The sequence below is a fragment of the Martes martes genome, assembly GCF_963455335.1.
Source record: "Martes martes genome assembly, chromosome: 17".
In the NCBI taxonomy this organism is placed as follows: Eukaryota; Metazoa; Chordata; class Mammalia; order Carnivora; family Mustelidae; genus Martes; species Martes martes.
Window position 1 is genome coordinate 16,508,036 of NC_137905.1, and position 226,555 is coordinate 16,734,590.

Here is a 226,555-nt window from a genome sequence, read left to right on the forward strand (position 1 = left end):
TTTGCAGTCTAAGGCAAAATACTGAATTTCTCTGTATCTCAATGTTCCCATCTATAAAGTGAAAATATAATACTCTCTACCTAAGAGTTGCTGAGAAGATTAAATGGATGAATGAAAGAGCTTGAAGCAATGTCTTACATTTGGTACATTTTCAATCATATTCATTATAAGTATCACTCGTCTGGTGACAGTGAGGTTTATCTGCTGGCTCACATTCCTGTCACCCTCTACCTGACTCCAAAATCTCTGCCATGCCCAAATCCCCTTCCAGGGATACATCTGTCCCAAAACTTTATTCTTTTCATTCTGGACATTCTCCCAAGGTGATCTTGTCCATTCCCATGACTTCCACTATATCTACTCAAATCTCTATCTTTATTTTAGATCTTTTTTTGAGCCCCCAAGCCACACTTTCTACTGCCTACAAGACATCTCCAAGCTTTAACTTCAAGACTCCTGGAGAAGCCCTACATTGGCTGGAGATGACCATCAGAGAGACTATGAACTCTCTCAAGAAAAATGAGACAGAATTGCATCCAAGTAAATATGAGCTCTCCTATTTAGGTCTCCTATACCTCTATAAAGATAATGTGTCTTAATGAGAACCCAAAGGCATGCTAAAGTCATAATAAGTAATAATAATCCTTATCTTATTAATATATATCAATTATTAATATAATATATTATAAATTATCTGGAGATCCTTTCCATCCAAGTTCTTTTTTAAACATTTTACACATATTAATTCAGTTAATCTGCATAGAACCACTGCATGGTAGGTACCACTATTACCCCTTTTGGATAAATGAGGAAATTAAGGCACAAGAAGCTTATTTAGCTTGTATCATACAGTGGAAATGGTATAATCTGAAACCAAGCAGAGAGTCAGACTCTAGAGTCTACCATCTTAACCACTACATTTCACTATCTCTCAGAACTAGGGCTTGAATAATTTCTCAGACACAAAAACAAGCACAACTGTTATTATCTGTAATAGTAATGGCTAACATCTTGGGGGCTAGATGCTCTTTCAAGTGAAATGCTTTTCACACATCAATTTGTTTGATCCCCCAATAACCCTGTAATGCAGGTCTGGTACTGCACCCATTCTACATGTGAGGAAAGCAACACCCAGAGAAAGACTAAGAAATTAACCCAGAGTTACATAGTAGTAAGTGGCAGAGACAGGACTCAACCCTGGCAGTCTCATACCAGCATCCATGATCTTAATGACTCTTGCCTCAAGAGAAGAGCACTAAACTGCCTCTGTAACTGTTGGCATTCCGTTTCCTATGCCACACACTGGTACTGTAGATGCCATTGGAAGAACTCCCAGTTTCAGTTCCCATGAGGCCCCATCTTTGGGGACCGACACAGCCGCTCTCTTCATCTCTCTCTGAGACTGCATGAGTCGTCACTGACTCTCTCCTTGCGGTTCTGCTCCATCCCCTCTACACCCAGCTTCCTCTTACTTGTGGTTTCAGTTCCATCAAAACTTTAGCTTTCATCTGACTTTGGCCTGCCCTGGTGCTGACTCAGGCTTCTACCCCACACGACCCTTTAGCTCAATGCCGGACAGATAACTGGCTACAGTTTCTGACTCTGAGTCAGAATCCAGAGAAAGAAAATTGGATTGGTCACTGGCCAGCCAGTGGAACGGCTGACTTTGATGAGGTGTCCATCTCAATTAGCTACACTGGATGGGAAGCTAGATTCACATGGTGGGGGAAATCAGAAATATTCAGCTTAGAAAAAGGAAAACTAAAGAGAAAAGAGTCTTTAACTATGGACAAGCCATCACAGGAACAGACTACTTCCTCACCAGCACTTCTTTAGTGGTCAGAGTGCCAACCTCCATATCACTGATGTGTTGAAGCAGACTCAATGAGGAAGGCTAAGAAGAGATTTCTGCCTAGGGAAGGTATGGGCTTTAGGTGATCTCTAAGATCCCTACGAATTTGCAGATAATTCAGGATTTGTTGAAAAAGGTACCAAACACACCTTATATAAGCATTTTAAATGTTCTCCAAAATACCAGCTTTCAGATTGTCTGTTGAGTTTTTTCCACCCCATCAGGAAGCTACACTTAGATGGCATGTGCAAAGGCACAAAGGCAGAGGGAAACACTGCACAGCAGAAGGAACTTCACCAACTCCACCTCTTCAATGGCACCTGTTACCCTAATGGCCATGAGTCCTCCCCTAATAAAATAAATAAAATTAAACTCCACCCACTAGAATTACAATTAAATGACTAGTTAATAGTTTCTGGACTCCTTGAACTTCTCCTGTTATATGGAGTCTACAATCACCTATGAATGAATTCCAGTCGCTCAAGATTTATCTATTACCTGCCCTGCACATTAGCGTGAAGTGCTAGACCTGACCATATGCAGGATACAAAGATAAAATCACACTGCCCCGACTTCCAGGGCCCACCACCCACGAAAGGAGGGAAACATATTCACAAATAACTTAATAAAAAATACATGGTGGCAGTAGGGCAGGAGGAAGAGGGAAAGTTTATTCCACAGAATCATGTGTAAGAGTTTGGAAAACATTCTCTGAAGGTGATCTAGACCTTATAGAATGCACAGGAGTTGGTCTAAGAGTCCTTCACATGGACAGCATGAGCAAAGGCACATAGGACATTAGACACTCAAGAGGCAAGATATTAGGTGGCATATGTGGAGAACAGTAAACAGTCCAGCATGGCTAAAGGATGGGTTGGGGGGATAGGGAGGAGAGAGAGACTACTGGGAATAGCAGAAGACACTTTGAAAACGTTGGCTGAGAGACCTTGACTTAGAGCTAATTCCAAATGAAAAAGGTATCTATCATGGTAATAATGAACTTCAAAGCAACTGTACTAACCATCCAAGTTAAAGAGTACTAATCATCCGTGCTAATGAGCAATGTGCCAATGAGCAACGATGTGCCTAATATTTGATTTTTTTTAAGATTTTATTTATTTATTTGACAGAGAGAGAAATCAGAGAGCCCGACGCGGACTCTTACAGTCAACAAGGAAGACCCTTAAAAGATCATAACCCTGCGTTCAAGAAATACCACACATAACTCTCAGGAGAATGAAAATACATTATCCAGGTAAAGGCAATAGGTTGAACAAACCTTTGCCTCACCAGAAGCAATGCCCATGCCTGCCAAAAATACTGCTCAAATAATTTCACCAGTCCCACATGTGACCTGACCCTGAATAACAGTCTCTTTCGACACTCCCTCGTACAAGTAACGATAAAAATGTTGTGCCCATCAACTAGCACGTTTAATTCAGCAGCAGCACTTAAATCTGCCTCTCATTTTCCTACCACTTTCCTGAAATTCCAGAGGACGGGGTTATTGTTAAACAGCAGCAAGCATTATTCTCGCAGCAGTGCACATTAATAATAATTCAGTGCAGTGTCATGGAAGCCTGTAGGCTCTTAACTGAATTTATTTGAAAAATAAAGTTTGTTTTTTTTTTCCCTGAAGATCTTTACTTAAGTCAGCATGGAACTCTTGTAAAGATAACTACCAATAAGTCATAACTACCCAAGGAGCAGTCTTGTTATTTTTTTAATTCACTGCTCACCATGACAACATAATAAACACACCTTTGGAGGCTCATACATGCCCAACTCTTGAAAATGTCATAGTTCCTCCTTCATGGTGCTCCCAGGCATAAACTTTAACTCATTTTTCTAATTCTCTGAAATTCTACTAAAACACCAATTTTCAACTGCAAGGTACTACAAATAATTTTGTGGTACACTAGCAACAGAAGCCTTATTTCATAATCCATTAATAATTACTAAGCTCCTTTTTTATTAAAAAAAAAATAGCTAACCATCAAGCCAATATGGTTTCAACATCTGTTTTTTCAATTTTGTTTGGAGTTCTCTTAGATGTTCCTGTATCCTTTCATAAATGACTAATAGGAAAGATACAAGACTAATAGGAAACACAACTTTATGCAACTTCGTTGACGGTTGGTTTCAGTTAACAGCTGGTCTTTAAACTACCCAACATAAAAGCATACATTTTAGGAAAAAAATTTGACCCCAAAACTGCTTCATAAAATAAAGTATTTCATTTTTCAAAGCTTGAGGATTATTTGAGAGGCTATAGTACTAAAAAGTCCCCAGAGTTGTTTCTTTTTTAAGAGAGAAAGTTAAAAGTTTCCACCTTTAAATATCAGAGACTAGAGATTTTACAATACAATAAGTGTCAGAAATAAAATGCAATTCCCTTCAAAGCCATATAAAAGAGTAAGCCTCTGTAAAAAGTTTTTTTCTTCCAACAGTGAGGTGTGGACCTAAAATCATAGCAAATAATTATGACGGTCTTTCTGCAATGGTGCCCAGACATCCAAATTAGCCAAAGCTTCAGGCTTCCATATGCTCTGGTTGGTAACAATGCTTTCTCTGCTACCCAACAGCTGCTCCCTTTCGGTTAAGGAAATACTATACAAGAAGCACACCGTGAATTGTAGTGTTCAATTTCCCACCATCCTCCAGAGAGATGTGGTCCCTTCCCAAGTGTACAGAATACAACATAAAGTACATATAGGGTGTGACTTCTTTATTCATTTTTTTTTACTTCTTTATTCAAATAACGCTTTTTTTTTTTTTCCTGCTCAATCCCATATCATCTAGACTGATAAATTTGTTTTGGTGGTGGGGGGCAGATAACTTTACTCTGAGAAAATGTTAGGTGGATTCAAGAAGAATAACTAATGGTCGGTATCTCTCAGAAAATAAAATACCATCTCTCAATAGAAGCTTCTTGTTGGGCTCATCTCTCTCTATGAAACCAGCCAGGTCCTCACATACCAGAGGTGGTTTGCTTTCTTTCCAACAGGGATAATGGGCTTTTCGGCACTTTTGCCAAATTACTGACAGAAGGACTTATTTCCCCACCTATGAAAAGAAATGATAGTGACAGGAGCAACTTTAACCACTATATTACACATTGCAAAGAATGGACAGATAAATAGCACTCCCACATAATTCCATTCTAAATTTCTTAACAGCTGAAGGTTTGCTCAAGTCACAAAAGCACCTGACCAAAATTTTTTTTCCTGGATTTTTCATGTCCTCTGCCTTACTACAGCCTTTTGAAAATATTATTTTTCACTAATACACGAATAAGGAGCATAGTTAGTGACTGCATAACTGGAAAATGCCCAGAGATTTTACTTGAGTGTCCCTGTCTTTTCCAGAGACTAAATTAACTACATAACTTGCTCCGTTAGGAATAACATTCATGACTTAACATTTGTGTTCATTTTTCCATAGGTATAAATATTACCACTGTCTCTGGTTCCAAATCATTGACCTTTTCCCCAGTAATCTTTGTGCCCAGCACATTGTCATGCACAGGTGAGTGCTTAATAAATACTACTGGATGATGGATGTACTCAATTATAAAATATTCAAAAATGCTCCTTTTCGAAAGTCTCCCAAACAGCAAAATTGTTGTAGCCTTTATGTCCAGCTTAGCTCAAACTCTGCTGAATTCATTTCAAAAACTCAAAAATGTGTAATCAATGCTAAGAGACAGCTTAAAAGTGTCTCTATGTATCACACCTGCTTGCCTAGAACGCAAAACACAAAAATCAAAACCAAATACAAAGTAAATTGAAAATATGTGTACCGGAACCGTCTGCTCTTCAGCACTGAAATTCAGATGAAGCATTCTTTGATACAATAAGACAACCGAGGTTCAAAATCCAAAGTTTTAGGCTCTTTACTAAACAAACAAACCCCACACTATTAACATTCCCAACTATTCCCTTCTGAAAAGCAAGCAAACACACACACACACACACACACACACACACACACAGTATTGTTCAAAGTAAACTCAGAATTAATACTACAAATATGTTGGCAGTGAACTGCTGTGTGTTGAAAGTAAATAAGTAGCACCGGTCACAGCCAGGTGTTCCAGGTGTATCATCAGGGTTTTCATGTTAACAATTCATCATTGAGTATAGACGAGGTGGTGCCAGGTTGCCACCAGAGAAGCCTGGCGTGCCCAAGTTTAGAGAACAGGGAACAGAGAATGTGTCTTGGTTATAGAACAAAAGAATTCGTTTTATCACTTGCCTTTACCGCTGGAGAAAATGGCTCCTGGTGTGCTGAACTCCATGATAAATGTGCCCCCTCTAGTTCTTTATTGCCTCTGTAAATCACAGGACTGACAGCAGTTAATAAGAAAAGCTTTTGAGTGGTTTTGAAGTTTTGCTTTGTACAAATAAAGTCTCATATTAAAGATTTTGCTAGTCCTGAAGGTGTAGAAAAAGGAGCACGGGTAGAACTTCTATACTTTTAACTGTTTGCCTCCTTTTTTTTTTTTAATTTTCAGAACCAAAAGAAAGAAAACCTTTCAGACATGCACATTGGGAAAACAAAAGAAGATCATAGATGAAATGGTTTCATATACTCACAGAGTTGCTGGTGAGTTGCTACTGAAATGACAATCTTTTCTAGTTTTTAGAAGCTGGGTATTCAGATAAATACCAGAAAAGGTATGTGGTGGAAAGAAGGTTGTTACAGTAGATTTATTATTACGTTTCTGACCATAATTGTATGCTTTACCTCTTTTAGCCAAAGCAAATTTCAGTTCAGTGTCAAGAAAGAGAACTCTAAATTCCACTGAATTGATCAGCTGCCAGTTCAATCGTAGGTCCTGGGATCCTGAAATTCTGAAATCATATTTCAGAATATAATTGACGCTAAAAGGAATAACAAAGCTACCTTACCGAGCAGGCTTTTTCTCCAAGGAGCTCAAAATACTTTGCCACAACAGCCTTACAAAGTCCTAAAGGGCAGGTTTTATTAGTTGTACTTTCTTGCAAAGGAAGCTGAGGCACAAAAAGTAAGAAATGCTTTTTCCTGATTGTTGCTAAGTTCTCCGTATAGCTAAAACAGGACTAGCTAGAGTTGGTGTTCTTCTCACAAAATCTCTCTTACCTTACAGTACACAAAATAAGAATTTTGAATGCATTTTCCTCTGACGATATCTCCACAGCACAGAAAAGAAGGGTTAGTAATCCATATAAATTAGCTAACTATCTGTAAACCAGAAACTGGCCAGTTTACAGACTGGAGTTCCACTTCACTTTGACCCAAACAACAAGGCCAAATAAAAATCAGACTTTCAAATTACCTAGTTGAGGCAGTTTGCAGCTTGATAGGCATAAAGTTAAAGAGGACTAGGTAATTTAATGCAGGTTTTTTTTAGAGCATCAGGATTAAGTACACATTTCATAGTAGTCTATATCCAGGACACAGACTTATTATTAGGATTTGATTAGTAACATTTTACTGAAACATAATGAATGTTCCAGAGGTTTTTGTTTCCTTCCTATGGTTTGCTTTATCCTAACCTCTCTCTGGCCAATTCTTTCCAAAGTAAATTTTCTTAACCCATCATCCTAAGTGAATGGGAATAAACAAGAATCCATGTTCTTCCAGGTCTCTCTGTTGAGATTTGCAACCTGCACAGGTCACCCTGGGAGTCACCTGGGGCAGCTGGCACAGAGATTTTTAAGAGCTCAGACTTGGTCATCAGTCCTTGAACCATGGGAGGTGGAAAAAAGACATGTCATTACCAATCCACCGTACATCTACTACAATGTCATCTCTCTTTACTTCCAGAGATTATTCCAAGAGGCCCAGAACACATGTGCTACAAACATCTATGAAATACTGAGGTGTTTTTCTGGAATCCAGGTTCTGTCTGGATTATCATGATGAATTTCCTTGAACCTGTACTTGGGTTCAACAGTAGAAATCTGGTCAAAGTCCTTGGAGATAAAGGATTCATGTCAAGGAAGTCAGACTCTCCGAATGTCATACAGATGTGATCAACTGAAAGTATATGAGAGAGCATCCATATAGATTTATAGCACACTTGACATTTAAGAAACTGACAAAAATAGAATGGGCACTAACATCCATAGTATTGACCAGATTTCTGATGGTTTAGAACATTAAGACTTATGCCAGGCTGTTCCTGAAGGCAGTGGACCATAGTCCAAAGGAACAGAAACTCCGGCATTGGACAGATCCAGGTGCAAATCTAAGCTCAGCCACTTTGGAGCTGTGTGACCTTGCAAATAAACTAATATATCTGAGAGTTCCTTTAAATACATTTCATAGGACTGGTATATATGAAAGTTTACACTTGTAAGGTGCTCCACAGAGAAGGCACCCACTGAATCACTCATTAATTTGTACAATACCAGTGTACAGTGTGCAGGAAGAGAGCTTTACATACATTATTTCATTTAATCCCCACACAAGTATAGGACTGGCCCTTATGTAAAAGAGAGGTCATCAGAAGATTACTTTAAAATAGATCAATTTCCGGGGGCACCTGGGTGGCTCAGTCGGTTAAGCATCTGCCTTTGCCTCAGGTTGTGATTCTGGGGTCCTAGCATCAAGCCCCACGTCAGGCTCCCTGCTCAGTGGGGAGCCTGCTTCTTCTCCCTCTCCCTTTGCCTGCTGCTCTGCCTACTTGTGCTCCCTCTCTCTGTGTCAAAAAAATAAATAAAATCTTATTTAAAAATTAAAAATAGATCCATTTCCAATAGGGTCAGTGGACCTCAGGAACAGGAGACTAGAGATGGACCCTGGAATGCCTCCAGAGGACAGACATGGCACCTGCAGTCTGCCATTCCCAGAAGGGGACCTCAAGAGAGTACATCTTGAAAGTCAGCGCTGAGCAACTGCCAAGCCCAGAGAACACCACCAGCAGATCCGTGCAGGACAGCTAAAACTGTCTCTGTCTCTCCCACTCCCCCTCACCTCTTCCAGCTCCACCCTGGGGGTGGGATGGATTCAGGGGAGAAGCTCCTCTAGGAAAGAAATAGAGAACTCAACCTATTCCCCACCTCCTACTGTGGGCTTCTCAACCTAAAGCAACACCATAATGGGCAAGAAGAGTGGCTTGAACTTTAATAAAAGTCAGAATGTTACACTGAACTGGTCATTTTTATTACTGAAATTAGACTGTTCTTATGACCAGAAGTAACCAGAGTGTATTTTCTTAAATCTAAGAGTAGCTGGAAAAGCTAAAATGTGTGTCCAAGATCTCATATAAATGCAGGCAAAGACCTGGCACAAAGTGGGTTTGGGGGTGGAGGAAAGAATATAGTTTGTATCCTAGAGTTCTTTCCAACATGCCATTGATTTTAATATAAAGTATGTTCACCTAGTAAGTCCTATGAAACTACAAAATGAAAACATAAGAGCACGGCCATCAGCCAAATTAAAAATTAATTCTGAAAGTACTTGTTGCTAGATTTAAAGATGAACATTCCATGCTGACATGGAAGTCTAAATGCATGAAATTCTGAATGAGTCTCCATAATCAAACATGTGTCTCTATCATATTGCACTGGGATTAGTTTAGTCATTCGTCTGAATACACTGAGCAAGAGAAAATATAAAGCTCAAAGTGAAGCAGAGCTAGAATTTGAATAAATCAGACTATTTCCTATTTCAAATGATTTTGATAGTCACTCAGATTATCTAGAACTCCCACACCCTAACTACCAAAAAAGAAAAAAAAAAAAAAAGCTTTCCATACCATCTGAACTCACTAGACAAACATCAACCTATTCCTTCACTTCATCTTGCATGGATCCAACCAAAGAACAAGGGGGTAGTGGGTCTTGAAAGACCCAGGTTTTTGCAACTAGGTTTAAGAATTAAAAAAAAAAAAAAAAAAAAAAGTGCCGTATTGGCAGGGTAAAAGGTAGCATCTGGGGAAGAACACATAAGAGCTTCAAAAATATTGGCAATATTTTAATATCCCAGCTGGAAGATGAACACATTTTATTTATTTCCTTGTTTTTTATACATCACACAAAAATGTATATAATGGTATAGTAAACATTTCAAAATTTTCAAAACCTTTTATCTTTATGGAAACAGTAAAAAGATCAATGGTTCATAGGGGACAGGAAAGAGGGAGGGATGGATAAATAGGTGGAACACAGAGGATCTTTAGGGCAGAGAAACTATTCTGTATGACACTGCAAAGGTAGATACATGTCCTTATACTTTGGTCACACCCAAAGAACGTATAACACAAAGAGTGACCGCTAATGTAAACTATGGACTTTGAGTGATAACAGCATATGTCAATGTAGATCATCAATTGTAACAAATGTACCACTCTGGGGGCTCCTGGGTATCTCAGTCGGTTAAGCGTCTGCCTTCAATTTAGGTCATGGTCCCAGGGTCCTTGGATCAAGCCCAGCACTGGGCTCTCTGCTCAGCAGGGAGTCTGCTTCTCCCTCCCCCTCTGCCTGCTGCTCTGCCTGCTTGTACTCCCTCTGTCAAATAAGTAAAATCTTAAAAAAAAAAAAAAAAAAGTGCCACTCTGGTGCAGGATGTTGATAGTGGGGGAAGCTGTGCACGTGTGGAGTCAGAGGGCATTTGGGAACTCTTTTTACATCCTATTCAATTCTACTGTGAACCTAAAACTGTTGTAAAAAATAAATAAATACAGCTTATTAAAAAAAAAAAAAAAAAGGATTTGTATTGCTGGTCTCTCTACTTTCGAATGCTCATCTCCAACTGTTTTAACTATTTTAAGTCACACCTCCATAAGGCCCTCCCTGACACTTCCTCTTCCCACAGAGGAAACCCATTATTCTTCCCCATGCTGCCATAGTTCCTGCCCTTCATTCCAACTTTTTCATGGGATGTGTACTGCATGTCCACTGAGGGAAAGGAAGGCATCATCTTGGTGTTCTTTATATTTCAAACACCTACAAAAGAATGTCTTGCATATAACAGATACTCAGCATAGCTTATTTCTTATTATGTTTATATAATTTATAAAATAGTATTATTAGAAATATTTATATTATTTATACCATATTTATATTATTATATTGTTAGGAAAAAAATCTGGTTTTCAGCCTCAAATAGATTAAAACTACAAAGATGCTTCCAACATCCCCAATATATTGAAATGACACCTATCAGCATTTTAACTAGTTTTCTTTCCTTGCCAGTGAGTAACTGCCACTACTGTAGATATGACCTCATTTGAAAGAATGAAAAGAGCTATCCCAAAGATCATTTAATAGGCCTATGCATAATTATCAATTTCCTCTTGAAGCTAACATTTGTTAAAAGAAAAGGAAAGATTCTATTAATGATCAAAACACTTGACTTTCTGGACCTATTCCATTTAATGGGGAAAACTCAGTTCTCTGTTCTTGGGTTACTGCCAGGTGGTCTTTTACCGGGAATCACTCTAAACTTCTAATCACAGTTCAACAACCATCTGCCAAATCATATACAGGTATTGATATTTGCCACTCTACAGTTAAATTACATCAAATGTCAATGCAATCAACTCATTAGCAGGCTTGTATCGAGTTTCAGTACTCGCTACCCACTTTGGCTCCTCTTTGATGAAGCAGTGTATGACCACATTCCTTGTCTGTCCACCAGCTGATCAGCTCAGTAACACTGCTAATGTAAAATCAAATGAGCAAAAGAAAGAAGTGGTAAAAACCCCTCTGAGCACTCTGGTTCCCTCATATGCAGAATATTAACATACTATAATCTACCAAGAAAAGCAAATGAAATCTAAAAATTGCTTAGAGAATCATTTCAACCAAAAATCACATGAAGTGATTAAAAGGCACTGTAATTGTCCCTGGATCACACCATCATTCCACCCTCCTTCCTACCTGAGATTTTAAATCTTTCTTGCTGATATAAAAACCATAAGCAAACCTGAAGTGTGACTATCACCTGCAGAATGTGAATGTCAGAGGTCAGCATGGCTTACTGGTATGCTGGCCCACTGCTCCAAATTTTATATCTCTTCTGTCCCTTAGTTATTGCCTGACATGATTTAACAACTGTAATTCCTTATTTAACGATGTCAAAGGTTTTTAGGAAATTGACTGTATTTCACCAACGATATATTTCTTCTTGATTATGGAGTGGTTAAAATGATTTTAAACCAAGACAGCAAAATAAAGCAGTAATAAAATCAATAAAAGGTGCTTAAAACATTCCTTCTATTAGGTAATGGCATTTAAAATATCCGTAGCTTGTAATGGCACTTAGGATATGCCCAAAAATCAATGAGCTAAATTACTTATTGAACTAGTTAATTTGAACATTGAGTTTTTTATGTATATTGATAAAATGGGCTACAGAATACTCCCAGCAAGTAGCAATACCACGTTCATGGTCAGATGTCTCCCTCTGCTGGAAAAACAAGTTAAATAATTTTCTTTAGCTACAGAAGAAAAAGATTAAAAAATTAAAAGATACAACCTAAAAAAGTTCATCACAGGCCTCTGTAGGGCTCCAGAAATTCTTGGGAATAATATAAAATCACTAAGGGTTAATAAACACATGTACCTTTTTAAAACTTTGTCATTAACCTGGACTATGGGAATTTATGTTCAATATACAACAGCAGATGAGAACCAGAATTCAATTATTTCAAAACTCTCTTCCTAATTTTCTAACCATTATCCTAGGGTTCTTTGGTATCTTAGAGTAAGATTCTAAAAGCCTTGAATACTTTCTCTTTGATGTCAGAAGGAAAGGGTTTGAATTTTAAAAGAGAAAGTATAAATCTGTGCTCAAGGAAAAGTCTACATTCTTAGTAGTTTAATTTGATCAAAATCAAATTTGAACTATCTTTACAAAAGAAGATTTTTGAGAACTCAAAGTATGAATCCACTAAACAGCTTCACATTTCTCTCCCTGCATGGAGTCGTAGGGGTTTCCAATACTATTATTACCATTATTTCCCCCCCCAAACATCTACTATTTAAAATGCTAAGTATTTTATTGAAAAGACTCTTCACTGCTTTTCAATTTCTCCCCCTGCCAGTTCAGCCCTAAGCAGGTGTTAGAGTTCTGAAGAGCTTGCCTCAGGACTTCAAATTCAAACTACAAAGGGGAGCTTCAGAAATTATGATAAAAGGTGTTAAGAGAGAAATGAAGGTGAAGAGGTTATCTGACACTAACCTAAAACTGTATATAGTACCTTTCAAAAATTACTGCAAACCAGAAAATATAACATTTTGGTCTGGAATGCCTTCAATAATAGTCCATATATTTTTCACTCACTATTTCAACACATTTCATTTATATTTTAAAAAATGGTATATGTAAAATTATATGCATTGATAGGATATTTGTAATCAGAGTTGTGCTCATTCTGCATTTGGTTTGGCTTTGTGTTGCTTTGTTTTGTGTGTAGGGAGATTAAAAAGGAAACTACGGAAAAAATCATTTTCGTGTGCTGAAAGATCACTGACCAACACGTTATAGAGGCGCTGTAACATACCACCCAAGTTTCACAATATGGGTAATGAATGTCTGACTCTTGCTAGGTGCGGATGCTATAAAGATGACTAAGCCAGACTTTACACATACCCCAGGGCAGAAGAGTCACATGTCAAATGAACCGTTACCATAGAGCATGATGAGCACTCTATTAGAAAGATGCACAAAGTGCTGTGGGGACCCAGAGGATGGAGGAACTAACACTGCCTGGGGAGGCAAGGAAAACGCTTATGGTAGAGATGACCTTCTGAGGGGGATCCTTGAGAAAGACCTAGAAACTCTCCTGGTATATAAGGCAGTCAAAGATAATTCAAAAAGTGGGATAAGCCCAGAGAAAAGCAAATGCTAGGTAAGAGCTGAAATGGCTGGAGTTTCAGGTTGCTTTGGCAGAAGGCAAGAGGTCTGAGGGGTTGGCAGAAGCCAGGCTGGGTAGTGTCTTGGATATTTTCCTTAAGTTCAGATTTTTGTCCCACAGGCGTTGGAAAGGTTTAGAAGGACTTTAAGGAAATAACACTGGGGCGGGGAATTTTTTTTAAAGACTTTTTCCCAGGGTGCCTGGGTGGCTCAGATGAGGGTCTGACTCTTGATTTCAGCTCAGGCAATGATCTCAGGGTCATAAGATGGAAGCCCCACATGCAGCTCTGCACTCAGTGCAGAGTCTGCTTGAGATTCTCTCTCTCCCTCTGCCCCCCAATTTGTGCTCTATCTCTAAAATAAATAAAATAAAATCTTTAAAATAAAATAAGACCTTTTCCTTTCCTTTTCTTAGAGAAAGCAAAAAATTACCATTTACTATTGACAAGCCTTGCTCTATTCTTAAAACACGAAGTATGCCAACTTGAAGTTGATTAAACTTCCTTCAAATTCCTTCTCCGTAGTTTTTCCAGGTGCATTAAAACTTAACTTCAACTTGATAAAGTATGTATGTGTGTATCCAAAACTGAAAGGTACATACAAAACTAAAACTAGTGGCTATATTTGAGATTAGAATTATGGTTGATTTTTTTCTTCAACAACAGTTATTTAATATTGTTGCCCCAGTTTCAAATTTAAAATAAAAAAATTCCTCTTTGATTTACTATCTTGAAGAAAATAAGAAAAAATATCTCTCTCTTTAAAGATTTTATTTATTTATTTATTTGATAGAGAGAGAAAGATCACAAGCAGCCAGAGAGGCAGGCAGCGATAGAGGGGGAAGCAGGCTCCCTGCTGAGCAGAGAGCCCGACATGGGGCTCAATCCCAGGACCCTGAGATCATGACCTGAACTGAAGGCAGAGGCTTAACCCACTGAGCCACCCAGGCGCCCCCTTTTTTTTTTTTTTTAAAGATTTTATTTATTTATTTGACAGAGAGAGAGAGATCACAAGTAGGCAGAGAGGCAGGCAGAGATAGAGGGGGAAGCAAAAATATCTCCCTCTTTAAAAAAAAAAAGCTTCATCTGTCTTCAAACCTAGTAATTGTTTTGCTACTAAATTCACAAATCTTTATCTAAAATTTAGATAAAACCAAGAAGAAAAGAAATATTTAATTTTACACAGCCATAAGAGTGCTCTGAAAAGAATCAGAATGGAAATAAAAGACAAAAGTGGCCTTCCCGGCATTTTAAAACATTAAAGAAATGCAACTAGTTGTTTGCTTATTTATGTTAACGTAATGAATTCTTTTTATTAAAGCTGACAGCATGTGTAATCCAAGGAAGAGGTAAATTCAAAATAAAGGTCTTTGAGGCTCAAACCAAAGGATTTCCCAGGGCTGAATGTGGCCTCCTGGGTTTTCTTTTATAGTCAACTGTTATAAGTGTTCCTGTACCAATCTTAAAGTGTCTTGTTGTAATCACAGCAGCCCCTAACACTGATCCTGAAAGAAAATTAACTCTTCAGATGGGAGATTTCCTACAGTCTATGCACTGCAGTCTCTCTGGGCTTCATCCAAGATTGGTGAACTGTGCACCATTGTGGCCTGCTTACAGGCTTTCAGAGCACAATGGAAAATAGTTTTCTAACATATTTGTACCATGCATGGGGTCCTGTGGAGAGTTCTATTTCCTGGATATAAACTAGAAATTGCTGTAATTTTTTTAGTTCTTTTTAATTTGCAGTTAAGTGAACCATGACAACAATAAGAGCAATAACAACCATCCAGGGCCAACACACAGGACATCACTTATGTAAAACAAAACAAGGAAAAAAACTCCTTAAACTAATCAAGTCATTATGCAACAATTAGCCATTTGAAAAATCAAAATGATCAACAATACATTTATAAATAGGTATTTAAAAAAACACATTTTCATAAACTAAAAATACCTCAGGGAAAATGTAAGGATAAAGAAATATTCAGCAACAATGAAACATGAATTCTGGTTCTTTTTCTACTGGATTACTTAAAACATAAACATCAGCTAATAAAAATTAAAAATTCTTATAATCTGTTATAAAATATAACAATGATGAGGACTCTACACTCCAATGATAATGATATCTAACATCTCTGAGCTCTCCTTATGTTCTACAAACTGTGCTAAGCAATTTGTCACAGGACAGACTTGCTGTTTTTATCTGCCCAGTATTCATTACCCACTTCTGATTACAACATCCCCTTTTCCTTCTCCATTCCATGTGGTCCTGGTGAGCTGAGTCATCACAGTAGCTCATGCCCAAAATGATCCCAAACTGGACATTTAGAGAACTCTATTCCTCTGAGCACAGTGGTTAGTTAGTTCAGGGAAACCCCCTAGTCCTAGAAAGTCTAATCAAACTCCATAAATAAAGGTTTGGAGTTCGAGGTCTCCCTTCCTTTAAAGATTTAAACATGTGACTGTCTGAAGCCATCAACATGCTTCCTTGTTACTAGTAGGAAACTGGTCTGAAAATGGAGCCAAAACACTGAAAGATGATAAAAGATAGAAAAATGAAAATATCATTTGGGCCCCTGAAAAAAAGAGGGCCCCTGGACCTGCCTGGTACATGTGATAATGAATTTCCCTTTGACAGTCAGCTGGTTAGAACAGCAATCAAGAATGGTCTGATAAAGAAAAAACTAAAAAACGATCACAGGGTCATGAGCTTGAGATCCATGATGGACACAGAGTTTACTTGAAAGAAAGAAAGAAAGATAGATCGATCAATCGATCGATCGATCTGGTTATTGCACATGCATATGGGTAGCCCCCACAGTCACACAAATACACACTGACAGCAAGGGCCCCCACAGCTGCTTAAATGCCTGTAGTTAGCCCAACCCCTGCTGCTGGCACCAGCCCTCCCCACTGAATGTATGTCTGCAGCAGACCCCTGCCACACACAGGTACCTGTAGCTGATCCCCATAGCTGTGTGGATACTACCAACTCTAGCCACTCCTGCTGCTGCCCTAGTCTTACCCACCAGAACTAGAGGCAACACTGAGGATCCCAACAACCCTACAACCACTCCTGACATCCCACAGCCTTCACCAAGGATCATGCAGTTGATGTGGAACTCCTCAGCTGCTCAAGCCAATGGGACACCACATACCCCTGGCTGCAGAGCCATCCCTCACTCCCATTAGATGCAGGGCCCTCACCTACAAGTGAAGGTCTTTCCTTACTGAAGTCAGTCCATAAAGTCTAGAAGAGGTAGCTGCCTCTTCAAGTATGCAGACACCTATGTAAGGCTATAGGGATCATAAAGAATCAGGGAAACATGACACTACCAAATGAAACAATAAATTTCTAGCACCTGACCACCCCAAAATGGAAGTGCCTAACAAAAATTCAGAATAATCGTTCTAAAGATGCTCAGGGAGATATAAGAGAATACACAAAAATAATTTAACAAAATCAGGAAAACAATATAAGAACAAAATAAGATATAAGATATTTCGACAAAACAAACAAACAAAACAAAACAAAAAAAAAACACTGGGATGCCTGGGTGGCTCAGTCAGTTAAGCATCTGCTTCATCTGCCTTTGGCTCAGGTTATGATCCCAGAGTCCTGGGATCAAGTCCCACTTCAGGGTTCTTGCTCAGTGGGGAGCCTGCTTCTCCCTCTGCCAGTTGCTCCCATTGCTTGTGCACTCTCTCTCTCTCCTTCTCTGACAAATAAATTTTAAAAATCTTTAAAAAAATAGAAAATATTTAAAAAAAACAAATTTTGGAGCTGAAGAATGCAATGAATGAAGAATTTGAAAGAGGGCTTTCAACAGCAGACACAACCAAACATAAGAAAGAATCAGTGAACTTGAAGAGAGATCACTTGTAATTATCCAAAGGAACAAAAAGTAAAAAGAATGAAAACGAATGAAGAAAGCCTAGAGGATTTACAAGATACCATTAAAAGAAACAACCTAAGCATTATGGCAGTCCCAGAAGGAAAAGAAAGAGAGAAAGGGGCAAAAAAATTATTTAAAGAAATAATAGCTGAGAACTTCCCAAATCTAGTTCCAAGTTCATGAAGATCATAGGCCCCTAAATTAATTCAACCTAAAGAGATCATCTCTAAAACACATTACAATAAACTGTCTAAAAGAATAAGAGTGAATTTTAAGGCAGCAAAAAACAAGAAAATTCTTCATATAAAAGGAAAACCCCATAAGGCTATCAGTTGCTTTCTCAGCAGAAACTCTGCAAGCTAGGAAAGAGCAGGATGATACATTCAAAGTTCTGAAAGAGAAAAGCTGCTGACCAAGAATATGGTACCCAGTAAAAATGTCCTTCAGAAATGAAAGACAGGTAAAGACTTTCCCAAATAAACAAAAGCTGAGGGAGTGTAACAACAGTAGACCTGCCTTACAGAAAATACTGAGAGGAATCCTTGAAGCTGAAATGAAAAGACTCCAATAGTAACATGAAAATATGAGAAAAAAGACACCTGTGAAGATGAGTACACAGTCAAATTCGGAATACTCTAATACTGTAATACGATAGTGTATTAATCATTTAACTCCATTATAAAGATTAAAGGACAGAAGTATTAAAAATAACTATAGCAGGGCGCCTGGGTGACTCAGTGGGTTAAAGCCGCTGCCTTCGGCTCGGGTCGTGATCTCGGGGTCCTGGGATCGAGCCCCGCATCCGGCTCTCTGCTCAGCAGGGAGCCTGCTTCCTCCTCTCTCTCTCTGCCTGCCTCTCTGCCTACTTGTGATGTGTCTGTCAAATAAATAAATAAAATCTTTTAAAATAAAAAAAAAACCTATAGCTACAGTAACTTGTTAATGGATACACAATATAAGAAGATGTAAAGTGTAATATCAAAAACATAAAATGTTGGAGGGGGTATAAAAGGCAAACAAAGTTGTACTAATCAGCTTAAAGTAGAATATTATACCTGTAAGATGTTTTATATAAGTCTCATAGTAACCACAAAGTAAAAATCTACAGAAGACACACAAAAAGTAAAGAAAAGGGAATCAAAGAATTGTCTGGCTAATATGGGTACATCAGTAGGTATATTATCATCCACTTTTACAGATGAGGAAACAGAGGATGTTAAAGTAGACAGGACTGCCTGATTATAAAGGCTGTGCTATTAACCCACTGTACTCTTCTGCCTTGCTGATATAACAACATATTTCCACAAAAATAACAATAATACATGACCATGGAAAAACTGAAAAACAGAACAATAAGAAAATGCAGGGATGTCTAGGTGGCTCAGTCAATTAAGCGGCTGCCTTCAGCTCAGGTCATGATCCCAGGGTCCTGGGATGGAGCCCTACATCGGGCTCCCCGCTCTGTAGGGAGTCTGATTCTCCCTCTGCCCCTCCTCCCACTCATTCTCTGAATCTCTCTCTCTCTCTTTCTCTCTCAAATAAATAAAATCTTAGAAAGAATGAAAGAATGGAAGGAAGGAAGGAAGGAAGGAAGGAAGGAAGGAAGGAGATGCAATATACTACTGTCATTACTACCTGGGCATAAACACTGTTAATAATTTGGTGCATTTCTTTCCAAGTTTTTTTTCTGAAGCATTATCTAGTAATATTTCATATTAATACTTAACTATTCAGTGGGTACTTAAACTACTATTTGGTATTTCCTATACTTATTAAAAACCTCACATCACTGTTCAATATATTCAAAACCCACCCTTGAAAAGGTTAAATTGTAAGCAGAAGGCAATACACAACTTGAGGGCTTCATTTGCAAACCAGCCTATATTGATACATATAGGTTTACTCAAAAATATAGAAACTTTAAAAACATTCAGAATCAACTGAAAGGTCAGCACAGTTTGCACAGACTCTCAACAATTCAAATGTTAAGTTACCAGCATTCCTGGAAAGAATCAAAATTATAAGAAGATTCTAAAAGCCTGGCTTTGAGAATTTTATTTACTCAACGAATGTTCATTCTGGCACTAGTCTGCCTTGGGATCCAAAGAGGGAAAGTACAAAATCTCTGTCCTCTAGGAATCCTCATTCTACTGTGGGAGCCTGAAAATAAACAGAGACTAAATGATACAAAAAGTCCAAGAACGGGGGCGCCTGGGTGGCTCAGTGGGTTAAGGCCTCTGCCTTCGGCTCAGGTCATGATCTCAGGGTCCTAGGATCGAGCCCCGCATCGGGCTCTCTGCTCAGCAACGAGCCTGCTTCCCTTCCTCTCTCTCTCTCTCTGCCTGCCTGTCTGCCTACTTGTGATCTCTATCTGATAAATTTAAAAAAAATCTTTAAAAAAAAAAAAAAGTCCAAGAACGGACCACATGCCAAATACTTCAGTCTAACTGTCCTGAGGGCCAAAGACCTTGCAAAGATTCCTGCACTGAGACCCAGATGATGATGTAGGGGTTCTCTAAGCAGGTAATAGAGGGAAAGACACCGCAGGCAGAGAGAAGCCTAGGTTCATGCCATACCAGAACCAAGAGTGGAACAGGCAGCCAAACCTGAAAACCTTCATTCCACCACCTTCACTGCACAATCACATCAATGTGGCTGCACCTAGCTAGATGCAGGGCAACCTAAGATCTCCCTGAGTCCCAAAAATGCACAAGACAGGAAATCTTCCTTGCCCTCTCATACTCACACTCATGTAATCCAACACACTGCCCTCTCTCTAAGACAATAGGACAAAGCCCAAAGAAGGGAAAACTGAAACACATCTGATCATCTTGCTCGTGTTCTTCCTCCACTCCCCTTGACAGGAAAAGGAGTGGGATTTTCTTTTACCTTCTTTATATTGTATCTTCATTCTTCCTGACTCTTGCTATGCCTTAATGGTAAGCAGAGCATTTCCTTAAACTACCAGAGGACTTTATAGTTCCATGAACTGAGATCTCCAACCTAGGCTGGAAACAAAAAGAGTAAAAAGATTTAGAAAGTTATCTCTCGAGACAAGGCTCTGGCTTGCAGAGCTATTAACTTATTGAATAATCCAATTGTGCGTGTTAGAAGCTAAATATTGCATCTTTCTCTCTTACTTCTCCTTGACCCACACCCTCCCCGCAGATGGAAGCCTCCTAAAACCTAGAGCAAATGTTTTGTATGGAAAAGGCAAAAGACAGAAAGGACATTAATAATTTTCCAACGACTACCTCCATTGCACATACACAATAGCCTCCATTAGAACAGATAGACAAGTTCATTATAACATAATCACAGTCCAATGCACATAGACACATATACATACCCCTACAATGCTTTCTGCCTTTGTATATATTATTTCTAAAAATCTTACTTTTTCATTTCCTGTTTTCTAGTAGGTCGTCGACTTTGATTAATAAAGTACCAGAATTTTTGAATTATTTTTGTACTTTTATTATGAAATGACAGGAAAATCTGAAGGCCTCCTCTTAGGAAAATACTGCATTTTTTTTCTTCAAATGATCAACAGAGGCCTTGAGCTATGTTATCTAAATTATAGCAAGCAGAGAGCTATTTTTAGGCAGTATTTGTTGAATATGTAATACTATCTTATATACACACATAATCACTGCTCGTTAGCTATTGCCTTCTACTTATTGCAGGAACCCAGGACTTCACTAGGTTCGTCCCACCCCAAGTATTTCTCAAGGTCCCAAGGATGTAGTGTATGCACACAATGAGCCTGTAGTATTCTTGCTTTTATCTCTTCCTGCTCCGACCCATCTGTTGTATATCTCCATGGCTCCCAGGCCTGCTGACACTGCTAGATACCACCATCTTCTACAGACTCCAGTCTCCTGCAAACACCTTTGCTCAGATACCAGTGCCTAAAGGAGCCAAAACCACAAAGTGGGGAAGAAGGGGTCTCTCCAAGTTTTAGGGTTACTACATTGGAGAAATACTCTGAGCACTGCTACTACATGTGCACAAATGTCTCACAGAGCTTTTGTGAAACAACTCTTGCAATTTTCTCATAAAACTTACCCAACATGGCTTTCTGGCCTCGGCTGTGAGTCTAAGATAGGCTGAAATATTAGTCAAAGCTGAGTGGCAGATACATACACTCTCAAGAATCAGTGCTCTTCCTCTGAAGACTAAGGCTTAGCGTTTGATGGTCAAATGGGTCTATCTGACTCTCCCCTTACAAAAGTCCCACTGCAGGTTTCTCAGAGTTATATGCAAGTAGAATACTAGAGGGCCTACCCAGTTTTGCCAGACATTTCCAAAGATGTCTGAATACCAGCAATGAATGTAGCTAAGGCTGAAGGTGGTCAGTCATTCTGCTATGTATACTTTTTTTTTCTTCCAAACATAATAAAGTGATAAAAAGAAACTGTAAAGTTCAAAGTATTGCTGCCATGCTTATAGGACCAGTGTTCCATGTTGTGGAATTAACAAAAATAAAAACTTTCAAAATACTAGGGTCTGTAGGAGTTATCCCAAAAACTGAAAGACAAGATATGAACAAGATGGCAATAAAGAAATTTATAGCACTTATTACCTCCCAGAAACATCCATTTGAACAACTATCCACATGCAAAAATACCTTCACAAGAGGTAAAAATTCAAGGTAAAGGGTTATAGCACTTGGGTAGAACACAGAAACAAGAAAAGATGCACTGAAGAGAATAGGAAAGACAGTTTTACATTACTCCTGTCACATTTCCCCCAAGCCTGGGCAGCTTAAAGGAAAAGAGACATCCTTTCTGTAGGGGAAGGAGAGAAGAGTGAGCACCCAACTTCACCATGAACCCCAGCACTGGGCCTGCACCTACAGGCCAAATCCCACAAACCAAGGCTTCCAACCCACCCTACCTTCAGCTGGCTCCTGTGGGCCCAGGTAGCTTCTATGACCCCAGAATCCCAGAAAGACGCCCATGAATTCAGGCTCCAAGTGGACTCCCACAAACCTAGGCTCCTGGCCAGCCCCAGAGCCAGACCAGCTCCTGTGGCCTCAGGCCCCCAGACCATCCCAGCTCCAGTCCCCTACCAAATTTAAGCTATAATCTAGATGAAATGAACCTTAGAGACACATACACAACATTCCACCCAAAAGCAGCAGAATGCACATTCTTCTCAAGGGCACATGGAACATGGATCATATGCTAGGTGATAAAACAAGCCTTAGCAAATGTAAAAACACTGAAAGCATACCAAGATTCTCTTCCAAGCACAATAGTATAAAACTAGAATTCAGTAAAAGGAGGAAAACTGGAAAATTCACAAATATTTGAAATTAAACAACATCCTCCTGAACAACCAATGCTTTGAAGGAAAAACACCAAAAAAGAAATCAAAATATATCTTGAGGGGCGCCTGGGTGGCTCAGTGAGTTAAAGCCTCTGCCTTCGGCTCAGGTCATGATCCCGGGGTCCTGGGATCGAGCCCCGAATCAGGCTCTTCGCTCGGTGGGGAGCCTGCTTCCTCCTCTCTCTCTGCCTGCCTCTCTGCCTACTTGTGATCCCTGTAGTCAAATGAATGAATAAAATCTTTAAAATATATATATATATCTTGAAACAAATGAAAGTTGAAATGCAACATACCAATATTTATGGGATGTAGCAAAAGCAGTTCTAAGAGGGAAATTTATAGGATAAATACCTACATTAAGAAAAAAGAACGTTCTCAGGGGCACCTGGATGACTCAGTTGGTTAAGCGCCTAACTGTTGATTTCTACTCCGGTTATGACCTCAGGGTTGTGAAATCCAGCCCAGCACTGAGCTCCATGCTGAGCATGGAACCTGCTTAAAATTCTCTCTCTCCTTATTCTGCTGCCCCTTCCCACTCCCTCTCTTTAAAAAAAAAAAAGGAAAGAAAGAAAGATCTCAAATAAGCAACCTAACTTTAACTACCTCAAGGAATTAGAAGAAAAAAAGCCAAGCCCAAAATTAGCAGAAGATATAACAAAGATCAGAGTAGAAATAGAGACCAGAAAAACAATAGAAAAGATCAATGAAACTAAGAGCTATTTTTTAAATGATAAACTACATTGACAAGACATTAGCTAGACTAGGAAAAAAACAGAGATATAAATCAAATAAAATCAGAAATGAAAGAGGAAAAGCTACAACTGACACCACAAAAATATAAAGCATCATAAGAGGCTACTATGAACAATTACCAACAAATTGGATAATCTAGAAGAAATGGGTAAATTCCTACAAACATACCAAGACTGAATCATGGGAATGGTTGGCTATGCAGTCAGTAGAGCATGTGATTCTTGGTCTTAGGGTTGTGAGTTCAAGCCCCACATTGGGTGTAGAGCTTATTTTAAAAAAGAAAATTATAAAAAGAAGACTGAATCATGAAGAAACAGAAAATGTGAACAGACTAATAACAAGAAGATTGAAGCAATAATCAAAAACTTCCCAACAAAGAAAAATTCAAGACCAGAAGTTTTCATGGAAACCATCACTGAATTTACCAAACATTTAAAGAAGAATTAATGCCATTCTTTCTCACATTCATCCAAAAATTGAAGAGGGAACACTTCTAACTCATTGTATAAGGCCAGCATTACCCTAATACCAAAGCCAGATAAGATAACACAAGAAAACTACAGGCCAATATCACTGATAAATATAGATGCAAAAATTCTCAACAAAAATGCTAGCAAACCAAAGTCAATAGCACGTTAAAAGTATCAGACACCACAATCGAGATTCATACACAAGTTGCAAGAATGGTTCAACACACACAGAGAAAAATAAATAAGATACACTGCATTAATAGATTAAAACCATATGATCATCTCAAATACAGAAAAAGTATTCGACAAAATTCAACATTGTTTAATGATTAAAACACTCAACAGGGGTGTCTGGGTGGCTAAGGTGTTAAGCACCTGTCTTTGGCTCAAGTCATGATCTCAGGGTCCTCGGACTAAGCCCTGCATTGGGCTCCCTGCTCAGCGGAGAGCCTGCTTCTCCCTCTCCCTCTGCAGCGCCCCCTGCTTGTGCTCTCTCTGTGTCTGTCTCTTTGTCAAATAAAGAAAACCTTTAAAAACAAACAAACAAAAAAAAAAAACCTCTCAACAAACTGAGTATAGAAGGAACATACATCAACATAATAAATGCCATGCATAATAAGCCCATAGCTAACATCATACTCAATGGTGAAAGGTTGAAAGCTTTTCTGCTAAGATCAGGAACAAGACAAGAGGGGCCACTCTCAACACAATACTGGAAGTCCTAGCCAGAGTAATTAAGAAAGAAAAAAAAAAAAGGAAATTGCATCAAAATCAGAGAGGAAGAAATAAAACTATATCTGTTTGCACATGATCTTATACATGGAAAATTCTAAAGGTCACCCAAGTAATTATTAGAATAAACAAATTCAGTAAAGATGCAAAATACAAAATCAACATACGAAATCATTTGGGATCCTGTGGCTCCTGGCTGGCTCAGTTAGTACAGCATGAGACTCTTGATCTCAGGGATGTGAGTTCAAGGCCCATGTTGGGTGTGGAAGCTACTTTAAAAAATAAATTTATAAAAACATGCTTATTAAAAAAATCAGTTGGGATTCTAAAAACTAACAAAATATCTAGAAAAGAAATAAAGAAAACAATCCCATTTACAATAGCATCAAAATCTATAATATACTTAGGAATAAATTTAACCAAGGGCAAAAGATTTGTACAATGAAAATTATGACACTGATGAAAGATTAAAAATGACACAAATAGGGGCACCTGGGTGGCTCAGTCGGTTAAGCCTCTGCCTTCAGCTCAGGTCATGATCCCAGGGTCCTGAGATCAAGCCCCACATTGGGCTCCCTGCTTGGCGGGAAGCCTGCTTCTCCCTCTCCCACTCCCCCTGCTTGTGTTCTCTCTCTCTGTGTGTCTCTCTGTGTCAAATAAATAAAATCTTAAAAAAAAAAAAAAAGATACAAATAGGGGTGCCTGGGTGGCTTAGTCAGTTGAGCATCTGTCTTCCACTCAGGTCATGATCTCAGGGTCCTGGGATCAACTCCCAAATGGAGCTCCCTGCTCAGTAGGGTATCTGCTTCTCCCTCTGCCCCTCCCCCTGCTCATGATCTCACTCTCTCATGCTCTCTCTCTCTCAAGTAAATAAATACAAATCTTTTTTTAAAATGAATCAGAAGAATTAACAATGTTAAAATGTCCATAATCTCCAAGCCATCTATAGATTCAATGCAAACCCTACCAAAATTCCAATGACATTTTTTACAGAAATAGAAAAAACAATCCTAGAAGTTGTATGGAACCACAAAAGACCCCCAAATAGCCAAAGCAATCTTGAGCAAAAACAAAGCTAGAGGCATCACACCTTCTGATTTCAAACTTTATTACAAAGCTATAGCAACCAAAACAGTATGGTAAGCATAAAAACAGACACATAGACCAACAGAAGAAAATGAGAGCTCAGTGGTCAATATTTGACAGGGGAACTAAGAATACTCAAAGGGGAAAGGATAGTCTCTTCATTAAAGTGCTGAGAAAAACAAATAGTCACATGCAAAGAATGAAATTGGACCCCTATCTTACATCATTCACAAAAATTAACTTAAAATGGGTTTAAGACTTTCATTTAAGACCTGAAAATGTAAAGCTCCTAGAAGAAAACATAGAGGAAACAGATGCTTGACACTGATCTTAACAATATGGTGGACATGACACCAAAAGCATTAAGCAGCAAAAGCAAAAATAAATGAATGTGACTACATTAAACTAAAAACCTTCTGTACAACAAAATAAGCAACCTGTGGAATGGGGAAAAAATATTTGCAAACCATGTACCTAATAAGACGTTAACATCCAAAATACGTGAAGAATTCATACAACTCATTAGCAAACAGTAACAACAATAATAGTTTTTTTAAAATGGGCAGAGGACCTGGATAGACATTTTTCCATCCATACAAATGGCCAACAGGTACATGAAAACATTAGTCATCAAGGAAATACAAATCAAAACCACAATGAGGTATCATCTCACACCATAATAACATGGCTACTATCAAAAAGACAAGAGATAGCAAGTGCTGGCAAGGACAAGGAGAAAAGGCAACCAACCCCTGTGCACTGCTGATGAGAATGTAAACTGGTACAGCCACTATGAAAAAAAGTATGAAGATGCCTCAAAAAACTACCACATGATTTAGCAACCCACTTCTGGGTATAGATAGAGAGGAAATGAAATCACTATCTGAGACGTCTATACTCCTATGTTCATTGTGGCATTATTCACAATGGCAAGACATAGAAAAAACATTAGTGTCCATTAATGGATCAATTGATAAAGAAAATGGATGAATGGGGGGAAAAGGAATGGAAAAAAAGTTATACATATATAACGAAATATTATTCAGCCATCAGAAAGAAGAAAATCCTGCCACTTGCAATATGGTTGGAATGAAACATAAGGGCATTTTTCTAAGTGAAATACATGAGAAAAACAAATACTGTATGATCTCACTTGTATGGAGAATCTTAAAAAGTTGAACTTACAAAGAGTAGAATAATGGTTGCTAGAGGTTGAAAGGGTGGGAGAAATGGGTGAAAAGGAGCAAATTTCCAGTTATAAGCTGGGGATCTAATGTACACGATGGTGACTATAGTTAACAATACTGCCTTACATACTTAAGAGTTGCTAGGAGAGCAAATCTGAAATGTTCTCAACAACCCCCCCAACATACACACACACACACAAAAGGTAATTATGTGAGGGGATGCAGGTATTAACTAACCTTATTGTGGTAATCATTTTGTAATATATATGTGTATCAATACATCATTGTACACATTAAACACACAATGTCATATGTTAATTACATCATTATAAATCTGGAAAAAGAAGAACTTAATATTAAAAAAAATAAAGAAAAACAAAGATGATCAAAGAGAGGAAAATGTATTATCCTTAAGGTGTCATCAGGTCCTCTTAAAGTACAGAATTCAATGAACAAAAGAAGTGGATTTCTTATACTTCTTTTCTGCATTCCTCTGAATGAATTCAGCCCCCAGTAGTGGCTACAATATGAAGTATGATTTCATTTAAAAAATGAAAATCTCATTTATTAAAAAATTTAAAATTTCATTCCATTTTTTAAAAAGGAGGGGCAAGACAGAAAATAACTTGCAGGATGCCTGAGTGGCTCAGATGGTTAAGCATCTGCCTTTGGATCAGGTCGTGATCCCAGAGCCCTGGGATCAAATCCCATAAACGGTTCCCTGGCTCAAGTGGGGAGTTTGTTTCTCCCTTTACCTCTCAGTCTCTCTCTCATGAAAAAATAAATAAAATCTTAAAAAAAAAAAAAAAAGTCCTTACGATTTTAAGCCATTTTCATTAAACTCTTTACATATTTTAGAAAAAAAAGAAAGCTTCTTTTAGACTTACTTGACAGGAGAAAAATCAAAATCAATCTTTGATCTTCTGATTCCTATTACATTTTTAATAACAAAACTGGGGAAAGAGAATCCTTCAGAGCTCTTTCCGTAACAGATACATGTCTACCCTGTGTTGAACAGCATTATATAAGAGATGAAACAAGAATATCTACTTTGGGGAGGACAGGGTGGCTCAATCCAGTAAGTGTCTGGCTTCCCTTAGGCTTGGGGTCCTGATCTTCCCATTTCATGCTCCTTGCTCTGTGGGGAGCCTGCTTCTCCCTTTGTCTGCCTCTGCCCCTGCTTGTGCACTCTCTCTCTCCTGTCTCTCTCTCTCAAATAAATAAAATCTTAAAAAAAAAAAAAAAGTTTAAGAATATCTACTTTGAATCAGGCACTAAACACCAGTAAGCATGCTTTAACAATCACATAATGGGAGCTGACCTAAATTTTCTTTACCTTAAAGTTCTGTTATCTTAATTAGTAGCAATCATTATTAGCCAAATCAAAAATATTAAAACGAATGAGGAAAATCCAAAGCAATGTCCCCAAAAGTAGGAAGAGTACATGTAATAAATTGGTGGGTAGAACCCAGAAAAGAATTATCAAAAGCTCCCTGATTACCCTGGAAGGAGACCAAAATTCAGAGCAAAAGTCTCTTGGTTATTTTTGAGGGAGGTCAGACTCGACCTCCAGTGCTATGGGGAAGGTAAAAAGTCATTCAGACAGGGCAAACAGGTGCATCTGGTTGGCTCAGTCAGTTAAGCGCCTGCCTCGGCTCAGGTCATGATCCCGCGATCCTGGGATGAGCCCCAAACCGGGCTCCCTGCCCTGCAGGGAGCCTACTTCTCCCTCTGTCCAACCCCCTACTCTCTCTCTCCCTCTCTCAAATAAATAAATAAAATATTAAGGGAAAAAAAAGGGGCAAACAATTCAAGTTGCTTAAGAATTGTTTCTGTTTACACAAACAGCAACTTGAAATTAGAAATACAAACTTGTATGGAATTAAATAATTTGCCTCCTTCCGCAGATACACTTAAATTTTTGCCTTCCGCATTACCCCCTTTAGTCTTCCTTTTTCTCTTTCCTAGCTAAATATCAAAGCATATTTGGAATTAGTTTTTACCCTTACTTCAACCCTTACCTAAGCTTTCATTTGAAAATCAACCTGAATGACCCGACTACAGGCACAAACTGAATTCTTCTAGCCCTAATTAAATGGTAAGTAATATAAACAGGTAGAAAAATATAAATACAAGTTGATTATCTGCCATGAGTCCATAATAAATATTAAGGGTTAATTTCCCGACAGTAAGAATGAAATAAATTACCAAATCTACTTTAACGACATGCCCTAATGCTAAAGACTTAAAAGTTAAGAAACTCTGGAGGATTCTGGCTTGAAACAAAGGTGAACATTTTCTGGGTGGTGGAGATAGGAGTTATTACTTCCTTCTAATATTTTTTCTAGTCTTCAAACGGGGTGGGGGAGAAGGGTGTGAACTGGGAAGGAACTAAAACGAAAAGCTGCTGCAGGTGACGGTGCAGGCCCAACACCAGGAGGTCAACCTTTATCAGTCGCCACTGTCCCTTTAGCTTCGAAGACCAAGGAAACTCGTAATGAGCCACCCAAGCCGGGCCCCACCTTGCTCCGGCCTTTCCCCTCCTCAAGATGGCAGCAGGCGCGAAAATTCGGGGTGGCGCGCGCGGCACTCTGGGAGCGGAAAAGGGGGATCGCGGCGGCGGCCGAGCCGGAAGAGGAGGAGCCGGGCCTGGAGGATCCGCGAGTGTTGCTGCGGCTGCCGGTGTTTGCGGGTCGCAAGGAGCTGAGTCTGGCGGGCGGGGTGTGTCGCGATGCCGGAGCTGGCGGTGCAGAAGGTGGTAGTTCACCCCCTGGTGCTGCTCAGTGTGGTGGATCATTTCAACCGGTGAGTGGGTGCGCGGGGCGGCCTATCGGGATCGGCGCTGCTGAGTCACTGGCACGCTGGGGCGGCGCGGCGGCCGCCCGGGCGCTGAAGGGCGGGGGGTGGCACAGACTCGCGGAGGGGCCCGGACCAGCCTCGGATCACGAAGCCTAAATCACCAGCCTCGTCCCCCGTCCCCAGCCGTCACTCTGCAGCCCGGACTGCACGTTCCTTTTACCCAAGTCCGTACGCTGCCAGAGTATTGGGGGGGAAGCTTCATTTGGTTCTGATCCCCCAGGCCTCGTGCCCATCTGTCACCTCGTCCTCCCCTTTTCACCAGAAAGACTCGGTGCCTCGTGGGAAAGCCTAACAGATTTACGTCTCTGTGCCTGTGAAAGCTGTCACCAAAATTCTGGTCTCTGCGGGGGCTCCCTTGAAAAGCAATAGTTCCTAAGCAGGAATGTTTTGATGGTAACCTAAAATGTAGATTAGGTGTCAAGCTTTTCTTTTAAAAATGAGTGCCTGAGTAGCTTTGGGCATTAATGAATAAGCTGAAACATCCCATAGATGTTTCTTCCGCCTTCCCTTCCCTTGTTTTGGAGCTGTTCGTCCCGCTGGACCTGTTACACGTGTTCATAACTTTTACACGGTAATTACTTGAATTGGCAAGTGTAAAGGCCCACTTGGGAGCATCTGCTGTAAAGTCAGTTGTGAAATGCCTGTTGTCTTGCAGCTTGCCTCGTACAGCTACTCATTCAACCATAGCTAATAAAACAGTCACAACTCCATGAGGTTTAGGGTCCCCATTTCCACAGCTTTTGCATGCATTCCCACTGTACAGTAGTCACTGTCTTTCTCTCTTGGATACTAGAGGTGCTAAGGGGACAAGCACCATTTCAGGACATAGTGCAGACAGACACTGCTAACTGCTGTGACATGAGAGATGTAGGGTTTTAAAAAAAAAAAAAATGTATTTTTGTAGACCAAAAGAAAAGCACATGAGTGTGGAACTTTCCTTTGATGTGCGACAATTCTGTGCCTAAGACTTCCCCCCAAATCAGAACTACCATGGATACAGAAAGCTTCATTTTAGCCAAATCTCAAATTTAGTAAGCATTTATATATTTGCCAGACTGTATGTTTAGAAGAATAATACAGCGAAAACAGTGACTGTTAAGGAACTATAATTCATTTCACAGTGGCCTCTGTCTTTCCTTTGAATGTGGAATTGTATTGTGTCTGTGTCTCACATGTGCTACTGGCCAAAGGAGAATACATTAAGGTCAGTGAAATGAGATGGTATAAGTGAAACACTTGTAGTTCTCGAAGACAGAAGTCACTGAGGAGGTTTGACAAGTAGATAGAAATTCTGAAGTAAACTCTTTGTTACTCATTCAGCCATCCTGTCAGTGTTACCCGTCACAAGCTCACTTCTGACTTCTGCCTGATTAAGCCATTCACGGAGACCACAGGTGGCACACGCATATCTCAGCATCAGAACCCATTTTCTGAGCCCCTAGATGGTACAAAGAATTAGAACTCCTAGTGGGGCTTGTCCACGTGGAATAGATATTCCAGAGAATAACTGGCAAGCCACCCCATAAAAGTGGTTCTACTTCAGCATCTTTATCTCTGAAAATATTTAAGGATAGGAAAGTTGGGGAAAGTTTAAAGGAAAAAACTGCAAAAGAAAAAGTTAAAGGTGGCAGCATAACTTAAATGAAAGGTACTTTTCAAACACCAACCAAGTAACGTTTTAAAACTCTTCAGACGGGGCACCTGGGTGGCTCAGTGGGTTAAGCCTCTGCCTTCGGCTCAGGTCGTGATCTCGGGGTCCTGGGATCGAGCCCCACATCGGGCTCTCTGCTCTGCGGGGAGCCTGCTTCCTCCTCTCTCTGCCTACTCATGATCTCTGTCTATCAAGTGAATAAATAATAAAAATCTTTAAAAAAATTTGTTTAAAACTCTTCAGACGTGGGGAGTTTTCATTTTCTCTATTTTCAGGTTCTAGAAAGTTTGAAATTTTTCTGAGCATGTATTTCTTGCAGTCAGCAGTGTACAGACTGCCAATGTACAAAGTTGGTGAATTACCCATTATGTTTATTAAAATTTAATATTAAGGACTAACCTGACACTATTCTGTTTGTTTAGTGGGATTAGTTCCCAGGTAAGCCAAATTGTATGTGTCCCATTGATAATTCCCACTGAGTATCTAATTTTTGGTTCAACATCTCTATATGCCTGTCAGACTCACCTTCTGCTTTTTCCTTCAGAATAGGCAAGGTTGGAAACCAGAAGCGCGTTGTTGGTGTGCTTTTAGGGTCATGGCAAAAGAAAGTACTCGACGTATCCAACAGTTTTGCAGGTATAAGCAAAATCTTAACGTTCTGAGCCTGGGCAAAAATGTCAAATATTTTCAAAATTAAAAAAAGAAACATGATTTCTGTTTTTACTACAACCTAGAAATTCTCTGTCAGAATTGCTCAAATATAGGAGGAAGGCTAAAGGTTACTCACTAAACTGAGTAGTAAATATTTTAAATTTGCAAGCCATATGGTCTCCATTACAACTTCTCAGTCCCTCAGATTTTGTAGCAGGAAAGCAACTATAGACAGTATGTTGACAAAGGGGTAGCTGTATGCTAGCAAAACTTTATAAAAATAGGCAGCTCTGATGTTTGTAAATCCCTGCACTAGACTGTTAGCCATGGTTATGGAGACCATTACCTTTTACTCAGTGTCGTGAACCTTTACAAGAATGTATCTGTGTATTTTAATGACTAAAGTAACAACAAAGAACAAAATAATTGCTCTCCAATGAACTCTAGACTAGAGATCATGAACTTCAGTATTTGAAAGGACCAGGCAGTTATGTTACTTGTCAAAGGAAAGTATTAGCAAGTGATGGGGCTTTTCGTAAACTGATGAGCAGGTGTCCATTTTAAAGGGGGAAAGCTCTCCCTGGCTCTAACCAGTTGTTACCAGGTCTTCCAATTTCAAGAGAAGCTGGAAGTCTGGATTTTACATGAATTCTCCCAGTTTTTAATGAGAGCTACTCAAAAATAATTTTAATACCATGCTGTACAAACCACTTAAGTGGATCCCATGTGGCCTAGGGGTCTCCTAGGCTAGTTCTATCCATCACCCTAAACTAAATCATCTTTTTTTTCCCCCCCCAGTTCCTTTTGATGAAGATGACAAAGATGATTCTGTCTGGTTTTTAGACCATGATTATTTGGAAAACATGTATGGAATGTTTAAGAAGGTCAATGGTATGTCTTGATGTTTTTTAAGAGGGCATTGTGACATTGATTTATGTGTGTTTTTAGGTGTGTGCGTGCACCCAGGTACATGCCCCTGATGTCTTTTCATTTATTAATATTCCATTTTCTTCAACGTTGAGGGCTCTTTCTCTTAGCCATACTTAGGTAAGCGTAGTCGTAGTAGAGGAATGAGAAGATAGAGTAGCAGTTTAAGGCCAGCTAGACCTTGGTTTGGGATCTAGCCAGCCCTCTAGCAGAAAAGTGAAGAACTATCAAACAAAATCTACGTGCCCCTAGAGCCCAAGTACCATCAGGGTAAATATAGCTCTGTCACATGTATCATTTTCATTTTATTTCATTATAGCAACCATGTATGCTTTGGAAATGTTTGTACCCACAATGTTTACAGTTCTAGTCTCTATGACATAGACTTGCATTTGTTTATGTGTTGCGTTGGAATTGTTTTCTAGTGTCATGTGTGACTGGTCTCAGCTAGTCTGAGATACAGATATCTCTGATTTTCCCTCACTGCATATTTTCTGAGAATTCTGGTTTTCAGTTTTAGATTTCACAGGTCTGTCAAGATTTAAAATAGATGTATGGAATTTTGAAAAAGTAGAGAACATAAGGACTAGCGTTCTTACCACCCTTTTTGAGGGAATTCTGTAGATCTTCATGTAACAGTTCAAACCCAGTCATGTTTTCCTTCCCAGCCAGAGAAAGAATAGTTGGGTGGTACCACACAGGCCCTAAACTACACAAGAATGACATCGCCATTAACGAGCTCATGAAAAGATACTGCCCTAACTCAGTAAGTGTGCTCTATCTTTAAAACGCTTGAATGATACTCCTTGCCAGCTAACTTATATAAGAATCCTAGGAAGGATTCAGGTAGCAAATCATTTCATGCTTTTTCTCTAAACTGCCTGTGTTTTAATTGGTAGTGTTTTGTATAGTATACAATAACCCAGGATATTTAGTAAGTAACAGTAAATATGTGCTATGTGCTTAATCCTCTCGGTCACTATACGGGGTTGTTCTCCTCCTTACAACAAGAAAATTGAGATTCAGAATTGTTAGTAAGGTCTCTTACTTGTGGGGCCATGATCAGACCGTTGGCTCTCTTGATTCTGGCTTCCTCATGCTTGATAACCACACTGTACTACCTTGAAGCTTGTTAGTGGTTGAGGGTGATAAGAGCAGGGCAGATGGTGGGATCATGTGAAATGTAGACTCATTTTTGCTGAAAATTCCAACTCTTGTCTGGTTGAATGAATGAAATAGCTTCAGTAATCATCATCAGAAGAATGGCTGTGATTATTCCTTATGTGCTTGGTGTGAGGTGGTTTGCTAAGGTGTGTTTTTCTGCCAGGTACTGGTCATCATTGACGTGAAGCCAAAGGACCTGGGACTGCCCACAGAAGCGTATATTTCAGTTGAAGAAGTCCATGATGTAAGTCCTCTTCCTAGGAGCCAAGATTAGATTTGCTGCTTATTGGACGATTTGGATTTTGTGGTGTTTTTAAGTCAACAAATCTTTCATCTCTAACAAAGAGTAGGTTGTTGATTTTTGTCAACAGTTTGATACTATGTTTCTTTCCCCCTTGAGTTTTTGAGTCACCAAATTTTAGAAATCAAGAGGACCATGGAAATCTAAAATCCCCTTTTACACATGAAATTGAGGCTCCGACTCATCATATGATTGCCCAGAGATGTTCACAGCAAAGGAATTGCAGAGCCTGGTGAGCTTAGTCTTAACCTAATGCAGTTTCCACTGTTCAGGTCCTCTGCGCCAGCATTCCTTTCTCCTTGAAGATTTTTATTCCCTATAGATGAGCCAAAGGTTTTCAGATAGAGTGAGTCAGAGCTGCCTAGAGCCAGATGGCAAGACCCATCTGTGTGATTTGACACCTGAATACTCAAGCTCCACAGCATCTAATACCTGCCGCATGCTTTGACTGTAGACACAAAGAGGTTTCAGAATATAGCTTTTCTCTATTTCCAGGAAAACTAAACTCAGATTCTAGGGTAGCATTTGATGTGAAAATATATGTGTGTTTTTTTGTGAGCATAAAATTTTGCACTTGAGCTTACTCTTGAATTTTCAGAGTCAAAAGTCTGAGGATAAACTCTGCCTTTGGATTTAGATATGTAGACTTTATCCTTATATTCAGTTTTTAAATCCGGAAAAAGACTTTAGGTTAACTCCCTGCAAATGTTCCTTGCACTGAGCTCTGTCCTGTTTCTCTCCTTGTCTTGCCACCAGAGATCTTACATCGAAATATATTTCCTTGTTCCAATAAGACTTTCATCCTTGGTCTGGTACAGTTTTTAAAGTTAATTTTACCCTGTCTTTTTCAAAAAGGAATCAGAGGCTCTTACATACACACACACCCATGCACGCACACATACAAATCAAGATTTTTAAGTAGGGGACAAAAGGCACATGAAGGCCACAACATTAAATGAAGCCAAGGAAAAATGAGTACCTGAAAAGGCATTCCATGCAGTCCTGACCGTTCTAGCAGACATAATCAAGACGAAAATGGCATTTGCAGGATTCACACTGTCCCGGATAAATACTGCTAACATTTATACCACTTAGTGACTTTCCCAAGGCCTCGCTGCTGCCTTGCAGACACTTCACAGCCGTTACATACGTCCGGCCTCTTCTGGCATGAGATCTGAGGAAAGTTGTTCCTGAATCCCATCAGAAGTCACTAGGTGATAACAGGGAACCATATCCCTACACGGACCTTTTGACTAATTCAGGCCACAGAAAGCCGGTTATTCTGACTGCATTATTTTGGTGCTCGGGCATCATTTGATCTGAGGGACAGTAGGTGGTCAAAAGTTAGATTATCTGACATGAGCTTGCCTCCAGTACATGTATTCTGTATACTGCCTATTCTAGAAAGAACTGTATGCTTTAAAAATCGACCTAATTGAGACTTCCTCAAGTGTCCGTTCCCACAGTGGGCTTAAGGGATTATCAAGATTTTCCTCAGAAACACGGAGCAGCACCATTGCAGTGTCAATCTAGAAGGCTGAGCTTTCAAAACAAACCTCACCCATTTCTGCCAGCACTTGGGAAGCCTGGTGATGCACCCGTGAGGTGATCTGAGTGAAAGCAGAGGAATCAAGGTGTGAAAGGAACATGTGACAGGGTGTTTGTAAGTAAATAACTACAGTTAAGCCTCTTCTCCCAGGATGGAACTCCAACCTCGAAAACATTTGAGCACGTGACCAGTGAAATTGGAGCCGAGGAAGCCGAGGAAGTTGGAGTTGAGCATTTGTTACGGTGAGCTGCAAGATGGCATCAGAATCATAAGTGGCCCAAGAGGCTCTATTAGAAGTGGGGAGATCTGGGTTCCAGGCCTGGATCATTTCTGGAGTGTCTTGAGTCACAGTTTATGACTGTGGATAATATACCTTATTGGCAAAGGGCGGTGTTGACTGTGACAGGAACACGTGTGGGAAGGAAATGCAGGCGTGCATTCTTCCCGTGTGTATTGTTTTCAGTGAAGGTAGCCAGTTGTCTGTGGAGAAGCTATGTTAGGATGGGTTTTTTATTTTAAAAGACTATAACTGACTTAATTCGAAAGGGTCGTAGTTTTTCTCAATTCAAAAAGTCCTGATGGAAGCTTCTCACAACATCGTATAGATGCAAGTGAAAAAATGCCACCCTTTAAGGGAAAATGGTTTCATTTTAGTTCTCTCCTTTTTTTTGAAAAAATGCCCTGTGATTAGAAAGATAAAATATATGCCTCCAAATCAAAAGTAAAGCAGTTTACAAAATGATGAACATTTTTCTTTTGAAAACTTGCCCTTCCCCACCAAGCAGGGTATTTGCCTAGATTGTGGGAACCTGTGTGATAATATGGTATACTCATGCTTTCTCCTGCCCTTCCTTCTTGTGGGTTATTACAGAGACATCAAAGACACTACAGTGGGCACTCTTTCCCAGCGGATCACAAACCAGGTCCATGGTTTGAAGGGACTGAACTCCAAGCTTCTGGATATCAGGAGCTATCTGGAGAAAGTGGCCACAGGCAAGCTGCCCATCAACCACCAGATCATCTACCAGCTACAGGACGTGTTCAACCTGCTGCCAGATGTCAGCCTCCAGGAGTTTGTCAAGGCCTTTTACCTGAAGACCAACGACCAGATGGTAGTGGTGTATTTGGCCTCACTGATCCGTTCTGTGGTCGCCCTGCACAACCTCATCAACAACAAGATTGCCAACCGGGATGCAGAGAAGAAAGAAGGGCAAGAGAAAGAAGAGAGCAAAAAGGATAGAAAAGATGACAAAGAAAAAGAGAAAGATAAGGAAAAGAGTGATGGAAAGAAAGAAGAGAAAAAGGAGAAAAAATAAAACATGTAGCTTTTTAATTTGTAAATTAAAATCTTATAAACTAACTCAGTGTGCCACTAGAGGGTTCTTTTTACTTTAAGTGCTTTTTAAAAAGCTGTACTGCTGAGAGCTCTCTGGCCTGGGTCACGCTCGCTGTGGCGGGAAAGCGAGTGCACAGAGGCACTGATGTCACAGCCGAACCGTGGCTTAGGCTGCTGTGCGTGGGGGATATGATAGCTCAGACTTCAGATCTCGGGAGAAAAGTGAAGAGAGGTAAACAGAACATTATTAGTACTCTTCACTCTTTAACCTGTAAAACTGGAAGTTGAATTTTCCCCATCTCAGAAGACTCTTGGGGTTGGTTTTTGGCAGTTTCCAGAATTGCAAAATGGAGTGCATGAATTCCGTAAGCCTTAGAACACCCTGAGTTCTGACCCCTCTGAACTCTGTACCCGGAGCTCTGGCAAGCTCAGGGCGTGGGAGCCAGCTCCATATATTGTTTACCTTTGAAGATACAATTAAATGACTTGGTTTGTAAGTCTGTGTTGTAGTCGTTTTTGATTCTGAGAGTGATAGTCGTTTTCAGAAGCAGCCAAGACTTCGTTTTTAACTGAAACTGCCTTAAAGAATTTAGACTTGGAATCTTTCATGAAGGAGAGTCTCATTCCTTTAAAAACAACCTGATGGTGAGAAGAGCTCTCAACTCATCCCAGAAGACCTGGGTCCTAGTTTGTGCCTCAGGTCATCTGTGAAGTCCCTTAGAGCAGTTTTTCATAAGGGACACAGTTACTGCAGTAGACCTTGGTACCACAGACCCCAACATTAATGGGGATGTTTTAGTGGATGGAACAAAGCTGCCCCAAAACTGCAGGTCTCAGAACAAATAAGTACTTAATTTGACTTCCAGGAGTCCCTTAGATAACTAATTTCCTCTCTTGAGCGGATAGTTCTTTCATGTACCATATGGATTCTCACTGTTCAAAAATCTAAGAATATAATAAAATGGCACTAAAACTAAGTCCGTTGAATCTCAGTAACCACTGTACAGTGTTCTAATGTCTCAAAGTTTACCGGAAATATCAATTTTTATTCCAAAGAGCTAGTGAGTGGAAATGGGGAGTTGACAGTATGATGTGTAAATAAGCTTTTATTCTACTTACTAGAGGCACACCAACATTAAGGGCTGACTTCATGGTTCATGAAGATTCTGATCTAAGATGGGATGGTCAAGGAAAAACTGGAAAACTACTTAATCTATTTCAGCAGTCAAGATCAGTGTTGCTGTATCTAATCGAATAAAATACTTGAAATAACAGTCAAGGCCTGAGAACTATTACCAGAGGCATGCTGAAGAAGCTTTTGAGATTGGACATTTCAAACATACTGATTGAGAAAGGAAACCTGGAACATTAACTTTCTCCAGCAAATGGTCAGGGAAGAGCCAGGGTATTTCTGGGGCTAGAGGGGTAATGAGAATGTCATTCCAAGGGGTGGGTCATTTATGTAAGTGGTCCGGGCAATTAGAGACCACACAGGATTCAGTCCGCTTTTAGTAGTATAATCTGAACTCAAAAAGCTTTCCAGGGTCTTGCAACAATGCAATGCCACAGCTTTAAAGTTACTCACCATTTCATAAACTGGAAAGTTTGTTGAGCATCTAAGACCATGAGAATACCCAGGCTTTGTTGTGTTTGACCCACAAATGGGCAGAATTGACTTTACCTTTTTTTTTTTTCTTAGATTTTTTTTTTTAAATTTTTAATTAATCTCTTTACCCAACATGGGGCTCAAACTCACAACCCTGAGATCAAGAGTCACTGCTTAGCGACTGAGCCAGCCAGATGCCCAAAACAATTCCACCTTTCTGACAGGATCCTCTGTTTCTTGCAAAAAGTTTGTAGCCTGTAGCTTAGGCTCATTTTCTAAGACAAAATTGATCATCCCATATAAGAGAGTGACTCTCGTAAGGTTATTAATGAAGTCTTGCTTATACAAATAGCAGATGAATTCACCGTAAAGACACACCTGACATAAAGCCTTGTGTTTGTTTAGCCAAACACATCTTGAGACTGGCAGTCTCAAGATGAGATTTCTAAACCACGTCTGTTGTTGGTTTTTTTGTTGTTGTTGTTGTTTTTTAATTTTATTTATTTGACACAGAGAGATCACAAGGCAGGCTGAGGGAGGGGGGAAGCAGGCTCCCTGCTGAGCAGAGAACCCAACACAGGGTTCGATCCCAGGACCCTGAAAGCATGACCTGAGCCGAAGGCAGAGGCTTAAGCCACTGAGCCACCCAGGCACCCCTGTTGTTTTTGAAAATACCAAAAATTACATACTGGGAAAAGTCTGCTTCAAAGTCTGTAGCTGTAACATTACCCTCACTTCCACTTCCAATGCTTCAGACTGACTTGTTAACAGAGTTCAGTCCGTTCCTGCTGCGCACATTACAGAGGATGGTATTTGTGCCTTACTGGTTTTGTGTGATAACTAATATCTGAAATATCCCTCGACTTGTAAATTAGTTATCCTTCATATAAAGATGGAAACTATCAGAATGGAACAACTGTAGGCCAGCTAATTAAATGTTCTTTAATTATGCTCACTCAGCCCACCAATCACTAAAGGGACAAAAGAGAACTAATCCTATTAAGGAGCTACCTTATTACTTCTATGTGCTGGATGCAGAGTAAACCTTTCCAGCAGGAAACAGCAACCTCAGAATGGCAATCCAATTTCCGGAGGAACCTGCAGCTATGAGAACTCAGCCATATACAATGACTTTGACTTCAAACAAAAGAATTAGCACAGGCCCTCATAAAAGAATGAAATCAGGGTTGTTTGTTAAACTACAACAGACTAAGAAAACCACCTCATCTGCTCCTGTTCCCAGAAATGGGGAGGATTTGTGGCATGCTTCAAAGGAAAGGGAACATTTCATTTATGTGACCCACAAGAGCAGAGTTTTTTTTTTTTTACAGCTTTCCTAAACAAATTCATTCCAAATTATTCTATGTAATAGAGGCAAGTGCTGATTTGCTTATCTTGGTGCTATTCAACTCTATTATCAATGTATGCCTGGGAACAACACAGAGTGCAGATCTTTCCAAAAAAAAAAAAAAAATAGACATTCTTGTTGAGGGAGTAGGTAGAAAGTGACTCAGAAAGCAGGGAAATGGAAGTGGGGAAATAAAATAGAGGAAAAGAAAGGAAGGGAAGACCAGGGAAGTTTAATGTTTCCAGGGCATAAATCCAGAGAAACCTTTTTCTCAGCATTCCTCTTTGGAGCCAATCTGTTCTTCGACACTAGAGGGCGCCATTGACTAGTCTCGTCTCTTGCCCAAAGAAGCCTTTGATGCCAGTTCCGCGCAGGATTGGGAACCTTCACCAGAGTTGCCTCCCATCGTTTCTGCTTTGGGCTGCAACCATTCAGACAAGATTTTGAAGGAACATGGAGAGTGTATGGGTGCAAAAAGATTGGGTAAGGTTGCCACTCCTTTCTACTCACACTACTGCTTAGGCAATGAATATACTCAGTCTTCTCTGCCCTTCGGATAGCTCGTGCTTTGATTTTCCTCACTGCTGATACCACCCCTGGTTTCTTTAAAAACCATATTTACTGGTGTGCTGGTAAATGTGAAACAACTAGTTCTCCCAAAAAAGGGGGCGGCAGGGTTTGATTTGTAGCCTTGGCCAATTCCCCTGGTGTAAATACTCCCACCATGGCTTGATGGCATGATCCCAGCACTAGTTGATGGGAAGTTCCCAGCATTAGTTGAGAAGAGATGCACAGTAACATGGCATGACAGAGTACTTCCTAAATACAGATACAATAGACACCAGTAACCTCAAGAACACACATGATAGTAAAATGTAGTAAGATTTGGATATGATGCATTTTGAGTATGACCTTTTTAGATATAACTTATTTCAAATAAAATTTGTACAACTTACTAACCTCATTAGACTCTCTGGGAATCTGTGTTAAGATCCCCTCTTTGCGGTTCCTATACACATGGAAGTGAGAACCTTTATTTTGATATAGACAAATCTATCCATTTCTTGCCTCTGGTTAGCACTCTGTTGGTGAAGTCCTTTCCCAGCTCTGGGTCACCTGGGTGGCTCCATTGGTTAAGCCTCCAACTCATGATCCCAGGGTCCTGGCTCTGCACTGAGCAGGGAGTCTGCTTGAGGATTCTCTCCCTTTGCCCTCCCCTGTTCAAATAAACAAAATCTTAAAGAAAAGAAAAAAAAAAAAAAGAGAGAAGTCCTTTCCCAGCTCAAGACTTCTTCTCAAACACACACATCTATTATACTCCACAAGGTGTTTTCCTTCTCAGCTTAGTACCCTATCAACCTCTTTCTATCTACTAAAGCTACTCAGATCAATTGTAACATAACATGGCTACTATTTTAACCAAAATAACCAACTAAGGTCCTCACTTCATCTATTAGGGTCTTTCCTTCTTTTCAACCCTGGCCTTATCCCTACCTCTTACCCGTCAGCATGTAAACACTCAATTCTCTCCCATCGTCACATACACACACACACCCCTGTTTCAGTTAACTTCATTCAGCAAATAAACACCTATGTTCACTAAATTTTATCTTCTGAGCATTTTTTAAATCTTATGCAGTCCAGTTTTTGTCCCCACAATGCCCCTAACAGCCTATACTAAAGTCACCAATGGCTTCTGCTTTCCCATTCAACTGACCCTGACCTGTCAGCCCTGACCTCACTTGACCTGAACTCTGAAGGCTTCTCTCCGGGAGCTCGTCCTACTTCTCTTGGACCCTCATGGGCCCTTTGCTCTACTAAAGTGTCATCTTACCTAACCTAACACAAATTTTTAAAAGTCTCAATCTATATGACACTTCTAATTCCAAAATTTGTTTCTCCTCTTTATTCCATATCCTGGCTAGTGACCCACTTGCCCAGAGTTTAGGAGTCCCACTGGTCACACTGCTCACCTTCAGCCTCTGCTTTCAGCCCCTGTGGGTCCTACCACATGGACCATGTCTGACAGCTGCCCTCTGCTTTTCCCTGCCTCTGCTCACAACTCCAGCTACCTTTTCTGTGGCTAAGATTGCCTACCTGCAATTTCTTTGTACTTTCTCACCTTCCTTTTCCATATTCTATCCTCATGCCAGAGTCAGCTTGGCTGGACTCTGAAGATGGAGAGGGTTGCAAGATCTTACTCATCAGCTCATGCCTATCACCATCGTCACTTCTACAGCCTGTCTCACTTGCCGTTTTTACCTTTATCCTGATTTCCATTATAGTTTTAACAACGCCCCCCCGACACACATACACACAAGTGAAAGATGATTAAATGTGTTTAGAAAATGTCCATACATTTGGGTGGATCGTGGAAGAATATGCATTTTATGTTACATTTATTTCCCTTTCGATTTCATTCTTTCATGCTCTTTTAAAATTCAAAACAATATTAGGTCTCCTGGGTCAGTTAATCGTCCAACTCTTGGTTTTGACTCAAGTCATGATCTCAGGGTTGTGAGGTCCAGTCCAGCATCGGGCTCCACATGGGGCATGGAGTCTGCTTAAGATTCTCTCTCCCTCTCCCTCCGCCTCTCCGCCCTGCTCTCACATGCTCTCTCTCTCTAAAATAAATAAATACATAAATACATAAATAAAATTCAAAACAATATTGTAAAGGTCTGTCTTCATTCACTTCATAGCTTTTAATCGCGTGTAGCAAAGGCATTACTACGTGATCTTCAAATCTCATTTCATATTCCTTGTTCCTGACCTACCACAAACAATACCTCCCATCCACTTTGCTGTTAGAGACAGCCACAGGTTAGCCTAGGCAATGAAGAGACGGGAGCAGTGTACATGGTGTAAAGCCCCTTTTGTCTCTTCCTCCCCTTGCCTTGGCAATAGAGGACGAACATGTTGAGCTCCACCCTGACCCACCAACCTCACTCACACTGTTCCTGCTTACCCTCCATCAGTGCTCAGCCACACCAGCCTTCTAACCACTTCTGGAACATGCCAGTCTCCCAGTCAGGCCACTGTACCTGATGGGCCCAACCCCAGATGTGGCTCTTTGCTTGATGGGCTCCTTCCCAGCTTTCAGGTCTCCAGGCTGAAACACCTGTTTGGAGATGCTTTCCCTAAGGTCCTCTCTAAAAGACTATTTCTTCCCTATCCCACTTGCCCATACTATTCTCTCTCCTGTTTATCCAGGATACTGCATGGTGACTATAGTTCCTAATACTACTTCCAAATATTGTATACTTGAACATTGCTAAGAGAAAGATCTGAAATGTCTCTACCACAACACAGCCTTAAATATCCTCAACATTAAAAACAAATGGCAACTATGTGAGGTAATGGATGTGGTAATCATTTTGCAATATACATACGTATCAAATCATCATCTTGTACACCTTAAACTTACACAATATTCCATGTCAATTATATCTGAATAAATTCAGAAAAAAAATACCTATCCAGGGGTCTCCCAGACCCTGTGGCAGACCACTGATGCACTGGGGTGTGTGCCTGTTGGAGAGCAGGGACAGGGTGAGTCAAATTCAATCCCTACCACATGTACCCTATATTTTAGCCACTGTGAAACAATTACAAGGAGGTAGCAAACCATCATGACTATAAAATCCAAAAGTTCAATGGTGAAATGAATTCCCTCGCAAAAGAAACAGTGCTTCCACGTCCCCGGCCAGCCAGGGCCAGATGAGGCCACTACTGAGGAGGAAGTTGTGCCCCTCGAGCCAACCTCAGCGGGAGTCGTGGAGCTGCAGAGACCCTCCTTCAGGCTGGTTCACTGCTGTAATGGTACCACCTACCTAGCTGCTCACCCTATAATTATAGAGGAAACAGACCCAAAATTGTCCTTGAGAGATTGGACATGACTCTTTGCCAACTGGGTTTGGCTGGAGGCTCAGATAAGCACTAAGGACATCCCAACGCAGAGGGCCACAGTCACAGGCTGGGCCAGACCCAAGGCCTCTGAGATCATTGGTGCTGCCAGGCAACTGACGTCAGGCTGTGGACTGGGTACAGGGACTGAAATGACTCCCTCTTCCCAGTAGTTGCTTTCCCCAAGGAGAGGAAGGAGAGCAATACTGGTCTCTTTCCGCCTTTGTTCCTGCTTAGTGGGATTTTTTTTTTTTTTTTTAAATCTACATACAATCTCCATGCTCTGGCTCTTTCGTTTACTAAAAATCATGGCCACATTCAGGGCCCAGGACCCGGAAGAGATGCTAATCCGAGGACACTGAATCTGACCTAGGATAGCATATGAGTTACCTATTACTGTGTTAACAAATTGCCAACATGCAGCAGCTAAAACAAGACATGTTATGATCTCACAGTTTCTGCGGGTCAGGGGCTGCAGCGCAGTGTGGCTGGGTTCTCTCCTCACGGGCAGGCAGCAATCAAGGGGTCGGCTGGGCTGCAGTCATCTTAAGGTTCCAAGCACATGTGCTCATGGGCAGGTTTCAATTCCTCATGGGCTGTTGGGTGGAGGGCCTCAGTCCCTCACTGGCTGTTGACACAAGGCTGCCCTCAGTCCTTTGCTACATGGGTCTCTCCAACATGCAAGTTTGCTTCGTCAAAGTGCACAAGCCAAGAGGGCAATGCAGAGTCAGCTGGCAAGGGGGAGGTCAAAAACCGTTGAAACGCAGGCACACAAGTGACACCTGTCACCTTGGCCATGTTCTATTTGTAAGAAGCAAATCATTAGCCCAGAGCCACTCAAGAGGAGGGGATTAGCCCACTAGAGTATAAATGGTCGTAAGGGGACCACCTAAGAAGTCTGGCTTCCTGGGGCACCTGGGTCATTCAGTTGGTTAAGAGTCTGCCTTTAGCTAAGACCATGATCCTGGGATTCTGGGATAGAGTCCCACATCGGGCTCCCTACTCAGTTGGGAGTCTGCTTCTCCCTCCCTCTGCCCTTCCCCCAGCTCGTGCTCTCTCTCTGTAATAAGTAAAATCGAGAAGAAGAAGAAGGGGTGGGAGGAAGGGGAGGGGGAAGGAGGAAGAAGGAGGAGAAGAAAAAGTAGTAGTAGCAGTCGTCGTCGTCGTCTGCCTTCCACCAATAGAATTTCATCAGAGTAATCCACAATAGGCTACAGAGGGGGTTCCCTTTTTAAATTTCAGCACGTAATTAATGTCTTAGAATGAAGATAATGTTAATAGAAAATCCAAAAGGAAAACATTCCTCCTGTTAATAAACAGGCAACAAAGATAGTCCTATCTATTATTAGCAAAACAAAACAAAGCAAAGCCAAGCCAAGCCAAGCCAAGCCAAGCCAAGCCCAAGCATCCAGGAACCAAATCAGTGCTCTTAGGGAGGTAAGACCTAATGGCCTTAACTGTGGCAAAACAGCAAAATTCAATTCTGACATGTATTTATCAACGCTCCCTGCAGAGATTCCATTAAAATGATAGTGAATGAATGTGAAAGATTTCTCATTGTCCCCTGGCCACTTGGCCCAATTTGAGAGAGAGAGAACCTGAGAGATAGAAAAGAAAATTCAACAAATTTCTAGGAGGAAAGCAGAAGTGGCCTGCAGCAGGATCTCCAGCCGAGATGAGTGTGGAAGGAGGTTCGCCAAGGAGAGTTCTGGTAAGTCGAGAAAGGCTCACCCGAGAGAGAGGCTGGAATTAATGCCACAGGAGTAAACGGGGGCAGATCCGATCAAAGTCAGGTGCCCTCTGGGACCCCGACGCACAGACTGCCAGCTGCAAGCTGTTCCTCCTCTGCCTCCCCTCACCCTGCCATCTATCGAGGGAAAGGAAGTTAATCGAGAAGGCAGATTAACCGTCTCTTTGCCCTCTCCAGCCTCGCTAAAATGACAGTGAAGAAAGCTTTATAAATCTTTCTCCACAAGGGCAAAGAGAACGTAAGAGGATTCAGTGACTGGACAAGGATGTTCCCGCAGGTGTTGAAAGGTAGAAAGCAGGTGGAGGAGCATAGCCAAGCGGAAGTTTTAACCTAAAACCCTGCAGAGGGAGATGCAGAGGAGAAGTGAGCAAGTCCCCAGAGGGACGCAGTCCTTGGGAGCAGCAGGAGGGCAGGAAAAGTGCGGACAACTCGGGTCGTTCAAAGTAGTTTCTCTACGGAAGGGTGGGCCACCCAGGTCCCCATGCCCAGCCACAGAGCCTGGCCATCTCCCCTCTGCCAGCTGCAGGAGCCCAGGTTGAGGGGAAGGGCAAGAAAGTGAGAAAAGCTCAAGTCAGGGGCCAGGACTCTGAGAACCAAGGTTCCTTCCTTTCCCTGATCCCCAGCAAGCCTACAGTCAGGGGTACCCCAGCTCAGGTATCTCCTCCCCCCCAGGCAGAGAACAGAACTTTCCTCATGCCTCTCCAGAGAAAATGATCACCCCAGAGAAAAGACATGTGAGCAGTGACATTTACGGTCCCAGTATAAAGGTCCACCTGCCATGAGTCCTCTTACAGCAAAGACCAGCAGGCAAGAGACCATCCAGGAGTGTCTTCTGAAATATGGAGAACCACGAAGGTTAGGGAAGGAGTTGTCATCTCCCTGTGTGTGTGCTTTTTCCTAATGGTGTTGCAGCTATCTCCTCCTGTCCTGCTGGGCATCCATTCGACAGCCTTATCTTCTGAGTGGCAGTCTGGGCCCTGGCCTGGGTGTACCTAGGAATATCACAGATTCAGGCTGGGACCCTGGATGGTTTGTCTTGATGAGTTTTTGCCTCCATCTTTTTCAAAGCCATGGCCCGGTGCATAGCAGAGGCAGCTGGGTTTTGCAGCAGTTTGCTGGTTGGCCACTTTTCATGAAAAAGGAGGGAGCACTGGGCTGGTGCTCAGGCCCCGTCCAGACTGGAGCTTATTTAGACCCCTTGATCCCCCAGCAGCTGCACACCCAGGAACTGCTGGCAGGCTCTGGGTGCACCAGCACACTCGTGATCTTGGTTGACATTTGCATTTTGCTCTATTTCTGACCCTTGGAAGTCTCTCCCTTGTTTTTTGAACAAGCCTTTTTGGGTTTCTCTTGTTATATTTTATGTGTCTTTATTATATGTTCAGAACAGAGAGGTTGGCCAAGTCGTGAATTTATTGCGCCATCTCGACAGAACAAATTTTGGTTTCTAACACTGACTTTACTCCGAAAAGAACAAAGAAGAGTTGATTCTGTGTTGGGGCCATAGTACTGAAGTTGGGAATAGAGTATCATAGAGATCATCAAAGACACCCAAAAGAGGCAAGTTGAAGGGGCCAAAACTGACAGGCATCTAAGAAAATAATGACTGCTGTCTCTGGGACCAACTGAGTCCGAGTTAGACCCTGAATCCATGATGCTCAAATGGTACGGATAAAAGTGCGCCGAAGAACTCACATTTTCCAATGTGAGTCGGCTGAAGGCGGATTCATAAAGCACGGGCTATAGAAAAGTGAGCCGGACTGGGACACTTCAATCAAGCTCAGAATCACAGGGTCCTGATAAGTAAAAGGATATTTAAAACTTGGATTCACAGGGTAGACCATAGGGATACGAGCTGGAGTAAGAACTTTAGGCACTAACTCATTTTCTTCAGTGGGGCTGGGGCCTTATTGATGCCAAGTCTAGCCAAAGAACCAGGAGAGCTTGCTATTGTAAGCATACCTCTAAACAGAGACACAGAGATCTTTAGGGTTTTTCTAGAAGGGTGATGTAAGCCCCAATACAGAATGCCAGTGGGGTAGCAAGAACTGAGACTCCAGATCCACGGAGGTCCCACCTTATATAAAGTCTCACTGACACCTGGGAGACCCACTGGAGATCTCTGGCAACAAAAGAAGTCCTATCAGCTCGCTTTACTTCCAAAATAATCGTATAGCTTTGACTAATTACATCAGAACTTCTTACAGAGTGTAGGGGTAGGGGGGGCCTCTCTGCCTGCCTAATTCTGCTTGAAACACTTTCAGAATAAGGAAAAAAGAAATTGACGATATAGGAAAAGCAAAGAGAGGTCCTTAGAACCGCCCCCCCCCCACAGGGTGAGAGACTGGATGAGGAAGAAAAAACTGTATTATATTATACTATTAATTCTGGAGCAAACAATATGTATTTATAGTATCATGTATTATAGATGTCTTTTGTTACTTTTGTTACTTTTCAGCTTTTTGAATAAGCCTTTAGAAAAAGTACAGATGATTTCATTGTGATTACACAAAACAATGTTAAAAGAAAAAAAAAAGAATTTGTGTAGAAGTAAAAGGATAGCTACCCAAAGTCAGGAGAGGGAATGCAGACAGAGAGCTGGAAGGACAGCCAGGGGAGCTCAGATGCACTGCTCAAAGTGGGGTGGCAAGGGACCCTGTCCATTGCTAAGGCTAGGAACACAGGAACCTTTCTGAGGGCCATGGGGTAGACTCTGTTGGGGGTTTAAAGTTGTATCCAGAAAGATACAAAAGAAACTAGTAATCCTAGCCTCTAGCAGATGATCAGAGCGGCCGGCGAGGGACAAGAGTAAGGGGAGGGTGGGTGGTAGCCCTTCACTGTAGACCCTATGTATCTTTGAATTTTAAAACTTTTTAAAAACATTTTAAGTAAAAGTAAAGGTAACTTTACTTCCAACTTCCAGGGTTGCCCCCTCCTGGAAGAGCAGCACCAGGGCACAAGACCCGCCAAAGGGCATTCGCTGAAGGGGTGCAGCCAAGAGCAAACTGTTGGACACAACCCTAATGCCCCTTAGGATGGAGATGGGCATATCATAGGAACCATAGGAACTACAGGCAGTAGTTAAAGAATCATTTAGACCTATGTTGAGGAAGATGGAAAGGTTTCCCAAACACCTTGTTCAATGAGATAAGTGGTTAGCATAGATAAAATCCCATTTTTGGTATATCTAAAAGTGATACTGTATACGATCTGCGAAGGCACAGTGAGTAGTATGGAAGGGCCGCAGCAAACTTAACAGCAGTCATTTCCGAGATAAGACTGGGGAGAACAGTTTCTTACTTGTGTCTTACTTGAATTTGTTATGGGATGTCTGCATACGTGTAGACTTCTTTCAATAATGTTCTCAAAGCACAGCATTGCTCTGTCAAGCGGGAAAAGGCTTTGGAGGGGCGCAGTGAACTCCCCGAGTAAACTCCAGGGAAGAACCAATCTGAACATCTCTGCCTCCCTTGAGAAGAGGCACGATCAGGGCAAGGCTTGATCAACGTCATTTCCATGTCAAATGCCTTAAGACGCAATAGCCTGGTGATCTGTCCCATCTGAATCCTTAAGTGTTCAAAAAGTGGGGAGCAAGACCTTGTATGACCATTAGCTCAAGATCATGGCATCCCTCTATCATGGTGAGACTCAGTAAATGTTTCTCGAATGAACGACTGCCCAGACACTGTCCCCAGAAGCTGGTTTCCAAAACCCACCGGACCTGCAGCCACAACAGTTCACGTTCTGGCCCCGCAACAACTGTTCACAGAAACCCTGGCCTGGTGGGGGGGGCGGACAGTGAGGGTGTCCAACCCTGACCAAGGGCTACCCCTGTGATCCCTACACAAGGACTCAGCCACCCACAAGAAGTGTGACTGTCTCAGTTAATATACACATTCCTGACACCGGCAAGGTCATGGACTTTCCACCCCTTTCTGGGCCTGGAGGGTCTGTGGGGCCCAGAGGCCTCTCGTCCCGAGCACAGCAATCTTGCAGACATCCACACCAACGCCGCCCACAGCTGCTGATTGTTTATTGCACGAGAAACTGGCAATACCAAGACAAGGGGGAAGGCATTACAAAACCCAGAGCTACCAAAGACACTCTACACAACACCTCAGTTATATACATGTATGTACACACACGCACACACATGAACACACTTGGAACACCTAGGAGTCTCAGGCTTCCAAACCCCACACAGCAGCTTGCACCCCAACCCCCCAGGAGAGAGGGACACTGCAGGGAAGCACAGCAAATAACTCCAGGAGAGAAAAAAGGGTGCGCTCCAGTGAGCCAAGCCACTCAAATCAGCACACGCCATTGGACGTGGGCTGTCCCTCCATAGGCCGGGGTGGGGAAGGACAAGGGTCTGGGGATGTGAGCCGGTCCTAAGAAGGCCCTGTGACCGGTCAGTGGGCCTGCCTGAGGTCCTAGAAAGCTCAAGCTAGTCTGCAGCTGGTGCACAGCATGAAAGCCCCGGGGGCCTAGACCAGGGAGCTCAGAACCGCCTCCACGCCAGTATCCCACAGGAGCGTGTTCACCTTTGCACATCTCCACACGTGGCGGCCCGCCTACGTCAGAGGCTGGCGGGGGCTCCCCACACCGAGTCAGACCGTGTGTGGCAGCTCGAGGCCCTTCCGCTGACCTCCATAGGCAGACAAAGCCTCACTTCTGGGCAGGATGAACGTGCTCTAGGGCGGCTGGACACACTGCATTCTCAACAGGAGACTAATGGACCTGCGTGTAGCCTCAGGGGCCGCTGGGGAATGACAGGGCCTCCCACCCCCACATGCTCCATCACTCGGGGCTGCTGGACATCTACATCTAGGAAAGGGAGTTCTCTATTGAACGTAGCAAGGTTGGGTGACACCTGGGATGCCATCCCCTCCCCTGTCAGGGCTTGGGGACTAGGCCGCTGTGAAGCTGGGCCGCCGGGTCGGGCCTGCCTTGCTCACAGAACTGCTAAGCAGGTTCCTAAGAGGAGCAGCTGTTTGGGAAATTCTTGGACCAATGGTGTCGGGTCCCTCCGGGCCCCATCGACTCCCGGTGTACCAGCTCCTTGACAGAGAGTGACAGCAGCATACCGACACCAAAACACAAAGTAACCCTACACACAAAATGCTTCAGGTTGATATAAAAGGGAAAAGAAAGTCTGAGGGAGTTTGTTGTTTCCAACCCACCGACACCCAAGCAGCTGGTACAACCCTTTATTTGCAGGAAAGAACAAACTGTCCCACACCGAGTGCAGAGATGGGCCTCGCTGCACAGCCTCAGTGGCTGGGTCCTGCCGGGAAAGGCAGCAGCAGGCCTCCACCCAGAGCTCGCTCCCGGGCGGGAAGAGTTTCTCTCCCTCAGACCTCCATTCTATACAGATCAATGGAAAAGTTCTATTTAAAACAGAACCTCTTTTACTGGCAAAGACCCTGGGCTTTCCCAGCCCAGAGGAGCTACCCCGAGTGAGCGGCCCATCTCCTCCTCGCTGAACTGGCCCGTGAGAACCAGAGCTTCTGCCGCAGCTCTTCGGCACAGGGCACCCTTCCCTGCGAGCTCATGCATACGTAGCACTGGGCTTAGGGGAAAGGGAGGAAGAGCTTACAGAGAGGGTCAGGCCTCCAGACTCTGCAACGGGTGACGGGGCCAAAGGTAACACGGGGGCTTTATTCCAGACTGCCACCAGTGGGTAGGAGAAAGGAGGGGACAGGCAGGGCCTCTTGAGGTCGAGCTCTGCTACCACCAGCCTGATGACACTGTGGTCCCACGCATGGCCACCACCTGGGGGGGCCTCCCGGGAGCTCTGTGGCCACCGGCCTCTCGGGGCAGAAAGAACTCATGACTACATGTGCGCTGGGGGGTGTGGGAAGGGGCTGCCTCAGTTACTCCTGTCCGAAGCCCTCAGTCTCTTCGATGGCATACAGCAGCTTCTCCTTCAGCTGTTCGTAGCTCTTATACGGTGGGAGATCCAGGCGGTTGAAACTGTTAAGAGAGGGAAGCAGAAGACAGGGAGGTCAGGGCTCCACGGCCCTGCCCCAACCTGGCCAGAGTGGGGTCAAAGTAGTTCACGAGGCCATGGTTCCCTCACAACACCATGTGGCCAGATGCCAAAACAGAGTCCTTGAAGGCCCTGCTCTGTGAGGCCTTCATGCTTCCTGTGTCGGGTCCTTGGAAGGGTCAACAGACAGGGCAGGGCAGCTGGAGAAACGGGGAAATGGGGGCCTGGGCAGAGGGCACACAGGGAAGCAGCTCTTTGTCTCCTGGGATGGGAGTGTTTGGTGAGGGATACGAACTGCTGCCACAAATGGCAGAAGCCCCTCCTCTCCAACCCCAGAACCACACAGACGTTGCCAAAGTCCCTGAAGCTGCCCCACCCAAAGGGCTGCCCTCAGGAGCTCGTGCGGTCTGTGAGCTGTGGCCACCTCCCATTAAAACCAGCACACTCACCACGTGTGGCTTCTGGGCAGCCAGGTTTCCTTGCCAACCTTGTCGATGCAAAATTTCTGCGGTCCGTTGCTACCTGTTACCCAAAAGAGAAACAGCATAGGCAGCAGGACCACACCTTCCATGGGCAGGACCCTGACTCCCCCCCACAGACGGCTCAGGCCCCGCCCACCGACTCGCACCCTGGGAGCGGCCCCCAGGCCCACCCTAGGGCACCAGCAGGGCGAGGGAACACATACCGATGAGTTCGGCAAATCCGCCAACAGGCAGACGGCAAGTCCCAGTGACAAACTGCAGCAGTCGGATCCTCTTCTCGTTGTCCATCTCCTTCACCACCTAGGACGAACTCGGCCAGTCAGAGCAAAGCCAGGACGCCCACCTGACCCAGAGCCTCGCCCTAACCTGTGATTCCGGTTGGCCCGCACCCCTCTTCGGGGCTGAGAACACAAAGTCCGGGTTGGGTGGGTGGTCACAGCCACCAACCTTGGGAACCCCAAAGCCGCTCCCTCTGAGAGGCGGGGTTTGTAGGCCATTCCCTGTAGCCCATGGGACATCTCGGTCTCAGGGGCACCGTAAGCCAGGTTTTCTCTTCCCATCCAAGGTCTGCTTTTAAAAATATACTAAGGATGGGCTCCCTTGCACAACGGGAGCCTGCTTCTCCCTCTGCCTGCGGCTCCCCCTGCTTGTGCTCTCTCTCTGCTCACTCTCTCAAATAAATAAATAAATAAAATCTTTTAAAAATAATTTAAAAATAAATATTTTTTAAGGGGGGGGCGCTTGGGTGGCTCAGTCATTAAGTGTCTGCCTTCAGCTCAGGTCATGATCCCAGGATTCTGGGATCGAGCCCTGCATCAGGCTCTCTGCTCGGTGGGAAGCCTGCTTCTCCCTTTCCCACTCCCCATGCTTGTGTTCCCTCTCTCACTGTGTCTCTCTCTGTCAAATAAATAAATAAAATCTTTAAAAATATACATATACTAAGGATGGGAGTGATTTCTTCATGGGAATGGGGTTTGTTTTTTGGGGGAGATGAAATGTTCTGAATTTAGACGGTGGTCATGACTGCCTTGTACTGTGAAAGGCCAATGAACCTTAAAATGCTGAACATGGTGAGTTTTATGGGGTGGGAATTTTGCCTTCACAAAGGAATGTTTATATACCTACCCTTCCTCATGTATGCTATGCTTCATAACGACAACGACAAGACTACACATACAAAAGAATCAACTCATTACATCCAGGACTCAGTTCATTCAGTTTCTCCAGAGACAAGCACATGCTGGCCCGTGTCCCCTGGCTGGAAGGAAACCACAGGACAGATGGGAGCTTTCCTTCCTGCCTGCAGGCTCACCCCTGTCCCACCAAGGCTGACCACCAATGTGTGCTGTCAAGAGCCCTGGACACAATCCAGGTGCAACAGCTCTGCTTGTCCCAAGGCTGGGTCTCTCTTCTCCTTCCACAAAGTGAGGAGAGCGTGAGAGATGAGGGAGGTGACCACGCAACACGCGTCCTTGAGCCTGAGATCGAATCAGGTCTCTTTCCTGCGGCTGACTGCTAAAGCCTGTCTGGACCCCTACCCCAGCCTCACGGGGACGTGCCCCAGAACCTACCTGCCAGAACCACTGGATCTGCTTGCTGTTCTTGGTGTAGTGTCGGTAAATAGTGTTCTTCTGCCAGTCGCTCATGTCTATCTCCTGCATGCCGCACAGCATGAGCTGCAGGGAAGACAGACGTCAGTGGCCCAGGGCCAGCCCCCTCCCCACGCACTACCAGATAAAAGCATCCCGAACATCTTCCTGATTTCTGCTGGCAGCGGTAATAATAGGAGGGATATGTCTTGGATGTGGGCCCCCTCGAAACAGTGTGAGAAACCCAACCACAACTATCTACCCTGCGGCCTCGGTCTGGAGGGAGTGTGAGGTTCCACCAGCAAGCTTCTCTGGAGACAGAGTTTGCCAACAAAGGGCACGAATGCCCCGGAGGCCGGGGCTCAGGGTCCCAGTGACCTCAGCTCTCACCTCCAGCTCCTTCTCGTCAAAGTAGCGCAACCACTCCAGAGGGGCCACCTCATTGAAGCCATCCAGGAAGGCTTTGGTCTGCTCTTCCACGCCACGGGTGAAACGCCAGTCAGTCAGCAGCCTGAAACCGAAGACCAGCCGTCAGGGGAGCTGAGACCCGAAGCTCACGTGCACCTCGGGACCTGCCAGGAGGCTGCTGTCACACAGCAGCGAGGAATCGGCTGAGAGCTGACTTGGGCACACACCCAGAGCCAGTCTGCTGCTGGCCCTGGGGCCGACGCCAAACGGGAGGCTGTGATCCCTGGTGAAATGTGTGGGGAGCATGGATGCAGGGTATCCCAGAGACAAGGGTGGCTCTGCTCCCCTCCCGCCGCACTGGCTCTCCAGCACTTAAGACTCACATGATGTACTCGTCCTTGTTCTCCTCTGTCACTCGGATGCTCTCACCACCTTCCTTGAGCTCGTGGGTTGTCACCTTGCCCAAGATCTCCATGTCCTGGATGAAGTACAGCTCTAGACCACACTCTTCCAGGTTATTCTCTCTGGCAGCACAAGAGACCAAAAGGGAAGAGTTCTACCTTAGAAGGGTCCCCCTCATCCTGCTCTGTCCCTCACTTTAGTACCATGGGATGCCAGGACTCACAGCCTTGATCCACAGCAGCCGCACAGGACCTCTCCCTGAGGCATGGAGAGAATTCTGGAGCTGCCCTACAGGGGAAATCTAGGAGCTGCACATCTCCACAAGCACTTCTAAAGCCCATCTGAGTGCAGAGCCAGTCTGGCAGAGAAAATAAAGGCCAGCAGCGCCTGATCCCCAACCAGAGACCCCTCTCCTCCCAGCATGGCACAGGGGAGAGGACTCACTTGATCCAGACAATAGAGTTGTAGAATTCGGGGTCAATAGATTCCAGGTCCTTCAGGGTTGGTCTCTTGTTGAGCATCCGCTTATAGAAAGGGAGGGTGAAGCCTGTGTCAATGAACTTTCCATGGTACAGAGCCTGAGGAAGAGAAGACATGGCAAAGGACTTTGGTCTTCTTAGGACACTGCCCAAAGCAGGCTCTTGGATGCTCCACACCAAAGCCCAACTACTGCTACCAACCCTTTCTCCCCAAGAGCAATTGTGACCTTGACACAGACTCTCATCACACCTGCAGACCACCGGGGCAAACAGAACCAGCCTACTTAGGAACCCAGTGCCTGCCCAGCACACTTGCCCACCAGCACCCTGCTCCGGCAGAGAACTGCCCCACGCTCATGGACAGCACAACGCCAGGTGGCAGCCCTGACTCACTGACGCTCCGAGCTGGGCGGCAGAGGCAGCCAAAAATAATGCAGACGCTGTGGACGGCGAGAGCTGGCGGGCCAGCGGTGAGTAATAGTCTAGGGTTTTACTGGTCTGTCCTGTCGGCTGCTGGGCCAGGCGGGTCTCTAGACCTGGGAAGAATGTGCCCACTTCCTGAGCCCAGCACCTTGGCCAAGAACTTCCAGACAAGGGGAAGGGACATATTTAGTCATGGCTCTTGGGTTCTTGCGGGCAGAGCATTCAGGAAGTCAGGAAGAAGCAAAGGAAAATTAGCAACGAAACATCTCAAACTACCAAATACGGCAGAAGGACTGCGGCTACCATGGTCTCCCCTTCCTCAATCCTGGCTCTCTACCCTCACGAGACACTCAATAGGATGCACATGACATGACTCCCTCCTCTATTCACACTGTGTCCCTATTTCTAGGTAAATACGGGCACCGAGACTCCGCTTTCCCTACTCTTCACCCAGTCCCTGATGATGCCTCCTACGTCCTGACCAGCTAGTCTACCAGGGCTCTCTTCTAAGCTACTGTTGATTCCAAATCCCCTTCCAGAAGGCCCAAGTGTCTCAGGCAGACATTCCCTAACACTCTCACCCAAGGGCTGTGACAAACAGTGGTAGCCCGCCCTGCATCTCCCCTCCCCGCTGCAAGAAAGACAGCATGTCGGCAGCGTATGTCATGCCAACACCCTTGACAGGGTGCATACTGAAAGTTCAGTGATGCCCATGGCCCAGAAACCCTGGGCTATCACTGACAAGTTCCACACAAATCAACACAAGAAAACCCTCTCAAAGCCCCTGGGGACGCCCCTGAGGGAGCTCTGAACTATCTCCAGAACTCTCTCCAGCTTTTTGCATTTCCTGTTAGGTGCTCTGTGAGGAGTGTGGGGCTCAAAGTTGGGGCATCCACTGCAGGTTGCTGTTGGTACTTCCGGCCTCCTCAGCTGCCGCCCTGTCTAGAGATCTCACAGCAATGCGTCTTACCATAGCGATGAATCTGCCAATAAAGCGGAAGTAGGTGAGGTGGTCGGGGTTGATGGAGGAGGCAGGGTTGATCTGTAGGCAGTAATTGTTCTTCCCGGCATACTCAAATAAACAATACATGGGGTTGAGCACCTCATGGGACAGGAGGAAAAACCACTCCCTGTGAGAGAAGACAGAGAAAAACAAGAGTAATGGATCCCTTCCTGCACACCTGCACTGGAGATGGGACTCTCTTTTGCTGTCCTGTTTCGGTGAGTTTGGAGACACGGGTCCCTGGAGTCGAGCCCCACTGGGATGAACACCTGGTATGACCTGTATTCACAGCTGGTCAGTGAGCGAGGGTGAATCAGGACAACTGCACTTGTGGACAGTGCTCAGGAAAGCCTGCGTGCATGTCTCCGGGCTCCCCGACGATGTATTCCAGGACTTTCTATCCAATATCCAGTATGGCTGATAGCAAAGGAGCTTGTGGTACCCTGAGGCCACCATGTACACTTGTGTAGGCTGCTCTGTACAAGAGCACTATGTTAAAGTATCATAGACTTGCACATTTATTACAACAATTTTCCTGCATACAGCAGTCAATCTGGTTTTTTCCTGATAAAACCAAAGTATCATGACCATTTCCCAACATGGAAGTGTCTTGAGAAAGGGCATCTTTTTCTAAATCTTGCAGAGGTGCTGTAGAAAACAGCCCCCCCACCCCATTTCCAACCTGAGTAGGCAGCATGAAAGGAATACACAGTAATACGTTCCTAGGTCCTGATGCATGAAAACTCTGTAATCCATGCTGCCTCTAGATTTTTAAACCTCACTCCCATTAGCTACACAAAAGGCATCTCATTTCCCTTGCTCTTTGCCCTCCCCTCACCCCAAACCCCATCACCACACATTTGTCTGAACCAACACCCATGCCTTGACATCTTTTTGTGGCCTAGGTAACAAGCCTCAAGCCAGAATTCAGGGTCCTTTCAGGCTTGAGCTAAATCAGCAGGGGGACATCCCAAGGGGGCCAGTCCCTGGCTGCTTGTGGCCGGGCAGACGAGGAGTCCTTCGATGCAGAGGGTGCCTCGGTATCCTGTCCGTGGTTCTACCCTGTGGTAGAACAGCATGACGTAACCTACCATAGGGTAAAACCACTGGCAGGACACAGAGAGACAGACACACACGGGGTGGGAGCCACACCACCAAGCAGAGCCTGGAGAGAAGGTCACCATAGTCACCACAGAAAAAGAGCAATTGATCCACAGGGGCCAGCAAGGAGGGCAGCACCACCAGCAAACAGAGGACCAGAAACAAGTGAACCCAACACCAAGAGAGAAGATGTCCCCGACACCAGGAGAGGTCAGTGAGCTGAGCAGTCGCCGCAGGCCAAGATGCTCCTTCTCCCTGCCAGGGATGTCAGCCCCATGATCCAAAGCAACGTTTTGTCAGAGACTCTGTTAGCTTTTGTAGGTAGGCTAGGGTGAGGGCAAGACAATGCTTTAGGCTCTTTTTATGGGTACGTCAGCCATTTTAACTTTATTGACGCTATGCACATGACTTGTAGCTGAGCACTGACTGAGGCCCTCTGGAGGGTGACACAATTTATGTCAGGCACATGCCGATACACTAGGTATCAGCGATATACCTGCCCCAGCTGCCTCAACAAGAGAAGCCTAGGGTCGATTTTTAACGGAAACAACAGGACACCAATATTTAACCCCCGTCCACCGGTGCAGCCAGACTGGTTCAAGTTCAGATAGTTTCTTGCACCACTGTCCTAAGCCCTGCCCTCTGAAGCTCCCAGCCTCTCCACAGACCATTAACTAAAGGGTTAATGCCTCGCCCACAAGGGGACCCCAGGACCCTGCTCCTGTACCCATGTGTACCGGCCGTACCCACGCCCACTCCTGAAGGTGCGTGAGAATTCTGGGGACCAATGTGAACAAGGGGGAGGCAGCTTTCTGGCCCTAAGCTCTATAGGCTGGGGAAATGGGTGTGGCCCAGCCTTCTAGGGGTGCCGAGCTCACCTGGCGATGCCTCCATAGTCCAGGCCCTCCTCGCCACGCATGATGATGTAGAGCCGGCGGCGGAGGTCATAGGGCTTCATGTTCATGATCTGGGGAGACAGAACATTGAGACCCACCTGCCACTCCCACTTCCATGGCAGCTCAGGGGCTGGGGCAGGGAATTCTAAGTCCTTCTCTTCCACAGAGACTTGTCACCAAGGCCCACACCCTGGAAACTCCACCATGTGGGTTTAACAGACCACGTGATGGAAGATGGTGGGGTGCGAGGGGGCCTTCTGCTTGCTGGGTCTTAGACACCATGATTATTCTCTAACCTGTTGGAAAGAATCCTCGAACAGCGTCTGCCTGGAAACACTGATCTTCACATGGCTGGGGAGGGCATTTGACTAAAAAAGAAAGAGAAAAAAGAAAACACCCCGAATCAGGACCTCAGTGGTCACTATTCAGTCAGGTCTCCTGTGTGTACGAACAGGCTTCCTGTCTCCCCGGGCCAGTGGCGAAGAACCTGGTACCCTAGAAATGGGAGCTAGTGACTGGAGACGATGTCAGACAATGCTGCGGGCAGGACAAGTAACTGGCCCCCACCTCAGACGCAGGCATCCCAATATCTCTGCGAGGTTGGGAAATCATGCCTAAAGTAACTCAATTAACCCCACCGTCTGGGGGAGGTCCGGTCCCAGAACTCACGTGACAGAGGAAACGGAACTGGTGATACTTCCACCGAAAACTTCGGTCATAGGCACCAGGGGAACCTTGCTTCGTCCTGGGAAGAGGAAAGATGTTCTAGAATCCATGTGATTTCTCAAGAATTAGCAAAGGTTAGCCCCAAGGAAAGCTGATACTACGTTGAAGACCAGAAAGGCAGGCATGAAAGAAAGGAAATGACCGCCATTTCTGTAGACAGATTTGAAGAGTAAAAAGAAAAACCAGAAATAAAGCCAGACCTCTTGCTTTTAAAGAAAGACCACATGTGTTATTCCAAATAAACAGGATAGCCCCTTTCTCCCCGCCACCCGGGCTTCTCCCACCATCCCCTCTAATGTGACACCAAAATTAGCCACCAGAGGGCAGTAAGAGGAGCAAGACAAGGATAAAACCCAAGTGTGCGAACACCTACTAATGCAGCCTGTGGGAAGTCCTTACCCAGACTCAAACCCAGGGCGAGGATCCTTAAAGGTGGTGGTGCGTGTATTGTGGTCCACAAAATAGCGTACCCCTTCACTGGTGTATTTCATCTCCCACCCTGGGGGCAATGCTGGTTCCTGGATCATCCTGGAAGCACGGGAAGAGAGGAATTAAGAGCCAGACTCTCCTTCTGGGCCTCGGTGCTTACGAGGCTGGCGTTCCTGAAGTGTTGCTTTCTCTCTGCTTTCACCCAGGCCCCACATAGTCCTTGAGGGTGGGCCTTGAGAAAAGGCACCTGGTACCACCCAAGTCATGAGGACAGTTCTGGAGCAGAGAGAGGTCATCTACCAGCTCTGGGTGGATGGCTGTGGCCTAAGTGGCGAACCAGCTATCCTGAGACCCCACACACCCCTATCCTAGACTAGCTTCTGGAGAGGTTCCCTCAAATCTCTTGAAATCACCCTATTAGTAACCTGAACAAGTGGCAGAGAGACCAGCAACACCCTCCAGTCGGTCCACACTCTATCCTTCAGGAAGTTCAATTTAAGAAGCCACGTTCAAGGGGCACCTGGGTGGCTCAGTGGGTTAAAACCTCTGCCTTCCGCTCAGGTCATGATCCCGGGGTCCTGGGATCGAGCCCCGCATCAGGCTCTTCACTCGGCGGGGAGCCTGCTTCCTCCTCTCTCTCTGCCTGCCTCTCTGCCTCCTTGTGATCCCTGTCTGTCAAATGAATGAATAAAATCTTTAAAAAAAAAAAAAAAAGCCACATTCAAGTCTCATTAGGTGGAAACTATATGGTAAGGATCCTGAGGCACTTGTGTGTGGCTAAAGATCCCAGAATACTGACCACATAGGACCAACACAGTCCAAGGCACTTGGCCTGGAACAACATGCGGCCCATCCGGCCCAAGTCCTTACCCCTGGGTCCGAGGGTCCTCCCACTGGGTAGTGCGTGTGTTATGGTTCACGTAATACACCCGTCCATTGTCCTGTCTCTTCTCTGCCATGGGAGAAGAAAGAAAAGAGGACAATCAGCTTGAAACATCTTGAGTCCATGTCCACTTCCCTCTGGCTCCTTCCTCCTGAGTGCCAGGCCCAAATTTCTGCCCCCGTTCCCAACCTGTTAGAGAAGTTTAACCGCTGAAAGCCTGGCTCACTCGCATCTGTCACTGGTAAAAAGGAAAAAGAGAATCTTTCCCTATTGGGGAGTGGGGGAAGAATAAACCATTTCAAACTCAAGATCCAGCACTGTCTTTGGTTGGTTGATTTGTTAGAGAGAAGGGGGCGGTGTGGCAACAAGGAGGGGGAGCAGCCCAGCTGAAACCAGAGGCATAATTGCATCCAGCTGTGTGCAAAGTGGAGGCGCAGCCAGCCACCTCTCAACCCCAGTCCCCACCCCAGTCCCTCACAGGCTGGTCTCTGGTCCTGCAACTGCTCCATCCAAACAGGATCATTGTGGGATGGCTACATTTCCTTCCTATCCTTTTAATCAGCGCTCTGTACCCAGGGCCTATCTACCGCCCACCCTATCTCTTTCTCCTTGCATGAAGGCAGAGCTTTGTTCTAAAACTCACATCCCAGCAAAACTACGATGCTGCACGTGTGCGATAAAGGCCTGGGACCACGGGCACTTAAAATGTCCATCTTGTGCTTACACCTAAGTGTGCACTTCAAGCCAGGGCAGTATTTGGGGTGGGGGCAGGGGGCTCAGGCATACTGTGTCTGTCCTCTGAACAATCTTTGCTCTCTCCCCTCTCCTGGGGCTTACGTGCTTATGGGTGGGAGTCGGGGCAGACCCAACTTTTAGCTGGTGATTCCAGGCTTTGAGAGGCATTGAGAAGGATGCCCCATCAGGTCCAAGCAGACAACAGGCAAGACTAGGGACAAGGCTGTGAACGGAAGAGAGGTCACCATTCCCAGGAAGTTCCTGAGCCTTCGAACCTATTTCTGTCCCCCCAAACAAATGATATGAATGGCCCTCCCTCTTTTACAATTACAGGGTGAAATTAAATAAATAAAAATAATTAGTTCCAGAAGTTACAGGGAAACCAAGAGCTAAAAAGGGCATAGAATCGAGGAGCCCACTCCTCTCCCTCAAGCATCAGGCTGCAACGTTCCCAGCATCAACCCAGGGTCTTGGTCTCTCTCTGCCTTATGTGGTATCCATTACTCGTGTGAAATTTTTAAAACACAGACAAAAGAAAGAAAAGAAGATGCCCAAGATTATGACAGAGCTACCAATACCTCTGCTCAGTTTATGGGACTGTCCCACAGAAGTCAGGCTTCCCAAGAAGTTTCTGAGGAACAGGAGAAGATGCTCCTGTCCCAGAAGCTTCTGCTTTGAACTAGATCCTCTGTGTCTGCTTGGCCAAGGGCCAAAGCCAATGCTCATCATCAGGCCAGGGGATCTGTCCAGCCGGCCTGGGGCTAGCTTGCCTCCTTTAGGAAGAAACAAACTTGGAAGCATTTAGTCACGTGCCAGGGTCAGGGCCGCTGAAGAGACGTGCATCTAAACCTGAGGTGTCCTGACCCCTGGGTGCAGGGAGAAGCGTGGGCTCTCTCCTGGAGGAGCACAAAGGGCCCAGGATGGAGAGCAGGAGGCCCAGTAAATTTGATTACAGGCTCCCACTAAATGCAATTCTCACTTGATTCTGCCGCTCTTTCTGTTCACTCTGGACTCTCCTTGGGAAGATGGCCCTGTCCTGGCCCAGCCCTGAAAGAGCCAACACAGAGCCCAAAGGATCTGATTAGGAAAGCTCCCGGCCCTCGGCCGGATGTTCTTTTTTCTCAGTTTCATACTACTATGATCTTGTGTGTTTTCCTGATCACACGTAAACACCACTGACTCCATGTCTCCTCTTCCCATCCCAGACATTTCACACTTGGCTTCTGGGAGCTCTTTTCGAGGTGCTAGAGCTGCTCTTACTTGGCGACCATCATGTAGCAGAACCGGTACAGCAATCAAGCATTTGACTCTATAGATCCAGGAACAAGTCTGGGTCCCTGGCTCCAAGTCACAAGCGTCTACTGGCTGCCAAACAACATCACAGATTCTTGCTTAATCGGATGCGCTCTCCCCTGCCTAGCCAGGGAACCTGTGCTCGACTCCTCATACGTGACTGGCTGCTGGTCTCTGGGACACCAGGGAACTTTCATCAGTTCAAAGAGCCAGGTGGATGATCTGTGTACCTAAGGGATTCCCTAGCTGAAAATCAAGAACTGTCTGGAAGCCCCGCTAACCCATAGTCCCTCCCAGAAGGTCTACGAGGTCCTTCCAGAGCTCTGGAATGCAGTGGTAATTCACTAAGTGACACCCTGTGGGCCCTGGGCGGGGGAGCGGTGAAGCAACCTGGTAAATTACTACCAGGGAGTAGTGTGTCTCCACCAGGGATTCTAGCTCAAAAGCCATACTTTTCCAAATCATGCTCATCCTATCATTTGTCCACTTCTCTGTCTTCATTGGGGAGCAAGCCCCTGCCTGATTTAATACCACACGTGCATACCACCAAAGCAGCATTCACTGTCCTCCCCTGGCCCAACCAATACATTAAATCCAACACCTGCTGATTCCTGCAAAAACCACCCTCTTCCACTCCCAGCGACTCTCGCTGTACCCAACAAAACCCTGCCCAGGCTCTGAGCTGCAGGATGCACTGAGTCTGTCTTGTGTGACCCCTTTTTGCACAACCATGCCCTCCCAGAATAGCCACAAAGCCCATAATCTCTCCCAAGTCACGGATGTCCATCCTTCTCACTATTGGCAGATCGCAGCACAGACCTAAGATTCTCCATCGCAGCACAGACCCAAGATTCTCCAGCGTCAAAGAGAATCCAGCACGGTACTATTAACCAGCAGCAATGTGCTATCACTGACTTGCCGTCCAGCGCTCAACTCTCTCATCGGCTTCCCTCACAACTGTGTCACAAAGAAAAAGGCGGCTTTCTTTAGTCAAAATCAGGATGAAGTCCAACATCTCAGCTGCAAAGAAAGGTTTGGTGAGGTGGCTCCTTCCGATCACACAGCCACAGACCTGAAACCAATGCGGTAGCGAGTAAGCCAGCACCAGAATGCCTTCATCAATGACAGGCTGGATGGTTGGGCAGACAGTTTAAGGTCAGGACCAAAACCCAACAGTCCCATGGCTGCCCAGGGACTCTGTCCACAGTCTCATATGCTTCTTCAGCCATGGCGGGTGAATGCTCCAGGGGTGCAGGGGAACCCCACTGCTTTCCCAACCTTCCAGCTCCAACGCCTATAACCGCTCAGGCTGGGCCTCCCCACAGAGCATGCTGGCGAGAAGCAAAATGGGAAACTAAGGGCTGGGAGTGAGGCAGACTCTCAGGGAAAGACGACAGAGCACGGAGGAGCATCAGCTGACAGACGGCTGAGGGCACAGAACTCGGTACTTACCCCAGCCAGGAGGGAGGGGGCCCAGTGGGTCATGGTCAGTCGAAGTACTTGAAGACTAAACACAAGAAACACAGCAGAACACAGAGGTTAAAAAAAAAGCCACTGGTTTAAAAATAAATGGACCGATAAAAATAAAAATGCCAAGGACTCATTTCCACATTTGAGCACTTTGTACAGGCTACAGTGGGGCCTGAGGTGACATCAGCGCCTCTCGGAAGTTTTTCTCAAAAAAGAAAAACCAAGAAAGAACTCCCTGCACGGAGGGCCCCGACAGGTTGTGGAGAGGGTGGAGCGAGGGGGAGGAAGATGCGGAAGGTCGGCCAGGGCAGTGGAGGAAGAGAGAGGGCCCCAGGCCCCAGACAAGGCAGGAGGGCCCAGAGCGGACAGGCCCGCAGGCTCGGCCAGTGCCCTGCTCTCGGCTCCTGCTCCCAGCAGCCGGGGCGACTGAAATCACCACCACCTCCAACTTTCTCCAAGAACCACACACGGGAGGGGAAAAAATATCACAGGCCTTTCCAATGAAATCATTCCCACAAGCCCTGCCCACGCCCAGAGCTTCCTGGCTGGGGGCTGGGCCCTCCTCCTTCCACCTCCCTCCTGGGTGCCCTGGGAGAGGGAGCAGCCTCCCAGCAGCCGTGGTGCGCACACCCGGCCCAGACTGAGGGTACATTCATGCCCCAGGCCCCTCACCTCCCCCAGGAATGTTTTGCTTCCCTTCACAAAGCACCTTTATTCTCCTCCAGCCTGAACCTGAAGTTGCTCAGTGTTCTGTGTGCGCCTGTCTGGGGAGGTGGGGCTGGGGGCGAGGTGGCAAGCGAGCAGGAGAAACAGGAGAAAGAAGGGGGAGAGCGGACTCCAGGCCTTCAGGGTCACTGTTTACATTCGAGCCCCCCACCCCCAGCCTAATTCTGCTGGGAGATCCCTGGGGCAGGGCTGCAGTGGACCGAGAGTTCTCATATCCTGCGGGGAAAGGAGCTGCTGTCAAAAACTCTTCATAGTTAAATAAAACAAGTACTGTTCTGTTGTTCCACACTTGCTTGCTTTTTTCTTTTCTTTTCTTTTTTGCTGAAGCATTTTTATTTCACTTACTAAAACTTAATCGTTGCATGAAGGGATCAAGTTCTCAGTGCAGACTTCGGGCTGCCTGGCCGGCTCTGTCTGGGGGCGACGGAGCCACACACGGGCAGGACGATGAATGGGGCTCAGTCTCGGCTTGAGAAAACATTGGTGGAACTCAACTGCCAATGCACACCCCCCACCGCCGACCCCAGCCCACCCCTTCACAGGCGGCCCTCCGCCCCCAGCTGAAAGGACAGAGAAACTTTCTTTCCAAGGTGGCAGCACAGGCAACTCTTCCAAAGCAAGTTCCAACAAAGATGTTTAAGTCTTGAAACCATAGGTTCCTTGATGGAACAGAGCCCCCTTTCAGCAAAGGGTCTCCTGCCCAGCAGAATGAAACTGCACAAAGGTGTGGGAAGCTGGGCTATGCTTGATTTCGGGCCCCGGTTACCATCGTCCTGGAGGATGTGCTCAAACTTCCATCCCAATTCAGATTTGTCTGGTGGCTACTGGAAGAGAGCTCCCAAATGCGACATCTCCCAGAGGCCATTCTGGTGAGAGTGCGGGGGTGAGGAGGGGGGGTGTTGCAGCAGCTCATAAAACCTAAGTTCCTCCAACCTTGTTAATACAGAAGAGCAGTAACTATAAAAGCATTCGGTAACAGAAGGAAAGGAACTAACTTGTGAAATACGTGTGCATTTCAGATAATGAAGCCAAATAGAACTCACTGGGTAATGAGCTGTAGCAAAAGGGAAGAAATACAAAAAAGATCATTTTAAAAAAGTAAAAGAAGCATTCAGAGCAAAACTGTTTGCTGCTTCAAATCCTTTTTTTTTTTTTTTTTTTTTGGAATGAGTGGATAATCCATAAAGCAGTCACAGGCTCCAGTGGGAAATCAACTCCCAACTGGTATCAACTGGGCTTCAGGGGACTGACAGTCATCTTCTGCGTAACTTGACAGATCAACTGACCAAACCATCTTTACTAACAGCCTTGCTGACCCGCATTGTACTAGAAACCAAAAAATATTTATCGGCTAGCAAACATTTTCTTTTCCAACACCACAGCACCTACAGTGCAGGCACATGACTTAAAAGAACAGCTGATCAGATGCTCCCACTCTGAACTTCCGGGGACCGGCAGGAAAGCACGAGGTCAGGGCAATGACTCACTGTTGCAGCGGAGCCCACCGTCCCCGGGAGCAACAGGGTGTTCAATGGCAGCACAGCAGGCAACATCCTGCACAAACTATTCCTCTGTCTAGCCTACCCTGGTTTCTGCCAGAGCTTGGTTCTTCATCGTCCTGTTCATTCTATGAACTACCCCCCACTCCCATTTGGTAAATTCCTTTTCTGCTTAAATTTAACCAAGTGGATTTCTATTATTCATCAAAATCAACCATGACTTGTACACAAAGCATAGGGAGGAAATAAAAAAAATTACCAACTCTTGTCTCTTTCTTTTCTTTCCTTTCTTTCTCTCTCTCTCTTTTTTTTTTAAGTAGGCTCCACACACAGCATGGAACCCAATGCGGGGCTTGAACTCCTAACCCTGAGATCAAGACCTGAGCTGAGATCGAGTTAGACACTTAACTGATTGAGCCACCCACACGAGCCAACCTTTTTCTTGATCCTTGCCTTTTTTATATCTTCATACAATGTTGGTTCTCTTTCATGTACTGTTGTTCTTTTTTTGTTTAATTTCTTAGCATTGTCTTATTCTCTCTTTTTTTTTAAGATTTTTATTTATTTATTTGACAGACAGAGATCACAAGTAGGCAGAGAGGCAGGCAGAGAGAGAGGAGGAAGCAGGCTCCCTGCCGAGCAGAGAGCCCGATGTGGGGCTCGATCCCAGGACCCTGGGATCATGACCTGAGCCGAAGGCAAAGGCTTTAACCCACTGAGCCACCCAAGTGCCCCTAACATTGTCCTATTCTCATCCTATCAGATCCACACCCCCCTCAATACCTGCGAAAAGGGGAAGAGAAGAGGAAGCAAGAGAGAAGGGAGAGTGACCAGAGATTGAGAAGCATGAACAACACATGAGAAGTCAATGAAAGCGGACACTCACAACAGTCTGACCGCTTTCAGTTAAAGCATAACACAACTACTCTGGACATTTCTTCCCTAATGTACATAGTACAACCTGAAAAATAAGAAAAGGAAGTGGAGAGAAAGAAGCTGAAGAGAAACCAATAAATAAGAGCTACACATCATGGTCTGAAAACCAAAACCCCACATCTCCACTAAGTCAACCAACTGCCCCTTCTCTTCTCCCACATTTCCCCTAAAATGAGAGATCCTAAGTATTGCTTGGAGCACAGCCAGAGAAGCACAGAGAAGGGGGCATGGAGGGATTACAGAAGGGATCAGAAGAAAGATCCTGGGATGTGCAGGTGACTCTAAGCGACAAGACCGTTTCCTTTACCAGTAGCAATAGAAAGCAACACTATCGAATCATTTTCCTGGTAACTGTCCCGTGGTTGGGACATCTGAGGTGCAGGCCGAGAGCCAGACAGCTCACGTTGAGTTCAATTCCCTCAGGGACTAAGCACTAAGTTCCAGTAATATTTTAAGATACAAACTCAGAAAAACACAGCCGAAGGCAAGAAAGGCTCTGGGAAGGGTATAAAGGTTACTGTATGGAAGGCAGGCTCCTTTTTTTCAGGATCCACCCCGTGGGTGCAGAACAAAACCCAGGTGTTTGAGAGTTCAATCCAAGGGGCTCTCTGCAGAGTAAGAAACCGAGAGTTGTCTGTTTCTGGAGAATGCAATTTGGCAAGCACACATGTGGGGGTTCCGGGAGCCTCTCAGAAAGCAGTAGGCACAATGCACGTGAATGGTGGGCAGCCCCGCAGGTCCACAGGAGGATCACAAAAGAGCGGTCACGGTGAAACTGTGAGAGCAGAACGCAAGTATGCGTGTGATGCTCACAAGAAACAAAGGCACGCTGGGGTATCGAGAAACAGAAGCATATCAGAAATGAGGGAACAATCAAAGAAACCAAAAAACGTGTGTGGAAGCCAAGGGCAGGAAGGAATTGTGGGAGACTGCGCTGTGGGGTTCCCCTGGCTTCCATCTTGAACGGCTCTTCATGTTCTCTCTAGAGCAAGTGAAGAAGAACGAAGTCTTGGTTTCAGCCCAGCAGGAGGAGGAGGAGGGGAAACCGCTGGTACAGTATCAGCTCTTAAGTCTTCCGAGTCAAACCCTGGGCCGAGGCCAAACCCCAAAATAACTGTATGAAAGCGAGGCTTCTTACTTGTAACCAGGACATGGCACCATAGCAAACGAGGGGCAAAGCAAATCCAGGGGAGAGGGAAGTCAACAGAGAGACATTGAAAGCTGACCCAAAAAAGATTCCTAACACGTTTTTCAATATGAATCTCGTTTCACAGAGAAAAAGGAACAATCACCTCCATCCAGAACCCTCCTGAATTCCCAGCCAAGCTGAAAAACCAGGTTAGAGTACTTAAAAAAAAAAAAAAAAATTTCCTTCAAGGTGACACTCCAAGGCAAAGTTCTACCTCTGTGTGCCCGGAATGACGCTGCTAGAGTGACAGAGGCAGGCCAGAGAAATGGATGAAAGGGATGTTCCAAAAGATCAAGTGAATGCGACCCCTAGAACCCGCCTTTCACACACCAAACATCTCAGTCAACTAGCAGGACATACTTGGTGCATTGTGGAGGAAAACAAGATTCCTTTAAGAGATTTTTTTTTTTTTTTTTAATTAGAGAAGCTGAGTAAGCAAGGAAACAAAATGACTGTGAGACTTCTAGAACATGTCCTTATCTCTAAGTCAAAGGATAGAGATACCCAGACCTTTCTAGTTTTTCAGCTACAACCACCCAAGAAAAGAGCAGGTAAAGCCTTTGGGCCCTTGCTCTGGAGGAAAGGTTTTTTAAATGCAGAGAATGACTGATCCCACCCAGTTGTGCAACGGGCCCAAAGTGGATGCCAGGCAAGTGTGAAAAGGGCTGTGGAGTGCACAGCCCGGCCTAAGAACCCCGAGGGCACGGATCAGAGCCAGGCATTACAGCTCAACAGCTCGACACAACATGATGTGACAAACTTTGTGCTTTCTGTACATCCATTCTAGGGAAACTGAGGTTCCTCATCGGTTTCCTTGCTATACGATGAGCATCAGCCCCCACAGATGGAAGAGGAGGCAGGCCAGCCCAGGGAGATAGATCCCTTGTGACTGCTGGTGTAGCTCCTGCTTTGGGTTAGAAGCTGCAAACAAAGACAAACCTGATAAGGAATGCTACTTGGTTAAACGAAATTAAAGATTTTCTGAGCATCTACCTAGGCAAGTTTCTAATTTAAAAAGGTATTGTTGTGGGCTTAGAGTTTATGTCAAATAGAAACAATGTTGACTAAACTAGGTGATTCAATGTTGTGGACCAGGTCAAAAAGTTTCCAGCCTCTAAGTCACTACCTTCTATAGGAATTCTAGTGCAGATCCCAAGCTTCATGTTCAAGGTGCCATGAGAATACACAGAGTTCCAGTTTGGGAATTCCCCTGTTCCTATCAAAGAGGCTGTGTGGTTCGGTTCCCCTCAGCCACCACGTCACTGGTAGAGGCTCTAATGGGACAGAAGGTGAGGCTGGGAGGGTTTCTGAAGGGACACAGTACAAGAGGCCATTAGACAGTTTATTTGTAACCACAACACTCTGAATTCTAGAGTAGGAAATTTAATGCTGTTCTGTAGATAATGACTACATAAAGCTTCCAGCCAGTGATTAAAATGGCAGTGATAAATACCAAGAAAAAGCCCCTCTTCTTAAACACTTCACAGTGACTTTTAAAAAGTGGTCAAGCGACAACGACATTTGAAGACTACTCTGCTGGGAACAGGCAGTACCGATCAGAGAAGAGAGCAAAGCCAACACAGAGAACAATTCAGAGGCTGACCTAACTGTTCAGTTGGGAGGGATGGAGAAAAATCAGGAATCAGATAGAAGCAAGTTGAACCAGACCAAGGGTCAGTAAATTTTTTCTTCTATGGGCCAGACAGTAAATATTTTAGGCTTTATAGACTAAATGGTCTCTGCTGTAACTACTCAACTCTGTTGTTACAACATAAAAGCAGCCAGAGTCAATATCTAAACTACTGGGAGTGCTTCTGTGCCAATAAAACTTTATTTACAAAACAAAATGTGGGCCAGTTTGGTCCATGGGCCATAGTTTGCCAAGCCCTGATTCAGATCAATTTTAAAGGTCCTCTATCCTTGAGAATCTGTCAAATAAGAAAGATCTAAAGAAAAACAGTAACAGCTACGAAAAGGATTTGGGCGGCTATTTTGTTCTGAAAAGTAGGGGTATGGGAGAGGTCACAGCTGACATTCAGGTTTCAAATTAGAATAAATGGGCTTGGAAGGAGGGGCCAGAAAAGAAATCCGGTCTTGGAAGAAAGATGGTATCTCGAATCCTTAAACACAGAGGCTAGACATTGAGTTACTAAATTAGAAATAATGGAATTTGAGGAATTTCACGGTGATGCATAAAATCTCCAGAGCACTGATGTTCCCAGCCACGGTTTTCCCCGCTCACCAAACAGATCAACGGCTGCTGCGTGAGGTGGCACATTCTCGGGCGCCGGGAGGCTCCACGCCCGCATGGCCAGCCCCCGCCCTCTCACCTGGTAGAGGAATCTTTGGCTGAAGTGCTGCATGGCGCCCTGGAGCTGATTGCGCTGGGACTGCCACTGCTCGTAGTTCCGCACGTACTCGGCTGTCGGGCGCTGCCAGGTGGTGGTCCGAGTGTTGTGATCCACATAGTAAAACCTGCCTCGGGGGTCTGTGCGCTTTTCCCAGCTGGAAACATTAAGCTCAGAATGAACAGAGGGACCGCCCACCCCGACCCTCAAATTCCAGAGACATCCCAGGATGGCCGGCAAGGACTGAGGGAGGGTTTAGCCTGGTGTCTGGCACAGGAGCCTGGCCAAGCGAGCCCTGGTCACAGAGGCTTCTGGGGCTTACGTGAAGAAAGCTGTCATTTGTGGCCACCTCTGCAGCCACCAATCCCTCCTCACCATTAGCTCCTGATTTCCATTTAGGAGATCCATGTTTTTATGGGGAAGGTGACTTTCCTCCCAAGTGCAAAGTGAACAGTTGACCGGATCAGGAGTGGGCATGTGACCTATGCTGAGCTTAATCAAGGCAAATCTCAAGACTTTTGCTAGGAATTCTCAGAAAAATAGAGTCTCTCTTCCTTGCCAGAGAGGACTGAGAAAGTATGCAGTCTGAGGAGCCATGGGCTGCCATTTTCAATGTAAACACAATATGAGGTTGACCCAATAGATGGCAGAGTAGAAAAACAAAACAAAACAAAAAAGCCAGCCCCTTGGTGAAATTGCTGAGTCACCAGATCAGGGTTCACTTGAAACCAGGATCTACATCTAGAATTTTCAGTTACATTAGCCAGTGAATTCTCTTCATTATTTAAGCCAATTTTTGTTCTTTGCAACAGAAATCATCCTGATATAAAGTGCCAGTGAAAACATGCTGCATGGTCATGAGAAGAAGAGTTGGTATGAACAATGGCAGGATTCTCTACATTATTTTTAGTGAGAGAGCAACCTTACCAAAGTACTAAAACACCTAAAATACCCATGGGCAAGGCAAGGCTAGAACAGATGGTCAAAATCTTCATCTGTGGTTGGTAGGTATAACTTAATTTGCACACACTGAGGGAAGAAGTGATCAAGAGAAAGTAAGAGAGGGAACTTTGTCAAATGATGGAAATGCTTTAACATTTCGCTGGAGTGTAGGTTACACGAATGTATGCATTTGTCAAGACTCAGCCAGTTACGTACCTGAGATCTGTATATCTTACTGTATGTAAATCATACTTCAATTTTAAACAGTGAATTTGAATCTAATCAAGCCTTCATATCTAACTACGAGTTTACAGGGAAGACAAGGGATAGAGGAGCATGTTACCCAACACCTCAAGGTCACACCAGTCACATTCAGAATATGAGAAATTCTACAGAGCAAATGCCATGGATCTTCAAGAAATAAATGGTCAGAATAAAATAAGAAAGGGTGGGAGACTTATAGATTAAGAGACTTAAGAGACATATCCGCCAAAAGCAACGTGATGGTCTTGAGTTTGAACTGGATTCAAACAAATCACACTGTAAAAACAGTTTTAAGACAACTGGGGAAAATAGAACACAGATTGGGTATGATGACATGAAGTAAGGAAATACTGTTAATTTTGTTGGGTGGGATAATGGTATTTCAGTTTCGTTTTTGTTTTTAAAGTAATCTCTATGCCCAACGTGGGGCTCAAACTCATGACCCTGAGATTAAGAGCTGCATGCTCTACCAACTGAACCAGCGAGGCACCCCTAGTTTTGTCTTTTTTTTTTTAACCCTTATCTGTTAGAGATGTATATGATGTATTTATGGTTCAAAGAATATGACATCTAGGATTTGCTTTAAAATTCATCAGTCACCTCCCCTGAAAAGCCGGAGGTCAGATGAAACAAAATGTTATTGTCAGAACCAGGTGGTGGTTACAAGGGATTCATTGTACTACTCTCTCCAATATGCCTGATGTTTGCATTATAAATTGGAAAGGGGGAGAGGGACAAAGGGGCTTAAAAAGATAAGAAAGAGATACAACTGAAGAAAACAGCACTAACCCAATACAAAGGGAACCAATAGGGATTACACTGCATGTGTTGGAAAGTCTTTGTTCCCTAACTACCTCCTCATCTCATCTTCTCTGAATCCTTATCTTACTCATGTGACTACCATGCTTTGATCTGTTTCCTCAGTTTTCAGTTAGCTTCCTAACTGACTTTTTTTGGTCACCTCTTCAGTGATTCTTTTAACTCAAAGCCTCTCTAAAAATGGCTTCTCTTCAAGGAGTTCCCAGTCCTGATGGCCAGTGCCCACACTGCGTCAGAATTCGGCCTGCTAGACTGCACTGACTTCATGACCTACTGTCACTTTGGACTCAGCTAAATGCCACAAGCCTCTTCCCAAACCTGAGTTTTCCCCAGTGTTCCTCCTGCCAGTCCCCCTCCCAGGGGTGAAGCTACCCCCATCACTCCTGACTCTTCCCTTCCTGCTGATGTCAGTAAACTATTCAACACTTCTGGTGTTATCATCCGCCCTTGACTTTCCATTTCTACGTCCAACTATCCCCGAACAAATCTCCCCACTCTGAGCCAGCCTATAAACTGTCATCCAGATAATCACACCAGACTGCACCCCCCCGCTCCCAACCCCGGCTTCTGTGCAATGCTCCTGCTCAAAAACTTCAAGTGACTCCTCAACACCCTTGAGTCAAAACCTCGAATTAGTATTCAAGGTTCACAACAAACTGGAACCTTCCCACCCTTCTCATAAATCCTCTCAACTAGTGACTTTTCTTTCTCTTTTTTTATCAAAGGAATCAAGTATCAAGAGTTAACAAATACAAATAGTTCTGTAGGAGGTACAATAAAAAACAGCATCTCCTTCCCTACCTCTCCCCATTGCCGATTCCTGCTCCTGAGAAGCAACAAATTTCCATTCTCAATTGTTTCTTCTATTTACAGCCATATTGCTGAATAACATGCTTCTACTATTATGTCTTGATTTCTGACATATTAGACATTACCTGTGAACCTTCCACTATTGGAGCTGAGCACTGAGTTATTGTATCCCATCCCACAAGACACACAGTGCCCTCTCCTCCCCCAACCTTCCAATTTAGAAAATCATCGTAAATGAACATTCAGAGTTTGCATTATGACTTTGTAGAATACTAGAAATGCATTTCCTTACTTGTACAACTTTTTCTTTTTTTCTGAAGTTAAAGAACTATGCATTTCATTCTGCTTGATTCGCAAGAACCTATCACTACTGCACCCCCAGATTCTCATAGCACGATGGCCTCTCGGTGTCAGTTACATGTGCCTCACCACATTTCTCCAGGCCCACTTCATCCTACGCGGACACCTGTCCTCCAGGCCAGCTCTACGTCACTGTCCTGAGTCAGCTTCCCTCACCTTCCTCGTGAGAACGTCTTTGGCCCCTGAATGGAGTCCCCTGTGTCCTGCATCTCATGACTTCTTTCTTGGTTTCCTCTTGTCTGGTGGAACAAACTATCTAGTAGCTTCTGAGAAAGAATGCACCAAAACAAACCATTTGAAACACTAAAGATACCTTAATTTCAACCCTCAGGGCTGTTAAGATGACTAGGAGTTGATTTCCAGACAGGAAAAAATTTTCCATCAGAATTTTAAGGATCCAGTTCCATAGCTGGCTGTTGAGACGAGAGATGGTATCCTTGATTCCTTTCACCTTCTGGGGCCTTCTGAGATGTTCTCTTGCCATCCCAAAATTTCACTAGAATGAAATTCTAGGGTCACTTCTTTTCCCATTCTCTGGGTTGGGCATTTGGTAGGCCCTTTCAATTTGAATACCTTACCTCTCAATTCCAGCAAAATCCCTTCATTCTTTCTTTGATAATTTCCTATCCTCTATTTCTAGTTCTTGCTAGAACTATACATGAATGATGTTGAAGCTCCTAGACTCATCCTCTAATTTTCTTATCTCCAACATTATCTTTCAATCCTGTAATTTTTATTTCTGCTGTTATATGTAGTTGACCCTTGATCAGCAAGGGTTTGAACTGTGGGGGTCTGTTTACACATGGATTTTTTTCAATAAATACACTATAGTACTAAAAATGCATTTTTTCTTCCTTATGATTTTCTTAACATTTTCTTTTCCCTACATTACTTTATTGTAAGATTATAGCATATAATACATATAACATACAAAATATTTGTTAACCATTGTGAGATTTTTGGTCAACAGTAAGCTATTAATAGTTAAGTCTTGGGGGAGTCGAAGTTATATCCATATTTTCAACTGTGCAGGGTGCCAACTGTCCTAGTCCCTAGGCTGTTCAACAGTCAACTATTTATTAATTTTTAAAAGGTCTTCTTCGGGGCGCCTAGGTGGCTCAGTGGGTTAAAGCCTCTGCCTTCGGCTCAGGTCATGATCCCAGGGTCCTAGGATCGAGCCCCGCAACAGGCTCTCTGCTCAGCAGGGAGCCTGCTTCCCTTCCTCTCTCTCTGGCTGCCTCTCTGCCTACCTCTGATCTCTGTCCGTCAAATAAATAAATAAAATCTTAAAAAAAAAAAAAAAAAGGTCTTCTTCGGACACCTGGGTGGCTCCACTGGTTAAGTGCCTGCCTTCAGCTCAGGTCATGACCCCAGGGTTCTGGGATTGAGCCCCACATCGGGCTCCCTGCTCAATGAGGAGCCTGCTTCTCAATCTGCCTGTCCCTACCATTGCTTGTGCTCTCTCTCTCTCTCTGACAAATAAATAAATAAAATCTTTTTTAAAAATAAAAATAAAAGGTCTTGTTTCCTGCATGGTCCCTTTTACGGTCTCCTGTTCTTGTAGAGATGCCATATTTCCTCCCAAACTTTTGAGGATATGAATTATAATTTGGTTCTATTTTCCACATTGTTTTCACCAAGGCCCCCTTTCTTTGTCTGCTGGTTCCATGCTATTCTTTCACACTGAAAAGTGAGTCACTAAAATGCTGAATGGACGCTCTGGGTATCCAGGGTATGGCAGGCTGACCAGTGGCTTTACCCCGCTCTTTGGCTAAAAGACCCCCGAACAGCACGATCTATAGTTTTCTTCCCTTAGACTGGTCACTTTAGCCAGCAAAAAACTCCAATCTTTAACTTGGGGACAGTATCCTCACTTAATCCCTTTTTGTCTGAGTTCATCTCTGCCTTCCGCTACGGCTGTATCCCACAAGATGGCTGCGTGTGCATGTGTGAGAGGCGTACACATGTGCACACATGCATGGGACAACAGGATGCAAGTGATGGGTGACAACTTGAGAAAGTCTAACTGCTCCCTGCACATATTTTTGACTTAACTTCAGGGTTTTTAAGTCTCATTATATACACACACACACACACACCCCACCCAAATGTCTGACTGTTGAGGCTTTCCAGGGCTCCTAGTTGCAAACTGGCTGGCTTCCTGGGGGATACACACACTGCAAACTTGGGTTTCAGCTTTCTCAGCTCTGCCATTTATCTATCAGCAACTAAACTTTGATTACCATCTCCCATATGCTGCTTCTCCTCTTCCATTCCTTTATCCTTATACTTTTATTGCCATTTTAGGGAGTTTTGAGAAAGGAATAGAAATAAACACATGTTCAATCCACATGTTTAACTGAAATTCCTCAGCACTGGTGAATTTCAAACTTCCAAGCAGCATAAGCTTACCCTGATTCCGGGTGAAATCTTACAAAGACTGACAAACAGAGCAATGGGGGGAGGTCCAGTCCGCCCTTTACCCTCTCCACTTCCAGCAGGCGTGTCCGCTGCACCCAGGTACCTTGCTAGACACACTCTGAGCACCTTTGTTTCACATACACCTTCCACTACAGCAAAACTGTTCCATGAATCATTCCCTACAGACATCTTTTACATTCACACTCTTCCCCAACCTGGATCAACTTCCTCTTGTCACTGAAGTCCACCTCCAGCATTTCCTACAAGATGAGTCTGAGCCATCTCCCTCTAAGAGGACTCCCCTACACCACGCTCTACGGAGACTCCTCTCCCTGCTCCCCTCTGGTCTGAGCACCACCTAAGAGCAAATGACTGCATTCATCTTCACTTCCTCTTTACATCCAATACTTCTTGGTCCTAGATTTTAAAAATGTCCATTTGAGGGCACCTGGATGGCTCAGTCGGTTAAGCATCTGCCTTCAGCTCAGGTCATGGTCTCGGGATCCCAGGACTGGGCTCCACATCATCACTAGGCTCCCTGCGCAGGGGGGAGTCTGATTCTCCCTCTCCCTTTTCCCCTCCCCCTGCTAGTGCACTCAAGCATGCTTTCTGTCTTTCTCTCAAATAAATAAATAAAGTCTTTTTTTAAAAATTACCATTTCTCATACAAGCATTCCCTGGCTCTGACAGAAGGCGGTGGCCATGATAAAGTGAATCCTTTGGCTCAATCTCACTCCTGGGTGATTATGTCTGCTGAGATAATGGCTCCATCTGTAGTTTCAAGTGTGCTGTGTGCATGGTAATACTCCCCTGGGGTGGAACTTCTTCCATTAGTGAGCAATGAGAGCTGAAGCACTCTGTTCTCTCTCCCTGTTACAGTGCAGAAGTACCTGCCAGGGGCTCAGAGGTATGTGACTAAAACTCAGTAAGAACTAACAGGCTAGGGGTGCCTGGGTGGCTCAGTCATTAAGCATCTGCCTTCGGCTCAGGCCCTGATCCCAGGGTCCTGAGAATGAACCCCACATCGGGCTCCCTGCTCAGTGGGAAGCCTGCTTCTCCCTCTCTCGCTCCCCCTGCTGTGTTCCCTCTCTCACTGTGTGGCTCTCTGTGTCACATAAATAAAATCTTTAAAAAAATTTTTAAAAGAAAACTGGCTCTAGTGTCCCACCTTAGCCATTCTTAGAAAACACCATTAAATATCTTCATTTAGATTCCATCCAAATGTTCATGAAATCAAGGCCTACATAACTTATAGACCAGAGGGGGTAAGAGGAAGCAACCAGAACACTTCTAGAGTTAAGGCTGCTTTTATATTTTTTAATTATTTTAACTCAGTTAATTAACATATAATGTATTATTGGTTTCAGAAAAAATGCTGCTTTTAAATATATGGGCTGTCAACACAAAAAGTAAAAGTATGAAATGTATCCTGTTAAAAATCAATGATTAATTTGCAAGACACTGGAGAAATTTGACTACTGACTGGGTATTCAATGACAGCAAAGGCATACTGTTAACAATACAGTGGTTTTGTTTTTAATAAGAGAACATTTTTTAGAAATACATACCAAAATATGGTTAAAATTATATGATGCCTGGGGTTTGCCTCAAAACGATCTAAGAAAGGGGGAGAGGGCCGGGTGAGGATTACAGATCAGGAGTTGGCAAATTTTTTTCTATAAAGGGCTGTAACGTGAATATTTTAGGCTTGGCAGGCTATACAGTCTAGGTCGCAATTACTCAACTCTGACAACCACAGATTATACATATAAACAAATGAGTGTGTCTGTCCAATAAAACTTTATTTACAAAGACAGGTAGAGGTCGGATTTTGTCCACAGGTTCATAGCTTGTCAACCTCTAGTACAGATGAAACAAGACTGGCCATGATTTGAATAATTACTGAAGCCAAGCAGTAAGTATGTAGGGATTCTCTCTATTTAGTGTGTATATGAAACTATCCATCATAATATGAAAATTTCCAATAATTTCCAAAGTAATAAGTTTGACCTTTTTCTAAGAAGTCAATATTTTCCTTTGGTTAAATATGTAAATAAAAAAATATGTAAATAAATATTCTGGACTTAAAGTAGAAAACAGAATGAGGACCAATGATGACAGATTATAGTTTCATTTCCAAAAGGTTAAGGGAAAAAAAAGGAAAACACAGTATTCTACTGGAAAACCGAAACCAAAAACAGCCCATCCATGGAAATCGGTAGGACCAGAAGGTGAGGTGGTATTTGCCTGGCACATACCTGACGGCTGAACCAGAGGATAAGGGTTTTCCTAATATTCCCCACCTCTGATATCCTCTCCCTCTACAAGGTTGGTGGGGAGGTGTTCATATGTTCTGCAGGAGCCCTTCGTGACTGCTTTACTGGGAGGGAATTCTCTCCTGAGAGCAGAATACGTTCTCTTTTGAATGCTCTCAGGACCAAAAGGCACATGTGGAAAGAACTTTCTGTCCCTGGCAAGCTGGGAACCAAACCCCTTCTCCTTGAACTTGGACAGTCTTCCCTCACTTGGAAGCCTCACTCATCCTCTGGTTTTAGAGAACTTAGCTGCATTCTCACAAAGCCCAGCTGAATGAGAAGCACCCTTCAGGGGCCGAATGGGGACAGGATGCTATGAAATGCACCAACACCCTCTCTATCTTGGCTTCCTCATGCCCCTTTTCCCCCGGAGATGCTCTATAAATCTTAGGATGTCCTAAGAAATGAGAGAATTAAGTGAATAGGAAAAGCAATCAAGTGACCAGGGAAAAAGGTCCCCGTTCTTTGCTATCTCTGCAGAAAGAGACTGAAAACCTGGCCCTGATAGGGTACCTCTGTAGGTGAAATAACTGAGGACATCAGGATACCAATGGCCCAAGAGGCAGGATTCCTAGCCCTCCTACCTCCAGGACCAAAGAGCCATAGTAGTTCTGAGTACCATTTACTAAAGCTCATGGCCATAAGTCATGGCCTACACAACGAATGTGGAGAAAAGGGAAAATAAAGAGGGGAAAGAATGTAGAAGATGACAATGGAAGGGGGAAAAAGGAGGGAAAGGAGCAGAGAATAGTGGGAACTAAAGAGATGGCTATGGCAGTGATGGTAGAGAAGCCAGCCGGTCATTCTTGGTGCCAGTTCTAGAGTCTCAGGGCTTGCCAGCCCAAGCCTTACCCTGGAGGAAGAGGCCGCTCCCAGGTGGTGGTTTTGGTATTATGGTCAACATAATAGACGCGCCCATTAGGCAGTTCTCGCTGTTCCCATCTGAAAAATAAAGTGAAAGGAAGCATGAGATACACAGTTGAAAAGCATAAGCCCTTGTTTGAGAAGGAGTCCTTCACTACTGATGTGGCAACTTTAAGAGGATAAAGACATATGAGATCAGCCCAGCGGTCAAACCACGTCCATTCTGTCACTGACGGTGGCACCCAGGAGTACTTCTTGAGAACAAAACCTTCCCTTAATGAAGTCAATGTACTAGCATATGCCATAGGTCACTCTAGTTTCTCCTAAATGACCCATGTAAATCTACATTCTATGGACTTTTCTAAATCAGTGTTTCATGGCCATTTCAGGATCACAGATCCCTGTAGGAATGGGATGAAAGCCAAGGACAATTTCCTTCCAAAGTACACTTACCAACAAAAATTTGTATGCCATGTCTGGGCTTCACAGACCTCACAAAAAGTTTATCTAGGGACCCTCAATCTTTGAAGCCAACACTACCTTTTAAAGCCACAAATTATAGGACTATCCCTATTCTCCTAGCATCAAATATATTTATGATCACATTTCTTTTTAAAATATAAGATTCAGGGGCGCCTGGGTGGCTCAGTGGGTTAAAGCCTCTGCTTTGGGCTCAGGTCATGATCCCAGGGTCCTGGGATTGAGCCTCGCATCCGGCTCTCTGCTCAGCAGGGAACCTGCTTCCTCTTTTCTCTCTGCCTGCCTCTCTGCCTACTTGTGATCTCTGCCTGTCAAATAAATAAATCTTTAAAAAACAGAGGGTCTTTAAAGAGATCAGGGTGAATCAAGACACACCACATACTGTCATTTACTGACTGCTCTCCTCACGTTATTTATTGACTTCTCTTCTCATGTGCCTATGTGTAATGATGAGATAGGGGTGCCGACAGTGGCCATTCTGTGCTAATGAAAGAACAACAAGGTAGCAGATGATCCAAAGAAATAATCTACAAGCAAAACCACTACAAAATACAGCCAAGTGTACTCACCCCTACACTCCTATTATTGTCACACTCAACACAGTCTGACAATAATTCCACTTACTCAGAACACAGTAATCCATAAATAAAGGATGCAAATTTTTATGTTTATTAAATGATCACCGCTTTATAAAGGATGTTAATGGTCCCCTCAGCCTTTATGTTTTACATTGATTTCATTCACTTCTACTTGTAGGTACTGCCTAGAAGGTGACCTTTTCCAGGAAGTTATTAGTACAGTCAGTTCTGCTGAAACGCTTGTTTTGAAAACATAAATCTATCCCAGCATGATTGATACATGAGGGAACAATGTGAGCATAATGTGAATTTTGTGTTTGCTTATGAACAACTTTTCCTTTTCGAAACACGAAATGCACTCAGATGACTTCCCCCAGCTGAACCCAGCCACGTAGGAATACACAGAGCCCATATGCATCTACCAGCTGCCTCGGTTTACTACATGCCATACGCCATACTCATCCACATCTGGCGTCACAACTCCCGTCTGATTTCCGACGGCCCTTTTTTGCACCACTTTGCAACACTCACAGGCTCATACTCTTCAGACACCCGCTTCCACAAGTACACTTCAGGTCTTTTCATGGAAAACACACTTATTATAGTGTTACGTACCTCAACCATTTAACATGTGTAAAACTCTGCTACCACCATTATTAGTTTCCTGTTTTTCATGTGTGTCAATGACACATTTTTAAAAAGACTTTATTTATTTATATAAGAGAGTGAGAGAGATCACAAAGGGAGAGAGAGAAGCAGACTCCCTGCTGATGTGGGGCTCGATCCCAGGACCCTGAGATCATGAGCTGAAGGCAGATGCTTAACCAACTGAGCCACCCAGGTGCCCCTGTCACTGATACCTTTTGGAGGGTTATACCCTTAACTCATTCTTTTCCTGTAAGCCCTATAGTTTTTATTGCCTTTTTTTTTTTTTTTTTTGCACTTCATGGTGATTTTTAGAAACAGGTACATAATAGCAGAGCAGACCGCATACCGAAATACATGTCCTAACTTCTATGACTAAGCCTGGTGTGGCTATTCCAATGGACATTAGCTTTATTCCATACTGTTTCTCATTTAAACCAAAATGTCTGATCAGCAGCCTGCACTGATCAACACCTCAGAGGCTGGTTCAGATACAGATATACATGAGGCTTTGAAGAAAAGGAAAAGAAGGGGGAGGCACATCACCCTCCGAGCATCTATGATGAGTTACCGTGGGCTCATGTTCTACCCAAGCAGTCCTTGCCTCCACCCTTTAAGGTGAGAAATGCCACCACCATGGGCGAAACTGAGGATCAGAAAAGCCAGGTGACTCTCATGTGTCCTTCCAACCCAGCTGACTCCCCAGCCAGTGAGTTTCACCACAACATGCTGAAAGGAAGAAATGAGGAAAAGGAAGGTTGACTGGAATTTATAGGGAACCTATTACCCAGAAAACAAACAGGTGCCTTCCCAAACCCCATCTCAACCCCCTACCGGAGTCCAGGTAGGGGGCCCTGCAGAATCAAGACAGCTGTGGAGTGATTGCAGCGGCTCCACCACGTTCATCTCTAGGCTCCATCTGAATTACAACCCTCTGCTCCAAAATGATCTGCCGGAAAAGGCTGCACACATTCCACACCACTGGGAGGGTTAGCCCTGGGTACAGTGAAGTCCACTGGTTCCACAATCCCACCTCTCAAAAGAGACCAACTACTGGCTGGAGGACCAGAGTGCTACCTACACTGTTAACACTGCTCGAGAACGTCTTCTCTCCTGGGTATTCTTGCTCGAGGTACTGGTTAAAGCAGATATGGGTGACTTGATCCCGGGACCCTAATTCCTCCCACTGCAGAAAGATCCTTACACTTCACTGTTTTATTAAAAGGGCAGATATTCTGCCAAAAGTGACCAGAAGAAAATGCACACTGGGTAAAAAGTTAAAGATCTTCTCCTTCTAGATGTCCTTCTGAATCAAAGACAAGAGAGTAACAAATATTTCCAGCTCGAGAGGCTGGTGTTCCATCTATGAAGAACCCTTCTTGTGAGGACCTCTCAGCAAAAAGCCAGGCTAATGTACTGTGGCTTCACACCAGACCCTCAAAGTCCTCCCGTCTGCCCGGTAATAGAGCAGCAAATCTGATACCCTCTTTATTCATCTGAATTCGGAAATGAGACAGTCTTGAGAAAGATGCTTGGCTTACGGGTTAAGTACTGAGATATGGAAGCTGCTCGAGGAAACGGCAACAAACCACTCTTTCGTAACATTTGCTCCCGGGAAGGCTTAGGTGGCTGAGAACCCCTCAGTGTTCCCTGAGAAGTTAGCCAGCTCCTTCCCTTCCTTCGCAATTTCTGCCACAAAACTACCAACAAAACGAGTCTGCTCATTTTGCAGTCACTGTCTGGAAACCCATCCATAATATGTGGGTAAGGCCGCACCTTTTAAAGAAGACATTTGTTGTAGCAATTGCAGATAAAAGGTGCCAAACACACATTTTTCTTTATTCCAAAAATTCTTTTGTTACAACTTTCATCTTATAAATAGTCTCTACTTTTACAATTTATTTCAGGCGAAGAGAAAACTTGGTTTTGTTATACTCTGGCTCTTATTTTAATTTGAAGATGGGATAATACTTAAAATTCCATGAAGTCTATGCATTTAATTGACACCGTGGTCTTCCCACACGCTGGCAGAAAGAAAATCGGTGTGAAGTCCTCTTCGCTTATATTCAAGAGTTACCGCAGCTCTTTCCAAGCCCGGATAAGATCTGTCCATCCCATCTTTGATCCCAGCTGATCCTGGAAATGAAAGTCTCTCTTTCATGAGCTGTTATTGTCCAGCAAATCTCCATGTCCTTCTGTGAACCCTCTCAATTGGCCTAACTGGAAGAATAGTTACGAGAGGAACAAGACCTTTCTTGCATTACCTTTTTTGATATCTACATTTTTTTCCTTTTAAAATTGGACTCCTGCTCAGATTAAATGTCCATGTGGGTCCTCCCTGATCCATGACCTGGCCCAACTGCTTTTCTTAGAGAACTCTCGACTCCTCCCTTACCTGCACGGCTCCTCAGAATTCACACAAACCTCTTCCCTTCATTCACTGCAGCACAGTCGGTCAATTCTAGCAACAATCAAAAGAGCCTCCCGATTCTCCTGTCTCCTCAGTAGCTGCTGACCCACATAGATTAAGCCTTCCGACTGTCTTGGTTTGGTCTCCCCATGCCAAGAAAGTGATACTGGCAGCGACCTTTCATCAGCACATCCCTGTCAGGGGTTAGGTTTCTGTCCCTTATAAGCATCTTCTTCACACTGAGATAAAAAGGCTTTTCAATCACACTACCCATGGGTCTCAATACTGCATCCTGGTCACATGGTCATATCCTCTCCCACTGAATAGCTTCCTTTGATGCTCTCAGAAACAGTGTTCAAAGCATCAAGCTTGATTCAGGTGCCTTCCCAACACATTGCTCCTTGGCCTTCAACGAGTAACATTCAGTTCGACCACGAACTACACAGGGTCTTTGTATTCCAAGGCACTTAAAAAGTAGTCTCCAATTTCAATTAATCGTAGGTAATTTTTTTAAACTTAAATTACCTTTGTTCCCATGCCTTTTATTCAGTTCTGTGTCTTCCGTGCCCATGCCCTAACACGCGTGCCACCCCCCCATCCCACCCCCCGCATCACCATCTTAAAAGGGTAAAAAAATCCCATTGTCAGGATGACACCCAGTCATTTCTCTCCTGTACAAACTGAAAGGAAATTGTCTGGTCCCCAAACTACATTTCTTATGGAAGGGTTCCTGAAAGGTCTTTAGGGAATTCTTGATTATTCTGCCACTCAACCAACCCTGATTAACATGCCACCTGGTCAGATTTCCCTATGTTTGGGCAGAATCACATTTTCACCGAGAGTCGGATTAAGTTGAGAAGGGCTGAAAGCCAGGCAAGGAGTTCGGGTTAGTATCAGAGATGTTCTCTTTAAAAGGACCTCACAGGGATGCCTGGGGGGCTCAGCTGGTTAGGCCTCTGCCTTGGGCTCGGGTCATGATCCCAAAGCCCTGCTCAGCGGGGAGTCTGCTTCTCCCTCTCCCTCTGCCTGCCGCTCCCCGTATTTGTGCTTTTCTCTGTCAAATAAATAAATAAAATCTTTCTAAAAATAAAAAATAAATAAAATAAAAGGCCCTCACAGATTTACCTATCAACATGCTCAAAAAATTCGATCTTAATTACCTTTTATTATTTATTAATTTACACATTATGACTAATACAGGCACTGGGCATTAATAAAGTTGACTCTCATTCAAAATACACTCTGTTACAAAACAAAGTCAGGCCCGAACCCTTACATGCCCCAAAGAAAAGATGTCTTGCTGGCTACTTAGAAAGAAACTCAACTTCAGAAAAAGACACAAAGTATTCAAGTATTCTTAAAGCGGCCAGGGTGGAAGTTCAGCTCTGCATAGGCCCAAACCCCACAGAACTCATAGTTTCTTATTTTATGCTCCTCTAATAAACGACTCTGAACCAACTCCTAATCCCCAAGCTTCAGCCACTTCCTGGGTGAACCATAAGATTTATTTCTTCTGTTAGGGACGTTTTTAGACTTTTATGAGCCAGAAATCTAGGTGCAAGGGAACAAATCTGCTCACCGTTTTCATGGCTTCAGTAGATCCTTTGTAAACTCGGTCTTCCCTCAGCAAACTTTCTTGGGATACTGAGCTTCCCTTTCAATCTAAGCACACTAACCCCTTCTTAAAAAACCATCAGCAACCAGCACTTCATACCCTTTAAGCAGAGAATGGCAATGTTTAGTAGCAATCAAGGCTTCTGAATTAAATCTGTTTTTCTTCCCCTTCAACCATCCAATTTCTTTGCACTGGACAAGTCTCCAAAGCTCCTCCAGGAGCTTGACAATCCTCCGGGAAGGATGACAATATTAAAATGTATGCTCTCACGCAGAGGCAAGACAATTTCTGAAGATGGTGTACATTAAAAAAAAATTTTTTTTAAAGTGAAACATTTTTGCTGATAACAGATTTTGCAGATAAATTTGGCAATGCAGAGGAATAGTCACTGGAAAAAAAAAAGAGTTGGTGGGAGCAAAAATGGGTATACTCTTTGAAAAGGGCAATTTGGCAGCTTGGTCAAAAACCTTTCCTATGTGAATATCTCATAACTCAGCAGCTCTTCTTCTAGGATGTATACTGTGGAAATAATTACGTGTCAATGATTTAGCTGTAAGTATATCTGTCACAGTAGGTTACAGCATGTTACACAAAACCTGGAAACAACCTAAATGCTCCCAAAATGGAGGATTAGTACAACAAATTATGTCATTTCTCTAATGGGTATAACACTCATTGAAAATAACATGATAGATAATATAGACTTGTCCAGCTAGTTACATATATTGGGTGGAAAAAGCAAGTTAACAAATAACACATATAATTTAATCAAAATTTTATTTAAAAATTGTGTTAATATACTATTTTTCATTAAATCTAAAATGCCATCAATTATATGATTTAACATATTACTAGGAAAGAAAAAAATGCTGCTAATTAAAGCTTATAAATTACATCTTGATTTTCAAGTTTAAATGTGAAATAACAAGTGTATCAGAATCAACAAAATGTGGAGAGTGTATGTGAGTAAAATTTTTACGTCAGCGTAAGGAGGAATTTTAGACAAGACACAAACAGCACACGAAGCTTAACAAACAAGGCTGCTTTAAATTTTGAACTCCTGCACAATGAAAGGCAACATTGAAAAGTGAAAAGATGAACCACATGCTGGAAGAAAATGTCTGCAATGCACAGAATTAAAAAGCAACTAGTATCCAGCATATATAAAGAAACACTACAGATTAGAGAGAAAAAGAAAAATAGCCAAATAGAAAAATGGACAAAAAGATACGAAGAGGCAACTCACAAAATAGGAAATCAAAGAACCAATAAAAACATGTAAAAGAGGTTCAATCTCAGTGGTAATAAAGGAAATTCTAATTAAAACCACAAAGCGTCCACCCATCAAACTGGCCAAAAAGAAAAAAAACCTCACAATATTTTTTGTTGTTGTTGTTGTTGTTTTTAAGATTACTTATCTATTTGTTTGACAGAAACAGAGAGGGCACAAGCAGGGGGAGCAGCAGCAGAAGGAGAAGGAGAAGGAGGCTCTCCATGAGCAGGGAGCCCGATGCAGGGTTGGGACCGTAGGACCACGACCTGAGCCAAAGGCAGACACTTAACCGACTGAGCAACCCAGGCTACCCACAATATTAAGTTTTAGCAGGAATGCTTATGCATGCTCGTGGGAGTGTGAGTACTGGTGAGCAATTTGATAGTATCTACTAAAACTGAAGATCTTCAACCCTTACAATAACATTCCAGCTCCAGCACATGCCTTAAAGAAACAGACATGCAGGAACACCTGGATGGCTCAGTCAGTTAGGCATCTGACTCTCGGTTTCATCTCACGTCACAATCTTAAAAGTCCTGGGATCCAGCCCTGCATCTCACAGTCCACGTCCAGTGGGGAATCTACCTGAGGATTCTCTCTCCCTCTCCCTTGCCCCTTTCCCCTCAAAGCCCCGTGCACTCTCTCTCTAATAAATAAATAAAATCTTAAAAAAAAAAAAAGATAATACAGAAAAGATATGCACAGAAAAATTTCACTGTAGCATGTTTATAATTGTGAGGAGATAACAGTATAAATATAAAATATATAAACATTTACTTAGCTGTTATATTATTAGGTATACAAATGGAAGGTATAAATTAGATATAAAAATAAATTATCAAATATAAATGTTTATTAAAATATGTGTTTAAATTTACATTTATATGTTTTTATATTTTATATTTACATGACATATAAATATAGTAAATATATATAAATTTGATTTATAAATAAAATTTACCTATTCATACAATAGAATACCTTATAGCAGTTTAAATGAATATGCCAATTCCATGTAGTTCTGTATATAGAGAACGGAAATGGGAAGAGGTTCACAGAACTTTCTACTGGATTTGTAATGTCTTCGTCAAGAGGTTAAAGAAAGGGGAAGCCTGCAGCAAACATAACATAACTCTAAAGTCTGATATAGCTGGGTGATGAGCCCACAGGTATGTTTCATATTACTCTCCATGCTTAACTGCATGCTTACAATATGTTACAATAAAAATATAAATTTTAAAAGCACATGCTATAAGATGATTAAATTTTAGTAGATGTGTGTTTACGTGTATGTGTCTGTATATGCGTGGTCCTGGGCAAATTGCTTAAGGTTTCCTCATTTGTAAAATGAGGATAAAAGCAGCTACCCCACACAGTGTTGTTAAGACTGCACCAAATAATCCATGGGCAAAACTTAGCATTCCCCTACACAATGTAAACACTGAACACATGCTAGCGGTCACTAATGGTCAGGAAAAAATATATACAATCTGGAAAGCACCAATGGTTAAATCTGGGCATTGGCTTGTTACTGCTGTTCTTCTTCTCCATTTTCTTTTTCTACTTAAAAAGAATCTTTTTTTAATTTTAAATGCTACTGAGAATGTGAAATCATTTATCTAGTCATTATCAAATACTTCTCATCCCATCTCCCTCTAAGCCGGGTACTATGCTAGGTGCTGGTGGATACGAAAATGGACACAATTATCTCTGCTCTTGAGGAGCTCTCAAGAAAGTGTAGTAAGAATGGACATTTGTAATTACACATAATTACACACACATACAGTAATGTGAGAATGTCTCATGGACCAGCCTCGGACAACACAAGAATCTTTGGAAATAAGGTTTCACTCTGAGATGAGGAGGAGGAAGCCAGAAGCATGTGCCGATATTCAGCATTACCTAAGTGTGTAATAGTCCTTGCACGGCCAAGAACTAAACCATATTCAAGAAGAAGGCACAGAGTCTCCCAGTATAATCCTTTAATCTGGCGGCACTCAAAGCATGGTCCATGGCCCAAACGGTTACTGTTTAGCGACCAGAAAACTACAGAAGTTTCTAAGCATTTAGAAACTTTTGTACCAATTTGGCATGGCCACATCTAAGTAATGTGATCAGTGGAGAAGCAGAGAACAAAAGCAGGGATTCCTAACAGACTGAAAACAGGAAAATAAAAACAGAAAAGAGAAAAAACAAAAACAAAAAAAGGATTGGTTCTTCACAGACAGTGTAAGAAGGACCATTTTCTAACTCCCTGGGTAAGGAGCTTTGGCTAGTGCCAAAAATGAGTTTGGAATGAAATGCAATGGCAGCGGCTGGTTTATAACTTAGCGGAGAAGCTCCAAATTCCAACGTCTCTGAAAGCTCTCCACAAACAAAACATCCAAGAGCTCGTACGAGACTGTCATCCTTGATAGTGTTTCAAGGAGCACCTGGGGCAAAGGGCCTCTGGACGTCCATGAATGGGTGTGGGGGTAGCGGAGATGGCAGAGCCGAAAGATCTAGAAAACACCCCTCCTCAATTAATTCTACTTTGAGGCAGGAAACAGACAGGCCAGCCAATGACTGCGGGAGAAAAAGGATGGTGTGAAATGGCAGTGCTGAGGTAAGTCGGCAGTCCAAACACAACGGCCTCCCTTATGTAAGAAACCACAGCAGAGCGCAGGCTGCCAGAGTCAAATAATGTGCCTCTGTGTGTGAGGGACTGAGGGAGCTGCACAGCCCAGGACGCACTTGGAGTTTATCTAAGCCATGTACACACGGTCTGTTAATGAGCACTTGGTTCCCAAAGTGGGCTCGCTGCTGATAAAAAACAGATGCGGGGCCAGCCGGGCAAAGTGGCCTTGCTCCCCGCTGCCTGGGACCACTATCTCACGTCTCCTGGGCCTTCCTGGCACCCCCTTCTTTAATGAACGTTTGCAACCTGAAAACGCCTCACCCTTCCACTTGGCTTCCTTCAGCCTAATTAAATTTAAAAGTACAGAAAGCCGGAGGGTTTGGAGACAGGGAGAGAGAAAGGGGCCGAGGGGTGCTCTGTGGACTCATGCAGCCCAGCCTTCCGTACCTTCGGTCCTTAAACCATACAGACAGGCGCGTGTAAACTCTTCAAGATCAGAGCTGCAAATGCTGCAAATTCAGAAAGGCAATGCAGCCACCAGGGAGACAGGCCCTCGGGATTCCCAAGTGGACCTTGGACAATCGCTCAGTAGAGGAGACTGAAGGGTTCAAGAAGATCAAGTTGGGAAGAGACAGCTGGCTAGATGCCTCGATAAAGCAATGTCGTGTGGCTCAGAAATGACTTGGCCAAGAGGAGACACGGTCCTGGGATCTCCCAGTGCACAAGGACTCCTCATGAGTGGCGAAGAGTGTCCCCTAACCTGTGAGAGTAGCATACCTGAACCCAAAGCCGGGCAACCCAGTGGATGACAGCCTTCCGCTCTGGCCTCTGGGAAGGAAAATGCAATATTCCTGTCATAGTTGAGGTACCAAAGAAGCAGAACACATTCATCCAGGTGGAGGGAAAAAAAAAAAAAAAGATGGCACTTAAATTTACTCATGACAAATATGTCTGGGGGGCCTACTTCGTGTCAGGCTCCCTGTCACCCTGACGTTTACAGCCCAGTGGGGCAGACAGATGCGAAACAAGCAAATACACATGTGAGAAGAGTTACAGTAGACAGAGCAGCTTGACCTCGTCTACCACAGATCAAGGAAAGAGGCCCAGGGGAAGTGCTGGTTGATTGATGGAAAAAATGGTAAGGAAGTTTTTGGAAAGAGTGACCTGCATGGTGGAATGTCCAAAGTCCAGGGAAAGGGTGCTCCATCAGTCCAACTAGCCTAAGCCATTAAGGCTAGAGCTCAGAGAGCCGAGCAGAGCCTTCCATGGAAGGCCTGAGGGGGTAGGTGGGGTCATACCATGTGGGGCTTCTTAGGCCTTACGAAGGATTTGAGAATTTACGCCTAAGGACAATGGGCAGGCAGGACAGCATTCTAAGTGTCAAATGTCATGCTCAGAGTTTTTTTAAAAAAGATGAAAATTGGTCTCCTTACTCATAAAGCCAAAGTGCCAGGAATAAAGGAATAACCAACCCATCCTGATCAGATCTCCTGAACTTGTAAATAAGCTGGTGTGGTGACGGTAGGTCTCTGAGTTGCAGAGGTCACTGCAGGAACCATGTCTTCTCCAACTTGCCATCACAGAGCAGCACAGCAAAAGCATGCCATCCTCATGCCCGGCACTCAGCAGTTCTGGTGGTGATTTCCAATCTCCAGGCCCGGAACCAGCCTGCAGAGTACTAAGCTCCCGCTGTCTTAGGGATGGGCACCTTAAGATGGAAAACTGGGTCTCAACACCATCGTACCCATGTTAGAGTGGGCGGTGGCCTCCCCAGACCCGCACACGGATCTCGCCACATTCTAAATGCTCTAAGGAAAAGATACAGTTCAAACTCTACCTCGGCAAAGTGTTTCGGCCTCTGGCAAGGATGGGGGTGGGGAATCGGCTTCCCTGGGCTGCTCCATCTGCCAAACTTAGAATAAAGAGTGTTTTCAGGGCCTGGAGTTTTCCAGCTGCCTGGAAACAGGAAGAGCCCAATCCCAGAGAACAGTAACCCTCACACACACCCTACATAAAGACATGTTGAGCCATTAGCCCTAATTGCCTGTGACTGACACAGGAGCGAAGCCGGCCTTCCAGGCATTTGCTCAGCGGAAAGAAAACAAACAGCTCACAGGGGACACAGGCAGCCATTTTCTCTCCTTTCTGCCCAAATGATTTTGCTCTGTTTCCCCCAAATTACAGCATACAGATCTAAAATTATAAACCAAACAAAGATCTTTCTAGTATTCTTCACCACATACAAGAGAAAACATAAATCTCTGCAGGAAAGGGCTGGACACCAGCAATTGGTTATTAATGTTTTCACAAAATCAAGAACTCCACAAAAACTTTTCAGAGCCACCTCTCAATGTCCCATCTCTCCGGGTCTGAGGGATTAGGAACTGCTTGCAATACCTGTCATTTATTCATCATACTTCAGTAAGATATATGTTAGCTAGCGGGCCAAATGCTAAGGGTGTGATATGTACGTGGTAAAAATCACATTTGCCTTCGGATTTACTATTTTTGTTTCTAACAAGCTGGTTTTCGAAAGAGGCTTAAGAAGATGGAGCATATTATACATAAAGCAAGAGACTGTGCACCCTTCCCTTTTCCTTTTTGAACTACCAGGGTTCAGGGGAGCCACCCACACGTCACCACCACAGCCGTCAGCCAGACCAGGGACTAGGGTGATAAAGACACTGGTTTCCCTGGTACCAAACTGATAACCAGGATGGATTTGAGGACCACAACAGGACTGGCTCTGACAATGATTGGCGGTTGCCGAGATAAGACTTCATTCCCCAGTTCAGAACCATTCCCTTTCTTCACCGTTCTCTCATAGTCGATTCAAAAATATCACTCACCAGGTGGAACATCCACCATGTTCTGCCTTTCACTTCCTAGACAGACACGTATGATTATTAACTCCCCCTTGCAGAGCTGGTGAAGCATTTGAGCAAGGACACATCGGATCCAGTGGAGACTAGAAGCCAGATCGGTTTGATTCCAGGGTCCACGCTTTTAATCTCTATCGACTATATAGCCAAATTTGAACTTCCTTTTGGCTTAATGGGGTCACCTTCTTATCATCCAAGGTCTTTACCATCAGATTTAACTCTGAACTAAAGGATGGCCAGAAAACGAGTAGTCCGTGTTGTTAGCATCAGCCCCAGTGTATTACAGGACGTTTATACAATAATATTCAGAGCCTGATGTCCTCCAGAGATTGTTAAGATAAAATTCAGGAGAGAAAAGCAGCTTTCTCAGCAGGATCTCAATGAACACCCTCCAAAGACGAAGGAAGGCAAAATGAGCTCCTTGTTCCTTGACTCTTTAAGTCAAGCCATTCATTTCAAGTCATGGTATAAGGTAGCATTGATTCTGCCCCAGATGATTTAGATTCTTTTCAGAATTTCTGTAGAATAAGCAGTTCTTCCACACCTCCCTCACTTGTGCATGGCAGCCTCCCCAGAGACTACAAGCCACTAGGTAATAAATAACCATGTTGTTTCTGTCCTGGCAAAGGAGCCTGAGATTTGAGAGGGGGAAGCGCTGCTGTGGGCCAAAAGGCTACTCACCCGGCGGGCAGAGCATCAAGGGCCTGGGCAGCCACCGGGAGCTGCTGGGTGCCTGAAGTGCTGGGTTCCTCTCCTTCTGCTGGGGTGGCCGAAGCAGGGAGAGACACTGGGGTGGGGTTCGGGGTCACACTCGACACCGCAGCAGGCGACGATGTCACACCAACAACAGAGGGTTCTTCAGGATCAGTGGCTGCAGTGGGTTCGTCGTTCACTGAAAACAGAGAAATCGTACTGGAGAGAACAACTCAGACTCGTGTTCACATTCACTAGATTTTTCCCTTAAAGTGGTAACACAGTACCTACGATGTTACCACGCATGTATCTGGCAACGGCGATAAGTTTTATAAAACATAACTTTGGAAATGACAGCAAGTCAGTAATGGCCTGCTCCTGTTCTCCACCCCCGCACCCTACCCCCAACAAGTGGGAAATGGATCTGAAATAAATATATCTAATGTTACCTCTTTTGTATACCTGTATTACATTTTTCTAAAGTGTTCTGATTACATGTATTACAATAAAAGAGGAGCAGGAAGGAGGGTAATAGGGAGGTATGTTGGTGCTAAATGAAGCAAGGCCAAGGCCACATCTGCAGGGTCACATTTCTTTGAACTTGCCATTTGTCTGCCAGGCACAAATAGCACCTTCCTTCAAAAAGCTCTCTATACTCTAAGAAGCAAAAAACTTCCAACCATGTGCTTGTTCTTTTAAAGTCTCGTGCTCAAAGCATGGAACAAAGATTAATACTATAGATGAAAAAGAAGAGCATCAAAGATGAGGGACTTGTCTGCCAAATAACGGTAGACAAAGAGGAAGAAGTCAAATAAGCCTGTTCTCAGTCTCCTTATTTCTCACTTCTTTATCTCTTTTATGATCATTCATGTTCACAAGGACCCCAAGACAATGCAATAGCTTCTTATTCAAAAAAGGTTCCAACGAGGTTTTCGAAGAATTCTTTGAAAATGGCTAAGCCATACGCAGAGAATTTTCCACATGTGTGATTGCATATGTGCACATTTATACTAGAATTCTGTAGGAAAACCCCTTAGATGTGATTTAGCCTCATCTTCCTAATTCAGAAATTCTTTTTGCAGTTTCAAATGTAACAAATGTACTATCTAGACTCTTCTTAAACGCCTCTGACAAGGAATTCGCTACCATCCCATCATTGAGCAGATGTCCTGCCAGCAAGTTTTTTCTTATGTGAAGCAGAATTTTACTGGCTGGTCCTCGGGGGCGGGGCTTAGAGTGGGCCCCCCACCCCCCACCCAATACAGTGTAAGTACGTGGCCACCCTGTTTCTCATTCACCTTCTTTTTTCTGGTAAGAAGGCCTGCTCTTTCTTTAATGTTACTAGACCCTTCCCTTCTTACCACCAGGCTGCTCTCTTTTGGTATCTTCTCCTACTGCCTCTCCTCAATAATGACAGCAGGAACTGAAAATAATATATCAGACACCACCAGATCAGCAGAGTCAGACTTCCAATCTATGTGGTAGTAGTTAACGTGTACACAACACCAGTGTATGCCAGGCAAAGTGCAAAGCATTTTGCATTACCTCATGTAAGCCTCACACACAACCCCACACATTAGGTACAATGAATATCCCATTTTACATTTGTGGAAACTAAGGCTCAAAGAGGTCAGATAAACTGCTGAGGTTGAGAGGCACCTAATTCTCACCCCTACTGCCTGCCTCCAGAGTCTAAACTCCTCACTAACGATGCTCTCCTTCTCCCTCCGTGAACATCCTTTAAAGCAACCCAAGACGGTAACAACTGAAGTCAAGACAGGATCCTACTGGCTTACCTGAGACTGGGGGCCAGCTGGAACCAAAATTTCTTCACACGATGTGATGCCACCCGCTCTTCAGAAATGGAAAAGAGCCTAGGGACGACCTGTGATCCATTCATTTGCTTTCTCCCCAGTGTATGAAACACTGTCTGGCACATCAACTAAATTAGTTGTTTAATAAGTGACGCCATCTTACGCAACTGGTGTTTCCCCCACACAGATGCGAGACTTCGTACTTCTATCCCTATTCTAGCTCAGCTGAGTTGGTGAGACACAACAGATTGGCAACTCTCTTCAGGCAAATCTATAAATTTTACTCGACTCCAATACAAAAATCATCATGACATTTTTGAGAACCAAATAAGTTCATTCTAAAAGTTACAAGAAAAACTAGGGGTGCCTGGATGGCTCAGGAGGTTAAGCCTCTGACTGGTAATTTCAGCTCAGGCCATGATCTCCAGGTGGCGGGACGAAGCCCTGCGTCGGGCTGTGTGCTAAGCGCAGAATCTGCTTGTCCTTCTCCCTCCCCTTCTGCCCCTCTCCCTGCTCATACTCGTTCTCGCTCTCTCTCCTTAAAATACATAAAATGTTTAGGAAAAAATTATTAAAAAAAAAAAAAAAAGCTGGGATGCCTGGGTGGCTCAGTTGGTTGAGCGGCTGCCTTCGGCTCAGGTCATGATCCCGGGGTCCTGGGACCGAGTCCCGCATCGGGCTCCTTGCTCGGCGGGAAGCCTGCTTCTCCCTCTGCCTCTGTCTGTACTCACTCACTCTCTCTCTCTGACAAATAAATAAATAAAATCTTTAAAAAAAAAAAACTAAATACAGAAGAACAGCCATGAAAATTCTGAAGAAGAGTGCTGTGTGAATGTGTGTGGGAGGGAGAAGAGTTCTCTAAAGTAGTAACACATCATAAAGCTATAACAATTAAAAGAATGTGGTGTTAACAGAAGAATAAGCAGATGTTGATGAAATAAACAGGAAGTTCAGAAACAGAATTAAACACACATAGGAATTCAGTATATGACAAAGGCGGCATTTTAAATGACTGTAGCAAAGAGATCATTCAGTGGACAGCGCTGTGACAACTGGGTAGTACACTGAGGAAAAGATGAGTTATAGCCCTACCTTATCCAGGACATGAAAATAAATTCCAGATGAATCAAAAATTTTGACATAAGAAATGAAGCTAAAAAGAAACTAAAGAAAACACAGGAGAATATTTTTATCTCAAAGTGGAAAAGACTTTTTGAAGTATCACCCAAAATCTAGAAGACATAAAAGATGAATGAATTCAACTATATTAAGGGGTTGTTTTTTTTTAATGGCAAAAAAAAAAAATCACAAACAAAATCAAAATCAAAGAAAAACAACAAACTGGGAAAAACTATTGCCAACTCATACTACGGACTAATGGCTAATTCCTTTGATATGAGAAGTATCTCTACAAATCAGTAAGAAAAAGACCAAAAATATGCACAGGCACTTCAGAGTAAAAAAAATACAAATTACCCCTGAACATATTAAAAGATGCTCAATCTCAATTATGAGGCACGCAATCTAAGGGGTGCCTGGATGGCTCAGGCAGTGAAGCGGATATCCGACTCTTGATTTCAGCTTGGGTAATGATCTCAGGGCTGTGAGATGGAGCCCCGCATCAGTCTCTGCCTGGGTGTGGAGCCTGCTTAAGATTCTCTCCCTCTCCCCCTGCCCCATCCCCCCTTTAAAAAAATTAATCTGGTAAATTAAAAAAAAAAAACAACCCACTGGTAAGAGTATATGAAAAACTGGCATTTTCACATACGGTTGGCAGGAGTAGAAATTATTAGAACCTCTGTGGAGAACAGTTGGCAATATCGAAAATTTAAATGCAGTAAAAGGGGGTGCCTGGGTGGCTCAGTTGGTTAAGTGTCTGCCTTTGGCTCAGGTCATGATCCTAGGGTTCTGGGATCAAGTCCCATTTGGGGCTCCCTGCTCAACGGGGAGCCTCTTCTCCCTTTGCCTGCTGCTCCCCCTGCTTGTGCTCTCCCTCTCTCTCTCTCTGACAAATAAATAAAATCTTTAAAAAAATAATAAAACTTAAAAAATAGAACAGATGCAGTAAGAGGGAGGTGGGGGGGTGGGGGGTGGGTGTAGAACAGAGGTGGTGGGCCTATAGATGAAATTAAAATAGCCATGAACCAGTAATATTTAGAGCTGGGTTTTATTGTAATATTCTTTTTGCTGTTATATATTCAATGTTGGTGACACACAGGGAGTTGCATACTTCCATCAGGAGGCACATCACAGCTGGCTGTCACCCTTTTGCAATGTCAGCACCCACTGATGATTATTGCCTAAATCCATAAATTGGTTGGGGATTGCAAAACAGCCATATTCTAATCCTACCACGCCCATAGGAGAAACTTTCTCCCGTCAATTATTTGGCTACCTTGAGGTTCAGCTTGCAAAGAAAAGGCAGGAGAAATGCTTGGGTCTTTCTTTTTATTTACCAATTTTCAAAATAATGAATTGATTTCCTTCCATCCTCCAAAAATGAAAAATGAAATTTTGTTTTATGTAAAAATCATCATAAGCTCTTGGATTTAAACTTATTTAAAATATTTCAATCCATTGTGGTTATTTTTTTTTATTATTATTTTTGATACGAAAATTGTCCCCGTATCTGGTTGGGGTTAGTAAAATGGCAAAGGGAGTAAAGTGGCAAAGTTCTTCACGTTTTCTTCAAAAATCTATGCAAAAATTTCTAAGATAATTATTAAGTGGGAAAGAGCAGAACAGCATATATATTGTGCTAGCGTGTGTATGTATGTGTGTGCTTTCAAATAGATGTGCATATGCCTGTATAGTCAAAGAGTATCTTTGAAAGAATCATAAGAAACACAACAGTGACTGCCTCTGGGGAGGAAACTGGGGGCGAGAGGACCGGAACAGGAAGGAGACTTTCTTTACACTGTCTGAGTTCTTATACTTTTAAAATTCTCAAGATGGGGGCGCCTGGGTGGCTTAGTCTGTTAAGTGTCAGGTTGTGATCCCAGGGTTCTGGGGTCAAGCCCCGCATCAGGCTCCCCACTCTTTGGGAAGCCTGCTTCTCCCTCTCCCTCTGCCTGCTGCTCTCCCTCTGCCTGCTTGTATTCTCTCTCTGTCAAATAAATAAATAAAATCTTTTAAAAATTAAAATAAATAAAATTCTCAGAATGTACATATATTACCTATTGAAAATAATTATAATGAAATTATTGACATAAAAAGAACAAAAGCCAAGCCCCATTTTCCACAACATACCAATGGTAAAGACCCTCCAATCAACGCTATTTGGATCAGGCCACACTTGCAGATATAAATCTAGTTCGAAGGGTTCCCACCAGGACTGCATCCGTTCACAGACCTAACCCAGAGCCCTTGATTCACCACAGGCACTCATCTGTTTTGGAGCTCTGTGCTACACTTTGATTTGGAAATAAAGTGTGAGAGCCGAATATCCTTGCACTGACAAACTTTCTGTGTCCGTGCTTGTATTCTTCTATGCTCAAAAAGTTTATGTGTGTGTCTTAGAACATGAGAGCTTCAAAGAAACTCAGCGGTAAATCCAGCCCATCACGGCTTCTGACTCTGCAGACGATTAAGTTACTGGTTAAACCAGTAAGCCAAGGACAGAGCACCATAATCAGGCCATGGTGGGGCTTCAAGTAGAGAAAAAAACTGGACTGACAAAGACAAGGAGTTACAATTTAGTCATGATTTAGAGAACTGCTGTATTTTACATGTTTTCTATTAATCCTAATCGTGTGATATATACAACTTAGCTCCCTGCAAAGACTGCACCCTTCTTGGAAACAAGAGCAAATTTGTTTCCTTTGTTTTTCACTACTTCCACTCTCTGTCTCCTGTGTTCTTGTCTACACCTCTTTCTCACTTGAGCCCCACTCCCTGGAGCCCTCTTCACTACTTAAGCCAGACTGATCCTCTCTGTGGATCCCACAACCCCTGTGCTCTTGACTACTCAACACACAGCCCCGGTGACATCTCCTGTGTTGCTACTTAGCTGACAGCGTCTTGAGCTTCTTTTTTTAAAAAGACTAGAGGGCAGAGACTTATTTTATAATTTTTTTAAAGATTTTACTCATTGGGGCACCTGGGTGGCTCAGTGGGTTAAGCCGCTGCCTTCGGCTCAGGTCATGATCTCAGGGTCTTGGGATCAAGCCCAGCATCGGGTTCTTTGCTCAGCGGGAAGCCTGCTTCTCTCTCTCTCTCTCTCTCTGCCTGCCTCTCTGCCTACTTGTGATTTTTCTCTGTCAAATAAATGAATAAAATCTTAAAAAAAATTTTTTTTATTCATTTATTTGACAGAGAGAGAGCACAAGCACGGGGAGCAGGAGAGGGAGAATCAGGCTGCCCACCGAGCAGGGAACCCAAGGCAGGGCTCGATCCCAGGACCCTGGGAACAGGATCTGAGCCAGAGGCAGATGCCCAATTGGCCGAGCCACCCACATGCCCCCTTATTTTATAACTCTTTACACTACCTATGCTCCTTAGCAAAATGTCATTCAACAGATATTTGCTCAAGAAATACTTGTTTAGGGGTGCCTGGGTGGCTCAGTGAGTTAAAGCCTCTGCCTTCAGCTCAGGTCATGATCCCAGGGTCCTGGGATCGAGCCCCACATCGGGCTCTCTGCTCAGCAGGGAGCCTGCTTCCCCCTCTCTCTCTCTGTCTACTTCTCTGCCTACTTGTGATCTCTGTCTGTCAAATAAATAAATAAAATCTTCACACACACACACACAAAATACTTGTTTAATAAACCTAATAATCTAGTGAAAGAAGTCTGAAATAAAGCCATCTGACATTTGTGTAACACTATCAATCACAAAGCAAAAGGTTTTTATTTTGGAATAACTTTATAGACTTACAGAAAAGTTGCAAAGATACCACAAAGAGCAGTATTATGGGAAAGTGAGCACATATGTTGTAGCTGAAAAATAAACATCAGTACATTACTATCAACCCAAATTCAGACTTTATTTGGATTCACCAGCTTTACCACTCATGTTCCTTTTTCTGTTCCATGATCCAATCCAGGAACCTACAATCCCTTTAGCAAACTTATTTTCATTAGCTCATTTACCTGCCTAATAGCTCTGCGAGGAAGATACTATTCCCATTCTTTTTTTTTTTTTTTAAGATTTTATTTATTTATTTGACAGAGAGAGATCACAAGTAGGCAGAGAGGCAGTCAGAGAGAGAGGAGGAAGCAGGCTCCCCGCTGAGCAGAGAGCCCGATGTGGGGCTCGATCCCAGGACCCTGGGATCATGACCTGAGCTGAAGGCAGAGGCTTAACCCACTGAGCCACCCAGGCACCCCTACTATTCTCATTCTATTTAAGACATAACTGAAGCTCAGAGGTTCCATCCAGACTGGAGCCATGCAGTTGGCAAATAGCAAAACCACTACTCAAATCAAGAACACCACGAAGTAAAAGCCATGGTGGAGGGAGGGGAGAAAAAACGAAGATGGCTTTGATAGCTTTTCCCTATGGGAAGAAAAGTTGGGTACCAAGTTGACACAGTAAATAGGGTAAGTAGGTAAAATGGTAGTTGCACGGCCTCTGGTTTCTGCAACAAGGAGTATTTCACAAGCTTCCCTCTGTGACGTTGGTTAAACATACTAACTTTATGAATCAGATATTCAGTCAGGACTGAGACAGACCCTAGTTGCAGTTAGCCAAGAACAGATCAGGATTTGTAAATTCTTGTTCTTAATCCTGGACACGCCGCCAGCTCACTTTATGTTCCAAGATCTTCAGGTGTGTGTAGCATAGTGCAGGCTCTTGGTATACACACAGGCCTTTTTAGCCCCCACACTCAGGCCTGGCAAAGGGTACTGCCAACAGTGGAAAGTTTTAAACTGAAGATCAGCTCATAACATATGATTCACAGCAAAGCAGTCACTATCGCTCATCCATGAAACACAAGTAATGGATTCCAAGGCAACTAACTGCTCAGTTCTTCACGAGAGCAACCAAAACCAGAAAAATCTTTCATTATTAGCATGACATAGGGTGAGGCTTATATATAAAGAAAAACAACAAAATTAGATTGGGGGGGGGGGAGAAGAAAAATTAGCTGGAAAGCAAGAAGAGAGACTTGAAAACCTTACAAAGCCATACCATGGGAAAGTTCAGTCTTTCTTTGACCAAAATACAGATTTGCCCAACTTCCATATATATCCCATCACGCTTCTAAGAACTCAAAGACTGAAATTTGTTTTGAAAATGTATAATACCAAAAAATATCAGGAGTAGCCCTTCAAAACATTAGAAAACACACTATCACATGTTGCAAATCAAAATCACATGGGAATAGCCCTAAACTGGAAATAAATAAATGGAATGAGTCCAGAAATAAATTCTCACTGCATATTAAGAACATGATAAGTGATAAGCACTAAGTAAAACCACCAGTGAGGAAAAAAAAAATTGTTTCTGGAATAATAGGACCCCAATATAAAGAAAAATTAATTCAGACCCAGACTTCATTATATTTAATATGTATACAGACATATCACTATACATTCCATTGGGATAAGTTATTTTGTAACCATGAAAAAAAAAGTCAAACAGATAAAGTATTTATCCTAGCCACAGACAAGAGAGAATTTTTTCCACTACTGAAGCAAAAAGTAAAACTGTAAACATTTTTTTTAAATGCTCAGGCATAATTATTTTTAAATTTTCATTCCCCTTTATTGCAAAAGCCACAGAAAATGAAATAAAATGTAAAACAATAATATAGGAAGGAAACTTAAAATCACAAATTTAACAGATAAAACTTATACCTAAGTACTTTGTATGTATTAAGATAGCTATTATATTAAAAAAAAACAAAACAGAAAACAAGTGTTGGCAAGGATATGAAAAACTGGAACACTCATTCACTGCTAGAGGAAATGTAAAATGGTGCAGCTGCAGTGGAAAATAGTTTGGGGGTTCCTCAAAAAGTTACACAAAATTACCAGACATTTACCCCACCAACTCTACTCCCAGGTTTATAGTCAAAAGAATTGAAAGATGTACACCCATATTCACAACAGCATTATTTGATATTATTCAAAATAGCCAAAAGGTGAGCACCATCCATTGGGTCCACCAACAGATGAATGGATAAATAAAATGTGGTATACACATGAAATGGAACATTATTCAGCCTTAAAAAGGAATGAAACATGCTACAACGTGGATAAATCTTGAAAACATCCTAAATGAAATAGGCCAGAGACAAAGTACAAACTATTCCACTTATAAGAGGTACCAGAATAAGCAAAATCATAGACTAAATTATTAGCCACTGGTTATCTTTTAAGTTTTTTTTTCCCCCAGTAATCTCTATGCACAGCATGGAGCTTGAACTCACGACCCCAAGATCAAGAGTCTCTTGCCCTACTGACCAAGCCAGCCAGGAGCCAAGAATAAGCAAACAAGACAAATAACAGGAGACTAGCTGTTACCAAGGGTGGGCGCTGGAGGGCAGATAGAGAAGAGAAAGTTATTGTTCAAGGGATACAGAGTTTCAGTTTGAGAAGAAAAGAAAGGTCTGGATGTGCATAGTGGTGGTGACACATGCATAACACTGACAATGTACTTAATGCTGCTACATTACACACCTCAAATGGTTTAATGTCTATGTATATTTTGCCACAATTAAAAAAAAAAAAAAACAAAAAACTTGTACCAGAATATATAAATCTCTCAATCTCCAAACAAACAAACAAAAATCAAATGCTATGAAAAAAATCACACAAGAGGAAAGAAACAGTCGAGCAAGCAACTAATAATAACTGGAAACGCGCAATTAGGTTCAACAATGAAGTGGCACTTAACAGCTGTTAGCAAAATGATAAGCCAGTATTTACACAGTTTCAGGAAAAAATAAACTTCATATACCACCTGACAGAAATTTTATACTACTGTGATTGCTTCAATCCCTTTGGAAGGCAAGCTGGTAACAACACATTTGATCTCATTTTTAAAAATTCATGTCCTTTGACTCAAACTACGCAAGAAGAAACAAAGATGTGTCCAAAGACATTTGCAATCAGATTTTGTTTTATAATAGGGAAATGCGTATGAATTGAATGGTTAAATGAATTCTGACATATTAACTGTGAAACAGTAGGAGGTCACTAAAAAAGCAAACAAGACAACACAGATGTAGAACTGTGTGTAAAAAACAATGGGATTTTAAAAACCCTCATATCCATGCTACATAATTAAAATTGTATGAAAAGCTAACTTTGACAGTCTCAGGCACTCTGCATGTTTTATATAATTTATTCCTTCTAACAACTTTATGAGATATATACTTTTGTCCTCATTTTATCAATGAGGAAACTAAGACCCAGTGAGTCACTGGGCCTTACACACATACTGTACATGGTGTGTGCCGGGGGAGAGGCGCCTCCAGAATCTGACCGCGACCAGTGTGACTCCAGGCTTTATGTGCATGGAAATCACATTTAAGAGAGGAATAAGAGATGTAATTTTCTTGGATAAAGTTTTCAATAAAAAGTTAGAAAGTAAATCATGGCACACAGGTCTCAATGAAGTGCTATACTGTTCATCTACTCGGCTGCATCACTTCTAAAACTTCGTAATGTTACATTTACACAGACAGGCTGCCATTCACTTTCATTTTACAAAAAAGGATACTTTACAGTTGTGACAACATGAAAAAACCACCTGGAACTCAGCTCTGTTTTTGCCCTAAATGTCTTTTTCATGCATAACTGCAGAGCATAGCCAAGAAGGCTTGCTAAATAAATCTTGTACGTCTGTGGAAATATTTCCTGGAGGCACAGCTACCACCACCATTTTGGAACTGGTCCTCACAGTTCTAAGAGCAACATCTTGAAAGATGAAGATGTCCTCATTCACAGCCTCAAACTCCTTTCTTGTCTCATGCTGCTAGAAAGGAGGGTTTCTGTCTGCTCCCCAAAGGAAAGGTAAGATCTTTCTGTACCCCTTGGATAGACATTAAAAAGCCTACAAAGCCCAGGCTGGCTGGAAGCAAAGGTGAACCGTCATTGCAGCAGAAAGCAGAGAGATGAGATAGAGGCCAAGGCCTTAGTATTTTAACAGGCAGAAATCCCCAAAATGCAACGACTGTCCTTCACAGATGGGTTCTGGGAACAGTCTGGCACTCAGATACACCACTATAAAACATTCCCAGTGCAGTTTGGGGTTAGAGACATTTGGCTTTCTGAAGACATGGCTGGCACCTGCCTTGTCTGCTGAAACATAGCGTTCCTGGAGATAAGGACAATACGCAAAGGTACCTAAAAATAAACGTAGGGGAAACACAGATCTGTTCCAGTACCCAATAGGAGTGACTCAAAGACCATCGCCATATAAAGTCAATTTACCAATAGTTTTTATAAGAAAAGCAGAGATGGTTGAAGGAAACCAGTTTCAAGTAATGTAGGCCCCTAAAAACCAAAGGCCCATGGTAGCCTGGCCACAGCCCCCCGAAACAAATGGTTCCAAAAATCCAGTCCCCCTCCCCATTTGTAAATGCTGGCCCTCCTCTACAAGTGACTTATTTTTCTTTCCTTTTTTTTTTTAATATTTTTATTTATTTATTTGAGAAAAGTGAGCTAGAGAGCATGAACGTGCGCAGAGAGAGGGAAAAGCAGACTCGTCTGCTGATCAGGGAGCCTGACATGGGGCTTGATCATGACCTGAGCCAAAGGCAAATGTTTAACCCACTGAGCCACCCAGGCGCCCCGTGACTTATTTTCCGAAGAGAAGCACGTTTCCTGGTACTCATGGAGCTATATACAGTTTTCTATATCACAGTCCATAGCTGCCACCTCACCATCCCCTACCCCCAGACTGGAAGCCAGGGCCCCCCATGGTCACTACGACTGGATGTCCCAGCACATGAATATGGCGGTCAGCATAGGAGCACCAGGTACGCTGAGATGGTAGCTACTTGTACTCCTCATCCCCAGCTCATCCTCGTCCTCAAGGCTCAGGGGGAACGAGCTAACTCAATTCCTTCAGGTAGGTCCCCAACTCCAGGGAGAATGTCCACTCACCACACATGCATGGAGGCCAGAAGGACAGGCCCCTTCATCCTGCAGTCCAGCCAGGTAATGGTATAGCAAAGCACCGTGAACTATCGGAGGGGTTCTGCGGCTCTCATACGGTGCTGTCTGCCAGCTGAAAGCCACTAGAAAGCAGTCCTAGTCGAACTCTCTGACTCAGTAAGTCAGCTCACAAGGGGCAGCAACAAGACCGATCTACTAGTCTGTCAAGAAGGTATGCTGCTCCAATCTCCCCTCCTTCACGCCACACCTTGGCTATCACAAGCATCTACAAAACTCATTCCATGTCATGGACTGATTTAAACATCTGAGGGGGCGCCTGGGGGGCTCAGTTGGTTGAGCATCTGCCTTTGGCTCAGGTCATGATCTCAGGGTCCTGGGATCAAGCCCCACCCACATGGGCTCCCTGCTCAGCAGTGAGCCTGCTTCTCCCTCTCCTGCTCCCCCTGCTTGTGCTCTCTCTTTCTCTCTCTGTCAAATAAATAAAAAACCAGAACAACAACAACAAAAATAGATCTACTCTTAAAAAAATAAATTAAAAAAAAAATCTGCATCTCCCTCATCTACAGTTTACTGAAATAAACATCCAAATCCTTTCCCAAACGCTTCAAATTAAGACAAATTACCAAATGACTGGCAGTCACTAAAGATTTGACAATCTTCAAGACATTGAGAAAAACAAACTCTTTTTTGCTTTTTAATCTGACACTGTCCTGAGGAGACAGAAGGAAAGCATGACAAAAACTGATTTGTTTTGAAATAGGTCCTTCCCTTCCCACTTACAGAGAAGTAGAATCAAGGGCACAAAAGTTCTCTGTGGATATGGAAGGGCTACCCATTCTCAAATGGTATGAACCCTCTCACTGGAACAACCACAGAATGCGCCCCCCACATTCACCCCCCCACATCCCCACCCCCTATGGCACTCTGGCTTTGCCCCTAGTCAGCATCCCAACGGGTCCAACAGCGCTGCCATCTTCTCAAACCCAGCTCTGAGTAACAATACTTAGTCTTTTTCTCCCTAGTCTGATCATTCCCTTAAATTAAGGAAATAAAAAATGGGTCATATTTAAATAAGGTACCCCCCTGCCCCCAATACTGATCAGAAATGAATTTAAAAATCAACACTTTTTATTTTTGTGCAAAGGAATATTTTAGAAGACTGCAGTCATATGGAGAATATTCTCGGCTGAAAAGAATATGCCAGAGACAAAAGAAGATGGGCCAGTGGGAAGGCTGATGGATTTTAGTACTGGAGTCTTCTCTAGCCCACCCTACATTCTGACGCAGCAGGTGGAGTCCCAACTCCATGTGAGCAAGGTTAGAAGCCACTGCTTTAGTCCAGGCTGGTATTTTGTGCTGTCACTCACCTGTGCCATTGGCCAAGCCATTGTGGGTTGGGTTCTTGACGGGCTGGCGGTGCCGGTTGCTAGTACCGGGGCTTTGCTCACCAGTTGCTGGGGCTGTTCTGGCTGAGCCACCTGAATGTCTGTGTGTCCTGGAAATTCAAAGTATAAAGCAGACAGATATAGGTCAGTGTGAAAAAGAAAGAAGTATGTCCCATGTAAGTCATCGTATCCCCTCTCTCACTATTTATTGGAAATAAGACTTTTAATAGCCCCGGTAGTCTTTGACTCAACAGAAGCTGGCTCCGAACAGAGAGACTCAGGTAAGCTTCCCTCTTGGTCATAGCCCAGAAGGCAACTTTGGGTAAACTTTTCCACTTGAAGTAAACAAATCCAGAGTGAATTGCCCCCACATCTGAAGTAACTGGCAAAATATCCTATGACCATCACATTATTTTTATTGGGCTCAAATGTAATAAATAAACACGAATCACTGGACAGGCTACAGATGACATAATTCTCCCATTAGGTAAAAAGTGCCCAAAACTTATCTAAATATATTTTCTCTATAGCTAGAAACCTACAACCCTTGGGAAAAAGAAGTCAAGGGGCACTAGACAACTCCAACCCATGCATATGTTGACATATTTTATCTAGGAAAGATGACTCAATGGTCCGTTCCAAATAAATATGGAACAAAGATAAAGAGATCTACATCACTGAAGATGGCGGAATCCGGGAGCAGAGCATCGGACAACTTCAGAGAACACGAGGCAATGGGCAGTCCGTATTCTCCCAGTCCTGTTGTCACCCGACTTTGTTCACTCAGTGAAAATGTCTAAGCCTCCCCACCCTTCAGTCCAGCGGTTTTGTCAAAGGAGATTATTCTACTGCCTAGTCATTATCTATTAATTTTCAAGTGAGAGTATTTAAAAGTGAGAGTATTTCAATATTATCTAGTAAAGAAAAGACCACCCCTGTCTAGGCAAAGAAAGAGAGGTCCACATACCCCTAATCCCCCAGAACACACACCCCCTTGGAGAGAAGTTCCACACCACAGACACGGGCCATGAGAATACGATCAGCAACAAAAGGAACAGCAGTAGCTACAGGAGTGTGTACTATGCACTGGATAGGAACATTACGTAACAGGTATGCTGTGTGCTTTATTTATTTTATCTCGTCTAGCATGGAAACCCTAGAAGGAGTTTACGATTGTTATGCCTATTTTACAGATAAGAAAGAAGATTAAAAAAGTAAGCAATCGGGCGCCTGGGTGGCTCAGTTGGTTAAAGCCTCTGCCTTCGGCTCAAGTCATGATCTCAGGGTCCTGGGATCGAGCCCCGCATCGGGCTCTCTGCTTGACAGGGAGCCTGCTTCCATCACTCTCTCTCTCTGCCTGTCTCTCTGCCTACTTGTGATCTCTGTCTGCCAAATAAATAAATAAAATCTTAAAAAAAAAAAATCTTTAAAAAAGAAAGTAAGCGATGGAGCAAGACTCAAGTCCAGGCAGCCTAGGGTCAAGAGCTCCTGTTCTTTGGTTGGAGACTCGGGGTGGGCAGCCTGGACTTGAACTGAATCCCTTCCAGGCTATTCTTTCACTGCTCACTGGGCCTATGGTGAGATGTAGACCCCAAAGGGAAAGGTCCCCTGCTGGGCTGGAAGGCTCCATATCCACAGAACACCTCTGCTGGTGAGACTCTCATCCAGTGTGTTGGGACAAGTCCACAACACAACAAACTTGGAGGTTTCTAGGGGCATGAGAAGTGCCCCCACCAACCACCTTCTCCAGCACAAGAAATGGACTTTTTCCAACATGATGGGCATAAGCCAAAATATTACTAGTGATTATCTTTGACTATTATGACTAGGAATTCCCTTGGTTTTTCCTTTTGTGCTTTTCTAAAGTTTTCTAGTTTTCTTCATTGAAATTACACACTTTTGCAGCACCTGGGTATCTCAGTGGGTTAGAGCCTCTGCCTTCGGCTCAGGTCATGATCTCAGGGTCCTGGGATCGAGCCCCGCATCAGGCTCTCTGCTCAACAGGGAGCCTGCTTCCCTTCCTCTCTCTCTACCTGCCTCTCTGCCTACTTGTGATCTCTGTCTGGCGAATAAATAAATAAAATCTTAAAAAAAAAAAGAAAGAAAGAAATTATACACTTTTGAGTAAGGAAAAAACACAATTTTTTAAGGAGGAAAATGTTTTTTCTTGGATCAAAATGGAAGGAAGGAAAGAAGAAACCTAGCAAACCGCGCAGTTTTTCATAGCTAAAGACTGCATGGCCATTAAAAATGGATAAAGAAGGCACAACCGAGCTATGGAAATAAAGATTTAATTTGGACTCTCTTTTTCCATCTTATTTTTCCCTGAGCTAATTTCATAAATTAAAAGCTGTCAACCACACCTCAGTCAAAAAAAATATTTCAAAGTCCCCACTTCATGGGAAGAAATGTTAGCATTGAGCATTTTCCCACAACTCCTCATCGAAAGAATGAGTACAGATTCGTTCCAAAGGGAAAGAATCTTCGGCCACTGGTGAATGCATGTGTATGTGTTGAGTGCAGAGAGCTTGACAGAGATAAAATTGGTTAATAAAAGGCTTATTCCGGCCAAGAATACTCTTAAAAGGACAAAAAAAAAAAAAAAAAGCCTCTTTGATTTGGTATGCACAGCCCACAGTAGAGGGCTGTACCACTCAAGAAGCAGCAGGCTGTGTGGGCAGCACAGAAAGGCGACATCAGTCCCGTCACACACACAGGCTCCGAGGAGCCCGTGATCACTTCCAGTTTGCAGCTGCTTGGCCCTCTGCAGAGCAGCTGGACATGACAACAGGGTGGGCCCCATTAAGTCTCCTGGCTCCTCCCTCCCTTCCCCAAAAGGGTATGTGGTCAGAGTTGAGAGCGAATACTCTCAGAAATGTTTCACCACTAATGATAGCAGCTCGCCCTGAATGATGGGCTGCAGCAGGGCTGGGATTAGCCTGTAACCAGGGGCAGCTGGGACCACTTGGCAGGAATTGCTGCCTCCCTGGCCGCAGCCCACTGCCACCTCCGCCCTCCCCCCAACACACACACACACACACACACACACACACACACACCCCACCCCCCCATTCCCCAGATTCTTCCCTTGCCCTCAGTCTGGAGTTTCCACTTTTTTTCACCTTGAATTACCTTTAACATAAGACTCTCAGAAGAAAGAAAGGCCTCAACAGTTGAGGAAAATCTCTTCAGCAGTTTCCTCTCTTGGAGGACTCGCTCAGCCCTTACAAGATGGGATTGAGTCGTGATTAAAAGCTGGCTCAAATGCTGAAACCACACACCATAAGCCAAAATAGTATCAGGACAAAAGTGAGACGATGGGGTGGAGATGAGCTGGGCTCCACCACAGGCAGCCTGGCTTCGACTCTGCCAGTGACTTCAACTTTGGCCTGATCCCGCCACCATTTTGAGGGTGGAGAAGTCAGCAGGGGTGGGAGGCAGCAGAGGGCGGGGGAGAGGGTGGTAGGCAACCCCTGAGACAGAAGATAGTACAGCAAAACTCCACAACTGGTTTCAAGTTACCTAGTTACAGAGATTCAGCTCTCTCTCGCTTTCTTTTAAAGATTTTATTTATTTATTTGAGAGAGAGAATGAGAGAGAGCTAGCATGAAGAGAGGGGGAAGGTCAGAGGAAGAAGCAGACCCCCTGCTGAGCAGGGATCCTGATGTGGGACTCAATCCTGGCTCTCCAGGATCACGACCTGAGCCTAAGGCAGTTGCTCAACCAACTGAGCCACCCAGGCACCCAGATTCAGCTCTCTCAACAGCATGCCCTCCTCAGAATGCTGGTGTATCCTTACCTAAGTTCCTCTCTCAGGACCTGAGGCCTCCCTAAAAAATCCAGTCAAGGCCAGGGCCCTGGAATTCTCTCTCCACATTCCCAGAAGCGGATCTGCAGCACATGAAGTCCCCCAGATGGGGCTCTGGGCTGTCCCTTGGCATTCAAGCTTTGCCATTCAAAGAACTGGCCTCAGTCCTCAGCTGTACCCTGAGAGCCACAGCCCTGGTTGCTTTGGGACATCTTGCATGAAAGTGGCTTCATGAAAGCCACTGAATAGCATTCAATTATTTTCTGAGCCCTAAGCCCCGGTCTAGGGCTAACAACAAAACAGAAAGGGTCCCTGGTGCTCCAGGTTGGTGAACACATGGAGATGTGGGTAGAGCGGTATGCCTGGAGAGGGCTGGAAGCTCCCCACCTTTCCTCATACCTCGCCCTATGCGTGTCTTCCATCTGGTTGTTGATTCATATTCTTTATCATATCCTTTAGTAAACTGGCAAACATTTAAAGACAACAGAAAGAGTCCCTGATCTCAAAAAGTTTACATCTTAATGGAAATGCACCGATCTGTAATTTTGCATCACACTCTACAATACTGATATGTGAGAGCCACTGGGCCAGTGAGTGAGACTGGCTGACAACTTGGCAGTATCACTCCAGTACAACTTTGTTGACCATTGTCACATATACAATAATTTTTTTAAGATTTTATTTATTTATTTGACACAGAGGGAGAACGAGCACAAGCAGAGGGAGCAGCAGGCAGAGGGAGAGGGAGAAGCAGGCCCCCCACTGAGCAGGGAGCCCGATGTGGGACTCGATCCCAGGACCCTGGGTTCTTAACCTGAGCCGAAGGCAAGCACTTAACTGGCAGAGCCACCCAGGAGCCCCACATATGCAATAATTTATGTGGAGTAGTTGAACAAAACTTTGTTTCTTTGGTTTAAAAAGAGGCCTGCCCTAGCACTGGAAACATAAGTGAAAAGAACAGGAACAATCCAAAAAAGTAATGGCTCACAAGTCAGAACACAAAACCTTTTGCAAAATTAACAGTGGAATTCAAAATTTGGTGGTGGCTTAGAATTGGAGATTAGTCTATCATATTCTTCATGGGGAAATTGATTTTTTTAAAAAGATTTTATTTATTTGACAGAGATCACAAGTAGGCAGAGAGGCAGGCAGAGAGAGAGAGAGAGGAGGAAGCAGGCCCCCTGCTAAGCAGAGAGCCCTATGGTGGGGCTCGATCCCAGGACCCTGGGATCATGACCTGAGCCAAAGGCAGAGGCTTTAACTCACCGAGTCACCCAGGCGCCCAGGGAAATTGATTTTTAAACATAGTTGGTAGCTTCATCAAAATTCAAAATTCCTGCTCTTCCAAAGACATTGTCAAGAAAACAAAAAGACAATCCAGAGACTGGGAAAAAATATTTGAAACTATTTATATGATAAAGGACTTAAATCCAGAATATATAAGGAACTCTCAAAACTCAATAACAAACCAATATAAAAAATAATCAAAAGATTTTAACAAACATTTCACCAGAGACAATCTAGAAATGGCAAATAAGCACAGGAAAGTTGTTCAACATCATTAGTCATTAGGGAAATATGAATTAAAATCACAATGAGATACTATCACATGCCTATTAGAATGGACACAATAAAAACAGACAAACAAAAGAACTGACAGTAGCAAGTGCTGAGGAACATGGACACAAAGCAACTGAAAGTCAAACACTGCTGGAAGGAATGGGATGTGGTACAGCCACTTTAGATTACAGTTTGGAGGAAAAAGAAAAGAAAAAGAAAACCATTGGCAGTTTCTCATAAAGTTAAATATGCACTTAGCATACAAACCAGCAATCCCCCTCCTACGTATTTACCCAAAAGAAAGGGGAAAATACGTTTCCATAACCTTTAGGCAAATTTTATAGTGACTTTATTCATAATTTTCAAAACGGTTAACAACCCAAAGTCCTTCAGACTGTGGTACATCCATACAAGGGACTAGTACATAGCAAATAAAAGCAAACAAACTACTAATACATGTAACAAAATAGATTCACATCAAACACACTACAGGAACCAGAAGACAGGCTCAAAAGGCTACAGTGTTTCATTCCATTTTTATAATATTTAGGACAAAGCAAGGCAAACTGTATGGAAAGAAAACAGATTGGAGTTGGCCAGTGGCTGGAGGTAGAAGGAGAGGATGACTACAAAGAGGCACAAGGGAATTTTTCAGGAAGATAAAGCTATTTATATCTTGAATACAGTAGTAGATACCGGACTCATGCTTCTGTCAAAACCCACAGAACTATACACAGCAAAGGATGAATTTTACTATTTATAAAGTACACCTCAGTAAACCTAACTTAATAATTTTTAAACATCAATTTATATATTTCAGCCCCTGCAAAAACAGTTTATCACATGAGAAAAAATAAAAGCACAAGTTTTAAAAGACAGGTAACTTACTGTGTGAGGATATGCTCAAAAAAAAAAAAAAAACCACAGAAAACAAGAACCTCAGGAAGAATAAACTTTAGGCAATATTCAAGACTCTCCAAACACGCTGTATTACTAAATGTGAGGAATCTTCAAAGCTCAGGAACACAATTCTCTGAAATACTGAGAATTCCTGGTTGACTGGACACGGGGTGCTGAGCATAATTTTCTATGTTGGTAAAAGAGGACTGGGGTACAAAACGGAGGTTTTGTGACCTCAGATTCAGGCCCATTAGTATTTGACCTCAGCACATACAAAGTTTCAGAGTAAAACAACTAACAGTGAGTTTTCCTCCATTTACAAAGTCAAATCAATAACAATGCAAAAGTTAAAAATCACCTAATAACCTTCAAACTCTTCTCACATTCTAATCCAGGGAACTGCTATTTGCCTGGATGACTAGACCCAAGAGGGTGGCTGCCCCGCCCCTCCTCCAGGGCCTCTTAACTGGGCATTGTCTTTTAATAGCAGCATGGAAACAAAACTGAGTGAGGCTGGGCCAGTTTCCAGTAAGACAGAACCAGCAGAAAAAACAGGCACTTAAAATAGAAGCAATGAAAAAAAAAGGAATTGGCGATGGGAAAAGAAATGGTTTCCACCATTCAGAGATGCGTCGTCAATCAAACCTGCTCCCACCTACACGTTCCTCAATCCTTCCTCTCCATTCAAATGTGGATTCAGGGGAAACTAACTAACTAACTAACTAACTAACTAAAAATAAGGAAGGGATGACAAAGGAGAGGTGAAAAGGAAAGGCGCAATTAAGAGTTAAAATGGGACCATTCTCGTCATTCCAAGGGTAATTTAGGGCTCCATTCCACACCCTACCTCTAGGCTGCCAGCCTCAGAAATGACAGGAAAGGTAAAAATAAAACTGCTGCCAAGTCCATTCAACGTTTTGGAAAGAAAAATGATTTACTTGTGCCCAACCTGGAGTACAGAGTAATCGTCTCAACGGTGGCAACTTTAAGAGACTAAAAGATCATCTTACACGAGAACATACAATACATTCCAATTCATTTAACCTAATTCCATGCTGTAGGTCGAGAATAACAGAAAAGAATACTCCAACACCCTCCCCAAGCTGAACGGGAGCTGAAGTTCAGGGGAAGTATTCACTTCTCATTCTATGCAGCTTGCTGCAGCAGTCAATGACTGATCAATGTCCCTTGGCCTCAGATGCCACGAGGACATAGGCAGCTTAAGTGGCGAGCGTTGTGGGCCACCGGCCTCCAGTGACACGCAGGAGGAACCTGCACGGGCGGGCCCTGCAAGGGATGCGGAGCCCCACCTCGTACAGGTAAGCCAGAAGGGCGTCTCCACCTTGTCCTACTCAAGTCGTCTCGTTTGAGTGTGCCTTGTGCTACAACCTCAGAGCAAAAAGGACGACATGGGGACCTCAGGTACTGGGGTCAAACTGTTATTTCTAAGTGTTCTGACCCAGCAAATCACAAAGGCAGAAATCCAGCGGAAGTGAGGTAAGCTCCAAAAAGAGTATGTGCCTTGGACCTTCCTCAGAACATCCCTCTAAACCGCTCCTGAGGATAATTCAGGGTCTTTGTATATCTACTCACCTGGCAGATGCTTCTCTGGGAGCCCAAACCAAATCTTGGTCTAAATGGGCCTTATCGGGCACCTGGATGGCTCAGTGGGTTAAGACTCTGCCTTCGGCTCAGGTCATGGTCTCAGGGTCCTGGGATCGGTCCCTCACAGGGCTCTCTGCTTGGCAGGGAGCCTGCTTCCCCCTCTCTCTCTGCCTGCCTCTCTGCCTACTTGTGATCTCTCTCTCTGTCAAATAAATAAAATCTTAAAAAAAAAAAAAAAAAAGAAAAAAAAATGGGCCTCATCTCTGAGGCTACATTAAGCTCCCTTACACTGTCTCACAAAGCATTCTAATTTTCCTTTTATGGAAAATAGAAGTATTACAAGTACTTCTACTTGTACTTATGTATTTGTTTGTGTGTTTATTTGTTCAATGTCTATCTCCAAGAACGTCCATGAAGGCAGGCACCATATCTCTTTTGTGTACCTTTGCATAACCAGCACCCAGCATGTGCCTGGTCCCACAAGAAGGCATGTAAAAATATTTGCTGAATGAATAAAAGAAGCAGGCTGTCAAGTTCAAAAGTATTCTTGGGCCCGTAATCTCTGGTACTGCCTATGTTCTTTGTAGCCCACTCACTCATCACGTCCTCATCTCCCACCATCCCATTAGAGAATGGAATCCAGCCAGGGGATGGAATCCAGGGCCTAGGAGGTAACTGAGAAGTATCAGAGCTACTGCCTTCCAGAAAGACCAGCTCTAAGCATCATGTAAAAATATTCTCTAATATCATGTCTAGAAATAAAAGTCATTTCACTAGACTCATTTCATGCCCAAAAGCATATATTAAAATTGTGAGACAATCTCTAAATCCAACAAGTTTTATTTGGCATGGGTTTTTATTTGTTCTAGCTATAATTTTCAAGCATATTCTAACAGGTAAAGAGTAGGCGAGTGACTAAACATGAGAATTTAGAGAGACACCTTCTATGGTAGGCAGAATTTCTAAAATGACCCCTCCTCCCAAATACTCCACCCTAATGCCTAAAACCAGTGAATGTGACAAAATATCACACCCTTCATTATGTTATGTTATGTGGCACCGGTGAACTTAAGAAAGGGTGCTCATATAAGCAGGCCTGATCTTATTATATAATATAAAAACAGTATGCTCTCTCTAGCAGATGTCAGAAGTGGAGAGCAGAAAATCAGAGAGATTCACTGAAAGCTCAAGGGAGTAGGGGCGCACCTATATGAGAAGGAATGCAGGTGGCTTTCCAGACCTAAGTGAGGCCCCAGTTAACAGCCAGTAAGGAAACAAGGACCTCAGTCCCTCACCCAAAAGTAACTAAAGTCTACCAACCACCGGAATGAGCTTGAAGCAAAGTCTTCCTTAGACTTTCCAAATTAGAAGGCAGCAGCCCAGCCAGCCACACTGTGCTGCTGCTATAGAATTATGAGCTAAAAAATGTTATCGCTTTAAGGCCTAAGTTTGTGGTGATTTATTACACAGCAACAGAAAACTGATACAACCTTTCAATACAAATAAATGTCAATTTCCACAGAAGACAATACTAACTTTCAAATATGAGGTTAGGTAATAGCCTTGGCCAAATTCTTACAGATCACCCAATTTCACTCTGATTTCAGAACACCTTACGCAGGCGTGGTACAGCTCTATGCAATCAGGGCTCATCTCACAGCAACAGCATTTCTGTGATATGATGTCCTTTTATGAGACAAGCGTCGAAGATTCAACATTCACTTGGGAATTTCAACTATATATAAGTGAGGCATTACTGTTCTTAATGGGTAACATTCTCCTATGGTACAGTTCAGCTACAGGGACTTTACACATTCTTTTCCCAAAAAAAGACATATTTATGTATCAACTTATGTCTGGTTCCAATGTCAACCTAAAAAGTTGCAAAGATTTGAAAAGAATAGTCCATGCAAACGGTTCAGTATGGAAATACCAGTCATGGAGAAAAAAACAGATGAAACAGGAGAGAGTGAGCAGGCAGTGGGAACCCACCATGATCTTGGTGGTTAGGCTATGCCCTGGAAAGCACAAGGCAGTCCTGATAAAAAGTCTCCCCTACACCCTGGGCCCCTGAAATCATCACTTCTCAGGAGAAGTGGCGCCAAGGAATGTAAACTAGTAGCAAGACCCACCCCGAAGTTTTGGCAAATACGGAGCAAGAACACAAGACTCTTTCAACTCAACAAATATTTATTGAGCTGCTGCTACGTGCAGCAAGGCACTATTCTAGGCTCTGCTAAGGACAGAAAGATGAATAATGTACAGATGCCTTTAACACAGTATTTGGCTGAGAGTTTGGCGCCACTCCCCTGCACCTTCTCCCCCTCCAAAAAGAAGTCACTCCTCGGTAGTCTGTAATTCATAATTCATTCTTTTCTAAGCTGAAAGCAAAACTGAATGATGTGATTTAAAATAAATCTTTCTTAAGCCTTTTCTAAAGGTAAAATTAAAAAAAAAAAAAGAAAACAAACAAACCTTGTCTTATGCTCTCCTCCTTTGCGAAATAATTTGGACTACATTCTACCCTGTGTTTTCACTACTTTCATTTTTGAAAAATTCTTGTCATTTTGTCATTAAAACCTTGTACCTTTCAAAGGCTATTTGTCTACACAAAGTAGACCAAACCAGTTAGGCATGCTCAATAGTAAAGGCAAACAAAATATTCAGACGGGGGCGCCTGGGTGGCTCAGTGGGTTAAAGCCTCTGCCTTCGGCTCAGGTCATGATCCCAGGGTCCTGGGATCAAGCCCCACATCAGGCTCTCTGCTCAGCAGGGAGCCTGCTTCCCTTCCTCTCTCTCGGTCTGCCTCTCTGCCTACTTGTGGTCTCTGTCTGTCAAATAAATAAATAAAATCTTTAAAAAAAAAAAAATTCAGGGGCACTTGGGTGGCTCAGCGGGTTAAAGCCTCTGCCTTCAGCTCAGGTCATGATCCCAGATCGAGCCCCACATCAGCCTCTCTGCTCGGCGGGGAGCCTGTTTCCTCCTCTCTCTCTGCCTGCCTCTCTGCCTGCTTGTGATCTCTCTCTGTCAAATAAATAAATAAAATCTTAAAAAAAAAAAAATTCAGACAGGGAGCAAGCGAATAAGTTCCTGTTCTCTTCACACCGCTGATGCTGAATTTCACACTCCATTATCAAATAATCAGCGAGCTAAAGCTGACTTCAATTCATCAAGACCAAGAAAAGGCACAGCAAACACAGGCTTAAAGTGCAAAGTCAGCCCAGAGATAGGGAAAAAAAAGGCAGCACAGAAAAGGCAAGAGGATGGTGAAAACAACTCCAAGGATATCCAGAAACAAAGAAACATAAACGGCCTGTAGAAGTTTCAAGATAGACACTATCATACTGGTATTTTAAAAATATAGTTCAGGGGCGCCTGGGTGGCTCAGTGGGTTAAGCCTCTGCCTTCGGCTCAGGTCATGATCCCAGGGTCCTGGGATCGACCCCCACATCGGGCTCTCTGCTCAGCGGGGAGCCTGCTTTTCCCTTCCTATCTGCCTGCCTCTCTGCCTACTTGTGATCTCTCTCTCTGTCAAATAAAAAAAAAAAATAAAAATAAAAATACAGTTCAATGGCGTCACAAGCAATACCACCTAAAATACAAACACCAAAAATGTTGAAACTAAATGGGTGGGGGGAAAATATGCCAAGCAAAACAAAACAAAAAGAAGCTGGGACAGCTATGCTAATGTCAAACCAAATAGGTTTTTTACAATAATTTTTACAAATCAGGTGTAATTTACATAGAGTTAAATTTGCGCTTTTTAGGGGTACAGTCTAACGAGCTGTAATGAATGTATACAATCGTGCTACCACCACCACAATGAAGACATAGGGGATTTCTATCACCCCCAAACATTTCTGGTGCCCTTTTGCAGTTAATCCCACCACCCACCCCCGTCAATTCCTAGAAACTGCTAATTGGATGTCTATCCCTATAATTTTGCCTTTTCCAGAATGTTATATAAATGGATTCATACACAATGTAGCCTTTTGTGAATAGGTTCCTGCACTTAGTATAATACTTTTGAGTGTCATCTATGTTGTTGTAGGTTGTTCCTTTTCATCCTTCAGACCAAATAAATTTCCAAAGAAAAAGTACTAAAAAAGGAGGATCGCAAGATAAAGATAAAAAATTCAATTTGCACATAACTCAGATTTCAAGTTCATAGCGTAGACCCAATAAAATAATCTTGAGAAATGCATAAAGCAGAAGTTCACAGACACAATCTGGCCCTACCTAGTGCTGCCCTCATCTCCTATTTTCCCACCACTCCCTCCACACCAACCACCAGACTGGCCTCCCTACCCTTGCTCCACCTCCAAAGGCCTTGGCAGAAACTATTCCTCTGCCCAAATATTCTTCCTCCCAGAGATGCTCATGGTCAGCCCTCATCTTCTAATCTTTGTTGAAAGGTCATCTTCTTAATAATGCCTCTCTGACTGCCTGTTTATTCCTGAATCTTGTCATTAAATAATACAGATATAGATAGAGATACATAGACATATTGCATTGGTCAGATTTATTTTTTAAATAATAAAGATCAGGGGCACCTGAGTGGCTCAGTGGGTTAAGCCTCTGCCTTCGGTTCAAGTCATGATCTCAGGGTCCTGGGATCAAGCCCCACATGGGGCTCTCTGCTCAGCAGGGAGCCTGCTTCCTTCTCTCTCTCTATCTGGCTCTCTGCCAACTTGTGATCTCTCTCTCTGTGTCAAATAAATAAATAAAATATTTTTTAAAAATTTAAAAAATCAGGGGCACCTGGGTGGCTCAGTGGGTTAAAGCCTCTGCCTTCGGCTCAGGTCATGATCCCAGGGTCCTGGGATCAAGCCCCAAATCGGGCTCTCTGCTCAGCAGGGAGCCTGTTTCCTTCTCTCTCTCTGCCTGCATCTCTGCCTACTTGTGATCTCTGTCTGTCAAATAAATAAATAAAATCATTTAAAAAATTTTTTAAAAACAAAAATTTTTAAAATCAAACTATAAAATAAATAAATCAGTAAAATCAGATCAATAAAATCAATAAAATAAAAATCAATAAAATAAGATCAATAAAATCAGAAAAAAGAGGAACACTCTGGGATTCTGCAAGGCACAGGATATACATTTCCAGAAAGAACTAGTCCACAAGGTTAAACCTACAAATAGGTCAGGTGGGCCTTTGTGGGTATAATTTTGGCAGGATGCTTGAACCAGAAGCCAGAATGAAATGAACTAATACCTAAAGGGAAATAAGGAAGGGAGCCACAAAGAATACTGAGGCCAATAGCTTCACTATATTTTTAATAAGTTAAGGGTACATAATAACTTCAGAACACTGGTGAAGCATCATGCTCTATAAACTCTGTAATTCAGTTCTGGAACTTTTCATCTAAATGCAAAACTTAAATATAGAATTGTTTCAGTGTTTGAAAGGAGTCATTCTATCAAGGCTACTGAGTACACCATCATAGAGACAGTCACTAAACTAAACCCCAAAGTTCCACCTCCACAAACCTTGCCACTCTCAAAACGAGTCATCCAGCACCAACAGAATCCTAAAGGAAAAGTCTAACCTCATCACGCCATACTACGCCATAAACTGGCATTAGCAACCCCCTTCCCCGCTGTCCCCATCTGTCCAAAGCATCTGCCATCAGTTCTGTTCTGCTCTTTAATCACCACAGACCCAAGCTGCCTAAGTAACAGTGACTAAAAAGCCATTTCTCCAAGACCCATACTCTTTTACTTTGCTTCTTTGTAAATCCTCTCCCTTTCAACCACAATTTCTAGAACTGAGAAATTCCAAAATCCAGATACAGACCTAATTAAAGAGACATCACCACTGTGCCCTCACTGTGGTGACCCTTATAATGGCCCCGTTGTTCAATGTCAGAATTACATTTTGTTTTGCTCTGTATTTCTTAAAGTTTGGTTTTCATTCCTCCCCCTGTGGATACACTTTCAGATTGTGACTACCTCAAGGCCACATGACCACTAACACCAATCCCAACCATTCTGGAAGATGCCATTTTAAAGAGACAGCTTCATAAGCTCCTTCCCCCTCCCCATTTCTTATTTCCATGAATAACATCACAAAGCGCTGAGTCCTCTCTATTCCTGCTCTTCACGCTGTCTCATTAGTCAATCAACCAGTCCTGCTCAATGATGACACCTTGTAGGTATTTCTCTTGACTTCTCTCCATTCTGCCACTGCTCAAGGCCAGTCATCAACTTCTATCTCACCAATTCCTACAACAGTCCTCCTCTTGGTCCCCGGTTCTAAACTCAACCTCCACCGTGGCAGACACTCCGGCCTTCTTCTATTGCAATCCTGACTGTGTGCGTGGAAGGCAGCTGGCGGGGCAGTAGCAGTTTCCTGACATCTGGATTGCAGATGCAAGGCTGTGACCTTGAAACTAAGGTTCCTCCAGCCCATACAAAGACTTCTGTAAACACCTAATTCCCCATATTAAATCCCTTCTGCTCAAAATACCTAGAGTGGTTTCTGCTTCCTACAATGAACCCTAAGTGATACAGCTTCAAATTTATGCATTTCATACATTTCTGGATCATTTATCACAAAAATAGCATACCATGCCCTTGCTCAAAATTCAGTGGTTCCTTAGTTCCAAAGAATAAAATCTCAAGTCCTCAGTAAAGCATAAAGGCCCTTTATGAAATGGTCTTGCCTTCTTACCCTCACCTATAGCAGGGATCAGCAAACTGTCCAAAAAAGGCCAAAGAGCAAATATTTTAGGCTTTGCAGACCACCGGATCTCTGCCGCAGCTACATAACTCTGCCCCTTTGGAGCATAAAAGGGGCCACAGACAGTATGTAAATGAATAAGCATAGCTGTATTCAAATAAAATATTATTTACAAAAACAGGTGCTCAAGAGAATTAAGACGAGCCACAGACCAGGGGAAAATATTTGCAAAAGACATATCTGATAAAGGACTGTCACTCAAAATATACAAAGAACTCTTACAAGTCAACAATCAGAAAAGAAACCACCCAAGTAAAAAATAGACCAAAGACCTGAACAGACACCTCACCAAAGATGATACATAGGTGGCAAAAAAACCTATGAAAGGGAGAACGCTCTTGCACTGTTGGTAGGAATGCAAACTGGTGTAGCCACTCTGGAAAAGAGTACGGAGATTCCTCAAAAAGTTAAAAATAGAGCTACCCTATGACCCAGCAACTGCACTACTAGGTATTTACCCAAAGGATACAAAATACAAATTCGAAGGGGCACATGCACCTCAATGTTCCCAATGTTTATAGCAGCATTATCAACAATAACCAAACTACAGAAAGAGCCCAAATGTCCATTGAATGATCAATGGACAAAAAAGATGGGGTATGTGTGTATGTGTATATAAAATGGAATATCAGCCATCAAAAAGAATGAAATCTTGCCATTTGCAATGACGTGGATGGAGCCAGAGGGTATAATGCTAAGTGAAATAAGTTAAAGACAAATACCATACGATTTGACTCATATGTGGAATTGAAGAAACGAAACAAATGAATACAGTGGAAGAGTTAAAAAAGAGAGAGAAGCAAACCATAATGATAGAGAACAAATTGAGGGTTGGCGGTGGGGGGGGGTTAAATGGGTGATAGGTATTAAGGAGGGCACTTGTGATCAGCTCTGGGTGTTGTACGTAAGTGATGAATCACTAAATTCTACATCTGAAACCAATTTTATCATATATGTTACCTAACTATATTTAAATAAAAACTTGAAAGAAAAAAAAGATGCTGTACATCATATGTCATCAAGAAAATGCAAATTAAAACAGCAATATTAGTGAGGGTACGGAACAATAGGGACTCTCTTTCATTGCTGGTGGGAAGGCAATATGGTGCAACCACTCTGGAAGACAGCCTGGCAGTTTCTTATAAAATGAAACATACTGTTACCATATACCCCAGCAGTCACTCTCCTTGGTACCTGAAGGAGTTGAAACATGTACACACACACAAAAAAACCCTGCACAGAGATGTTTATAGCAGCTTTATTCATGGTTGTCAAAACCTGGAAAGAATCAAGCCTATTCTTCAGTAGGTGAATGGATGAATCAACTGTGGTACGGCCAATGGAGTATTATTAAGCGCTAAAAAGAAATGAGCTCTCAATCCATAAAGAGACATGAAGGGAGCCTAAATGCATATTACTGAGGAAAAGCAGCCAATCTGAGCCACATACTTTGATTCCAATTATATGACGTTCTAGAAAAGGCAGCTTTTGGAGACCATAAAAGAATCAGTGGTTGCAGGAGTGAGGGTGAAAGAAGGATGAAAAGGTAGAGCACAGAGGATTCTCAGGGCAGTGAAACTAATCTATATGACACTATAATGGTGGGTAAGTGTCATTGTAAGTTCACCAAAACCCACAGAACGTACAACACTGAGAGTGAATTGTAATGCCAACTACGGACTTTGGGGATAATGGTGTGTCCGTGCAGGTTCATCAACCATTTAACAAATGGGCTATGCCAGTGTGTGATGTTAACAGAAGGCGAGACTGTATATGTGGGGGCAGGAGGTGGATGGGAAATCTCCACTCAATTTTGCAGTAAACCTAACATTGCTCTTTAAAAAACCCCCAAAACCAAAACAAACAAACGGGCGGCATCCTAGAGCTGGTCTGTGAACCAGTTTGCTATAGCTATCTCCGCAAATATCTTTCATACTGACATTAGCAAATGCCTAATAGTTCCTCAAATATGCTAAGTTCTCTTTATTCTGCCTTGCCTTTGACCATGCTGTACCCTCTCCCTGGAGTGACCTTCCTTACGCTGATACCACACTGGTCTGCTAACTCCTTCCAAAGTACAGCTCAAACGTGGGAGGCATTCCCCAAAACCCCCAGGTGGATTCAGGAACACTTCCCACTACCTTCCTCTCGCATGTGAACTCACCACCACTACACAGTCCATTGCGCTACACTGATGGTCACCTTCGTACCTCCCACTAGATGTCCTTGATGACAGGGAGCATGGCTTCCCATCTTTTTGCCACCACAACCTAGCTCAGAGCCTAGCATTCTTATCTGTGGAACCAATATTGCCTTCAAGTGCAGACATCTGCCTTACCTTGTCCTAGTTCCTGAAAAGTTCCCAACCAGCTTTCTGACACACACCACACCTCTCTAGGCTCACGGAGAAGAAATGCCCCCAAAATACCTACAAAATACATAGATCTGAAGACGTAAGTGTATAATAATGTATAGTGCAGGATTTTAATTACTGCAAAATTAATAATGTATAAATGAATGTGTAATTAATCTCCATGATTACCTTCCAATGCCTTGCTTTGACAATGCAGTGAGGCTCCTGTCCACGGTCTCAATCCTATTCCAAATAAACCAACTACTTAGGAAAGAGTCCCTTGCAAGCAGGGACTGAATCTTAGTTATCTCTAAAGGAACAAATGAATTCCACTTATTTCTCCTGTTACTCCTCTCTCTTCCTGAGCAATCCTGAGGCTCTACCCAGATGTGAAGTAGAAGCTGTTGGGTGGGAGGCTTGCATGAAAACTGTCAAGGTGTTCAACCGTGTTTCATGCTGACCGGGTGACATCTCTAAGTAACTACAGTTTGGTCATCTCAAGTGCAGGAGAAGTAGCAGTGGCCAACGATGACTGAGAAAATGGCCCAATGCCCAAAGGCTCAACTCCCATTCTGTCCGTGCCTCTGTCCGCATTAGCTTTGCTTCCCAAACCCCCTTGGCCCTCCCAGTACTCCCAGCAGTGTTCCCAGCAGACTCACGCCCTGTTGAGTTTATTTTTCTTTCCTTTCTGGGCTCGGCTGTCTGCAGACACAGCTGATGAGCTATTTAGAGCTCACCAGAGACCTTGGGGCTTTGTAAGTCCCCGAGACGATAACTCTTTTAAATCTTCAGAGGTCAATAATGCCAAGGCAAGGGAGTCAATAAATTTCATATGCTTTCATCAAAGCAGGACAAAAAGGAAAAGAGGAAAGAAGGGTGGGTGAAAACTCTATCAGAAGAGGTTCTGAAACTTCTACATATAGAAGAATCACAGGGGAGCATGTTAAAACATGAGGTCTGCCCAACACTGGCCAGTACTCACAGCTGACCATGGATGTGGGCTAATTCCAGGTCTCCATCCCCTCACACCAAACACACAGAGGCACATACATCCCTGCACATCTGCATCTACGCTTCCACAAAACAAATGTGGACACGCACGACAAAGGAAAATTAATTGCTTAAGCTCCTTACAGCTTCTTCAACTAGATCTCTTTCAGTTTTCAGGCCCATTCATGAAATTCAACACCTCCCCTTTTTGTCTCCCCAGTTCCCTATACAACTGTGGAAAATCTACAGGGATTCTTGACTGAGGAGCTAATTGGTCAAGTCAGAAGGCATCTCCAGCTGTGCTTGGAGGAGCAGCATGGCTCACAGACAGCCCTGAGGGTTTCAGCTGTGAGCTGGGTTTCCCTCCTTGCCCTGATTTCACAGAACGGTTGGGGAAGCGGGGAGAAAAAACTCACAGGTGACAGAGCATCAGCGAAGTACGGAGGACTCACACATCCTGACTTTCTACTCTTCAGTCTCGAATTACACACTCATTTCTAACCGAACAGTACCTCTGGAAACAGCTGTCAGTACCGGTGCGGATCCCCTCTGCCGGGTCCTTTCCCTCCACGGACGCCCCATTGGTGGCTTCTCTCGTTCACGGTTCACTCTCTCCACTGGTCAGTCCCTGAGATACCGTACTGAACCCTCGCACAAGGGACCACAGTCTCTCTGCAAACTCCCACTTCCACTCTCTCCTCGGTCTTTCCCCCCACACCCACAGATTTCTTCTCCCTCTGAACTGCCCGGAACGCTCACAGTTTTATCTGCCTGTTGCACACAGATCTCATGTATGATGAAGACTGTGAACCGGCCATGGAAAGGGGAGGCCATGCTCCTGGCAAGCCGTGTGCAGTGTGCGCACGGTACCAGGCACATATCAGATCTGCAAAACCTGAATTGACTTAGGCACCGTTCCCAAAGTCAGCCCTCATTCCAGCAAAATAAAATAAACGCTTGGGGATTATTAAAGGGTGTGGTAGGTACTCCCTGTGCCAACGAACATGCGCTCTCCCAGGGGGCTCCGTCACACACCAGGCCCGCTCCACCACTGCCCTGGAAGAAGGAACACTGGCTGAGGACGCTGGGCAGGATGACACGGACAGAATCCGGGGGCGCCACGTAATCACGCCCACTCCAGTCAAACACTAGTGTCAGGCCAGGCCTCTCAGGCCACCAACACTAGTGCTGTTCGGACACATTATCTGGCAGTGGCCAGCTTCCATCTGGAACCCGTTCCCCTAACTCCCAAACTAAATTCTCATGCCTCAGACTGAGGTGACAGGAGCACGACCTCTGTGGCCAATGTAAAGCACCGACTTCGAATCAGTGGCTACTGCTACATAGATCAACCAGGCAGAAGGAAGAGAAGTGATCGTTATGGAGCCTGAAGAAATCCTAAGTTCTGACATCTGTCTGCCTCAACAGCAAATGACAGTGTCCCCAACCTAATACCATTGCTGTTCGGTTTTCTTAGATTGACAGAGGACACTTCTTCCTTTTTTATTGTGAAATAAATCATGCAAACCAAAGAATACATTAAATATATGTTCAGTTCAAAGATGAGTAGGATGAACACTCGAGGACGCCCCCCCCGCCCGTATTCACAAGGCTGGGAAATTTCCGTGTGCTTTTTCCTCGTTTTACGCACATCCAGCCCCACAGTGATAACCAACCTACTAAATTCGAGGTCACTTATTCCCTTCCATTTTTTATGGCTTTACTGGTTATGGAGGCATCCATAAAAAATATATATGGTTTATTTTTACATTTTTAAACTTTATATAAATTACATCATACTGTGGGATTTTCCCCCCATGCCCTGCCTCTCTTGTTCAACATTATGTTTCTGAGATTCCACCATACTGATGCAACTGCCTTTCACCCATTTTAGTATGGGATGGTACTTCACTGTAAGACTATACAACAATTATAGTCACTGTAAGACTATACAACAATTTATATTACTTTACTCAACCAGACCCACTGACAGCATACTAATACGGTGTGTCTATAAATCAGTTTATGCCACATGATAAAATAACTAGGGATGTTTCACCCAATTATTCTTTTTTATTTATTTACTTATTTATTTGAGAGAGTGAGAGAACACAAGCAGGAGGAGTGGCAGAGGGAGAGGGAGAACCAGGCTCCCTGCTCAGCGGGGACCCACGCTGAGCAGGGAGCCCAATGCGGGGCTCATTCCCAGGACCCCCAGGATCACGACCCAAGACGAAGGCAGGTGCTTAATGGACTAAGCCACCAAGGCACTGCTCACCCAATTCTTTTTAAAGAGTAAGCAACCCTAAATAAAACCCTTAGATGGTTCCAGTTCGACAGCTTAATAAAGGAGGCGGAAGGAGAGGAAAAGATGTTTGACTTCACCACCTGCACCTTCATGGACACGTCAGAGCATCTTTGATCAGAGTGAACAGCACCCAAGTCCAAAAAAAACTTACCCGCCAGACAGCAAAGGCTAAATATTTAGTCTAGGAGGCAGCAGGCAGAATCCCATCCACTCTACCCGAGGAAACCAAGGACAGCAGAGGACTGTCCTTGAATTCTGAAGGTTTGATTCGTCACCCTGCTAATTACAGACCTTGATGCAAAAACATCAGCCAGGTCACACTTCCCAGATCTGCAGGCGAGGAAACGGGTTCAAAGGAGAGTCTCCAGAGCAAAGGCAGCCCCTACTACTATCCCTGAGCACTCTCAGTGTGCAAGGCCCTCACTCAGCCTGACACGGCTCATCTCAGTTAATTCTGACAACGACCCCGTGATGCAGGCGATATCCCCATTTTGCATCTGAAAAAACTGAGGTGCCAAGAGGTTTAATGACTTGTCCAATATCACACAGCAAGTAAATGACGGGCCAAGACTCAATCTACTTTTTCTGCTAGTAAAGCCCCATACCCTGATCCAGCCAACTACCCTACTACCACCTGCTTGCACACACTCGTCTTCTTCAGTGCAGCGGCGACGGGGAAAACAGTTCTTAGGGACAGAGAAGACACTGCCTGCAGGGGAGCCTTTCAAAAGTGTCTGCTACTGAATGGCAGCAGGCTCCATGTGAATAAATACTTGGATGGCAGAGGCCTGTGAAAGCTCAGCAGCCATGCGTGGAAAATGCTACAGGAGCGAAGCAGACCGGGGCGAGCTCCCATACCACTCAAACTACTTGGAGAGCACGCTGCCCACCCATAGTTAATTAGCATCGAATGTCTACTGTGGCTTATGAGAAAAGGTGCATCCAATTCTTTGCTGAAGTCTGGTTGCTGCTTTATAAGACAACAACCCTCAACACAAAACAACAAAGAAGGGCTCCTAGGACATGTGAGTTTCAAGATCTACTCACTAGAGAACTTCAGAGAGCAATAAATAGGTCAAGAACTTAATTCCAAAGTTGTTAAGGGTTGGACCCTGCCTTCCAGCCCCCAAATAAGTGACATCAGTTGCATATGACACAAAACTTTCCAAGTCAGCTCAAAGACCAAGATGGCAGCTGCTAGGGCCAAAGCTAAGAAGGCATCATTCTCAGAGAGTGAAATGGTGAGGTGTTCTTCTCCGCCAGCTACTCACCACCAAAGAGATTCTGTTTTCTCTAGCTCGAGATGTCCCTCATGCCTCTGTTGACACAACATTTGCCAATTATATCATTGGTCCCTACCCTGTGAGACTTGACTATTTATCCCAACTTATAACTCATCTAGCAAGTCAAGGAAAAGAGTGAATGGTCTTCGGGGTGTGAGGCAACACCTTTGCACAGGCTCAGGGAAAAGAGAACAGGCAAATGGCACCTTGGCTTCTACTGATGCTACACACAAAAGATCCAAACATGTAACGCTCTCTTGCTCCCAACACCTCCCTGGCCAACCCTTAAAACCACTGAATCCAGAGACAGCTGATGGCTGTCATTACAGGGATCTTTCAAGATGCTATGGGTAGGGGCACCTGGGTGGCTCAGTGGGTTAAAGCCTCTGCCTTTGGCTCAGGTCATGATCCAGGGTCCTGGGATCAATCCCCACATCGGGCTTTCTGCTCAGCAGGGAGCCTGCTTCTCTTCCCCTGTCTCTGCCTGCCTCTCGGCCTACTTGTAATCTCTGTCTGTCAAATAAATAAATAAAATGTTAAAAAAAAAAAAAAAAGATGCTGTGGGTACTGGCTGAAGTCATACTGTGTTTCTCAAAGCATTACTCCCACTCCCTCCCTGGGATTTGTTCAGGAAGACTAATTTTACTAGTTTTTTCACCTACTCTCTGCAGATAGTAACGATTTACAAACTACACTCATAAGATTTTTTTCCCTAACATTTCCTTTAAACATCTGGAGATTTTGTACACCATGATAAATAATTAAATAAATAAATAAATAATTTTTAAAGAGTCCCCAACTCCATCCTCCCCATCTCTCTAACATACCTGGGAATTCAGGTGGCGTGGAAGTGAATTTGCACTGTTAATCCACACATAAGATGGGTATGTCAATAAATAAAATTAAGTCATTCCTCATAGCTATAATAAGTATAACATAACTCAGACTCCAAGAGCAGGAGGGAATCATGGATCACCCCCAGAAATAGAAATGCACAACAGAAAATCTCACATACAAAGAACCATTGCTCTAAGCATTTCTGTGTGTATCCCAAAAGGATAACTGTGGTCACTGCCCCCGTAACATAAAACACCAGTTAAGCTCTGTTCGACAGTCTCTCTTACCCAAATAACCAGCTTAGCCAGTCCTGATCGCTGACAAGGAACCCCTGACCCTCCCGAGAATCCTGAATTCTGTACTCCCTTCTGGACCTCCTTAACACAGTGAGTCAGTTGGAAATTTCCAATAGTTTCTAACATTAATTGTTCCCCGCCACCTCCCAACAGGTTTTCAATAGCTTTGAGCACCTTCCTAGCTCCTCCTCATCCACAAGAGGGGGCTCTTACCGCGATCTCCCACCAAAGCAGTTTGTGCTGGGGGGCTGGTGCCGGTTCTCTGGAGCAACAGCGGTCCCGCTGGATTCTCGCGAAGGTGGCTGGGATCCTAAACAGGAGACCCATCACAAGAAAAGACAGAAACATTGAGAAGCTCCAGCTTTGTTTGAGATGTGGCTCAGGAACAAAGTCCAGTTCGTGCATCCGAGAGCCCCACTACATGGGACCCTGGCAGTCTAGCCAGCTGCGGCCTCCAGCAGGAACAGGAATAGGGACAGCCAGATGGGATTCGAGCAGGGCCCCAGAGCAGAGGCGCTCAAACCTGGGAAACAGCTCTTCTTCTCCAAGACCTTCAAGAACATCTGAGGCACTTATAAGCAACTTGCCTTGTGCATTTAATAAACTTCAGCCGTATCATAGGAGACAGAGAGCAGATACTGACCAGGCAAGGTAGGGGCAAGCAGTGGGAGCATCTGTCCATATTGCAACCAGAAAGCTTTTTAAAAATCCAAAGCCAATTCAATTCAAATCAAATCATGACACTCTTTTGCTCAAGACTCCTCAACAGCTTTCGGCTTCTTAGGATGAGGTCCAAAATCCTCACCAAGGTCTTCGAGACTGTGGTCATCTGAACTGACCTGCTCTTATGGGCTTACCTGCCATCACTCTCCTTCTTGCTCTCCCTGGTCCAGCCACCCAGACCACCTCTGCTTCCACTGCAGGCCAAGCTTACTTCCACCTCAGGGCCTTTGCACAGGGGATCCCTCTACCTCTTATTTAGCTACCCCATTCCCACACCTCCATCTTGGCCTGTCTAAACTTTTCAACTCCAGTGGGTCTCAGCTTCCTCAAAGAAATCTTTCCTGGCCCCCAATTTAAGTGAGATCCCCCTAAAGTATAAGAATCTCATATCGCCTGGTTACTTTCACTTCATAGCTTTTGTCATGATTACAATTACATAATTATTTCTTTGTTTAACTGTTTCATGTCTAACTTCCCTGCACCCACCAAGTAAATCATGAGCTCCTAGGAGTAGAGACCATATAAATTTGCCCCTGCCATCTGGCTAGCACCTGGTCCAAGATTTAGTACATACCAGGTGCTCAATTATAGAAATATGTGCAGAATGAGTTAATAATGCATGTTTCCTCCATGCACCTACAGTACCCGAAGCATCACTCTATCCAGGGAGGATTCTCCAGTCAAGGCCCATCCAATCACTGAGATTCTACCCAAATGCCCTTAAATTAGAATTCAAATTTCACTCCCTTGAAGCTCCAGAAAGGCTGTTTAGGGCTTGGAAAGTGCTATAGTTACCTCACATTTAACGAGAAAAATTGTGGAGAAACCCAACCCATCTCAGACCTCAGACTTCATGAAATAATTTCCTGCTAGATCCAAAGGTGACTAATTTCAGACTAGATCAAAAGAAACAAACTGCCCTCATTCAGGACAGAGTGGGAGATACTCCAATTTCCCCGCTTCTGCCTGTATTTTGCTAGTGTGAATCTCTAAGACACACAGTCCTTTTTCTCAACCAATACCGTCATATAAAATTCACCTCCAAGATCCCCCAGGAAGTATAACTGTACTGGGAGGAAAAAATGGGCCCAAGTAACATTTAATAAAGACACTTTATGTTCCAGAGCCCATGTGGGATGAAAAGATATTTTCTCTGCCCTCAAAGCAAAACAACAACACACTTGACATTTATTTTGGTCCTTTATCAGAAAGCTGCCCTTAAAAAACCATGTCACAGTTTTGATCGTGCTAAGATTGTTAGGAGGATTCAGGACTAGCTACAGGCCAGGGCTGAGTGGGACCCAAAGGCAGGTACCTGGCGAGAACCAAGCCCCGGGCACCCCCCAACCCAGCCCTGCCCCACCTCATCCCGGCACAGCCCCGGGGAGCAGGGCGGCACTCACCGTCTGTCACGGCGCTGCCATTAGGCACACTTCCCAGATCAACAGTTGGCCCGTCCAGGAAAATTGTCAGCTCACCACCCGAGACAACACCGCCTTTGTTCTCCGTCTGCAGGTTCAGGGTCAGCTGCGTGTTCTCCACTGTTGAACACGAAAAGCAACAGGGATGGACTAAACCAAATGCACCCCAAGTTAAGATTCTGTAAGTTCTCTGCCCTCATTTAACCTACTCTGGCACCCCTGGCAATATTTTTCTGTCACTTCGAATCTGTCTTGTGGCATGGAAAGAGGAATGGGAAGGAACAGGTCTCATTGTCATGACTGTTGTATTAGACTGCGGGGAAAGGCTGGACTCTTGTTTTTCTAAACACATTGTATCTTTATAATTTCAATGTGACTGATTTGTTTGGTTATACTTGCAGGACTGTGATAAAAGTCCAGAGATACTGATGGCATATAGAGGAAGCAGTGAGAAGCAGCATCCCACTACCCATATAAAGATTGGTGGCAAAAAAGAAGAGAAACAGGTCAGGAGACCCTGAGGAAATGTCATCAGGAGTCATCTCTAGATGAAGAATTAAAGGGGCTTCTTCTCAGATTATCTGTATTTTAAAAAATATTGGTTTTAATTTTCACTTCTGAAGATGTTTCACTTAGAAATAAGGAAAAATGTTTAAGCAACAGGAGTTCAACAAAGGTAAGTCAGCCCCACAACAGTCACACGGCCCTGAGTTAGTTCCTGAGGAGAAAGCAGTCGACAAGTGGCTCTGTGAGGAGTAAGAAGGCACCTCGCTGTCGCCTGGCCCCCAGAACACCAGGCAGTCAAGTCCTGTGGGCGAGCAAGAAGAATTGGAAAACCACAGCAGAAAAACAGAACAAACTGACACGAGGCAGAAGCCCCAAGCCCTCCATGGTCTGGAAACTGCTGCACCCCACCCCCCAAACCTCACCACCAAGCTTGGCCTGTTTTCCCCAACTAGAATAGAAACACCCAGGCACACAATTTTTGTCCGTTTGGTTGCTGTTAAATCTCAGTGACCGCCCAGTTACTGCTCAGGAGCTAAAACCTCCAGTTCAGGGTCATTCGGTAATGACCGAGAGAACAGCATTTATGAGGATTTCCAAAGGGCACGTGGTTGTTCCATGCCTTCCCACACCTTACAGAGCCAGGCTAGGAGAGCACCACATATTCCAACCTCCTTCCCCACCCACCACCGATGAAACCACCTGCTCTACTCTATCTCTTAATTGCTACTCTATTATTATAAGCTATCTCACTGGTTTTCCATCACGAGGCAGCATATGCATTAAAAAGTCTCTCTTTTAAGTACTTTCTAGAAACAACCTCCAACTAAAAAAGCCAGCCCCAAACCTAAGATACAGGCACAATCCTTTAAGAACTAAGGAAAAGTCTGATCAATTTAAGGATCTACTGTAAGAATGTGGAAACCAGTTACCTTTGCCTGTTCAAGGTCTCCTAAGTATCTCTACCTTCCCTCACTCTCTCTTGCCTGTAATGGATCTCTCCAAGTCCTTTTGAGCCTGTTGCTACTTTCAGTCAGTTTCACTCAGGGGCTTGGTGAGCTCCAAATATTTCTATAAAGTAATACCTGTAATCTGAAAACGAGTTCCTTCAAAAGTCTAGCTGTTGGGAAAGAACTGAGGCCTTTTGACCACCAGCACCCCTTTGCAAGCCTTGCAAATGAGCCACCCAGAAAGGAGGGCCTCCAGTCCCAGTCGAGCCTTCAGACGACTGTGGTCCAGCGACCGTATGGACTACAACCTCATGAGAGATCCCAGGCCAGATCTCCCAGCTAAGCCACTCACAAATCCTGACCCACTGAAACCCACAGATAATAAATACTTATTATTATTGCTTAAAAGAGAAGTCAAGGGGTGTCTCCCTACTGTACTATGCAGGGATCCAGGGCCTAAGTCCCTAGCAGGTAGTACAGCACAGAGGTTCAGGATGGGCACCAGCCAGGCAGACTGGGTTCAAATCTCAGTTCCACTACTTAGTAGCTATTGCATTATACAAATTATTTAACACGAGCCTCAGTCTCCCCACCTGGAAAACAGGAATAGCAAGACCACATTTATTAGGGCCCCGCAGGCTCCTAATAGCCTGTCATTTTTATTATCTCCCTGTTGACTTTCCTGTCTTCAGGCTGAAGAGTCCCAATTTCTCTTGGTCTAACTTGTTCACTGCGAAGGTGTACTTCTCTGGACCTTTTGGAGCCTTTTCCAGGTTGTAGCAACAAACTTCAAAAAGTCTTCCAAGGTGAGCTACCTAGCCATCCCAAGGACCAATCACCTTCTCATCTTGTTTCTAGGACACTTCCAAAAATGCCCTGCCTTCTGAACTCAGAAATGTGCTGGGATGAGCATTCCAAAAGGGTTCCTTGATTCTTTTCTCCGCATCTCAAAGACCATTATTTTACAAATGGAGTGTGGGCATGGCTTTCCCTCCTTTCTGGAGGGATGATATTGGTCAAAGGGAAGCTAGGGGAGCCCCAGGCTTCTTGTTGCTTATTTCAAACTCCTGAAAGTCATACTGCCATAGGCATAACTTGAATTTTTCTCTACACGGTCTCATCTTAAGGTCCCAACTTAGCTCTTCTCTCTACCCATTAGTCACGTCCAGTAGTCGTTATATACTTGTAGGCTCAGAAGTGACCTTGCAAAGCCTTGAGATACGTCTTACCTTCCAAATAACCTAGGGAGGAGGTACATCTTTCCTCTTTAAACAAAACTTTTCAGACCATAATTCCTCCTTTGTTCTATTTACTAAAAAAAGAGAGTCAGAGAGACCTCTGACCATCGCCGTCCTCACCAAGTGATCAAATGAAGCAATCCTAAGAGCGAGACCACCTTACACACACACACACACACACACACACACACACACACTTCCTGATGTGATGCAGCATGAGGCACACAACATCACTTTTAAAGTCTTCTTGCTAAAAGCACTGAGCCTGAATTCAATTAAGCCACTCAATCTCCTTCCCGACATACATGAAATAAGGGGACAGAGAAATAAATTCAACAATGCCATGAGGAAGCAATCAGACAAATCCAGAATATGGGACATCTATACAATAACTGTCCTGGGCTCTTCAAAAAGACAATGTCATTAAATACATTTCTTTTCTGAAGAAAGTGGGACAAGGAGGAGACTCTTCTAGATCCAAACAAACATAACCACCAAATGCCAGGCAATGTTTTATTAAACATTAGTTTGAAAAAAATGTTCTTGGGGTGGGGCGCCTGAGTGACATAGTCAGTTGAGAATCTGATTCTTGGTTTTAGCTTAGGTCGTGATCTCAGGGTCATGAGATCGAGCCCAGTCTCCGGCTCCATGCTCAGCACAGAGTCTGCTTAAGACTCTCTCCCTCTCTCTACCCCTTCCCCCCCAACTTTCTCTCTCTCAAATAAATAAAATCTAAAAACAATATATTCTTGGGGTAAGTGGAGAAATTTACATCCAGACTGACTGGATATTAAATGTTGTCTGAAATGACTGTTAATTTTCTTAGGTTCAATAAGAACATATGGTTTTACATATGAATGTTCCTAGTCTTGAGAGATGCAAGAAGATTATGATGGTATCTACAATTACCAAATGGTTCTCATAGGAGAATAATCTGCAGTTCTGGGGAAGGAACTGTCAGGATAGCTGCAATTTACCTTCAACTGGTTCAGGGGGAAAATGCACATGCCCACAGGGCTCACACATACAGATAAAACAAATGCAACAAAATGGTAACAAGTGTGGGGTCAAGGTGGGGGGCGTCTGGGTGTTCACTGTATTCTTCTTTCCATTCTCTTGTCTGTTCGAAAATTTCATAATACAAAGTTGGAAAAGGGTTTTTTTAATTGGCAAGGCTATTAAAAAATTAAACCTCTGAGAACAGAACACCCCATTATTCTCTTTGAAAAAAAATACCTGAGCCAGGGGAGCCCTACAGTGCATAATGGGACTAAAGAAACCATTAGCTAATTGAGTGACAGACTTGAGCATACAGGGGAGGCTGAAAGGAGTTAAGTGTGGCTGGAAAACATACACTGGAAGCTTAGTTATAAATAGCAGCCTTAGCCACTTCGCCTCTGGGGCCCTCGGGTTTCACTACAGCCACGCGGACGACTCTACAAAGGGCCTTTCTCTTGCAGCAGGTCTTCCTACTGCCTTTGGAGGCACTGCTCAAACACCAAGAAATCGCTGAAAAAAAGGGGCACGGTGAGTCGACTGCCATAAACCAGAATGAGATTGTGCCCAGGAAACGCACCACTCTAGGCCTCGTCATTCCCACCCCACCCGTGGTCATGCCGTCCACGTGTGTGTAGAGAGGACCTACTAGTTGAGTCACTGAGATTTGTTTTTTAAAGATTTTATTTATTTATTTGACAGAGAGATAGAGAGTACAAGTATGCAGAGCAGCAGGCAGAGGGAGAGGGAGAAGCAGACTCCCCGCTGAGCAGGGAGCCCGATGCGGGACTCGATCCTAGGACCCTGGGATCATGACCTGAGCCGAAGGCAGCCGCTTAACCAACTGAGCCACCCAGGTGCCCCGGGTCACTGAGATTTAACAGCAACCAAACAGACAAAAATCATGTGCCTGGGTGTTTCTATTCTAGTTGGGGAAAACAGACAATTAGCAATTTTTTTAAAGACAACTGCATCATCTGTTAGAAGGTGGCAAGGGCAGGAGAAACCAATGCACAGAGGAAAGAAGAGGGTGAGTGCTAGAGATGGCAGGAGGATTTGCCGTTGTGAGAAAGGCTCGCTGGGGAGGTGACAACTGAGCAGGGACTGAAAGGAGGAGGAGCCAGGGGAAGCCGGGTAGGTGTCTGGAGGAAGAATATTCGAGAATATTCGAGGCAGAGAGAATAGGAAGCACAGAGGCCCCACACAGGAGCAGGCCTAGCGTGTCTGAGGAACGGCAGGGAGGCTGGCATGGCTGGAGTGGATGAGGGACACCATGAGCAGATGAGGGCAGGAAACAGGTCCCCAGAGCTCACAAGGAAGGCCTTGGAAGCTCCTGCAAGGTCTCTGGCATTTCCTCTGCATGAGACTGGGAGTCATTGGGGGTCTGTGAGCAAGGAAGGGCCATGAGTGGCGCTGTAGTGGAATCCCTCGGGCTGTGGGAGGAGCAAGGGCTGAGGCAGATGAGACCTGGGAGGAAGTCAGTGCGATATTCCAGGCTGGAGCAGCTGGTGGCTTGGGCCAGGACCATGGCAAGGTCTTCCAGGAACACAGTGCTTAAGGAAGACTCTACCTTGGCTTCCTCCCTAGCATGTGTTAGGAAAGACCCATGATTCCCCAAGCACATGGGCCCACCAGTCTCTCAGAGTCTTGGGGCAAAGGACAGACAGGTGCTGCAGAAAGTGCCAACTTAGAGCATGGCTTGAGGAAGTCTGAGTCAATTATAAGCAGATGGAACATATATAATGAAAATATCCCGCTGGCCAGAGGCTTTCATTCTCTGAGAAAGCCAAAGGCCTGAGCTCATGCTAACTTCAGCAGTCAACAAACGTACTTCGGTTACGGGATTGTGCCCTTCTGTTCTACATACTATCTGGTTAGCCAGGCCTTATAATGCTACGTCATGAACGTCAAGAGACAGCAGTAGAGCTGACTATCAGAACCTAGGGAAAGAATCTGGAAAATGTCAAGGACCGTGCCAGGAGAACTCTTCAAATGCTGGCATACCAAGAGAGACCAGCAAACATCCAGGTGCTTCCAAATAGAGGCACACACCACCTTGTCAAAAAGGAAAAGAGAACCCGATCAGATCAAGTCTCTTGATCTACCTCTGAGTTTACAGGAGACACAGAGGGACAGAGGAACAACAGCATGATCCGAAAGGTGGGAAAGTACAGGACAAGCTGTCCAGTTTTTGCAACACCGAACCAGTGTGGGTAAAAAGGAGGAGAACGTATCGGTTAAAAGAGACTGAAGAGACGTATCAGCGTCGTTTGGATCCTGATTCGAACAAAGCGAACAAACGGATGTTAGAAACTTTAAGACAACTAGGGATATGTAAAACTGGGCTACTTGATAATACTTAAATAACTACCATTATGCTTTTTAGGTATGAAATTGGTTTTATGCTTATGGGAGCCCTTCTCTTTTAGAGCTCCCTACTAAAATATCTGTGGATGAAATACACCTGGGCTTTAAGGAAAAATGACCGAGGGGACACCTGGGTGGCTCAGTCCATTAAGCACAGACTCTTGATTTCTGCTCACCTCATGATCTCAGGGTGATGCGATTGAGCTCCGCCAAGGGCTCTGGTCTGGGGAGGCAGGGGAGCCGGGTCTGCATGAGATTCTCTCTTCTTCTACCTCTGCCCCGCCCCAGCTTGCAGGCACACGCTCTCACTCTCAAAAAATAAGTTAAATGGGTGGGGGGGACCCTAACCCAGTAGGGGGTGGAGTAAGAAGAAAGATGAAACAGGAATGGCCACTGTCAGTCGATGGCTGTCGAGCTGCGTGACAGACACTCGTGGACTCTTCTTTCCACTTTCATGAATACATGACGTTTTCTATAATAGCTTCCCCCCCCCACCCCCAAGCCAGCATGCCTAAGGCACAAACAGTGACTGGAATCAACTAAAAATAAGAATTCGACATTACATATTCAGTCTGAAATACAAAAAGGTAGGGGAGCTACAATCAAGCTGTTTCGGGAGGACCTCCTACTCTCATTTTCCTTACTTCAAAGCCTCAGATTTGCAAGTGGCTTCAAGTTAATCATTTCCTATTGGGAAGAGCGGTTGCGTGCAATAAAGATGAGTAATATTTTTCTAAGAGTTACTTTTTCCCTTTCTTGACTTGGACTTTTTAACGTGTTTTTTGCATATGGTATTAATAAGTATAGATAAATAGGGCATGGAAGTTGCCTTCCTTATTCCAACAAAAGAGAAGATGAGGTAAACCAGAACTGCCAAACTGTGCCACTGGTAATGGGATTCAGTTACGAAATCCAGAACTCCTGCCTGGACAGCTTCACTGTGGCATGTGAAAAAGAATGTTCGACTTTAGAATCTTCTATCATCACTGCCCCTCCTGCTCACACAGCACGACAATGTATATGCATGTACACACATATCTTTTAAAAGGAAAGATCTTGGGGTGCCTGGGTGGCTCAGTCCATTAAACGTCCCACTCCTGATTTCAGCTCAGGTCTTGATCTCAGCTTTGTGAGATCAAGCACCATGTTGGGCTCCATGCTGGGTGTGGAGCCTACTTTAAAAAAAAAGAAAGATCTTATTTTTTTCTTTTTCTTCCTCACTCAGAATACAAATGTAAAGATTTACCAGGAAATGTGAGAAAAATAAAACAGGACACAAAAGTAGGATACTTTTAAGGGAGACTAAGTACTCTCGGGTCAAGTGTCTCAGAAGCCCAATGAAGATGTGATTGATCTGGTCTTAACGGAGCTGCTCAGTGGAACAAACAAACCTTCTTCCTGCCTCCCTCTGCCCTCAGTCCCATAGGCCCATCAAAAGAAAGTGAAAATAAGCAGGGCATTCATTAACAGGTCAGTGTTCATTCTACACAGAGCTGTGAAACACTGGTGCACAGAGGAACGGAACCGGAGGAAATTCCAGAAGGGCAGAGAGTAAATAGTCTCCTTTCCATTCCCCGGCTCCCTGTAACTCAGACACACACAGGCTGGAGTGTACCCCAGGTTTAAAGAGAACACTCTTTCACATTCCCTTTGCAGTAAAGGAAGCCAGAGGCTTCCAGGATTTACTGTTACGATGTCTCTTTGGCTTCCAAACTTACCCAGAGCCTAACAAGAGAAAGTCTTTTCTAGCAAGCCACCATCAGATTATAAACATTGGAATTCTTGTTGGGGTACCAATGTTGACTTGGCTTCACCCCATCTCCCCTCAGCCCCCATCACTGACAATTTGGCTCTTCCTAGAACACAAGGTGCAAAGAAGAGTCTACTCTGGTCTTGAAGCCTCTTCTGTATGGTGCTGCTGAGAGTCCTTCAATGGTCCCTAAATCAAAGTTTTGGTCTATGGGGGTTGCATTAACTCCACTAAAAATGAAAATAGCCTCATTTTACAAAGCCAGGTTATAAACTGTCATATTCTCTCTCTCGTTCTTATTCATTCATTCAAGAAGCATTTTCTGGGCCTCCACTATCCGTCTGACACGGGGTGAGAGGCTGGGTTATAATCAAGAATGAAAATAGACCAAGTCTCTGCACTGAGGAACCTCACAAGTCACTTGAGACAAAAGGAACTAAATAATCTCACAAAGCATGTAAAACTGCAACTGTATTAACAGATTTCATGGAAGACACCTATGATCTCATGAGCACTGGATAGCTGGTTCATCAATGCATCAGGGAAAATTTCCTAAGGAACTGACAACTCAACTGTGCTCTGAAGTTTCAGGCATAGAGCACGTTGAAGGGTGGGATAGAATACAGAGGAAGACCTTAACAGCTCATCCATTCTCTGTGCCCTCAGGGAAACTCAGCAACACACCACGTCTCCCGGGTGGCATAGGATCAAAGCCATGTTTATAAACATGGCAGGGGAAGGCTTTCAATGAACAAACCTCTCCTTTTCAATGGTTTTTAAATATAAAATGTAGGAGCCCAGCTAGAAGAGAACTTTCACCATTAAGATTGTCCTTTTAAAAAGTCAGCAGTTATAAACTTGCAGTTTAAAATAAAGACTGAGGATGTAATGTACAACATGGTGATTACAGTTAACACTGATCTATTCGAGAAAGTAACTAAAAATTCTCATCTCAAGGAGAAAAACACATTTTCTTTTTTCTTTCTGAATCTGTTTGAGGTGATAAACATTAGCTAAACTTGTGGTAATCATTCCACACACGCACGCAAAAATCTCCTTTGTAAGCAGCTGCTTTTTTAAAAATTAGAATGTCAGATAAGTGAAATGCTATGCCACAATGAAGGTATGGATTAATGATTACGAAGAGTATACAAGAATATAAAACATTATTCACACTACATTGAGTTAAAAAAAAAAGAACATGAAGTTATAGAATGTACCCTATTACTAAAATCCTATAAAAATAAATATGTAAAGGGACAAAGAAATAAATGAACCAGAGAAAAACAGTAAGTTGTGTTTGAAGAGTAAGATTATGAAACAAAGGTTTTATTTTTTAAATTTCCATTATCTGCATAGTGGACAAATTTTTTTTCTATCAGTTAGACAGAAATCTATCAGATAGAAATGCCTATCAGTTAGACACGCACATGGAAGTGTTTACACATGAAATGACAGGATGTCTACGATTTGCTTTCAAACATTCCCCCAAAAAAGTTGGGTCTGGAGGCGAAAGACAACCTCACACGTGCTGATCCTTCTTAAAAGTGGGTAATAGTTCATTACACTGCTCTATATTAATTTATGTTTGATACTTTCCATAATAAAAAGTTTTTTTAAATGTCCCATTTATGCTATACAATATTGCCTTCACAATAAATAATATGAACTTAAAAATAAAAAATAACAACAGCAGGCTTATTATGAAAAACTGAAAGGGGCACCCGGGTGGCACAGTCAGTTGAGCATCCAACTCTTGGTTTTGGCTCCGGTCATGATCTCAGGGTTGGGAGACTGGGCTCTGCATCGAGCCCTACGCTCAGTGCAGAGTCTGCTTGAGATTCCCTCTCCTTCTGCCTCTGTCCCTCCCACGCATGCTCTCTCTCTCTCTCTCTAAAATAAATAAATCTTTAAAAAAAATTGAAACAATATAGAAATGCAAAGTATGACACCTGCGCCATAAAAACACACATTCTAAATCCCTTCCCCAGGATATAACTCACAGTTGTCGACTTTGTTTGAAGTCATTGTACTTGCCAGCAGTAACACAAATACACATAAGATAAACTACACATGCAAAACTGACTTTATCCGAGAAAAGTCATAACCTTCAATTTTTCACTTAATGTGTTCCATGAATCTTCAAAAATATATACAGAAGCGATCTATTCATTTAGGGGACTTTTTGGATTGAGAAAGGGGCATGTTCAAGGTGAATTCAGCCTGGACTGTGAGACAGCCCCTCTATGAGAATGAATGTATGTAATGTGTGTATAAGTGAACACTAATTAAGAGAAGGGAGGAGAAGCAAGAGGGAGGGAAGGCAGGCACAGAGACCATAATCTGAGAAATGGGCGCCGTGCTGTCCTGTGCATCATAAACAGCATCCCCCAAGCCAGGGGTGAAGATCTCCACCCTGTACCTAACAGTGGCCCTAAATGCCACCATCTAATTGTGGCATCTGTGCTCTGGTGCACTATCACTCTCCCTCCTGACACACCACTCTCTGCCAAGAGTTAAGTCTCCTCCTCTAAGAAAAATACTCTGAGCATCCTGGAAGACTGGAGGAAAAGGGAAAGTAATACACTAGAGTGAGATAAATAAGGTTTCATCCTAACACTCTGCAACGCCTCCCCTGGGAGAACCTGGGAGACTGGAATGGACAATTGGGCAGAAGCCGCTCCCGAGTAACTGGCGTAAAGTAGAGACCTGAACACTAGATGAAATGTTGCAGGGGTTTCTTTTTGTTTTGTTTTGTTGGCAAGGGAAAGGAAACAGCTCATATCCAGGCAACAGTCTCATTTTCCTATCACTGATTCTGGGCTCTCCGAAAGGCCACCATTTCAGGCCTATAACAGCTGTCAGTTTAGAAGCGAAATGCTACGTGGCTGATTAGAAACACTACATACAGGTCCTCTAGGTCATGGCACTATGCCTCTGTGGGGCAGGCTTAAGAAGAATGAGAGGAGTTTCTAGAACTATACAAGCAGTACAGTCCTGTACTAAAAACCTAATTTAGGAGGAAAGTCTCCCAAGTCTTCCTTAAGTAACAACCTCCAGGCCTGCACTGTCCAATGTGGAAGCCCCAAGCCACACATGGCCAGAGCACTAGAAATGTGACCCATCCACACTGAGATGTGCTGGGAGGGTATAACAACATACCAGATTTCAAATGCATGACAGGCACACAAAAAAGAATGCAAAAATCCCTCAGTAATAGTTTTCTTTATACTGGTTATATATTAAATTGATAATATTTGGGGTATACTAAATAAAATATAGTACTAAAATTAATTTCACCCACTTATTTTTGTTTTTACTTTTTTTAATGTGGCTACTAGAAAATTTTAAATTATATACATGGTTCACCTTATATTTCTACTGGCCAGTACTGTTCCAGTGCCTCCTCCCTGCCAATTTTTGGTCATAATCTTGAGCAGCTCTCACCCACAAGGCCCGAATGGCTCCAAGGGCCATCTCTGTATGACTCGACAGCACCGAGCCCATTTCTGCCTCAAAGCTTCCCAAGCGTTCCCTCAGCCTGGAATGCTTTTCTCCTCTTGGCCTAGGCAACCCTTCGCATCCTCTGGAGTCATGGTGTCACTTCCCCAGGGAAGCCTTCCTTGACGCCTCCCACCTCAGGATAGATGAAGTCCTCAGTGAAACAGTCCCAGAGCATCTTGTACTTCCCTCCACGTCTATCACCCCTGGACTAGCGTCTTTTATTGACCTACTTAATTTCTGCCCAGTTCCCTCTCTAGATCCTAAATTCCAGGACAGCGCCTTGCTCATTCCACCTCTCTAGCAGAGCTCACCTCTCTTGCCCAGAGCTAAAGGTAAAAATTTACCATGTGAATGCTGGTAAGTAAACTCCATATCCACTCCCTGCCCCAGGCAGGTCCCATATCCTGAGAAAATGTGCAAGAGTGCAGATTTCCTCTCCTACAAAACCCTACTCCAACACTGAGACATCCTTACATCTAAAACGGCAAAAAACAAGATGGAGGGAAGAATGCCTTGACCACCTACTACGGACTAAAATGCAGAAGGTCACAATATACCTCTAGAAGAAGAGAAAGGGGAACAGCCGTGGCTGGCATTCGTGTTTCAAGGGGTAGAATCACTCTTTGCTCAATATATGCTTCCAGGAGGGAGGGTGATGGGCTTCCAAAACCGAAAGGCTTACAGAACACTCCAGAGGCAGCAGTAAACCCCAGGCTACGCCGAGGCAGCCACGTACAGGGGGAAAGATTCCTGACAGAAAGCTTTTCTTCTTCCTTCAAGTGAGGTTTCACAAGGCAACCTCTCTGCTGGTGACACAGAGAGCGGGTCTGTTTTAACATTCATCGCAGGGGCCTGTGTGTTTACTTTTGAGACTTCTGGCTAAAAGGACCTTTTCTTTCAAACGGCTCTCCACTGACACCAAAGCCACGAACTGGGCCCCGGCTGTAACTCTGAGAAGCTGGGGATGTGGGGTTGGGGGAGGGGGGTGCTTCTGGCTTCTTTGGGAATTCCTTGAGGTTCTGGCTTGGCCATATCTGCCTGAGGTGCAGATGATGGAAAGCAACACACAGAGAGCTTTTCAGAGACTATTAAAGACGGTTTTAAATCCCAATGCCTGGCATCTGGTGCCAATCAAGAAAACAGTAGTCACTGATGTAACTGCAACCAGACCAGGGCAAAATGAAACAAAGGCTTGCATTTGGAGGCTGGGGATGGATTCAGCCTGATGCCTCCCCAGAGCAGGCACTTGGGACTACCCCAGCCCCACCTTTGCCTCAGAGGTGAGTCATGACACTGGCCACAAAAACCGAAGTCACAACAAAAAATGTTCATCCTCACTAATCTAATTGAGGACATACAAAATATAGGGCATATATTTTAGACATATGTGTTAGCGTCTTGTGTTCTAGGCACAGAAGTGAAGGGATGCCCGAGTGAACAAAAATCAAACAATGCCTGCCCCGTGAAGCTCACATTCCAGTTGTAGAGGGCAAGGAGTGATATACACTAAATATATCGTATTATATGGGGATAGTGCTAGAAAGAAAATAAAGCAGAGAAAGGAGCAGGGAATGTTGGGTAGAGAGGAATTGCAATTAAGACCATTTGGCCAAGGCCAAATGATTCCATTTGTACAAAATGTGCAGAAAAGGCAAATCTACAGACACAGAAGGTAGATTTGTGGTTGCCAGAAGTGGGGGGTGGAAACGGAAATTAATGATAAGTGGGTGTAAGAGATCTTACTGGGGTGCTGGAAAAGCTCATGGGATTGATGCAAAACTTGGTAAAATTTTTAAAAATCACTGAATTGGGGCACCTGGGTGGTTCAATCAGTTAAGCGTCTGCCTTTTGCTCGGGTCATGATCCCAGGGTCCTGGGATCGAGCCCTGTGTCAGGCTCCCTGTTCAGTGGGGAGTCTGCTTCTCCCTCTCCCTCTGCCCCTCCCCAATCACATGTTCTCTCTCTCTCTCTCATAAATTTTAAAAATAAAATCAATGATTTAAAAAATCACTGAATTTGGGACGCCTGGGTGGCTCAGTTGGTTGGGCCGCTGCCTTTGGCTCGGGTCATGATCCCAGGGTCCTGGGATCGAGTCCCACATCGGGCTCCTTGCTCGGCAGGGAGCCTGCTTCTCTCGCTCCCTCTGCCTGCCTCTCTGCCTACTTGTGTGTACTCTCTCTCTGACAAATAAATAAATAAAATCTTTAAAAAAAATAAAAATTAAAAATTAAAAATCACTGAATTATACACTTCTGAAATAGACAGAATGGTCAAAGAAAGCCTCCCTGGGGTGGTATCTGAGTAGACGGGAAGGAGGTGAAGGAGCAAAGCCATGAGGACACATGAGGAAGAATATTTCAGGAAGAAGGTAAGGTCAGTGCCAAGGCCCTGAGGCCAAGAAGAGTAGTGGGTCAGAAGAACAGCAAGGAGGCTTTGGCACCAGAGTGGGGCCTGTAGAGGGGGATAATGGTTGAGATAACGGAGGAGTGACAGGAAGATCAGGGAAGGCCTTTTAGGCCAATAGGGGGTGAATTTAATTTTTACTCTTAGTGCAATGGGCAACCACTTTGGGAGTGTTATGATGTGGTTCACAGTTAGTTTGGGTTATTCTAGCTGCTGGGTTCAAAAGTGCACAGTAGGGAGACAAAGGGCATTGCAGGGAGACTGCTGAAAAGAGGCATCTGGACATGGGTGATGGCAGCAGTCATGGGGAGAAATGGTCAGCTCCTCGAACATATCTCAAGGGTAACACAGGTGGGACATGCTAACTAGACGTGGGTCATAACAGAAAGAAAGAGTGGCATCAAGGAAGACACCAAGGTTCTAAGCCTGAGCAAGACTCAATCACTGCTGCCTGAGATGGAGGAAGCTATGGGAAAGCAGGTAGCTTGACTTTTAACACATTCCTTTGAAGATGTTAATTAGATATCCAGAAACATGCAGTCTTTGGTTTCCACGGCTGCGGCCCAGGCTGCAAGTCACATGTTTCCAGACCAAATTGAAAGCCATGAGGCTAGATGAGATCGTGAAAGACGGCGGTGTGAATGGACAAGTGGAGGCAGGACTAAGCCAACCTGGGGTATCCCAATGTTTCCAGCCTGGCGAGGAGTAAACCAACAAAAAAACGACAAAAATGGAGTGGCCAGAAAGACAGAAAACCAGTCGGGTGTGGTGTCCAGAAAACCAAGTGAAAACAAAGTCCAGGGGAGGGATCACTCTCATCGTATCCCATCAGGGAAGCAAGTGAGCCGAGGATGCCATCCGACCGCTAGATTTCACAACAGGGAGGTGACTGAGGCCTGTGACTCAGGGCAAGCAGGACAGAAGCCTCCCTGGAAGTTTCCCAAGAAGAGGAGAGAGGACTGAATAGATGCAAATTAACATAACAAAGAGTAATTGCTTTTCACTTCACAGAGGTGAACAGGTTGACAACCCCCAGCACCATGGACACAGAGAACAAGCGGAGAAGGGTGAAGCGGTGAGTGCTGAGCATGTGAACGCCCTGGGGCTTTGCAGCAGACCCAGGCCACAGGGATCAAGAACCTTGAAGCTTGCATGCCTTTGACCCGGCAGCTGCGTGCCTAGGAATTTTCTACCTTAAGAAAAAAAAGTGCAGTACAGCTCTCTTTAGAAGAATTGACCAAAAAGTTTTTCTTATAACAGTAAAAGAGTAGAAATGGCCAACAATAGGAGATTGGCTAAATTATGGCACACTGATTCCCAAAAAAGGCTACTGCAGCCATTGAAAATGGTCTAGTTTCACTGAGGTTAAAAAAAGAAAACAAAACTAGGTGAAAAAAGTTACAAAGGAATCTGCATAGTGAGTTCCCATTTTGGAAAAAAAAAGTTACACATACATACATATATGATTTACATACCACCCCAAAAAGCTTAGTGGATATATAACAAAGGATTTATGGGGTTAGCGCTGAACATTAAAATTTTAGGTGATTTTAACCTTCTCCCTCATTGGAAGGTAGTAGATGCAGACAGGATATGGGACTAAAAGGCCTGGATGAAATCCCTGTTCTGTCACCACCTACTGTGTGGCCTTGGAAAAGTTATAGTAACATCTACCTTTTTAGGTAACATCCCTTCATCTAAGGGGATGGCAATACAATCTATCTCACAGGTATACAGGAGGATTGAATAAGTTTTAATATTTGTATTTCAAGAATTCAAAACAATGCCTGATACACACTAAAGCAGTTCAGAATGCTTTTGTCAGGAGGCCTGGGTGGTTCAGTCAGTTTTGGGCATCTACCTTCGGCTCAGGTCATGATCCAGGGTCCTGGGATCAAGTCCCCTATCAGGCTCCCTGCTCAGTGGGGTGTCTGCTTCTCCCTCTCCCTCTGCCCCCATCCCCGGCCATGCTCTCTTTCTCTCTCTCAAATAAAATCTTTTAAAAAGGGGGGGGGTCTCCTGGGTGGCTCAGTGGGTTAAAGCCTCTGCCTTTGGCTCAGGTCATGATCTCAGGGTCATAGGATCGAGCCCCACATCAGGCTCTCTGCTCAGCGGGGAGCCTGCTTCCCCCTCTCTCTCTGCCTGCTTGTGATCTCTGCCAAATAAATAAATAAAATCTTTAAAAAAAAAAAAAAAAAAGAACGGTTGTTGTCTTTTTTTTTTTTTTCAAATAAGCATGGAAATCATAAGAAGAAAAACAACAATAATATTTTCAGTTTTAGAGGCATTTATTACAGAAAAAAATAATAACATTTTCAATTTGGGGAATTTTTCAGATATTTTCTGTAAGCATTCCGCAAAACTAAAAAAACTAGGTCTTGTTTGTTTACCAGGGTTAAAAATCATGGGCTATGTAGGACTGCTTTGACCATTTCTATCATCAGGCTTATTCAAGACACTGGAGTTTATAGGTATGTCCTGAGTAAGATCTCCCGATCAGCTTAGAGGACTGTCACGTACTGCTTTCGCATTTGTCCCTTCTCACTTCTTCCTCAAGTTTAAGAAGCCGTGAACAGGGGCGCCTGGGTGGCTCACTGGGTTAAGCCTCTGCCTTCAGCTCAGATCCCAGGGTCCTGGGATCAAGCCCCACATCAGGCTCCCTGCTCAGCAAGGAGCCTGCTTCTCCCGAGCGCTCTCTCTGCCTACTTGTGATCTCTGTCAAATAAATAAATAAAATAAAAAGAAGTAGTGAACAACTTTATGAATTTAAATGTATAATTGTTTTTGCCTTTCTGCTTCCATTGCTGCATGGCCCCTGCAATAAGGCTTTGCGGGGGGGGGGGGGGAGGCACAAAAAAGAAGCAAATTCTTAAGTTTACCCTTGCCAGCACCCACCCTACAGAAGACGGAATTGTGGGGGTGCCCCGCTGGCTCAGCTGGAAGGGCTAGTGACTCTAGATCTCAGAGTTGTGAGTACGAGCCGCATGCTGGGTGTACAGCGTACATACGTACGTACAGAGAAGATGGAACCACAGATGCCACCAATTTTGAGGAGTTTCTCCAAGAGAGAATCAAAGTGAACGGCAAAGCTGGGATTCTCAGTGGAGGGGCTGTACCACTGAAAGGAGCAAGAGCAAGATTACTGTGACTTCTATGGTGCCTTTTTCCTAAAGGTATTTGAAATATCTCACCAAGAAATATCTGAAAAAGCATAATCTACATGACTGGTTGCACATAGCTGCTAAGAGCAGAGACTTATAAATTGCGTTACTTCCAGATTAACCAGGAAGAGGAAGAGGAGGATTTTAAAGTCATTTATCTGGAATATTTTTGTATGAGTTCTTCAATAAAACTTGGGCGCCAAAAAATTAATTTATTTTAAAAATAAATGTAAAACTGCTTTTAACTGTAGAGCCAATTTTTTTTTCATTTTCTCTCTTCTCCCTCTGATCCAAGTTCCAAGAATTAGTAGTTTTATTTATCTTTCAGTTGAAAAACTGGAAAAACAGCACTGTGTTTACTTTAAAATAAATGCATGCACTGTCTGTCAGGCGTGCCTCCTTGAGATGCACAGCCCACCCACCAGAACACTCCGTCCTTACAGGAGAGTGAGGGAGGTGCTGCACCCCTCATGACTGGCCTATCTGTTCTCAAAATGTAAAGTGCCGAAACATCCCTCTGCTTATAAGATTTTTTTTTTAAAAGGGAGCTGTTTGCTTTCTTGCTTGCCTTTTTCTTCCTTTTTTTTTTAAACACACATGGGCAAAGAAAAGAGAGATGCATAGGAAATGGAGAGCATAAGCAAGGGGCTTCTCAAAGTCTACTTCACTTTTCACAGTGGTATGGGTACAGCAATTCTCAAAACACCTTGTGTGCATTCTAGAATAAAGGGAATGAGTAAATATACGGATGATGCTGAGAGCCAGAGCTCTCATACAGGAAGAAAGACAAGTTAGGAAGAGCCCTGCGGGACAGAACTAGAAATGGAGGTTCAATTACGAACTCACGGTGTTTAATACAGAGACACAGAAATAGGTATTTATACATCTGTGTGTACACATGTGCGTAGAGAACTAGCTAAATAGCTGGATGGACAGACAGAAAGTCTGTCAGAAAAAAATGAATGCTTAATAGCTGAAAAAGTGTTGAAGAAGAGGAGCAGTGAGAAGAAATACGTCCAACCTGATGCTGACACTCCCTCCAAAGAAAACAGTGAGACTATGAAAACCCATTAGGAAAAAAATACAACTGGATCCCTATCTCACATCATATATCAAAATAAACTCTCGATTGACTATAGGGTTAAATATTTTAAAAACTAGTTAAAGAAAACAGTCACGGGGCACCTCGCTGGCTCAGTTGGTAGAGCATGCGACTCCTGATCTCAGGATTGTAAGTTCGAGCCCCACGTTGGGTGTAGAGATTACTTAAAAATAAGAAAGAAAGAGAGAGAGAAAGAGAGAGACAGGAAGGAAGGAAGGATGGACGAACAAATGAAAATTATCACAAGTGTCAACTTAAGGAAGGTATCAAGCTTTATGTTTTTTCCTAAGCAGTTAGCTTTGTGGTTCTCAGACTTGAGCATATACCAGAATTCCCTGGAAAATCTGTTAAAACAGATTGCTTGAACCCCACCCCCCGAGTTTCTGATGCTGCAGGTTTGGGATAGGGCCTCAGAATCTCTATTTCTTTTTTTTTTTTTTAAGAGTTCATTTACTTGAGAGAAAGACAGAGTACACGAGCCAGGGGGAGAGGCAGAGGGAGAGGGAGAAGCAGATTTCCTGATAAGCAAGGAGCCTGTCACAGGGCTCAATTCAGGGCCCCAGGATCACGACCTGAGCTGCAGGCAGATGCTTGATCCACTAAGCCACCCAGGTGTCCCAGAATTTACATTCTAGCATGTTTCCAACTGATGCCCATATTCACCTCTTCTGATTTTTTTTTTTTAAAGATTTTATTTATTTATTTGACAGACAGAGATCACAAACAGGCAGAGAGGCAGGCGGGGGGTGGGGGGAGGAAGCAGACTCTCCACCAAGCAGAGACCCCAATGCGGGGCTCGATCCCAGGACCCTGAGATCATGACCTGAGCCGAAGGCAGAGGCTTAACCCACTGAGCCACCCAGGCACGCCTCACCTCTTCTGATTCTTAATACCACCTTTATCATATAGTAAATTCTATCTATATTGGAACATATTTAGAAAATAATATATGATGGAGGACACATAAGGATACAGGAGCAAGTTTGAAGAGATACCCACTAGCCAAACCAGGGATAATATAAGCATCAAAATAATGGCAGAAATAAATTATAACCCACCAAATGAAATAAGAATCCATGAGTTGAGACTGATAATACATACCTACATGCCTAAAAGAAAAGGAAATGCTCTTCCTTGTAATAGTATAGCAACTAATAAATGTACAAGGAATAGTAAAAAATTTGCAACCATCGCAGTAACTGATTCAGAAAAAAATCATTAATGAATGCAAAAACAAGTAGGTGAAGGTGTGACAAGGGACAGATATTTATGTAATTGCAAAGTATTATATCTCCCAAGAAATTACTTTTTAGTTATAAATAGAAAATAGTCATTTTACTGTGGAGAACATGGCAGATATCACTTTAAGCCAATGATCAAAGTTAACATCAACAAAGTTAACAGTGAAACACACTGAGTCATATGCCTCCTGATATTTTGCACTGAGGACACAATATCATTTCAACAGTGTTGCTGCCAAAAATACATACCCTGAATCTAATCCCGAAGAAAACCCAGAGCCAAACTGAGAGGATTCTACGAAAAGACTGGCCTGAACTCCTCAACAATGACAGTGTCATGAAAGACAAAAATAGGCTGATGAACTAATCCCAGATTTAAGGAGACATGACAAGCAAATGCAATGCCTAATTTGGCACAGGACCCTGGATCATAGGGGAAAAAATCACATTAAGTGCATTTCTGCAATGTTACAAAAATGGTAGGTTTCTTGGTTTAATTGTACAGCAGTTAGGTAAGAAAACCTCCTTCTTCTTAAAAAATAGACACTTAGGTATTTAGGGACAAAGAAGCACAAGGTTCTCCCAATGTTTATAGCAGCAATGCCCACAAACAGCCAAACTATGGAAAGAGCCCAGATGTCCATCGACAGATGAATGGACAAAGAAGATATGGTATATACATACAATGGAATATTACGCACCCATCAAAAAGATGAAATCTTGCCATTTGCAACGACATGGATGGAACTAGAGGGTATGATGCTAAGCGAAATAAGTCAATCAGAGAAAGACAATTATCAAATGATTTCACTCATATGTGGAATTAACAAAAGAGGATCATAGAGGAAGGGAGGGGAAAATAAAATAAGATGAAATCAGAGAAGGAGGCAAACTTTAAGAGACTCTTAACTATTAAGAAACAAACTGAGGGGGCACCTGGGTGGCTCAGTGGGTTAAGCCTCTGCCTTCGGCTCAGGTCATGATCTCAGGGTCCTGGGATCAAGCCCCACATCAGGCTCTCTGCTCAGCGGGGAGCCTGCTTCCCCCTCTCTCTCTGCCTGCCTCTCTGCCTACTTGTGATCTCTCTCTGTCAAATAAATAAATAAAGATCTTAAAAAAAAAAAAAACTGAGGGTTGCTGGAAAGGGGTACATGGGGGGATGGGGTAACTGGGGGATGGGCATTAAGAAGGACATGTGATATAACAAGCACTGGGTATTATATGAAACTGATGCATCACTGAACTCTACTTCTGAAACTAATAATATACTATATGTTAATTAAATTCAAATAAAATTTTTTAAAAAGAATGATATATACATGGACTATAATAATAGCAATATAATACAGTGGCATAATAATAATAACAATAAATTACTTGTACTGAGCATTCAAAAAAAGTACAAGGTTGATAATTTAAAATGATTCAGGGGCGCCTGGGTGGCTCAGTCAGTTGGGCATCTGCCTTCGGCTTGGGTCATGATCCCAGGGTCCTGGGATCGGGTCCTGCATCGGGCTCCCTGCTCAGAGGGAAGCCTGATTCTCCCTCTCCCCTTTCTGCTCCCCCTGTTTGTGCTCTCTCTCTCTCTGTCAAGTAAATAAATAAAATCTTATAAAAATATAAATAAATGCGGAGAAAGGGAAACCCTCCTACACTGTTGGTGGGAATGCAAGCTGGTGCAGCCTCTCTGGAAAACAGCATGGAGGTTCCTCAAAAAGTTGAAAATAGAGCTACCCTATGACCCAGCAATCGCACTACTGGGTATTTACCCCAAAGATACAAATGTAGTGATCCAAAGGGGCATGTGCACCTGAATGTTTATAGCAGCAATGTCCACAATAGCCAATCTATGGAAAGAACCTAGATGTCCATCAACAGATGAATGGATAAAGAAGATGTGGCATATATATATATAATGGAACACTATGCAGCTATCAAAAGAAATGAAATCTTGCCATTTACAACAACGTGGATGGAACTAGAGGGTATTATGCTGAGCAAAATAAGTGAATCGGAGAAAGACAATTATCATATGATCTTCCTGATATGAGGAATTTGAGAGGCAGAGTGGGAGGTTTGGGGGGTAGGGAAGGAAAAAAATAAAACAAGATGGGATTGGGAGGGAGACAAACCATAAGAGACTCTTAATCTCACAAAACAAACTGAGGGTTGTTGGGGGGAGGAGGGGTATGGAGAGGGTGGTTGGGTTATGGACACTGGGGAGGGTATGTGCTACGGTGAGTGCTGTGAAATGTGTAAGCCTGACGATTCACAGACCTGTACCCCTGGGGCAAATAATACATTATATGTTAATAAAGATAATTAATAAATTTTTAAAAAGAAAAGAAAATAACAAAAAAATAATACAATAAAATGGTTTTGAAAATGATTATAGATATAAGTATAGACAGGGACAATGTTAAAGCAAATGTATCAAAATATTAACAGCTGGATGCAGGGGGTGGGGGGGAAGCAGGCTCCCTGCCGACCAGAGAGCCCGATGCAGGGCTCGAACCTAGGAACCTGGGAGCATGACCTGAGCCGAAGGCAAAGGCTTTAACCCACTGAGCCACCAGGCGCCCCTGGTTTTTTGTTTTTGTTTTTTTTTTATTTATTTCAAGCTACATCTCCCTTCTTGCAAGGAGGACAATCTGGCAGTGCCAAAATCTACAGTGTTAATGAGGCCAGCTGCAGGAGAGGGGAACTACAAGAAAAAATCAATCAAGTCTTACATCCTACCTGCTACCAATTTAGAAAGAAATCAAGATCATCCAGTGGGCAGATACAAATGAAACATGTTAATAAGTACCGAAGCTGGGTGACAGGGATTCTGCTTGAAAATGTAACTAATAAAAAGGTTTTTAAAAATCAATATTCAGCCCCAATATGTGCCTTCCACACAGAGATGAGTAGAGCCGTCCTTAAGAGCCAAACCAGTCCTCGGAGTCAAGTACTTCTTGCAGCCACAGCCAGGTCAAGGTCCCTTTCAGAAAGTCGGTCAAGGCTGACCCTTATGCCACTGCAGGACTCAAGCAAAGCCCTCCACCAGGCATAACACACCAGCCCCAGTCAACTTCAAGTCCACTCAGGGGACAACAAGGCAGCGAGTGAAGGAGGGAATTGTAGCAGGCGCTACCAGTCAGGTCTTTTCCCAGGAAAGGCTGTTTCGGGAAGACAAGGCCACAGGGAGAGGAAGTCACCTAACATGCCATGACCTACTAACCTACACAACCATATTCATACTTAACACACCACTCTGGACACATTCCCAGCCTAGCAGCTCCCCAAGGAATGCAGGTGCCAAGACCCTGGAGCTGAAATACCTCATGTTAATGGCAGCCTCTCCACTCCACATCCCCAGAGCCTTTGCATCTGTCCAGGCTTAGAACTCTCCCTTGAGGGGCACCTGAGTGGCTCAGTCAGTTAAGCATCTGCCTTCAGCGTGGGTTGTGATCCCAGAATCCTGGGATCAAGTCCCACATCGGGCTCCTTGCTTGGCGGGGAGGCTGCTTCTCCCTCTGGCTGCTGCTCCCCCTGCTTGTGCTCGTGGGCTCTCTCTGACAAATAAATAAAATCTTAAAAAAAAAACACACAATTCTCCCTTGGAACAACCTCGGGGCTACCTCCCATTTAGGCAAGGAGGTCCTACATCAAGAAACAAGGTCTCTGCCACCATCTCAAGGATCTGAATGTCCCCAGCTTTGGGAAGAAAAGCATCAGAGGAGGCAGAAGGCTACCACGGCTATGTCTGGCACTATTTTTAGCTCATTTAACCTCAAAATGACGTTTTACACATAAGGAAACAGAACCACAAAGAAGTTCTGTGATGGTCCGACGCCACAAAGCTGGTGGAATCAGGATTCAAACCCAGGGAGTCAGATGCCGGAATCTACGTGTTCTTAACCACTTTTCTATGCAACAGCTCTGTAACCACCAGAAGCAGCCTTGCTCTAAACAGAAGGCTTTATGAAACACGGCTGGAATGTTCCATATTTCGTCTATGCCATTGTCATCCTAGATTTCTTTTTCTATGAAAAAACAGCCCACTGCCTATTACGACCCACATTTTCCATCAGATTTGGATCTGATGTGCCTCACTCCTCCACCCAGCCACATACTTGTACTTCGGCTGGTGCTGGCCAGAGCAGGAGGAGCTACGGTGACTGTCACACAGCATAAGCCCCTGAGTGGCTCCGGGCTCAAAGAGAAAAACTGCAACAGCAATTACAAACAAGGAGCAGAACAACAGGTATGGATTTGCCCCTCAAAAACTGCTGGACAGTATCTACCAAAGCTAAACATACATCCACTCTGTGAACTGAGGCCCTATGTATATGCGTGTGTGTGTCTGTGTGTGTGTGTATGTAAACACACTCAATAGAAATATATGTATATGTCTTCCAAAATACATGTAAAAGAATATGCAAAGCAGCTTTGCTCATGATGGCCCCAAACTGGAAAAGAGCCCCAATGTCCACCAACAGGACAATAAACAAATAAATTGTGGTATAGTCATACAATAGGAACCTTTACCCCTATAAAAAAACAAATCAGCATTACATGCAAAAGCATAGGTGACTCTCACAGATACAATGATGAGCCAGGACAAGAAAATGTACTGTATGATTTCACTGATAAAAATTCAATAGGCAAAACTAACCAATAGTGTTAGAAGTCAGGATAGTGGTTATCTCAGGGTGAGCAAAGGGATATTGACTAACAGTAATGTGGGAATCTCCTGGGATCCTAGAAATGTTCTATATCTTTTTTTTATTAAGTTTTTAAAGATATTTTTTAATTATTTGACAGAGAGAGAAGGAGAGAGGAGAGAGGTCACAAGTAGGCAGAGAGGCAGGCAGAGAGAGAGGGGAGAAGCAGGCTCCCTGCTGAGCAGAGAGCCCGATGCGGTGCTCGATCCCAGGACCCTGGGGTCATGACCTGAGCTAAAGGCAGAGGCTTTAACTCACTGAGCCACCCAGGTGCCCGAAATGTTCTATATCTTGATCTGAGTAGTGATTACACAGATGTGAACATATGTAAACATTCACTGAACTATATCACTTACATTTTGTGTACTTTTCTTTAAAAGAAAAAAATGTGAATAGCCACGGGGGAAAAAAAACAAAGCCAAGTTGAAAGCATGAAGGTTTTCATCGTTAAACAACACAAAAATAAATGCACTATAAGCATAATAATGCACTATAAGTTTTCAACTCAAAAAGCTATAAACGTGGGGCGCCTGGGTGGCTCAATGGGTTAAAGCCTCTGCCTTCGGCTCAGGTCATGATCCCAGGGTCCTGGGATCAAGCCCCACATCAGGCTCTCTGCTCAGTAGGGAGCCTGCTTCCTCCTCTCTCTCTGCCTGCTTCTCTGCCTACTTGTGATCTCTCTCTGTCAAATAAATAAACAAATAAAATCTTTGGGAAAAAAAAAAAAAAAGAAAGGGGCACCTGGGGGCCCAATGATTAAGCGTCTGCCTTCAGCTCAGGTCATGATCCCAGGGTTCTAGGACCAAGCCCCACAATTTGGCTCCCTCCTCATCAAGAGGCTTGCTTCTCCCTCTTTCACTCCTCCTGCTTGTGTTCCCTCTTTTGCTGTCTCTCTCTCTAAATAAATCTTAAGAAAGAAAGAAAGAAAGAAAGAAAGAAAGAAAGAAAGAAAGAAAGAAAGAAAGAAAGAAAGATGGATGAATCACTGGGGCGCCTGGGTGGCTCAGTGGGTTAAAGCCTCTGCCTTCGGCTCAGGTCATGATCTCAGGGTCCTGGGATCGAGCCCCGCGTCGGGCTCTCTGCTCAGCAAGGAGCCTGCTTCCTCCTCTCTCTCTGCCTGCCTCTTGGCCTACTTGTGATCTCTATCTATCAAATAAATAAATAAAATCTTAAAAAAAAAAAAAGAAAGATGAATCAGAAAAGCTGAACAAACCAATCATTATGGGGTAAAAAACTGAAAAAGTCATCAAAGAATTCTTTCAGAGAAAGCAGCCAGACCCAGTTGGTTTTACGGGTAAGCTCTTTCCTGCACTCACAGAACAGATAATTCCCATGTTATAGAGTCTGTTCCTGAAGCTGGAAAGAGCTTCAATTTACTTTACAAAATTAGCTAAACCTCGATTCTAAAGCTGACAAAAATAGTACAAAACTACAGACAAGTATCACTTATGAATATAGGCGGAAAACCCCCAAATAACATATTAACAAGCAATTCTAACAAAATTTTCAAGGAACAATCCAACATAAGCAATTGGGTATATTCCAGAAATTTAAAGATTGTTACTATTAGGTAATCAATGCAAGAAATAGAAAGAAGAAAAACCATTTAATTATCCCAATAGTTACCTTTTCTAAAAAAAAGACTTATCTATTTTAGAGAGAGAGAGAGAGAGCATGAGCAGGGAGGGAGAGGTAGATGGAGAGACAAACTCAAGCAGACTCCACGCTGACCAGGGAGCCCAATGGGGGGCTTGATCTCACAGCCCTGGGATCATGACCTGAGCAGAAACCAAGAGTCTGACGCTCAACCAACTGCACCACCCAGACTCCACCCAGCCCCAGTTACATAAAAGATATTTGACAGGGGTGCCTGGGTGGCTCAGTGCATTAAGCCTCTGCCTTCGGCTAAGGTCATGATCTCAGCGTCTTGGGATCAAGTCCCTCGTCGGGCTCTCTGCTCAGCAGGGAGCCTGCTTCCCCCCTCCCCCGCCTGCCTCTCTGCCTACTTGTGATTTCTCTCTCTGTGTGTCAAATAAATAAATAAAATCTCAAAAAAAAAAAAGATATTTGACAAAAATTCAACACCCTTCCTGATTAAAACAACAACAACAACAAAAAAGTGATTAATAAACCAAGGGGGGGTGGGGCAAGAAGAGGTTACTAACACCCAACTTTACACCCAGAGAAGAGTCATTAGAAGCCTGGTTACTAGACAGGGTGGGATGGTCATTCCATCACAACTAAAACAGGAAGTTATATGCAAAAACAACTAATGGGAAAAAAGCATAATTATTTCCTAATGTGAGCAAAATTATCAATCTTAGAAACCACATAAATGTCTACCAAGAAAACCCAAAAGAAACTATTGAAAAACTATACTAAGAATTCAGCAATTGACCGATTATAAAAATAAAACAAAACAAAAACATGCAAAAACTAATAGTCATATATCAACAACACTAAATTAGGAGGCCCAACAGGAAAAAATCCCACTAAAAATAAGATCAAAAATATTTTTACAATTTAAAAGAGTCTATCTAAAGATAACTTCAAAACGATTTGAGTGAATTTAGAGACACTGCATGTTCTTAAGTAGGAAGAATTAGTATAGACATTCTCCATAAAGGAACTTTACATAGGATAGAATTTCCATAAATCTTAGAGGAGGAGGAGGGGAAGAACCTGAGAAAATAATTCAAATTTCAGGTGGTATTGTCATATATGCAAAGAAAAAGAGGAAGGAAGATTTTGAAAAGCAGAGAAGCTCAAAAGGTCAGATATTAAAACATGGTAATGTTGTAACAGCTAAGACAGAGTGATTTCAAAAGTCTAATAAAACAACAGATGAAATGGAAAATCCCCCACAGGTCCAAGTATGTGTATGTGTATGTGTGTGTCTGTGTGTGTGTGTGTGCCTATATGTGCATACATATATTTTTTTTAAAATATAGGCTAAAGGGGATGATAATCACAGATTTCAGTAAGTAGTGCTAAAGCAACCAGTAAACTCTAGGGAAAAATTAAATTAGATCCCTACTCACACTGTTCACAAAAATAAGCTCACTTGAAGAATTAAATGTGGGGATGCCTGGGTGGCTCAGTTGGTTAATCGTCCACCTTGGATGAGGTCATGATCCCAGGTCCTGGGATTAAGCCCCACTTTGGGCTCCCTGCTCTGCAGGGAACCTGCTTCTCCCTCTCCTTCTGCTCCCCACTCCTGCTTGGGCTCACGCTCTCTCGCTCTCTCGCTCTCAAATAAATAATCTTTAAAAAAAAAAAGTAAAAAAAAATTACAATAAACTAGGAAAAACCAGAGGTGACGATTCATCCAAACTCAGGATGGAGAAAGCCTTTCATAAAGGAAAAAGTTACAAATCCAAGTTTAAAACATCTGTTTGAAGAATTGAAAAAAAAAAAAACAAAACTGAAATGCAAATGAAAAACTGGAAAAAATTTACAAATTATAAGACAAAGAGAAATGGCCTTAACATATAAAGAACTCTTTCAAAACTGAAAGAGAAAAATGTACATTTTGATAGAAAAATGAGCAAAGAACATTAATAAGGCAATAAACACACTCTAAAAACTTTCAGTCTCCTTCAATAAATCATAGCATCAAAAGGCAGAGCGAAGTTGGGGTAACTTCAGAGCCATAACAACCAAATTCAAAGAGTAGACCTTGTCTGAATTCAGGTTCAAGCAAACAAACTTGAAAACAACACTTTGAGACAATGGTGAAATTGAACAGGAACTGGGTATTAGGTGATAATAAGGAATTCAGTTAATATTGCCAGGGGTGATAATGGTATAGTAATTATATAAGAAAAGATCCTTTTTGCTTCCTCTCTTGGCTCAGACCTAGTTTGCAGTGACATGGCTAACTGGACCAAGAAGGTCAGAATCATTGGTACATACGAGACCCATTATGGTGCCTCTCGAAGGAAAATGGTGAAAAAGGCTGAAATAACACAATGTGCAAAGCACTCTTGTTCCTTCTGTGGCAAAACCAAGATGAAAAGACAAGCTTCAGGGATCTGGCTTTGTGCTTCAAAGCAGACCTACAGTACTGCTCTGCAGTCACAGTAAAGTTGGCGGCCATCAGAACCTTGCAGGACTCGAGAGACCAGTAGAAGCTCCACCGTCTGAAACATTACGAGCCTATAGTAAATGAGTTAATTTATGCAACAAAGTAAAATTTCAAAAAAGAAAATATCTTTTTTATAAGACACATGCTGAAGACTCTAAAATATAATACTGAAACACCTGTAATTTACTTTGAAATACTACAAGTAAAAAAAAAAAAATTAGGTGAAGCAAATCTGGCATAATATTAAAATTATCAAATAGACAAAAAAAAAAAAAAGCCCCCAATAAAAGCCAAGAGGCAAAAGAAACCAGCAGTCTTGACCAACACTGCTGATGGGAGAGTAAACTGGCAGAACTTTTCCAGAGAGTAATCTTGCAATATGTGTCCAATATCACAGGGATGTGAAAAATATTCAAATCCAGCAAACCCATCTTCAATAATTTACCACAACTGTCAAAATGGGCACAAAGATTAATAAACATATAAGTTTAGGGGCACCTGGGTGGCTCAGTGGGTTAAAGCCTCTGCCTTCAGTTCAGGTCATGATCCCAGAGTCCTGGGATCGAGCCCCGCATCCGGCTCTCTGCTCCGCAGGGAACCTGCTTCCTCCTCTCTCTGCCTGCCTCTCTGCCTGCCTCTCTGCCTACTTGTGATCTCTGTCTGTCAAATAAACAAATAAAAATCTTTAAAAAAAAAAACAAAAACATATTAACTTTACCATAGCATTATTTGTAACTATAAAATACCGAAAACACCACCAATGTCCATCACACAACCACCTGAGAGATTACTACCACGCAGTCATCAAAAACTACACTTTGGAAGAATAATTAAAGCTATTTCAATATATTGGCGGGGGCGGGGGGGTGGTGCCTGGCTGGCACAGTCCATTAAGTTTCCAACTCTTGGTTTCAGCTCAGGCTGTGATCTCTGGGGTGAGAGATCAAGCCCCACGTCAGCCTCCACACTCAGCATGAAGTCTGCTTAAGACTGCCTCTCCCGGGGCGCCCAGGTGGCTCCGTGGGTTAAAGCCTCTGCCTTCCGCTCAGGTCATGATCCCAGGGTCCTGGGATCAAGCCCAAATTGGGCTCTCTGCTCAGCGGGGAGCCTGCTTCCCTTCCTCTCTCTGCCTGCTGCTCTGCCTACCTGTGATCTCTGTCTGTCAAATAAATAAAAATAAATCTTAACAAAAAAAAAGATTGCCTCTCCCTCTGCCCCTTCCCCTGCTCATTCTCTAAATAAACGAATAAATAAATAAATAAAATCTCTCCTTTTTTTAAAGGACAAATACTGGATGATTCTACCTACATGAGGTACCTACTCAGATACATAGAGAAACTAGAATGGTGGGAGGTGAAGAGAGTGAATGACTTGTTTGATGGGTACCGAGTTTGAGTTTGAAATTCTGGAGACAGAGGGTGGTGATGGTTGCACAATAATGTAAATGTACTTAATGCCACTATGCTGCACACGGAAAAATGGTAAAGATGATAAACTTTATGTTTAAGTGCATTTTATCACAGTTAGAAATAAATAAGTAAAGATATATTGAGGGGCGCCTGGCCTGGCTCAGTCTGAAGAGTGTGTGACTCTTGATCTGGGGGTTGTAGGTTTGAACCCCAAAATCCCCATGTAGAGATTACTAAAAAAAAAAAAAAAAAGTAAATAAATAAAAACTTTTTTAAAAAAAGATATATTCATACATTTTAAAGAGAAAAAGGCATGTTGCAAGATATTATGTTTATGTATGGTCTCAATTTTGTTTCATTGATGTCTTAAATATTTGTATGCAGGGGAAAAAAAAGGTTCGGAAAAACCTATATCAAAATGGTAGTAATTATCACTAAGTACTGTGGCTTACAGGAGAATTTTATTTTCTTTGTGTGTCTGTGTGCTTTTGCATAATTTCTAGTTTCTCTACAATTACTTTTATAATCAAAAGTACGTTGACAGAACAAATGAAGAAGGGGACAGTCACAGTGGCTGTGGATCTTAATGTGAGAACATCCTCAAGTGTATTTCCAAATGACATAACAAATTTGATAATCAAATTATAATATGCATGCTAGAGTTCGGGAAAATAAAGACCAACTCAGAAGATAAACCATCGGGGAATTAAAAGAGAGGCATTTTCCTGGTTTTAAGCAATTCCTGTGAATGGAGTGGGTTCACCACATCTCTGTGTGCCCCGCAGAAAGGGAAAGACCAGAGGAGCCTCCAACACCACTCCAGTGGCCCGGACAGGCTCAGAAAGAAAAGACTCTCGAATCAACACGGCGCTCTCCCTGGGAGTCAACACTCTCCACCCCCACACATCTCTCAAGCTAAATCCACTTTCAGAAAATATTTTCTAGACAGCAGACATCAAGAGAAAAAGGAGCCTTTCTTTCCATGGCATTCCCTCCCCACATATGGTCCTGCTCTCAATAGAGGCTTTATGAGGGAGGGTCCAGATACCACAGGCATGGGCTATGCCACGGACCACAAGCAGCAATAAATAGACTGTAGGATTTGGACTGCCATGCAGCAGAGGCTCCCTGAATAATTAAGACAGAGCTTCCATCACATTGCAACCTTCGGTAAATGTTTACTGAGTGCCTACTAAGCACAAGGCACTATTTGTAACACCATCCCCCCGACACACACACACACAAACACACGCCGCTTCTTTGTTCTGCTCAAGGACTCACACCAGGAAAGTAATGATTTAGGCTGGAGGCACCGGACAGTTTGAGTTAACAGGTCACATGTCACCCAGATTGAGAAGAGAGGAGGAGAGGCGGAAGGAGAGCATTCAACCCCCAGAAAGCATCAAGGAGACACATCACTGCACCCCACCGGGAAAGCCCGGGGACAAAGGAGGCTGAACCCAGCAGTGGAGGCAGAGAGGAGCTCCCGCCTTCCTAACACTCCACGACGGCATTCACAGGGAGCAGTCACCGCAGCCCCTGGTCCTGGAGGAAACTGCAGCACCAGGCCTGTCTGTGGCGTGTGAGAGAAATCCAATCCCTCGAATTCTTTTCCCCGCCTCCATAAGTGAATCACACCGGCCACCCCTCCATCATACGTACTTTTGCCCCCATTGTTCTTCAGAACATTGGAGAGGTTGACAGAGGCAGTGCCTAGCAGTTCATTTCTCAAAGTATGGCAGCTCCAGACCTTCAAATCTAAATGACTCTGGGCCGTGACATTCCTGGAAAACAAAAACTTGATTCATCACATCCGAGCCTATTGGTCTTCCTACAACTTAGAAGAAAACAGATAAACTTACTGCTGACATCTTGGAAAGGGGGGGGGAGGGCTGCAAAGAGGGAGACACTCGTATGTGTACTCTTCCCCCCACAAAGCTGACCCTGTAACCATCCAGCTAATAATGAACGCTCTGTGACCTCAATGATGTAGAAACACCTGGAGAGAGGTGCCTTGGGAACCAAAGGCAGAGGAGTTAGAGGTGTCACAGGAAAGCAGGATCGCCCACAACCCCCGTGGAGCACTTTCTCTCTTTCCCCCAGGTCACTGCAAAGAGAAGAGACTCTCTCTTACAAAATGATGATCTCATTCCAGAGAAGCTCGGAGCTCCCAATTCGCTTCCCCGTCTTCTTGGTCTCACTGGGGAGCCCATCCACTGCCACCTCCACAAATGAGTTAATTCGGGGTTGACGGTTATGCACCTTGGGCTTTGCTGACACCACTGGACGGGAAAGAGAGGAAAAGTCAAAGATGAGTCAGAAGGCTCCCAGCTGCCCCCCTGTGGCAGATGTTCTCGCTCTTTTTTAGTGTTTCTTTAAAAAAAAAAATAGGTTTGGGATTTTTTCTGACCCTAAAAAAATTTATTTTTAAAAAAATGTAAGGATATTTTAAAACTATGAAGCATAAGGAAAAATGCACTCCTAACCTGAAAACACTGGGATAATTATCATTGAGATATTGGCAAATCCACACTTAACGCTCTCGTCTTTTATGCTCCCACTTCTTCAAGAATTGTTCTCCCTCCAAAATTAATTCTAAATGGCTACAATACGAGCCAATTGTATAGAAGTACCATAATTTAGTTAACTATTCTTCCAGTGCTTACAATTTTTCACCCTGGGAAAATCATCACGAATGTATATATTTGCATACCCTTCTCAGTATTCCTCAAATGATATGAATATTTTTTCTTCAAACTGCTTCATTCCTTTGCAAAAAGGATAAACCCATGTAGATGCCAATATATCCACGTCACCACCATCGTACTATTATGTTTTTTCACTATTTGGAATTCAGAGGTCAAAAAAAAAAAATCATCTAAGTTACGGAAGATTTAATGAGCACTTATTAAAGACACTAGGCTATGCACATATCATCTAAATGAATCCTTGAAACAAACACATGAGACAGCAAATACATCATCACCCCCATTTCACCCAAGTGGAAGCAGGCTTGGGGAAGTTAAGTCATTGCCCCAGGTGACAGAGCCTGGGGGCTTCAAACTAGGATGTGCACCCAGGCAACCTGACTCCCCACGACGATGTATGTCATTACCAGATTTTGCTTATTGGTTATATTACCGTTCAATTACTAGTGAGGGTGAATATGTTTTCCATGAGCTTGTTAGCCATCTGCCTTTCCTGTTATATCTGAACCTTCATGTGGCAGCATTTCTGATGTTTATTTGGTATGAGCAAGCCAAACTGAACAAGTATGCGGGCATCTCTTAGAGCATATATACCCATGGTGGAAACTCCAGGTCACCGAGACGGACCACACCTAAGATGTCCTCGATCCCGTGACCCAAATCAGAGCATGTGACTGGCATTTCTTACCCATGAGGCAAGACTGAGCTCCCCCCTGATAAGGTTTAGCAAACCTCTCTCTCCCACACCCTTCTGAGAGTCCTATAAGGGTCCACAACTTGAGAAAGGACAAAACTACCTCTGGATGCTTTTAGCAATACCTGTGTTCTCCAGGCCCAATAGAACAGTAGAGAGCAAGTCAAAGAACAACAGCAGCAAAAGCTGTGGCTAAGATTCCGAAGCAAGAGGGTATGATAGGAGGAGAAACAGGTGGGGGCGGGGGGAAATGTGGGCCAGAGTAGAAAACTGAAATACTTTTCACATAGACAAAGGTTAACTGACGCCACCTCGTGGTGGGAGAGTAGCTCTGCATACAGAGCCTTAAAAAAAAGGGCAAGGGGAGAGGACTAGTTATAATTATAGTCCTATCATTTTGAGCTAGACAGTTTCTTTGAAATCAACAAGTTCATAAGGAGAGCACCTGATATAATGATTAGTATTAGGTATTATATAAGACTGATGAATCACTGAACTCTACTTCTGAAACTAATAATATACTATATGTTAATTAACTGAATTTAAATGAAGAAAAAAGAAGAAGAAATCAACAAGTTTGAACCCTTCATTTAATAGTTGGGCCAATTAAGTAAGGTGCAGGGAGGTGAGATAACATATCCAAAATCAGGGAGCACCCAGGCCAATTCTCAGAACTCTGTTATAATGTTTCCTTTTTTGTCCCTCTAGCTTTTACCCCTAGGTTTTTTTCCCCCCTTTGGAGGTTTATTTTTTATTTTGGGGGGGTGTTTTTGTGGTATCTTTACTTTCTTTTTTATCTTGACATAATTTCAGATTTAGAAAAGTTGCAACAAAAATAGGAAGAATTCCTATAAACCCTTCGCCTAAGGGTCACCAAATACTAACTTGTTACTATGTTTGCTTTGTTATTCTTTCTCTTCCCTGAGTCTCTCTCATACACATCTGTTCCTGAAACTTTGAGAGTGAGTTTTAGATGCTGTGCCCCTTTTCTTCTAAATACTTCAGTGTATATTTCTAAGAACAAAGACAGTTTCTGATAATACCATAATATAATTATCAACATGGAGAAATTAAATGATCTTTAAAACTACGATCTAATGTACAGATCTCATTTAAATTTTGTTAAATGTCCTATCAATGTCCATTATAGCAAAAGAGAAAAGACACTTTTTTTGTGTGTGTGGCCCAAGATCCAATCTAGGATTACATATTGTAATTGGTAGTTTTATTCTGAAGTTTCCAATCTACAGAAAGGGTTAACGAATAGGACAATAAGGGCGCCTGGGTGGCTCAGTGGGTTGGAGCCTCTGCCTTCAGCTCAGGTCATGGTCCCAGGGTCCTGGGATCAAGCCCCGCATCGGGCTCTCTGTTCAGCAGGGAGCCTGCTTCCCCCCGCCTCTGCCTGCCTCTCAGCCTACTTGTGATCTCTGTCAAATAAATAAATAAACTCTTAAAAGAAAAAAAAAAAGAAGAAGAATAGGACAATATATACATGACTGTATATTCTGCAGCAACTATCACTTTGCCACATTTGCTTTTTTAAAAACCCTTTTTCTGGGACACCCAGGTAGCTCAGTAAGTTAAGTGCCTGCCTTCAGCTCAGGTTATGATCCCAGGGTTCTGGAATCGAGCCCCACATCAGTGGGCTTGAACTCACAATCCCAAGATCAAGAGTCATGTGCTCTACCAACTGAGCCAGCTAAGCACCCCACCACATTTGTGTTTTTTTGTTTTTGTTTTTGTATGTGTGTATCTTCATCATTGCTATTCAAGAGAACTTCAGGAGCGCCTGGGTGGCTCAGTTGGGCGTCTGCATTCGACTCAGGTCATGATCCCAGGATCCTGGGATCAGGTCCCACCTCGGGCTCCCAGCTCAGAGGGGGACCCTGCTTCTCCCTCTCCCACTCCCCCTGCTTGTCTTCTTTCTCTCACTGTGTCTCTCTCTGTTAAATAAATAAATAAATCTTTAAAAAAAAGAGAGAGAGAGAACTTCAGTGATAAGGAAAAGTTCCATGCCAACACAGGCCAATGCATGGCCATGAGATACACGTGGCTACTGAGCTCTTGGAATATAGTGGTATGACTGAGGATTTAAATTTAAAGTTTAATTTTAATCTTAACATAAGTAGTTCTATGTGGCTAGAGTGGCTATCTTTCTAGATAGCACAGGATACAGATACAGGAGGTCTATACTTATGTATGGGCATGACTCTGCATATACCCACAAACTTTATTTTGGTAATCCATTTGAAAGTTGTAGATATCATGACTGATCAAACCTAAATACTTCCAGTATACAACTTGTAAGAATACGGACGTTCTAGGGTCATGGGTGGCTCAGTTGATTGGGTGGCTGCCTTCGGCTCAGGTCATGGTCCCAGAGTCCTGGGATTGAGTCCCACATCGGGCTCCCAGCTCCAAGGGGAGTCTGCTTCTCCCTCTGACCTTCTCGCCTCTCATGCTCTCTCTCACTGTCTCTCTCTCAAATAAATTTTTAAAATCTTTTTTAAAAAAAAGAATATGGACATTCTAAACATCATATACTTGAAACTAATATAACACAGTATGTTCACTATACTTCAATTAAAAAAAAAATAAGGAGGGGCGTCTGGCTGGTTCAGTTCGTAGAGCATTCAACTCACTCTCAGGGTTGTGAGTTTGAGCCCCATGCTGGGCATAGAACTTCCTTTAAAAAGGGGGATGGAAGAAATGCAGGCACCTGGGTGATTCAGTCGATTAACTCCAACACCTGATCTCAGCTCAGGTTTTGATCTCAGGGTTGTGAGCTCAAGTCCTGAGTTGGGCTCCAAGCTAGGCATGGAGCCTACTCTAAAAAAAAAGAAAAGAGGGGCACCTGGGTGGCTCAGTGGGTTAAACCCTCTGCTTTGGCTCAGGTCATGATCCTAGGGTCCTGGGATCAAGCCCCACATTGGGCTCGCTGCTCAGCATGGAGCCTGCTTCCTCCTTTCTCTGCCTGCCTCTCTACCTACTTGTGAATCTCTGTCTGTCAAATAAATAAATAAAATCTTTTAAAAAAAGAAAAGAATAAAAAAAGAAAGAAAAGAAAGGGAAGACATTTTTCCACCTAACCACACCACCATTATTATACCTGAAAAAAATGTAGTTACTCCCTCTATCATTTGATATTCATTACACATCCAAATTTCCCCAATTTCTCCAAACATATTTGTTAGAGCTGTTTCCACCAATCCAAGAACCTATCAGCATGAGCAAATTGGATTTGGTTGCCGGTTCCTTAATCTTCTAAAACCTAGAATGCTCTCCCTTCTTTTTCCCTGACAATAATTTTTAAAGACTTCTACCAGCTGTCTCATATAATGCACCAAATGCTGTTTTTCTGATTGTTACCCTCATGATGAGATTCACAGTGAACATTTTTGTCAAGAATACTACATAGGTTACGTTGCATGTGTCTTACTATACACACTGGGCTGTCCTCCTATTGTGGGTGCTAAATTTGATCCTCTGGTTAATGTGCGGTCTGTCAGGTCACTCCACTGTAAAGATACATTTTCCCCTTCATAACTTAAAATTAATCAGTGGGATGATATTTTGAAGGTTTCATGTTCTTAAAACATAAGCCAAATTAAAAGCCTCAACATCTGAGCAGATTTATCTGGAAAGTTTATTTACTGTTTGATGAAAATATAAATGCAAATTTCACATCTTCACGTAGAATTTAGCTTTTAAAGTTAATAAAGCAGGCAAAAAAACCCACAAAAACAAAAACAAAAAAACCACACATGGCCAAAATTGTAACCTTGAAAAGCTCTTAGGAAGGTATAGAATAGAGTCTGATATATTGTCTTTCAATATAAAGCAAAAAGCCAGTTTTTGCTTTGTTGTACTGGTTTTCAGTGTTCAGTTTCTTGGTGCTTCTTCAGTTAAGTATCAGATAAAACAGCTCGCTTATGTTTAAGGACCTTGCTGTATTTTGGGATGCCTGGGTGGCTCAGTTGGTTAAGCAGCTGCCTTCAGCTCAGGTCATGATCCCAGCATCCTGGGATCGAGTCCCACATCGGGCTCCTTGCTTGGCAGGGAGCCTGCTTCTCCCTCTGCCTCTGCCTGTGCTCGCTCACTCTCTCTCCCTCTCTCTCTCTGACAAATAAATAAATAAAATCTTTAAAAAAAAAAAAGGACCTTGCTGTATTTTAAAAGTGTATAGGGGCGCCTGGGTGGCTCAGTGGGTTAGGCCTCTGCCTTCAGCTCAGGTCATGATCTCAGGGTCCTGGTATCGAGCCCCACATCAGGCTCTCTGCTCAGCAGGGAGCCTACTTCCCCCGCTCTCTCTGCCTGCTTCTCTGCTTACATGTGATATCTCTCTCTCTCTCTCTCTGTGTCAAATAAATAAATAAATAAAATCTTAAAAAAAAAAAACTCTCTAAAAAATAAATAAAAGTGTATTTTAAAACTGTAGGACTGGGGGCGCCTGGGTGTCTCAGTATTGGTTTAAAGCCTCTGCCTTCGGCTCAGGTCATGATCCCAGGGTTCTGGGATCGAGCCCCGCATCGGGCTCTCTGCTCAGCAGGGAGCCTGCTTCCCCCTCTCTCTCTGCCTGCCTCTCTGCCTAGTTGTGATCTCTGCCTGTCAAATAAATAAATAAAATATTTAAAAATAAATAAATAAAATAAAACTGTAGGACTGCATTATAGAGAGGCGTAAGGGAAGTGAGGCAGAGAGAAGAACAGCAAAGTCACCTCTCCCAAATTACACTATAGGCTCTCTCTCTCTCTTTTTTTTTTTTTTAATATTTTACTTATTCATTTGACAGAGAGAGACCACAAGTAGGCAGAGCAACAGACAGACAGAGAGGGGGAAGCAGGGTCCCTGCTAAGCAGAGAGCCCAATGTGGGGCTCGATCCCAGGACCCTGGGATCATGACCTGAGCCAAAGGCAGAGACATAACCCACTGAGCCACCCAGGCACCCCACACTATAGGCTCTCTTAATGAAACACATGGGAGGAGGAACCAGCTACACCATCTACTTTGTTATTTCTCTTTTTCTCTTCCCCCCATCATTTTCTTCAGTGGTATTACAGAATCCCTATAGGTTAAATGCATCTATAGTCAGACACGCTTGTATTATCCAGTTAGCTCATTCCACACTAGTAAAAATTCACACTGAGGAAAGGCAAACAGACATCTTTACAAGTCAAATGCATTCCTGAATAATATGGCCCCAAACAGGGACCTCATTGTGTCACCAGGGTCTATGGGCAGCCTTCTGTTTTAACCTAGACTTGATAATTTTTAGACCAGGTAGTAAAAGCTAAACTCCCAAGTTCAAAACCCTATCAAGTTTTCTCTAATGCTTCTCCCGCCTCAAGAGGGCTAGACTAGAGCAACCATGAGACATCAACAAAAATGGTTAAAATGTATCAAGACTATTTTTTAAATCAATAAGTAAAGAAGAAACAGGCAGAGAATCTACAGAAGAGGAAATCCAAATTTCCCTTAAACATAGGATAAGATGTTACACATCATTTATAATGAAAGAAATGTGAAATAAAAGTCCGCTGAGAAAACAGTTATTTGGGGGCATCTGGATGGCTCAGTGGATTAAGGATCTGCCTTTGGCTCAGGTCATGATCCTGGAGTCCTGGGATGGAGCCCCACATCAGGCTCCCTGCTCAGTGGGGAGCCTGCTTCTCCCCTGCCCCTACACCTACCCCTCTGCTCATGCACACTCTCTCTCTCCCTGAAATAAATAAATCTTTTAAAAAAAAAAGAGAGAGAGAGAAAGAAAAAAGTTATTTTTACCAATCAGACTGGCAAAGGTAAAAAAAAAAAGTCTGAGAACACATTGTGTCGGTAAAGATGTGGGGAAACAGGCACTCTCATGCACTGCCAGAAGAGTATTCCTTCCAAGGAAGGCAACCTGGCTCTCAAGATTACAAAACCATATCCCCTTTCAGGTATCTTGGAAGGGACACACAAGAAGCTGGTAACATTAGTTTCCTAGCAGGGGCACTGAGAAGCTGGAGGAAAGGAAACAATTTTAAAGCATCTGAATGAATTAAAGAGATGAATAATACTTGCATTTCAGAAATAATAATTTTAAAAAATGATGAGACAATTTTGCCTCCAAATGACCATGTCTCTGAGAGGCCAGAGCTGTGATACTAAGCGCTGTCCCGGGTCACCAGGCATCTCTCAGTCCCGTGACTCTTCCGCAGAGCTAAGGCTACCAAAGCAACCTTCTGTCACTCAAGCAATATTCACTGACAGCCCACTAAGTGTCCGGCACTGTTCTCTGTCACTGGGGTACCAAAAGTAATCAAAATAGACCAAAAGCCCTATTTTTGTGTTTACACTCTATTGAAGGAGAAAGTCAATAAAGGAAATACATAAAAATCTGTAAATTGCACTGGGGCGCCTGAATGATTCAGTCAGGTGAATGTCCAACTCTTGATTTTCGTCTCAGGTCACACTCTCAGGGTGGTGGGGTTGAGCCCCAAGTTGAGCTCTGCACTCAGTGCAGTCTGCTTGTCCCCCTCCCTCCCATGTGCTCTTCCCCCCAGTTGTGCACCCGCACTTGCTCTCTCTAAAATAAATAAACAAAATCTTTAAAAATAGATATATACTATGTTAAATGGTAACAAGACTAAGAAAAAAATATAAAGTAGTGAAGGGGATAGACCTGGGGTGGGGCCTGCAGATGAGGGAATCAGGAAGGCCTTGTTAAAGAGGTTGACTTTTGGGGCGCCTGGGTGGCTCAGTGGGTTAAAGCCTCTGTCTTCGGCTCAGGTCATGATCTCAGGGTCCTGGGATCGAGCCCGGCATCAGGCTCTCTGCTCAGCAGGGAGCCTGCTTCCTTGTCTCTCTCTGCCTGCCTCTCCGCCTAGTTGAGATCTCTGTCAAACAGATAAATAAAATCTTTAAAAATAAATAAATAAATAAATAAAAGAGGTTGACTTTTGAGTAAAGACCTAAAGAAAGCAAGGAAGCAAACCAGGTAGATATCTGGCCCCAAAGCATTTCCCTCAAAAGGAACAGCAAATGCAAAGGCCCGGCACACACAATGAAGAGCAAAGAGGCCCATGTGGCCGCAGCAGGATGTATGTGGAAGAGTATCAGGAGATGAGAAATGGGAGTGGTGGGTGGGGTCATATCCCGTGGGACCCTCAGCTTTTACTGGGTGAGACGGAGCACCCCTGACACATTTAAAGCCTTGATGTGCCTGCTGTGTGACCGGGAGGACGAAGTAAGACCACGGACAGAGGCAGGGAGGCAGGTTAAGAGGCTACTGCCTTAATCTAGGGTGGAGATGGCAGCTTGTGGAGGGTGCAGGTGGTGCGAAGAGGCTGAATGATGGCTAGTTCTGAAGACAGACGTAATCAGATTCCCTGATTGGCTGAATATAGAATATGATAAGGAAAACCAGGAGCTTATATGGTTACTAAACATTCAAGTGGAATGACAAGTGGGCTACTAGAGACACAAAATCTGGAAATAAATCAAAGGAGAGGCCCAGGCTAGAGACATAATTTTGGCAGTGTTCTTATTACTGGCGGCATTTAATGCCATGAGGTTGGGGGGCACCTGGGTGACTGACTCTTGGTTTCAACTCAGGTCCTGATCGCAGGGTCCTGAGATCGAGCCCCATGCATCAGGCTCCACGCTCAGCATGGAGTCTCCTAAAGTTTCTCTCCCCCTCTGCCTCTCCCCACCACGTGCTTGCGCAAACCCTCTCTCTCTCTTTCTCAAATAAATAAATAAATCTTTAAAAATAAATAAATAAAACCATGAGGTTGGATGAGATTACCTAGGGAATGAGTACAGGCAGAAAAGGGCCCTAGGGCATGAGGGAGTCACCATTAATTTTTGCCAAAAGTTCCTTTTATCCTTCTTTTTTAAGAATTCCAGCAACAGGGGCGCCTGGGCAGCTCAAGTGGTTAAACATCTGCGTTTAGTTCAGGTCATGATCTCAGGGTCGTGGGAGGGAGCCCCATGTCAAGTCCCTGCTCAGAGAGGAGTCTGCTTCTTCATCTCCCTCTGCCACTCCTCCTGTTTGAGCTCTCTCTCTCTCTCTCTCAAATAAATGAATAAAATCTTTAAAACAAAAACAAAAAAAAAAAGGAAGAAAGGAAAAGAATTCCAGCTATATGGGCACCTGGCGGACTCAGTCAGTGGAGCATGTGACTCTCGATCTCAGATTGTGAGTCTGAGCCCCACGCTGGTTCCAGAGATTACTTAAAAATAAAATATTAAAAAGAAAAAAGAAATCCAGCTATATGGTAACCCTGTGAGAATGAAGAGTTAGATTCTTAAGCTGTTTCACAGCATCTGGCTCTCAGACCGAGGTATGGTATAATTCTACCTCTTTCCCATAGACTGTGCTGGACCTCAAACGGTAAACATTTCACATGGTGACACTCACCTTTCAAAGTAAGCTGAGACTTCTCAAAAGGCAGGGCCACTCCTGCCCGGCTGGAGCTGGCAGATGCCATGTCATCACCAGAAAACTGCAAGACAAACAGCAGGAGGTTTAGAGAATATCCGGTAAGAGACTGAGGAACTGCACCCCTTTGTAATATTTCAGTTGAAAGAGATGAACCAAAAAAATATAAAGGTCCAAGCAACTTCGTGCTACTTTTGTCGGGGTGGAGTTTGTCTATCTTGTAATGACTCCTGAGCCTAGCTAGGTCTCTGCTAGCCTAGAAAGGGCAAAGGACTATTACGACATCAACATTTACAGGAGAGAGCCTAATATAACACTTTCAAAAAGAAAATCACAGTTCAACAATTTTTTAAGTCCAATTTTTGGGGTTACCTGGGTGGCTCAGTGGGTTAAAGCCTCTGCCTCCGGCTCAGGTCATGATCCCAGGGTCCTGGGATCGAGACCCGCATCGGGCTCTCTGCTCAGTAGGAAGCCTGCTTCCCTTCCTCTCTCTCTGCCTGGCTCTCTGCCTACTTGTAATCTATCTGTCAAATAAATAAATAAAATCTTTAATAAATAAATAAAAGTCCAATTTTTAAAATCAATAAAGAATACACAAAAGGGGCGCCTGGGTGGCTCAGCAGATTAAGTGACCAACTCTTGACATAGGCTCAGGTCATGATCTCAGGATTGTGAGATCAAGACCGGAATCAGGCTCTACACCCAGTGTGGAGCTTAGGATTCTCTGCTTGGGATTCTCTCTCTCCCTTCTCTCTCTGCTCCTCCACCCCCCCCCCCCAGGTACACTGTCTAAAATAAAAACGAATAAATAAGTAAATAATAAAAAGATACACGAATGGCCAATAAGCACATTCTGGACATCATTAGCCATCAGGCAACCCTGTCACTCTACCTTGACTCAAAGCATAAGTCTATCTTGCATTTTGAATGGATCTTTTACTTTTACACAATTTTGTAACATCGCCCTTTATCACTTGAAAAATATTGGTTCACTGAGCTATGTAGATATTCCAAATGTTGACACATTTCATTATACACTCTCAGAAAAAGCACATTTGTGAATGTCACCACTGATCTCATCAAACAGATCTTTAAGTATTGGGAAAGTGTCAAGATCTTAGTGGCAGATGTAAGTATTCCAAAATTCTAATTTTCACTTAAAAACTCATATTTTATCATTGGCAACAAATACTGTCCATTGTTTTCCTTCAAGTGACAGGCTCACTTCATTCATCTTCAACAAAATGTCTGCCAAATACCCAAGCTAGTAACTTCAGTTTGTTCAGTTTTTTTTAAGTAAAAATAGCATTTCATGAAAAAAGCAACTTCGCTCTCGATTCAAACACTCATACAAGTGCTTCCTCCCAAGACAACCATCATACTTGGGCGTGCAGAAGTGCCGTAGGCGTATTTCCCGTTTCATCGCACAGAATATTAAAAAAAGACGTGCATAGGGTTGAGACTTAATAAAATTAATAATTTTTACTGCTTTGTCAAGCACATTCTGAAGTCAAACTGGACTGCTCTCTTTTTTTTTTTTTAATATTTTATTTATTTATTTGACAGACAGAGATCACAAGTAGGCAGAGAGGCAGGTAGAGAGAAAGAAACAGGTTCCCCGCCGAGCAGAGAGCCCGATGCGGGGCTGGATCCCAGGACCCTGGAATCATGACCTGAGCAGAAGGCAGAGGCTTTAACCCGCTAAGCCACCCAGGCGCCCCTGGACTGCTGCTCTCTTTTTACTAAGTCCGCTGCGGTGAGGAAGACAAGGACAACAGCTCAGACTCGCAGCACGGCCCGGATTCCAACAATGGCAGCAACAGTTGTACTCACCTTTGCTTTTGCACCATCACTGCAAATGCAATCACGGTGGAAAAGGCAAATAAAGTTATTATGAAAATAGTTTTGATCTTGCAAAACCTTTTACGTCTCAAGTGGCCAGCAGACACTGTACAGACACTTTACAGACACTGTAAAGACACTAAGAAAGTCCTCCTCTATTCAACTTCATTAATACCTTCTTCCATTGTATTTCTTTCTGATCTCTCCTCCAACTTGCTCTTCTGAAGGGTTACTCAGCCTTAAAAGATGGTTATTAAGTCACCACATTTCGCTAAGAATGGAAACCCTTTATGTGAGGATGAAAATGCAGCTACCATAAAGTCACACTGATTTTGACATTTTCCATAGCTGAAGTCAAATACTTTTATACTTCAAGATTTTAGCCAAAACAAAACAACTGCCTTATTTATAAGGTATATGCAGTCCAAAAAAATTTTTAGTGACTAGTTTTCCCTGGACTAGTCTATAACAGGCATTTTACTTACAATCTTAGATAGGGGGTGGCAATGGAAACATCTGAAAAGTTCTAGGCAGCATCTAAGAAGACAATACAGAAACTACTGCTATCAAGTTCTTAAGACCAGGCCTCTGTGTTGCTAAATCCAATAGTGAATTCCCGGTCCTCGTCTCATACAACCTACCGGCACACCTGACATGACAGATCGATCACACTCTTCCTTGGAATGCTTTCTTCCCGTGGTTTCCAGGACATCATAGCTGCCCGACGTTTCCCCCTGCCTCTCGGGCTGCTCGTTCTCAGCCTCTTTACAGGCTCCTTCTCTACTCCTCAACCTCTAACCAGCAGGGTGTCCCACAGCTCAGGCCTTGCATGTCTTCTGGTAGTTTCTCGTATGGCTTTAAATACCAGCCAACTGTTGACAATCCCAAATCGGTGTGTTTAGTACAAACTTCACCCTCGAACCTCAGCCCCTCTTTGTCTAATGACCAAACGAATCTTCTGATAGTCCCTCTCAAACCTGCTTCTCGGCCTTCTGCATCTCAGTTAATGACAACTCTTTCCAACCAGTGGCTCAGGTCAAAATTCTAGGGCTCATCCCTGCTTCTACATTCCCTCTCACACCCCACATTCAAACTGTCAAGAGATCCTGTTGTTTGGGGGCACCTGGATGGCTCGGTCGGTTGAGGTCCGACTCTTTTTTTTTTTTTTTAAGATTTTATTTATTTATTTGTCAGAGAGAGAGAGAGGGACAGAGAGAGAGAGAGCACAGGCAGAGGCAGAGGGAGAAGCAGGCTCCCTGCCAAGCAAGGAGCCCGATGTGGGACTCGATCCCAGGACGCTGGGATCATGACCTGAGCCGAAGGCAGCTGCTTAACCAACTGAGCCACCCAGGCGTCCCAGAGGTCCGACTCTTGATTTCGGCTCAGGTCATGATCTCAGGGTGGTGCGATCAAGCCCCACGGTGGGCTCGGTACTGAGTCCGGAGTCTGCTTGAGATTCTTTCCCTCTCCCTCTGCCCCTCCCCTCTGGGCTGTCTCTCTCTAAAATAAAATTTAAAAATCTTTAAAACATATTTGGAAATCCTCTTGGTTTACCTTTAAAATATTCCCAAGTTCAAACATTTCTCTCCACCTCTTGGCACCAGCTTGGTCCAAAGCCCTGTGATCTCTTACCCAGATTATCTTTCTCTTGCTCAGACCCTCTTTACCTTCAACCTAATCTCTATGCTCAGCAGACTGATTTTTTTTAAGACACATGTCAGATTACATCACTCTGCTATTCAAAACCATTCAGGGCTTCCAGTCTACTGCAAAGTCAAAGTCCTTAAAATGTAGGCCCTACATGATACAGTCCACACGCCTCACTGACCTCCCCTCTCTTTTCTTTCCCCAGTTCCTCCCTCTCCTGAAGCTATACAAGCCTCCTCGCTCATCCTTGAACATGCCAGACATGCTCCCCTATTGGACTTCTACCTTTTCCATCTAGAATGTTCTTTCCCCAATTGTTCACCTATAGGGACTACCTCAGGCATGTACTCAGAAGTCACTTTCTTAAGAGGTGTTCCTGGACCACTCTATTACCCTACCTTTCCACATGCTTTTGGACCCCTCCTTCCCTATTTTACTTTTCCTTCCTAGCATTTATCACTGGCATGGTTCATACTGTACGGATTTATCGTATTTATTGTCTCTCTCCCTCCCCTAGAATATAAGCTCCACGAAGGCTGAGATGTGTGCCGCATCTGTTGGCCCTGGAGCCCTGCTCTGTCGTCCAGAATGATGCCTGGCTCTTAACAGGAGCTCCATAAATGTTTACCCAGTGAACTGGCGCACCACTATCTGAAATTTAAAAGGAAGATGTTTTGATTTCCTAGACTAAATTTGTTTTGGTAAAGCAATAAAAAGATCAATGCTCTCTTTCCACTGAGCAGACCAGCAAGAGATGAGACATTGGAGAAAAAGTAGTGGTGAGAAGCCTTACACAGTTCTGAGGGTAAATGAGATGGTACCTGGCAACCTCCATACAGTGAAAGATGCATATATTGCGCCTGGCAGGATTCCCCTCCTGGGTCTCGGCCCCAGAAAAAATCTCCCAACACATGCTGAAGAAGCCGGGTTGCAGAGATGTTCACCACAACAATGTTTGTAATAGCAAAAATTTGTGAATGACCTAAATGTCCATCAATGGGGGAATGAATAAACTGAAACTGTGATCTACTTAAAAAATGGAATTCTATGGAATGCCTAGAATATCTGAATTCAATCTACACGTACAAATCCCACATTATGGGGCACCTGGATGGCTCGGGTCATGATCTCAGGGTCCTGGGATGGAGCCCCGCATCGGGCTCTCTGCTTGGCGGGGAGCCTGCTTCTCTGCCTACTTGTGATCTCTGTCTGTCAAATAAGTAAATAAAATCTTTTTTTAAAATCCCACATTATAATGGCAAAAGGGGGAAAAAAGCAAGTGAAAACCTAAGTGTAGTTTGATGTCATTGGTGCACGCCTGAACTTACACAGAATCAGTTGTATATACTGCTGTGGCAAGACATGAATGGAATAAAAGTATAAAAGTGTGGCTGGAAAGTAACCACACCGAGGTGAGAATGGAAGTTACTTCTGGGTTAGCACAGAAGGGACCATGGAAACTGGTGGAAGGACAGAGACCAAGGGAACTTCAAATGTATCTGCAACATTTTGTCTTTTAAAGAAAAAGTTCTGAAGCAAATATGGCAAGATGTTAATATTCATTAAATCCAGATGGTGGTTTTTATGACTATTCATTATCTTATTCTCTGAACCATTCTACATGTTTGATCTCTCTCATAATTTAACGATAATTTTAAAGAGGGGGAAGATCATATCTTGAATAATGAAGGAAAAATTAATGATTATAAATAAGCCTCGGGGCTTTCAGTTACAGAGGTTAAAGCACCACAAGCAGGAGATCCATTTTATTTAGAGACTCAAAAAATAAAAGAATATTTTAAAAATCTTTACATCTATTAGGACTCTTTCTTTCCTAAGGCAACTCAACTAGTTTTAAACTAGCACGTCCTCCCTGAGCTTTTCTCCTTTTAGCCTATGGCCTAAACTCAAAAGAGAATTTGAGAGAATGAAACTGGCGGCACCTCCTACATGGCCTGTTAAATGGGAGGAAGACCAAACCTCTGGATCTATATCCGTCAGGGCCCCACAACAAAACCAAGGAAATAAATTCTAAAGAAGTCTCAGAAGGAAGAAAGTCAACTGGGAAAGCGGAAGAATTAGAGGAGATACCACGTTTTCTTTTTCCAATGTCTTTCGTGATTGTAGTCCAGTGTTTATTAACAATAATCAGTGTTATTACATCGGGGACTGTCTGTCTTTCCAGATCTATTAAGGAAAATACCACCTTGACTTCACAACGTAGGTATTTTGAACTGTAAGACCTTTCCAACCATGTATTTTTAAAAAGTAACCATTACTAGAGAAAAGAAGTCAGATCCCATCCCAAAGTACATTTAGCCTCTCAGCCTCTGCCTCAGGGTCCCAGATGAGACATGGTCCCTAATGGGCAGGAGGCTCCAATCCCCAACTACCTACTACCAGAAGGTCATGAAACCTGAGGCCCAGGATTTACTCTATACCTGTCTCAGCAACCCTGCACCTGGACTCAAGTCATTTTTCCCCTTGCTCATAGCAATGGGAAATGTTTGCATCCAAATCACTCCCAAAAACATGAGTTAGCATAAGCCTGGGGCAGGAAGGAGGAGCAAGGGGAACAATGTTTTAAGTATCACCAAAGGTTATAGACACACAGAGAATTTCCTTATTGAAGGGCGTAATGGATTTATTGGGTGGGGAAGAGGAAAACCAAAACTAACTCTGGTTAGTTGGATTTACCCAAATTTCTTTAAAAACACTAAAAACAATCACTTCTTGGCTTTTTGGCTACGATCAAATGTAAAAACACTAAAAGCATATTGTCCTCTGAACCTCTCCTCTACATAAATCTTGAAAAGCAATTTTTTAGGGATGCCTGGGTGGCTCAGTTGTTTAAGCATCTGCCTTCAACTCAGGTTATGATCCCAGGGTCCTGGGATTGAGTCCCACATCAGGCTCTTTGCTAGGTGCAGAGCCTGCTTTTCCCTCCGCCCCTCCCCCTGCTCGTGCTCACTAGCGTGTGTGCAAGCTTCTCTCTCTGACAAATAAATAAAATCTTTTTTAAAAAAGCCTTTTTGGGGGCGCCTGGGTGGCTCAGTGGGTTAAGCCTCTGCCTTCGGCTCAGGTCATGATCTCAGGGTCCTGGGATGGAGCCCTGCATCAGGATCTCTGCTCAGCTGGGAGCCTGCTCCCCCCACTCTCTCTCTGCCTGCCTCTCTGCCTACTTGTGATCTCTCTCTCTCTCTGTCAAAAGAATAAAATCTTTTTTTAAAAAAGAATAAAGAAAAGGCCTTTTTTAGGGGCACTTGAATGGCTCAGTGGGTTAAGCCTCTGCCTTCGGGTCAGGTCATGATCTCAGGGTCCTGGGATCAAGCCCTGCATCGGGCTCTCTGCTCAGCGGGGAGCCTGCTTGTCCCTCTCTCTCTCTGCCTGCCTCTCTGCCTACTTGTGATCTCTCTCTCTCTCTGTCAAATAAATAAATAATAAATCTTTGCGGAAAAAAACCTTCTTTAAGTAAAATATAACAGAATATAAAATATAAGAGTACATCATACATAAAGGAAAGTATTATTTCATGAAAAGTCTGTCCAGATAAATGGACATTTATATGTACAAGTACACTGGATTGGGGCACCTGGGTGGCTCAGTCGTTAAGCCTCTGCCTTCAGCTTCGATTGTGATCCCAGGGTCCTAGGATGGAGCCCCGCATGGGGCTCTCTGCTCAGCGGGAAGCCTGTTTCTCCCTCTCCTACTCCCCGGCTTGTATTCCCTCTGTCACTGTGTCTCTCTCTTTCAAATAAATAAAATCTTAAAAAACAAACAAACAAACAAACAAATACACTGGATCATGATATAAAATACATTCCTTACTAAAGGTTCCTTACTAAAGGTTGCATAAGAGCAGCTCTGCAACAATCCCATGTTAGGTAGGGCTTCAGATTAGAGAGACACTCACAAAACACCACAAAACTCAACAAGTAATCAACAGATTTGAGGACTAACTATTCACTCAGAGAAATGTCATCAGTGTATTACCATTTTAGGTCTGAGAAATTTTCCCACACATATGTAAAATAACCTCATGGGCCTGGATGAAAGGTATTCATTCACTCATTTAACAAATGTTTACTGAGCATCTATTATATACTATGCACTGTTTTCAGTGCTAGTGATACACGGTGAGTAAAACGAAACAAATAAAATTCCTGCTTTAGAGGTCGTCCTGGTGAAGAGCCAAGAAAGAGTCCCTCCTGGATCTTGCATGGAAAAGGAAAAAGTAACCATTGTAAAATATCCCAAATGTTCTCCACAACAAGGGCCCACTCTCTAGCGAAAACGACTTCACCAGAGCTTTATCCTAACTACCGGGAGGAAGTTCCCCTGCCTGAGGTCCTTCTACTCTTCTTATATCACTTAAGGAGGAAAAATAGTTAATAAACACTTGTGAAGGTGACAACCCATGGACACAGACCCATTAAAAGACTGCAGGTGGGTTTTTTTTTGTTTTTTAAGGTTTTTTTTTTTTGGACAGACAGAGATCACAAGTAGACAGAGAGGCAGGCCAAGAGAGAGAGGAAGAAGGCTCCCCGGGGAGCAGAGAGCCCGATGCAGGGCTCGATCCCAGGACCCTAGGATCATGACCTGAGCCGAAGGCAGAGGCTTTCACCCTCTGAGCCACCCAGGCGCCCCTTTTTTTTTTTTTTTTAAGATGTATTTATTTTAGAGAGAGAGCATGTGAAGGGGAGGCACAGAGAGAGAGGGAGAGAAACTTAAGCAGACTCCATGCTGAGCTTGGAGCCCAATGCAGAGCTCAGTCTCACAACCATGAGATCACGATCTGACCTAAAACTAAGATTGGACGCTTAACTGCACCACCCGGGCACCCCTAAAAGACTGGGACTTAATGATAAGACAACAAAATGCTGGCCCTCCCCCATACTTTCCCACCATATCATGGGTCCAGTATAACACTGGAATACAGCTGAAAGAGCTGAAAGGTGCTAATTCTATTTACGAAGTGGTTCTTAAGGAAGACCAAAGATAACAGGGAGACCAAAACAAGCATACCAGATGAATTTGAAGCCTCTGGTACCTACAGTTATAGCAATTATTTTGTTTTGTTTTAAGTAGGCTCCACACCCAAGGGTGCCTGAACTCCTGAACCTGAGATCAAGACCTGAGATGAAATCGAAAGTTGTATGCTTAACCGACTGAGCCACCCTGGTGCACCAAGTTAGAGCAACTGTTAAACCCAAATTAACTCCTAGCCAGATTAACATAAAACCCCAAACTAAAGGCCTATTCACCTCAGCTCCTATTACCCAATACATGATATCCAGCTTTCAATTAAAAATTATAAATAATGCTAAAGGGCACCTGGGTGGCTCAGTCGGTTGAGTGTCTGACTCTTGATTTCAGCTTGGGTTATGATCCCAGAGTCATAGGATTGAGCCCCATGTAGGGCACCAGGCTCAGCAGGGAATCTGCTTTGAAATCTCTCTCCCTCCCTCCCTCTGCCCCTCCCCCCTCCACATGCTCTCTCACTCTCTCTGTAGAGTAAATAAATCTTTTCAAAAAATTATAAGCAATGCTAAAAGGCAAGAAAAAGTGTGAAGAGACAAAGCAAGCATCAGAACCAGACTTAGAGAAAACACAGATTTTAAAACTAATGGACAGGGAATTTAAAATAACTATAGACAGATATATTAAGGGCTCTAATGTAAAGAGGAGACAACACTCAAGAACAGATGAATAATGTAAGCAGAGACATGGAAGCTCTAAGAAAGAAAGAAGAAAAGGCTAGAAATCCCAAACGGTATAGAACAAACGTAGATTGTCTCCATGGGTTCATCCATAGACAGCACAGCTATAGAATCACAGAGCTTAGAGCTATGTCAATAAAAACTTCCCAAATGGAAATGCAAAAAGTAAAAAAAATTTTTTAGGATTTTATTTATTTTCTTGAGAGAGAGAGAATGAGTGGAGAAGAAGGGGCAAAGGGAGAAGCAGACTCACCACTGAGCAGGGAGCCCAATATAGGGCTCCATCCCAGGACCCTAAGATCGTGACCGGAGCCGAAGGCAACCACTCAACCAACAAAGCCATCCAGGCACCCAAGAAAGAATGTTTTTAAAAGTCCAAGTACTGTGGGATAGTTTCAAAATGTGCAAAATATGCATAATTGGAATACCAGAAGAAGCAAGAACAGAGCAAAAGAAATATCTGAAGTAATAATGGCCAAGAATTTTCCAAAGTTAATGACCTACAGCAAGCCCCAAATCCAGGAAGCTCAGAGAACAAGAAGCAGGAGAAACACCAAACACAAGAACAAAACAAACAAACAAACAACTAGATATAGAATATTACCATACTGAATCTAGAGAAAACCAAAAACAAAGGGAAAGTCTTGAAGAAGCCAAAGGGGGAAAGAAAACAGCTAACCTTTACAGGAATAATGGTAAGAATTACAAGAGGTTTTTTGGTTTTTGTTTTTGTTTTGTTTTTTTTTACCAGAAACCATATAAGCAGGAAGAGAGCAGAGAGAAATATTTAAAGTATTGAAAGAAAAAACACACTAACCTAGAATTTTGTGTCCAATGGATTTATTCTTTAAAAGTGAAGGAGTAAACAAAAGACTTCCTCAAACAAAAACATACCCTGAAAGAAACATTTAAAAGAAGTCCTTCCAGGAGAAAGAAATGATACAGGTCAGAAACTCGCATCTACAAACAGAAAAGAAGGGCATGGGAGAAAGAATAAATGAGGCTCCATCCACTGGCTTCTTTAAACTCTAAAAGACTGATAACATAGGGAAAGGACATGTGTCAAAAGGGAAGCCAGATATAAAGCAAATGAAAGAACTGCAGAGGTGACAAGTGATACCGAGGAAAACAAAGCAGTGAAGGACAGGAATTTAAGATGGCAGTCAAAAGTCAAAAAAGCTGTGGATGAGGAAAGTCTCATTGAGAAGGTGGCTTTTTTTTTTTTTTAAGATTTTATCTATTTATTCAACAGACAGAGATCAGAAGTAGGCAGAGAGGCAGGCAGAGAGAGAGGGGAAAGCAGGCTCCCCGCTGAGCAGAGAGCCCAACGCGGGGCTCGATCCCAGGACCCTCAGACCATGACCTGAGCCGAAGGCAGAGGCTTTAACCCACTGAGCCACCCAGGCACCCCAAGAAGGTGGCTTTTAACCAAAGATCAGAAGAAGGTGAAGGACAGAACTGAGAATAACACTGGAAGAACACTCCAGGCAGATAAAAGAGCAAGAACTCTCAAGGTAGTAGGAAGTCTTGGGACTCTACAAAACAAACAGGGGCCAGTGTGTCTCAAGGGCAGTGAAGGAGGAGGAAAATGGCAATAAGGGATATAATGGAATGTATCCTGTTAGGTAAGATTATTATTATTTTTTTTTTAATTTGACAGAGATCACAAGTAGGCAGAGAGGCAGGCGGTGGGGGGCGGGGGAGGGGGGAGCAGGCTCCCTGCTGAGCAGAGAGCCCGATGTGGGGCTCGATCCCAGGAACCTGAGATCATGACCTGAGCCGAAGGCAGAGGCTTTAACCCAGTGAACCACCCAGATGCCCCAGGTAAAATTATTCTTAATGAACTATGAAATGCTTTGGAGCAGTGGTTCTCAATTCTTTCTGCACATTGGAATTAACTGGAGAGCACTAAAAACAAACCAGCCAACAACGACAGCCAAACCCCAACCTCAGGGATTCCCATTTGACTGGTCTGGAGTAGGGTACAGACAGTTACATTATTTAAAAATTCCCCAGGGGATCCTAATATAAAGCTGGGGTGAGAACCACTGGTATAGCATTACTGAATTAGTTGACTACACTAAGAGTAGGACTTCACCTCAATCAGAATGTTTTTGCTGCTGTTGTTGTTTTTAAAGATTTTATTTATTTATTCATGAAAGACAGAAAGAGACAGAGAGGCAGAGGCAGAGGGAGAAACAGGCTCTCCACGGAGCAGGGAGCCCGTTGCAGGACTCCATCCCAGGATACTGAGATCATGAGCTGAGGCGAAGGCAGAGGCTTAACCCACTGAGCCACCCAGGCGCCCAGCTCCATGAGAATGTTTAAAGCTAAACTAAAATTATGCAGAAAAATTGCACAAAACAATATGCAGATAAAAAATGGGGCAATATAAAACTTTAGGAACAGAACACAGCGAAGGAGCTTTGTGCCAGGAGTGGTTCCGAGGAGACTAAGTATTACACCACCTTCCCTGATACCAACTTTTCCCTTAGAGAGCCTTCCAGGAGCTCTTAATAAACGTAACAGATTAAACACATACATTTATCTCTGCTCCCTTCTCAAATCCCGTCAAAATGACAGAAAAGAAACACAAAAATATAAACCAACTAAAAATGAATGGAAAAGGAAACAACAGACAGAGGGGGCAGCCACATTCTGGAAAGGGGCAAGTGAGATGCCTGTAATGGTTGGGGTGGGGTTGACAAGAAGCAGGCTGATAGCACTGGGGAATCACAGAAAGGGTGACTGCCGGCACTAGGTGTGTCTGAAAGTGACAGCAGAGTTGGCCTACAAACAGGAGAGAAGAGTAAAAGCCTGTATGAGAAACAGAGTTCCCAGACCCCCTCCCCAACAATTCAGCCAGGCAGTCACTCCCTCCCCAATCCCAAATAAGAAGAGTTCATTTTTAGTCTCTGGAAAGATTACACCAGACTTGAGGACTTCAGGCACAGCTGAGGGTAGTGATTAGGCCATACTGATCCAGACAGATAAGTGGAAGTCTACATCCTGAGCTATGAGAAGTCACTGCCCCATCCCCACTCACCTTCCCTCATTTGAGGCCTAGCACACAGCTCAGCTTCTGGCTACTCAATACATAAAGGAATCCAACTATCTAAAGAGACCCTCAGAAAGAAAAGCCAGATATTAAAACATAAAAAGAGGGCGCCTGGGTGGCTCAGTGGGTCAAAGCCTCTGCCTTCGGCTCAGGTCATGATCTCAGGGTCCTGGGATGGAGTCCCGCAACGGGCTCTCTGCTCAGCAGGGAGCCTGCTTCCTCCTCTCTCTCTGCCTGCCTCTCTGCCTACTTGTGATCCGTGTTTGTCAAATAAATAAATAAATAAAATCTTTAAAAAAATAAAACATAAAAAGAAAAAATAGAACTCAGTTGATAAACTCATCCTAAGATACATAAGGAAATACAAGGGACCCAGAATAGCCAAAATAATCTTGGAAAAAAACAAAGTTGGAGGATTCATACTACTTAATTTCTCTTTTTTTTTAATTTAAATTCAATTAGCCAGCATATAGCATATCACTAGTTTCAGATGTAGTGTTCAATAATTCATCAGTTGCATATAACACCCAGGATATTACTTAATTTCAATACTTACTTAGCAAGCTACAGTAATCAAGACCATGGTGCTACTATAAATATAGACAAAGAGCAAGTGAATAAAATTGAGTGTCAAGGAGCACCTGGGTGGTTTAGTCAGTTAAATATTTGCCTTCAGCTCAGGTCATGCTCTCAGGGCCCTGGGATCAAGTCCTGAGCTAGGATCCCTGCTCAGCAGGGAGTCTGCTTGTCCCTCCACATCTGCCCCTCTTCACCAGCAGCCTGTGCACTCTCTCTCTCTCTCAAATAAATAAATACATAAAATCTTAAAAAAGAAGAAAAGAAAAGAAAATTGAGAGTCCAGATACAAACTCATACACCTACATCCAACTGATTTTAGACAAGGATGTCAAGACAATACAATGGAAAAAGAGTAACAGTCTTTTCAACAAATGGTGCTGGGAACAACTGGGTATCCATGAGCAAATGCACAAAGTTAGACCCCTACTTCATACCTTATACAAAAATGAATCCAAAATGCACCAAAATCCAAAATATGAGAGCAAAACTATAAAACTCAGAAAAAAAAACACAGGTTTAAATCTTCATGGCTTTAAGTCAAGAAATGGTTTCTTAGATATAATATGAAAAGTACAAACAATAAATAAAAACAAGATAAATTTGACTTCACCAAAATTAAAATCTTCTGTATTTCAGAGGATACCATCAAGAAAGTGAAGACAACCCAAAGAATAAGAGAAAAAATTTGCAAATCAAGTCTAGAGGGGCACCTGGGTGGCTCAGTGGGTTAAGCCTCTGCCTTCGGCTCAGGTCATGATCTCAGGTCCTGGGATCAAGCCTCGAATTGCGCTCTCTGCTCAGCGGGGAGCCTGGTTCCCCCACCCCCTGCCTGCCTCTCTGCCTACTTGTGATATCCCTCTCTCTCTGTCAAATAAATAAATAAAATCTTAAAAAAAAAAAAAGACATGTCTAGAATAGATAAAGAACTTTTACAACTCAATAATAAAAAGACAAACAATCCAACTTTTTAAAAAAATGCGCAAAGGATCTAAACAGACATTTCTCTAAAAAAGATATAAAAACTGGGGCACCTGGGTGGCTCAGTTGTTTGAGTATCTGCCTTCAGTCCAGGTCATGATCCCAAGGTCCTGGGATGGAGTCCTGTGTCAGGCTCCCTGCTCAGTGGGAGTCTGCTTCTCCCTCTCCCTGAGCTGTTCCCCCTGCTTATATTCTGTCTCACTCTCCCTCTCAAATAAATAAAATCTTAAAAAAAAAATAAGCATATAAAAAATGTGTATCATTAGTCACTAGAGAAATACAAACTAAAACCACAACAAGACATCACCTCACACAAACTAAAATGGCCAAAATCAAAAAGGATACAATAACAAATGGTACCGAGAACTTGGAGAAATTAGAATCTTCATACGCTGCTAATAAGAAATGACAAATAGTGCGCAGTTTTAGAAAAGTATGGCAGTTCCTCATAAAGTTACAAAGAGGGGCGCCTGGGTGGCTCAGCAGGTTAAGTGTCTGCCTTTGGCTCAGGTCATGATCCAAGAATCCCAGAACGGAGGCCCTCATTGGGCTCCCTGCTCAGCAGGGAGTCTGCTTTTCTGCCCTTCCCTTGGCTCATGCGCGCTCTCTCTCTTTCTCTCTGGCTCACTCTCTCTCAAATAAATAAATAAAATCTAAAAAAAAAAAGTTAAACAGAATCAGCACACCTGGCTGGCTCAGTCAGTGCAGCAGCAACTCTTGATCTCAGGGTTGTGGGTTCAAGCATCACATTAGGTTAAAAACTACTTGAAAATAAAATCTTAAAAAAAGAATTGTTAAGTGGAATTACCATCAGACCCAGCAATTCCATTTCTAGATATATACCCAAAAGACTGAAAATATGTTTCTCTACAACCCTCGTACACAAATGTTCATAGCAGGGTTACTCCTAACAGCCAAAAAGTAGAACCATCCCAAATGTTCACCGATTGAGAAACACATGAATAATATGTGGTATATCCATATAGTAGAATATCATCTGATCATAAAAAGGAATGAAGTGCTGTTTCATACTGCAATATGGATGAACTTTGAAAACATCATGCTAAATGAAAGAAATAAATGAAATCCAGGCAAAGAGGACAATTATTATATGATTTCTTTATATGAAATATCTGAAACAGGTAAATTCATGGTAAGAGAATGTAGATTAGTGATATGCTAGGGTTGAGAGGGTTAGGGGATTGGTGTGACTGTTAATGGATACAGGTTTTGTTCTGCTTTGTTTAAGATTTTATTATTTGACAGGGACACAGCAAGAGAGGGAACAGAAGCAGGCGGAGTGCGAGAGGGAGAAGCAGGCTTCCCACTGAGCCGGGAGCCTTAATTGCGGGGTTCGATCCAAGGACCCTGGGATCATGACTTGAGCTGAAGGCAGACACTTAACGACTGAGCTACCCAGGCACCCCTGGATACAAGGTTTCTTCTGAGGTGATGAAAATGTTCCAGAATTAGTGCTGAGTGATGGCTGTACAACTCTGTGAAAAGACTAACACCACTGAATTTAAGACTTCAAAATGTGAATTTTAAGGTATATGAAGCATAGCTAAATTTTCTTTAATTTAATTTTTTCAGTGTTCCAAAATTCATTGTTTACATACCATACCCAGTGCTCCATGCAATACGTGCCCTCCATAATACTCACCACCAGGTTCACCCAACCCCCCACCCCTCTCCCCTCTAAAACCCTCAATTTGTTTCTCAGAGTCCACAGTCTCTCATGGTTTCATAACTAAAATTTTTTTAAAAGCTCACAGTTAGGGGCGCCTAGGTGGCTCAGTGGGTTAAGCTTCTGCCTTCGGCTCAGGTCATGATCTCAGGATCCTGGGATCGAGCCTCACATCAGGCTCCCTGCACAGCAGGGAGCCTGCTTCCCGCCGCCCCTCTGCCTGCCTCTGCCTACTTGTGATCTCTGTCAAATAAATAAATAAAAATCTTTTAAAAAAATGAATAAAAGCTCACAGTTAAATAAAACAGAGGTCAAAGAAAACCTCAAAACAATTTAGAGAGATAAAATATTGCACCCATGAAACAAGAACAGAATGTAATTTTAAAGGAGGCCAGGCAGGCAAGTAAGTTGGCTGGTTGGTGGACTCAGAATAACAAACTGCTCTTAAAAAGGACAGTCCGCATAGCCTAAACAAAGCTGATAAAGTGAGGAAATACACTAAAAAGTGAACCGAAAGACAAAGAAGATGGTAAATAGGTAAAATGACTTTTTTAAAACAGTGGTTTTGTTGGAGCACCTGGGTGGCTCAGTGGGTTAAAGCCTCTGCCTTCAGCTCAGGTCATGATCCCAGGGTCCTGGGATCGAGCCCCACATCGGGCTCTCTGCTCAGTGGGGAGCCTGCTTCCTCCTCTCTCTCTGCCTGCTTCTCTGCCTACTTGTGATCTCCAACTGTCAAATAAATAAATAAATAATCTTAAAAAAAAAAAACAGTGGTTTTGTTCAAAATGTCCAAAGTCTAGGACACCCAGGTGGTTCAGTCGGTTGAGCATCCAACTCTTGGTTTCAGGTCATGATCTCAGGGTGGTGAGATCGAGCCTGCCTCAGGCTCCATGTTCAGCACAGAGTCTGCTTTGGATTCTCTCCCTCTGCCCCTTCCGCTCATGTGCTCTCCCCCTCTAAAATAAATAAATCTTTAAACTGTCCAATGTCCATCTTATAGCAAGTCCAGAAATAAAAAAGAAAAAAAAGAGAGAAACCATCAAAGAAATGTCGCAGAAGATTTTTCTTAAGCTGAAGAATACACAGTTCTAAACAGAAAGAACCCAACTGAGTGCCCCAAACGATGAAAAAAAAACCATTCCAATGCACAATGTCATGAAAGTTCAGAGCATGAGAACAAAGGGTATACAAGCTTCCAGTCACATTTACAAACAAGAAAAATCAGAATGGCATCAGACTTCTCAGAAGTAACACCAAAGGCGAGAAGACAATGCAATGCTTTCAAATTTGAGATAAAATGATTTTTTTAACTTTTCAATCTATAATTCCACAACCAAAAAACCATCAATCAAGTAGGATTGGAAAACCATGGTTTGTAACGTCTCACAGAAACTCCTCCCCATGCTGCGTTTGTCAGGAAGCTACTGAAAGATGTGTTCCAGGGGAATAAAGGAAAAAGATGGAGGACAGTGGGGATTCACGTGGGAGAGACAAAAGCAATTACAAGGTTAACAATGAAAAATCCCAAGGCATTACAGTACAAGAGCCCAGAGAGTAACCAGTCCAGATTAGAAAATTTATAGGAAATGTCACCTCTAGAGGAAAGAAAGAAAATGGAAGAAATAGATTACATGATGCATCTGAGTGCACTGAAAAAAGTAGCACTTTTAGCTCTATCGCAATATTTGATGCAGGATTAGTGACAGGAACACAGGAAACTATGCAAATGAAAAAAATCAGGAAATATGGAACTAGTAACAAGTTATATGATAGGATATGTAATCCTAACATACTATGTGGCTCAGCTGCGAATATTTATAACAGCATAAACAACTTAATCAAAACTTGTGATACAGAAGTAATCAGAAGGTGGAGGTACAAGTGTGTAGAAGTCTGTATTTGTAAAGACAGGCCAGAAACAGGGCTAAATCCTCACCTTCAATAGTTAAAAGACAGTAGATAAAACTGACAGGCTAAGAGAGCAGTATAAAACTGTCATTCAGAAATGCAGAAGTTGGGGGCGCCTGGGTGGCTCCGTGGGTTAAGCTTCCGCCTTCGGCTCCGCTCATGATCTCAGGGTCCTGGGATGGAGCCCCACATCAGGCTCTCTGCTCAGCAGGGAGCCTGCTTTCCCCTCCCTCTCTGCCTGCCTGCCTCTCTGCCTACTTGTGATCTATCTATCTCTCTCTCTGTCAAATAAATAACCTTAAAAAAAAAAAAAAGAAATGCAGAAGTTGGAATGCCTTGCTGGCTCAGTCGGAAGATAGAGCATGTGACTCTCGATCTCAGAGTCATGAGTTCAAGCCCTATGTTGGGTGTGGAGCCTACTTTGAAAGGAAAAAAAAGGGGGGGGGTGCCTGGGTGGTTCAGCTGGCTAAGCGACTGCCTTCAGCTCAGGGTCATGGTCCTGGAGTCCCAGGATCGGAGTCCCGCATTGGGCTCCCTGCTCAGTGGGGAGTCTGCTTTTCCCTGACCCTCCCTGCTTCTCATGCTCTCTCTCTCAAACAAATAAATAAACTGAAAAAAATAATAAAAGAAAAGAAACGCACAAGTCTATACTAGAAAAAAACTAAGAGTTGAAAGTCACTGACTACACAGAGCAAGAATTAAGAACAAACAGAGGCAAAGCCAGAAACTGTTGTTGCGTTCTCAGACTTACAAGGCTCTTTGGCTCTTTAAACTATGTGCATGTATTATTTTAGTCATAAATAAAATTTACATTCAGAAAAGAAAAAGGCTCCTCTTCAAATCAGGTCATAGGATGATGTCCTTATTTAATTTTAATAAGAACATCCCATCTTACATTCAATTAGAGTAGGGGGTTGAATTGTGGTACCCAAAAACATATGTCTGAGCATAACCCCCTGGAACCTGCGAATGTGACCTTATTTTGCAACAGGGTCTGTGCAGAGGCAATTAAGTTAAAGGTCTGAAGATGAGATCACCTTGAATTTAGAGTGGGCGCAGTATCCGTAGAGGAGACAGAAAGGAGACACACAGACACAGGGGAAGAAGCCATGTGAAGGCCGAGCAGAGACTGGAGTCCTACGATTCCAAACCAACAAATGCCTTGAGCCACTAAGAGAGGCAAAGAAAGAATTCCCCACGATCCCACCAATACCACCCCACCCACCTCCACTCCCCCCACCCCACCACCCCCAGAGGGATCAGGCCCTGTCGATACTGATACTGTCACCTTGATTTCGGACTTCTGGCCTCCAGATCATTGTTTTAAACCATCACATTGGTCAGGTTTATAGTAATGCATTAAACAGATGAGGAAGAGGAAACTAATACAATTAGCAGCAAAGGCTTTAGAAGACGCAGATTTCAAATGACACCAGGCTGAAACTCAAAGTCCTCTTCCCGTAACACATTCTTTGGAGACCCAACTCCCAGCCGGCAGCAACTTCCAAAAAGAAAGCAGCCCAGCAGTCACAGGAGGTGTGGTTGTGCTCAAACTGGGCTTCTTAGTTGTGATTCCAGATACAAAAGGTGGCTAGGACAGGTTGATTCTTGAAACCAGGGGACTAGAATGGCCAAGGGATCCCCTGACATTCACCTTTGCATTTCCAGGGCCTGGCAGCCCGCTGTCTGACTGTGCCTCTTCTGGACCCTTCATTCCAACCTGCCCAGTCCAGAGCCAGGTCAGTCTTTCAATAAAGCTGATAGGCCCCACTCTGTGCCAGGCCCTGGAAATACAATGGGGAATGTCAGGGGGTCCCTGCCATCTGGGACCTCAGATCTCTTGCTCTGAGGGACCCACATTAAAGAAATCTTCAAAGGGTTTTTGGCACAAGAAAGCAACCATGCATAAACTTTGCAAGGGATAGCTCTTGCAGTATCTAAAGCACCTGATCCTTTTTCTCACCCAACTTCAGGAGAACCTTTCAGACCAGTCAATTTTTAGAGGCAAATAGGTCTGGCCACTCACTAGCCTTTGCGTGATAGTGGACAAGTTACTCACCCTCCCTAAAGCTCCATTCTTCATCTGTGAAATGAACCTAAGAATATTACTTACAAGATTCCTGTAGGGATTAAATGAGCCCAATCAAGGACAGTGGCTAGCACACAGTAAGTGCTCTTCGATATTAACTAAAATATAAGCTAAAACAGTTCTTGACGCTCAAAGTCTAGGCTCTGCAATTCCTCAAATTCTTTACCCAGCTGTGAGTCAAGAAACCACTGAACACTGATCTCAAGATGAAAGGACCTGTGAAGCGCATGGACCAAAGAAGGACAAAAACTATTCACTGACATCGCAATTTTAATTAGGCAGTTGTAGAAAGAGGCAGAGCTTCTTATAATTACAGATCTACTCTATATTCACTTTTTTTAAAATGTGGAAGAGAAGGGTCTGTTCAAAAATTCCTCCTTTCCTTCATACTCTTCTGCTTTTCCAGCTCTTTCCAACACTAATTCTTCTTGCCTGGCCTCTTTTCTCTGGCCAGCATTGAGTTACCTTCCATTTTCCAAAGCCCCACATTGAAAAACAATCAAACACAACAAAATTTTGCCCAAAGACATCGGTAAAAGGCCAAGCACATAAAAAGAGAGAGGGAGGACAGGGAAGGTCATATCTTTGGAAGTACAGCGGAATTATAGGCTAATAATAAAAGAGAATGGAAAGCAGATCGCACAACAAAACAGGAAGCAAAAGGCATGGGTGACACAGAGGAAGGGGACCTGCCCTAGGTCAGGACTGCCAAGACTTAGTATTTGGTATTTTCCTAGAAGTAGTTATTAACACTTGACTAAAATCACTGAGTGTTTGTTTACAACACTGTGGGGAGAAGCAGAGGCCTGCAATTTTCTAAAAAAGATTCAATTGGTTCGTTTTTAAGGGAAATAAGAACTTCCCTTTTGTTCCTGACTCTCGGAAATTCCAGAATCTATAACAGCCCATGGTGACTCAAAATCATTCAAAAGCAGCTCACTGATTTGCTTCCAGTGGGAGATTATGTTCATGTATCCACCGCCACGTATCTCGCTAAGGGAAGCAAGAGCTCTGCACTCAAAGATCAAGACTCAACTCCCAGTTCTTCCATGTCGGAGCTACATGACCTCACGACATCACTTCGCCTCAGTGAGGTTCTGTTTGTTTTAAATCTGTAAAACAAAGTAATACCTGACAAACAATATGCATTCGATACGTGTCAGGTAAGACCAATATTTAAACATTAAAAGCTCATTATCCATCCTTCTAGGCTGTGTCTTTCCCATGGCTCTTGGAGGTCTCTAAACTCGATTCCCTGCCCTAGCCTTGCTCCTCTATACTCCTTCTCCACACAGCAACCAGACTGAGCCTGTTAAAAGGCAGGGTGGCTTGTGTCCAAGCCACTGCTTAAGACCCTCCAATGACCCCAATCACTCTGACTAAAACCCATCATCCTTAAAATGGGTTGCAAGGCCCTCCATGACCTGCCCATCCCTCCCCTTGCCCCCAACACCTCTTCGACCTCATCCTCCTACTCTCCCTTGTTCATACTCCTCCAGCCACCGGAGCCCCCTAGCTGGCCCACAAACCTGCTAGGGGTGTGCCTACTTAGGGCTACTGAACTTGCTGTCCCCTCTGCCTGGACCACAATGTCCCCACTTCCATAGCTCCTCCCCTCACCTTCTTCAGGTCATTACTCAACAGTCACCTTCCCAGGAAGGCATCTCTAAAGACCCTATGCAAAACCGCAGCCCCAGCCAACACTCCGTATCCCACTTCCCTCCTTTATTACAATCACATATGCACTTTACCTGGTTATTTTGTTTATTGTTCCTTTCCACTAAAATTTAAGATCCACAAGGGCAGGAGTTTTTCCTTTTCTTGTGTACTATACTCCCAGTGTTTAGAACAGGACTGTTCAATATAATCTTTAATTTTCTAGGAAACACATTTTAAAAAGTAGAAAGATAGAGGTGAGATTAATTTCAATTATACTGCATTTAACCCAGTAAACTTAAAATGTTACCATGCATAGCATATGTTGATATTTTATTAATATTATGCTTCTTACAACATTCAAAAAATCAATGACATATTTTACTTTTTTTTTTCAAACTGACTCTTCAAACTCCGGCATGTATTTTATACTCCATCGCAGATCTCCAGTACTCAACCATACTAAACAGTGCAACTCCAAGAGTAGGCACTTACATACTCACTGAATGAAAGAATGTTCTCCCAGGAAGAGGAACCTATGGTGCCTCTTGGAATTTTTTAAACTTCAATTACATTCCATATTCATAATTTTTCGTATGATATATATACTATTTTTTCCTTAAAATGTCATACTTTCTATACTTGAAAAAATACTTTAAAATAATACTTTATAGGGGGGCCTGGGTGGCTCAGGGGGTTAAAGCCTCTGCCTTCGGCTCAGGTCATGATCCTAGGGCCCTGGGATCAAGCCCCGCATTGGGCTCTCTGCTTAGCAGGGAGCCTGCTTCCCCCCCCCCCGCCCCCGCCTGTCTCTCTGCCTACTTGTGATCTCTCTCTGTGTCAAATAAATAAAAAAATCTTTAAAAAAATAAAATAATACTTTATACTCCTTCTGTAAATGATAGAGAATGAGTCTATGGCCTGGGTTTGAGTCCCTGCTCAGTCACTAGCTCTAGAATCTAAAGCAAGAACATCACTAAGCCTCAGCTTCCTCATCTGTGGAATAGGGATAGTCCTGAACTTCAGAGGATCATGGTCCCGCGATGTTGGTAAAAGCTCTTTGTAACCAAGGAAGTCATCATTAGGTAAAAGGGATTAAGAAGCCAACCCAGGCTTTTTTCCTATGCCCATCATCTTCATATGGACGGATAACACAGAAAATGGTCTGATAAGAGAAAAGCTAGGTCTTGGGTTCAAATCCCTTGTCCTTCACTTACAGCTGTGTGACCTCTAGAAAGTTATTTATTCACCAAACATTTACCAAGTGCCCACAATATCCAGCCACTAGGGTAGGAGCCAAACGCAATATGAACCCTACCCTTGAAGGATATGCAGTCTAGCAGGAACAAAGAGACCAGTAAAAAAGAAAGCAATAAACTGCTAAAAAACAAAACAACAACAACAACAAAGTCCCTCTCCCTTAGGCCTGTTTGTTCATTGTGAAATGTGAATAATACCTTCCCAACCTAACTCAAAGGCCGCCAAAGAAAATAATTTTTAAATGTCAAATACTCCAAGAACTTTAACTCATAACATGTCAGCAAAGTCATTTTTTTTCCTACTGGTAATCCAAAACTACTCCGGCTCCTGTGAATGTCCAGCTGGAACATTCACTCTAGTTGTATCACATCTATGTGGCATATTCATTTCACTTCTGCAAATTTTAGTAAACATGAAGAAAGAGGGTAAGCAGCTTTTACACAGGGTTTTTTTTTTTTTTTAAGATTTTATTTATTTATTTGACAGATCACAACTAGGCAGAGAGGCAGGCAGAGAGAGGGGAAGGGAAGCAGGCTCCCCGCTGAGCAGAGAGCCCGATGCGGGGCTCCATCCCAGGACCCTGGGATCATGACCTGAGCCGAAGGCCGAGGCTTTAACCCACTGAGCCACCCAGGCGCCCCTTACACAGGTATTTAATATCAAAATCATGATTCAGGTCACAATACTAAGAAACACAAAAGAGACCGTTCAGTCACCCTACCTAGTTACACTTTGTCAAGATAAGCAGTCACATGATAAGGGAAACTGAATAATTTAAACCGAAGAAAGAAGAAAAGTCATAAAGCACTACAGATACTCTGGCCAAGATTTCTGCAGTCACTGTTGCTGAGGTAATGCTGGGCTAGGTCGTGGTCAATAGTTTAGGCTAAAAGCCCTTTTACGGTCAGAGCAAAGTGCCCTCACTTTTTTTTTTAAGGCTCGAAGTTGATGAGACCTGGGAAAATCTAAAAGAAAGATGATCTGAAGGGCTAGGTTCCCAAGAAGTGGAACCCTACCCAACCAGGACGAAGTGGGTGTGACGAAAGCAAAATGATCCAGATTCTCTGATCCTTCCTGAAGTTTAAAAACTGAATGGGACCAAAATCAAAGGCTCGGGTAACAACCATTTCCAAAGAGAAAGGAAGAAAGAGACTCTCAGCTGGGGTTCACACAGCATCTTCTTCCTGATTTCTCCTTTCCCTCCACGTCAAACACTCAGGCGCACCGCTCCAGCTCAGTCCCAAGTCGCCCCTTCCTCCAGACCCGAACCCTCCACAAAGGTCACGCCTCTTCATCCCTAGGACCCAAGCTCTTTTCCCTCTTCCGGCCGGACTCGCTGGCCACCGCACCCCCGGCTGCCTCCGCGCCCACCTCCAAGCACCCCCGCGCGCGGCCCGCCGCACGCCCACCCCGCTCGGGCGGGAGCCGGGACACCCCTCCTCGGAGGCCGGAACCGCCGAGCCAGGCCCCTCCCACAGGAAGCCGCCGCCCCCCGGCGCCCGGGCCGCACCGCCTCGGCCCACCCCGCGCCGTCCCCCGTCCCCCGCCCGCCCCGCGCCCCCGGCCCGCCCGCCAGCTCGCCGCACCCCCCGCGCCCGTCGCGCCGGCGCTCGCTACCTGCCGCGGCCACAGAAGCGGCGCCCAACTCCGCTCCCACTTCCGCCTTCCACCGCCCGCACTCGGGCCGGGTCACGTGACCGCGCGCGGTCACCTGACCCGGAAGAGGCCGGCCGGACTCGCAGGTGTGGGCAACCTAGGCCTGGTGTGGGCGCCTTTGGCTGGAGATGGCCTTCTTGTCCTTTGTGTATGTCAAAATAGAAGGGGTTCCCACTCACCAGATGGTCCCGGAGTAAGCAAAGAAGTTGAAGGCTTACTGTCTGCCAGGCGCTTCGTTCGTTCCGTCAACCCCGGAGGCGGGTCTACCATTAGCCCCATTTTACAGGTGAGAGGAGGCCAATCAAGTCAACAAGTATTTATTGAGCTACTTAGGGTTACCCCGTAAATACGGACGCCTAGTTAAATTTGAATTTCAAATAATTAACTATGCAATATGTAGACGTGCCCCAAATACTGCATGAGAGTATTATACTATAAATACTCCCATGGTAGATAGATAGATAGATAGATTTTTTTTAAAAAAAGTATTTGCTGTTTAGCTAAAAATTTGGGCATTCTCTAATTTTACTTCCTGTATCTGGCAACCCTATGCCTAGTAAGTACTACGCACCTTTCTAGGCTCTAGAAACACAAAAGTGGCCGTTTATGGAGCATCTGTTTTTGTGACATAAAGCTAAGATAGGAAAGCTTCAAAACCCCCGGTTGGGTCCATAAAATGCTCCCCCACACCAAACTAACCCCCATTCCCTTAATTTACAAAACAGAATTTTATTAATTATAAAGAACATTTTAAATCAACATTCTGTACTAATAATCTGGACCTTCAGCTTTGACAAGTTGAATGAAGACTCAGTTTTTTCATTCTTAATCACCATTAACTAAAATTAATACTAATCACTTAATTAGCCTTAAGCACTACGAATTAATTATCGTTATTTTGGGGTTTTCAAATTTAGATGGCTCCTATTATGCATGCAAATTAAATTGGTTGAGCACTGCTACTTTTCCTATTCCCATTCCAAATCCAGGAGATGGTATTTCGAGGAGATACAGGCCTCTTTAATACCTTAAACTCTATATTAATTTCCTCTTATAAAACTATTAAAACTTCTCTAGTTCCACTGAAGGAAGTTTTTCTTATTCCAGAGGGATTAGGAAAGAATTCCTTGATTTGGAAGCATTTAAGGAGATGTTTACCAGAAGAAGGAAATGATTAGGCAGGGGCGCCTGGGTGGCTCAGTCGGTTAAGTGTGTGCTTTCACCTTAAGTCATGATCCCAGCATTCTGGGATGAGCCCCTGCATAGAGCCCGGAATTGGGCTCTCTTCTCTGCGGGGAGCCTGTTTCTCTCCCTCTGCCTGCCACTCCCCCTGGTTGTGCACTCTCTCCCTGTCTGTCAAATAAATAAAATCTTTTAAAAAAAGAAAGAACAAAGCAAACATGCTCACAATTGTGTGTGTATTAAGGGAGTAAAACCTAAGGTGTATATGGTTACCTATGAGGCCCTACACGATCCCTCCCCACATCTCATCTCCAGTTACTCTTTTTGGACTTGATTTTCCCTTTGCCTGGAAAGCTCTTTTTCCAGAGTCAGATGGCTGACTCCCTCATCTCTCATCCAATGTTTGCTCAACTATCACAGTAAAGCCTTTCCTGATCAGCCTGCTTAACTATGCAACCCATCTCTTACTTCCCCTCCTACCAGCCCCTGTTCCTGCTTAATATTTTTCCTCCATATTTAATCACTATCTCACTTACAAATGAATGTATGCGTGTGTGTGTGTGTGTAATCTGTTTCCCACTAGAAGAATTATGAGGACAGGAGCCATATCCCCAAAGCCATACTCCTAAAGCAGTGCCTGGCTCACAGGAGGTCTCTTTAAGTAAACTGGTGAATGAGTAGATTTCATCAACATTTATTGAGGACTGAACCCATTGCTGTAGATCCCACAGTATAGAAGACGTTTTTCAAAGACACACCAAAAAATCTGAAGTATGTTTTCATAAAAGTGTCCCCTGAAAGTTAAAAGGTAAATTGAAATGCTCATTTGAGGAAAAATATCCCTCTTTTTTTATCCCCCCCACAGTCTCTGATTTCCAACCTACTTAAAGACGCACAACTGGGGCACCTGGGTGGCTCAGTTAAGCAGCTGCCTTCAGCTCAGGTTATGATCCTAGGGTTCTGGGATCAAGCCACATCAGGCTCCCTGCTCAGCAGGGAGTTTGCTTCCCTCTCTGCCCCCCCCCTTCGTGTTTTCTCTCTCATTCTCATTCTCAAATAATTAAAATATTTTTTAGAGGCGCCTGGGTGGCTCAGTGGGTTAAGCCTCTGCCTTCGGCTCAGGTCATGATCTCAGGGTCCTGGGATCTAGCCCCGAATCCGGCTCTCTGCTCAGCAGGGAGCCTGCTTCCCCCTCTCTCTCTGCCTGCTGCTCTGCCTACTTGTGATCTCTCTCTCTCTGTGTCACATAAATAAGTAAAATAAAATCTTAAAAATAAATAAAATCTTTTTTTAAAACGCACAATTAATTACAATGCAAAGCAGAAATAATAACTGCTCATTGAGCAACAGAACTAAAATGTCTTAAGTTTGATAAGAAAGAAAAGTACAAATCTGTCCTTGGGGAAAAAAATCTGATTTGAGTAATCAAAGACTGGTTTACAAGAAGGGACCACTGAACTGCTTCTGGGAGACGAAGTAGTGACTAGCCAGCACAATTTTCCTGAAGAAGAAAAACCAAGGGCAAAGACAGAGACAAAAAGTTTGGGACACTCCCAAAAATGTTCAAAGGAATTCTAGGGATACTTATTGATTACACATAGTGTTTCTTCTGCATCAACTTTTCCTCTCCCCTAGCCCACTGTTTAGTGCTTAGTTCCGCAGCCTCCTCATGTTCCAGTCCTGGAAATGAATTCAGATCTTCACTGGCACACAAGTAAGACCTTTCTCTTTTATTTTTTTTAAAGATTTTTATTTATTCATTTGAGAGAGAGAGGGGGAGAGAGAGCACAAGCAGGGAGCAGGAGTGCAGGGACTGAGGGAGAAGCAGGCTCTCTGCTGAACAGGGAGCCTGAAGCAAGGCTCAATCCCAGGACCCTGAGACCATGACCTGAGCCACCCAGGTTCACATGTAAAAAAATAAAAAAATACCACCAGGGCTTCACATGTAAAACTTGACATTATCTCCAAATGAGTCATACATTGAATCCTTCTACATGTTTTTCAAAGTGTTAATTTAATGTAAACTGCTTAAAGTGACCATAATTTTTGTAATAGTGTGTTAGATTTCTTTACTTTTGAAAACCCATAAACTTCAAAAATTGAAGTGTTTCAGGGCTTACTTCACCTGTGAGAGATCCTGTTCCCAGATGTCCTCAGCTACCACACATGCTACCTTCAATTTCCTGACCACTACTTGGACTTTCATACCTCAGTGCTTCTGCCTTATTTGTCCTTCAGGATCTGGCTCCAAAGCCACAAACTCATTTTGTTGTATCACCCAAGCCATGATGGTATAAATTAGCTCCCAATACATATTTGTGGAGTAAATTAAATTCCTTCTAAGGCTTTAGGGAACTTGGAGGCTAATGTCACAAGGAAACAAAAAAGCAATTAAAATACTGTTTTAAAAAGTGACAAAAGAGGGGCGCCTGGGTGGCTCAGTGGTTTAAGTCTCTGCCTTCGGCTCAGGTCATGATCTCAGGGTCGTGGGATCGAGCCCCACATCGGGCTCTCTACTCAGCAGGGAGCCTTCTTCCCCCACCTCCTCTGTCTGCCTCTCTGCCTGCTTGTGATCTCTGTCAAATAAATAAATAAAATCTTTAAAAAAAAAGTGACAAAAGATACACGGTGTCAAGAGACCTTCTGTATTAATAAATAATCTCAGTCTTCACCGGAAAATGAATGGCTCAAAGCCTGATCTTCTTTGTCATGATTCCCCTAAATCTGTGGTTCTTGAGTGTGTCCTCAGCTCAGCTCAGCAGCAGCACATAAAACTTATTAGAAATGCAAATTCTCAGACACTGCCCGGATCTACAAATCAGAATGTGAGGATGAAACCTAGCCATCCATTTTTTGTTTCGTTTTTGTTCCTAAGATTTTAATTTTAAGTAACCTCTACACCCAGTGTGGGGCTCCAGCTCAGGACCCCAGGATAAAGAGTTGCATGCTCCATAGACTGAGTCGGCCAGGCACCCATTCCCATCTGTTTTTACAAGCTCTCCAGATGATTCTGACGCACACTCCAGTTCGAGAACCACTGATCTAGATCATTCCTCTTCATTCTAGGGATTACAGAATTATTACTGCCAACTTTAATAAACCTATTATGGAGTCCAGTTCCCACATTCTCCCTCCCTTTTTAGGCAACAGGAGCAATCAATTAAAGAAGGAGAGAAAAGAATGCTAATGCTGAGTGGATTATATACAGTAGGCATGAGATTAAGATGAGTAAAGGGGATGCATGTAGAGGGGTCAGAGGCACCCCACATATTTCAGAAGTGGCATCAAGGAGAGTACTGGTTGCAAACGAAGGTGAAGAGGTGGGGGGCGCCTGGGTGGCTCAGTCAGTTAAGTGATCCAGCTCTTTGTTTCAGTTCAGGTCATGATCTCAGGGTTGTGGGATTGAGCGTGGTGTAGGGCTCCACAATCAGTGGGGAGTTTGTTTAGGATTCTCTCTCTCCCTCTTCCTCTGCCCCTCACCCCAACCCGTGCTCTTTTCCTCTCTCGAATAAATAAAATCTTTTTTTAAAAGATGAACGTGGGAATTAAGATGACTCAGATTCTTACCTTGAGTGCCTTTGTTGGAAATGCCACTAGTAAAAAATAAGAACTCTAATGAGTGAAAAAAAAGTTTAAGCAGGTTAAGAGATAATTACATCAATTTTAACCCTCTTGAGTGAAGATGTCTAAAATTTTTATTTATTTTTTATTAATTTTTTTAAAGATTTTATTTATTTATTTGACAGTAGTAGGCAGAGAGGCAGGCAGAGAGAGAGGGAGAAGCAGGCTCCCTGCTGAGCAGAGAGCCTGATGTGGGGCTCGATCCCAGGACCCTGGGATCATGACCTGAGCCGAAGGCAGAGGCTTTAACCCACTGAACCACCCAGGCGCCCCTATTAATTTATTTTTAAAGATTTTATTTATATATATGAGAGAGAAAGCACAAGCTGGGAAAGTGGCAGGCGGAGGAAGAGGGAGAAGCAGGCTCCCCGCAGAGCAAGGAGCCAGACTCTGGGCTCTAGGACCCTGGGATCACAACCTGAGCCAAAGGCAGATGCTTAACTGGCTGAACCACCAAGGCACCCCAAGATGTCTAAAATTTTTAGGTGGATGTTTCCAGAAAGCTAAATTGGGAAATAAATAGGGATCGGACCTAAAGATTTGGGAGGCATTCCTACAATGTAATAATTGAAGCCTTGAAGATAGATAGTATTGCTGAAGGAGAAAACTTAGAAGGACAAAGGGGCCAAGACATTTCTGTGGAGGGTGCTCTGTGTACAAGGCAGAATGAAATCCAGTGAAGGAGGGTGGGAAGCCATCAGAGAGGCAGGGGGACCAGGATCCTTAAGTATTACCAAAGTCAAGAGAGGAGAGACAGTCTGGAAAGAGGAGATGGTCAGCAGGGTCAAATTTTGTAAAGAAACAGAAATCTGGGAAATAAAAACCAAAAAATTTTGATATGATCAACTAGAACATTAGAAACCGCTTTCCAGGGGTGCCTGGGTGTCTCAGTTGTTAAGTATCTGCCTTCTGCTCAGGTCATGATCCCAGGGTCATGGGATGGAGCCCCACATCCGGCTCCCTGCTCAGTGGGAAGCCTGCTTCTTCCTCTCCCTCTCCCCCTGCTTATGTTCCCTCTCTTACTGTGTCTCTTTCTGTCAAATAAATAAATAAAAATTTAAAAAATAAATCTTAAAAAAAAAAAAAGAAAGAAAGAAAGAAAGAGCTTTCCATTTCCACCATGCCATTTCAGGCAGGGCAGGTAAGACAGGAGCCAGTGAAGAGAATAAATGGTAAGAAAAGTTGAGACAGATGTTTAGAGAAAGAAAGGAGATTTGGGCAACTGTTCAAAGAGCTGCCTAGGGCACTGAAAGGTCTTTGGGGGTAGAATGAATAAATTATAATCAAGCGATAAGATTGAAGACTTGACAAAGGAGGCTTGGAATGACTCAATTACGCTGAAGATGAATGACAGAAAACCCACGTCATCATTCTGCTGAAATTATCCGGCATGAATTTTGACAGGCCAGATCTCATAATTATAGAATCTCAGATTGCAAAAGGAATTTAGAAGTCATCTAATACTCCCTTTCAGTTCCATCCTGCAAAGGTTTATTTGCTAGTAAATTACGTGCCTTGCTTAGAGAGTGGGTGAGGATATCAAAGACTCTCAAAATCAAGTAAGCAGCGGTCAACAGAGCATAATGGATAAGAAAGTGGCTCAGGGGTTGGTTTGTCCGTTAATCAATCTTTTCCTACCTATCCTTTCCTTTCCTTTTCCCCTTCCCCTCCCGCCCCCTCTCCTTTCTTCCTTCCTTCCTTTTCCTTTTCTTTCTCTCTTTCTCCCTTTTTGTAAGTAGGCTCCACACCCACGACCGTGAGATCGAGAGTTACCCCCGGATGTTACTCTTCATAAAACCGAATACTAGACATGTTAGCTGAGTGTCTTGAGCCGCTAGCCCTTAGACACAAAACAGTACCTATCTCATAGACTTGTGATCTTAAAATGAATTGTAGTTTCTCTGTATTGACTTGTTATAATAGGACTATATACAGGTTTTACATTTAAAAGTAAATAAGGCGCTAAGGGGTGGGCCGCAGCAGCCTACCTCCTACCGTGTCTCCCAAAGTTTGACCTGCCCACACCTGACTGGGCTGCTGGAGACGTCGCGCGTGCGCGCGGGTATCCCTGAGCTGGGAAAGGCCTATGCGGCCGCCAGGAGGCGCCGCTGAGTCACAACTGTACCTCCCGGCTCCCAGAGGCCCAGATTGGAACGTAGGGGTGGAGCCAGCTCTGTGCGCAAGCGCGCTGAGGGCGCGTTCCGTCAAGATGGCGCTCGTAGAGCACGTTGTGGCGGATGCCGGGGCTTTCCTGCGAGACGCGGCTCTGCAGGTAAGGAGGGCTACCGCCAAGAGGAGCAGGGACCGAGCTGGCGACCCCTGAAGTAGTGCGGGCAGTCGGTCAGTGCATTGCGTGGTATGGACGGGTGTAAGCTGTGCGGGTCTTTCCGCAGGACATCGGGAAGAACATCTATACAATCCGGGATGTGGTGAACGAGATTCGGGATAAGGCCACGCGCAGGCGGCTCGCCGTTCTGCCCTACGAGCTGCGTTTCAAGGAGCCCTTTCCGGAGTACGTGCGGCTGGGTGAGTGCCTCTGCCCCGGTGTTGATGGCGAAGCTGGGTCCCAGGCTACCTGCTCGGGACCGACTCGGGTGGTGGGAGTGGAGGTCTGGCTGTTTGATCAGCTTTGATTCAGAATCACGTTCTAAGAGATCGTGGTGGCAGAGACGCTCTCTGGGTCAGGAATCAGCCAGGCCTTGCCAGTTATTAGCTATAGACAAGTTATTTACTCTTTCTGAGAAGTAACTAATGGTGATAGGATTTGGTTGAAAGATAAAATAAGAAGCTTTTAGTAGAGTGCTTAATACATAGTAAGTGCCCAACAAATTTTAGCTGCTAATACCTGCTTTTTAGGAAATGTGAGTGGTATTGTTATAAAGCAGAGTTGTTACAGAGCAGTACAATAATTTTGTTTCATCGTAAACTACAACAGTAATTAACAGAATTAACTTGTAAACCCATTATGGAATCTGAATATCCTATTAATCTGGCATGTTATACTTAGAATGAAAGAATTTTAGACCAGAGAAGATACCTTTTATTCCAACATAATACCAGATTTAATAAGGAACTCTCATCATTTGCAGACATTATGCTTTCAGTTACTTTCTGTTAACTTTGTTCTCCTGTCCCATGGTCTGGACTGAATAAGGATGTCACAGTAAACCTAACTGGCTTGAATTTTAATGATAGAGTACAAATGTCTCAACAGTGAGTAGGAAAAGGAAATGAATGAAAATATTAAGAAGGTTTTCTTGGGATATTGATTCTGAGTTCTTTTTCATACTTTCACTATGGTTCCCCAAGGTCATATAGCTTTTTGTTTCTAATTTGAGTTGGGGCTCTCTTTACAGTGACTGAGTTTTCAAAGAAAACTGGCGACTATCCCAGCCTTTCTGCCACAGATATTCAAGTGCTGGCACTCACCTATCAGTTAGAAGCAGAGTTTGTTGGGGTGTCTCACCTAAAACAAGAACCAGAAAAGGTAAATCAGGAGGATTATTGGTTTTCCTCCTTTTAACTTTTTTATTCCGGGAACTATCAGATACACGGAGTAGAGGGAATAGTTGGACCCAGTGTCCACATTACTCTGTCTCCACACTTAGCAAGTCATGATCTATCAGGTTCATTTCTACTGACCCCCAGCCCTTAGGATTTTGAACTCGGGCATTGTATTTCATTGATATTTCTTGGTCCCTCTCTCGAAAAGCAAAAAAACAAAAAAAAGCAAAAAAACCCCACAAAATCATTAAAATTAATAGTAATTCCCTAATATTGTCAAATGTCTACCAAGTGTTCACATTTCCCAATTATTTTACTTTTTTTTTTTTTTTTTTTAACATTTGTCTGAGATCACGATCCCAATGAGGTTCTAGTGTTTCAGTTAGCAAATGCATCTCGGTATCTCAGTCCTTGATCTGCAGGTTTTTAGAAAGGGTTGGTTAAATTTGGAAAATGCAGAAATAGAGTAAAAATCAGCTATGGTCTTGCTGTTTTTTAAATAGAGTTCTTTCCAAAAGCAAGAGAGAACGCTATGTGCTTGCCTGTTTTGTTTGTTTGTTTTTTTAAACTGTTGCCACTTTCAAAATTCTAGGTTCCTATTGTGCTTTCAGGGACTTGCCCTCATTGGTTAGGTTCAAGAGATTAATTGATTTGTGGCTGGGTCCTGTTGGCTTTCCCCAGGCCAGAAGATTTTAGAAGCCAAATAATCATGTAATAATTAATTTCAAATAGAGTTAACCAAGAATTGCTTAATATTCTCTGTCTAAAGTCATCAAAAATCTTCTAAACTCACATTTGTGTACGAATTGGAGCTGCCTTCACATGTTTTCAACCAGATTTAGAGCCCTCCAGTTCAGTCTAAAACTGATAATGTAAAACACAGATTTCTGTGTGTCACCGAAATGTTTTAGGGAGATGGGGTAAAGGGAAACATAAAGCCTGAATCTGTGACTGAGCACAGTGTGACTAGTAGCTGGGTTTCCATTTGGCATCCGTCAGTTCATGATTCCTAAAAATTGCCCTTTTCCTGCAGCCTTTTCGGCAGAAGTTAGGTTTGGGGGTTTTTTTGTTTGTTTGGTTTGGTTTGGTTTGGTTTTGGTTTTTTTCTTTTTTAATAAATTCTATGGGGGGCTTGAACTCATGATTGTCAGCTTAAGAATCTCATGCTCTACCCACTGAGCTAGCCAGGTGCCCCAGGAGTTAGATATTTTGTATCAGAAACTTTAAAAAAGTATATCTTTAAAAAACAATATAGTATCAGGGGACTGGGTGGCTCAGTGGGTTGAGCCTCTGCCTTCGGCTCAGGTCATGATCTCAGGGTCCTGGGGTAGAGCCCTGCATCGGGCTCTCTGCTCAGCGGGGAGCCTGCTTCTCCCTCTCCCTCCACCTGCCTCTCTGCCTACTTGTGATCTCTTTCACTGTCAAATAAATAAATAAAATCTTTTAAAAAATAATAACACATTATCTTTGACCCAGCAATTCCACTCTTAGGCATTTATCCCAAGTATATAACTAGAGATACATGTAAACTTTATAAGTAATGCTGTTCATCAATACGTTCAAAAAAGAACTATTCTAAAGTCGTTATTTGGTAGTTATGGGATCACTGAATAATTCTTTTTATGTTTCCCAGTTTTTAATAACTGTAGGGAAAATACTTTGTTTTCTGTTCACTTACTCTTCATGCTGAGTTGTCAGACTGTGTATTTCTCTGCTTAGAGCTGTCACTTCTTTCTCTTCTTTTTAAAGGTTAAAGTGAGCTTATCAAGTCAGCACCCTGAAACTCCTCTACACATTTCTGGTTTCCATCTCCCCTCAAAGGTAATTGCTTAGATAAGCCACGCTCTCCTGCTCTCTTTTGCTATATATCTCCACAAATTGTGTGCAGTGAACCACATTTATCTAAACTAATATCTTAGTTTGTCCAGCCCCTGTCTGATCTGATTTGTGTCATCTATCATTCCGTATATAATCCTCTCAATTTTCAGGTTTTAAAATTATTTTTCTTTTAACTTCAGTCTAAACCCCCACGAGAAACAGTACAACGTGGACAGTCAGCTGGTGAGCCTGAGAACCTAGAATTCACTTCCTTCATGTTCTGGAGAAACCCTTTGCCTAATATTGATCATGAACTGCAGGAGCTGCTGGTAAGGCCCTATGTATGATCCCCCGAGGACAGCACGCCAGCTTCTTCCTGCTGTTCCCGTGGGCTGGGACTTTGTGAATTCTTTGTTTCAGATGGACAGAGATGATGATGTTCCAAGTGAGGAGGATGAGGAAGGAGAGAATGGATTTGAAGAAAGGAAAGACAAGGATAGCGACGATGACGGGGGCGGTTGGATAACTCCCAGCAACATCAAGCAGATACAGCGGGAGTCAGAGCAGTGCGCTGTCCCAAAGGATGTGCGGGTTGGCTGTGTGACTACAGACTTTGCCATGCAGGTGGGTGGATGGGCATCAGCTGGACCTAGGCTCTAGTTCATAGCCTTTCACAGGAGTATGTACAGCTCTACTCTGTGATGCTTCTTTTCCTGGTTCTAGAAACTTTACCTGTGCTCTTTGATTATCTGTAGTTTTGGTTGGAAACTAGAAAATCAACATAGTGACAAAATATATGTCTTATATTAAGTTTTTAACATTTACTATACATGATCTGTTGTTGGTTCTCTTTCAGTATGTTTCGTGTTCTGTTCTCAGTTAGGTTCTTAGAAAAAGTAGAGGTTTCCAGCTCCCAAAAGAGTGTATTTGCCTTTGACAAGATAAACATCTTTGTTTTTGTGTGTGTTTTTTTTCCTAAAGATTTTAAAGGCGCCACGATAAATGTCTTTGTTAAGAGAGATGCTTAGTGGGGCGCCTGGGTGGCTCAGTGGGTTAAAGCCTCTGCCTTCGGCTCAGATCATGATCCCGGGGTCCTGGGATCGAGCCCCGCATTGGGCTCTCTGCTCGGCAAGGAGCCTGCTTCCCTTCCTCTCTCTGTGCCTGCCTCTCTGCCTACTTGTGATCTTTGTCTGTCAAATAAATAAATAAAACCTTTAAAAAAAAAAAAAAAAGATGCTTAGTGAGGGGCCCTGGGCCAAAGACCTGGCCCCTTCAAATACAAGAGGGAAATCTAGGTCTTAGCTCTAGTATACATGCCTTGAGCAGCATCCTGATCTTCCTTTCCCTCAGCAAAACCCCCTTATGAACCAAACCAGGCTTTGTGAAGTCCTTTCACTGCAATTATACAGATGTTAGACTTTGGTTTTGCTGACTTGGGTGGTGGTTTTGCTCATTGGTTGCAGAACGTCCTGCTTCAGATGGGGCTGCACGTTCTGGCTGTGAACGGCATGCTGGTCCGAGAGGCCCGGAGCTACATCCTGCGCTGCCACGGCTGTTTCAGGTACGCGGCTGATGATCTACACCCGCGGCATCTCTGTGGACCGCTTTTCTCCCTGTCCTTTGTGCCAGTTTCTGGAAGGATGGCCTTGTGTGTAGGTTTTCCACCCCCTTGTCCTTCATATGCACCTAGGTTCTGTCCTCACCAGAGCGCTGAAACCTCTGGGACAGAGGTCACCAGTGACCTCCTGTCTTATTATCTTAGTCATAGGATTAAAGGCGTGGATTGTGGAGCAGAGAGCCCTCATCATTTAACCATATGCACTGCAGCATTTATGGATGAAATGATGCCTGGGATTTGCTTTGAAATAATCCACAGGTGGGAAGAGTGGGTGGGGGTAGGATGGAACAGGATGACCGTTGATGGATAGTTGTTGAAGCTGGGTGAGGGGCCCTTGGGGGTTCGTTGTGCTCTTTGGTCTACTTTATGTTTAGATTTTCTATTTAAAAAAAAAAAAAGGTGGAATGGATTCGGATGACACAGGTTCAGATCCAGATTCTGTCTCGCAGTAGCTTTACAAAAGTTGGTGAACTCAGATTTTTCTTGCATAAAATCAGGAGGGCTGATTGTCCTAGAAGAGCGGGATATCTGGAACACAGGACACAGTCCGCTCAGGTGAACTGTTAGTTCATTATACAGATGGCTCATAAAGTGGTCCTCATGGGGGGACGGAGGGGTGCTGACGTTCTGTGGGCAGGCCCGGCCCCAGGGTCCCGGAGACCTGCTTGGAGCGGACGAGGCTGTACTTGAGCTTTGCCAGGGAAGCATGGCCCTGGGATCTCACGCTGCGATGGCTGAGAGCCTCTCCGTAGATTCAGTCCAGATTTGGTGGCCATCATACAGACCATCTCGTGGAGAAGCACGGTGTCTCCTGGGTCCCTAGTGCTGCTCCACTGAGGGTAAAGTTGCGTAGATGGACCACTGCTCCCCTGCCGGCTTTAAGACAACCAGGCACTCGTGACTCAGGGGCCCTCCCCTACCACCAGTCTCTGCCTTCTTCTCAATCTTCAGTTTGGAAATGCACCAGGCCTAGGACAGTAAAGCTCCTTGCTTCATGAAATCCCATTTCCCCCATTGCCCTTTGTTATAAAACCCCAAGTTCCCCAAACGAACATGCATTCTTAGCAGCTCTAAGAAACGTTCTCCATTCTTGTGAGATTAGCCCAGTGACTGGATGGTTTCTTTCATTGGATAATTAGTGCCTAGCATCTGTTGAGAGGCATTTGCGGTTTACTCTCAGAGACTTGCAGGTCAAGGATTCGGCTTCTTGGTAGATTCACCCAGCTCAGGGACATGTATAAACACTGCCACTTAGTCTTTGACAGCAGCAGCTTTCTTGTCCAAGGTCCCCTCTTGGGGCTTGAATGCATAGCGGAGAGACAAGGCCTCAGGGCCTGCCCACCCTTGACACCCACGCCCTTTCAGCCGTAGCAGCTTTCCAGTGATTCCTGCGGCATTCATTAATACATTCTGGGCACTTCTGGAGCTGTCTCCTGGCCCAGCAGCCTGGCTGCCATCTCCAGGCGAGGTGTGGAGAGCCACAGGAATAAGGCCTCTGGCTTGAGTCAGGTGCCACTGAGAGCACCGATTGTGGAGCCACCTTCCTGGCCTTGTAGCTACCACCTACTGGCTCTGTGCCTCAGTTTCCCTATCTATAAGATGGACAGAATGCCAGCTCTATAGGATTGTTTTGATGTTAAACTTGTGGAATAATGCCTAACAGTTCAGTAAGACTTCATTACTAGCGTAACAACATTTGGCTCAACTTCCGAGCCAAATTACAGACTTGCTGCCTGTGTCACTTTGTTCACCTTTGCCCTTGGCACAGCGCAGTGGTGGCTTGCTTGTCTCGGCAGCACAAGGCTGGGCGGCCATGGTCTGTGACATGTTGGGCCATTGAGTCTCCCCTGTTCCTTGTGACTTCCTTCTCCTCCTCTGACAACCATGACTCACCTTGTGCTCTGAGGACGGGGTTTGCCCCCCCCCCCACGGCTTCCACGCCAAACCTTTCCTTTTCTCTCCAGGACCACATCTGACATGAGCCGAGTGTTCTGTTCACATTGTGGAAACAAGACCCTGAAGAAAGTGTCCGTGACCATTAGCGACGATGGAAGCCTGCACATGCACTTCTCACGCAACCCGAAGGTGCTGAACCCTCGGGGCCTCCGGGTGAGTGGCGGCTCTCCCACTCCTCTCGCAGCTGGGCCTGCAGCTGGGAGAGCAAGACCTCTTAGCACCAGGATCAGAATCTGCAGAGAGGACCAGGAAAGGCTTAGCATGGAACTGTTCCTCTGATTCCTTGAACCCAGCCTTACCTTGTGGCACGAGATGGTCTGGCACTCTTCTGGTTCCGTCGCTGCCCTGGAATCAGCCCTTTCTCTGATTCCTTATGGAGAATGGGGTTTTGAAGCACAGAGCTGAGCACAGGGTGGGCTCCTTGCCCTAGGTGGTCAGAGATGCCTCAGCCCACGGTGGATAGGGATTGTATGTAAATATACACAGGAATATTTTCTGTTACGTATCTGTATTTTAAAATGAGTTTGTAAGTTCCATTTCAACCCAGCAGAGTTCATGCTAGCCCTCCCTAGTATCTTGATACCATTTTGCATAATTACTTACTTGCTCAATCCTAGAACACTTGTTTCAGAGTTACCCACACCAGTGAAAATGGTACCTGCTTAGTAGAGTTCTGTGTTTGGAGGTAACTCCATTGCTAGCTGAGGGCGTGTAGTCACAGCACAAGTAGCAGTGACTGATAAACTCCACTGATGTCATCTGCCCGCATCCAGAGCCGTCAGGAGACTTGACATTAACAGGGTCGGACGTGTTTGGATAGGGTGCCAGCCTAATGACCTTTCCATTCTTGTTTGCAGTATTCGCTTCCCACTCCCAAAGGGGGCAAATATGCCATCAACCCCCATCTGACTGAGGACCAGCGCTTCCCTCAGCTGAGACTCTCCCGAAAGGCCAGGCAGAAAACGGACGTGTTTGCCCCTGACTACATAGCTGGGGTATCTCCCTTTGCAGAGAATGACATCTCCAGCCGGTCGGCTACACTGCAGATCCGAGACAACACCTTGGGAGCAGGGAGGAGGCGCTTAAATCCCAATGCTTCCAGAAAGAAGTTTGTGAAGAAGAGGTGAAGTGCAAGCTCCGCGGGCCGGCAGGATTGCTGCCGCGGCTGCCGAGGTGCTCGGGTGCCTCATTTCCCCAGTTGTCAGGTCCAGATCCCTCTGGGTCCAGACAGTAGGCCTGGCTTACGCAGCGCTGCTTCCTGACTGCCTGGGATGGGTCGGGTTCATGGTGGAACTGGGCCATCGCTTGGCCTGGGAGCATCCAGAGAGCTGGGATTCCTGGCATGTTGAGCAGAGTTTGATGAAAACAGAAGAATGGCCCCATGGAGCACATCCTCAGCATTCAAAGAAAGGCACTTCCACCTGGTAGTATTTTTCTAATAAATGTGGTTGTGAGCTCCTGTGCCTTTTCATTACGTCACCACTGCTTAGGTAATTGGAAGATAACACTTAAGCTGTATACTCAACTATCAAGCATTTAGATTATATTTTTTACAAAAAAATATACTAGGTTTGTTATAATAAAACAAAAGCAACTATTTTTTCTTTTTTAAAACTTACTCTTGGAGCACCTGGATGGCTCAGTCAGTTAAGCATCTGCATTCACCTCAGGTCATGATCCTGGGCTCCTGGGATCCAGCCCCACGGCAAGCTCCTGCTCTGTGGGGAGTCTACTCCCTCTGCCTGCTGTTCCCCCTGCTTGTGTGTATGCTTTCTCTTTCTCTGTCAAATAAATAAATAAAATATTTTTTTAAAAACACAACTGGGGCACCTGGGTGGCTCAGTGGGTTAAGCCTCTGCCTTCAGCTCAGGCCATGATCTCGGGTTCCTGGGATCAAGCCCCACATTGGGCTCTCTGTTCAGCAGGGAGCCTGCTTCCCCCTCTCCCTCTGCCTACCTCTCTGTCAAATAAATAAATAAAATCTTAAAAAAAAAAAAACTTACTCTGGAGCCTTTTGGTCATTTAAGAGAGTTCAGTGTAGTGAACTGCTATAGCCTTTCACCTAGTTTCAGTCTTACTTTGCCTTGTTTCCTTTTTCTCTTCTACACCCATGAGTATGCCAAGAATCTCCTAGGAAAAGGATGTTCTTTTGCATCAATTTAGGAAACTTAACATTGATATATTACCATTACTGATGTAGAGCAGAACTCAGTTTTTCCAGTTTGTTCCACCATCCTTCCTATTATTTCTGAACCCTTTTCTTAAAGATTGATGTATTTTAGTGAGAGAGGGGCAGAGGGAGAGTTTCACACAGAGCATGAAGCCCGACATGGGGCTCAGTCCCACTACCCTGATATCATGACCTGAGCAACCAAGAGTTGGACACTCAACCCACTGAGCCACCCAGACACCCCTGAACACTTTTAACCTATGCCTTGTGCAGTTGACTTTTTTTTTTAATAAAGATTTTATTTATCAGAGAAAGTACACAAGCAGGGAAAGCTACAGGCAGAGGGAGAGGCAGGCTTCCCGCTGAACAGATGCTTTACCAACTGCGCCACCCAGGCGCCCCTGCAGTTGACATTTTTAATAGTATCACGTTTTTTTAAGCAAGTCTTTTTTTTTTTTTTTTTAAGATTTTATTTATTTATTTGACAGATCACAAGCAGGCAGAGAGGCAGGCACAGAGAGAGGGGGAAGCAGGCTCCCTGCTGAGCAGAGAGCCCGATGCTGGGCTTGATCCCAGGACCCTGAGATCATACCTGAGCCGAAGGCAGAGGCTTAACCCACTGAGCCACCCAGGGGCCCCAGTATCACGTTTTTTAAATGTCCCTCCATTTGGGTTTGACAGATTGCATAACCACAAGCAAATGTAGGGGGAAACCCTTTGGGCAGGAATGTTCCATGAATGGTAAATATACAGGGTATCATGTTCAATGATGCTAACTTTGATTACTTGGGATATGAAACCTAGTACAAGACTTTTTCCAAGTTCTTTATATATTGATAGTATATATACAAAATACATATATATAGTGTGTGTATATATATTTGTATATATAATCTTAAGGAGCTTTTGATGATCTTCAAAAACTCCTTAATTAGGTTTTTCTCTTGTATAGTTATCTCACCCATTTGGCATATAGTTAAATTGAATTTAAACCAAAAACATTGGGGTTCCTGGGTGGCTCAGTGGGTTAAAGCCTCTGCCTTCGGCTCAGGTCATGATCCCAGGGTCCTGGGATCGAGCCCCACATCGGGCTCTCTGCTCAGCGGGGATCCTGCTTCCCCCTCTCTTTCTCTCTGCCTGCCTCTCTGCCTACTTGTGATCTCTGTATGTCAAATAAATAAATAAAATTTAAAAAAACAAAAAAGCATTAACAAGGTTTTTCCCATTCTTTTTTTTTTAACAGAAGTAAACACAGTTTTAAAAGTAAAAACCAAAAGGTATACTTAGAGGTAGATGCCATTCCCTCCCCTCCTGTTTCATCTTCAGATAAGGTCATTGGTTTCTTTTGTTTCTACTTCATCTTTGTTTTGTTCTGCAACTTTTTTTAAGATTTTATTTCTAGGGGCACCTGGGTGGCTCAGTGGGTTAATCCACTGCCTTCGGCTCGGGTCATGGTCCCAGGGTCCTGGGGTCGAGCCCCACATTGGGCTTTCTGCTCAGCGGGGAGCCTGCTTTCCTTCCTCTCTCTGCCTGCCTCTCTGCCTACTTGAGATCTCTGTCTGTCAAATAAATAAATAAAATCTTAAAAAAAAAAAAGATTTTATTTTTAAACAATCTCTATACCCACCGTGGGACTTGAATTCACAACTCTGAGGTCAAAAGTCCCATGTTCCACTGACCAGGGCAGCCAGGTGTCCTAACTTTTTTCTTAAACTAATAGTAGTAGGGGCACTTGGCTGGCTCAGTAAAATCAATCCATATCCATCCACAAAGATCTTCCTTGTTTTTATCACTCTGTCATGAAAAGCTACCAGTTCAAGCACTTCATCATGCTACAGGCTCTGGGTTGAGTATGTAATCCACGTTCATCCATTTACTGGGCAGGACATTGTTTACAAGATGTAGGTGCTGTGAACAGCAGTCATCCTCTACGTGAGATTAAATGTGTTAAAGTCACATAGCTTGTGAGTGTCCAGGCCAAGATTTCAGCTTACTCTGTGCTTTTATGCAACAAATGGACCAATGGAGACCATAAGAAACAGGGTGAACACCGGCTCTCCTGCCCTCCACCTCTGTGAAGCTCACTGAAGGTGCCGGCTGACAGGCTGGCCGTCACTGCTGCTGTCCAGGGTGCTGGAGGGGAGGGCGGTAGGGGCAAGATCCTGTGAGAGTCTATTTCTCCTTATACGGTTAGACTTAGAGAAAAGCAGGGGGTAGTATAACACCCATGTGCCCAACATAGAGGTCAGTTTTAGGCAACCAACTTGAACAATGGAAACCTGAGTCAGGAGGACCCTTAGGGACCCCCAACCCCACACCACCTCACCCCACCCCCGCCACTACATACAAACAGGCCCATCAGGTGACCCACCACGAAATATCCGTAAGTCCCAGCTGAACAATGGGTGACTTATGCTCAGACACAGATACCAAAAAAGGAAGATTCCATACTTTCCCATTCCTCCTCACCTCCCTTATCTCTAGAACCAAAAGGCTGCTCTGGTCCCACCCAGCAAAGAAAACCTCAGAAAGATGCTTCTCACAGTTCACAGGCCAGAGCTAGTACTATGGCCCCACCCACCCAGACAGGACCAAGAAATGCATTCCAGTCAACAGCTGGAAGATAGGATGTTAGAAATACTTGGTGAATAGCCATTAGTAACAACCACAAATTATAGAGATGCATACAAGTGGCTTTGAAACAAACTTGGGAGGGGCACCTGGGTGGCTCAGTGGGTTAAGGCCTCTGCCTTGGGCTCGGGTCATGATCCCAGGGTCTTGGGATCGAGCCCCACACCAGGCTCTTCTGCTCAGCGGGGAGCCTGCTTCCTCCTCTCTCTCTCTGCCTGCTTCTCTGCCTACTTGTGCTCTCTCTCTCTCAAGTAAATAAAAACAACAACCAAAAAAAACTTAAAAAAAAAAAAAGAAACTTGGGAGCAGGAACAATAGGATAAAATGTTCTAAGTTTGGGCATAGCAAGTTATTAATTCCAGTGTTGAGGCCATTAGGACTTGAAGTTTTAAAAGTTTAGGAACTTTTATCTAAGTTATCCTTGAAAGTTTTGATTGCTGGTTCAGGACATGTGAAACTCATATTTAACCCAAATACTACTGGCAACCTTGATTGACACTTTTAGTTATTAATAATTAATAAGAGTTCTGAGATAGGGAAATGGAAGGACTCCATAAAAATCTGCTCTTTGCTCCTTTTCTTGCTTCTATTCTTGCCAGGACCTGCACCCCTACCCCACTTTACACAAGGCTCAGAATGTCCTCCTTATAAGGGACAAAGAGTTAAATGATTTCTCTAGAGTCGATAACATCTAAGGAAGGGCCAGATGAGAGGGACCCCACAAAGCCATCATGTGCATATTCCAGACCACCGGGGCCAGACATCTCAATGCCAAGACCCTCTGGCTCCAAGGAAGAACACCTGGGCTCTTGTCTTTGTTCTAACAGGTTTCTGGATGCCTGGGAGCCCATGTACACTGGACGACAATCCTCACATTTGAACAAAGAGGAGACTCTTGATCCTTTCTCCCAGACACATCATCTGTATCTGTTCCCTATCTCCAATAAGCTCTGTGGACTCGCATTTGATCTCTCTCCTGCATGAAGCCAAGGACCCTCTTGTCTAGTACTGCAGGACCCCCTCTGGGTCCCTGGATGAAGAGTGCCAGCATCAGTTCTATACAACTATCTTCTTTAAAGCAAGATCAGTTAATAGCAGTGTTAGTGACATTCCCAAAATACCGCCTAGGAAAGAGTACCACTGTAATCCACCATCAAGCAGCAAATGCAAAACCATGGGACCTCTGGAAGCACAGCCCCCATATGTACTAGTTATTTTCACCCCAGCACACATGGACAGGGAGATAGCTATAGTGGGAATGACTGCCGTGTCTAGCTCACTGTGTTTGTGTGTTCATAAGTTTGGAGGTAAATTCTCACAAATGCAACCTTTCTGCATTATTAAGACAACAATGTGACTGTAATTCTGGGACCCATGATGACATGGAGGTATGCTGAACATTTACCACATTGTAGTAATGAGCTGTTCACAGGTCTGCAAACTTGGGAACTGGGTGGGGTTTATCTTTCTACACCCTTCGTGAGGCTCATAGCCAGGTTCTTGAATGATGTTTCATAACATCATTGTTTGATGCATGACTCACACCAGTCTGGAGAAAATGATCAAGAGACCAGGAATGCTTTTCCCCTAACTTTTCTGGTAGTTTGCTCTTGGAAATTACAGATGAGTTCCCTCCCCCTGAAGGTGTTTGTGCCAGAACTGAAGAGTTACTAGTGGGACAAAAAGGATCAAGCATTGAAAATGGAGTCCCTTCTATACTTTATTTTTCTTCAAAGATTTTATTTATTTGACAGAGAGAGACACAGTGAGAGAGGGAACACAAGCAGGGGGAGTGTGAGAGGGAGAGGCAGGTTTCCCACTGAGCAGGGAGCCTGATGAGGGGCTCGATTCCAGGACCTGGGAATCACAACTTGAGCCGAAGGCAGATGCCCAATGACTGAGCCACCCAGGTGCCCTCATTCTATACTTTAAACTCTGTGAGCTGACATCAGAACTCAATTTGCTCTATCAGATAATACCTCTCCACAGATAATACCTCTCCACAACACCTGCATGCCATTTCAAGAGAAATTTCAGTTTACACATAGCTGTCTAAGCCCAGTAGAGAATGGCCTATCTGACACAACATATAACATGACCAGGTTCCAGCAGAACACACGGAAACACAGAAGTCCAACCTAACAGTGCACGTTCCACACCCTCATGACTGGGGCCGGGGGATAAGAGGGAAGGAGGTTTACAGCAGAAGAATCATTAATCCCCTAACACCAAAGGCCTGTTCCCTCCAGGGATACGTGGCTGGTAGCCACGGGAGCCACTGAGGACGACAGATGCCCAGGTCCCCAGGCAGGCCTGTGTGGCCCAGCGCTGCTGCACCAAGTCCCGCATCCACAGCAAGGGGCTTTGGGGACTTCTTATGCCAAAAAGGAGGCACCCTCATGGAGGCAGCCACCTGCTAAGGTGACTAATGAGGCTGTTTGTGTTCTTTCGTCGGGAGGAGGCTGGGGGACTCCTGAGATTTCTCCCACCTCTGCTTTTTTATTTCTAGATAATGAAGACCATCAGCGCTGGCTGCTCCCTGATGATGTGGGAGAGACCTTGAGGACACGGTTTTAAGTCAACACGTAATGCTGGTACCTACATACTCCAGGGAAACGTCTGCTCAGAGAACCCCCTGGGAACTGTACAATGTTTAAACTGACAGCAAATTAAAGCTGGAGGGACCTTTAGGGTAATGCAGCTGAAACCTGTGTTGTTACAGATACAACCAGGGCTCAAAGAGAAGAGCACTGGCAGCTGATCTGGAGCTGGACTCAAGAATTCTGACTCTAATTCTGAGGGCAAGTGAGGGCTGGAAGCGTCCTCTGGAATCTGAGGGCCTGAGTTCAAATTCTGAACTACACCACTAACTGGCTGTAGAGCCATGGACAAGCCATATTACCACTTGGTTCATCAGTTTCCCTATCTCTAAAATGGGGCTTTTATTCCCTAATCACATCATACATGAAAATTACTGCAAAGCAGATTGCAGACCTAAATATAAGAGCTAAAACTGTAAAACTCACAGATTAAAAAAAAAAACACAGGTATAAATCTAGGGTTAGACAATGATTTCTTAGGACACCAAAGCAGAAGTAATAAAAGGATCGTTAAGTTAGACTTCATCAAAATTAAATATGTGGTTTAAAAGACACCACTGAGAAAATAAAAAGACGACCCAAGGAATAGGATAAAATATTCACAAATCATGTATCTGATAAGGAATAAAGGAGGCTGGCTGGCTCGTGGTAGAATGTGTGACTCTTGAAATCGGGGTTGTGAGTTCAAGTCCCATGTTGGGTGTAGAGCTTACTTTAAAGGAAGGAAGGAAGGAATGAATGAACGAGCTTGTATAAAGAACCCTTACAATTCAGTAATAAAAAATACAATCTAATTTTAAAATATGCAAAGAAAATGATTAAATGTTTCTCCAAAGAAGATATATAAATGTCCAAGAATAACATGAAAAAATGTTGACTATCACCAGTCATTTGGAAAATGCAACTCAAAACCACAATGAGATACCACTTCACACATACACTGGGATGGTTATAATAAATGAGACAACAGCAAGTGTAAGTGAGGAGAAATTCTAACACTCCTACTTTGCTGGTAGGAATGTAAAATAGTACAGCTACCTTGGAAAACAGTTTGGCAGTTTCTCTGATGTTAAACATCATGTAACCAGCAATTCTCTCCCTGGACATCTACCCAAGAGAAATAGAAACACATGAAAACTTAGACACATGTGTTCATAGTAGCATTATTCATAATAGCAAAAGGTGGTAACCACCCAAATGTCCACCAACTGATGAGAGGATAAACAAAATGTGGTTCATCCGTACAATGGAATATTAATCAGTCAAAAAAAAAATGCAGTACTGTTATCTGCTACAATATGGATGAACCTTGAAAACATGAGGTGAAGTGAAAGAAGATAGTTAAAAAGACCACATAATGTATACCATTTGTATGAGATGCCTGGGATGGGCAAATCCACAGAAACAGAAAGATTAGTTTTTGCCTAGGACCAAAGAGTGTGGGACAGGCAGGAGAAATGGAGATGCTAATGGGTACAAGGTTTCTTTCTGGAGTAATGAAAATGTTCTAAGATCAGATTACTGTGACCATTGCAAAACCCTATACATTTATTAAAAGCCATTATACTCTCCCCTATAAATGGGTGAGTTTCAAGTCTCATATATCTCAAATCTATTTTTAAAATGAGAATCATAATAGCACTTCCCTCAAAGTGCTGTGTGGAGAATTAGCATGAGTTAATACATGTAAGTGTATTCAGAACAGGTCTTGCTGCCTGGTCAGTAAATTAGTGATCATTACTTCCTATTCTGTAGGGGAAAAGGAATAAATTCTGTTGACTTTTCTTACAGGAATGGGTAATAAAGTTAGAAGAATTGTCCATTGTTAAGTATAGCATGACATATTCTGAATCACTTAGAAAAGCACAAATTAATACAATATGGTTTCCATAGTAGTACACAAGTTCAGGTAAAAGTATAGAATAATGTCATAATGAGATTATTCTTGTAATATTTATCCAGACAAAATGTCACAACACTGGGAATAAAAACATCTCAAGTACTTATAGAGAAAAAAACAGGTAGGAATTAGGAAGTAGATGATATCAGATTGTCCACATCCACCATAAAATCCTACACACAACTAGTCAGATATACAATATCAAAAAACTTACCTTCCATTTATCCTTTGTTAGCAAACTATTAGAAAATGTAATCTGGGAGGTGGGGGTGGGGGTGAGGATGGTAAACCAAAGACGAATACACGGACTCCAGCATAAGAGAGAAGAGAAAAAGAAGCCCTCAGAAAGACACCTCTGCAGCAAACCTCAGAGAGCGATCAGCCTAGACGGAAACAGAGGACTTCCAGAACTATTCCCAGAAGAATAGAAGAGGTGAAACTGATGAGTTTGACCAAGTGAAAATTAGCATTCATGGCGTGCTTATCTTTGTTTTACACATTTTTAAACGAGTTTATTTATTTGACACAGAGAGCAAGCACAAGAGAGCACAGGCAGGGGGAACACTAGAGGGAGAGGGAGAAGCAGGTTCCCAGCAGAGCAGGGAACCCGATGCAGGCTCAAACCTAGGACCCTGAGATCATCACCCAAGCTAGTGGAGGGAGGGCAGGGGCGGGCAGGGAACAGAGGGGGAGTATAAACAGAGTCCTCACTGCGCAGAGATCCAGACATGGGGCTACACAGGGCTGCACTGGGCTCAATCCCATGACCCTGAGATCCCGGCCGAGCCACCCAGGCACCCCAAGATTTTAAAGTAATCTCTATACTCAATGTGGGACTTAACTCACAATCTCAAGATCAAGAGTTCCGCTCTCCACCAACTGAGTCAGCCAGCACCACTGTTTTTCACAATTTCTTTCTTCCTTTCTTTCTTTTCTTTTTTTTTTTTTTTTTGAAGATTTTATTTATTTCTTTAACAGAGAGATACACAGCGAGAGAGGGAACACAAGCAGGGGGTGTGGGAGAGGGAGAAGCAGGATTCCCGCTGAGCAAGGAGCCCAATGTGGGGCTCGATTCCAGGACCATAGGATCATGACCTGAGCTGAAGGCAGATGCTTAACAACTGAGCCACTCAGGTTCCCCTGTTTTTTCACAATTTCAATGGAAGGTTTAGGAAAAGTAGAGTGTTTATGGTGTAGAAAACTAATGAGGAAAAGAGGCAATTGTTAACTCTAGGTAAACAAGAAGTTGAAGAAAGAAAATGATCATAATTCACTATTTGGCTCATTACCATAATAGCATAAACCCTAAATACTGATTTGGCCAATTTTTTTATATTGCCATATTGGGAGAATAGAAGGAGGAAAGATGGTGGACAGTATCAAAGTTCTAGTCCTCGCCTTTCATAATATCAAGCCAATAGATAAGGTCTTAAAATAATTAACCATAGGGCGCCTGGCTATTTTGTGTCTGTCAACAGATGAGTGGATAAAGGAGACATTTACAGACACAGCTGGGCATTATTCAGACATGAGAAAGGAGATCCCACCATTTTTGACCCTGAAGGCATTATGCTAGGGAAAATAAATCCAAGAGAGAAGAACAAATACTATATGATATCACTCATGTGTGGAATCTAAAAAATACTGAACTTACAAAAACCAGAGTAGAATGGTGGTTCTCAGTTGGGGGTGGGGAGTTGGGGAGACATTTAAGGGTACAAACTTATCACTAGAAGCAAGTTCTAGAGATCTAAGGGCAATACGGTGACTAAAGTCAACAATACTATATGACAAACTTCCAGGTTACCAAGATACTAAATCTTAACTGGTCTTCAACACAAAAAGGAAGAGATAAGTATGTGACTTGAAAAGGGTGTTAGCTAATATTGTAGCAATCATATTGCAATACAGAAATGTATCAAACCAACACTGCACACCATAAACTGACACAATGTTATATGTCAATTATATCTCAATTAAAAAAAAACCAATTTGGGGCACCTGTCTGGCTCAGTCCCTAGAGCAGATGACTCTTGATCTCTGGGTCATGAGTTTAAGCCCCATGTTGCGTGCAGAGCTTACTTAAAAAAATAAATAAATAAATAAAACAGGTAAAAAGGATGAAAGGAAACAATGTGTATGAAAACTAGATAGAAATAAAATGATTGATTGTTCCAGAATGAGAAAAAGTGGGAATAAAACATAGAACAAAATCTGAATGGAGATTAAAAAAAAAAAAAGAAAACACCAGGATTTGTGAAAAAGTTATGTTGGGAAAGGAAGTCTATGTTTGGTTCAGCTAGCTAAGATTGGAAGGGATTTAAGGGTATTTGGGACTTTTTAAAATGAGATTGATTGATTTTATTTATTTGAGAGACAGAGAGAGAGAGAACACAGGAGCAGGGGGAGGGGCAGAGGGAGAAGTAGACTCCCCGCTGATCAGGGAACATGACCTGGAACTTGATCCCAGGACCCTAGGATCATGAGCTGAACCAAAGGTGGACCCTGAACTGACTGAGCGACCTAGGTGCCCCCTTTAATGAGTTTTTATATGGAAAGTACACTGGTACAAAATTAGATTTAGTTTTCTCTCTCTTAAAAGGACAGGTTTTCTTAGATTTCTGGTCTGCTTTTTATATGTGATTGTAAAAGTTTCCTTATCGTTTAGGTAATTTGCCTGGACAGCAAAGAATTTGGGTCTTCTCACAACAAAGTAAACATCCGTACTTGCCTTTAACATATATTGTCACTTTGGTTAAGTAGGTAATTCCACATTATTTCCTAGTATTTATTTATTTAATAGAGAGCAAGTGCACGTCAGGGGAGAGAGAAAAAAAAATCTTGAGGAGGCTCCATGGTCATCGCAGAGCCTGACACAGGGCTTGATCTTAGGGATCTTGAGATCACGACCAGAGCTGACATCAAGAGTTAGACACTTAACTGACTGAGCCACCCAGGTGCCCCTGATCTATATCCTATCTAATCAAATGTACAAACCATTTGACATTTTCTTCAAATAAAATTCTAAATGGGATCTTTTGACCTCAAACTAACTTTGAGGTTTACCAGACATTCCCTGGAAAGCTAAAGGATTTCTCTCTCACCTACAAAGATGTTAAAATAATAACATTTCTTTGGTATATTAAATTACCCGGCAAGCATTATCAAATAAGAAGTGAGGCTTATTCTTCTTAGGTGATATTTGTATGGATGCCTATTAAGATAGGAGTTATAGAAATTGTACAAAATTCCTACAAATCTGATATGTCCTAGAACAATGTTATCATTCCAGTTATGATCTTAAAATACTGTGTATCACAGAAATAACCAAATGTCCTTGTCAATTCTATTATAATGAACTCTCATCAGATGCTTAACCATGGACATTTTATTTATTTATTTATTTATTTATTTATTTATTTATTTATTTATTTGACAGAGAGAGACACAACGAGAGAGGGAACAGAAGCAGAGGACTGAGAGAGAAAGAAGCAAGCTTCCCACTGAGCAGGGAGCCCGATGCAGGGCTTGATCCCAGGACCCTAGGATCATGACCTGAGCTAAAGGCAGATGCTTAACAACTGAGCCACCCAGGTGCCCCAACCATGGACATTTTAAAGTCTTTTGTTATTTATAGACAGTTCCTGTTTTACTCTGATGCTTTTGCAAAATGAAGATTCACGGGAAGGACCCTACCAAGTGCTCTTGACCACTGACCCTGACGCCCAATTACAAAGTGTCAAACCTGGGGACACACATCTCACAGCTGAAGCAGGTGCTTCCTGGTACCTGGCCCTGTGCAAAGGACAGAGACCTCAAAAAAAAAAAATTTTTTTAACTGAGGAAAAAGACAAGTAACTAATGTTGCTCTGACATTGTTTCCATTCCTCCTTCCCTCTATGACCATCCTCTCCCTAATTGTTACACCATGAAGGTCTTGATGATTCTTTTGCTCATCTTTTGCTTTGCTCTGGCCTGCAAGAACGATGCCATTGTTCCCCTAGCTTAGGCCACCACAAGCTGTGTATGGGGCGGGGCGGCAGGGGAGTGGGTATTGCAACCTCCAAGTAACTGTTAGATTTGCCAACATACTTGTGATCTGGGAGACCTGCCTGTTATAGCTTCTCCCTGATTCCCAATGCCTTGGTTTCTCTGAAACAAACAGCCACTTTCTATCATGTTAGGCTCCCTAATCCTGAGGGTCCCTTTCCCAGACTCTCGTTAACGACCCCAAACCAGGGAAACTCGTGTCTCTGTTCAAAGAAGGGGACACAAGGCCAGGGTAATAAACCGCCTGTGCAGTCTGCAGACCCTTCAGTTTTACTGACTGTCACCTTTCCGGTCCCTAGTCACAGATTCAAATGGGAATTACCAAGAGTCACTCATGATTCAAAATTCATTTCCTGTGGCAGATCCCTACTGTCCTGTCCTGGTTAAGGTAAGTGCCAGTGAGGCTATGATCAGGCACCTCTCCCTAACTCTTGAAGATATTGCAGAGTCTGCTGCTAAAGCATTAGCTGCCCTATAGAAATCCCTAATCTCTCCAGCCAACATCGTTCCTGGTAAGAGGAGAGCCCCTGATGATCTTTTAGCTGAGCAAGAGGTTTTTGTGCCATGGCCAGCACCAAGTGCTGCACTCAGGTGGACACTTGGAAGTTGAGACTCGGCTGCATAAGATCACTGAATAAGTCAGTTGGCTTTAAAAAGTGCCCCTTCACCTGGGGTCTTTCTTTGATCTATTTGATTCTGATTGGCTTGGGTCTTGGGGACCATGGCTCTCATGTGTACTCCAGACATTGGGCATTATCTTGCTTATAATAACCATAGCCTCCTCAGTGTGCAATATTCTCTCAAAAGCTTTAAAGGCATATTTTCTGCCCTCCACCACCAAGCAAATGATCTCCCTAAGATTAGAACATCGGTAAAGAATCCAAGAGAATAACTGATTTAAAGAATGTGAACCCAATGTTGTGTGACCTGTGAATTACACATAATCAACAAAGACTTCCAGAGAATAACTGGCAATAGGACTAAAGCTTTGCATTTTTAAAAAACATTCTATTTATTTATTAGAGAGAGAGAGAGAGAGAGGGCTCACAAGAGAGAGTGATTGAGCATGAGCTGGGGGGGTGGTGAGGGGCAGAAGGTGAGGGGGCAGAAGGCTGAGTAGGGAGCCCCGGCAGGACTTGATCCTAAGACCCAGAGATTATGACCTGAGCCAGAGGCAGACACTTAACTGACTGAGGCACCCCTAAAACCTTGCATTTTTAAATCAGATCTCTTAGGCTGAGGGTCTAACTGAAGGGGGCAATTGCTAAAACAAGACAACAGACCCCAAATGGAGTCACTTACGCTTAGCCCCATGTTCCTGAACAGACTCGTGGTTTCAGCTCACCCTGAACTAGAATCTTTTTTTTTTTTTAATTTTTTTTTTTAAAGATTTTATTTATTTGACAGAGAGAAATTAGAGCTAGGCAGACAGAGAGAAGGGGAAGCAGGCTCCTGCTGAGCAGAGAGCCCGATGCGGGGCTCGATCCCAGGACCCTGAGATCATGACCTGAGCTGAAGGCAGAGGCTTAAACCCCTGAGCCACCCAGGCGCCCCCTGAACTAGAATCTTAAATAAATCAGTCAGGAATGGCCTGATCAGCACTAGTTAGGTAATCTACCTGATAGACCCTTCCACCACCCCCTCAAGGAAAGTAACCTCAAAAGAAACCAATCCACTTTTCACAAAGTGTAACTTCCTTGTCCCTCCTCCTTTCTGCCTATAGAAGTCTTTCATTTTGTACAGCTCCTCAGACCCCCATTCTACCTGCTAGACTGGATGCTGTCTGGTTCATGAATCATTGAATAAAGCCTCTTCCAAACATACTGTTGAATTTTATTATTTTTTTTTAGTTTTTATTATTTTTTTCAAAGATTTTATTTTATTTCAAATATTTTATTTATTTATTTGACAGAGAGTGAGGACAAGTAGGGAGAACAGCAGGCAGTGGGAGAGAGAGAAGCATGTTTCCTGCTGAGCAGGGAGCCCGATGTAGGTCTTAATTCCAGGACCCTGGGATCACGACCATGGCTGAAGGCAGACTCTTAATGACTAAGCCACCCAGGTTCCCCTTAATTTTATTTTTTAACAGAATAAAGAATGAATTGGTATAAGTGAATGTTCATTTTTCTCTTGGCTCAACATGGCTTGGCTTGGCACTGCTACTCATCTTTAACATTTATATATATATAAATGTTATATATATTTATATATATAACATTTATATATATATTTATATATATAACATTTATATATATTTATATATATTTATATATATTTATTTATATGTTTATTTATATATATATTTATATATATAAATATATATATATTTATATATATATAAATGTTAAAGATGAGTAGTATATATATAGTATATATATAGTAGTATATATACACACACACACACACACACGCACATATACATATAAATTTAAGATTTTGTTTATTTATTTATTTGACAGAGAGAGAGCACACATATGCAGGGGGAGAAGCAAAGGGAGAGGGAGAAGCAGGCTGTCCACTGAACAGGGAGCCCAATGTGGGGCTCGATCCCAGGACCCTGGGATCATGACCCAGGCCCAAGGCAGAGGCTTAACTACTGAACCACCCAGGTGCCCCTAACATGTTTATATTTTGTCTATCATCACTTTCTTTTATGCAAAATGATTTTCAAAAACATTGTGTTAAAGAGTTACTTATCAGGGTGTCTGGCTGGCCCACTTAGTGGAGTGTGTAACTCTCAATCCCCACATTGAGTATGCAGATTACTTAAAAAATAAAACCTTAAAAAAGGAAAAAAAACAGACTTAAAAGATAGTTATTTGTCTTGATTATTGAGTTTTTTAGCACACCCTTAAATTTTACAAACCCTACCCTAAC

At 43.4% G+C, this 226,555-nt stretch overlaps 3 protein-coding genes across 4 annotated transcripts; 2 read left to right on the plus strand and 1 right to left on the minus strand.

Annotated features, from left to right (window-relative positions):
- The first annotated feature begins 29,777 nt into the window (after positions 1-29,777).
- Positions 29,778-38,097, plus strand: PSMD7 (proteasome 26S subunit, non-ATPase 7). Its single transcript, XM_080828659.1, has 7 exons — positions 29,778-29,967; positions 32,217-32,308; positions 33,122-33,214; positions 33,919-34,016; positions 34,578-34,658; positions 36,415-36,506; positions 37,136-38,097. Exons 1-7 carry the CDS (start codon positions 29,894-29,896, stop codon positions 37,578-37,580), a joined length of 975 nt encoding a protein of 324 aa, XP_080684785.1. The 5' UTR covers positions 29,778-29,893; the 3' UTR covers positions 37,581-38,097.
- A 13,308-nt stretch (positions 38,098-51,405) lies between these two features.
- WWP2 (WW domain containing E3 ubiquitin protein ligase 2) lies at positions 51,406-196,673 on the minus strand. Of its 2 annotated transcripts, XM_080829650.1 has the most exons (24): positions 196,590-196,673; positions 172,528-172,612; positions 162,858-163,005; positions 162,386-162,507; positions 131,285-131,422; positions 129,372-129,468; positions 106,456-106,583; positions 93,196-93,406; positions 80,003-80,092; positions 71,202-71,376; positions 64,504-64,558; positions 61,011-61,092; positions 60,111-60,239; positions 59,655-59,730; positions 59,282-59,353; positions 58,968-59,056; positions 56,956-57,115; positions 55,528-55,661; positions 55,065-55,205; positions 54,664-54,784; positions 54,256-54,360; positions 52,888-52,984; positions 52,652-52,724; positions 51,406-52,186 (listed from the first exon to the last, which is right to left on the minus strand). In XM_080829650.1, the coding sequence occupies exons 2-24, from the start codon at positions 172,595-172,597 to the stop codon at positions 52,087-52,089; spliced, it is 2,613 nt and encodes an 870-aa protein (XP_080685776.1). In that variant the 5' UTR covers positions 172,598-172,612; positions 196,590-196,673; the 3' UTR covers positions 51,406-52,086. The 2 variants fall into 2 exon arrangements, with proteins under 2 accessions (XP_080685776.1, XP_080685777.1); XM_080829651.1 differs by lacking the exons at positions 162,386-162,507; positions 162,858-163,005.
- A 6,795-nt stretch (positions 196,674-203,468) lies between these two features.
- Positions 203,469-211,781, plus strand: NOB1 (NIN1 (RPN12) binding protein 1 homolog). Its single transcript, XM_080829652.1, has 9 exons — positions 203,469-203,703; positions 203,825-203,957; positions 204,788-204,918; positions 206,685-206,756; positions 206,954-207,082; positions 207,174-207,377; positions 208,217-208,314; positions 210,336-210,480; positions 211,185-211,781. Exons 1-9 carry the CDS (start codon positions 203,518-203,520, stop codon positions 211,452-211,454), a joined length of 1,368 nt encoding a protein of 455 aa, XP_080685778.1. The 5' UTR covers positions 203,469-203,517; the 3' UTR covers positions 211,455-211,781.
- Positions 211,782-226,555: the final 14,774 nt, after the last annotated feature.

Coding starts and splice junctions, on each gene's coding strand:
- PSMD7 (XM_080828659.1), top strand. CDS start 29,894: ATGCCGGAGCTGGCGGTGCAGAAGGTGGTAGTTCACCCCCTGGTGCTG. Junction 34,017..34,577: donor AAAGATACTGCCCTAACTCA/GTAAGTGTGCTC, acceptor TTTTTCTGCCAG/GTACTGGTCATCATTGACGT. Junction 36,507..37,135: donor GGAGTTGAGCATTTGTTACG/GTGAGCTGCAAG, acceptor GGGTTATTACAG/AGACATCAAAGACACTACAG.
- WWP2 (XM_080829650.1), bottom strand. CDS start 172,597: ATGGCATCTGCCAGCTCCAGCCGGGCAGGAGTGGCCCTGCCTTTTGAG. Junction 61,093..64,503: donor CCCCCTCCCTCCTGGCTGGG/GTAAGTACCGAG, acceptor CTCCCATGGCAG/AGAAGAGACAGGACAATGGA. Junction 57,116..58,967: donor GACTATGGAGGCATCGCCAG/GTGAGCTCGGCA, acceptor CTTCTCTCACAG/GGAGTGGTTTTTCCTCCTGT.
- NOB1 (XM_080829652.1), top strand. CDS start 203,518: ATGCGGCCGCCAGGAGGCGCCGCTGAGTCACAACTGTACCTCCCGGCT. Junction 203,958..204,787: donor TCCGGAGTACGTGCGGCTGG/GTGAGTGCCTCT, acceptor CTCTCTTTACAG/TGACTGAGTTTTCAAAGAAA. Junction 210,481..211,184: donor TGAACCCTCGGGGCCTCCGG/GTGAGTGGCGGC, acceptor TCTTGTTTGCAG/TATTCGCTTCCCACTCCCAA.